Source organism: Desmodus rotundus, chromosome 12 (genome assembly GCF_022682495.2).
Source record: "Desmodus rotundus isolate HL8 chromosome 12, HLdesRot8A.1, whole genome shotgun sequence".
Taxonomy (NCBI): domain Eukaryota; kingdom Metazoa; phylum Chordata; class Mammalia; order Chiroptera; family Phyllostomidae; genus Desmodus; species Desmodus rotundus.
The window spans coordinates 42,580,149-42,852,560 of record NC_071398.1 but is presented as its reverse complement, the minus strand read 5'-3'; the positions used below and the strand labels follow the sequence as shown (position 1 = coordinate 42,852,560).

General features: G+C 56.0%; 16 protein-coding genes across 38 annotated transcripts; 4 read left to right on the top strand and 12 right to left on the bottom strand.

Moving 5' to 3' along the window:
- Nucleotides 1-913: 913 nt before the first annotated feature.
- MARK4 (microtubule affinity regulating kinase 4) lies at nt 914-31,125 on the bottom strand. Of its 2 annotated transcripts, XM_053915302.1 has the most exons (18): nt 30,769-31,125; nt 26,248-26,448; nt 24,224-24,277; nt 24,086-24,134; nt 23,322-23,387; nt 23,168-23,238; nt 21,993-22,049; nt 19,560-19,796; nt 16,280-16,399; nt 15,764-15,863; nt 14,437-14,546; nt 14,172-14,331; nt 11,006-11,223; nt 6,847-6,950; nt 4,762-5,049; nt 4,523-4,602; nt 3,522-3,566; nt 914-1,926 (listed from the first exon to the last, which is right to left on the bottom strand). In XM_053915302.1, exons 1-18 carry the CDS (start codon nt 30,817-30,819, stop codon nt 1,862-1,864), a joined length of 2,076 nt encoding a protein of 691 aa, XP_053771277.1. In that variant the 5' UTR covers nt 30,820-31,125; the 3' UTR covers nt 914-1,861. The 2 variants fall into 2 exon arrangements, with proteins under 2 accessions (XP_053771277.1, XP_045058852.2); XM_045202917.2 differs by lacking the exon at nt 4,523-4,602.
- Nucleotides 31,126-35,572: 4,447 nt separating this feature from the next.
- EXOC3L2 (exocyst complex component 3 like 2) lies at nt 35,573-56,643 on the top strand. Its single transcript, XM_053915329.1, has 12 exons — nt 35,573-35,655; nt 39,763-40,309; nt 43,353-43,986; nt 45,419-45,530; nt 46,518-46,619; nt 46,736-46,836; nt 47,024-47,134; nt 48,421-48,556; nt 52,280-52,402; nt 52,829-52,984; nt 53,773-53,894; nt 55,987-56,643. The coding sequence occupies exons 2-12, from the start codon at nt 39,781-39,783 to the stop codon at nt 56,273-56,275; spliced, it is 2,415 nt and encodes an 804-aa protein (XP_053771304.1). The 5' UTR covers nt 35,573-35,655; nt 39,763-39,780; the 3' UTR covers nt 56,276-56,643.
- Nucleotides 56,644-59,541: 2,898 nt separating this feature from the next.
- Nucleotides 59,542-81,902, bottom strand: LOC112312939 (very-long-chain 3-oxoacyl-CoA reductase-B). 5 transcript variants are annotated; one of them, XM_045202940.3, is made up of 12 exons: nt 81,640-81,897; nt 81,273-81,319; nt 79,494-79,569; nt 79,152-79,262; nt 78,932-78,999; nt 71,995-72,039; nt 71,731-71,765; nt 71,444-71,525; nt 71,019-71,084; nt 70,463-70,612; nt 70,172-70,264; nt 59,542-59,787 (listed from the first exon to the last, which is right to left on the bottom strand). In XM_045202940.3, exons 1-12 carry the CDS (start codon nt 81,797-81,799, stop codon nt 59,557-59,559), a joined length of 1,164 nt encoding a protein of 387 aa, XP_045058875.2. In that variant the 5' UTR covers nt 81,800-81,897; the 3' UTR covers nt 59,542-59,556. The 5 variants fall into 5 exon arrangements, with proteins under 5 accessions (XP_045058875.2, XP_045058874.2, XP_053771305.1 ...); XM_053915330.2 differs by lacking the exon at nt 59,542-59,787 and adding an exon at nt 59,934-60,298 and having other exon boundaries at nt 81,640-81,898; XM_045202941.3 differs by lacking the exon at nt 59,542-59,787 and adding an exon at nt 60,280-60,357 and having other exon boundaries at nt 81,640-81,888.
- A 4,728-nt stretch (nt 81,903-86,630) lies between these two features.
- Nucleotides 86,631-102,945, bottom strand: BLOC1S3 (biogenesis of lysosomal organelles complex 1 subunit 3). Of its 2 annotated transcripts, none has more exons than XM_045202923.2 (2): nt 102,735-102,945; nt 86,631-89,893 (listed from the first exon to the last, which is right to left on the bottom strand). In XM_045202923.2, the coding sequence occupies exon 2, from the start codon at nt 89,882-89,884 to the stop codon at nt 89,285-89,287; it is 600 nt and encodes a 199-aa protein (XP_045058858.1). In that variant the 5' UTR covers nt 89,885-89,893; nt 102,735-102,945; the 3' UTR covers nt 86,631-89,284. The 2 variants fall into 2 exon arrangements, with proteins under 2 accessions (XP_045058858.1, XP_053771413.1); XM_053915438.1 differs by lacking the exon at nt 102,735-102,945 and adding an exon at nt 90,263-90,359.
- On the top strand, nt 89,865-102,046 carry TRAPPC6A (trafficking protein particle complex subunit 6A). 2 transcript variants are annotated; one of them, XM_024569475.4, is made up of 6 exons: nt 90,299-90,876; nt 99,102-99,169; nt 99,314-99,431; nt 99,988-100,071; nt 100,225-100,318; nt 100,996-101,167. In XM_024569475.4, the coding sequence occupies exons 1-6, from the start codon at nt 90,787-90,789 to the stop codon at nt 101,025-101,027; spliced, it is 486 nt and encodes a 161-aa protein (XP_024425243.2). In that variant the 5' UTR covers nt 90,299-90,786; the 3' UTR covers nt 101,028-101,167. The 2 variants fall into 2 exon arrangements, with proteins under 2 accessions (XP_045058856.2, XP_024425243.2); XM_045202921.3 differs by lacking the exon at nt 100,225-100,318 and having other exon boundaries at nt 89,865-90,876; nt 100,996-102,046.
- A 112-nt stretch (nt 102,946-103,057) lies between the features above and the next one.
- Nucleotides 103,058-111,229, top strand: NKPD1 (NTPase KAP family P-loop domain containing 1). 3 transcript variants are annotated; one of them, XM_053915436.1, is made up of 5 exons: nt 103,058-103,113; nt 103,818-104,017; nt 104,854-105,261; nt 107,339-107,470; nt 108,904-111,229. In XM_053915436.1, the coding sequence occupies exons 2-5, from the start codon at nt 103,918-103,920 to the stop codon at nt 110,772-110,774; spliced, it is 2,511 nt and encodes an 836-aa protein (XP_053771411.1). In that variant the 5' UTR covers nt 103,058-103,113; nt 103,818-103,917; the 3' UTR covers nt 110,775-111,229. The 3 variants fall into 3 exon arrangements, with proteins under 3 accessions (XP_053771411.1, XP_071076212.1, XP_053771410.1); XM_071220111.1 differs by lacking the exon at nt 104,854-105,261; XM_053915435.1 differs by lacking the exon at nt 103,058-103,113 and having other exon boundaries at nt 103,208-104,017; nt 104,916-105,261.
- A 3,709-nt stretch (nt 111,230-114,938) lies between these two features.
- On the bottom strand, nt 114,939-154,001 carry PPP1R37 (protein phosphatase 1 regulatory subunit 37). Its single transcript, XM_053915108.2, has 13 exons — nt 153,415-154,001; nt 122,359-122,456; nt 120,880-120,925; nt 120,521-120,621; nt 119,719-119,838; nt 119,379-119,529; nt 119,122-119,277; nt 117,955-118,067; nt 117,193-117,334; nt 116,928-117,094; nt 116,085-116,808; nt 115,732-115,822; nt 114,939-115,647 (listed from the first exon to the last, which is right to left on the bottom strand). Exons 1-12 carry the CDS (start codon nt 153,614-153,616, stop codon nt 115,740-115,742), a joined length of 2,103 nt encoding a protein of 700 aa, XP_053771083.1. The 5' UTR covers nt 153,617-154,001; the 3' UTR covers nt 114,939-115,647; nt 115,732-115,739.
- A 1,589-nt stretch (nt 154,002-155,590) lies between these two features.
- GEMIN7 (gem nuclear organelle associated protein 7) lies at nt 155,591-168,998 on the bottom strand. 9 transcript variants are annotated; one of them, XM_045202864.3, is made up of 3 exons: nt 168,980-168,998; nt 158,277-158,344; nt 155,591-156,454 (listed from the first exon to the last, which is right to left on the bottom strand). In XM_045202864.3, exon 3 carries the CDS (start codon nt 156,444-156,446, stop codon nt 156,051-156,053), a length of 396 nt encoding a protein of 131 aa, XP_045058799.1. In that variant the 5' UTR covers nt 156,447-156,454; nt 158,277-158,344; nt 168,980-168,998; the 3' UTR covers nt 155,591-156,050. The 9 variants fall into 9 exon arrangements, with proteins under 9 accessions (XP_045058799.1, XP_024425279.1, XP_045058796.1 ...); XM_024569511.4 differs by lacking the exon at nt 168,980-168,998 and adding an exon at nt 163,399-163,674; XM_045202861.3 differs by lacking the exon at nt 168,980-168,998 and adding an exon at nt 163,297-163,421.
- On the top strand, nt 165,690-168,990 carry ZNF296 (zinc finger protein 296). Its single transcript, XM_024569561.3, has 3 exons — nt 165,690-166,059; nt 166,289-166,438; nt 167,981-168,990. Exons 1-3 carry the CDS (start codon nt 165,762-165,764, stop codon nt 168,964-168,966), a joined length of 1,434 nt encoding a protein of 477 aa, XP_024425329.1. The 5' UTR covers nt 165,690-165,761; the 3' UTR covers nt 168,967-168,990.
- Nucleotides 168,999-169,486: 488 nt separating the features above from the next.
- On the bottom strand, nt 169,487-192,715 carry CLASRP (CLK4 associating serine/arginine rich protein). Of its 3 annotated transcripts, XR_008425693.1 has the most exons (22): nt 192,629-192,715; nt 191,492-191,620; nt 184,521-184,618; nt 183,867-183,968; nt 183,558-183,637; nt 181,339-181,423; nt 179,941-180,089; nt 178,982-179,078; nt 177,891-177,969; nt 177,734-177,807; nt 176,375-176,416; nt 175,048-175,263; nt 174,656-174,937; nt 172,877-173,134; nt 172,519-172,558; nt 172,106-172,166; nt 171,860-171,918; nt 171,729-171,775; nt 170,190-170,272; nt 169,929-170,073; nt 169,824-169,848; nt 169,487-169,631 (listed from the first exon to the last, which is right to left on the bottom strand). XR_008425693.1 is itself a non-coding variant. In XM_045202859.2 (21 exons), the coding sequence occupies exons 2-21, from the start codon at nt 191,588-191,590 to the stop codon at nt 169,589-169,591; spliced, it is 2,019 nt and encodes a 672-aa protein (XP_045058794.1). In that variant the 5' UTR covers nt 191,591-191,620; nt 192,629-192,715; the 3' UTR covers nt 169,487-169,588. The 3 variants fall into 3 exon arrangements, 1 of the variants encoding a protein (XP_045058794.1); XR_008425694.2 differs by lacking the exon at nt 169,929-170,073 and having other exon boundaries at nt 172,515-172,558; XM_045202859.2 differs by lacking the exon at nt 169,929-170,073.
- Nucleotides 192,716-192,828: 113 nt separating this feature from the next.
- Nucleotides 192,829-218,599, bottom strand: RELB (RELB proto-oncogene, NF-kB subunit). The gene is made up of 11 exons (XM_053914857.2): nt 218,378-218,599; nt 217,368-217,415; nt 212,197-212,537; nt 203,958-204,115; nt 202,378-202,469; nt 202,122-202,253; nt 199,951-200,055; nt 196,952-197,167; nt 196,053-196,121; nt 195,837-195,914; nt 192,829-193,609 (listed from the first exon to the last, which is right to left on the bottom strand). The coding sequence occupies exons 1-11, from the start codon at nt 218,430-218,432 to the stop codon at nt 193,224-193,226; spliced, it is 1,680 nt and encodes a 559-aa protein (XP_053770832.1). The 5' UTR covers nt 218,433-218,599; the 3' UTR covers nt 192,829-193,223.
- A 4,026-nt stretch (nt 218,600-222,625) lies between these two features.
- CLPTM1 (CLPTM1 regulator of GABA type A receptor forward trafficking) lies at nt 222,626-250,612 on the bottom strand. The gene is made up of 14 exons (XM_053915304.1): nt 250,482-250,612; nt 244,911-245,023; nt 239,210-239,333; nt 237,956-238,114; nt 236,687-236,804; nt 229,574-229,659; nt 228,788-228,908; nt 227,992-228,236; nt 227,209-227,302; nt 225,163-225,353; nt 224,797-224,892; nt 224,356-224,491; nt 223,593-223,760; nt 222,626-223,370 (listed from the first exon to the last, which is right to left on the bottom strand). Exons 1-14 carry the CDS (start codon nt 250,551-250,553, stop codon nt 223,075-223,077), a joined length of 2,019 nt encoding a protein of 672 aa, XP_053771279.1. The 5' UTR covers nt 250,554-250,612; the 3' UTR covers nt 222,626-223,074.
- A 4,081-nt stretch (nt 250,613-254,693) lies between these two features.
- On the bottom strand, nt 254,694-255,488 carry APOC2 (apolipoprotein C2). The gene is made up of 3 exons (XM_024569559.2): nt 255,364-255,488; nt 255,029-255,188; nt 254,694-254,945 (listed from the first exon to the last, which is right to left on the bottom strand). The coding sequence occupies exons 1-3, from the start codon at nt 255,416-255,418 to the stop codon at nt 254,855-254,857; spliced, it is 306 nt and encodes a 101-aa protein (XP_024425327.1). The 5' UTR covers nt 255,419-255,488; the 3' UTR covers nt 254,694-254,854.
- APOC4 (apolipoprotein C4) lies at nt 254,694-261,202 on the bottom strand. 4 transcript variants are annotated; one of them, XM_045202979.2, is made up of 7 exons: nt 259,198-259,355; nt 257,679-257,820; nt 256,738-257,524; nt 256,107-256,161; nt 255,364-255,439; nt 255,029-255,188; nt 254,694-254,884 (listed from the first exon to the last, which is right to left on the bottom strand). In XM_045202979.2, exons 1-3 carry the CDS (start codon nt 259,277-259,279, stop codon nt 257,359-257,361), a joined length of 390 nt encoding a protein of 129 aa, XP_045058914.1. In that variant the 5' UTR covers nt 259,280-259,355; the 3' UTR covers nt 254,694-254,884; nt 255,029-255,188; nt 255,364-255,439; nt 256,107-256,161; nt 256,738-257,358. The 4 variants fall into 4 exon arrangements, with proteins under 4 accessions (XP_045058914.1, XP_024425334.1, XP_045058915.1 ...); XM_024569566.3 differs by lacking the exons at nt 256,107-256,161; nt 259,198-259,355 and adding an exon at nt 261,060-261,202; XM_045202980.2 differs by lacking the exons at nt 256,107-256,161; nt 259,198-259,355 and adding an exon at nt 260,175-260,199.
- A 2,537-nt stretch (nt 261,203-263,739) lies between these two features.
- On the bottom strand, nt 263,740-266,260 carry APOC1 (apolipoprotein C1). Its single transcript, XM_024569517.4, has 4 exons — nt 266,181-266,260; nt 265,979-266,055; nt 265,504-265,651; nt 263,740-263,940 (listed from the first exon to the last, which is right to left on the bottom strand). Exons 2-4 carry the CDS (start codon nt 266,034-266,036, stop codon nt 263,880-263,882), a joined length of 267 nt encoding a protein of 88 aa, XP_024425285.1. The 5' UTR covers nt 266,037-266,055; nt 266,181-266,260; the 3' UTR covers nt 263,740-263,879.
- Nucleotides 266,261-269,047: 2,787 nt separating this feature from the next.
- Nucleotides 269,048-272,048, bottom strand: APOE (apolipoprotein E). Its single transcript, XM_024569395.4, has 4 exons — nt 271,935-272,048; nt 270,904-270,963; nt 270,248-270,422; nt 269,048-269,881 (listed from the first exon to the last, which is right to left on the bottom strand). Exons 2-4 carry the CDS (start codon nt 270,944-270,946, stop codon nt 269,176-269,178), a joined length of 924 nt encoding a protein of 307 aa, XP_024425163.1. The 5' UTR covers nt 270,947-270,963; nt 271,935-272,048; the 3' UTR covers nt 269,048-269,175.
- Nucleotides 272,049-272,412: the final 364 nt, after the last annotated feature.

Here is a 272,412-nt window from a genome sequence, read left to right as displayed (position 1 = left end):
GACTTATCTGGGCCAATTAGAGTCTGCCTTGGAACTTTTGCTGGAAGGTGGCAATGAGGAATGTCCTGCTGCGGAAACCAAGCTCGAGGAATGAAGGTTGGAAGTGCTGGGTCACTTTGCCATCAGGGAGTGTCTACTGGATAAAAAAGCCAGTATGCAACATGCTGAAAAGCAGCAGACATGAGATGGCCTGCCTCCTGGACCCAGCCATACCTGAAGTCAGGCCCCCTGGACCATTAAATAATGTAACCAAATAGCTTTTGCCTTAAGTGTAGATGGATTAGTCCTAATACAGCATCTCTTGCTAATTCTCCACCTGCCCCCAACATAGCAGCCACACTGAAGTTACCCACAGTTCTGTGAAGATATACGACACACCCCCACCTCCCAGGCCTTTGCCCAGGACATACGCAATACCTGGTCATCTTACTCATCCTTTAAAACCCAGCTCCACCATCTCTTCTGCAGTGCCTTCCCTAACCTCCTTTCTCTTCTGGGCTCCCCGAGGCCATCATTTCTCTAGTGTCTATGCCATGACCCATGTCCCCTGCAGGCAGGGCTCCCTGTGGCTCCATGTCCAGCACTGGGCCTGGCACGGAGTAGGCACTGGTCAATGACTGTTTATTGAATAAATGTACTACTGGAGTAAGAAGTGGCTTAGAGTCCAATATACCGCGTAGGTGAGCATGTGAGTGGTGAACGGGGGTCCCATATAGGAACTGGGCGCCTTGTGGACAAGGCCGATTTCTGCCCTGCCCTCTCCCACAATCATCCTTGCCCCTCTTACCCCACCACCCCCATTCTGCAGATGAGAAAACCGAGGCTTGGAGAGAAGCCACAGCCTAAACTCACCCTCCTCCTCTCATCTGCCTTGCGGGTGAGGGCAGGGAAGGAAAACCCCAGGGTCGGCATGGGGGAGGGGGGCTCTCCTAAGTTTATTGGATAAACAGGCTGCAGGTGAGGGGCAGACAGGAGGGTGGGGGTGTAATAACTTAAAAACCGGAGGCAACAGCGCCAGCTCCAGCTCCTTGAGAGATCTCTGCAGAGGGGAGGGCGTGGGGGTATTTACAAGGATTTGTACAAAGTGTCCCGCACCAACCTGGGGCAGGGAGTGGGGTTCGAGCATGGGGGGTGGGGAAGGGGAAGGAATCTGCCTCTCCAACCCCCCCACTCCCAGCCCCCCCCAATTCTCCAGTCTTCAGGCTCAGCAATCCTTCCTGCCCCTGCCCAAGGCCTGATTCGTGAACTATCGGGAGGAATGGAAGTGTCCTCAGTTTCCTTTCCTGCCCCTGCCCTGCCCCCAAAGTCTCCTCAGGTGCCCCATGGCAGGGTGCGGAGGGACAGGACTGGCTGGAGGCTCCAGGAGGTGCCTGCTCCCCCTGCTGAGCCTGCTCATTCTTCTCTCACGCCACATGTCCCGGAGAATAGCAGAGGAGACAGCCTTTGCCCCCCCACCCCGCCCCCCCGAATCCAATTCAGGGCAATTGGGGGGATAACAATGGAAGAATCCGCTCCCTGACCCCTTTCCCTCCTGTAGAACTGAAGGGGACAAGGAAGAGGAAGAGGAGGTGACTCAGGGCCGTGGTGGCTCAGAGCTCGAGGTCGTTGGAGATGCGGGTGACGAGGGTGCGGAAGGCCAGGGCGGTGCCCGCCACGCGGCGGAAGAGAACTCCCCGCAGGCCCGGCCGGGGCAGCTGGCAAACCTCCACTTCGAAGTGGGACAGGGGCTCGGGCCCGCCCGCACCCCCGTGCAGGCAGGCCAGCAGGAACGGCTGTGGCTGGCGGCAGCGGCAGCGGGCGGCCGCGGTGGCCTGGCGCAGAGCTGCCATCAGGGCCTCGGGCGGGCGCGAGCTGGTCAGCTTCACACTCCAGGGGAATCGGAGCAGCCGGGGGGCGGTTTCCGTTTGATCCCAAGGTAGATGGCAACTGAGGTGGGCAGATATGAGAGGTCACAGATGGGAGAAGAGAGAAAGGGGCCCCTACTGTTCCTGCTTCAGGAGGGATTCCTAGAGGTCCCCTCTGAACCTGTCTCCTCCTTTTAACCCCAGGAACGAACTTTCAGCTGGACATACAGACGCCCAGACATTTCCCAGCCTCCCCTGAAGCCGGGCAAGGCCTCATCTTCAAACTGGAGGCAGGTGGAAGTGACAGGCACGCAACTCCACACACGCCACCTCCTCCAGAGGACACTGCGTGCCCCGGCCTCTCACGCCCCCTGTCCTGTGAGCTGGACTCAGCTGCAGCACGAGCCAGACTCGACTGCGACGACGGCAAAGGGGCTCCAAGGGCTGGTGGTGCCAGGAGCCGGGTGCCCGAACCTCACGGGGCCGAGTGGCCCTGCTGGCCCAGCCCGGCCCCCTGGTTTGTGGGGAAGAGAAACTGATCCCTGTCTGTGCTTTGGGGTCTCTCTTCTCTGGCAGCCGGGCTTGTTTCTTAACGAATACATCCTTCTGGTAAGAACAGTCACTTTTCCCTTGAGGACCAAGCCTCCCCACTCTAGACCGGGGGGTTCTCATCTAGAAGCAGTACGGTCGTCCCCCCAGGAGGTAGTCGGACATTTCTGGGGGCTTTTAGGTTGTCACAGTGTCTTGGGATGGGAGCATTGTGGACATTTATTATGTTGTGTATGAGAAAGATCAGGGACGATACGTGGTCTGCAATGGGCAAGCGGGCCCTGCACAACACACAGACATCCTCCTTCAAGGCCAAGAGCGCTCCTTTTGAGAAGCACTGCAAATCCGGTCTTTCTGATTCAGATGGGGCTGACTCCACCTCTCAGTGCCAAGGGTGAGTGCCACTCAGTTCTGGCCAATGAGAGCATGCCATCTACCTGGCCACTGTAATTGGCTTAAGGATGACCAGATCTGACCAATCAGAGCATTCCACCTGTCTGGCCACAGGCATTGGTTGGACATGTGACCAAACCTAGCCAATGAGAGTCAGTTCTGGGACTTTTGTTAGAAGTGCTGGGGCAGCTCTTTATTTCCACCAGGAGTCTCTACACTGGTATTGTGCCAAACTAAAGCAGGGCTTGGCAAAGTACGGCACTGCCTGCTTCTGTTAACAAAGTTTTATCGGAACATAACCACCCCCATTTGTGTTCACATTGAATATAACTGCTTTTGCCCTACAACAGCAGAGCCGAATAAGCGTGACAGAGACCGGCCCTCCAAGGCTAAACTCTGCTCAGCTGGGGCTACACGGACAGTGCTTGCCACCGGCTGGCCCACAGCTGCCCACCACCATTCTGCCTCATTGGATGAGAGGGGAAAGGAGGGGTGGTGTCAACGGGGTGGGGGGCGGGGTGTGGAGAAAGGAGCTGGTTATAGATGGAGGAGCCTGGAGTTAAAGAATGTCAAGAGAAGGTGCTCAGGGCTGGGGTGGAAATGGAAATGGGGGCACTCGGAGGAGGGAGAGGACCAGGCGTGGGGGGTGGGGGGGCAGTGCTGAGACAAGTGGGGTCTGAGGCAGGCGTAGGGGGAGGGCCAGGGTGGCAGTCAGGGGCAGGTCCACACACTCACCTTGTGACCTCAGGTCCCCCGATTCTCTCAGGTTCGTCTGAGACCCTAGGGGAGAGGAGGGGGCAGAGTGTTTAATCTGGACCTAGGGAGCCCCCTCCCCCCACCCACTGTCTCCAAGACTCTGGGTGGCCCCCGCCTTGGCCTCAGCTCCTAGTGCTGGCTGCGGCGGGGCAGGGAAGGGCCTACAGCCCAGAACTGAGCTCCCTTTCCCCGCCCAGAACGGGAGCCCATGGTTAGTGCAAGTCGTAGGAAAGGTACTGAAGAGTTCGGAAGACAAAAGAAAGAGAGGAGTAGGCAGACACACACCCACGTCGAGAAGGGGTGACACGCAAACGGGTCCCCCCCCCCCCCCCCCGGCTCTGGGCCAATGACACGCCCTTGGTGAGGCCTGCCCGTTGAAAGCGGCACCCTCCCTTCCCCACACCCGGCCCGCCTTCCCTGCCCTAGTTCTCTCCTTAGTACTTGTCTCTACCCGACAGGCTGCACACTTGACTTATTTACTGTTGACTGTCCGGCTTCCTGCTACAGCGTGGGCTCTGCCTGGGCAGGGCTGGGCAGAGTAGTTTGTTCTCTTTCCTCCAGGGCCCAGGATGGTGCCAGGCACACAGTAGGTGCTCAGTGAATAAAATGGCAAACATTTACAGAGCAGTTTCCAAGGCAACGTGCTAAGCTCAGCCCATGTATCACCTCATTTGGCCCACACGGCAGCCCTATGAGGGAGCTACTGTTATTAACATCTGCACAGAAGAGCGAGGCCCAGAGAGGCTGAGTGACTTGCTCAAGGTCACTCAGCAGAGCTGGGGTCTAAACCTCAGGAGTCTGGCTCCAGAGGCCAGAGTATTGTTTATTAAATGAGTAAATGATACCCGCCCCCCCCCCCCCCCCCCCGTACAGACCCTCATCCCCACTCACAGAGCCCCCACCCCCCATGGCTGCACACACCGCTCAGACATGCAGACAGGGAGGCAGAGCGGGGAGAGCTGAGGGTAGACAGGACTTACTGATCTTGGATCCCTGGGGCAAAGAGGCGCCCGAAACGCAGCGGTTAGAGTTCTGCCGTTTAGAGGGATCGAGGGTAACCCTGTAGTGCGAGGAGGGAGTGAAGGGTGACGGAGAAGGAGGAGGAGGAGGAGGAGGAGGAGATGATGTCGAGGTAAAGGAGGCAGAGTTGAGTAGAAGACAGGTTAGGCCCCACCGGCCCCCCACACTGACCCTGTCCCCCATGTCCAGTGGGACTCACCTTCGGGTCAGTTTGGAGGTCAGCTTGGTGAAGAGGTTGGTGGTGGGGCGTGGCCGCCCAGTGGGCAGGGGTGTGGCCTCGTGGGCCAGTGTGGGAGAGGCAGGGGGCCCATTCTGCACGCCCCCGCCGCCCCCGCCTCCCCCGCCCCCTGTGCGCCGGTCCCGGACCTGGCCACCGTGGAAGGTGCTACGGATGGTGGAACCCCGTGCCAGGCGGCTCCGCTCCCCTGATGGGGGAGCCAGGCTGTGGCTGGAGGGGGAGGCAGGGGGCACCCGTGGGGTACCCGAGCTGTGGGCGGAGAGGAACAAGTCAGGGCAGGACCCCAAGGCCGGCCAAGTTTGATTCTTCACTGTCTTGTCCTGAGGCCAGGAACTTCCCCCAGCCTAGAGCTCAGAGACAGGGCAGGCTGTGCAAGCTGTGGACTGAACAGCCCCTCCAAAGCCTTCCCTCTGCCACACTGCCCCTTCTTCAAACTCTGCCCCTCCAAACTGCCCCCCACCCAACTCTCCTTCTCCAAATTCAGCTATTGCATAGATTCGGATACATCTTTGGACGAGTCCTTTGCTATTCACCATACAAACCTCCGGGACCAAATCAGCTTTGTGAATACACTGCTATCTCAGCTTTCACCATCCAAACTTGGGAAGGGAGTAGCTACGTATGTCAGGGTGACATATTCATTATGGCAATTTTTCAACAGGTGAAAATAAAGAGGAAGGAACCCTCTTCCTAACTCTCTCAAGATGCTGTGGGGGCAGTGGTGGCCCAACTGTCCCAGGACGCTTCTCCAGCCCCATCACCCTCCCGGTCCTGACAGCAGGGGCCAGACCTCCAATCTCGATCCTTCTAGAGACCCCCGCACCAGCCTGGATCTCAAAGAGGGAACCCTGACTGTGGCAGATGCCACTCCCTCTCCCCTAGAATCCATCCTTCTTCTTTTCCTATAGTAACCAAATGTCTAAGAGTATGAGCACTGGACACAGGCCACACAGCCAGAGACTACATTTCCCAGCCTCCCTTGCAGCTAGGAGTGGTCATATGACTGCAGTTGGGCCAATGGCATATAAGCAAAAGTGCCTGGTTCTATTTCTGGGTCTAAAAAGAATGCTGCTTGCCCTCTACTTTCTTTCTGCCCTTCTGGCTGGTTAGGAAATGCTGCCAACTGCTGTAGCAGCCTGAGGTCTAGAGCTGGAGCCTCACGCTGAAAATGGCAGAAACAGTCTGGGTCCTTGGAGGACCCTGCCTACCTGCCCCTGGATGGTTACGCCACAGAGGAGTAAACCTCCCTCTCATTTAAGCCACAATACCCTGGGGTCTCTTCACTTCAGCAGCTGAGTCTGTAATCTGACTGCCCACGTCTCTTGACTAGAGCTGGAAGGCCGTGCATTATAATGGGTACAATACAGATTCTAGAGTCGGTCTAGAATCTGCTCTTGCCGTCACCAGCTGTGTGGCCCGGGACGGTTTACCGAACCTTCCTGTGTCTCATTTCCTCAGTTATAAAACAGAGACACCAGGCTCTCCCTCACAGAGTAGCGAGGGGCCTTCAACCAGCTGAGGTCCAGCGGCCTGGCACACGGTTACTGCTGCATGAATTATTATTTGTACACCCCTACAGTCCTGGCGGGGAGCAGTGTCAATGTCCCAAAGCCCCCCGCCCCTGACCTTGAACTCTGACAGGAACAACTTCATTCCCTTTTATGCTGCAGCCAGTCTGCACTGGTTTCCCTCACTTGCCAGCTGAAGGAGACTCAACAGACTGGAGCAAATAAGTTTGAAAACAAGCCAACCAGGGATGTGGAAGCTGTGCCATTCTGGGGCTTCTAAGTTCTAAAAATGGATCATTCAAGAAAAAGAAAAAATCAACTCCGATTTCTAAGGCTTGTAGGCAGAGAACAGGGCAGGCAGCTTCCCTGTCCTGACGACTGATTAATTCATGGGGGGGAGGGGAGGACTGTGGGGGGGTCTGGGAGGACGACATGGGGAGATTCTGCCAGGGGAAGGGCAGATAGACACATTCCCCAGTCCCCCTGGTCCCCTCTCCCCACGCCCCACACTCCCTTCCCCATTGCCGCCCCTCTGTACCTGTTTTCTTTGCCATTCGGCAGCAGGGACGGGCGCTCAGCCCCCGGGCGCTCCGTGCACACATAGGTGTTTCTGCGGGCCATCATGCTGGGGGGGAGACTGCTCTGTGGGAGACGAGGCCGCGAGGGGAGTGAGGGGGTGCAGGGGCACCCCCACCTCCTCGCTTTTACTCCCTCTGGCCTCCCTCACTCTGAGAAAGGCAGAGGTCTGTGTGTAAACTGGCGGGTTACTTTGGGCTGAAGGACCCAAAGACACGAGGTTTACAGGGCATCCCGGCAATCCAGGCTGAGTCCGGGGGGGGGGGGGGGGGGCCGGCTGCGCTGAGAGGAGGAAGGGGCAGGGAAGGGTCTAGGGGACAGCCTTGTCCACCCTTCTCCCCACTCCGCCACCCCTTGGGACAGTCCCTCAAACTCTGTAAAACACAGTCCTGCCACACTGTGTCTTCTCTTCGCCTTTGCACAGACTGTCTCATCTGCTTGGATATTCCTCCTACCTTCCCCCTGACTCACTCCATGCACATCTGAGGTGTCACTTCTGATCTACCCCACCCCCGCCACAGGCTGAGTCAGGTGCCTCCCTGTGCAGCCCGGCTCAGTCTGCATTGTCAACATCTGTTCGCTGGCACGAACTTATCTTGCACAGAACTTCAAGCTCCCCGAGAACAGGAAATAGCCTATTGGGAGGATGTCGCCTCTTCAGCCGTACTGGGAAGTGATCCCTCTGTTTCTAACCTCAGGTAGTTTGTCTAAGATTGGTATTTTTTTAATTTCATCGTTTGGAAGAATTCCACCAGTTTAGAGCCATCTGGGTCTGGAAATTTTTTTTATGGGAAAGTCTTATGTAAAAACATAGTTCTCTTTTGCATTCTGATATCGATAATTCGTTTTTGCTATCTTTTTTTTTCTTAGTCTTATGAGGGGGTCCACGGCTTTTATTCATCTTTTTCTTCTTTTTAAAAGATGTTTATTGGTTTTAGGAAGGGAGAAAGAGGGAGAGAAACATGGGTTGATTGCTTCCCGTATGCTCCCAACCTTGGATCAAACTTGCAGTCTAGGTATGTGCCCTGACTGGGAATCGAACCCACAACCTTACAGTGCACAGGACAACACTGCAACCAACTGAGCCACGCTGGGCAGGGTTATTAATCTCTTCAAGAGCCAGCTTTTGGCTCTGTTGATTTTCTCTAGTGTACTTCTGTCTTCCCCTTACGGGCTTCTCTTTATTATTTCGTTCCTTCTACTTTTTTGGGTGCTCATCTGCTGTTCCTTTTCTAGCGTCTTAAGGAGGAGGTTTACTTGAACAGTAACAGTAGTCCCCGTGGGTGCCTTCCGAGACAGACACTGGGTGAGGTACATGACGTACAGGCTCTCACCTCGCAGCAGCCCAAGTTTCTTTCCTTTTTTCATGTCAAGTGTTCTTTTTCAAGTCTATTTCATTATGTTATTACAGTTATCCCAATTTTTCTCCCTCTGCCCCCTTCTGCCCAGTACCCCCATTCCTTGCAGCACTCCCCCATCTTAGTTCAGGTACGTGGGCTGTGAATGTAAGTTCTGTGGCTTCTCCATTTCCTATATTGTTCTTAACCTCCCCTGTCTATTTTCTACCTACCATTTATGCCCCTTATTCCCTGTACCTTTTCTCCCATTCTTCCCCTTCCCAGCTGGTAACCCTCCATGTGATCTCCATTTCCATGACTCTGTTCCTGTTCCGGTTGTTTGCTTAGTTTGCCTTTTTTTTTAGATTCAGTTGTTGGTAGTTGTGAATTTATTGCCCTTTTAATGTTCAGAGTTTTGATCTTCTTTTTCTTAAATAAGTCTCTTTAACATTTCATGTAATAATGGCTTGATGATGAATTTCTTTAGCTTGACCTTGTCTGGGAAGCACGTTACCTGCCCTCCCATTCTAAATGAGAGCTTTGCGGGACAGAGTCATCTAGACTGTAGGTCCTTGCTTTCCTTCTCTTTGAATACTTCTCACCAGTCCTTTCTTGTCTGCAAAGTTTCTTTTGAGAAATCAGCTGATAGTCTTACGGGAACTCCTTTGTAGGTAACTGTCTCCTTTCCTCTTTCTGCTTTTAAGATTCTCTCTTTATCTTTAACCTTTGGCCTTTTAATTATGATGTAGCACATTAGGAAATGTCCTGGATTCTTCTTATACTATCCCGTTTATTTATTTATATTTTATTCTTGTTTTTTCTTTCTGTTCTAGTTGATTATTTCCTCCTTATGTTCCAAATTGTTGAGTTGAATCCCAGCTTCCCTTCACTGCTGGTTCCCTGTGGATTTTTCTTTATTTCACTTAGTGTAGCCTTCATTTCTTCCTTTATACTGTGGCTGGATGCAATTTCTGTGAGCATCCTGGTCACCAGGTCACCAGTGTTTTGAACTCTGCATCGGGTAGGTGGATTATCTGAGTTTCGTTTAGTTCTTTTTATGGGGTTTTGTTCTGTTCTTTCATTTGGGGCCATATTTCTTTATCTCCTCAATTTGGCAGTCTCCCTGTGCTTGTTTTTATGCATTAGGTAAAGCTGCTTTGATTCCCTCTAAAAGGCAACTGTAAATTGCGTGGGGCGGAGCCTTAGGTAATCTCCAGGAATAGGCAACCTGCTTCACCATTTTGTGGCTCTGTGTTGGGGAGAAGGCTTGGGGAGGGGGCTGTGCCGCTGCCTGGCTTCTGGAGGTTTGCCCGGCACTCACCCCATTTCCAGTCACTTCATCTACTTCCCATATGCAACTGGTACCCTTCCAGCTCTTGCCCTGGTGGTGAATCCCAGAGCGGGCAGGTTTGTGTACGTTTTAAGACTGAGCGGGCCCTTTAAGCGGAGGTTCCTGAAAATCTGGCAGTTTCTTCCACTGCCCCAACCCCCACTGGTTTTTACAGCCAGAAGTCACAGAGATTTATCTTCCTGGTGCTGGAACCCTGGGCTGTGCAGTCTGGCCTGGGATCGCTGGCTTCCACGGTGTCCCTCCTGATTTTTATCCACCACGCGTGAATGTGGGACTGACCGTGCAGTTTCACCACCACTGCCTCTCGGCACCACACCATGTCACCTCCCCTCTCCGTGTCTCTGCGCCCCAGACCTGTCTGCATGAATGTGGCTTCTTTAAATCCTTGGTCTGACTTCCACAGTTTGACTTTCTGACAGTTCTGGGTACTATTTGTTTTGAGATCTAGTTGTAATTCCTTTTTGTGGTTGTGTGAGGAGGCAAAGCGTGTCTACCTACACTTCTACCTTGACCAGAACTCATCCTGTTTCTTAACACGCTCATTTCACAGGGTGGCGTTTTGAAGCTCAGAGACATAGTCATTCCTTTGCTCAAGGACACACAGTTGGTCAAACTTGGTCTATGTGGCTTCCTGACCACTGTCCTCTAACCCGCCTCCACCCTTGTCTCCCAATGTTTTGGTTCCCTTGGCTGGCACCATGCATCCTAGGAGCTGCATGCAGAAGCGGGAGAAGTCAGAGCCTACCCTCCTTAGACACATCTGCAGCGCGGGTTCTGACCAGGTATGGGTTCTGCCAACCTGCACTCACGAACATCTGGAAGGTGGAACCAGGGGGCAGCCACTGTCCTCCCCTCTTTGACTTCTGCTCACATGGGCCAGGTCACAAGGGTCTTTGCTTCAGCAGGGCCCCCCAGTGCTCAATCTCCAGACCTCTGGGGGTCAAGAAGCCCTCCTGGTCAAGGATGAAGTTTTTGGGTCTTGCACTACAGCCATAACCATGTGATTTGAATTCAACAGGGCGAGAGGTAGCCCCAGAGGCGGCAGCTCCCTTGGTGGGTCACGTCTACTGCGACAAGGCGTCATACCCAGAGGACTAGTCTTTTGCCTGCTCCTCTGGCCCTCCCTACAATTTTGTAAGGACCACACCTAATTCCCAGAATCAAATCCTTCCTGCCCAAAGCTGGTTGGGAGCTTCTTTCCGACACTGAATGGTGATTTACACACCGGCATCCAGCACAAGATGAGACCAAGAGAGAACGCTCAATAAACGTCTGGTGAATGAATGAACAGAGTTAACAAGGAGTCCCGTGTGGTGGTCTGGGGAAGGGGATGGGAAATGCGGGGGTCTGAAAAATTGTGAACCCAGCGGCATCTGCAGGCTGGGACTCAGGCGGTCAAAACCCCAACCCTGCCCCCGGCCCCAGCGACTCACGGGGGTGCTCGTGCTGTCCTTCCGCCGCTCAGGGATCTCTGCCTTGTTGGGGTTGTGGGCGCTGCTGACCATCGGGCTGGACGGGGGCAGCCCTCGGCTCCCGCTGCCCGCGGCACTGCAGCTCGCCTTCCGGCTCGGCAGGCGCTCCTCCTTCAGCTCCGCCTCCCCTGTGCTGGTTGGGCTGCGCTTGGGGTGCAGGGGTGCAGGGGATGGGCCGCCTGGTAGAAGGTGGGGACAGTTAGGGCGGGCGCCGTCTGGAAAAGCCAGAATCTACTCTGGGTGATCCTGGAAACCTCTGAATTCCTTGCGTTGGCCGCTTTGACACCTGCCAAAACGACACGTGAGCTATTTCTGCCCCAGAAGCTCCGTGTTAATGACACCATGCACAGAGGCGGGGGATGGACTGTATCGTTCTTTTCTTAAGGCCCAAAGATTGGGAACTACCTGAATGGCCCTTAACAGGGGAACAGCTAAATAAGTCAAGGTATGTCCACACGGTGGAATATTATGCAGCCATAAAGAATGAGAAAACTCGTGTAGCAATAGAGAGATCTTCAGGACACAATGTAAAGCAGGCCTACAGGGTGCCATCATTTATATAAGAAAGGAGGGCCCGGGCTGGTGTGGCTCAGTGGATTGAGCGCTGACCTGTGAACCAAAGGGTCGCGGATTCAATTCCCAGTCAGGGCACATGCCTGGGTTGTGGGCCGGGGTCCCCCGTATGGGGTGTGCAAGAGGCAGCCACACATTGATGTTTCTCTCCCTTTCTTTCTCCCTCCCTTCCCCTGTCTAAAAATAATTTTAAAAAAAATTTAATAAAAAGAAAGGAGGAAAGTACATATCTACACATATCTACTAACTCCTTGTTTATATATGAATATATCCGAAAGGCAATCATCTGTATCACAGGGGAGAATATTATCTTTATAGGAAATTAATATGTTAACCTAGTATTTATATCTTTTTCTTAATCCTCACTCAATGATTTATTTACTGGTTTTTAGAGAGGAAGGGAGACAGAGAAAGTGATGTGAGAAACACCCATTGGTTGCCTCCTGTACACGCCCCGACCAGAGATCGAATCCACAACCTGGTCAGTGTCCTGACCGGGGATCGAACCTGCAGCCATTTGGTGTACGGGATGATGCTCCAACCAACTGAGCCACTTGGCCAGGGCATGTTAACATCATATTTATATCTTTATATGTGTCTTTTCTTTCTCCTTCTTTTCATATCTACTTTTTTATATGTTTATAAATGAAATGTCTTCAAGAGAATTTGTATAAAACCAGTAACAGGGGCTGTTTCCAAGGAGAACAGGTTTGGAGGGCTTGGAGAAACGTGTTGAATGGAAACTTACTGTACTATCCAATTTTGAAGCATGTTGGCTGTTTTAATTTCAAAAACAGAACAAAAAAGGACTCGTGGACAAGAACAACAGTGTGGTGATTGCTGGCGGGAGGGAGGTATAAGGGGACTAAATGGTAATGGGAAGAAAAAATACAGTAAAGATTAAAACAAAACAAAACAAATCTGGTCCTTTAGAACGTCTTAGGAATTTACGGTTTTCGAACCAGGGGGTTAAACATGTTCTAGAACTGCAGATAGTCAGACCTTCCGTTAAATCCTCAGGAACCTTAACGGTCCAAAGCCCAGAACCACAGTGAGCTCTACAATGACAGACGCGGGCACCAGCCACGACCCTTGGCCCCGAACGCCCTCGCAACTCAGGTCTCCACGTCGGGTTTTACAGGGTTCCGTGTTCTAACCACAGGATGTTGGAGTTACGAGTTTCTCAGGGACTTTCTGGGCCAATCTTGCTATTCTACGGGGTGGGGAGACCCCAGGGGCGAGAAGAATGGCTTGACCTCCCAGGACCGTGCCCTTCCCGTTCAGGCTGGGCTGAGCTTCCTGACACTCCTCGCCTGCGCTAACGCCCGTCCCAGAGCTTCACCCCTGGCGAGGGGCAGGGCGGTTCCTCCAGCTGTCAAACACAAGGTCAGCAGCATATTACCCAGCAATTCCATTCCCGGGTACATGCCCAAGAGAAATGAAAACGTACGTCCACAAAATAATTACACACATTCACAGCAGTCTTATTCACAAGAGTCAAAAGGTGCAAACAGCCCAAAGGCCCATCAGCTGGTAAATGGATGAACAGCACGTGGTCTCTCCAGGCAATGGGATATCGGGCCCATAAAAGGAATGGAGTACAAATCCATGCTACAGCGCGGATGAACCCTGAAATGTAACTCTAAGTGAAAGGAGCCAGACGCAAAGGCCACACATTGTATAACTCCATTTATACAACATTTCCAAGAGCAGAGAACAGGTTCATTGTCAGGGGCTGGTGGGATAGTATGGCGTGGGGATCTGGGGGGCTAATGAAAATGTTCTAAGGTTGACTGGTGATGGATACACAACTGTGAATATACTAACACCACTGAATTGTGCACTTGGAATGGGTGAATTGTATGGTATGTGATTTATATCTTAATGAAGTTGTTAAAAAGTAGCAGAGAGGATTAACATTTGATGAGGGTGTAGATAAGAGACCTCTTGGAAGTTTCCATGCCAATCTGTGGTGGTGTCTATTCTCTGCAGGGGATGAGATCTCTTTCAGTTGCAGAATGTGGGTACAATGAGGTGTCTGTACAGTCCCTTTCCACTGGTAAGAAAGGGCCTCCCATCCTTTCTATGTGGAGGAGCCACCTGAGGGCAAGTGCTCAGCAGCCACTTTGTACACTGCGTTCTCCTGTTGCCTCAGTCACAGTGGATGAATCCCAACGGGACCCCAATATTAGAGCTCTATCCCTGACAACTGAACTAATGAGATTTCCAGGTGCAACTTGAGCTGATTTCTTCTAAAACTGAGATATAAGGAACTGAGAGAAAGGAAAAACCAAATGAGCAGAGAAGAAGCAAGACACAGTGTCTGCTCTGAATCTGCCTGTTTTTTCCAGTTTCTGAAACTTCCCTGAGCCTGGCTGCGAATTCCTGCCTCCAAGTTCCATGCAATGTTCCTTCATCTTTATGAGAAAGCCCTCTCTTCGATGCAACTGGCTGGAGCAGATTTCTGTTGCTTGCCAGCCCGAGAACCCTGAAGTCCCACAGGACTGAGGCCTCGGGGTTGGGGCGGCATGTGCAGGCATGGGGTAACACTCACAGAAGTCGCTATGCCTGCGCTGGCGGTGGTAGGTGGAGGAGGAACTCCGCTGCCCTTTGCTGTGGCTGGTGCCTTTGCTGGAGCTGGTTCCGTTGGTGGTGTCGCTTGGCACCCGCACCCTTGCCAGGGCCAGTGCTGGAGTGCCCCGGTCTCCACCCTCCTGCAGGAAGACGACAGACAAGGAGCCTCAGCCCCATGTTCCCTCTGCCCCAGAGTTCCCTCCACCCCAGACATCGCCCACCCCGAACACCCCGGCACCTCTGACCTCAGTCTTCCTGCCCAGCAGGAGGTAGGTGGCAGTCACTTCGTTGTACTTCTGGCTGGTCAAGGCCTCTTTGATTTCTTCCCGAGTGTAGCCCATACCCACCATCACCTCTGAGAGAGGGGTGGAGAGCAGGTTCAGTCTCCCCAGGCCCTTCCCTTCCACATTAGCAACTCCTGTTCTTCGACCTGCCCAGCACCCCACCCCATTCCCCCTTCTGCCAGGACTACCCTGACTTTCCTTGGCAGAGCATTCCTTTCCCACTCAGTCATGTGACCCAGGTCTGGCCAATCAGCGTGTTCCATACCCAAAGTCCCACTGATTGGTTCAGAGTGGGCATATGACCCAGTTTTGGACAATCAGAACATTCCATTCCTGGGCCAAACGGATTGGTCCAGGGGCAGCCAGTGGGCACCAGCCTAGTGCTTTTCCTGGCACATTAGGAAGTGGCTCTCTCCTGATGAGATGTCCAGGCCACTAGGATTTGCTGTTGCCAGCGTGCTCCTCCGGGGGAGGGCTGCCTGGGAGAAAGCCGCCACTTAGGAGAGTCCCAACCACTGTCTCTGAGCACCTGGATCCAGCCGTGTCTGAGGGCCCTTTCCGTTATGTGAATAACTTACCACTGTCAGATTAAACCCTATGAAACCACTGGTACTGACAATTTGTAAGCTATGACAATGGCAATTTCATATGGTTCCACCTTTCATTCTCTGGCTTAAGCCGGAACGGTGTGGGTTTCCTGTTACTCGCAACCGTGAATGTCCTGATTACGGCGGCCCCCTCTGACAGGGGCCTCAGTTTCTTCAGCTGCAGAACGGGGGTCACTGGACAGTCCCTACAGGGCCAAGTGTTCGAAGGTTCTAGGCTGGAGGGACCGGGACCAAAAGAGTGGCAAGAGAGGCCCATGCCAAGGTGGGGGCTTCCCCAACATGCACATCACCAATGACTTGTCCCCAAACTCTCTGGAGGTGACGTGTGACATCTTTTTGTGTCTCCCTGGTCAAAGCTAGCACACGTCAGCACTTAGTACAAGGCTAATGGAAAGGGCTGTACGTAGATGAACTCACTTAATAGCCGTGACACTGTAAGGGCGGTTCCAGGAATATGCCGTCTTACAGACGAGGAGACAGACGCACGAGCAGGGAAGCCACTTGCCCAGGGTCACACAGCTAGAAAGCGGCAGCACAGGGCCTGGGGCCTAGACTTCCCTGCTCTCCCCAACTGCCCTGCAAACCCCTCTGATGCACTAACCGAAGGGGTGGGTGCTGGGGAGCTTCCCCCCGACCCTGACCTCTGAGAAGCAGGGCACCTGCGCCCCCAACCCCCTCACCGATTCGCTTGGTGTCCCCGAAGTCCTCCTCCGGCTCTGTGTATGGCTTCAACTCCTCGCCCTCATAGCCGATATTGATCCATTTGTCTTTCATGATTTGCTGCAGGGACCGGAGCAGGACAGGGAAGGGGGAGACAGATGTCAGGAGTAACCAGGAAAAACACAGGTTCCCACCTCCAAGGTCTAACTCCCCAGAATGAGGGCTGCCAGAGAGCTAGCACCTCCTAGCCCCCCCACCCCCCACCCCCGCTGGACCCTCCTGATGCCACGCTCCAGCCCTGCCCCGCCCCCAGCATCATCTGGGTCCCTAGCACCCTGTAATTATCCTAGAAGCTCATTAGCTAATTACTGGCATGGTGGGGAGTGGGCGAGGCTGTTGGGTGGGGGATGGCATCAGGACGGGCCTGGGGCCTTTTCCTGGGCTGCCCGGCTCCCTCTTCACCTGCCAGCAGTGGATCTCACGCAGGAGGGCAGGGGAGAGGCTGCAGCAGGAGGGGCGTGGGGCCAGAGGCTTACCTCGAGAGTGCAGCGTTTAGCTGGATTCAGCACCAAAAATCTCCGCAGGATGCTCTCACAGTCTGTTGACATGTAGAAAGGGACCCGGTACTTCCCTCTGAGGACTCGCTCCCGCAGCTCCTGGGGGGACGGGGGTTACTGGGGGAGGGGTCCACCCCGCTTCCCCACCCATCACACACACACATTCATCTTTGTCCCAATCCCCGGACAGAAGGGACAGGAGCCCTGAGTCCCAGCCCTGCACGCAGTGGGCGAAACCCCACCACCCTACCGACCTCAGCTCCCCCCACTTATAAAATGGGAGCACAGTACCAAGTGCAGCAATTTTCAGAAATATAGACACCAGTTTAAAGCTACACAACTTTTCGATCAGAGGAAACCTTCCAGAGAAAGTGAATTGAAGAAGCCAGGTAAGAGGAAAGAAAGTGAACTGTAACAGCCTCTGGGCCTCAGTCTCCTTATCTGTAAACACCCACTTCCGGGGCCACAGTGTGAGTGGGTTTAAAGAAATAAGTCCTAGCGCATGCCAGGCCCAGAACAAAAGCTATTTAAATATGAGATTTACAAAAGGGGAGGCGGGAGGGGGCTCCTGCCCACACCCTTCCATCCCTCACACCTCCACCAAGGTGTGCCTGCCTTTCTGAAAAGGTACAAGGCCCTGGCAGTCTCAAAGGATGAGCTCGCCTTTATATGCTGACATTGCAAGACAAAATAGCCCTGGATGGTGTAGCTCAATGGACTGAGTGCCTGCCTGTGAACCAAAGGGTTGCTGGTTCGATTCCCATTCAGGGCACATGCCTAGGTTGCGGGCCAGGTCCCCAGTAGGGGGTGCAAGAGAGGCAGCCACACATTGATGTTTCTCTCCCTCCCTTCTTTCTAAAAATAAATTTTAAAATCTTGAAAAGAAAAAGAGAAAGTAAAGTCCATGCTCCATGGCATGGTGGACCAGGGAGAGCCCCTTCCATCCTGAATAAGGAACGGAGGGGGAGAGAAAATGGAGGGGAGGGGGGGAGAGGGGAGGGGACAGGGAGGGGAGGGGCCTGGCGCTGGAAGAGGCCTGTGCCTGGGCAGCCTCCTGGGTCCGCAGATACTGGCAGCCCGAAGGGTGGTAAATATTTCATACTGACAAGTGTCGCTTTCAGAAAAGCGCTCTCGCAGAGGCAGCAGGCCTCTGAGTGCTTTGCGCACGTCAAGTGTGTTCATGACAGCCTTGTGAAGGAGGGCTACGATGCCCATTTTCCAGACAAGAAAACGGGCCGAGAGAAGCTAAGTCACTTGCCCTGGGGTCGCACAGTCAGGAAGTGGCAGCTCCGGAAAGGTCACGTAACCGCTGCACCACACCACCTGTCACAGCCCGGCGAGCAGCAGCCACAGGGCCACGGCCACTCCCACCAGAGCTGCCCCCGAGTGTGACACGCTAGCCAGATGCCAGATCCTAGGGAAGGGCTTGGTACACCCACTGTGGCTGCAGGTGGAGTCTCTTTATGCCCCCACCTGTACGTGGGGGACCTGAGGTCCAGAAAGAGACGTGTCCAAGGTCATTCAGCAAGGAAATGACAAGGCCGGGACTTGTCCCCAGCTGTGTGTCTCCTTTGCCCAGCAAGGTGACAAGAGCCTGGAGCCAGTCAGGTAACAACAGCCTGGGGGCGGCTGAGCCGCTGGCCTGGTCCTTTGCAAAGGTCTCTGGGCTTCATGCTTGGGGCTCAGCAGATTATTCTGTGAAAGTGAGCCCTTTCCTGCCTCGTCTCGGCAAGTCCGAGCATTGCTGCTACCAGGGTGGCACTTCACAGTCCTCAGTGAACAGAGGGGACACTGACGCTCAGAGCGGCCGGCCGCTGGGCCAAGACCACTGTGAGGAAGGGTCTCCCTCCTCCTCATGACTCCAGTCTCTTGCTCTGGTGGCCTGTCCTCAGCAAGGGCTTCCTTGACCTCCTGACCTCCCCTCACGGGCCCCATCGAGCAGCAATGGGCATTTCTGCTGCAGAATTCCCACCCGGATCCAATGGTGAGGACACACGGGGCGACCCACTGAGCGAGGTGCTGCAACACAACCAGCCCGTGTGTGGCCGCAGCGCCACCTCAGGAGGACACAGAGATGGCGGAAGTGATCCAGAAGAAAGGAGACTAAAGAGACAGGGCAAGCGGGCCCAGCGTAGGAGGCTGAGCGGATGCTGGAGCAGGAGAGAAGAGCCACTGAGGATACTCTCGGGATGACCGGTGAAATCTGAGTCCAGAGCGTGAGTTAAAGGCCATGGCTGCACCGTCACCAGATTTCCTGAGTGAGAGGGCAGATGAGAAAATGCCCCGGTCTGGGGGATACCTGCTGTATGCGGCCCTCTAGGGCCCAAGGACGCTGTGTCCACCAGTAACTCCCGAACGTTCCCTCCATAACGAGGTCACATGATATACCGTGAGCGCAGACAGACACAACCCACGTGGCCAGATGCTAACGACTGGCGCGTCGCCTGAAAGGCATCCTGCGGCTCCCTGTTCTAGTCCTACAACTTTTCTGTAGACGGGCAATGTTTCCGAATAGAAAGTTCAAAGGAGAAAGTAAACCCACAACCCTAAAGCCCACCCCGCCCTTCCCACCCCTCCCATGCACCCCCCAACACTGGCCGGCGTCCAAAATGGCATGTTGCACTTCTTTGTGTGGGCTTCGGCCTGGCTCTGCTGCTGAAACGTGGGCCCACGAGGGCAGGGCGTTTGTGTGAAGTACACAGCCCATGGTTTTTGTGTAACCCGAGCTGTGCCAATCACCACCACAGTCGGGTTTAGACTGTTCCATCACCCCCCGAGAAACCCTGTTCCCCAGCTTCCCCACCCTCCCTGGACCTAGGCGGACACTGATCTGCTCCCTGTTCCTACAGATTTGCGCTGCCCGGACTCTGCACTGAAGCACAATTATACAACACGTGGCCTTCCGTGACGGGCTTTTCCCACTTAGCGTTCTTTCGAGGAGGGCCCTCGGGGTGTCGTGTGCGAGGCAGGTGTGTCTGTCTCTCTTGTTCACACAGTACGGGCAAAAACCTAACACAGCCTGACCCACGGACAGTGGGTTGGGATTTGAACCCCAGCTCGCCAGCTGCAAAGCCCATGACCTGAACCCCAAGTGGACACAGCACGGTCCACTTGGGCTGGCCACCCAGTCCCTGTCTCCACCTCCACGTTCATATGGTTTGGGGCCAGCCCCGCCCATCTGCACTGGAGGTGTGTGGGGGCCAAGGCTTGGAGAGACCCCCCAAGCAGAGGGAGACCCCGCGCCAGCCCCACCCAGCACCTTGAGGTTGTGCCCGTCGAAGGGCAGGGAGCCGCTGACGAGGGTGTACAGGATGACGCCCAGGCTCCAGATGTCCACCTCTGGCCCGTCGTACTTCTTGCCCTGGAACAGCTCCGGGGCGGCGTACGGGGGGCTCCCGCAGAACGTGTCCAGCTTCGAGCCCAGCGTGAACTCATTGCTGAAGCCAAAGTCGGCAATCTTGATGTTGGCCTCGGCATCCAGCAAGAGGTTCTCGGCCTGGGCGGGAAGGAGAGGGTAGAGGGTGGACACGTGTGGTGGATGGGAGACCGGGCTGGAGCTGGCCCAGCTGGACTGACTGTGGCCCAGCCCCTTCCTCCCTGTGCCCCTGGGCAGTGACTTCACTCTCCGGGCCTCAGTTTCCTCACCCACAGAATGGGGACAATCACAGTCCCTACTTCACGGGGCTGTTGGAGAATTAAGTGAGTTAACCTGCACAGAAGGCCTATGGGACACTATCCAGTACCCAATAAGCATGATATATAAGGTTAGCCCACCATGTGGTCTGCAGAGCTGGGCCCTCCAGCCATCCCCTGTCCTCTGAGCCTCAGTTTACTCAGCAAAATAAAAAATGAGGACTTACTGTTCAAGACCCATAAAAGGGAAAACAATGATTTTATCCAAAACTCATTACACACCTACTCTGCGCTGGGCTTCATGGACTATTTATTTTAAGACTGGCCACATAACACAGGGTAAATAGTACAGCTTCTGGGAGAATCTCGGCATCAAACCCCAGCTCCACCACTCACTCTCTCTGTCACTTTGGGTGGGTCACCAGACTTCTTTGTGCCTCGGTTTCCCTATACGTCCGCTGAGGGTAGTCACGGCACCTGACTCATAGGCGGTCGTGGGGTGAGGCGTAAGCACCTACCACAGCGTGTGGGGCAACGTGGTCAGCACTCAGTAAGTTTTTTGCATCGTTAAGAGGCTCAGGCTGTCTTTGGTGGCGCGTGTTCTTGCAATCGCCACTTCACAGGTGAGGGGACTGAGGCTCAGGGAGGCCGCCTCATGTCCACAGCAAGAAAGCGGCAGAGCTGGAACCCAAAAGCCTGGCCTCCCCACAGCCCAAGTGGGGAAGGAGCCTGAGCGCCCTGCCTCTCCCAGCTTTGTGACTACGACTCAACACACACACCCGCCCTTCAAAATCCTGCCCATGGGGGCCCGTGCCAAAGTCAGCCCTTCCCTAGCCAGGCCACGGGAATCCAGGTTCCTCACGGTCCCCCTAGCTCCCGTTGTATTTTGGTACCACGCTCCCCCCCACCTATGACCCAACACGGGGAAAAATGCACAAAGACACACACTTCAGACAGATCATCCCCAAACCTCAATCTAGCTCACTGGTGACACTGGTGGCATCTGACCAGCCTGAGCCCCACGTCTGGGTTGGTCCCTGGTACACCAGCCAGATTCTGAAATCCCTTTTAGACACTTCCAGGACCCTCCACCAGGGGGCGTGCCTCCTCCAGGTTCATCTTCACAATTGACTTACCCTTACAGGCCACCTTAGGGGTGCTCCCTTGGGGGGCAGTGTGGGGTCAGGGCAGCGGGAGGGGGTGTTCAGAAATTTCCACAGCCATTTGACAGGGCAATTTTATGTTTTTTTTTGATTCTAAGTATACATTAAAAAGTTTGGTTTGCATTTTGTACATCTTTTTTCTTTTCACCGTTATTGCACTTTACAAAAGGAGGGGCCCACACTGGATCGGAAACTGAAAATACTAACACAAACCTGGTCCCTCCCTGAAGAACCCTGAGAAACACCTCCTTAACGCACAGGGCCTGGCGCACAGTCGGTGCTCAAGAAATCACAGTCAAGAGAACTTAATTCGGGCCAAACATTTTGTCTCTCTGGCCTAACACAAGAAGTCCCGAGGTACGAAGCTCTCTCCGGGTGGGAAGTGTGGACCAGGGACCAGGGCCCGGGAGCTACGCGAGGGGGGATGGCCAGGCAGTGGGGTCCAGGCCCGAGGAGTCCCTTCCCTGACGGGCGCTGGCCTTGAGGGTTCTCACACAAAGGTCCTTCTCAAGTTCTGAGATGCCCTGGAGTCTCAGACCCTGCCAGCACCAATTCTCAAAGATTCCTGAACATTCTCAAGCCTGGGAGACACCCGGGCTCTGGAGGCTGTAAGCGTGCCGAAGTCCATTGTGGTCCAGTGTCCTTGTCCAGTACACATGCAAATGAGTGGACACTTTGTTGCTTCCCCTTTGTTTGCTCTGCCGGTCCCCACCCCTGACTCGCTCATCTGATGGCCTTGCTTCTGCTACAAAAGGCCTGGGAAAGAGCAAGGGACCCTGGCCTCCCAGGGAGGAGCATGCGGAGAAAAGTGGGCAATGTGGGAGAGGGTACAGGGGAACCCCAAGGGACCAGAGGAGGGCTGAGCTGGGAGCTCACAGCAGGGTCGGGGGGCTCACCTTCAGGTCCCTGTGGACGATGTTTTTCTGGTGACAGTAGTGCACAGCCGATACAATCTGGGGTGGGGGGGAAGGTCCATTATTTGTGGCCTCCAAACCCCTCAGCCTTCCACGGAGACCCCATGAGCCCACTCACAACTGAGCCCCTGGGCCCCGGGCTGCCCTGAAGCACAGGCTGAGATGCTGGGGCCTCGCACCCCGACCCGGTCACAGCCAGAAGGGCTATGGGTCCTCCACAGACACCCAGTCACCTCCACTCAGACACCAGACGCCCTCAAAACTGATTTCAGGATGCCCTCCCGGCCTGGGCGTTGGCACCAAGACAGGAGGACCGGCCCCCTTCTGACTTGCACATCGGACACACGCATGAGAATGTCGCGTACCAGTAGGTGGCCCCGGGGGCCCCAACGCTCTAGGGAGGAAGTCCCCCACTCGCCCCGTACAGCTCCTTCAGGGCCACTGGACAGTTGCGGACTGACACCCTTCCTCAGGTCGCTCTACCCATCGAACCGTCCCACTGGTGATGGCTTGGCTACAGGGGTACTCTCACAGCTGCGTGTTTCCCCAGTACCTGAGCACCCCGCACACACCTCATCACCACACACCCAGACAGCGACACACCTTGTTCGCCTGGACATCCTTACAGCACACCACCTACACACCCGTACCTGGGCCCCGCCCACACTCTTAACACCTGTGCATCCTCACTGCTGCACATCTGGAACCGCACACCCTCTTACCCACCGACTGACACGCACACCCGGGCCCCTCACCTGGACACTCAAGCTGCCATACACACTTTTACCCACCCATCTACACTCCTGTGTACCTGGGCACCCACATCTTCGAATCCACACTCCAGGCCCTTTTAGCCACACTCTGACACACCGGGCACACCCTGGCACCCACAAATCTGACACCTGAACACCTGGGCACCCTCCTGCCTGCCTGCCTCTTTCACCCACTGAACTGGGCAGCTGCACACCTACATCTGGGTAGCTTCACACCTGGGCACCTGCACACCTACATCTGGGTAGCCTCACACCTGGGCACCTGCACACCCATGGACACCCAACTCTCGAGCTTCACTCCCACCCCGACTTAAACCACGCCCCCATCACCATGCCCAGCAATCAAGCACCCCTCCCAGCCCCACCCACGGCCGGAACCCCAACCTGTCGGAACTTGGCTCGAGCTTCCTTCTCCTTCATGCGGCCATGCGACACGAGGTAGTCAAATACTTCTCCTGCAGGGCAAAGGCCGAGGGGGTGAGGGTGGGGCACGGAGGGGGACTTACGGTGAGCAGGGTAGGTGGGGGAGGGGCCTCACCAGCACTTGCATACTCCATCACTAGGTACAGCGTCTTCTCGGTCTCGATCACCTCGAAGAGCTTCACTGCAATGGGCAGAGGGAAGGCGGTTATGGAGGAAGAGAACCCCCCCCACCCTCCACCCTCCACCCACACTCAGTAACTATGTGGATATGCTGGACCATGACATCCCTTATTCAAGAACACTCAATGGCTCCCTACTGATGGCAAGATTTTCCACTCCTCAGCCCCACTTCACAACCTTTTCTATTTCCTCTCTCAGAAGCATGTCAGCTCGGCTCCAAGAGGCCAAGGATTGTGCTGTTTTCCCCACTGCTGGGTCCCCAGCATGTGGCACATAGTGGCCCTTCAATAAATATTTACTCAGTGAACAAACAATCCAGGCCTGGCCAAATCCTGCTTCTGTCGGAGAGAGCCCTCTCTCTCCTCTGCCTGATGACAATGGTTGCTGCTGCTGCTGCTGATCAGCCCGGCCCCCACACATTCACTCTGAGGTGAGCGTGCTGCATACGCGATCGTATCCAATCCCCACAACGACCTTGACCCAGGCCCTCCTATCACCCCCACTCCAGAGGAGGAAACTGATGCTCAGAGAGGTTAAGTGACTTGGCCAAGGTCACAGAGCCAGTGAGCAGAGATACCGCTGGGAGAAAACCAGGTCTTTCTAACAATTATAACTGCCAGTTCTCCCACGCCCCTGACCGCCTCCATCCCCACGGGCCCTGGTGGGTAGCCTCGGAGCCAACTCCCTTCCCCTCCTCACCGATGTTGGGGTGGTTTAGACCCTTCATGATACGAACTTCTCGGAACAGCTGCAAGAAAGGAAGGAAGATGATGGTGGCTGGTGTTGCGGAACCTCCTCCCAACATCACCCCCACGCTCTCTTTCTCCCTGGCCTCACCTTTTGCAGGCTGCTGGGATTCAGCTGGGTTTTGTCAATGATTTTGATGGCAACCTGGAGGTCAAAGAAGGGGGAAAAGGTCAGGGTATCTCAACTTGGATCACCTGGGCCATTCCTAGTGGACAGGAATCCGGGCCTCAGGACCTTTGCACATGCTGTTCTCACCGTGTCCAGAGCTGCCCTTACTTTTATAAGGCACTACTCCCTATTCTGCAGTGGGGCCTGGATGGGGCTGCTCCAGGGGCTCGTGTGAATGTGTGAGAGTGACTGAGACCTCGAGGGGGCCCTTTGTGAGGGCGTCTCATACCATTCATCATCACACCTTTGTTTTAATGGGCAAACTGTAGAGCCATAAATAATGACTGTAGCTAACATTCATCTACCAGCCCCACGTGCCAGGCCCTGGTCTACCTGCATTACAAACGGCACCCTTCCAACCCTCACAACACCCCTACGAGAAGGGCGCGGGAACTACTGTGGCACAGAGCCACCCATTACTGGGCCAAGGTCATGTGGGTACTAAGTTTGCAGCCTGGGATCTGAACTTATGCAGCCTAATGGAATCCACCCCTTGAATACTTACAACTTAAAAAATATATATATATGGTTTTATTTTTTTAAAAGATCTTATTTATTTATTATTTCCAGAGAAAGGGAAAGGGAGGGAGAAAGACAGGGAGAGAAGCATCAATGTGTGGTTGCCTCTTGTGCGCCCCCAACTGGGGACCTGGCCCACAACCCAGGCATGTGCCCTGACTGGGAATCGAACCCACGACCCTTTGGTTCACAGGCTGGTACTCCATCCACTGAGCCACACCAGCCAGGGCTATATATAGTTTTAAAAGAGCTTTGAGGTAGTAATGGGGGGTGGGGGTGATCAGAATGTTACTGAAGTCTCCTTATAATTATCTTGTTAGAATTCTCCCCCTGGGAGGCCCCGTCCCCTTAGATGCCAGTCCTCTCAGAAACCTCTGGAGTCACGTTCCAGAGGCACAGAAGGGGAATGGCGTGTTCTCTGTGGGGGAGAGGGTCCCTTGGCTTTCCTCAGAGGCTCACGAACGGGTTTTTAATTCTGTCAAGCACTCTGTATGCCAGGACCGAAGCGATCATATGGTTTCTCTCCTTGAATCTGTGAATGTGGCGAAATACAGGAATAAATTGTGACTCTGAAAAGAACTGTGCCTCCCCGGGACAGACCCAGCTTTGTTACCACACGGCTCGCTCTGAGTTTTCTATCTCCATTCCCACGTGAGGCTAGCCCATGAACTTATTTCTCATCTGCTTCTGCGGTCACTGTCGAACTAGCACTTGACATCGTTTGGGCAGTGGGACCTCTTTCTCTGTTCCTGGAAGGACTGGCGTAAAATGGGAGTGTTTGGCAGGGTTGCCCATAAAGCCACTGGGGCCCGGTGTCTGTGTGTGTACGGCGTAGACAGCGTGAAGGCAGGAGAGCGTTCATCCCAGGCAGGAGGGATCACGCCCGTCACTTGCTCTGAAGTTGAAGGGGGTGCAGAGGAGTCGGAAACCCACCCACCACCTCTCTCCCCATGACCTAGAGGCGTCACACCCAGGTTCCAGCATCCGCGCCTGCAACAGTGTTGCCATACTCAGGACACGTGCCGCTCTGCAGCGGGGGCAGGGGGAGCGTGTCACTGAGACGGCCAAGGAACCCTGCGTTCTCCTCGAGATCACTGGAAGATCTGGTGGAATCAAAGTCCACCGCTATCACAGGGAGGGGGCCCAGGTTCAGACACAAAAGTTACAGGAATTCTTGAAAACACAGCACACAGCTCTGCCTGTGATTTGAGCTTTCCTGACAATTTCAAGGATGCCTGAGATTAGTTCTCTTCTCCTCCTTGGGCTCTTCTGGAGAAATCTCAGATGTTCTGATCTGTCCCAGAGACAGGCAGGGACTTACCTGATGCCAAGCCCTCCACGGCACCCCACCACCCACACAGCAGGGGCACTGAAGGACCTGCCCCCCCACCCTTCCACCCCCGAGGTGCACCCATCCCCCCGCTCACCTCCCGGCCCGTGAGGATGTGCCGGGCCAGCTTGACTTTGGCAAAGTTGCCCTTCCCGATGGTCCTCAGCAGGCGGTAGTTGCCCACGTGGGGCTGTTCCTCGGGGCAGGAGGCGATGGAGTTCCGGCAGCGGGCGCCCAGGGAGCGGCTGGACCAGGACGGTCCCTTGTCCGAGGAGCGGCCACTGCCCAAGGTGCCATGCTGGGTGGGGGGATGGAGCGTGAGGGGCAGGCAGCGCCCCACCGACCGTGCCTTCAGTAGAACCCAGTGCTGGAGCAGTTAACTCCAGCCGTGGCCGCTTTGCAAGCCAAGCCAGGGAGAAGCGAGGTGCCTCTGGGTCTCCCATCTCTCTCCACGGAAAGGCGCCTCCAAGAACAAAAACTCTGGGCCGCAGCCAACTCTGCAACATCCAGGTACCCAGACGTCGGGTCTCTCCATTAGCCCTCCCTGTCGTTGGGGTGCCTGCATCTTCCTTGTCTAATTACCGGGACCTCCGTCAGCCCCGCGATACTCCATTCCAAATGCTGCAGCGTCAACCCCCATCAGCGCTGACCTCGACCTGGTCTCGACACTCCCCCACAGCCCTCACTGCCTCCTACACCCTATTTTCTCCATCACTGTCCCCACTGCAGCCCCCAAGTTCTCTTCCAAACCCAAACGCCAACACTGTATTTTATTTCCAGTTTAGTGCCCCTAACAATTTCTTCAGATCCCCGATTCAACTCCAAACAGCCACCAAGAGCCTTCCGTCTGCCCTGACATAGTTTTACCCCTAGCTATCCTCCCTGAAAACATTCCTGCTCTCTCGCTGCCCGCCCCTCAAAACACTGTGTCTCCACTCCAGCCCTGACCCGCTGTCTCCGCCACCATCGCTCCTCTCTGACCCCAGCATTCTGTTCCTGCCGTCCGGTCTCTCTCCCCTGCTCCAGGCTGCCCTGTCCTGATTGTGAGCCTCAGGGACTGTGCCTCCTCTTCAGGGCTGGGGCCCAAGGTGCAGGTGACAGAGGCAGCCGTAGGGCCCAGCCAAGTGGCTCTACTCAGACCCTGTGCCCTGCTCAAAAAGCTGAGTAAGAAAGGAGGACGGGTAGGCGAGGAGATGAGGGTCTGGGGGCTGCTCCTCTTGGGGAACCTGCCAGGCCACTGAACAGGGAGGATGACCCTGTTCATATTTAATGAGCGCCGGCCAAGAATGCCTCATCTTTCCCACTGTATACATAGGGAAACTGAGGCCCAGAGCCAGGACCCGAGCCCAGAGCCCCCCTCAGAGACGATGTTCTTCGCCACCACCGTACCACTCTGCCGCACACTGCCACGTTTTTATCTCTCGGCCTTTACTAGGGGCCAAGTCCCGGGCCAATACACACGTCATTTACATTGGCTTCCCAGAGCCCGTGAGGGCGGCACTGCATCCTCATATTCCAGAGGAGAAACTGAGGCTTGGGGACAGACGCTGCCTTGTCAAGGTCACTCGAGAAGCAGAAATATAACGTTCTGAACATGGGGCAGAAAGAACGTCCCCTGCTGAAGCCCTGGCCTCTGGTGTGGGTCCAAGTTACAATCCCAATTGTCCAGACAGGGATCCCAAGGCCGAGGTGGGATTAGTATCTTGCCCAAGGTCACAGGGCAGGGGGAGCAGAGCACCTGGGATTCAAACCTGGCCCCGCAGACTCCTGGGTGCTGAGCTCCATCCCACATTCCACTGGGCTGCTCACAACCCCAGGCCTCCTGGGGCAGGGAGAAGGGAAGTGGAGATTCTGGCAGATAAGGCCCCTGATCCCCAAGGAGATAACAGCGTGGAGCAGAATCCCCATCAGGTGGCACCAGGGGAGCCAACTGGGTGTGGGCTGGCACCCACTGAAGGCAGTGTGGCTGAGGAACCCCTGCAAGGGGCAGCTGGGGCAGTGGGTGACAAAGCCCCCAGGGGCCGGGGGCGGGAGCTAAAATTGGCTGGCACCACCAGCTGGCCCAGCTCCCTCCCGCCGGCTGGCGCCCCAACACCAGGCCTGTTGCTAGGGAACCTCCTGAGAGGTTGGGGGTGGGGGGCCTGGAACTTGGGGTGGGGTAGCATGACCCCACATGGCTATCAACATGGTAACCAGGTGACAGTAGGGGGGGTGCAACCTCAGGCTCCAGAGGTTGCGAGGTGACCCTAGCCAGGACCAACAACACGCAGGTCTTGCACAGTAGAGTTGGGAGGGGAGGAGAGAAGGGGATTAGACCTCCCCAAATCCCCACTCTGTGCAAATCCGGACGACAAAAGGGGGAGGAAAGGCTCGCGTGAGTCCAACGTTACAGATGAGTAAATGGAGGTTCAGAGAAGTGAGGTCACTTCCCTGAGGTCACACAGCTAGGGAGGGATAGAAACTCGACTTAATCCATGCTTATCTGAATAATCAAAGTAATAACAGTCATAATAGCCAGGACAATATGGCTGACCCTGTACCTCTCACTCACGTAATCTCCTGGGCTCCTTAAAACACCCCTAACAAGGAGGTGCTCTCACCGGCCTGGCATACAGGTAAAGGCAGGCTATGAGCAGGGGGTGGATCTGTAAGTTCACGCGACAACTGGGACAGCCCTGGGTTGAGAATCCACGGCCATCTGACTCACACCCACAGTCACAACAGCGGGAACATGTGCATCCTGCGTGCCCGGCTTCGCCCGTATCATCCCGAGTCGGCCTCTGGCGGACTCCAGGGACCACCCCCATTTTCCAGGGCAGGCAACTGAGTCTCAGGAAGGGAGAACCGTAGTCTGAGGACACAGCGCAGACCGGCTGGCAGAGCCGGCATTTGAACTCCGGGCTGTGGGCTCTCTGGCACTTTCTGGAGTGACTAGAGGGGTGGGTGGGGAAGGGGTCTCTGCTCAGAGACTCCCAATCGGAGTCTGGCCTGTCGCATGGGCGGCAGCAGCAGGGATCTCTGTGGGGATCCTTAGGGTCCTACAAGGACAAATCTCTCTGGTGGGGATCTGGGATTACAGGGGCTGGTGGGGAGCAGGGATGCGGCACAAGGCCTGGGGGAAAGGGACAAAGACCCCAGCTGGGGAGGAGTCCGGTCAGTTGGTGAGTCTTCAGAAGCAGAGAGCAATCACACACCAGGGAAATGAGGAGGGAGGGTCTCTCCAGGGTTGTTCTGGGCTGTGGTACAGGGACCGGGGGGCCTGGGGATAATAGGAAGGGTCCAAGCCTTGCAGCAGTGGAAGTCAGGGACTGACGATCCCTGGGCCTGGGGCCTAGGGCTTGGGGGAATTCCTAGAAGTCAAAGAAGGGGTTTTGCAGGAGCAGCCCTTGGAACCAGAAAAAGCTCTGGGGCCCGCCAGTCTGGGGCGAGGGGCTTCCCAGGCAAGGGGCAGCCCAGAGGAATAAAGGCTGAGCCCATGGGGGTCAAGGGGCCTAGAAACTTGGGGAGGAAGGAGGCTTCCAGAAGACAAGAGCAGAGGGCTGAGAGCCAGGGCAAAGCCAGAGGCTTGGAGTCCAGAAGTCTTCTGGAAGGAGCATGTGGGGCCAGGCCGTGTGACCTGGGAAAGACCTCTGAAGCTGGGGAGGGGGCTTCCCTGGGAGGCCAGACCTTCGCCAGGGAGAGGGAGGCCCTAAGGCAGGAGGAAGGATAGGGACCTGGAGATCCAGGGGCAGAGACAGTGTCCTGTAGGAAGGGCCTGGACAAGGCGGGCATCAAGGGGTGGAGGGCTTGGCGAGGGGTTGTCTGAAGCTGAGTTGACACAAGGGAGGACGAGGCCTGGAGTCAGGCTGGTCCAGGGCCTAGAAACCAGGACTGGGCTGGGGGCCTGGAAGTTGGAGGCCAAGGCTTCCTGGGAGAGGAGGAGACCAGAGAGGGTCCAGTAGCGTCTGGGGGACCTGGGGTGCTGGGAATCCGGGGACAGGGCTGCTTGGAAGATGGGGCCCAGGCCTGGGAGTAGAGAGACCTTGAACAAGCTGGAAAGGGCCCTGGGCCAGGGAAAGGTGGAAACCGGCTTCCTGTGAGGGGGTGCCCACAGGAGCAGAAGGGGCAGAGGGCTGGGAATCAGAGGAGGGGGCTCCTGGGGAGCTCGGCACCCAGATCCGGCCGGAAAGGCCGGAGCCAGAGGCAGGGCTGGGCCAGGCCTTCCTGCGAGATGGCCAGGGCTGGGCCTTGGGGTCAGGAGCCCTGCAAATCCGGGAGGGGGCCAATGGTCGCGGCAGGGCGGCCTGAAGGGGAAGGGGCTTAAGAACACACCCGGGAAGGGAGGGGTCCTAGAAGGCAGGGGAGGGGGCTTCCTGGAGGGAAGAGCCCGAGCGGAAGCGGTCTGCACAGGGACAAGAGAGGGGTCCCGAGAGAGGGGCGCCCCCGGGGGTCGGGCTGGCATGGCTGAGGAGTGGGGGAGGGTCGGAAGTCCTGGAAGTCCGCGCGGGGGTCGGGAGGTGGCGGGCCGGGCCGGGCCCGGGAAACGAGGGCAGGGCCCGCGCGGTGAGGGGCACGGCAGGTCCGGGGACTCGGCGGCCAGACCCGGCCCGGGCTGCCCCAGGGACCGGGCCCTACTCACCGTGTCCGAGTTCCGATCGTTTCCCGGGGCCAGCGCCGTCCGCGAAGACATTTTCTCCGGGTCCCGGGGGACTGGGCGGCCGGGTGGGGGGGGACAGGGGTGCCGGGGTCCCCTCTTCCCCTCCCCCCCCGCCGGCCTGGGGACGCGAGCTCAAAAGCTGGGTGCCGTGAACACCCGGGTCCACGCCGCGGGAGAGGGGGCAGGGAGGGGGAGGGAAGGGGACACCGAGGGTCCTAGTGGCACCGCGCAGTGGGGGCCCAGGGCGCCATACGGGCGGCCGGCGGCGGGCAGGCGGGCGGGCGGGTGGGGGCCGGGGAGGGGGCGCGGAGCCGGGCCGGGCGGCGGCGGAGGGAGGCGGTGGAGGGGCCGGGAAGGAAGGGACGTCAGGGGGAGGGGCGGGCAGGGCGGGGCCGCCGAGACCCCGCCCCCTGCCGCCGGCCCTTAAAGGCGCAGCCGGGAGCGGGCCGGGGGCTCCGGGGGCGGAGGCAGGTTCGAGCGCGTTGCGGATGAGCATGTTCTCACAGGAGCGCGGAGACTCACCGGAAGGGAAGGCGAGGGAAACGCCAAGGCAGAGCGCCAGAGACGCAGAGAGACAACAAAAAAAAAAAAAAAAAAAGGAGAAACGTAGGAAGAGAGACACATACAAAGAGACAGAGATGTGAAGAGAGACCAGAGACGCGGAGAGAGTCAAAGACTGAGAGACTCGCACGGAGAAAGAGGGGGAGACAGAAAGACAAAGAGATACACACAGAGACGCAAAGACCTGTGAAGAGAACGGAGATAAAGAGAAGGGGCAGAAAAGCCCGCAGAGGCGAGAGCCAGGCAGAGGGCACAGTCCACCTTCTCCCGCCCCGTCACGGGGCCCAGGAAGCTCTTGGGGGACACAGGGCTGAGGGTGCGGGGGTGGGGGGTGGGACGGGATGGTGTTCCGGGCGGAGCCACTGCAGAGGAGTGACCTTCCACCTGCCAGAAAGCTCTAGACCACAAGGTTGTGGGCTGCGGTCTCCTCGCCTCCGCTCCCCAGCCAGGGTCTGAGCACTCTCTCTGCCCAGTGGTATCACTCAGGGCAGGCATTTGCCTGCCCATCTGGTCTCAGTTTCCAGTCTATAAAGTGAGGGGAGGATCCGCACGTTGCCTTCTCGGCAGGGCTGAAGCAAGTGCAAAGGATGAACTGAGACCAGAGAGGGCGAGGGCGTCGCTGAGGTCACATAGTCCTGTGAGGACCACCCACGACCTCTAGACCAGAATGAGAGGGAAGAAGGAGGGGCATGGCATAGCCCTGGCCCCAGAATCACACAGCCCTTGGTTGGGGCCCATGCCCTGCCCGTGTCTGACCATCTTGAGCCTCAGTTTCCCTTTCTGAAAGTGGGTGTGATGATAACAGCGATATGATGGATATGGCTCAAGCGAGCTGATTGTTAGTCTCGGGAATTTTGGAACTGGTTGTTAAACAGCCATTAGGAAAAATTAAATGATGCAGCCCTGACCGGTGTGGCTTGGTTGGGCATCGTCTGGCAAAGGGAAAGGTTGCGGGTTCGATTCCCGCTCAGGGCACGTGCCTGGGTTGCAGGTTTGGCCCTCAGTGGGGGTGTGTATGAGAAGCAACTGATCCATGTTCTTCTCTCACATCCGTGTTTCTCTCCCTCCCTCCAAAAATAAATAAATAAAATCTTTTAAAAGTTAAATTATGAAAACATACAATTAAATAAATTATATTTAAAACAAGGGTAATAAATACTCATCACATCCGAATTATTTTACTAGTACCTGTGATTCTGGGGTCATTTACACCTATTGCATCTGCGTAGTGAAACTGCTGTATAATGGGCTACTGAGCATCTCTTCCCCTCCCGCCAAATAAACACTTTCAGTGACATCACCTTGACATTAGCCATGGTGGGAACATTTACACCATGGAACCTGGCAAACGCTACAAATTGAGGCTCCCTATCACCACCCCCTAGAGAGCTGGTTGTTCAACCTTTACCAGGGCATCCCTGGTGGATACAGTCAGCTACATAGACTCACAGAGGCTTCCTCTTTGCCAGGCTCTGAGGGCTTTATCCCTTCTGCATCCCATCATTACGAGGTTGAACCATCATTATGAACCCCATTTACAAATGAGGAAACAGAGGCCCAAATGAGAAAAATCGCGTGCTCATCACACAGCTGGCCAGCTGCAGGGCTAGGATTTGAACCCAAGTGCCTCCAAACTCCAGAACTCAGGCTCTTAACGACTAGGGTTACCTGTGCCCGAATAATAACAATAGTAGCAACCTCAGTCTGCAATAAATTAATGAGACTATATAAGTGCTTCACACGGGAACCCATTAGAACCTTACAGGTGGGTGGCATTACTATGATTATTCACAAAATGAGGTTCTAGGAGCCTCAGGGATAGCGGTCGGCAGAGAGGGAAGAGTTCAGGATGGTTTAGAAACTTTGAGATCCCAAGGGCTCTGCTGGGTGAGGGGTGGGGTCTTGGCGATGGGTTGGGGGAGCTGAGTCACTCCTCATTCCTTCACAGATCTGGCACAGAGAGCTGCAGTTCTCGCACGCACCACACGGGGGCAGAAGATCACCTCCTTACACCTGGAAGGTCCCACTTTGGCTCCTGGTCCCAGTACAGTCCCCACTCCATTTCCCAGAGGAGGAAGGGGACTGAGGCTTAAAAAAGAAGATGCTGCCCAGGCTGGTGTGGCCCAGTGGATTGAGCGCTAGACTGCGAAGCAAAGGGTCGCTGGTTTGGTTCCCAGTCAGAGCACGTGCCTGAGTTGCAGGCCAGGTCCCCAGTTGGGGGTGCACAAAAGGCAACCACACGTTGATGTTCCCCTTCCTCCTTTTCTCCCTCCCTTCCGCTCTCTCCAAAAATAAATAAATAAATAAATAAATAAATAATTTTTTTAAAGCTTAAAAAAAGAGAGAGGAGGCTACAATATGGATGAAAACAATACGCTTAACGAAAGAAGACCAACGCAAAAGACAAGTTATTCTATGATGCAATTTATATGGCGTGGCCAGAATGGGTCAGTCCATGGGGCTGGGAGGACAAGGGAATGGAGAATGACTGCTAATGGGTTTGAGGATTTCCTTTATTTTTATTTTTTTTATTTTATTGATTTTAGAGGGGGAAAGAAAGGACTGGAGAGAGAGAAAAACATCAATTTGTCGTTCCAATGATTTATGCATTCACTGGTTGATTCTCTCATGTGCCCTGACAGAGGATTGAACCCGCAACCTGCGTAAGAGGACGGCGTTCTAACCAACCCAGCTGCCCAGCCGAGGCACAAGGGTGTCTTTTGGGGTTGATGGAAGTGTTCTGAAATTAGATCGTGCTGATGGCTGCTGCAATTTTGTGAATATATTCAATACTGCTGAATTGTACACTTTAAAAAGTTGAATTCTATGTCAATTATATCTTAATAAAAATTAAATTTGAAAAACTGAGAGGGAGATGTGACTCTGGGGTCATTTGCCTCTGTCGTACCTGCAGCAAACCCCTCCCTCTGAAAGTGACAGTGATCATAGCCCCCAACAGGCCACTCGGTCCCAACCTGGGCCGCCTCCTGATGGCCACGGGTCCACACTGACCGGGGTGGGGGACAAAGCCCGTCCCTCCTCCTCCCCTCTTGGCCACCCAATGAGCCCCTATTCCAATGCCCAGTGTCTGGCAAACCCAGTCCTTGGACAGAGGCCATCAGCTGGGGGGAAGGCAGTGACCCCTGAGCCCAACCCCTGCCCATGACACTGACCCAAACCCCAACTGTGCCTAGGCAAGTGATCACTCATCCCAGCCCAGCACCCGGGATGCTGCACCTGAGCTGCTGAAAGGCCACCTATACCTAAAGCCCAGCCTTCAAAGTAACCCTAATTGTTCATCTAACCTCACTCAACACCCAACTCACTCCCAACCCCAACTGCACCGGCCACCGCCGACCCCGCTTCCGCTCTGACCTACCCCCACTTGTGCATTCGGTCAGCGAATCTTTACCGAGCACCGACTCCGTGCCAGGCACGCGTCTGGGGGCATGAAGATGAACACCTGAGCCATCTGCTTTGGGTCTACCGAAAATCCACTGGGCAGACAGGGGAGCCTGATTGGTGCAGACTGGGGGACATGCTATGAAGGAGCCCCCCACCCAGAGCCATCTCTCTGATCTGGGGGGCAGGGGGAGCAGGAGCACTTTGGCTGGATGGGGGGTGTCTCCTGTGAGGAAGGGACACTGGGGCTGAGACAAGATGATAAAAAAGGAGGGGGCCGTGCAGAGACCTGCGCACAGGGGCTTTTAGGGAAACGGCCCCATTTCTTTTCTTTTAAATCACCATCCGAGGATATATTTTTTATTATTGATTTTAGAAATGGGGGGGTGGGGGGGAGACATAGAGAGAAAGAGACAGAAACCGAACGAGCGGTGGATTGGTTGCCTTCCACACCAGCCCGGGGACGACGCTCCGACCCGCGGAGCCACCAGCCAGGGCCAACACTCCGGCCTTCGGTCCTGGCACCTGGGCCGGCAGACCCTGCCTCCTCGTCTTCCCCCCCCCCCCCATAGCCGGGAACCAAGAGAGAGCCCACACCCAGCAGGGGGTGTCTCCCCAGGCGCCCAGGATGGTGTTGTCACCTTGGGAGGCGTGAAGAGCAGGCAGGGGGGGGACTTATTCTGGCAGGCTGGGTGAGGGTGGGGGCCGAACCGCAGCCTGGTCTGAAAGGGCAGACAGATAACAAGTCCTTCCCAACCCTGGCCCCAGAGAGGGAGGGGTTTCCTGACAGGAAATTGACCTCCTCTAACCCCCCCTCCTCAGATCCAAGCTCTCAGCAGTCCTGGCCGAAGTAGCCTCAGGACAGGACAGCAGCAGGGACAGAGGGACCAGGCCCTGAGAACAGAGGTGAGAGGGCTGGGGAAAGGGAGCAAGATCCACGGCTTCCCAGGAAAGTGGCACAGCCCAGGGCTGGGTTGGACCAGCGTTCAAGGAAACACTTGTCCTGAAGCCAGGAGAAACTGGGGGCAAAGAGAGAAACTGGGGGCAAAGAGAGAAACTGGGGGCAAAGAGAGAATCTGGAGCCTGACCCGGGCAGGCTGCCAGCGAGGGGGCCAGGGGTAGGGTGGGCAGGTGGGAGCAGGCGGAGGTTGCAGGGGAGACTAGGGATCCAGAGAGGCTGCGAGGGAGTCGAGGGAGGGCTCGGAGCCACCCGGGGAGAAGAGGTGAGATGTGGCTGGGTGTGACGCCCTCCGCGTGCAGGTGGGCAGACTGAGGCCCGGGACGGGTGTGTGTTCTGCTCTGTCCTCAAGAGATGGGGTCTTGGAGATGGGAGCAGGGACAAGGGTTGGGAGGGCAATGGAGCAGGAGGTGGGGGTGGGTTGGGAGCAAGGACAGGAGGAACCTGAAGCCGGCTGGCCTGGTGGCAGGTTGTCTGGGGGGCGAGGCTGGATTGAAGCTGTATTAGTTAGGGTCGGGCTTGGACGCGCAACTGCCAAGGGCATTTCTCTGGTGTAGGCCCTGCGGACCAGAGGCGAGGACTTCTGCAAACAGGTCAGGCAGTCTGTGGAGGGTTTGGGTATTTGGGGAAAGGCTGGCAGCGAGGAAGAGGAGGAGGAGCCCAAAGAGGGAAGTTCTGGTGGCCAAGACATCCTGCAGGAGCCGGGGCCTGGGGGCTTGGGGAGGCCTCGGAAGTGAGTCAGGGGCCTGGCACCGGGAGGCAGACAAGGGGGCTGGAGGGGGCAGGATGTCAGAGTCAGTTTGCAGAGGGGGTGTTGGAGCCAGGAAGGGGAAAGACGTCGGGGCGAGTTTTGGGAAAATGTTGCAGCCAGGTCCGGGATGTCGGTTTGGGGGTATTGGATCTGGCGTGGGAGTGGGTATGGAAGCCGGTGGGGGGATGTCCAATCCAGCCTGGACCGAGTTGGCTTCCATGGGAGGCAACTCCGAGCCTCCCTTTGTGAGCGGGTGGTGGAGTTGTGGAGGGATGTTGGATCCAGTCCTTGGGGACGACAGAACCATTTTGGGGGTGAGGCGCGTAGAAGAAGCCTGTTTGGAAGATGGGAGACAGTGAACTCAGCATGTGAAGAGTGTGTGCCTCTGAGGAGTGGTATCGATTGCCCTCAGCTTCAGGCGGGGGTGGGGGTAGGGGCTCCAGGCCCGGGGTTGTCATGGTGACTGCCTCCCTGGGGGAAAAGGGACGGTGAAGACCATGGAGAGGCTGGGAGGTTGTGTTTCTACAAAGAGGAGACTGAAGACACGACAGCTGAGGTCTAGAGGCTGAAGTCGGGAGGGAAGAAGGGAGCCCCCCACTGGGAAAGGGCCATGGGCTGGCCAACTCAGAGCTCCTTCCGCATCAGCGTGCCCCCAGACCCCCTGCGCCCCCCCCACAGCTACCCAGTCCTGACCCCATCCTTTGCCTGCTCAGATCCCGTCCAAAACCACCTCCATGTCCAGCAGTGGGGCACCCGGCCTTTGATGCGATTCCAGCACCGTCACACAGCAGAATAGTATGTGGCACCTAAAATAAGGGATCTCCCCCCCAAGAATCAAACGGCAAGAGCCACATGGGATGAGAGCATTTAAGGAGAGTTTGAAACCATGTACAAGGGTGTATTGTTATTTCTGGGCACAAGCCCATGTGGGCACAGGGTGAAAGTCCGTCGCATGGGTATTCCAGAAGCCGCTTGTCTCAGGAAAGGGCCGAGTGAACAGGGTCAGGCAGCGGTGTTGGGGCTCAGCGCATCGGTAACGCTTGATTCTTAGAAGAGTCGGAACAAGCCGAGCGGATGTCTGCGTTAGTTGCAGCTAGCATTGTAAGCACTGAGTTGCTCATTAAGTTTGTTCTCTATGCTTTTCTGAATGTTTGGACTATTTCATCATTTCGAAAAGCACCCTTACATGGCTCCCCAGGGCCCTTGGGAGACAGCCCGCGTCCCTTGCCACGGCATTCGAGGTCCTTTGTGGCCTACTCCTCATTGACCCCTCCAGCCTGACTCAGCATTCCTCTTCCCCACAAGGAATGAAGTCTCTTGCTCCTTCCTTCACTTCCTGTTTATCACCCATTCATTCCCCAAATGCCTGCCCTGGGAGCTGGGGACACAGTGGTGACAAAGACAGCCCTGACCCTGCCCTCTTGAGGCTCACAGTCCAGTGGGGAACACAGAACCATCCCCAGTCAATGACAACCCAGAATGGGCTGGGGTGAGGTAGGGGAAGGCCTGAGGGGGGCACCTGACCCAGCCCAGGCATCAGGGAGGGCTTCCTGGAGGAGGGGGCACAAGGGCTGGATCCTAAAACATGAGAGGAGCATGGAGAACAGGTCTTCCGTGTAAACAGATCAATAGATGCCTCCCTGGCTGGTGTAGTTCAGTGGATTAAGTGCCAGCCTGCGAACCAAAGAGTCTCCAGTTCAATTCCCAGTCAGGGAACAGGCCTGGGTTGCAGGCCAGGTCCCCAGCTGGAGGTGTGTAAGAGGCAACTGATGGATGTATCTCTCGAACATCAATATTTCCCTCCCTCTCTTACCCTCTCTCTAAAAATAAATAAAGAAAGAAATAACACAGATAAAAGGGCTTAAAAAAAAGGATCAACAGACGCCAGAGTAAGGAGGCGGATGTGGGAGAGCACTGCTGAGGAGGGCAGCTGGCAAGTGAGGGGCCTGAGTTTTGCCCTGAGGGCACCGGGGAGCCATGGGAGGTTAAGAGAAGGGGAGGGCAGGTTGTGCTTTAACGAGATCCTCAAAGGTACACTGGAGGGGCCAAGACTAGACTCCAGAGACCAGGGAGGAGGCGGGGAAGCAGGAGGGGGCTTGGACCAGAGTAGGGACCATGAAAAGGGAGGGAGACGGGGGACCAAGCAGATGAAAGGGTCGGAAGCTTCGAGACCTGTGAGGGCAAAGACTGGGTCTTCCTTGGCCACCGCTGTGTCCCCAGTGGCTGCACAGGGCTGGGGCCACGACAAATACCTAGGAAAGTTTCTTTTATTCTTTTTTAAAGATTGTATTTATTTATTTTTAAACAGAGGGGAAGGGAGGGAGAGAGGGAGAGAAACATCAATGTGTGGTAGTGTCTCACGTGCTCCCTACCGGGAACCTGGCCCACAACCCAGGCCTGTGCCCTGACTGGGAATTGAACTGGAGACTCTTTGGTTCGCAGGCCGGTGCTCAATCCACTGAGCTACACCAGCTGGAGGGTTTTTTTCTTATTGTGGTAAATCACCATTTTATTTATTTTTTAAATTTAGTGATTTGAGAGAGAGAGAAACATTGATTTGCTGTTCCATTTATTGATACATTCATTGATTGCTTCTTGCATGTGCCCTGAGGTGGGGTGGGTGGATGGGCATGTGGCCTGGGTTACAGTGGGGCCCCAAGCAGCCTTGGCTGCTGTGTCACCTTGAGAGACAGCCTTCCCTTCTCTGAGCCTCTTTCTTCCTTTGAAGATTTATTTATTTTCAAAGAGTGGGGAATGGAGGGGAAAGAGAGGGAGAAAGAGAGGGAGAGAATGTGTGGGGGAAACATTCATTGGTTGCCTCTCACACGCCCCCTACTGGGGGCCTGGCCTGATGAGCCAGGTATGGGCCCTCACTGGGAATCGAACTGGTGACCTTTCAGTTTGCAGGCTGGCACTCAATCCACTGAGCCACACCAGCCAGGGCTCTGAGCCTGTTTCTTCATGGACTAAGGGGGTCAACTAAGAGGACAAACAGGCCAGGGCAGGAGTCGGAGGGCAAGGGCCCGAGTACCAGTGCTCTTGTGAGAGCCCAGGCTCTGGAAGGAGACAGGTTTCGGTGCGCATCCTGCCTTCCTCCCTCAGTCGCTATGGGACGTTAGGCAAGTGCCTTTGCCCTTCTGAGCCTGCGTCCTCGTCTGCAAAACGGGCATAATAATAGCAACCACCTCGTGGGAGGGTGAGGATTCAAGTGCTCAGCCTAGTGCCTGGCACCCGTGCCCCGAAGTGCAGGGGACACACAGGTGTCACCATCCACACCATTCATGGCCCATTATTTCTCCCCCAGGTCCCCCCGCCTGACAAGATGCCCATCCTGAAGAGTCTTGGGGTGGCAGATTCTAAGGTGCCCCGGGCCGGGACTCTGCCTGGGAGGTCGTCTCGGAACCCCTTTGAGGATGTGCCAGGGCTGGAGGAAGAGGAGACTGGGCGGCTGGGGAGCCTGCCCAACGGAACGTCGTGTGGCCGCCGCGCCACCCTGGAGAAGCTGGCGGGCCTGTCCCCCTTCCGGCTGGGCTGGGCCCCGGGCCGGCGGGCAGGAAGCCCCAGCCACGGCAACGGGCAGTCCCGCTCCTTCCTGGGCCGCGTGCTGCCCCCAGGCATGCGCAGGAGCTCGGCGGATTTTGGCCTCCTGGCCAGGCTGCAGGGGAGCCGAGCCCAGGCTGACGACGAGGCCTCCCGCGAGGCCGCTGGGAGACTGGCCTTCCTGAGACTGGGGCGCGGGCCCAAGCCCCGGCGCGCCTCCCTGGCCGAGAGGGCAGTGCCTGCGGGCGAGGCGGCTCCTGAGCCGCCGCCCAAGGCCCGGGAGCCCCCAAAGATGAAGGAGCCCTTGTCAGGTAAGTCGCGATCCAGGCCCGGGGGGGCGGGATCACAGCGCACATTTCCACCCCCACCCCTGCCCGCCTCCAGGGCCAAGGCCAGCGGGCGCCCTGCAGTCCAGATGCCCGCCACCAAGCCCCATCTCCACGCCCGTCCTCAGTCCACCCCTCCTCCACCTGCCATCTTCAACTTCACCCCCCTGTCCAGTGACAGGTGAATCACCGTTTGTCCCGCCTCCTCCAATCCCCTGCCTTCCCCCAGTTTCAGCCGTCTTTCCCTCCCCACTCTAATTCACCCTCAATCCCATCCCCTTTCAGAGTACCCGCATTCGACCTTGACTTTGCGCCCCTCCTTAACCTGCACACTGCACCCTGTCCCTATGCCAAGCCCCCACCTCACCCTGCTCCGTCACCCTCCACCCCTTCTCCCCTTCCACCCCCTCTGAGCCGCATCCCTAGCTAACTCCAAGCCATCCCGAACGCCCCCAGCTTCGACATTCAGCTTCAGCCCCACCTCGAGCCGTGTTCAAGCGTCACCTTCAGACCCAGCCCCACGCCACATCTGCCTTCACCTCCTGACAAATCGCCCCAAATCTATCACCACCTGTGGTAGTTTCTCCAATACGAGGCCGTAATAAAGTCCCCCAAACTAGGGGGCTTAAAACTATAGAAATGTATTCTCACAGCCTGGAGGTTAGAAGTCAAAAACCCAGGTGTCGGCAGGGGCCGTGCCCCCTCGGGGGCCTGGAGAGGAATGCTCCCCGGCCTCTTCCAGCGTCTGGCGCTTTGCTGACAACCTTTGGTGTCCCCTGGCTGGTGGCTGCATCACTCCGGTCCTCGATCTTCACGTGGCCCTGTCTCTGAGACTCACCATGTCCCCTTTCTTCTGAGCACGTCTACCTTGGCGTCCAGAGTTCCCCTTGAGACAAGGACACCAGTCACATCGGATTAGGGCCCAATTTATGGCCTCGCCTTAACTTGATCACCTCTGTGAAGCCCTTATTTCCAGATAATGTCCCATTCTCAGGTCCTGGGGGGTGGGACTTCACCTGCGTTTTGGGGGGGGAGGGGGACAGCTCAGCTGGGAACACCACAATCTGTATCCTCAACCCCAAACCTGTCCCAAGCCTGTGTCTTCCCCACATTTCTGGGGGAAATGTGTCTTCTCTCCCACATTTATTCCAACCCCTTGGCCATCTCCACCTGGAGACATATCCCATCCTTATCCCCAACCCACCCCTTTCTCCAGACGCCACCTTTGACCTCATCACTCACCCAACACCATGGCAACCGCCAACTTGCCCCGCCCCACCCCATGGCCCCTTCCTCTACTCTAACCCTGTGGGCATGTACAACTTCGACCTTCTCCCCTCTTCAGTCTCACTCCTGACCCCCTCCCCCAGGTCCATCTTTCCCTCTACCTTCAACTGCACTCCCCTCCCCAACTGCCTCCTGCAGTCTTAGCCCCTCCCCAACCCCCCAGTTTCAACCCCACCCCAAACTCAGCCTCCTCTTTTGGCTGTAACCCCATCTCCACCCCATGCAGAGTCCCAGTGGTAACCCCCATTCCCAACCTCCACCTCCAGCTCCACCCATTCACGACCCCAACTCAGTTCACAGGTCATCTTCCAGCCCCACCACCCTACCTTCTTCCCGTCTTCAGCTCTCACCTAAACTCTTCTCACCCACGGCTCCAACGCCTTCCCCAAGCCCCAGATGCCACTCGCTGTCCTTTCCATCCCCTCTGCAGGTTTCAACCCAACCCCACCCTAATCCCAAACTCCCTCATCCCAACTCCCACCTTCACACCCATCCTCATCTCCCTCGGTACCACCAACCTCTCCTTCAACCCCACCCCCAAGCTTGTCTCGATTTCCTCCACCCACATCCCAGCCCCTAGCCCCCCACCCCCATGGGCAGCCCCCGCTGCCCCAGCGCTGGGGGCCTCCGGAGAGCCCTCTCTGCGTCCTCTGATGCCCTCCACATCCTGGCCTGAGGCTATTTCAGCCCCAGCTCCCTGGGGAGTGGGAGGGCACTACTGGGAGGTGAGAAGGGGGTGACAGGAGCCCCCGCCTTCTGGAAACGGATGGGCAGAAATAGCGCTGGCCAGGAAATAGTTTCTCTGCCAGGGAGGAAGTGGAGGGGGGTGGAGGTGTCGGGGTAACCCTGGGCCAGTGGGACCCCCCCTCTGCCTTCAACCCGGAGGCCTCCCAGCCCCATGCCTCCCCTCCCTCGGGGCAGTCTGAACTCATCAGAGTGCCAGGTCACCCCAGAGCTGTGTGCACCCCCAAAAGACCCATCTCTTGATACCCTCTCCCCATGTCCAAGCCTCCCCCCTGCCCGCTGGTCCACGGGCTCTCTCCATCCCTCTGCCCGCCCTCAGCCCACTGGCGTCCTCTGGCCCCCATGCACTTTTTCTGTCTAACCCCTTGACTCCCCATCTCCCCAATCCCTAACCGACTCCCTGATACCCCTCCCAGGCCTGACCCCTCACCTCATGCCCTCACCGTCTCCCTCAACCCCTGACCCCGCACTTCCTCTGCCTCCCCTCCTCCAACGCTCTTACTAAGGTCCTTTAACCTACTATCTAGTCCTTTAACCTACTTGCCATATCCAAACGCCTTCCTCCATCGTCCAAGCCTCTCTTCCCTTCCCTAACCTCTCCTGTCTCCTCCCCCTAGTCCTGGCCCTCTCTCTGCCTCCTCCCCCCTCCTCTCCCCTCTCCTCCCCAAACGCGACCCCTTTCCTTCTTTCACCGCTCCCCTCCCCCTCCTTGGTCTTCCTCCACTCTCTAGTCTCCTCATCCTCCTCTCTCGACCTCCCTCCACGTCTGTCCGGCCTCCTCCATCCTCTACCACCAGCCCTCAACTTCCTCATCCCTCCCCTGCCCCCCAAGTTCGTCTTCTGACACACCCTTCCTTCTTCCCCCTTCTCCTGAACCACCCCTGACTCCACTCTTTGCACTACACCTGTCCCCCTCCCCTAGCTCTATTTCCCTCACCTCCCCACCGCTTCCCCCCTGCCCATTTTCCTCCCCCTGACTCCCACTTTGTCCCCACAGTGCTGGAAATCCTGAGTCTGATCCAGCAGCGTGAGCTCGCGCGGGCCGACGAGCACATCTTGGAGCTGGAGGCCGAGGAGCTGGCGTCGTCGGGGGGCGGCGCGCCCGGGCCGCCCAAGGTCGAGGGCGCAGGCGGGGGCCGCCGGGCGCGGGACCTGACGCTGCTGTACGAGGCTCTGCAGCGCGAGCTGTGGGCGCTGGTGCGCGAGACGCTGGCTGGCCCCGGGCCGGGCGTGGGCGCCGGGGCGGGCGCCGTGGCGCAGCTGGGCCAGGTGCTGGTGCAGGAGGAGGCGGCCGACGGACGCCGGGGACCAGGGGCGGCCCGCAAGCTGCGCGCCCGCTGGGCCGATGCAGTGGCGCGCGCGGCTCGCGAGCGCCTGGAGGCGGCGGCCCCCGGGGCGCCCGGGGGCCTGGCCGCGCAGCTGGAGGCGCTGCGGGCGCGGCTGCTGGAGGACATGGGCGTGGTGCGGGGCCGCCTGGCGCCCGCCTATCCGGCGGGCCTGGGCGCCTTCGGGGTCTACCTGCGCGGCTACCACGGCGCACTGGCCGACTGGCTGGGCGCCGCCGCGCGCCGGAGACTGCCGCTGGCCGACCGCTACGCGCTGCTGCACTGGCACCACCGGGTGTACCCCAGGTGAGCTGGGGCCGCCTAGGGACCAGACACTCCACCGCCGTGTAGAACCGCTCCCCGCCCAGCCCCACCCTGGCCTGTTCGGTTCCCGAGCCCCTTGGAACAGCTGGCCCTTCAGTTCCAACCTGAACACCGTTGACGCTTCCAATCTTCTTCACCAAGACATTTACAATTCTAGAATTTTAGCGCTCCCTGCTCTTCCGGTGCTAGCCCGTTAGAACACGGAACCTCCCGATTCTAGAACCTCAGCCCTGCGGGCGGACCCTTCCAGCCCCAGAACTTAGCACCACCGACCCTTCCGGTCCTCAACTTTTGGCACTGGTGACCCTTCGAATGCTGGGACCCTCTCACTGCTCTCTCTGGCTCCGAGGGCACTAGCGCTGTTGCCTTTTCCAGTCTTAGAACTTTAGAATTAGTGACGCTTCGGAGTTAGAACCGCAGTACCCGTGAGCCTTGGGGCCCTAACCCTTAGCCTGTCCCGTCTTTGGGTCCTAGAAGCGCGGCACTGTTCATCCCTCTGTCTGGACGGTAGCACCGCTGGCTCCGTGCGCTCTGCAATTTTAGCATCTAGAACCCGGCACCGCCGAGTCTCCCAGTCCTAGAATCTTATAACTATCAAGGCTTGGAACCTCAAACGTGCCCATGCTCGTGGCTGGGGGACGGCATGTGGTGATTAGCGGTGACTGGGGTACCTCCCCACTCCCGGAGTGGGGGGAAAGGAGGGGCCACGCGCAAACCGCAGGTTAGACAGTGAAGGAGACTGTGCTTCCTCAAACAAAATCAGAAGGAAGAAGAAGAAGAAGAAGAAGGCAGCTCCTAGCACCGACCCCCTGGACCCCATTTGGGGACATGTGTTTATGACATTCTCACACCATCCACCAGAGATGGAGGCAGGAGAGGGGGCTGGAAAGCTGCCAGGGATGGTGGGGCCTGAGTTAAGTCCCATCTGCAGGCAGCTGGTGCTTTCTGGCTGAGAAGACGCCCTGAGCAGAAGCCTGCTGTGCTGGTGGGTGGGTGGCGGGACTGCGTGGGCCAAGGCATGCAGGGGTACCGAGGCAGGGAGCCAGGGCTGGGCTGGGGAGGTCTCCAAGGCCAGCGGAGGTGGTAGGGACTAGGGGCGGGGGTGGAAGGGAGCTTCTGTCTCGTGAAGCCGGTCGTGGGTGAGACCTTGTGTGCCAGATGGTCAAGCCTGAACTTGACTCCTGTAAGTCTTGCCTGGATACCTTCCACCGGGGAGCTGACTCAGACAGCTGGGGCCAGGGGAGCCACAATGCCCAGAGATTTCCTTTGAGGGATGAGCAAAGCTGGTCCCAAGAGAGGAAGGGAGTGGCCCAGGGTCACACACTGGGTGTAAAGAGATGGGGATGGGGGGTCAGTGGCTCTGCCCCATCTCTCACAGACTTCCCTGTCTCTTACCCCCCTACCCCACCCCCAGAGAAGTCTTAGGGCTGGTGGACATGGTCGCCCTGGAGAACGGGGAGCTAGGGCCCCTTCTGTCTCCTGGTATCGTTCGGGGCTTGGAGGATGAATGTGTCACAGATGTGAAGGTACCCGAGACTGGGCATTGGTGATTCGGGAGGGAGGAGGAGGCACTTTGCGGGAGGGAGGGGTCACACTGGGCTTGGGGGCCTCTCCTGCCCCGCCTTCCAGGTTCTCATCCCGCCTTTCCCTTTGTGAACTTCTGGGTTCCGACCGAAAGGCAAAGAAATGCAAATCCACACTGAACACTGGGTCTTACACTCGGTGCTGTATCCTCAGCACCCAGCCGGGCATAGAGACGCTCGGTAAAGGTTCAGTATATTCAGACATTCAAATTGTAGAGCGAGAGCCAGTCAGTCACGGCACCTCCCCTCGCAGACCCAGAGACTCGCAGAAGGAAGGCACCAAGCAGCTCTGCACAGAGGCAGGGCTGACAGTAAACCTGGTTAAAACCTGGTGGGTGGACACCCCTGAGCGGAATGGTCCCGCCAAAAACACCTGGGCTGGCCACCCGTTTCCTGACTGAATGCCAGTCCGGCCTCAGGTACAAAAATCAGAGCCTTTGCAACTTGAAAGCTAGAGTCTCAGACTTGAACACACCCAGATTCTAGAGTCAGTGAGTTGAAGACAACATTGGACCAGAGAGTCAGAGATGAGTTAGCTTAGCATCCCAGACCCTGGGAATTTTTGGATCCCAGGATCTGATGATCTTGAGTGTATTATTGTTGTTGTTGTTATTATTACTGTTACTATTATTTTATTTTGCCAAACCTAAGAGCAGAGTCTTAGGGCCATGAAATAATGAGAATTGACCCTTAAACCCTCTGGGCAGTAGATGGAGGAAGCTTCGAACCAGACTCTTAATACCAAGCAATGGGAAGGGCTGGGGCGTTTTGTGGTCCAGCACAACTTGGAGGCGCTCACTGGTAGAATCCAGACCTGCTTGGGGCTGAGGTGTGGGGATTGTGGTGGGAGAAAGTCAGGGTGGGGGGCGAGGGGGAGGCTTCCCGGCGCCTCCCCCCACTCCTGCCTCTCCTCCCCCCTCCCCACCGCAGGCTCAGACGCGCGCGGCCCTGCTCCGAGCGCTGCAGGAGGACGAGGAGCACTGGGGGAGCGCGGAGGACACGTCCAGCAGCCTGGCCCAGGACGTGTGTGAGGTAGGGGTCGGGTCGGGTCGGGATTGGGGGAGAGGAAGGAGACTCAGCAGACCTTGCGGGGTGGGGAAGTGGGGCGTCGCCCCTCCTCACCCGTTCTCACACCCTGGACCACGCAGTTGCTGGAGGAGCACACGGAGTGGGCGCCCCGCATCAGCCAGGAGTTCGGGGAGCGGATGGCCCACTGCTGCCTGGGGGGGCTGGCAGAGTTCCTGCAGAGGTATGCAGGGTGCAGGCTGGGGTGGGAGGGGCATTGGGGTCCAGGATGCAGCAGAGGGGGGAGATATGGAAGAGAAGATCAGGGCCTGATGGGCAGGGGTGCCGTGGTGGGGTCACAGGCTCTGCCAGGCTGAGTGCCCAGCAAGGGACCTTATCCAACCGAGTTCCATCTGTCACGCGCCCACCAGCTTCCAGCAGCGCGTGGAGCGATTCCACGAGAACCCAGGAGTCCGGGAGCTGTTACCCGACACCTATATCAGCAGAACCATCACCCTGGTCAATTGTGGGCCCCCCTTGAGGTGAGAACACCCACACAGTGTGCGGGGAAGAGGGCCATTCCTGGGGACAAGCTGAACTGCAGGGCCTGGATCCTGGGTGGGGATCGCAGAGAGGCATGTACCTGGGACCTTAGCATAAGACCTGGGACTCCTAGAAAGAACCAGAGTATCACAGAGCAGAGACTTGCCATCATCAGAACAGTGGAGCGTTAGCCGTGGCCAGTTATCTCAGTGGGTTAGAACGTCTTCCACCAAGGCTGTGGGTTCGATCCCCGGGCAGGGCACATACAAGAATCAACCAATGAATGCATAAATGAGTGGATCACCAAATTAATCTCTTTCCCTCTCAAAATAAAATAAAATTGAATGTAAATTTAAACAATGGAGTTAGGATTCCAGAAACTTAGAAGCTGGACTCTTAAGAACTACATTTTTATTTACCTTTTTATCTTACTTTGCTTTTTTATTCACTTAAAACAGAGAAAATCCTTGTGCCCACCACACCCATCCCCCGCCTCCACTTAGAGGCAACCAGTAATTGCTAGCATCCCCATATTTTCCAGGAATATGTGGCGTATTATATGCATGTGGATATGTTCGTATCTCCCGCAGGAACATGCAAATATCTTTAAATAGACGCCTACATACTATTCCTTTTAAAAAATAAAAATGGTGGGATATCAAACACACTCTGCCCCTCTCCCTTTAACCACTTGGAGCTTTTTCTGGTAGTACCCGCAGGGTCCCCACGGCCCTTTTCCGTGTCTGAGCTGAACTCGCTTCTCGGACACACCAGCCTTTACCTGACCGGGCCCCACCGGCTGGGTAGCTGGCTCCACTCTCTTGCAGAGAAACGTCTGGCACCTCTGCCTACGCCGGGACCCAAGAATGCATTCCCACAAGGGGAGCTGCTGGGATTTGGGCAGAAAGTGCCAAACTGCCCTCAGTCTTCCTTCAGCTTTGGAGGGTCACTGACTCTTAAAATGACAGAAAATGAGAAGGGTAGAATTTTAGAAATACAGATGTTTGGAATCCCGAACTCTGAGAATGGAGACTTCCCCACTCGCACTGAGAGGAACAGACCTGGAGAGAGTCCCTTCCTCCCACAGCACCCCCTGGGCCCCCACTCATTCCGCAGAGCCCCCCAGCCCCCCAGTCTCCCCAGAGCCCCTGACTTTCCCAGTGCCCCATCTGACCTGTCATCCCAGTGTCCCACAAAATAGGGTCCATCTAAGGAGGGAGGCAGGTCCAGGCGGTTGAGCTGAATGTTGGGGTTCCTTGATTTTTAACCTCACTGATCCCCACAGGGCTCTGGCAGAGCGCCTGGCCCGGGTGGGGCCCCCCGAAAGCGAGCCAGCACGGGAAGCAGCGGCCAGCGCCCTGGACCGAGTGACCCGGCTCTGCCACCGCGTGTTGGCCGACCTCCTGTTCCAGGAGCTGCAGGTGAATGGGGCAGAAGGCGGGGTGGGGCCCTGCCGGGACAGGGGAGCAACCCCCCCAACCCTCTGTTCCTTCCAGCTCATGACTCAGAGTTTGGGAAGCAGGCAGGGGTGAGGGTGCCGGCCATGTCTGGGCTATTTAGGGGCCTAGGGAGACACAGGAAGGAAGAGGTGGGAGGATATGGTCCAGGGGAAGACAGAGAGCCACCAGCAGGAGGGGCCTTGGGGTTTGGGTGGAGCCCCTCCCCACTGAGGTCCCCCAAGTCCCTACCCAGCCTCTCCTAGACCCCAGAGCCCTGTCCACCTTCACTGGGCTCCTGTGCTTGCCCAGTGGACAGAGGGCTGGGTTCAGAGGTGGGTGAGGGTATGTGGGAAGGGTGGTGGCAAGATGGGGGGCTGAGACTGAGAGGTGTATGGTTGGGGCGCAAGGTTGCGATACATGTCCAGCCCCTGTTGTACTTTAGACCATCCCTCCTCCTCGGTTCAGAAGCCTCCATGGCTCCCAGCTCACTCAGGCCAAAGGCCAAGGGCCCTGCCATGGCCCCCAGGGCCCTGCACAGGGTGCCCTTCCCTCTCTGACCTCAGTGCCACCCACTTTCCCCCTCACCCACTCTAGCCACAGGGCCCCCTGTTGCTCCCGAGCAGACAGACACGGTTCAGACTCAGTCCCTTTGCACTTGCTGTTCCCTCTGCCTAGACCGCTCTTCCCTCCAACAGCCACATAGCTCCATCTCTCACCACTTAGAAACCTTGACTCAGCTGACACCTTCTCAGCGAGACCTCCCCTGACTGCCCTATTAAAAATAGACTGGCACTCTGGCTGGGTAGCTCAGTTGGTTAGAGCATCATTCCTGATATGCCAAGGTTGTGGGTTTGATCCCCAGTTAAGACACATACAAGAATCAACCAAAGAGCCCTGGCTGGTGTGGCTCAGTGGATTGGGCACCAGCCTGAGAACCAAAGAGTCACTGGTTTGATTCCCAGTCAGGGCACGTGCCTGGGTTGTGGGCCAGGTCCCCAGTAGGGGGTCCTAGGGGGTGCACAAGAGGCAATCACATATTGATGTTTCTCTCCCTCTCTCTCTCTTTTTTCAAAGATTTACTTATTTTAGACAGAGGGGAAGGGAGGGAGAAAGAGAGGGAGAGAAACATCAATGTGTGGTTGCCTCTCACGTGGCCCCCACTAGGGACCCGGCCCGCAACCCAGGCACGTGCCCTGACTGGGAATCCAACCAGCGACCCTTAGGTTCGCAGCCCGTGCTCCATCCACTGAGCTACACCAGCCAGGCTCTCCCCGTCTCTTTCTCCCTCCCTTTCCCTCTCTCTAAAAATAGATAAAATCTTTTTTTTAGAAAAAGAATCAACCAATAAATGCATAACAACAAATGGATGTTTCTCTCTCTCAAATCCACACATAAAGCTTAAAAATAAAATGAAACAGCCTCCCTCACTCCCTGCTCTATTTGCCACCGAAGCGCCTACGTCAGCAGCCATGCTGTATCTTCTGCTTTTTTTTAAATCCGCCTTTCCCCACTGGAATGTTAGTTTCTCAGGAGCAAGGATTTGTTGGAATGTTTCTAAAATAACTTCTTATCATGGAAAATTTCAAACATACACAAAACCGGCAGAATGACAGAATGACCTTCCATGGACCCATCACCCAGCTCCCGCGAGTCCCAGCCCCTGGCCGGGCTTGTCCCCCCCCACGCCCCCCCACCCCTCCGGCCCACTGCATTCCTTTCAGGCAGACCCTTGACATCCTGTCATCATCCATCAGCACTTCAGCCTGTATCTTCAGAAGATAAGGAATCCTTTGTAAACAAACACAACCACAATGCCATTTTTATACCTGACACAAAGAACAATAATTCTTTCTTTTTTTAAATCCTCGCCTGAGGATATGTTTATTGATTTTAGAGAGAGAGAGGAAGGGAGTGAGAGAAACATCGATAGGTTGCCTCCCACATGCGCCAGGACCAGACTGGGACGGACCGCAACCTCCATTTGTGCCCTGACCGGGGATCGAACCCACAACCTTCTGGTGTACGGGACGGCGCTCTAACCAACTGAGCCACCCGGCCATGGCACGAACAACAATTCTTAATATCATCAAATATCACAGTGGCATTTAGATCTCTCTGAGCTGCTTATGATGATTAAGCGTTTGTCTGTCTCATTCTGCACTGTGTCCCCAAGCGTTCTGTGATGTGTCCCCTGTGACCCACCCAGGGTTGGGCCCCCAGGAAGGCTCAGAGTGTTTGTTGAGTGACTAAATGGACAAGGATGTCAATGGAAGTGAGTGAGTTGGCGGGAGAGGTTGGGGGTGCTGGGAAGGGGGTACAGTCTTTGTCTCGAGCCCGGCTACACGGCTTCCAGGTCGGGGGACCTCGGGTAAATCGCTCGTCCTCTCAGGGCCTCTGCTTACATGGAGGGCACAGGAGTTCCAGCCTTCTCAGAGGCTCTGAGGAAGCAGTGATGCTGTGGCTGCGAGTGCTCAGCTGGGGCCCTGGCCTGTGGGTACCGGCCGCTGTCATCTCCATCCGTGTCCACACTTCACTGCAACAGTGACATGTCCTGAGCCAGCAGCTGCGCGCAGAACGTCAGCTCACTTAATTCAGACCAGATTTTCACCAAAGCCCACAGACCCTATTGTTGGAGGTTTAGAAAGTGGGTCTACTGCCCTGGCTGGTGTGGCTCAATGGGTTGAGTGCCTGCCTGTGAACCAAAGGGTTGCCGGTTCTATTCCCAGTCAGGGCACATGCCTGGGTTGCTGGCCAGGTCCCCAGTAGGGGGCGCGTGAGAGGCAACCACACATTGATGTTTCTCTCCATCTCTTTCTCCCTCCCTTCCCCTCTGTCTAAAATAGAAAGAAAGAAAATTGTCAGGATGAGAACAGGATGAGAGAGCAGAAAAGGGGTGCTGGGCTGAGTGGAGTAGGGACCTGCTTCAGACCCCACAGACCACCCCCGAGGTCTCCGGGGACCTCACACACCTGGCGGCCACCCAGACTCCTGTGTCTCCCCTCACTCTTCCCAGCCTGCCTCTCAGGGACAGACCCGCTGCCCATCCACTGCCTGAATCCCATCCAGAGGCCTCCGTCCCCTCCCCCCACAGGCAGTCACTGCTGCATCCTCTGATCACATACCACCTGAGTCCCTCTTCCCTTCTGATCCCCATCACCCCCCTTTCCCTCCTTCCAGCCTCCCTACCCCACACTGGGCCCAGAGAATTACCCACTGGTCTTGGCGGCTGGTCTTCTGACCAGCGCAAGCCTGTCTGAACTCTGGACCTTCTTCACACTTGCCTTGAGCTGCTCCCTCTTCCATCTGGCCCACAATGGCCATCATCAAGGCCTCAGCACTGGTGTCTCCTCCTCCAAGAAGCCCTCCTTGACTCCAAGAAGCCCTCCTTGACTCTGCTCTGACCCACCCAGACATCCTTCTGAGCTTCCTAAACCCCCTGCCTGGGCTCCCCTGCTCCAGCCCTGCACACTCTGGGTTACCACTGTCTGAGGACAGTGTCTGTCTCCCTCTCTGGACTCTGTCCCCATGAAGGCAGGGCTGGGGCTGCCTCAGTCACGGCTGTGCCCCCAGCACCGCGCAGTCCTGGCAGTCCTGGTTCAGCTCAGAGCCGGGTTTGGGGACTGACACGGAGTGACTCGGTGAAGAAAGAGAGCGGCAGCGGCAGGAAGGGGAGCCGTGACCCTTCCTCCTCTCTGTGCCTCCCAGCCCCACTTCGACAAGCTGATGCGCCGGAAGTGGCTGAGCAGCCCGGAGGCCCTGGACGGCATCGTGGGCACGCTGGGCGCTCAGGCCCTGGCCCTGCGCAGGATGCAGGATGAGCCTTACCAGGTGCGCCTTCTGGGGGGTGGGGGAGCGGGGAGCAAGAGAGCTCTGCAGGGGGGGAGACCCCCTGCAGGGCGGGGAGCAGCCCTCGCGGGGTGCGCTAGGTGGCGCTGTGCCCGGGACCCGCGGGGAGGCACGCCCCTGGGTATTAGGGTGCAGGGCGAGTGCAGACAGGGTGGGGGCCTCTGGGTGGCGGAACTCGGGAGAATGGGCAGAAGGCTGGGGTGGGGGGCCCTTTGGGGGCCGGGAGCAGATGTTGAGCTGCTCAGGGGCAGGGGAGGGTATTTCATCAGGGCAGGGGTCACTTTTGGGGGCCAGGGGCTGGGAGGGGGCCTGGCATCCTGTGGGCAGGGACAGGGGTGCCCGGTGTAGGGAGCGGGGCGCGGGGGTCACCGGCGGCTCACACCCCCTGGCGTCTGCCCGGGTCCCCAGGCGCTGGTGGCGGAGCTGCACCGGCGGGCGCTGGTGGAGTACGTGAAGCCCCTGCTCCGCGGACGCCTTCGCTGCCGCTCGGCGCGGACCCGCAGCCGCGTGGCCGGGAGGCTTCGGGAGGACGCGGCGCAGCTCCAGAGGCTCTTCAGGCGGCTGGTCAGTGCGGCCGGGGCCGAGGGGCCCCCATAGCCCGGGCGGGGGCTTAGCAGAAAGAGCTCACCCAACGTTCAGCCCACAGCAACCGGTAACGCTCCGGTCCTTGCCCGTCGCGGGTAAAACCCGGCTTTCTTACGGTGACAGCTGCCTGTGGGCGCTTCTGAGAATCCCTGTTGGGGGGGGGGGGGTCAGTTATGTCCCGTGAAGGGCTCAGGCCCCTACCTGGCGCGGAGGGGACGACACCCCGCAAACACTGGCTGCTTGCTGTTCGGAGCACTAAGGTAGGGGCCAAAGGCAACAGAGCCTCGGAACCTCAGCGTTCCCAACGCCCAGAATTCTAGCTCACCAACGCCTCTTACTTGTGTACCCAGTGGGAATCGGCCGGAGACCAGAAGGGCCTCCCTGTCCACAGTTCCAGGACTTTCTAGTCTGGACTCCATGGGGAAATAATTCTTTTCCTCTTCTTCTTCTTCTTTTTTTTTTTGGAAATTGTATTGGGAACGCAGAGCGATCCCTTGTACCCTCCTACCCGAACACCCCGCCCCAGGTTTGCAAGCTCGGGCTGCCTTCTGAGAGGTGATCCCGTGCCACGAATTCTCTGCAAAAGCTAGAAATGACTTCTATTACGGATTTTTCTCCAAATTTCCAAAGGTTCCAGATAACCTCTGGCCACAGCTTGTCCTCTGCCCGGTGTGACGGATGAGGAAACTGAGGCCCGCAGGGGCGAGGGCGTGCTTTGGGGAGGGGAGCGCTGGGGGAGAGTGCGAGCCGCGGACCTTGTCCTGCAGGAGTCCCCGGCCTCGTGGCTGGACGCCGTGGTGCCTCATCTGGCCGAAGTCCTGCAGCTGGAGGACACGCCCAGCATCCAGGTGGAGGTGGGGGTGTTGGTTCGTGACTACCCAGACATCAGGTGAGCGCTCCCATCCGCACGCCGCAGCCGGGCCGCGGTCTCCGGGCGGCCTTGGCATCCGTCCCTGCGTTTCCTGCCTCTGGGGCGAGGGCGGGAGGCGGCGAGCGCGTCTGACGGCCGTTTCCTGCGGGAACCAGGGCATTATTAATACGGTTTCCCTCCTTCGGCTGCCGCCGCCGCCGCCAGGGCTCGAAAACAAACAGGAAGCGCAGGGCAGGGGGCGCGGGGCCGCCGGCGGCAGGAAGGGCCGGCCCAGCAGGGGAGCCGCGGGGGACACCGGGACTTGCGCGGGCACACGCGGGCGCACCCGCACCACCGCAGCGGCGGGCGCCGTTCCGACCCTGGTGGACCGTTTCCTTTCTCTGTGGTCCTCTGTGACCCTTGGTTTCCTCATCTGTTCCATGGGGATAATAGCCCTCTTTCCATAGTATTATTAACTTATCATCATCTTCATCATCTTCACCATCAATGGCGACAACGGTAGCAACATGGGCCCTTGCTTACTGAGTCCTAACGTCCAGCCCACGAAAGCATGTTACCTAACCGCCCTGTACTAAAGGGCAGCCCGCTCTAGGTGCTGGGCACCCTCGGAGGTGGGCAGAAACTCCTTGCGTTTTTCCCCGATGTCACAACTAGCAAGTGGCAAAGCTGAGACTTGAATCCGAGCAGCAGGCTGCCTCTCAACCTGGCGCCCCTGGCCACCACAGACACCGCCCCGTGAATTCCGATGGGGGCGGGAGGGGTACCACGAGCAGACAGATGCCCTTTCCCCAGAGAGACAAAAGCCCACAGCAACAGGGAGCAGGGCTTCCCCGGGTCCAGGTGCAGGGCTGAGGGTGGGGACTCTGAAAGTCGTTCAGGATGCGCTGTTCTGGTTCTGGAGTGTGGAGCTCCTGTCCGTGGGAAGGCACCGAGCCCTGGAGTTCCATGGGAGCTGGGGACCCGGCATTCTTGCTGGATTGGGGTTTCTGAACTTGAAGCAGAACTTGAATCTGAAGCTCGGTGGGAGAGGTCTCAAGCTCGCGCTGGGAGGAGCGGTTCCGAAGCCGAGTTTGGCGGCTGCGTTTTGCAGTTCACTCGAGCCGTGTGTTGGACGCGCGTTTTGGAGCTGTGGGGATTTGAAACCGGGGCTGTGGGTGCGGCGGAGGCGCTGAGCAGGACTGAAGGGAGCAGAAGTCTCTGGAGCTGTTTGAAGTGGAAGTTCTGGAAATGGATGTGGGGTTCAGCATCTTGAGTTGAAATAGGCTGGTGGTTCCGGGCCTGCATTTCAGGCCTGTGGTCTGGAGCTGAGGTGGGGTGAAGGGAACCGTCTCAATGCATCAGGTTTAGCCACGAGGGTCTTAGAACAGAGTCAGTTTGGAGTACGATGTTTTCCGTTGACATAAGGGTCCCCGAAGTGAATTTTAGTCCTGGAGTGGAATTTTGGTTGAACTGGAATTGCGGAATGGGTTGGAGGTGATGCGAGTGAGGCTCCAAGGCCTAATTTGGGGACGAAGCTCCCAGAACGGGGTCTAGGTTGAGCGATCTGGAGTTGAATTTGGGAGGAGTGCCCTGGAGCTTCCGAGGTGAGAAACCTGCAGACCTGGCCTCGTGGGGGGGCCCTTCTGGGCTGCAGTGGAGTGACAGTGTGGGGCCGAGAAGTCGGTGAAGATGACCTTCAGTGCTGCTGTAGATGCCAGAGCTTAAACAGCCTTGAGGGCGGCATCCAAATGGGCGCGTGGGAGCTGCCTGAGCTAAGTTCGTTCGGGCTGAGGATTGCAATCAGGAGCCGAGCCTCGGTGGAAAGGCGGATTCCTGTGCAGATACCAAGGCTCTGGAATCCACTGGGGTGGGGGGTGGTTTGGAAGTGGTTGGAACTGATGTTCTGGAGGAGAGCTCGCATGGGGGGAGAGGCTGGGGGTGGGTACACGAGGGGATCTGCAGGGGGGCTGATGTGAAGGGAGGGACTTGGGGGCCTTGTGAGAGGAGAGGGCTCAGGTATGCGGGAGGAATCTGTTCTGGGATGGACACACATCAGGAGGGGTCCACAGGCGGGCTGGGTGGGCGTCGGGAGCCCAGAACCCCCAAGTGCCTGTCCCTTCCTCACACCCAGGCGGAAGCACGTGGCTGCCCTCCTCGACATCCGTGGCCTGCGCAACACAGCCACCCGCCACGAGATCCTGGCCGTGGCCCGGGACCTGGAACTGTCTGAGGGGGGGGCCCTGTCACCGCCTCGGGACCGTGCCTTCTTTGCAGACATCCCCGTGCCCCGCCCGCCCTTCTGCCTTGGTCTCCCTCTCTTCCTGGGCTTCCTTCCCCCGTCCAGGCTGGCCAGGCCCAGTCTGGCCAGCCTGTCTTGTCTTCGGCCTCCTTCTCCGTCACGACCCCGGGCCCAACGCTGAGACTGCCCTAGCCCTCTGCCTCGGTGCCCCCATCTTTGCTGCTGACACACCGTCCCCCTGCCACCCTGCCTGGGACCGCAGACCCCTGGGATGCAGAGGTCCTCAGAGGTCGTCTGGTCCCCAAGCCCCTTGTACAGAAGAGAAACAGGGGTCAGGGGGAGCAAGGACTCTCCCAAGGCCAGCAGACCCGATCCAGCACATGCTTCCCAGCCCAGCGGGTGGTGGGTGGCGTTGGAAGACTACAGAAATATCCCCAAACCCCCCTCCCTTTTCCCTCACCTCAAGGTCTGGCCCCAATCCAATGTATTAAGGAATGTACGATACTTAGAATAAAGACATTTCTATTTAACACAAGGAAGGGCTGAGTCCCCAGTGTGTGGGGGGGAGGAAGGACCTGAGGGCAGGGCCCAGGGCCAAGGGCTTCTCACACGCCCAAGGCCGGGCGAGGGTCCAACTCTTGGGTAGCACAGCGAGACTGGGGCCCAGCGGACCGGGAACAGCCAGGCCACTCCGTTTGCACTGAGTCCCCAGGCTGCGTGACTCCACAGCCGGCCCTCGGCCACTCTGAGCCAAGGTCCCTCATTTTGTCAATCTCAAGTGCTTCTCCTTTCCTGGGCCTGGCGGTTCACCTTGGCCTGTCCTCCCCATCCATCCTTAGCCAGGAAGCTGTGTCAAGAGAGGAAGGAGGTTGGGGGCAGGGCCAGCGGCGTCCAGGGCGCCCTCCTGGGTTGACGCAGGAAAATCTCAGGGTGGGAAAAATTCCAGCCTCTCACCCCCAGCCCTGCAGGATCCTGGTCCAAACGGAGACCTTGAGGTCGCCTCCCTGCTGACCCCTGCCCCTTTGGCCCCAGTGAGATAGCCAGTGATGGATGTTTCCTGGCATGGGTTTTTTTTTTTTTTTTTCTTCCCCTGAGAAGTCAGAAGGAGGAGGCAGCCAGGGGTCAGCACTGGGGCTGGGGTGGAACCTCAGGTGGGGACTCGGGATTCTTTGAGCCCCAGTGCTGTGTGACCCAGGGCAGGAAGCTGACCCTCTCTGGGCTGTTTCCTGTCCTTCTCTACAGAACTGTTTACGCTGTCTTTGTCCAGAACAAGGTGAGACGTCCAGAGATTCAGCGTCACTGATACACAAGAGAGGAACCGAGGGAAGAAAAGCGTGCGGTTTGTGGGCATTTCATGCAAGATGTACTCGCTTGAGTTTTGCAGTATTCTTTTCAGGGTTTGCAAACATCTTCTTGGTCTGGCCTGAGAAGCTCTGACCTTCCCCAGCGCCTCAGTTTCCACTTGAGTGAAATGTGGGAAAGGGTCCTAACAGCTGCAATCATTGAGCACTTACTGCATACCAAGTCCCATGTTCCCAAGGGTTCAGTCAGTGCCCCTTCTCAACTTGCAGACTTGGAAACACAGGCCCAGACAGGGGAAGGAATGCAGCCAATGTCACCCACCCAGCAGGGGCCAGGAGCCCGCCTGGGCACCCCAGGCTCTTACAGCAGCCATCTGGGGAGCAGGCCGCATGGGTCCTGACTCACGGAAGGCGCTTGGTAAACATTAGCTGTTCGGCCTCAGATGGAGGTGCGCTCTGTCCCGTCCCCACCCTTTCCTGGCTGTGGGACTGGGGCAGGGTTGCAGCTATTCATCGGGTACCTGTGTGCCCTAAATGCACTCCTCATGGCACTGGCCTCTGGCCCGGGGAGGGGGGGCAGTTTATCCTAGGCAGGAAGCAGGCGCAGATTAGGCATTGCCTGGGGTGGGGTGGGGCGGCTCAGTTTCTTCGAGAGAGCGGCTGAGATTCTGACCTGGATCAGAGAGACTCCAAGAGCTCCCAGCCTCTGTCCACCGAGTACCCGCACCACGTGCCCGGCTCTGCCCTGCACCTTGCTGCCTGGGCCTAGGCCAGCCTCCCCACCGCCCTAGGAGGGCAGTGGGGTCATTGCTCATCATGCAGCGATGTGGTCCCCAAGGCCCTGACTGTCCCTCCATCACATCCCACAGCCAGGATGTGGATGAGCGACCCCATTACTGGGGAGAAAAGATAAAGCCAGGTGGAGAGGGAGACTTTGTGTGAGCCACGGCCATGGTCCAGCGTGAGAGGGAGGGAGGAAGGGAGGCTGCCAGTGGCCATGCCCTCCGCTCAAACTGCAGTTGATTCGACGGGCACCAGGATAATCTCACTTCCTCAAGCCCTGGAGCTTCAACACAGTCCAAAACGGCACCTGGGCCCTGGCTGGTGGGGCTCCGCAGACTGAGCTCCAGCCTACGAACCGAATGGTCGCTGGTTCGATTCCAGGTCAGGACACATGCCTGGGTTGTGGGCCAGGTCCCCAGTTGGGGGTGTGCAAGAGGCAACTGATGGATGATTCTCATGCATACTGATGTTTTCCTCCCTCTCTGTCTCCCACCCTTCCCCTCTCTCTAAAAATAAGTAAATAAAATCTTAAAAAAAAAAAAAAAACAACCCGGCACCTGGGCAGGAAACTGAGAAGAGGCAACAGGGATAAGGATCTACCCCACCCTGGGACCTCTGGTCCCCCTTTCTGCCCCCCCCCCCCCCAGTGTGGGCCGGGCTCCTTTGCAGCCCAGTTTCTTTGCCACTGACTGTTGGCCCAGGCGGGTCATTTTCCAATGAGCTCCCGGCCTAAGGCAACTCCATCAAATCACCAGGACAGTGAGGAAGAGGTCCCCAGAGGTATGGAGGGAGCAACCAAGGGTGTCCAATGTCTGTCCAGCAAAGTCCTTGGGCCCCGTCACCAGCAGGCCAGATCTCAGCAGCTGATCAGGTTTGAGGAGCCAAGCCCGGGCCTCGCTGTCCCAGAAAGGAGAGTCGAAGAGAACTTCCCTAGCTCCCACCCAGCCCCGGAGCCCCGGCCCCAGGTCTTCTGCCACCTCCACCAGCTGTCAGAGTGCTCACACCCCTCCCTAGGCCTCAACCCTCTGTCCGAACCCCAGTTCCCCCTCCGAGTCCCCAGGCCTCTCCCTGAGATGCCACCCCACTCTGAGTATCTCTCTTCTTGCGACCCTGCCTCCTTTTGGGAGCCCCCTCCCATTTCTCATTTCCATTCCCCTCTGGGAGCCCCCCACTCCCCTCTACTTTGGAGGCTCTGCTCTCTCACCCCAGTCCCCTGGGGGCTCTGAGCCCTGTCCCCCACTTGGGTCCCCTCTGAGCCCCCACTTCCTCTATTCCTATAAATTCCTTCCTTCCTTTCTTCTTTCCTTCTATTTACTCACCCAAGTTCATCCTCTATGCCGGCCTTGTTCAAGGCAGTTCTGGGGACACTGTGGCGACCTCAGTAGCCTTGGCACTGCTCTTGTGGGACTGACAGGCCAGTGGGGCAGACATGTCTATCATCCAGAGTTGTCAAGTGTGGAAGGTCGGGGGGCTGGGGGAGTCCAAGGGGTGCCTGACATGTTTGGGAGTTGTGGGGGAGGGCTTCCTGGAGGAGGAGGCATGTGCGCTGAGATCCAGCCCCCATCTGGACCACAGATGTCATCTTGCAGTTCACACTATCCCAGAGGCCCTGAGGAGGAAAATGGAACCAATGCATCCCCCAGATTTTCTTCTTAAAAAAAAAACAAAACACTTTATTGATTTTAGAGAGAGAAAGGAAAGGAGTGGGGGGGAGAGAGAGAGAGAGAGATTTGTTGTTCCACTTTGTTACCCACTCATTGGTTGATTCTTGTATGTGCCCTGACCAGGGATCGAACCCACAACCTTTCCATATCTTGGGATAACACTAAGCAGCTGAGCACCCAGCCAGAGCTTCCCCATGCTTTCTTACAGCGTCACCTAATGCACTTCATGAAACATGAACTGGTTTCCAGAGGGAAATGTAAAATGCTCACATCCTTGAACTCCAAAACCGCAGTTCTAAGAATGCATTCCGCCTTTGCAATAAACACAGGTGCGAAACAGACGCCTCCGGGAAGATCGCCACGGCTACTCGGTTCATGGCAGCGACGAGGGAAAACCGTCAGGGGGGCGGGGTTCCACTGCGAGCGGCACCGCCCCCGATGCAATACAGTAGCTAGCTGATCAAAGACCGGAGGGAGCTCGTCAGGTTCTGGGGTGAAACACCCTCCAAGGCACACTGTTAGGCGAAAAATGCAAAGTGCAGGCCAGTGGATACAGCTGAGTAAGTGGATTTGTAACTCCAGGTAGAGACACTACCTAATCTGTACCCACGGTTACCTCTGGGGAATAAGACTGGAGGGAGAAGAGATTCCCACCTTTCAATTTATAAATCTATTCTTTTGGATTTTTTTTTAACTCTTTCTAGGACTGTCACAAATACACAGAAAGACACACAGATCATTCGTGCAAAGCTCAGTGAATTTCTACGGAGCGAACACACCCATGTAATCAACACGGGTCTCGGCATAGACCTGTCCCGACTCTCGGCCCTCTTGCATCCCCTTCCCAACCACCATCCCCGCCCAAAGTAACACTATTCTGGTTCCAACACCTCCGATTATTTTGGCCAGTTTTTGAACTTCATATAATTGGAATCACACATTATAACCAACACAAAAAATCTATTGTATTGCTAAACACTAGTGATGAACAATCTCAAGAGGAAATTTAGAAAACAATTCCATTTACTATTGTATCAAAAAGAATAAAATAATTAAGAATAAATGTAGCCAAGGAGGTGAAAGACTTATATATTAAAAACTAAAAAACCCCAAAACAAACAAAAACCAGAAAACATTGCTAAAAGAAATGAAAACCCAAATAAATGGAAAGACACCCTCACGTTCATAGTTTCGAAGACAATATTGTTTTCAGAACCATGACAATAACTCCCCAAAGTGCTGACAGATTCAATGAATTCCCGATCACAATCCCAATGGTGATTTTTGCAGAAATAAAAAAAGTTCCAGCCCTGGCTGGTGTGGCTCAATGGATTGCGTGTCAGCCTGCGAACCAAAGGGTCACTGGTTCGATTCCCAGTCAGGGCACATGCCTGGATTGTGGGCTAGGTCCCCAGTAGGGGGTGCACAAGAGGCAACTACATATTGATGTTTCTCTCCCTCTTTTTAAAAAGATTTTATTGATTGATTGATTGATTGATTGATTTTAGAGAGAGGGGAAGGGAGGGACAAAGAGAGGGAGAGAAACATCAGTGTGTGGTTGCCTCTCACACATCCCCAACTAGGGACCTGGCCTGCAGCCCAGGCATGTGCCCTAACTGGGAGTCAAATCAGCCACCCTTTGGTTTGTAGGCCAGCACTCAATCCACGAGCCACACCAGCCAGGGCGATTTCATTTTAATGTGAAGACTGAAGAGAGCTGATTCCTATGGAAATCTCTTTAATTAAAACATTCCAAGATAAGACATCACTGAAATTGTATTGTGGGTGCATCTTCTCTCCCCATACCCTTCTGACCCCTGCCTCCCACCGGAATCTACCAGCTGGGAAAATGTAACTAAGAGAATGTGGCTTTTTTTTATAATGTCCATTTGGGGGGAGAAGGGTGAATTAGGTTTATGATGGTATTTTGGTAAATTTTTATTTGTACACAAATTTAAATAAAATCCTGCTTCGTAAGCTCTAAAAAAAAAAAAAAAAGGTTATGTAGAGATTCAAGGACTTTGAATATCAAAGACACAGACAGGGCTTTAGTACCTGATGTTAACACTCTCCATAAAGCCACAGTGTGGCATTGGTGTATCTATCACACAGGCAGAATAGAGGGCCCTTGAAGTAGACCCTGAGGGCCCTGGCCCAGTAGCTCGGTTGGCTAGAGCGCCGTCCCCACACGCCGAGGTTGCGGGTTCTGTCTCCGGTCATAGTACAGATGATTAAGTAGATCAACAAATTCCCCCCCTCAAATAAATAAATAAAAGACTCTCAGTTGCTTTCCTATAAAAGATAGTCTTCTCAATAAATGGTGCCAGGACACCAGGTATTTGCACAAACCAAACTGAAGAGAACACCCAACCCACAAAACGGAGCTCAAAATAAGTGATGGATTTAAATGGAAAGGATCAAATTGTAAAACTCCTCGAAAAATAGACATTGGAGAAAATCTTCACAAACATGCTGGTAGGCCAAGATTTTTTTAGACAAGACACAAAAAGCTCTAATCATAAAAGGGAGGGGAGTAGATAAATCAGACCTCATCACAACTGAAAACTTGTTCTTCCAAAAAATGTGATTAAGAAAATGAACATGTAAGCCAAAACATGGGGTGAAATCGTTGCCATATGTATTTCTGCCAAAGAGGTTGAATTCAGGATATCTAAATTAGCTTTACAACTCAGTAACGTATCTTCAAAAGCATCCAGCAAAAGTTGCCAGAACTGAAAGGGGAAGTAGACGAATCCACAGTCGTAGCCGTTAATATGCTTCATGAATAACTGATAGAAAAGCAAAATAAAATAAAATAAAATAAAAAAATTAAAAGGCCATAGATCTGAACAATACAGCTACCGAACTTGAACTGATACGTAAAACACCGCATTCAACAACAGCAGAGTAAACGTTCTTTTCACCTGTGTGTGGCCCTTTAAGGTAGCTTCTGGTTTCCAGTTTCACCTGTGAGGAGCTTGGAAGTTGCCACTCAGTCTTCTCAGGTAAAAAGCTGCACAGATGGGAAACTTCAAGTCTAGAACGCTTAAGAGAAGCGAGGACGCAGGACAAAATCATGACTCCAAGACTGGAGAGACTCACAGGGGAACAGGTCCAGAGAATAAACTTACCAGAATGGAAACTCAGAAGCAGAAATCACTGAGGCCCTGGCTGAGTAGCTCAGTGGATTAGAGCATTGTCCCCATACACCAAGGGTGCAGGTTCGATCCCCCGTCAGGGCACATACAAGAATCAACCAATGAATGCATAGGTAAGTGGACCAACAAATCAATGGGGTTTTTTTTTTCTCTCTCTCTCTCTCAACTCAATAAATAAAAATGAAATAAGAGCCCAAAGAAAAAGAACCAGAAACTGCTGCTGCAGACCGAGTGTCAGGGCAGGCAAACCAGAACTGTCAGTGGTAAATCGCTGGAAGCTCTGTGTGGACGACTCAGAGTGAAAAATGCCAGGAGGACACAGTCATAGGAGGGCCCCCTCCCCGACGATCTGGTGAGATTTACCTCCAGGGGATCAGGTAGGTCCTCACAGTAAGTATTAGAGAACCCCCCCTGTGCTTCCGCTAGAGAGCAGGAAAAGGACCAGTTTGAAATTCTGAAGAGCCTCGCCTGCTGGAGTACTATTCGCTACTGTTACCGCACAGTGCCTGGGCCGGAGCGGGTCTGCCTCGGGCCGGCCGGTGGGATGGGGGTTCTTGACTTTGCGCAGGAAAGATTTCACAACACAAGTCCCAGTGATTGTGAGAGTATATTTATTAAAGCTGCGGGCAGTGAAACAGGAAGGGCCTGAGATAGAAGAAGCAGCAGGAGAGAGAAAGTCAGAGAAAAAGGGGGTCTTGGAGACACGGTCAGGGGGTTGGGCTGGGATGAGCTACCGCTGCCCGCTGCTCCCTGGGCTGCGAGTCTCGTGGGGACCCTTGGAGCTTAGGAGAAAGGAAGTAGGGATACAAGGTGTGAGCGAGCTCTATCCAGCACACCGCGGATCCTTTGTCTTCAGGCGTTTTATCTTCGCAGAGCGGACCCTAGGGGAGGTCTTAAGGGAGGGTCTTAATAGAATATTCATTAGCTTTCTAAGTGTGTCCTTCAATATGTTGATTCATCAAAATATGGGTATGGAGGGGTCGGTATTATTTTCTGGTTAGTTTTATTTTCTTTTTTTTTTTTTTAAGATTTTATTTATTTATTTTTAGAGAGAGAGAGGAAGGGAAGGAGAAAGAGGGGGAGAGAAACATCAGTGTGTGGTTGCCTCTCACACGCCCCCTACTGGGGACCTGGCCCACAACCCAGGCACGTTCCCTGACTGGAAATCAAACCAGCGACCCTTTGGTTTGCAGTCCCGCGCTCAATCCACTGAGCCGCACCAGCCAGGGCTGGTTAGTTTTATTTTCAAAGAACATTGTTGAAGAGGGACGGGACAGAAGCCAGTGTGCCCCAGGATGGCCTGGAATGTGCAAACCGTTTGCTCCTAAGCAGCCTTGGTTAGGGAAGATAAAGCCCTGTGATTCGTTAGCTGGCTCTAAATTGCTCACGTTATTTCGCCTTGTTTAATTATTTTATCTCAGCTTCCCTTATACCACTCGTCAAGGAATTTTCCTAGCTTCTTAGTACCCTGCCACACTGTCAGCCTAACTGACCCGAGGAAGGGAAATAATACTCAACAAGAACTCCAGCCCACTCTAGCCAACTAATGTCACACACCAAACCCAGAGCCAGGAAGCTCAGAGAGCACCAAGCAAAATAAACATTAAAAAAAAAAAAAAGACACCGAGTCATTGTCAAATTACAGAAAATCAAAGATAAAGGGAAACTCCTGAAAAAAGCCAGAGCGGGGTGGGAGGGACCCATCTTATTCATAGAGAAACAAAGATGAAAAGTGTATCTGATTTCTCTTTGGAAACCAAACGAGCAAGAAGACAGCAGAATCAAACATTAAATTGCTGAGAAAGAGGGGAGGGGGAGGCTGCCAAATTATGCTTCAAGAATGAAAGGGAGCCCTGGCTGGTGTGGCTCAGTGGATTGAGCACTGGCCTGTGAACCAAATAGTCACTGGTTTGATTCCCAGTCAGGGCACAGGCCTGGGTTGTGGGCCAGGTCCCCAGTAGGGGGCGCACAAGAAGCAACCACACATTGATGTTTCTCTCCCTCTCTTTCTCCTTCCCTTCCCTTCTGTCTAAAAATAAATAAATAAAATATTTTTTAAAAAAAATAATTAGAGGGAAATAAGGACTTTCTCAGACAACAATTGAGGGGATTTGTTGCCAGTAGATCTGACTATATTAATTTTCAAATAGAGCAGACTTCAAAGCAAGGAAGGCTATCAGAGAAAAAGAAGGACATTCCATATGGTCCATTTACTAAAATGACCATATTCTGGGCCATAAATCAAGCCTTTAAAAAATTTCAAGGGACAAAAAGTATCCTCTAATAACTTTTGAATTACATGAGAAGACTCTAGGAGTTAGATAAGTAGAATATCTTATGTGGAAAGTAAGCAACATACTTCTAAATAATCCACGAGTCAAAGAAGGAATAAAAATGGAAATAATAAGCCATGGCTGGTGTGGCTCAGTGGACTGAGTGCCAGCCTTTGAACCAAAGGGTTGCAAATTCAATTCCCAGTCAGGGCACATGCCTGGGTTGCAGGCCAGGTTCCCAGTAGGGGAGCACGCAAGAGGCAGCCACACATTGGTGTTCCTTTCCCTCTTTTTCCTTCCCTTTCCCTCTCCCTAAAAATAAATAAAATCTTAAAAAAATAAAATTTTGGGCATTTGGTGTTTTTCTTATATATTAAGGAGGTAAACATTATGTGTGTGATGAAGTTGTAAATATTTCCTCTGAGACTGTCACACTTTTCTTTGCTTGTGGAACAATCTTTTCTTGAATAATTTCTAAATCTGCTTAAGGAGATTTATTTATAATTTTTATTTTACGGCTCCATGACTTTTCCCAACTTTTTTATCATACAAAATTTCAAACATACAGAAAATTTAAAAGAAGCGTACAGTGGACAGCCATGTGCCTACCACTTAGCTTTTATTACCAACATTGTAACATGCTTGTCTTATCATGTTTCTACCCACTCTATCCATCACTCTATCCACTAATTCATCTAATGTATTTTCGGTGCATTTCAGGGTAAGTTGCAGACATCAGTACATCTTCCTTAAATAATTCCTGCATATCACTAACTAGAATTCAATATGATTCTTCCTGTTGTCGCTTTTTAACTTTCTGTATAAATTAGAAAGATTCTGTTCTGCCAAAGATAGAGGTGTAGGTAGACGCACTGTGCCTCCTAGCACAACCAAAAGGACAACAACAAATTTAAAAACAAAAAACAACCAGAACTGACAGAAAACCGAACTGTATGGAAGTCTGACAACTAAGGAGATAAAGAAGAAACATTCATCCAGACCGGTAGGAGGGGCGGAGATGGGCAGCCAGGCGGAGAGGACTCTCAGCAAGGAAGTGGCTGGTGGACCGGGATAAACCGGGAGGAACAACTGGGGAGTGAGACACACCGTGCAACCCAGGGCTCCAGCATGGGGAAATAAAGCCTCAAAACCTCTGACTGAAAAAATCTGTGGGGGTTGTGGGGTGGCAGAAACTCCCGGCCTCATAGGAGAATTCACTAGAGAGACCCACAGGGCCTTAGAACGTGCACATAAGCTACCCACCTGGGAATCAGCACCAGAAAGGCCCGATTTACTTGTGGGTAGCGGGGGAAGTGACTGAAAGCCGGCAGAGAGCTGAGCAACCAGCATTGTTCCCTCTCAGACCCCTCCCTCACATACAGCATCACAAGGCAGCCACGTGGGTTGCCCCACCCTGGTGAATACCTAAGACTCTGCACCTTACTACATAACAGGTGCACCCAGACAAAAAAAATATGGCTCATATGCTAAGAGAAACAAAGGAAAATGTACAGGGAACCAATAGTGATGAGAAGGAAACTGGGACTCAAATCAACGGTGTGGACCAGAAGGAAGAAACACACATCCAACCAGAAAAGAATGAAGAAACAAGAACTTGGAAAAATGAGGAGAGGCGTAGGAACCTCCAGGATGCCTTGAAACGTTCCAACATCCGAATTATAGGAGTGCCAGAAGGAGAAGAGGAAGAACAAAATATTGAAAACTTATTTGAACAAATAATGAAGGAGAACTTCCCCGATCTGGCAAAGGAAATAGACTTCCAGGAAGTCCAGGAAGCTCAGAGAGTCCCAAAGAAGCTGGACCCAAGGAGGAACACACCAAGGCACATCATAATGACATTACCCAAGATTAAAGAGAAGGAGAGAATCTTAGAAGCAGCAAGAGATAAGGACACAGTTACCTACAAAGGAGTTCCCATAAGACTGTCAGCTGATTTCTCCAAAGAGACCTTACAGGCAAGAAGGGGCTGGAAAGAAGTATTCCAAGTCATGAAAGGCAAGGACCTACATCCAAGATTACTGTATCCAGCAAAGCTATCACTTAGAATGGAAGGGAAGATAAAGTGCTTCTCAGATAAGGTCAAGTTAAAGAAGTTCATCATCACCAAGCCCTTATTATATGAAATGTTAAAGGGAGTTACCTAAGAAAAAGAAGATCAAAAAAATAGGAACAGTAAAAATGACAGCAAACTCACAGTTATTAACGGCCACACATAAAACAAAAACGAGAGCAAACTAGGCAAACAACTAGAACATGAGGGTTGTCATTAAGGGAGTGCGATGGGGAGAGGGGGGGAAAGGTACAGAGAATAAGTAGCATAGATGATAGGTGGAAAATAGACAGGGGGAGGGTAAAAATAGTGTAGGAAATGTAGAAGCCAAAGAACTTATAAGTATGACCTATGGACATGAACTATAGGGGGGGAATGTGGGAGGGAGGGGGGTGGGCAGGATGGAGTGGAGTGGGGGGGGGAATGGGACAACTGTAATAGCATAATCAATAAATATATTTAAAAAATATGGCTCAAATGAAAGAACCGATCAAAGCTCCAGAAAAAATACAACTAAACAATGAAGGAATAGCCAACCTATCAGATGAACAGTTCAAAACACTGGTAATCAGGATGTTCACAGAATGGTTGAGTATGATTGCAAAATGGGGGGAAAAGTGAAGGTTATTAAAAGTGAAAAAAAGGAAAATGTACAGGGAACCAACAGTGACAGAAAGGAAACCGGGACTCAAATCAATGGTTTGAACTAGAAGAAAGAAATAAACATTCAACCAGAACAGAATGAAGAAACAAGAATTCAAAAAAATGAAGAGAGGCTTAGGAACCCCCAGGACAATTTTAAGTGTTCCAACATCTGAATCATAGGGGTGCCAGAAGGAGAAGAGGAAGAACAAGATATTGAAAACTTATTTGAACAAATAATGAAAGAGAACTTCCCTAATCTGGCAAAGGAAATAGACTTCCAGGAAGTCCAGGAAGCTCAGAGAGTTTCAAAGAAGCTGGACCTAAGGAGGAACACACCAAGGCACATCATAATTACATTACCCAAGATTAAAGATAAGGAGAGAATCTTAAAAGCAGCAAGAGGGAAGGAGACAGTTACCTACAAAGGAGTTCCCATAAGACTGTCAGCTGATCCTCAAAAGAGACCTTACAGGCAAGAAGGGGCTGGCAAGAAGTATTCCAAGTCATGAAAGGCAAGGACCTAAATCCAAGATTTCTCTATCCAGCAAAGCTATCATTTAGAATGGAAGGCCAGATAAAGTGCTTCTCAGATAAGGTCAAGTTAAAAGAGTTCATAATCACCAAGCCCTTATTACAGGAAATCTTAAAAGGACATGTATATGAAAAAGAAGAAGATAAAAAATATGAACAGTAAAATGACAGCAAACTCACAACTACCAACAACTGAACCTAAAAAGAAAACAACAAAAACTAACTAAGCAAACAACTAGAACAGGAAAAGAATCACAGAAATGGAGATCACATGGAGGGTTATCAGCAGGGAAGAGGAGGGGAGGAAGGAGGGAAAAGGTACAGGGAATAAGTAGCATAAATGGTAGGTAGAAAATAGACGGGGAGGGTAAGAATAGTATGGGAAATGGAGAAGCCAAGGACCTTATATGTATGACCCATGGACATGAAATAAGGAGAGGGGGGAATGCGGGTGGGAGGGGGTGTGCAGGGTGGAGGGGAATAAAGGGGGGAAATGGGACAACTGTAATAGCATAATCAATAAAATATATTTTTAAAAAAGATTCTCTCACTCCTAAAATGGGAAGGAATTCATTCATGTATTCTTCTGCTTACGTGTCCATTATTACATGGGATTTCTGGTTCATTTATGTAGGTGCATGGTGTGAGGGATGGATTTGATTTATACACACACACACACTCACTCACTTGGGGGAGTCTCTATTTTTAAAATTATTTTTATAGAGATATAATTCACATACCAGAAAATTCATCCTTTAAGTGTGTACAGTTTTAGTGCATTCACAAAGTTTTGCAATCATCAGCACTACATTTATTTGTATATGTACTTATATGTATGTATCAGCGACTTCCAACCAGTGTGCCACAATAGTTTTTAAGATTTGCAATACCAAGCCCTGGCTGGTGTGGCTCAGTGGATTGAGTGCTGGCCTGTGAACAAAGAGGTTGCTGGTTGATTCCTGGTCAGGGCCCATGCCTGGGTTGTGAGCCAGGTCCCCGGGGGGGTGGGGGTGGGGGGTGGGGGGGTGGCCACGAGAAGCAACCGAGCAACGTATCTCTTGCGCATTGATGTTTCTCTCCCTGTCTTCATCCCTCTCTCCCCTTCTCTAAAACTAAATAAATAAAATCTTTTTAAAAAGTACCTGACTATTTAGTCAGGGGCACTGACCTCCTTTCCTTCAGATTGTCAAATTTAAAAAATGACAACAGCCAAAATACATCAATAGCTGTCTGGTGTGAATGAATCAAAATTGTACCTATTTTTTTGTCAGATCGGCAAAAAGTATATTTTTTGGTGTGCCACAGAATTTTAGTATAAATTAGCTTATGTGTGCTATAACATGAAAAAGGTTGAAAATCGCGGGTATACATACATTTACATATATATTTCTATCTCGCCCCCCAAATAGCTATCTAGTTGTCTCAGTACCACATATTAAAAAGGCCATCTTTCTGTCAGAGGTTTAAGTTGCCACAGTTGTCACCAAATATCCAGGTGTTCAAGTGTCCAATTCTCTTCCATGGGCCTGCTTGTCATCTCTTCACACGTGTGGGATAGCTGTGCTACCATCAACAGACCCGGCCCAGGATTGTGGGAGGCGGGGCAGGATGTGGCCACACCTCTTCAAGGTCTTTTATTAGAGGGCTTTACCTTTGCAACAGAACTGGTCAACAGATATGAAAACTTGACTCCCCAGCGACTGAGAGAAAACCAATTGGGCAGGAGGAGAGCCAGCAGGAAACTCTGGGAAGAAGAAGGACCAGGAATCAGGATACACTCCACCTGGGGGTTCCCCCCCCCATCTCTTCTCCTGTCTCTCCAGCCCAAGGTGGAGGCCCTCCCCTCCTCTGCACATCTCCTCACTTCAGAGGGAGGACTAGTGGACCTGGGCCAGGGAGTGTCCCGCCCAGCTCTTTGCCCATAGTTGCCCCATGGAGGCACCTGCACAGCATGTGTGAGGCACCCAGAAGTTTGGGAAGTGAGGCCAAGGGTGTCCAACGCCTGGCGAGCGTAGTCTTCAGAATTCATTATAGTCTTCCGATATTTCATGTTAGCGGTCATACTTGATTCGACCAGGAAGGGGTTCACTGTCTGCAGGCAGGAAGTGGGTACAGGGAAAAACTCCCATCTCACCCCAACCTAATTTCCCAGGCTCTTATTGAGAACCCCAGAGTTCCACCCACTTGAGGCGCCCGGACCCAAGTGTCAGAGAGCCCGCCCCCTATAGGCCCCGCCCAGACCCGCGCGAACCCGCGCCTGTCACGCCCTATAGAGGCCCCGCCCAGAAGAGACCCCGCCCCCGCCCCCTGCAACTACCAGTAGCTAGGGAGGTTGCTCCTCCCGATTGTTTCGAACCCCCTCTCTTCTCCGCCCTTCCCTGCCCCAACCCCGGAGCCTCTGCGGTCTCTAAGCCTCTGCCCCGCCTCCACAGCCCCTCGCCTTCAGAGCTGCCACTCAGGTCGCGTCCCTTGTGAGCCCCGCCCCCGCGCTCAGGCACCTGAACGAGGACTCCCTGAGCGAAGTACTCCGCGCCCACTGCCTGGGAGAAGCTCCGCACAAAGGCCTGCGGAGGAGGGAGAGCGCGGTCTCAGGCTCGCGAGCCTCCGCGGGCAGGGTGCCCGAGCTAGTCCCGGCCGGCGCCGTCCCAGCTCCCAGCTCCGCCCCGCGTGCTCACCTAAATCCCTGAGGGCTTCCTCGCTCTAAGCCCTCCCTCCATTCCCATCCCCCACTCCAGGTCTCCGTGCTCCTTCCCCTTTGTTCTCTCGTCCCCTCGCCTCCGTTTCTCTTAATAATAATAATTAAAAAAAAACAAAACTGGACTGTGAGCCAGATATCACACAGGCGCGCGCGCGTTCAGGGCTACGGCAGGAATCTCTCAGGTCGGCAGGATGGCCCTCGCCCGGGTCTGCGGGGTATGGGTACCTTAGAAGCTGAGTACGCTGAGAAAAGTGGATAGGGTTTCTTGCCAAGTAATGAAGAGATGTTGATGATGATGCCTTTGCTCCTGGAGGAGGAAGCAGAGCTGAAAGGTGGGGAAGAGGGGATCCAGGTGATTCCCGCTCCTCCACCCCCGAGCCACGCCCTAATCTGAGAAATGTCCGAAGGAAAGGGAAGTGTCGGAAGCGTGGGTGGGGCCGCTGGGGACAGGAAAATCCTGGAGGTTGGATCGGGGAGGATCCAGAGTGGAAGAGGAAAAACCGGCCTCTTACCTGGAGACCATCTGCGGCAGGACAATTGCGGTCATCTGCAGGGCGGAGACGGAAGGGCCTTATGTTTCCCTTTCCAATACCTTCATCTGCATCCCCCCCTCCCCAAGTCCACTCCCACCCCCTATCTTTAGTGGGGGAATATTCCCTTGGCACCTTCTCCACGGGTGGGGGGGGCGCTAGTTCGGAGAGGGGGACTCTGGGGATCACCCAGAGCGGTCAGAGCTCTGCTGACCTTGCACTTAGCTCCTCCCAGCCGGGTCTCACCTGGGCCACAGACATGATGTTGCAGTTTATAACATCCGAGAGTCTCTGAGGGAGAAAAAAACCCAGAACCATCAGTCCTTCTCTTCACCAACCCTGCCTCAACGCCCACCTTTTCTTATTTCCTAGCTTAGTTTTCTTTTAAGATGGGACACACATTTTTTTTTAAAATAGCATCTACTAGACTTTAAGACGCACATGGCCTTTGACCCATGAACTCCACTTCTGGACATTGATTTCTTTCCAAGACACTCACACACGTGGGAAATGAATTGTGTCCAAAGATATTGGTGGCCACATTGTTGTAATCACAGATAATAGGGAACATCCTCAAGGCTCATCCCCAGTGGGATGATTAAATAAATATGGTGAAGCCCGTGGACATGTCACTGTGTAATAGGTGACCACAATGGGTCAGCTGTTGCTTCTGATTCGAATAATCCCCAAATTCATAGCTGCTTGTAAAACGTACAGAGCAGAACAGTAGGCTGCCTGACATCCGGATAAAAATGACACATACAGGCTTCCATAGGCATAGAGAGAAAAAAATACCTACCACACTTTTAATTGGGGAGTCACTTTGGGGAAAATGGTTTGGAGGGAGAAGGGAGATTTTCACCTTCGTTTCATAAGCTTCTCCCTCTGGATTTTTTGACCCATAAACTTTTTTTTGAAGATTTTATTTATTTATTTTTAGAGAGAGGGGAAGGGAGGGGAAAAGAGGAGAGAAACATAGATGTGAGAGAGAAACATCAATCGGTTACCTCTCATAAGCTCCCCAACCAGGGACCCAGGCGTGTGCCCTGCCCAGGGATTGAACCGGCGACCCGGAGGACCTCCAACCGACTGAACCACACCAGTCAGGGCTGGACCCGTAAACTTTTTACAAAAGTACACCATACACACACCAAAGTGCACAGAATAAACACAAATCTTTCATCTCTAACCTTATGAAGAAATGCAGTATTGAGTTTCCCAGATGCACCCCTCCCCCCACAGCCGTGACCCTGGCCTCCTCCCCAGTTACCCACCACCTTGACCTCTAAAACACTCTAGAATACTTTCGTCCAGTTCTGAACTTCACGTGAGTGGAATCATACCCTGTATACCATTACACACTGTATGGCTTTCTCTGCTAAACATCCTGTTTATAAGATTCATCCATGTTGTGTGAAAGTAGCTTATTTACATCCCTTGCTATAACTTTACATTGTGTAAATACGGCATGTGTTATTTATCAAATCAACTGTTGATTGACAGTTAGGTTGTGTCAAGTTTGGGGCTGTCAAAATTTATCTAGAAACACTCCTGAAAGTGTCTTTGGAGTACGTGCGCACGCGTGTACAGCCAGGAGTGAAATGGGGGGATGATAGACCACGCATATTTCCCGTCTTAAGAGGTACCGCCAGTTTCCCCCAAATTGTCCAAACTTGCATGCCCCCTAGCAAAGCTTAAGAATTCTAGTTGTTTCACATCCCGACAACACTTGGTATTGCCGACTTTTAATGTTAACCATTTTAGTGACTGTGTAGTTGGGTCTCACTGTGGTTTGAGTTTGCAGTTGCCTAATAAGAATGATGTTGAATAAGTTTTCATAGGTTCATTTGGATTTCCTCTTTGGCAGAATGCCTATCAAATGTGGCTCTCATTCTTCACTGGGTTGTTTGCCTTTTTTTTTTAATTTTTAAAAAGATTTTATTTATTTGCTTTTAGAGAGGGGAAGGGAGGGAGAAAGAGGGGGGAAAGCATCAATGTGTGGTCGTCTCTTGGGCGCCGCCTACTGGGGGCCTGGCCCGCAACCCAGGCATGGGTGTATGTGTTCACGCACACACACGCACACACACACTGGTATGTTTGATGACGTCCCACAGGCCCCTCAGGCTCTGCTCATTTTTCTTTTTTGCTTTTCTGTCTAGATACTTTCAATTGTCTTCAGGAATGCTGGTCTTCTTTTCCCACCTGCTTGAATGTGCTGTGGGAACCACAGCGCCCCCTCTGGCCCAGTGAATTTTTCATTTAAATTATTGAGCTTTCCAGCTACACAATTTTTTTTGTTGTTCCTTTTAATACGTGCTCTCTCTTTATTGATATTCGCATTTTGTTCGTATATCATTTTCCTGATTTCCACTAGTTTTTTTTTGCCTATGGTTTCCTTTAGCTCACGGGGCATATTTAAGACAGCTGACTTAATATCTTTGACTAGCGATGTCTGGGTTTCCTCAGGAATGGTTTCTGTGAAACTATTTCTTTGCTATATATGGGCCACTCCTTCCTGTTTCTTTGTATGGCTTTATTAACTTATTTTGGTTGATAACTGGACATTCTGGGTATTATACTGTGTTAACTCTTGAGATCTGACTTTCCCATCATCAGGGGCTGCTGATTTTTGCTTGCTGCAGCTGCGTCCATCTGTGTGCGACTTTTCCAAGCTCTTTTTGCAACTGTATACTTCTCTGTGTGGCCCCTGAAGCTCCTGTCCCATTGGCTCTGTGATCACCCAGTGACCCATAACTAGTAAGGAGATTAAATCAATAATCGAAAACTTACCCGGGAAGAAAATCCCTGAGCAGATGGCTTCACTGGTTAATTTTACCAAACATTTAAAGAGCTCATGCCAATCCTTCTCAAACTCTTTCAAAAAATTTAAGAGGACTGAACACTTCCTAACGTTCTCTGAAGCCAACATTGCCCTGATGCCAAAGCCAGACAAAGACATTACAAGAAAGGAAATCTGCAGACAAATCTCCCTTTTGAACATTGATGCGAAAATCCTCAGTGAAGTACTAGCAAACTGAATTCAGCAGCATATTAAGAGCATTATACACCATGATCAAGTAGGATATATTCCTGGAATGGAGGGATGGTTTGACATATGGAAATTGATTAATGAAGCCCTGGCTGGGTGGCTCAGTTGGTTGGAGTGGCATCCCATACACCAAAAGGTTGTGGGTTGAATTTCCAGTTAGGGCACATACCTAGGTTGTGGGTTTGATCCCCAGTTGGGACGCTTACACGAGGCAACTAGTGGATGTTTCTCTCTCTCTCCTCTCTCTCTCTTTCCCCCTTCCTCTCTCAAATCAATAAACATACCCTTGGGTGAGAATTTTTTAAAAATAAATTAATTAACATAATATAACAGATTAACAAAATAAAGGCAAAAGCCATATGATCATCTCAATTTGCACGGGAAAAGCGTCTGACAAATTTCAACATCCTCTCATGATTAAAACACTCCATAAACTAGGAATAGTAGGAAGCTACTTCAACGTAATAAATATATGAATAATAAACATGAAAGGCCCACAACATGCTTCATAGTGAAACACTGAATGCTCTTCCCGCTTTTACCATTTCTATTCAACATGGTATTAGAAGTTCTAGCCAGCGCAATTAAGCAAGAAAAAGAAATCAAAGGCATCCAAACTGTAAAGGAAGAAGTATGATTATCTCTAGTCACAGATGATACAATCTTATCTATAGAAAATCTTCAAGATTCGCCCTGGCTGGTGTGGCTCAGGGGATTGAGTGCCTGCCTGCAAACCAAACTGTCGCCAATTCGATTCCCAGTCAGGGCACATGCCTGGGTTGTCTGCTAGGTCCTCAGTAGGGGGCGCATGAGAGGCAACCGCACATTGATGTTTCCCTCTCTTTCTCCCTCCCTTCCCCTCTCTCCAAAATAAATAAAATCTTTTTTTAAAGAAAATCTTAAAGATTCCACTAAAACAGTGAGAACTAATAAATGAATTTGCAAAGTAGCAGGATAAAAAGTCAAAACACAAACACACAAATCTGTTGCATTTCTATACACTAACAACGAATAATCTGAAAGTAGTGTTACAAAAATGATTCCACCTACAGTAGCATCAAAAAGAATAAATATCCTTAAGGATTAATATAAGTACGCAGGAAAAGCTTATGTACTGAAAAATACACAACATTAGTGAAAGGTATTAGAGAATAGATAAATAGTTGGAAAGATCCCGTGTACATGGATTGGGAGAGAGTATTGCTAGGATATCAATACTATACGAAGTGATCTATAAATTAAATGCAATCTCTATGAAAACCTTAACAGCATTTTTTTTTTTTTGCAGAAATAGAAAAACCCACACTGAAATTTATATGCACTTTCAAGGGGCCCTGACTGGCTAAACTAATGTTGCATACATCATTTGCACTTCCGGGTATATATGTCCCAAAGAATTAAAAGGCGGGACACAAACCGATACTCGCACACCAATGTTCACAGCAACATTACTCACAACAGCCAAAAGGTGGAAACAAGCCAAGTGCCCGTCAAATGAATGAATGGAGAAAGGAAACATGTATATATACAACGGAATGTTATTGTCTGAAAAAGAAAGGGAATTGTGGTACATGCTACAACATGAACGAACCTGGATCATATTATGCTAAGTGAAATACACCAGGCACAAAAGAACAGATACTGTATGATCCCACCTATATGAGTTACCTAGAGTATTCAAATTCACAAAGACAGAAAGCAAAATGGAGGCTGGGGGCAGGGAGAGACGGCGAGTCATTGTTTCACGGGTACAGATTTCAGTATGGGGTGCTGAAAGAGTTCTGGAGATGGATAACGGTGATGGCTTTACAACCAGGAGAATGCATTAACGTCACTGAGCTATCCACTCAAACGGAGTTCAAATGGTAAAATTCATGTCGTGTGTGTTGTCATAATTAAAGAAAAAATAAAAGAAATGAAGTTCTGAAACTTGCTGTAACATGGATGACACTGAAAAGATTACGCTCAGTGGAATAAGCCAGACTCAAAAGAAAAAAGATTCTATAATTCCATTTGTATGAAGTGCCTAGAATCAGCAAAAGCGAAGAGACAGAAAGGCCCTGGCTGGTGTGGCTCTGTGGACTGAGTGCCAGCCTGTGAACCAAAGGGCCACAGGTTCGATTCCCAGTTGGGGCACATGCCTGGGTTTCAGGCCAGGACCCCAGTGGGGGACACAAGACAGGCAATGATACAGTGATGTATCTCTGCCTCTCTTTCTCCCTCCCTTTCCTTCTGTCTACAAATAAATAAATAAAATCTTTTAAAAAATAATAGCTAACATGGAGCACACAACTTAAATTTATGTGCATTGCTTCATTCTATTGTCATAACAGCGCTGTGAGGCCAGCAAAAATATTTATTCCTATTTTACAGATAAGAAACTGAGGCTCAGAGAAATAAAGCCATTTACCTGAAGTCACATAACTGATAGAAAACAAAGCCAGAAATTTTACCATCCATGTGTTCTTTATCAGACAGCTACTGGAGGATGCGCTCCAACAAAATGAAGGAGTAAGCCAGAAAGTGCTATGGCATGTGATAGAAAATACAGAGGCTTCCTAGGAAAAAGATTCAGGGAGGCCCCAGGATTTGTGGCAAAGAGGGTAACCAGTTCAAAATGTTTTTGGATTACAGTATGGAGTTGAAGAAACGATACGTACATAGAAACTCAAGTATGTGCAAAATCAAGACAAAGTTGTTAAAGAAAAGAAAAATCATCAGAGCCCACTCCTTGGCTCAGCTGTGGGCAGTGTTTTCATATGCACAGTAATGTGATTCTGCAGCCTCATCGATGAACTATCTTGCTGGGGGATCGGAGCCTGGGAGGGTGTGTGTTTGTGGCGCAGGCACACGTGTCTCTGCACTGGAACTACGTACTCCTCACCTCGCCTTGTGGGCAGCCACTAAATAATGGCTAAAACTCAGAAATCAAGATGTACACAATGAACATATTCTTTAAAAGGATGAGTTATCTAGCCATCCTTTCGCTGGTTTGTGCTACTGTCCAATGAGCGTGTAGTGAGGGCCGTGAGCTATCTATCGCCTAAACAACACACGCGCATCCGCCAGAGCTCTGCTTTTCCTTGGTGTAATGTTTGGGGAGGGGGGAAGATATCAGTTATCTTTAACGACGCTTGCAGAACTATGTGACTTGGTTAGGGCATCATCCCAATACACCAAGGCTGTGGGTACAGTCCCTGGTCAGAGCACATAGAAGAATCAACAAATGAATGCATCAATTAGTGGAACCACAAATCTCTCTCTCTCTCTCCCCCACACACACAAAAGTAAAGTACAATTCAGTTTTTTAAATACAAATTTAAAAAATCAATAGATAATTATATATTTTTTAGGTTTAAAATATATATATTTTAGTATCAGGGCACATGCCTGGGTTGCAGGTAGGGGGCGCGCGAGAGGCAACCATACATTGATGTTTCTCTTTCTCCCACCCTTCCCCCCTCTAAAAATCAATCAATAAATAATCTTTTTAAAAAAGATTTTATGTACTGATCTTTAGAGAGAGGGGAAGGGAGAGAGAAAAAGAGGGAGAGAAACACCAATATGTGGCTACCTGTCGCGCACCCCTCACAGGGGACCCTGCCGCAGCCCAGGCATGTGCCCTGACTGGGAATCGAACCGGCGACCCCCTGGTTTGCAGGTTGGTGCTCAATCCACTGAGCAACACCATCCAGGGCCACAAATAATTACATTTAATTTAACAAAGGAGGTAGGCGTCTGAAACTGAGCTACAAGGGATCATGTGACTCCCATCAGAAGAAGTATGGGGGTATAACTACAGGTGATTAAGAAAAAAGAAGCTATGGATTCAAGAATGACCCCAAACAAAAACTTAGAAAACCACGGACTCTGAAATGACAGGCACCCGTTTTCCCACGCGGGTCATTCCCCGCTAAAGTAAGCACCAGGGACTATAAAAGGGCAGAACCAGAGAACTTGAAGAGTTATACTGGTTGGGCAATGCAGAAGGGCTCCCTGTCTCAGAGGACCACCTTCACGTCCTAGATATCAGAGATGTGCAGCTTTGAAAACAATTTTCCGCGCGGGTTTCCCGACAGAGGGCAGTAGTGGAAGCAAGAGGTGCTGGGCGGGCGCGTACTCGGTTTCACTCACTTTGGCGACGTTCTCACAGTCGAGCAGTTTACTCGGGCTACTTGCGTAGAGAATGCCCACATTGTTCACTGAGTGAGAGAGAAGTTGTTTATGTCACTCCAACAGTCCCCCGGGGAGACCGGTTGGGAGCAGAGGGAGGGCGACCACAGAGGGTTCCCGGTCAGGGTGAGCCTGTGGGCATTTGAGGGCAGGGCTCCGCCAAGCAGGCTTGGGGACATACCCAGGACTCCAATCTCCAGGCCCTTCAGTCCTGCCTTAACGGCCTCGTAGATCTCCAAGCCACCGGTGAAGTCTGCCTGGATGACTCTAGTGACCGTGCCATGAAGCCGCTCTGGGAACAGGGGCAGTGGGAGCCAGGCCCTGAGCTGGAACGAGTCCCACTGTGCCCCCACCAGACCCCAGTCCCCGCGTTCAGCCCCAGCCTCTGCCCCATCCTTCCCTCCCAGGGCCCAGATGCAGCTGAAGCCCCTCCCCTGCCTCCGCCCGACCACGCCCCTGGACACGCCTCCATCTAGCCGAGCACGGTTCCCAACGTTCCCAGCAGGCCCCCTCTGGCTGTCACCTATCTCCTTTGCCTCATGCTTCAGCTTGCTCAGGTTTCGACTGATGAGGACGATGTTCAGACCTCTCCGGGCGAGCTGTGGGGGGATTCAATCGTTTATTCAGCAACTCCACGAATATGTACTGTGCGCTGACTGCGTGTTGCAGAGTGTTGTAAGTGCTGTGGCTGCCGAGGTGAGCAACAGAGAAGAACAAAAGCCTGCCCTCCAGCAGCAGGCTTTCTGGGAAAAGAGCATTCCAGGCAGATGGAACAGCAGGTGCAAAGGCCCTTGCACAAAGGCTGGCAGCTTAGAGGACAGCCTAGAGTCCAGCGAGCGCTGAGCGAAGTGACCTATCATATAGCAGCTCAGTGAGGTGGGCAAGGGAGCAGATCATAGAGCCTCAAATGCCCCAGTAAAGGCTTTGGCATTTATTCTCAGTGATATAAGAATCCAATCATTCAAGTGTTCACTCCTTTCTTCGTTCATACATTTATTCAAAACGTACGTGCTGGCACCTGCTCTTTGCTGGGTGGTGCGGGGATGACAAGGTGCCCATAACAGACTCAGTCTCATCCCCTCCTCTCCACCCCGAACTCAGCAGCCAGAGGGCTCTTTCAATACAACAAACCTGCCCCTCCCTCTCCTGCTCACTCAGAACCTGCCTTGACTCCCTAGGGAAAAGATGGGTATAGGGTATGACTCCAAACTTTTGACCTTTTAGCTAAAGTCACTTCTTGGTTCTTATAGAGTTTTTTGGGGTGTTTTGTTTTTTTGGTATTTTTTTCTTTTAGATTTCTTGGGATTTTCTATGAAGATAATCATACCATCTGTAAAGGGAGACCATTTTATTTCTGTCTTTCCAAAACGTCTGTTGACTTCATTATTTTTTAAAGATTTTATTTATTTATTTTGAGAGAAAGGGGAAGGGAGAGAGAAAAAGAGGGAAATATCAATGTGTGGTTGCCTCTTGCATGCCCCCTACTGGGGAATCTGGCCTGAAACCCAGACTCGTGCCCTGACTGGGAATCCAACATGCGACCCTTTGGTTCACAGATCAGTACTCAATCCACTGAACCACACCAGCCAGGGCACATGTCTGGCGACTTTAAATGGCACTGAGAGCCCTGGCTGGTGCACTCAGTGGATTGGGCGCTCACCTGTGAACCAAAGGGTCGCCAGTTTGATTCTTGGTCAGGCCACATGCCTGGGTTGCCGGCCAGGTCCCCAGTAGGGGGCGCGCGAGAGGCAACCACACATTGATGTTCTTCTCCCTCCCTCCCTTCCCCTCTCTCTCAAAATAAATTTTAAAAATATTTTTAAAAAATAAATGGCACTGAGATGTTGATGATGCTTATATGTGTGTCTCCACCTGGACATTCCCTCCAGAGCAGCACACCCAACTGCATACTTCTCAACTCAGACACCTAACTGGAATCTCAAACGTGAAAGGCCCAAACTAAACTCCTGTTTCCCACCAACTTGTTCCTCACTCAGTTCAACCCAAACTACAAACCAATAATATCCCTCATAAGCTTGAACACAAAGATCCGCAACAAAATAGGTAAATCCATAAGTATGCTTTCAATGAACGAATCCGGGCGATGGTGGGGGGATGCCAAAAGACAGTAGAAGCCCAGTGTAAACACGTGCCCCAGGCTGAGGAGCAGAGGGAAAGCTCTCTGAAGGAGAGGACGTCCGAGGGAACCAAAGTAAAGGATTCTCAGTCCGACAGGGGTATCTGACCACATGCAAACAGACAGAAGCCCCCACCACCCACACGGCTCCGCACCCGGGCTCACCTCGTGTGCATAGGCCCTGCCGATACCACCGGTGGCTCCTGTCACCACTAGAGAGGAGAGAAGGAGGACGAGCAGGAGGGCTACCCCGGACACTTTGACCCAGCCCCACCTCAGTCCCCCTCACTGACACCCCACGCCACACCGTTCTTGTCTTTTTCCCTCATGTGCGCGGGCTCTGACACTCCCTCCCCTGCCCTGCACAGTTGCGGGGACCCCATGCCTCCCTGGCCCTGGCCGGCCCAGCCTTCACTTTTGCTTCCAGAAGTGCCCTCTGCCTCTGCTTAGATTAGGGACCCTCACTTGTCATCTGTCCTCGCTCCTGCGGTCCCCATCCCTACCCACCTGACACAGAGCCCTTGCCTCTCACCTGCCCAGGCTCCGTGCGACCTGAGCCAAGGGGCACCCCGGCGTACCTGGGGCAGCAGGTACACATAGGCTGTGCAGCCCACCCCCCAGGCCGCCCACAGCAGCAGGCACACGGCAGTCACCGCCCCCAGCATTCTCAGCGGGTCCCACTCCGACTCCATCGCAGCCCCCTGGAAGTCACCAGACACAGGTCCAAAACTAGGATGCTGCTCTTGGGTGCAGCTATTTGCACCCTCACGTGCCTACTGCGCGTTAACCCCTCCCACAGGACAAGCCCTCGGCCCCGCCCCTCACTGTAGCGGAGCCTCTCCCAGTCCAGACTAGAGCCCTGCCCAACAGCCCAGCACCGGCTGTGTTAGGATCTAATTAGGTCACGCTTGGGCTGAATGCCACCCTCCCCCTGCCCTGCAGGCCTGTTGAAAGCCTCATCGCTCCTCCCACAGGGCTGGGTAAAGCATGCCCACAAGTGACCTTGGCCTGGGTCACTGAACTCACGTTGGGAGCAGGTGCGAGCCTTATGTGAGTTTCATCAGTGTGCAGGGCATCCCAGAAAACCATGACCTACGGATCTGCTGCCCAGGCAGAGCGAAAGCCAAAGCCCTGACAGTGACTTTACACGACCTTGCTCCTCATTGCCCCTTTCCCAAGTTCTTTTTTCTACTTGTTCCTGATGTTTATTTATTATTATTATTATTATGGCACAATATACACCACATACAATTTACCATTTTCTTAAGCATACAATGCAGTATATTTGCACTGCTGTGCAACCATCCCCGCCATCCACTTCCAGGACTATTTCATGATCCCAGATAGAACTCTGTACCCATTAAACAAGCACTCCCCATCCTTCCTTTCCCCAGGTCCTGGTCATCTTTATTCCATCAATACTTTCTGTATTGATAATTTGCATATTCTAGATGCCTCGCATAAGAGAGGTCGCGGATATCTGTCCTTTAGTGTATGGCTTATTTCACTTAGCATACTGTGTTCGGTGTTCGTCTGTGGTGCAGCATGGATCAGAAGCTCATCCCCCCTGGCTGGTGTAGCTCAGTGGATTGAGCGACGGCCTGCGAACCAAAGGGTCGCCAGCTCGATTCCCAGTCAGGGACATGCCTGGGTTGTGGGCAGGGTCCCCAGTAGGGAGCTGTGGGAGAGGTAACCACACAGTGATGTTTCTCTCCTTCTCTTTCTCCCTCCATTCCCCTCTAAAAATAAACTAATTAAAAAAGACAAAATGAAAGAAAGGAAAAGTGATCAAAAAGTTGTCTCTACTCAGTTACACTTTAATTCCATGAGGGGCGGGGGAGACTCTGGTTCAGCTGCACCTGGAGGTCAAAGTTCTTTCTGTGCATACTTCAGCCACATGACTTTGCTCTGTTGACTTTGAAAGGCAACAAACTCAGTATCTTCTTAAAAACAGGATAGGACTTTGGCCTGATTCTGTGGTTACAGCCTTTTGGCTCATGGGGGCTCCATCTTCTGCACCCACTTTGGGGATGCCTCTTGCATCCATGGCAAAAACGTATTCTAAACCAGGAAAAGTACCCCTGGGGCTTTCCGTGAAATGGCTTATTGCATTGAGTCACTATAGGAAGGCACACACCTGTGAATGGCCAGATGAGGGATCCTTTCATTTGGGAAAACTTTTACATTTGAAATAAAGTTTAGAGAGCGCTCATCCTAAACAAATGTCTGACTGGTACCTAAGATCAAATTGAAAGAGGGACCCAAAAGAGCTTCCTGCCCAGCAGCCTTCAGGCCTCCCTCAAAAAGATCAAAAACCAGAAATCAGGCCCAGACTCGTGTGGCTCAGTTAGTTGGAGGGGTCAGGTGCTTATGGGAGGCAACTGATCGATGTTTCTCTCTCTGAAATCAATAAGCATGTCCTTGGGTGAGGGTTAAAAAATACCAAACAGAAATCAGAACAAAAATTAAAATCCACAACCACCATAAAGCCCCCTTTGCCGCCTTTCTACATGCTCCACACTCGAGGCTCTTCAGCCTGGTCCAATAATCACACAGACACGAGACAGACTAGCAAGCGGAAGTAACCAAATTTAATGCTTACATATGCGAAGGAAGACCGCACACCTGTGAGGGTCAGAGAGCCCACATGCCGGAGCGGTGCAGACACAGGAAGGGAACATGGGTATATGAGACGGCCCGAGCTAGGGAGGAGGTCAAGTCCTTGGGGCTTCAAAGGGTCATTGCAGGGTGGTAAGAGCTGAATGAATGAATGAATGAATGAATGGATCAACTTTCAGAGAGAGGGGGACGGAGGGAGAAAGAGAGGGAGAGAAACATGATGTGCCAGAGATACATCGATTGGTTGCCTCTTGCACGCCTCCTACTGGGGACCTGGCCCACAACCCAGGCCTGTGCCCTGACTAGGAATTAAAACAGTGACGCTTTGGTTCTCAGGCCAGCGCTCAACCCACTGAGCCACACCAGTCAGGGCTCTGTTGTCTTTTTTGCATCTAAGATAACATATCCTTGAAATATCAGAGTGATCTCCTTTTCTGGTCCCCTCAGGAGACACCCATGGCACCAGAGCAGAGACCATAGAACCCCTGATGGTCATCTTTGTGTTCCTCAAATATCATCTCTATGTTCTGTACATGTAATTATTAACTACCCTGCATCCACCTGTGAAAGAAAGATGTGTCTCTTTTACTTTTTGTCCAATTCCAGAGATGTCCCCACTTTGCTTTCCCTGGCCTGCCTAATCTACCACCAACGAATTTCATGTAATGCTCCTTAGGCCTCCTCCTCAGATCGTAATATACAAAACAAGCTGCAAAACTGCTATTCTCTGCAGCGTTTTCTCAATCTGTTAAGATTTCCCAACAGCTGTCCTCAGTGTAGCTTAAATAATCTCATAGAACTTCTCTACGTTCCTTCCATTGGGTGTTTCTTCCATTGACAGCTAGAAATCTTCTCCCGCACGGAGACAAATCCAAAATAGTGCGGCTGCAGCGCTTGCGCAGCAGGTTCCTGCCTTGCTCACGGCTTCTGCAGCTCCCAGCTCCTGCGAGGCCACCTGCACAGCAGCACCCATCTTCCCCAGGCACCCACCTCAGATGATTTTGCAAAGCCTCTTGACCCTTTCTGACTTCATTCGACAATTTGTAATGGGAATATTCACTGTCAATATAAAGACAAGAGACTGCAGCAATAAGTATGAGAGCAGATAAAATTTAGTACATTAAAAACATCATCAAATCATCAAGCTTCAAACAAAATTAAATTGCAACATGTCTGACAGACATGAAATTATATGCCTCATATATAATGATGTCTTATAAATTAGTGAGAGAAAAGATGACACAGGTTTAAAAAATAAAAATGGGTGAAAGCCCTGGCTGGTGTGGCTCAGGGGATTGAGCAACAGCCTGCGAACCAAACGGTCGCCAGTTCAATTCCCTGTCAGGGCACGTGCCTGGGTTGTGGGCCAGGTTCCCAGTAGGTAGGGGGTGCAAGAGAGGCAACCACACATTGATGTTTCTCTCCCTCTCTTTCTCCTTCTCTTCTTCTCTTTCTTTTTTAAAATTTTTTCTTAAAGATTTTATTTACTTATTTTTAGACAGAGGGGAAGGAAGGGAGAAAGAGAGGGAGAGAAACATCAATGTGTGGCCGCCCCTCACGTACCCCTCCCCGGGGAACCCAGCTGGCAACCCAGGCATGTGCCCTGACTGGGATCGAACCAGCAACCCTTTGGTTCTCAGGCCTGCACTCAATCCACTAAGCCACACCAGCCAGGGCACTTCTTCCCCTCTTTCTTAAAATAAATAAATAAAATTTAAACAAAAATTCCTTACTGATTGACTGACTTCAGGGAGAGACATTGATTCGCTGATCCACTTATTGATGCATTTATTGGCTGATTCTTGTACGTGCCCTGACCAGGGAATTGAACCCACAACCTTGGTGTATCAGGATGATGCTCTAACCACCTGAGCTACTGGCTGGGGCCACAAAGGGTCCTTTTTCCCCTTCTGTGGGGGAATTCCTGATTGAGGACTTAGTCATTGGCAGTCACACCCCAGCTCCCCCCCACTTAACTTGGAGGACCAGGCAGTGGATTTCTTCACCGGCCCTGGTGCAGCTTTTTCTAGCACTGCCTTGGAAGACTGGTCTCTACCCGTCATCTCTCCTTCCATTCATGCTGTCGGGAATCTCTGGGAAACCCGTTTTATTGCCTCTTTACACCCACATGCCTTCCTACTTTCGGATTCCTCACCAGCAAACCTTTTAGGTAGGGATTTGATGTGAAAATTTAATGCCACAATAATGTAATTTAAAAAATGTTTTTTATGTCCCTTCCCTGAGACCAAACCTCAAACTTCCTACTTCCCCTAATGAAGAGCCATCTCGATTGAAATTCATCTGAAGAGGACCCAAATTTAAAACATGTTCCGATTAGTCTTGGGGCTCATTTGCAAACGGGGTTGCATTACTACTAAGTGCAGAACTCATAGGCAGTGTCTAGAAAAGGAATAAACCCTTTTTCATCCATAGCCCAATTCTCTTTCCTTCTTATTCTCATTCGCCCTCTCTCTCTATAACAAGGAATCAAACCTGTAACAGACTCTCTTAAACAGCAGGGTGTTCTTACCTTTCCCTCCTCACCATGCAATACGCCAGTCTTACTTGTAATCGAAGGGAAGTTTGACTCAGAAGAAAATCAAATCTACCAGTGAACTCTTCGGTGACTCCTCGCCGCCCCGCTGTCTCTGACCCGCGCTCACAGCAAGTCCTGCTGACGTTGTCTGGTTTACAGGGGTTGCCTCCGCTCCACCTTCTTTTCCATCCCTTTGCATCCTGACTTGCAATTTCTCTTGGCAGTTATGTTATGTTTAGGGGAGACGATTACCACAGACTCCCACACCTCAGGGATGTTGCTAGTCTCCCTATTTCCCAAGTTCTTTTTAAGTTCTTATCTATTGATTTTAGAGATAGAGGAAGGGGAAGAAAGGAGAAAGACATTGATTTGTTGTTCCATGTATTTATGCATTCATTGGTTTAGTCTTTTTTTTTTTTTAAAGATTTTATTTTTTAGAGAGGGAAAGGGAGAGAGACATCAATGTGTGGTTGCTTCCCACTCGCCCCCCACTAGGGACCTGGCCCGCAGCCCAGGCATGTGCCCTGACTGGGAATCGAACCGGCGACAACTCTTTGATTTGCAGGCTGTCACTCAACCACTGAGCCATACTAGCCAGGGCTCATTGGTTTAGTCTTGTATGTGCCCTGACCAGGGATGGAATCTGCAACCTTGGTGTATCGGGACCACACTCTAACCAACTGAGCTAGCTACCCGGCCAGGACTCCCCCTGCCAAGTTCTTAAAGCTTATGCTGCACCCTTGTTCAATATATTGATGATCTCTTACTCTGTAACCAGATCAGGCAGGGTGGCATTACTCGTGTCCGTCATTCTCCCTAAGGCACTAGCTGAAGGGGCCATAAAGCCTCCAGATCTAAACTTCAACAGGTGCAAACGGTCACCTACTTGGGACGTGAGTTACCTCAGGGCACAAAAAAAATTTACCCCCCCAAAACACCTTAGTCAATTGTCTTTCCCTCTCCCCCAAAAAGCAGTTATTAAAATCTCCAGGGGCAGAGGGCTATTGCCGCCAATGGGTTTCTATTTCCGCTGCCCTTGCTAAACCTTTATATGCCCTCCTCCCAGATGCTACTTAGAGCCAATTTCCTGGTCCTTGGTCACCTTCTTCTGTTACTTAGATTACACTCCCTTCTGACTAAGGGCCTTTGCCTATGCTGTTCCTCCTGCCTGCAACTCTCTCCACTCCAGTTTCATCTATTTATACCTTTAGGGTTCAACTCAAACTCACTCATCGCTTCCCCAGCGAAGCCATCTGACCTCCCCCATCTGCCTCCCCAGACGAGGTGGCCAGAGGGCAGTTACACCCTCATGAAACTCATGGACCTCTTTATGACACTAACCACAGCGATGGAAAAATTAAAACTATAAGTCATAATTATTAAAACTACCCATTTACTTATGAGAGTATTTTATTAATGTCTGTCTCTCTCAGTGGACTGTGAGCTCGGTGAGGGCCAGGACTGGCCGTGGCACCCAGCGTGCCCGGCACGGGACAGACACAGAACAGGCGCTCTGCAAGCCTACGCCAACAGAATACAAATAAATGCAGAACCAGGCAAAAAACAGACCTCTCGGGGCCCTCACTGCCAGCTACAGCATCACCTTCCACAGGCCGGGCAGGAAGGATCCCTCTCTTAGGACCCTCATTTCTCAGAGAAATCACTAACCAACCCACCCCAGCACAGGTGGAGAGACAAGAGGAACTGACCATGCGGTAAATGTGCGTTTTAATGAGTCTGCCATAGAGTTCTCTCCCCCACTCCTCCATGTCCGGGATTCAGATCTCAGCTTTAGGTTGGGACGAGAGTGGGGAGGGGAATAAATGTGAACGAGACTGAGGGATTAGGGCTGTGGCCAGAAGAAGGTACAGAAATCCAAGTCCTCTCGGCATCCAGGGGTCAACACAGTGAACCAAGTCCATGCGTGGGGTCGCCATCTGCAAAGCGGTGTCACTGCCTCCCAAGCAGCGGGGCCTCCGTCCTTGCGCCCTAAGTGAAGGGCGCCATTATCCGCCCTGGAGGAGGGCGGATCAGCAGGAGATCCATTTTGTATCTGGAGGTCAGGCACAGAGAGCTACTTTGGCCTGGAGAGGGCGCAGCGCCCACCTACTTGGGTCTGGCTGAGATGCCATCTTGAGCCCCGAGGGTGGGGTAGAGGACCCCTTGGGTCAGGAGGTAGCCCCATCTCGGGCCTGATGACAGAAGCCGCAGCGGGTTTCCGAGGCCCAGAAACAGGCAGGTAGTATAGGCTGGATGGGAAGAGCAAAAAAGAAGCAAAACCAATCCTAAGGGTAAAAGGGGACCCAGCAGATGAGATTAGGAAGGGGCTAAACCCAAGGAGGAGGAGCCAGGAGCTGGCAGAGCAGGAACTAAAACTAGGAGATGGAAACAGGGACAACCCTGGGGGCGCAGAAAAAAGGTCCCCCCAGGCAGACAAAATTCCAGAAGTGTAGCTAGAAGTGGAGGCGAAGCCACGGGGGTGAAGGAAGGTTCCAGAGAACCTGGCCAGGAAGCTCGGAGCCTGTGGATGCAGTACCCAGCAGAAGTGCGGTGTCTGTAGGGAGCGGGGAGGATGGCAACCCCAACAAACAGATGCTGGTACTCCTGTGGGAAGTAGCATCAGCTCTTGGGAGCAGAAACCAAACTCAGAAAAGCAGAGCGCAGGGAAAGGTGGGCACAGTGAGCACCAAGGGCGGAGACAGATCAAGGAGGGGCCCGTTACCCAGGGTCTGGAGCCAAGCCTCAGACACAGGACGCCAGGAACCAGGGAGAAGGGCCAGCAACGTGGAGGAACCAGACGCAAGGGGCAAGTCAGAGCACCATTGCTCCACCCACCATCAAAACACACACACACACACACACACACACACACACACACACACACACACACACACAGAAACACATGTGCGCAACGGGGGTGAGGTTAGCCCTGAGGGTGGCAATAGTATGGGATGGGGGCTATACAGTGTACAGAGACAGGTCACAAGTATTCCCGGGGGACGCAGAGTCAGGGGGGTCACGGCTAGGCCCTCGGTCCCGGGTCTTGCTTGGGCTCGGTCCCCGGCACGCCGCGGATATCGGGTAGCAGGCAGCAGCTGGCCACGATGTCCAGGCGCTCAGCCAGCGCGCAGAGGTCCCCCCGCGCCAGGCGCACGCTGTGGGCGGCCGCCAACCCCGCCGTCTGGGCGGCCGCTAGCCTACCCGCCAGGGCAGCCACATCGCGGCCCGCCCGGCGGTACACGCCGCTCACGGCGGCCGCCACGTCGTGGTCCAAGCGCGCCTGGCTCTCCGCCAGCCGGAGCTGCAACAGCGAGAGCGCAGGGGCGGCCGCTGGGGCCTCCTCGGTACCCCAGGCTTCCCCGGCCGTTTCCCGCTGCACCACGAGCGGGGGCAGGTCCCTCGGTGCGGCCGTCGGTTCTGGCTCCGCATCCGAGTCGGTCTCCGCGGCCTCCCCGGCCACCCGCAGCCCGGTGGGGCGGCCGCGCGTCGGGCCGGAGGGTCCCAGGTACAATTCTTCTTCCGACGAGGACGCAGAAAGCTCTGAATCTGTCTCGGCCGCCTCCCCCCGCACCACCGTCTCGGGCCTCTGCGGCGGCCTCCGCCGACGACCCTGAGACGCCATGGCGCCGAGCTAGAGAGAAGAGCGAAAGCAGGGCGTAAGAGGCGGACGCCCGGCGGTAGTTAATAGGCGCGGTTTCTGGAACCCCTGGCCCTCCTCTATCTTAGCAGATTCGTCATCCCCGCCGGCGACGATCCGGGCTATGGGACCCCAGCCTCCTCAGTGTACTTCTAAGGAGCAGGACCAGTTTGATCAAGACTCTGAGGCCGCAGCTCCCAGAATCCCAAACTGTCTTTCCGATTTTGCCTCCTAGCAGAGGCTACATCCGGAAGCACAGAGCCTCCTCGAACCGCTTAGGGGGCAGTGCCAGGGTCACAGGAGGGACAGTCCAGCGGGACTCGGAAGGGTGCCTGGAGGGTAGGCCAACACCGAAGACCTTACCGGGTCTAGGAAGCTCAGAGCCAGCGGAAGGCACTACCCAGCGGAACTACGGTGTCTGTTCGGTAGAAGCCTCAACCAATAGGGCAGCAGTTTGGGCGGGTGTTGGCCAATCAGATGGGCCGCTCGGCTACCAACCGGGAAGCAAGCCCTCAAATCCAACTTTGTGGGCGGGTGTGAAGAGTCTTGTGAATAGAGGTGCGACCAATAGAAAAGTGTTTTAGCTGGCGCTTCCGGGTTGTGCCGCGAGGCGAGAGGACAAACAGGCATTTTAAAACAACAATTTACGTCACTGGTAACCAGTGATTCGGCCAGTGGCTTTGCTAGAGGACTCGAAAACTTGGAAGGCAATCTCCCAAGTTCACGCGCACACCACGTGAGCCCGGAGGAGGAAGGCGGAGCTACTCTGAAAGACCAAAGAAAGCATGAGTAGGCGGGTTCACATGCATGCAGGAGGAGGAGCTAGTTCACCCGGGCCAATGAGAGCACAAAGCGCTAAGCTGTAGTTAAGCGCGCGTGGCAGACAAATGGTGGACGCGGTTCTGTTCGAGTTTCTACATACGGAGATGGTGGCGGAATTGTGGGCGCACGAACCCGACCCCGATCCCAGTCCCGGGGTGAGCACCAGGCTCTGGGTGGGGGAGCAGGAGGCGCGGGTGGTGGCAGGAAGGAGGGATCTAGGTCACAGGGAGCACCGAGAGCGCGGTAGCGGCCGGGATCGAACTCCGGCCCCGCCCCTGCCTCGCTGGAAGACCTGGGGCGCTGGCTTCCTCTTCTGTAAAGTGGGGGGGGGGGGGGGCAGCTGGGCTGGCATCGCTGGTTACTTCTAGAATTGAGCGAAATGACTCGAGGGAAGGTCTGATCTCAAAGCCTAGCACAGAATAAGCGGGCAGTAATTATAGTGATTACTGTGTACTGAGGACTTCTGGCTTGAATCCCGCCGTCGTCACTCCCTAGGTGTAAGAGCCAGTCTGTGCCTCAGTTTCTTCCTTTATAAAATGAACATCATAACAGCACCTAAGTGTCAGAATGGGACATTTATTAATTCAACGCTTCTTGAACGCCTATTATATCGCAGGCACTGTTTCAGTGTTCTTGCGAAGCTTACATTTCAGTGGGGTTGTCAAATAAACAATAAATAAAACGTGCCACCAGCTAGTGGAAAGTTCTACAAAGAAAACTTAAGTAAAATCAGGGAAGGAAAAGGTACGGAGTGGTAGATGATGGAGGAGAGCATTTCAAAGGAAGAGAAGGGAGGAAGCAAGCCCCAGGGATAAGCATGCCAGGAAAAGGTACAAAACCCGGAAGTAGGAGCATGCTTAGCATTTTGGAAGTTGGTCCTCATAAAGTACAAACAAGCTCAAGCTTTAAAGCTCTTAGCGCAAACATGGGAGCTCTTGGTGCAAACTCTGTTACCCAAGAAGAAAGCGGGGCAGGGGAGAGTGGATGCTTAATAAATGGGGCTGTGCTCACTTTTTCCGTTATTATTCTTACTGTGATCATCATCGTGTATATGCCAGACATTGTCATCGGCTTAGGTTTTCATCCCAGTTTAGGGGTCCTAAGGAGGCTGTTGCATGGTAGGATCTCAACACAGTTTCTTCAGAGTTCATTCAACACTCGTTAACTAAAACCTGCAAGGTGCCAGGCCCGGCTGTTGACATTGGGATTAATGCAGTGAACCATGCACAAGCCCTTGCCCTCCTGCAGCTTGTGTTGTAGTGGGGCGGGGGTGGGGGGGGGGACGGAACAGGCAAATAAGTGAAAGGCGTAAAATGTATAGTACACTGGGGAAATGCTATGCGGAAGAAAACGCATGGGACAGGGAGTGTGCATTGGCCTGCATTGGGGATGGGGGTTGCAACGTCTCAGCAGCCCATCTGCCCTGGCTTTCAAGCCAGAAACTCAGTGGTCCCTGACACCTGCTGTATTTCCATCACCTCCATCCCTCAGCCAGGCCCTGCCCATTCTGTTGTCTAAATCTGTCCCCTCTCCTGCCTTGTCCGGGCTCCCTCCTCTTCGCCCCTGTACCAGGCTCCTCCCTCACCTTCCATGACTTCACTGTGTTCCCACTCACTAATCCTTCCCATCTTGGCTGAAGTGGCCCTTCCTCAGAGAAGCCTTCCCTGAGCCCCCGGAAGTCAAGTATCTGTGATACAGTCTCACAGCCCGCTCCCCAGTTTTCCCTTGGTAGCCCTCACCACACTCGAGAGGTAGATATCTGAGTTATGTATTTGTATGATCCTTTGATTCACATCTGTCTCCTCTGTCGGACTGTGTGCTGTGTGGGCTGGGATCAGGTCTGTGTTGATCACCATATAGTAGGTCTTTTGCACATAGTAGGCCCTCTGCATGGATTTGTTGAGGAATTGGATGCAGCCCCTGTGCTGAGGAGCATGGAGTGGGGGACTGGGATTCATTTAGTCGCGTGACCTAAAAATAACACCTACCACGTGTGAGTGTTTCCTATGGGCTTCACACTCCTAATTTCGTGGGATCTTCCTAACCATGCACAGACATCGGCATGACCCTCCCCCTCTGCAGATGAAGAAATGGAGGCTTTGATGGACAAAGTGCTTGCTCTCAAGCCGCAGAGTCAGGAATGTAACTGGGCCTCCCACTTCCAAAGCCCGTGCTATAAACCCTGGCCTGCATTTCCCACAGTGCGCCCTCCTCGACCCGCTCCTGGAGGATCTTAATGAGTTTCTGTGGTCAGGCAAGTGTGGGAAGCACTGGGTTACCCAGGTTTGCTCCCCAAAGGCTCTCAGAGCACCTGAGTCCCAGTGGCCCTGTGCCCGCTGCCCCTGGCATGCCAGTGCTGGGGCCCCGCACCGGAGGCTGCTGCAGAGCAGGACTGGGCCAGGGCCTGGGCGGCAGGCTTCGGAGAACTCCTGGGTGGTTCCAGGCTCAGCCGAGGGTGAGAACTCTGGCAGTGCCCCCACATCCCTTCGACCCGGGAACCCCATTTTCCAGGGGCATGTCGTGGGAAACGGCTCTGTTTTCTCTGGGTCCTGTTTCTTTCGCTCCCGGCCCCTCCTTTCTCTGTTCCTCCTGTTCTGATCCACCCGCAGGCCTCCTGTTTCTTGGGTGCTGGTGGTGTCCCCAGCATAGTATGTGATCGGATTTAGTCCTCAGAACAGCCCTCTGGCGGGGGGACTGAGGTGCTGACCAGGACGGGCCTTTCCCGAGCCACACAGCCGCGATCAGAGGCAAAAGCAGGACTCAGGCTTCCAGCCCCAAACTTGTCTGTGGCATCCAGTCTGCCTGCCAGCTGCAGAACTCCGTGAGGACAGGGATGGTGGCTCATTCACCTCTGTCCCCACAGCACAGTCCTTCTGTGATCTCCGTGTCCTGCCTGGTGGTTTGTGGCTGCTGAATGGAATCTCCTGACTGGTTACAGGTGGAATGGAAGAGCTGGGAGGTCAAAGGGCCTTTGTTCCCAAAGCAGGAACAACTCAGGGAGGAGGAGGCTGTGGTTTCTCTACCTCAGAAGCTTTAAAGATAAAGAGAGCCTGTGGGCAAAGGCCCGAATTCCTGTGAAAGCAGGTTGTGAGCTGTCCTCTACTCCTGTGAGAGTGCTGGCCAGTGGCCCAGGAGCAGCCATGCTTCCAGGGCCTTCATTCCCCCAGGCCCAGTGAGTGCCCAAGCTGGCCGCTTCTCTGGGCAGGGCCTGCGGTCTGTGGAACAGCTATTAGTTCCAGGCTACCGCCTTCGAAACCTGCTGGGTCCTGGGTTCCTGGCAGTGCCTTGCAGGGAGCACCCCGCGTCTGAGATGGGGGGGTGGCTGCGGGGTCTCTGAGTGCCCGCTGGGGAACTGGGGCTCTGACCTGGGGGCCTGGGAGCCTTAGCGGGCTTACACTGAGGTGTGCTGGGCTCAGATTATTTTCGGAAGACCTCTGTGGCTGCGTGAGTTTTGCGTGAGTGAGACTGGAAGGAGCCTGGGCGGGAAGGGCTGCTGCTGCTGCAAGAGCCCAGAGCAGAGGTGTGGGCGTGCCAGCAGTGGGGCGGGGGCGGAGGAGGTGCTGGGCGAGCTCGGGGCGGGAATGGGGGAAGAGCCCAGGGTGCAGGGGTGGGAGGTATGCTGGCTCTTCCCCGCTCACTCGTTCTCACTCACCTGTCTACTCCATACCTTTTTGGGGTATTCAGGGGCCAGTCTCTTCCCCCTCTCCCAGTGGTTTTCTTTCTTTCTTTTTTTTTCTTTTACTTTTAGAGAGGGGAAGGGAGGGAGAAAGAGAGGGAGAGAAACATCAATGTGTGGTTGCCTCTCACACGCCCAGTTGCGGGAACCCAGCCCGCAACCCAGACATGTGCCCTGACTGGGAATCAAATCGGTGACCCTTTGGTTCATAGGCTGGCGCTCAGTTCACTGAGCCCTGGCTGGGAGGTGCAGTTGGTTGGAGTGTCTTGTACACCAAAGGTTTCAGGTTTGATTCTTGTTCGGGGCGCACGCACGAGGCAACCAATCTGTTTCTCTTTTGCATTGATGTCTCTCTCCCACCTTCCTTTCTCTCTAAAATCAGTAAACATATGTCCTCAGATGAGGATTTTAAAAAAAACACAGGAACCTGAGCTGCTCTTCCCTGGCCCTCCGCCTGGGTCTGCACAGACTGGCTCCACAGGCGGGGGGTGGGGGCAGCCAGAGTCCTGGCAGGTGAAGAGACAGGAAGCAGCCAGGCACATAGCCCCAGCCCGACTGCCGCCTGCTTCATTCTGGAGTGTTCTGGCTGTCCTCCCAGTCAAGTGGTCAGGCTGGGACGGGACAGGGGGCTTGCTTGGTTTGCTGTCTTCTTTCATGCTGCTCAGCCCTGTGCAGAGTGAGCTCCTCCAGCCCAGCGTGCTTTCCCCGCTCCCTTGGATCACTTCTCTTCCCGTCTCGGTCCGCACGGGTCTTTTCGGAGCTCAGAGGAAACTGAGTCTCTCCCACGTGTCGTACAGCTTTTCTCTGTTTTTGCTGCCTCAGGTGTTTTCTGGACAATCCGGAGGCCTTATGTACCTTTGTCTCTTTTTCAGCTCCCTTGTTAACAGATGTTTATTTTGGCCACCAGCTTTCTCATTTCCAAGAACTCCCCTTTGTCTGACTGTCCCGTCCTCCCAGCGCCCGTGCTGTGTGGTGACTGCGTAGGTGCGACGCCGATGAGGCCGCTCCGAGGGTTCCCCTCTGGTCCTGCTTGCCCGGTTGCCTCTCGGGTGCTGTTGTGTAAACTTGCCTGAGTGGGCGTGGGAGCCCAGACGCCCGTGGCTCTGGGTGGGTTCCAGAGGGTTGGCCTAATGGGAGAGTCTGCCTTGCCCTCCCTGGGAATAGCGATCACCCCCTAGGGCGGAACCTCACACTGAGTCCTCTGTCCGGGACAGGCTGTGACAAAGGCTGGTGAATCGGCTTCTGCTTCCTTCCTCCTCCTCCGCCCTCTCTTCCTCAGTCACCTGCTCATCATCGGCCCTTCCCTCCCCACTGTCTTCCCAGTCCTTTCTCATTCTCCTCCAGATGCCCCCACGCCCAGTCTTTTCAGTTCTGCAGACACTTCATTGGTCCCTGTCGGTAACGACAGCTGGGGAGAGAGCTGTCACAACACCACTGTGACGGAAGGGAAGGGCGGCAGTCAGCCCCATTTCACTGGGGAAACAGGCCCTGGGCCATGGGTGACTTCGCCCAAGGCTGCCCGTCCAGTAAGTGGCAGAGCCAGAATTCAATCCCAGGCCCTCTGAAGCTCACTGAAGGAAAACAAACGGTGGAACCCTTTCTGAACCTCCCCCTGCCCCCGATCCTGGCTGAGGACCCTGCTGACTCTCGGGCCGCCCCCTCTCCGGGCTGCTGTCCTGGGTGGGTCTGAGGTGCCTTTCCACTCGCTCCCTCTTGTGCTCCACTCTCCCCACCACTCAGGCAGCCTTTGTCACACAGGGAAAGACGGACCCGCCTCATCCTCATCTGCAGGGGCCACTTCCCCTCCCCTCCCCTCCCGTCACTGTCCCTGCTGTGAACAGTGGCCTAAGCTCCATTCTCCCTGCTTTTTCCTGCCTCTGGCCTTTGAACGCACCCTCAAAACCCAGGAGTCCTGGGTACCCCCCCATCACGCTGGAAGCCCTCGGGCTGTGTGGCACTGCACCCCTGCCTCCTCCAGCAGCTCACTTCCAGAAGGGAGGTGACACAGTTGGGCCACGTTCTGGCTGCTGAGGTGCATCGCCGCAGAACAGAGCGCCTCCTTCGTGGGGCTTTCCTCCCGCCAGGGCCCCGCCCACCGGGCTGACCGGTGCAGGGCCTGTGACTGGCGGTGGTGCTAATGCCCCCCCAAGCCCAACGGGGAGCTCTCAGTGCACCAGCTCCTTTAATCCGGGAGGACCCTGGGGAGGGGCACTGCCAACCCTGTTCTCTTTCACACATGAGGAAACTGAGGCACGGGGCAGCTAGCCACCGCCCAGTCCCACAGCTGGTCTGGATAGGGGCCGATCCTCACTGGGCACCTGTGTCCCTCACCGTCGCTCACAGGCCCAGCTCATCTCCCACGTGTCTTTAGTCATCAGACCCCACCACCACACACACAGGGCCCTCCCCATGTGGCTGCCCTGCGGGGCCTGGGGAGAGCCCCACAGGTGGTACCCGCGAGCACACCCCTGTTCCCGCAGATGGAGCACAGAGTGGTGGGCAAGGGCCAGTGTGCCCAGTGGCCTGGCTGAAGAGGGCGCACCTGGCTTGGAAATTCAGGTGACCTCTGCTCAGGCCTCCCCACCAGGCAGGCCTTGGCCCTAGCCACCAGCCTAGGGCCAGGACAGCTGGGGTGTCCCAGCCACCCACCCATCGGGCCATCTAGGCTTAGGAGACAGACCTGCCCAGGTTTGAAAGACCTGAGGCCGAGGGTGCCGATGGCAAGGCTCATCTCGCCACCTGAGCCCGTGGTCGGGTGTGAAATACGGCCCACCTCACGGGGTTGTTACAACTAAGCAGGAGGGTCCGGCAGAAGTAACGCCTGTGGGAGTGTGGGTGGCAGGGTAATGATACGGGTGTGACCATTCACAGTTTTAATTTGAACATTTCAGCTAACATGTCACATGGTGTGCTCGAGCGTGACATTGTTAGGTTACAGAGTCACACGCTTATGATTTTGTAATAAAACAGGGCATCGCTGGTGCTGGGCCCTCTATAAAGAACCCGCAGGTAGTGCGTGCACGCATCCTGCCCTTCACCCGGTCAGCGTCTGTTCCTTAAGGGCCTCCCTCCCAGGTGCCAAGGCCTGTGTTGGCTGCTGAGGGCCGGCCTGGGTCCCCACTCAGGGACAGTGCAGTGTGGCGGCACTGGCATTGCGGAATGCCCTGGGATGGGTGATGAGGAAGGCTTGCGGGAGTCGGGCGGCGGGATGGCTGGGTCCCAGCAGGCCGCGTGGAGCCTGCCGAGGAGGCCCGACATCATCTCTGCAGAAAAAGCCCTTTCAGCATGCAGCGGGCTCCATGGTCGTGGGGGTCCGAGAGAAAGCTGTAACGGTCATTCTCGAGGGAAGGTGCTGGCCGGAGGGGAGGCGGGGAAGGGTTGCAGGGGCTCAGGCCTGGGGACTGCAGCCTCCTGAGAGGGGCCAGGGCCCCTCTCCCCCGGGGTTCTGGGTTCTGGGCTCCACCCCTGAGCTTGGGGCCTTAGGCCGCCCTGGTATTTCTGGTGCCCCAACTTGGACCTCCCTCTGTGGGTGGAAAGGGGCCACATATTCCCCCGAGAAGCTCAGGGGAGGCCTGCGTGTCAGCCTTAGAGACTCAAGAGACCTGAAGTCTGAACATAAATGTTCCCAACAGAAAGCCCGTCACGGGGAGTAGTCACGCCCTCTAGGCCTGCAGAGGCCTTGACAAGAGTCGTCTTTACCTTTAGAGTAACCCGATGTCTCCACAGTACTGGGTCCCCCAGGGCAGGCCCACTGCACCAGAGCAGGACCCAGAACCCCTCCCTGTCCCCTTGTCGCCCAAACAGCACCTCTGCGTGCTGTGTTAACCCCCCTGTGCCCACCAGTGTAAGAAGTGTGTGTCTCCGTTTTACCTTTTGTCCAGTCTCGGAGATTTCACTCCTCCTCCCGCCCTCCGCTGTGCCTTCTCCCACCCCCTAAGTCTACCACCCACGGATTTCACATTCGCTCCTTGTGCCTCCTCCTTTGAGTCTGACGTGTGAGAGAAGCTGCAGAAACTCTCCAGAGCATTCTCCCAACGCGCTGAGATTTTACTTCCCAGCAATTGTCACTTTGGCTCAAATAAACTAAAAACATCTCGGGACACCTCCCCCAACCTCTCCGGCTCACCTGCATGCAAATTGGGAGACTTTGCCCCTCCAGCTTCTCCCCTTCCCTCCCAGCACTGCTCGGCCTCTCCCTCTGTGGGACCCTGGCCTGCCCTCCAGAGTGCCGCCGCCTTTCCCAGCTCCCTCCCCAGAGTCCCTGCCTGTCCTTCAGGCTTGGTGGCTGGCGCTTTAGGACCTAAGGGTGACCCTTACAGCCCCCTGCTGGCCAGGCCAGGCCCAGGCCGCGCTGCCACAGGAGCCCTTGCACAAGCAAGTCACCCTGACTCCTGGGGTTTCGGGAGCGCTGCCTCCCGGGGAGTTGCGCTGACATTTGAGTGATGGGAGCTCTCAGGAAAGAGCTGGCGCACAGGTGAGGCTGAGTGTGGGGAATCGCCCCAATTTTTCCTGAAGCAGGGGAGAGCTGACCCTGAGGGCCGACGGGTCCACGGAGAGGCAACACCAGCCTGCCACCCCGCAGGCCTGAGCCAGTCCTGGCCAGGCAATGCGATGCCGAAGCGGGGAGGTCCCCTTGCGGCCGCTATACTGGATGGCTCCCACTGGAGGTGGCCGAGCACCCGAGCCTCCTCCCTGGCCTTCTAGGAACAGAAGATGAACCTGTTGGCGCTGGAGAGCATGGGCTTCCGCGTGGGCCAAGCCCTGGGCGAGAGGTGAGAGCCGGTCCCTCCTGGGCTTTCCCACCCCAGCTGGACATGAGGTGGGGGTGGCATGGCTCCCTGCAGGAACTAGGCTGGCTTCCCCTCCCCACCCTGGCCTGACCTGGCCTGACCCAAGCATCTGCCACTGCCCCCAAGGCTGCCCCGGGAGACGCTGGCCCTCAGGGAGGAGCTGGATATCCTCAAGTTCCTGTGCAAAGACCTGTGGGTGGCCGTGTTCCAAAAGCAGATGGACAGCCTCCGCACCAACCACCAGGTGTGTGCCCTGCCCAGCGGCCGGTTTCCGGCTGCAGATGGAGCTCCTGAAGGGGCCCCGGCCGGGTGTACCCCTTAGCAGCCACCACCGTCCTTGGGGAGGCCGCAATAGGGCGTGGCAGCTATTTCCAGATTTGCCTTGAGCCTCCCAGGACGAGGCCCCTGAGACGGCAGAAGGCCTCGTGGCTGGCAGTCTCTTGCCTCGGTGACACCGCCTGTACCAACCTGGTCCCATTGGGTGTCCACACTGTGTCGGCCCTTTCGGCCAGCCGCTTCTCAGGCCAAGTCTGCCGCTTCTCACCACAACCTGGGGAGGGAGGAATTGGTCTGCCTTTTACCCCAGAAGTCAGCCAGCCAGAGAGAGGGGCAGGAGCAGCACACCCTTGGGTGATTCCAGGCCCAGCAAGCCTGTGGGCCCTTGTGTAGCTCTGAAGGACGGGGCCCTGACTGCAGTGGTTTTGAGGGATGGATCCTTCCAGACGTCCCGGCTTCCCCCACCTCCAACCACAAATGCACAGGCCTTGCCCCAAGACCCACAGCCTCTCCTCTGCCCCCAGGGGACCTACGTCCTACAGGACAACAGCTTCCCCCTGCTCATCCGGATGGCCTCGGGCCTGCAGTATGTGGAGGAAGCACCCAAGGTAGGGGGGTGCTGGGACACACCCACACCTCACTTCTCCTGCTTCCCCGGACCAAGGGGTTGACCCCTCTGTGCGGCGCGAAGCCCACCATGGCCCTGGTCCTGGGGTCGGCCTCCTCCCTCTCCCTCAGTGACCTGTGCCGCCCGCCCCCAGTTCCTGGCCTTCACCTGCGGCCTCCTCCGCGGCACCCTCAGCACACTGGGCATCAAGAGCCTGGTCACCGCCTCCGTGACATCCCTGCCAGCCTGTGAGTCATGGGTGTGGGGGGGGCCCTGCCTTCCCCGAGTGTGGCGGGGGCTCCAAGCTCCCCTGTCCATACTCTGTGGGCTGGGCCACTGAGCCCCAGTTTTCAGGTAGGGAATTTGAGCCCCTGAGAGCTTAAGTCACGTGCCAGGCCACAAAGTGGGCACAGCCCACCCATGCCCCTGGCCCCGGAAGTCCCCCAGCCTGCTTCCCCAGCATGTGCCAGACCGGAGGAGAGAACCCTCCGTGAAGCCCTGGTCGAGTGGTCTCGAACGTTCTTCCCAGCACGAGAACCCAGGGAGACATGGAAGTCACCCGAGTGGCTCCAAAGGCAGCCAGACCCCATGGGACCCGCAGCCTGTGTGAGGGGCTGTGCTGACCCCCAGGGCCCTCCATCAGACCGGCCTGCACCCTCCCTCCCGCAGGTGGTTTTCCCTCTGCCCACGTGGTTAGGGCCTGAGCAACACATGCCACCAAAGCCTGTGGCAGGCCCTCCCCTGCATGCGTGGCCTCCATGCCCCAGTCACACAGGGCCCTGGGACACAGGCCAGGTGGGCAGGAGCATCGCCCCATCTGCACAGCGGGCTGCCCTGTCTGTTGGTGCAGGGCCTGGGCAATCCAGGGGCTTCCTGCCACCCCTCAGATCCCAGCCTCAGGCTACAGCCAGCCTCTCTCTTCCAGGCAGGTTCCAGGTGGTGGTCCAGAGACCCTGAGGAGCCCCAGCCCATGCTGAGTCCTGCCCCGGGCTGCCCGGGAATCCCGGGCCCTGGGAATGGCGAGCAAGGCGGGCCGTCCAGCCACCTGGGGTGTCACACGTACTCAACCAATGGGTGCCAGAGGGGGAGGTGGGGGCATCTGGGGTGGGGTGGTCCCAGCCACCATTGGGCCTAGTGTGGAGAGACCCACATCAGGCACATCACTCACTGCGCAGTGCGGAAGCTCAATAAAGGTTCTGTCTGGAGACGGGTTCGAAGTGGCAGATGGCATCTGCAAAGTGACTGTCACGTGGCCTGCAGGGCCAGGGGGCAGAGCAGCCCTCATTGCCCCCCTTTCTGGGCCCCCCTTCACCCCAAGTCCTGAGTGTCAGAGCCTGCCCATCAGTTTGGGGGGAGGCGGCCCCCGTCCTGGCAACCCCACCCTGGTCAGCAAGCATGGGGCCACCCTTGGCCCCTTGGGGCCCACAGAACGGACCTCCCCCTGGGGAGCAAGGCCGGGGGTGGCCAAGAGTGGGAGTAGACAGAAGCGGGGACAGGCCAGACACCCTCGTTCCCCCCACACACACACACATACATACTACACACTTCACGTGCCTGGCAAACCAAAGTCGTACAAAAGATGGGCCCTGCCCTCCCGCACCACCTCCTCCCTCCTTGACATTCGGAGCATCTGCAGCATCGCACACCTGGACTGCCCGGGCCCTGCTGCCCCCTGCCCCGTGTGGGCGGGATCTGCATGGGACGAAGGTTCCCCTTGTTTACAATATCCCTGGAGCGCAGGCCCCTCCGCCCGTGCAGAGTCAGCGCAGGCACGCTGCTGGGCCCCGCCTTGGCCCACACGCGGAGCGCTGCATTCCCTGGCCTGCCTCCTCCGCGCCTCTGCACGTGCCCCACACTGGCCCAGGCCTGGAGCCTCTAAGCTTAGGGGTTCACCCTGGAGCTCCCTCCATGCACAGGCTCAACCCCTATTGGAACAGACTGCAGAATTGGAGGGTGGGGAGGAGCAACTCGAAGGCCTGGGGATGGAGGGACAGCCAGGCTCGGGAGGAGGGGAGGGTCAGTGTTTGGGCTCCCCGGGGGGGTGGGGGGGTGGGGGGGGGCCGCCCTGCAGGGCAGGTTTCCTTCTCTGCCCTGAACCCTGTTGTCCTGGCTGCTGTTCCATGGTTGCCTCCCCCATCCCCATCAGGTCCCCTGAGTCCCTGGCAGCCACTGTTTGGTAGCACAGGGAGCAGGGCCCCGGAGAGCAGAAGTCACTGTGGTACCACGCCCCTCTTGTCCAGCCCTGCCCTCACCTCTGGAGGAATATCTTCAGGGACCAACCCCTCCCCCCCCACCTACTGACACAAGCCACTGAGCCTACTTTCAAAGTCCTGCCATGTGACCCCGCAAGACCCTTCACCGCAAAGTGAGCATTCCACCCTCTGCCCGGCGTGACGAGCAGGAACGGGGTGAGTGTAGGGAAGCATGCATGCCGCGTGGGGCCCCCCCGGAACCCTCCACAGCGTGTGCTGTCATTATGTGCGAGGCATGTCGAGCAGCCTGGAAAGTGGGTCAGTCGGTCCCCAGCATGTTAGCTGCTGCCATTGCTATGCGCCACGCTCTGCTGTGGGGACTCCTCCTGACAGCCACCAGAGAGAGGTAGGTGCTGACACCGGCCCACTCAGCAATGAGGAAGCCGAGGCTCAGAGAGGTGAAATCACTCACCCAACGTCACACAGCTGGACCCTAGAAGAACTGGCATCTGAATCCAGGATTGCGTCTTGGCTTGGCCTGGACTCAATCCCTGCCCTGGCCTCCTCCCTCCCCGAGGCGGAAATGCCCAGGGGTGGCCCCGCAGACCCTCCAGCAGGTCCCACACAGGCCGGCACCGTGGCCAGCCATCTCCATCCCTGACCTCAGGTACTGTCCCCACAGTCCTCGAGAGCAGAGAGCACGGGGACAGGGCTGGCAAGCTGGGGGAAGGAGTGGGGGAGACTGGGCGGGCAAACCGGTTGGGCCACTCAGTTCCCACCTCCTGGCCTCTCACCAGTTGGGCGGCGGGGCTGGCACAGCGCTCGGTGGCTCGGCAGGGAGCTGCCATCAGGTACGGGGGACCCCAGGTCGGGGGGGGGGGGGGCAGTGGGCAGGGGCCACACACCTGGCCCCAACCCTCATGGAGCCCCAATTTTCACCTCAATTTCCCCCACCCACCCCCAAACAGCATCCCTCCCTCACTTCTGCTCTCGGTGCCTCACGTTCTAAAGCTGGGGCACCCCATCTCTCCCTGAGTTTGCTGAGCCTCTGCCCAGATGGAGCCTCCCGCTTACATTTGCTCCCCGGTATTCCCCTCCAGCCTCTCATTCAGTCTCAAGTGGACCCAGCCCTGAGATTCAGCCATTGCATGCTCCCACCCCGCCCCCCGCCCCCCTCTCGCACTGGGTTCGCACTGGGTTCTTGTCCCTCAACCGGCGCCAGCCCCCACCTCCCACAGCACATACACCCCCATGCCCAGTTCTCCCCTAATTTTACCCAGCTCCCCACCAGCTCCCAGCCTACATCTGCTCAGCACCCTCCATAGTCCTGGCCTCTTGGACACTCCCAGGGCCTCCCAAACACCCCATCACCGAACCCTTGGGAATCTCACCCACCCCAAACCAGCCCCCAACCCCTCTCCAACCTCCTCCGTCTGGCAGCCGAGACCCCAGCCCCGACCTGTCACTTTCACCCTGAAGAGCACCCCTGCCCCCCCACCAGGTGACCTGGGTTACCTGGGACCCAATGTCTGGGATGGTCTCTCCCCTGTCCTAGGTCACAGGTGTCTGCCCCGGAAGTGTGCTCTTGCTGCCAGTGCCCAAAGGGGCGGGGCACTCACGCATCCTCTCTGCCCCGGAGCAGGCCCCCCGCCACCATGCACCAGCACTACACTGTCCACTTTGCCAAGGGCATGCTGCCCCCCCGGGGCTCCCCCGAGAGCTACTTCTTGGACCCAGAGTTGGGGCACAAAAAAGGTAGGGGTTCAGCTTGGAGGGGGGTCCTGGCAGGGAGAAAGGGGGCTGCTGAGTGGATGGGGGAGTGGGAAGAGTCCAGGCCCCAGAAGAGAAGTCACCTGAGCTCTCCTGTAGAGGCATCTGCAGGTAGGGGGACAGCGGGGGTTGGGGGGTGTACCACAGACCTGGGGGCTCCGAGCTGGGAGCCTGGGCTGGGGATGTCAGCAAAGGAGGCCCACCTGGCCTTCCCCTTCCCCCAGCATGGGAAGAATTCTTACTCCCCAAATCACCAGGCCCGTGGGGACCACCCAGAGGGGCCGTGTGGTGGGAGGGGGAGAGAGAAAAGCGAGCACCCCCCAACTGAATGTGAATGAGGTGGGGGCCAGCTTCATGGGGTGACCTACCCCTTCCCAGGGCAGCCCCCTTCCCACCAGCCTGGCTGGAGCCTGGATGCCAGGTTCCTCCCCCCACACACCCATCTTCCCCATCCCTGCCCTGTCCCCTCTCCACGGCTATCTCCTATCACTCTGGCCTCCTCTGGACCAACCCCAGGCCAGCTGCCCATGGCTTCCTGTCACCCATGGGGGACCCTCAAGGACCAAGGAGTGTGGGGTGGCAGGGACTCTGGAGGTCACCCCCCTCCAGCCCCTCATCCAGCTAAAGCCCGGGCCCTGCACTCCCTTTGCCCCCACCCATGGGGACGCATAGGCCACACCCCCTCCTCATCGTCTCTCTGATGTCTCCTGGGCCTGGGCTGAAAACCAGCGCCCCTCCACCCAAAGACCCCGCCTGGTTCCTGCCGGTGGCCTCCGGGGTCAGGGACCCAGGCCCAGTCACCCCCACTTCCTTCCTTCCAGGATGCTGTCACCAGTGGTGCCCGGACCCAGCGGCCTACAGGCCCTGTCCTCCGCCCTCCCAGGTGCGGTCACAGCTGGCCTACCACAGCCAGCAGGGGGTTGTCCGGGGCTGCCACCGGGGCTCCCAGCCCCCTCTCCTGCAGCAGCAGCAGCAGCAGCAGCAGCAGCAGCGGCAGTGGCAGCGGCAGCGGCAGCCCCACCCCCCAGCCCCCAGCCCCCTGCGGCAGCGTCTCTGCCCTGTTCCCAGCGCCCAGAAGGGAGTGCCTCCAACTACCTCCGCCCCCGTGGGACCGGCCTGCGCCCCCCAGCCGCCCACTGCACCCACCTCAGCACCCATCACGACCAGCAGGGGCCCAGCCCTGCCTGCCCCAGGGGCAGTCTGCGGCCCCTTCACCTCCTACAGCTCCGGTGCTCACCCTGCCTGCCTGGGGGCTCTGACCCTGCCGCCTCGCTTCCCGCCTGGGCCTGGGTCTGCGAGGGCGCTCACCCCTGACCCTGGGCCTCGGGGCAGCCACTCTGCTTCATCTGTTGGGATCTGAGGCTTTCAGGCTAGGCCTGTCCATGGTGCCTCCATCTTGGGCTGGCCAGGGGCCCGGGCCCATTCCCTTGCTGACTCCCTTGCTCTGCTTTGTATCTCCCTGGCTCTCCCCTCCTGGCCCAACAGGCCGGAGAGGGCATAGGGCAGGGGCGAGGAGCTTGCCGGCCAGCTCTGGTGTGGGGGAGACAGTACAGTGAGCAGCTGTGGTAAGAGGTAGGGAGTGGCGGCGGGGGGAGATGGAGAGAGCATCGTAGCAATGGGAGGGGTCCAGCCATTCACTATTGATTCATCCACTCATCCGCTGGACTAGGTGTTAAGCCCCTGTAACAGGTGCCAGGCTCTGCTCTGGGGGGGACGGAGGGGGGCGGCACAAAGGGAGCGGGGCATATGGACGGCTGCCCTCTCAGCTCATGCAGCATAGACGGTGGGGGAGGCGTACGCAGGAGACGGTTGGGGTCAACACAGCAGGGAGAGGAGAGGGGGAGCCTGGGGTTTTCAAATTAAATAGCGTCATCAGGCGAGGAGGTCTCGTTAGGTGACATTGGAGCAAGACAGGGCAGTCCCCGTGAGTAAGTGGCCTCGGGATCAGCAAGAGCAGACTGTGGGGGGCAGCGAGGAGGTCAGCGTGGCCAGAGCACGGGAGCGAGGGGAGAGGGTGGTGGCTCAGAGGGTGGCGGGGGGGAGCTGACTGAGGATCTATCAGCAGAGGGGACCGACCGTGGGCGGCGAGGGCGGACATGGGAGTCCAGGCCAGAGGTGCTGGTGGCCTGGCCTCAGAGGGAGGTGGTGACATGTAGCTGGTTGCCAACTCTGATTAGAAGATAGAGCAGCAGCTGAGTGGGAACTGGGGCTGCAGTCGGCAGCAGCCGTGTTACTGGAGCCTCTGGGCTGCAACGCTCACAGAGAAGCGGGGGTTGAGTGAGGTGAGGCCACCCAGCCATCAGGAAGAGTGGGAGCAGATCCGTCCTGGCTGACCCCTCGGCTGACCTTGTCCCGCGTCCTCCTCTGACCCTCCCTGCTGAGCCTCCAGGCCCAGCCTTGGCCCTTGGCAAGGGAAGGGCCCTGCAGCCCACAGGCATCTCTGAAAGATGGGACCTACGACCCCCCCCGCACCCCACGACGGAGCCCTGCCTTTCTGGTGCCCCAACTCCAGGTGTTTGCGTGTGGTGCCAGGGCCTAACCCCAAGTCGGTGGCCGAAATGGCCGTTCCAGACCAGACCACAGCGTGACAGCGGGCCCGTCCCTGGCTGGGTCCTTTGGTTCCCATGCCCCCAGTGTCTGTGCCGCCCCGCGCCTAGTGGCCAAGCTCTGCCTGGGTCCTGCAGAGGAGGGTGACAGGGCAGGAACCAGAAGGCAGGTTTGCCTGGGCGCAAAGCAGGCTCAGTGACTGCGGGCGTGGGGTCAAGGGGAAGGACAGAGGTCAGGGTCAGGGAGGACAAGAATCTGAGAGGAGCCTGGTCAGGGCAGCCCCGCCCCCGCGGAAGCCAGGCTAACAGAGTGGGCAGGAGTGGACACTCGGCACGTGGAAAGCAGAGCCTTAAGCATCCAAGGGCCTCGAGTCTCAAGAAGGGGTCACAGGATTTTCTCAGGGGGACACTGGGCTGGTGGCTGAGCCTCGTGACTGGAGACCGGGGCAGCCAAGTTGTCACAGGTCTGTGGGCTTGGGGGCAGGGGAATACAGTTTCCCAGCCTTCGCCTGGTGACTTTGGGGTCAGCTTATCCTGGGCGGCCCGGTGGGACACACCTGGCCCTGGCTGTGGCCACAGAAACCTCCGTCCACCAAGGTTTGATCTGACTCACCGCCGGGAGGGGGATGCTGCTGCTGCAGAGAGGGGCCGAGAGCGGGTGCTCTGGAGGGTGTGGGAGAGGTGGGAGGAGGGTGGTGCCCCGCCAGCCTCATTGACTCAGTGTCCCCACCTCTACCCCCTCCCCAACCCTGGCCCCCAGATATCCTGACAGAGGATGATGTCTACTGCAGCTGCCTGGCCAAGACCCTCTGCCACGTGCCCGTGCCTGTGACCGTGGGTTTCTATGCCCCCTTTGGCTGCCGCCTGCACCTGATGCTGGACAAGATCACCGGTGAGGATCCGTGTGTGTTGGCGGGGAGGGTACAGGAAACGGAGCCTCTGGTGCCTGCCCAGCCCCAGGCTTCCCCAAGACCCACTCGCCCCTAAGGTCAGCCCACCGCAGTCCAGATGCCCCTCACTCAGCCTTAAGCAGGTGCCTCCTCATGCCCACAGCCTGTGCCCCCGGGTCCCTGCCCCAGTTTCCTCTCTGGCCTCCTGGCTTCTGGTCTCTCCCCGCTCCCCTGCCAAACCCTCTCCAAGGAATCTTTCTAAAATACATGTCTATTCCTGTCATTCTCCTGCTCAAAAGCTTCCTGTGGCTCCCCAGCACCCTAGGGAGGAAGGCCATATTCTTCAGAGAGGCTGCAGGCTCCTGCTCCCCTTCCCCACCCCAGCCCCATCCCTTCTCCTCAGCTCTGGCTCAGGGCCTGGTGCCCTAACACATAGGTGTTACCTCAAGACTTGGGCTGAAACCTGGTCAGGGTCCACGATGGCTCGGACCTGGTTTCAGACCCCGCTGGAGCTCAGCCCCCAGCCCCAACTGTGGCCAGGAGGGCTGGAGGTGACTCATCTCCATGTGCCCAGGCCTGGTGTGAGCACCTACTAAACAAGTCCGTGCCTGCCCCATATTGTCCCAGAGCCACACACGGGGGCCTGGGAGGAGGAAAGATTTGGCTCTAAGGAAAAAGAGAATGGCATTTGAAGTGCCTGCTCTGTGCTAGGTGACTGACACATTCCCAGTCCTTTATTCATTCATTCATTCATTCATTCATTCACTAACCTCATTGCAGACAGATCCTGCCCCCAGCCTCTCATGATCTAGCCTTCAAACACTCCCCCAGCACTTCCTTGGTGACCGAGACAACCAAGGCCCTGTCCTTCAAGGGCTCCCAGTTCAGAGAGGGAGACACAGCTGTCCCCAGTGACAATTCAGAGTGGGTGAGAAGACGCGGAGGGAGAGGATGGGGAGAGCCATAGGGTGCCCAATTCAGCTGGAGAATCAGAGAGGGCTCCCTGGAGGAGGAGACAGTTAAGCTGAGAGCTGGAGGAGGAGGAGGAGTAAGCCAGGAAAATCAGATCAAGGCTCTATCCTTGCTGCCCAGCATTTGTCTTCCTCAGAACCTCGCATCTATTCATTCACCCCTTCGAGCCTTCCCTGCCCTCTCTCTTCCTCTTCTTCGGGGCGGGGGGGGGCTCTCCTTATGTACACTCCTGACCCTCAACTTCACCCTCAGACCTTTCCCAGTCCAAGCCTGGCTCCAAGCCTTTCCCTCCGCACTTTTACACACCTGCCCCAGCTGTTTCCCTCCCGCCTGAACTACCAGGACCTGTCCCTGCCCCAGCCCCGCCCCCAGACCAGCCCAGCCCGTGTAGGAGCTCCGCCCTGGGCCCCAGCCCTACCAGGCGTCTCTCTCGGACCGACCTCGGCGCCCTCCGTCCCCGCAGCGCTGATGGAGCAGGAGGCGGCGCAGCGCGAGGCGGAGGAGCTGCAGCGTGTGCAGTGGCGGCCGCGGTCCGTGAGCCGCTGGGGCCTCCCGCAGCTGCTGTGGTACCTGGTGTTCATGCAGCCGATCATCACCGAGGTGCACCTGCGGCGCAAGAATGTGAAATTCCTCTTCATCCGCTTCAGCGCCTGGGAGTACGAGGGCACCGACAAGCTGTGGGCCGGCCTGGTGACCACGCTGTGCGAGGGCATCCGCCTCCACTATGGCGCACTGCCCTTCAGCGTGTACTCGGTGCTGGGCAACAAGGCGGTCACGACGAAGGGCTTCCGCCAGCGCGAGTGGCACTGCCGGCGCCGCGTGTGCCTGGCGCTGGTGGCCCTGCTGGTGGCGCTGGGCTTTGGCGTGGCCCTGCTCTACCTGTCGCTGGGCACCCACGCGCTGAGCCACAGCAGCACCGACAACAACGTGCTGCGGGTGTTCGGCGGCGCGGCCACCACGCTGTCGGGCTCGGGCCTGCTCATGGCCGTGTACTCGGTGGGCAAGCACCTGTTCGTGAGCCAGCGCAAAAAGATTGAGCAGCTCGTGTCGCAAGAGAAATTCGGCAGCCAGCTGGGTTTCATGGGCGAGGTGAAGAAGGAGGTGGAGCTGGTCACCGACTTCCTGTGCTTCATGGAGATCTACCAGCGGCGCCGGCTGCGCGTCGTGCTCGAGATCACCGGACTGGACACCTGCCGCTCGGAGAACGTGGTGGGCGTGCTCAACGCCATCAACACCCTGTTGTCCGACAGCCACGCGCCCTTCATCTTCATCCTGGTGGTGGACCCCAGCATCATGGCCGCGTGCCTCGAGTGCGCCGGCTCCATGAAGGGCACGGCCGACAACGGCTACCTCTTCCTCAACCGCACCGTCACGCTGCCCTTCTCCGTGCCCATCATGGGCCGCCGCACCAAGCTGCAGTTCCTGCACGACGCCGTGCAGAGCCGCGACGACCTGCTGTACCGCGAGATGACGCACCAGCTGCGGCCGCTGAGCCCGGGCGCAGACGAGGGCTCGCAGCTGCTGGCGGTGGAGATGCAGGAGGGGGCCAGGCTCACGCAGAGCCACATAGACGCCGAGGCTGCGCGCCGCATCCAAGAGGCACTCTTCTGCCTGCACGACGACCGCGACTGCCTCTACGAGTACGTGGCCGACAACTTGGTGTCTATGCGGCGCATCGTCAACACCGTGCCCATCACCGTGCGCCTGCTGCAGCAGCAGCAGCGGGACTTCGGCGGCCCCACGCCACGCCAGGCCGTGGCCTGGGTCGTGCTCGCCAACCAGTGGCCCTGCCGCCTCAGTTGGGCGCTGCAGTGTCTAGAGGACCGGCAGCAGGCCGGGGGCGCTCCGGAGGCCCGCGCGCGCCTCTGGGACGTGTTCCGGGACAGCAGCCAGGAGCTGCACACCATGACCAAGCCGTTGCACAACGTACTCGACCTGGACGGTGACCCCGAGCTCTTTCAGCGCTTCCTGAGTGAGGACTTCCCCTTCTCTGTGGCTGAGGCGCAGACCCTGCTGCGCTGTACGGTCAACCTGGACCACTCCATCCGCCGTCGTATGGGCCTCATCCGGGCCCTCAGCACGCTAAAGACGCCCAGCCCGCCCAAATCCCCAGCGGGCGATGCCCCCCGCGCTGCCCACGGAGCCACCCATGCCTCCCAGGCTGACCGTGACACTAATGGAGCTAACCAGAGTCCTGGGGCGGCCCGGTCAGGCCACTCGGCGGGGCACAGCCCTGCGCAGGCTAGTGAAGGCCGCCACTCCCGCAGCGAAGTCCCCCACTCCCGAGTCAACCACGCCTCCCACGCTGTCCTCGGGGCCCACAGAGTCAACTAGGCCTCTGGGGCGGCCAGGTCAGACCACTCTGCGGGTCACAACCCTGCGCAAGGCAGCGAAGCCCCCTACGCCCACAGTGAAGTTCACCCTCACAGGGAAGTCCCCCACCCCCGCAGCGAAACCTCCCATTCCCAAGACTTGACCCACCAGAGGAAGCCCAGACCAGTGGCTTGCTTGCCCTGCGCTTTAGGGAATCCAACCTAGGGGTGCCTTGGATGAAGGACTCTGGGGCCAGCAGGGGGCAACAGTGCCCCTTCTACCCAGGTGTGGATGCTTGTAGGGGACCAGGCCTGGGGTCCAGTGTTGGGCATGAGGCTGGTGCTGGCCACATTACCCTGGTGAATCGGTGAATCTGTGAGCTGACGAGAGCTGTTGGCAGCAGCTAACAATGAGACCAGTATCAGAAAGAGGTGCCAAAGGACCGCTGAGAAACTCAAGTTCAAGTGCAATAAAGGAAGGTGTGAAAGCCTTTGACTGGTCTTTAGGCCCTGGTCTTCCTGGCTCAGCAAGAGCCGGGAGGACCAGGCCTGCCCTGTTCTGCCAAGCCCATTTCCTGCCCAGCGAGTCAGCAGGTTGGCTGGCGTCCCCAGGGAAGGGGTGGGGGAGAGAGGGGGCGGAGGTGGGGTGTGGGAGAGGCCGAGCAGGCAGGAGGAGGAGGGATGTGTTGGGATGTGTTGCATTGCATCGTGATGCAGAGTGCCCAGGCCTCAGGGGATCCAGGTCCTTGTCCCCAATCCCTAACCCGCACTCCGGTGGGCAGGGCAAGAGCTGGCATTTTCAAGGGCAGTGTCTGAGGTGACCTCAGCAGGCTACTCCACTTGCAGTGTGGCTCTGCCCCCAGCGTAATTCGTTGATTAGGCCTCCCTGGCATCTCAACCAGCTGGATGGGAAGCACCGCCTCCCTGGATAAGTAACTGTCCAGGGAAGGCTGAGTTAGGGCCACCTGAGGAGCCCCTTGGTGAAGTCAGGGATGTTGAGCAGAGCTGGGGACACACCTAGGCCACAGAGCCAGAGCCAGGGCGAGGGGAGGGCTATCCTAGGGCTAGACTCGGCCTGGCGGCCACCACCTTCCCTCCCTCCGGTTGAGGTGGGAGGATGAGGTGTCACTCCTTGGGGCAGCTTCCCATCCATTCCTCATTGGTCACATAGCTACATGCTCAGGCCCGTGGGACGCCTGGCCCAGTCCAGGGTGCGAGGGCAGACCAACAGGGCATGGCTTCTGAGCCAGGGCCCTGAGGGCCAGAGGGAGCCTGGAACTCTTTGAAGAGGCCCACCCTCACGCCCTGCAGCCTGGTGGGGGTGTTGACCTCATTCCTTAACTTTAGGGCTGGGCGCGACCCCCCAGGGCCCCTGGCCAGTGACTGTGCCACAGTGGGTGCAGGGCAGAGCTAGCCTGGGACTATGACAGGAGATGCAAGGACTGAGGTGCTGCTTTTCACTCCTGGCTCAGCTAAGCTGGCGGAGTAACCTTGGCCTGCTGGGAAAGGTTCCCATTAGCAGGGGGAGCCCACCCACCAAGGAAGCCCCCTTGGAGAGGGACACAGGGGTCCTCGTGATCCTGTTAGATCAGCGTCTCTGTGGACATGCTATTGGGGCCACTGTCTGTCCCTTCCCTTGTCCCCTCCTTCAGCCCATATGACTGGGGCTTGTTTCTTACCACCTTGAGTGCAGGTGGAAAACACGGGCTTCAGGAGTAGGGTGCTGCAGGGGGCAAGACTAGGTGTCCCCCCAGAGCAGGACCCCTGGCCCCAGGAAGGAAGAAGCTGCAGACCCGTTACGGGGTACAGAGCAGTGGCCAAACTTGCCCATTTAGCTTGGGCTCCGCGTGCCTGCCAAAGCCAGAGTTTGGGAGACGGTGAAAAAACTAAACTGAACGGTTGGAGTGGCTGCGTGTGCCCCAGCTGGCTCCCTGTGCACCAGGATTTTCCGTCCCCTCTGGAGCTTTTGCTGGAACTCGCACCCACGGAGCTAGTCCTCACCGAGAAAAAGGGAGTGGAAGTGATGCGTGCCCCTTGCCCACCGGGGCAACAAGTTGGGCAGCGGGTTTGCCTTTCCCACTCTGCTCCCCCATCTGCCTGCTGGATGCAGGGACCCTGAGGCCCTGGCGGGTAGCAGAGCTGCAAGAGGGAGGGGCCTGGGTCTGCCGGTTGCCATTCCAAACACCCACGTGGTGAATATAAATGCCCGGGTCAGGGCACCGATATTTTTGAGATTGGATACACCGGGCCAAGCGCAGACTCCTTGCATCTTCACGAGCTACAGTGATGCTGGGCTGGCTGAGGGCGAAAGGAGCCCACCCCGTGAGGCAGGAGTCCCCAGTCAGAACATCAGAAGCCCTGAAGACCTGGTCTGCCTGCCTCCTGGGGCTTCGTCACAAAGCCCCACAACTGGCTGAGAACAGAGACGTAATCTGTCATACTTGAGGCCAGAAGTGTGAAACCGAGGTGTCAGCAGAGCCCCTGTGCCTTTGGACACCTGCAGGGGCGTCCTCCCTAGCCTCTGCCAGCTCCAAGCGCTTTGCTGGCAATCTGGTGTCCCTTGGCTTGTAGCTGCTATCACTCATCACCCATCCTCACACGGCCTTCTCTGTGTCTTCACGTTACCTTCCTGCTGTGTGCCCCTGTCTCTGTCCCCATTCCCCCTCTTTTAAATATGTTATTTATTTCCTGGGAGGGGAAGGGAGGGAGAAAGGCAGAGAAACATCAATGTGTGGTTGCCTCTCAAGCGCCCCCTACTGGGAACCTGGCCTGCAACGCAAGAATAGACCCAGTGACCCTTTGGTTCACAGGCCGGTGCTCATCCAGGAGCCACCAGCCAGGGCCCCATTTCCCCGTTTTATAAGGACACCAGTCACCGGATTAGAGCCTGCCCTATCATCTCATTTTAACATAATTACCTCTGTAAAGACCCCTTTCCAAAGGTCCCATTCTGAGGTCCTAGGGGTTGGGACTTCACATCATTTTGTGGGGGCGGGGGGGGGGGGAGGTGGGGGCATAGTTCAACCCCGAATGGTTGGAAAGATCAAATTTCTCACTCTAAGCTAAACTTAGTGCAAGCAAGAGCAGGGACAAGGCCAGGAACAGGCCCCCAGCCCGAGAGGCATCATAGGAGGGACAGATAAGCTGAGGTTCCCTGTCCCCCAGCCCAGCCTATTAGTCACCAGCCTGGAGGTGGAGGCAGGGGTCACAAAGGGGATGGGCGAGTGCCCGCCATGCTGCTAAGGGCTGAAAGCCCCCACGGGAATTGATTCCCGAGCGACAGCTAGACCTGACCACAGGTGGATTGAGATAATGTGGGGTGGGGGACGGTGCTGTACAGACCTAACCTGGCAAAGGGCTGTGGCTCCCCAGCCTGGAGGGCCTGTCCCACCCCCACTGCACACGCGGCACAGGGAGCACCGGCTGGAGGACGACGCTGCCCAGGGTTCAGAACCTGTGGCCCCAGCTCTGTTGGGTGAATGGGGCAGGTGCCAGGGGCCCATGGCTGTGTCCACGGCTTCCCTGAGCCCCTCCCCCAAATCAGGGCACACACACAGCTGCCAATGACTGAAGACACAGCAACAGTGGCCTAAAGACACTCGGGCAGCTAGGGACAGATTCCTGAGTGTGAGCAGGAGCTGAGTGGTACCAGGGCTCCTGGTGGGTGACACTGATTCTGTGGTTTTTCCACCATCTCTAGCCGCCCCATGTCAGCCTCCCATGTGGGAAAGAAGGGACGGGTGCAAAGGCCTCTCCCCAAGGGCGGTTCTCATTTTCTGAAGGGTGAAGCCCAGAGTGCCCACAGTCCCCGGCTGCACCCCCGGCACATCCTGGCACCCAGGGGCTCCAGCAGCACGGGCTCGGGCCCCAGGGCACACTCCTGCCAGAACGGCCAGGGCCAGCGAACCGGCTGGTGCCCAGTTCTCCGTGAGCCACAGGTGACTGGGAAGGGAGTGACCAGAGAACCCAAGCGCCGCGTTGTCACCCTGAGAACCCAGACCGAAGCTAGAGAACCCTCGGGGTGCTTCCCTCTGAGGGAGGCGAGCGTGAAGCCGACAGCTGCGTGTGAGGGAGCTAGGTTAGATGCGCGAGTGGCCTCAGGCACGAAGCCCAGCAGTCCTCCCGCCCTGGGCCCAGGACCCGTCCCCCGCCCCAGGATGGGCGCGGACACAGAACAGGCAGAGAGTGGACCCAGCTCCGGTTTATTAGAAAAGGTGTGAACACAGCTGCACCGACAGGAGTGGCCCCGCCCCGCCCTCTGCCCGCCCTCGCCCCCGCCTCCCTGGGCTGTAGTGCCTCTCAGTGGGCAGCTTCCAGTGGCCTGGACAGCAGGGTCTCCAGAACCCTGGCTGCTCCCCACACAGCTCCCTGATAGATTTATTGCACTTAAGAAAAAGAAAGCTCTGATTCTCTGCTCCCATCCCCCACCCGCACCCGGCCCTCACCCTGTCTGGGGCTGCTCTACCAAGTTCAACCACCACCGTGCACTGCCCCTCCCACACCATGCCTCCTGCTGCGTCTGTGCCCAGGGCCACGGGGGCGGGGGGCAGGGGGGGCACCACACCGCCACCAAGGGCTCCACAGGGTAAGCCGGGCCCAGTGAGCCCCTGCAGGAAAGTCGGGGGCTTTGGGGCTGGCGGCCGTGGAGACTCCTCCCCGTCCCATCCACTTCTGGCCGAGTCTGGGGGCCAGACACATAAACAAGCACTCAAGTCAGGTTGGGGAAGGCCGCTCCCCGTAGCTCCTGCACCCATGTAGTGTAGCTGTGGGGGGCGGGGGTCCCCAGAAAGGCCCCCACCCCTGACGTCCCGGGCCTCAGATAGGCTGGGGATGAGGGTGAGCAGATTCTCATGGCTCTGGCCTCCATGCGTCGAAGACCGACGGAAAAAAAGGAACTTGGGAAGAAGAAAAGGGGGCTGTCAGAAGAAAAGGGGGGCTGCACCGCCGGCCCCCGCCCCCGCCCCCAGCCCCGGCCTCACCTAAAGTGTCACAGTATCTCCTGCCCAGGTTCCTGACTGGCTTCCAGGAGCAGCTCCTCAAGCTCCTTCTCGTTCTTGGAGCAGCTCAGTTCTGGGGGGGGGGCGCGCGGGGGGCCCCCAGTCAGGCAGGTGCAGGGGCGCCCGTCCCCACCAGCCCTGCCTGAGCTGGGCCCCCACTCCTGGGGAGAGCTCCCAGGACCCAGGGGAGGCACAGTGGGGACTGAGGACCAAGTCCCACTCGTCCCTGTCCCTACAGGGCTGTTTTAAAGAGGGAAAAGCCGAAGCCTACTCATGGGCAGGGGTTCCACCCAGCACCCAGGGCCCACGTCACCCTGTCCCAGAGCCCCTCTCACCGTGCTCCAGGCCACAGCTGCCCGCCTTGGCCTCGGGCCCCGGGGGCGGCTCTGGGGGCAGTGCGAGGGCGAACTCCGGCTTCAGGCCGTTGGGCAGCGGTGGCCCTGCCTGAGGAGGCTCTGGTTGTGGATGAGGCTCAGGTGACCCTGCGTCCCGAGTGCTGATAGCCTCAGCTGGCAATAGGGCAGGTGAAGTGGGAGTGGGGGATAAGGCAGGGGGGGTGGAAGGACAGGCAGGAGAGGCCGGCGCAGGGGGCTCTGTGCTCTCAGGCGGGCTCTCCACCCGCGTCACCACAAACACTTTGTGCCCTCGGCCGGGGCTGGACACGGAAACGCGCTGCTCAGCGGGGGAGGAAGGGCTGCCTGGGGGGCTCGGGTCCCCAGGGCCCAGGGAGTCCATGGGGGGCCCCGGGGTGGGGCGGGGGGCAGCAGCCCTGTCCCCATCCTCCTCCTCCTCCCCATCATCCCCCTCAGAGTCGGAGTCGGAGTCGGAGTCCAGGCTGGGCCCCGGGGCCGGAGCCCCGTTCTCCTGCGCCTCGGCGGCGGGCTGGTCCCCAGACTCCTCATCAGGCTGGGGCTCGGTGACCGTGATCTCCGGCATTGAGGCCGACAGCTGCAGCCGCTGCTCCTTCTCCTCCTGCTCCCGGGCCAGCACAAAGTTGCGCTTGCAGCCATTCTGGATCTCAGCAAGCAGCGCCTTCTGCGTCTCGATGAAGCTCTTCACCTGCGGGCAGAGCAGGCCTGGCTAGGGCTCCGGGGGGCCGGTCCCTGCAGCGGCTCCTGCGGCCAGGCCCCCAGGCCGGGCCTGCCCCCACCTGCGGGGACCCAGCCCGGGCCGCTCACCGCCTCCTTCTTGGGCTCGCGGTCCAGGTCCAGGCGCAGCAGGGAGTGGTTCACCTTGAGGGCCAAGGACAGCGCCATGAGCCCGCCCGTCTTGATCTCGTTCTCCCGAAGGTCCAGTCTTAGGAGGCGGGGGCTCTCGGCAATGAACTCCGCCACCGCCACCGCGCCTGGGAGGGGGACCGCAGGGGCTGGCCACGAGCCCACACCCAGCTGGCCACCCACCGCCCCGGCCTGCCCAGCCCCCTTCGCCCACCCCGCGCCCTACCCTCGCAGGTGAGCTTGGTGGAGGCCAGGCCAAGGCGCAGCACGCTGCGGTTGCCGATGAGACCGTTCTTGAGGTTGCGCACGCCCTCGTTCCCGACGGGGTTGTGGCCCAGGTTCAGTGTCTCCAGGCTCTGTGTGTGCGGCTGCAGGAGCAGCGCATGAGTGAGCAGAGGCCCCTGGCCAGTCCAGAGAGAGGCAGACCCGTGCGCGCCCCTGTCGTCAGTGTGGTGGGTCTGGGGGCCAGTGCGCTCCTGCTCAGAGCTGAATCCCACGTGGACCCACAAGTCTCCCCAGGTGCCAGCTGACCTGTCCACTCCCCAAGCCCAGGCCTGCCCTCTGCTCTGGCCAGCGACCTGCGGACTTTGGGCACAGGCCTGGCCCTGGGGAGCTCTTCAACTGGGTTTGAGCCTTTGTACCCTGTGGGCTTTAGATTCTGTGTAATAAACAGATGGAAGACTTACTAAAGGCTTCCAGAAATGTTATCTTCCTGTGTAAGCGTCTCCTCCTTGTGTGAAGCGCTGTGCTAGGCTATGGTGCGGGACTCAAAGACAGCGACAGAGGGCGCCTACCCTCAGGGAAAGGAGGGTGCAGGCGTTGAGGGAAAGGCCACGTGGGCTGAAAGGAGGGACAAGGTGTTCTGGAACCTGCAGACCAGCAAGGCCGAGGGTGTGCTGGTGGGCAGGCGACTGTGCTGAGGACTGGGGGTGGGGTGCTGGTGGCAGGAACCCCCCTTGCCCCCCGCCGCCGCCCCCGTCCCACTCACCAGGGTCATGCCCAAGAAGGCCATGCCCGTGTGTGTGAGCTGGTTGTTCCACAGCACCAAGGTCACCAGCCCCTTCCTCTGCTCCTTGAGGCCTTCGCAGATGTAGGCCAGACCTGGGGGGGTGGGGGGGGGCCCAAGGGCAAGTCTCATCTGTGGTCCACGTGCCTCGCCAGGAGACACGGCTGAGGGAAGGACCGCCACCCTCCGACCTCACCTCGGCCTAGGCAGGCCGTGGCCCGGCCAGCTCCTGCTGTGCAGCCCCTGCTTTGGGGGCACACTCGGCTCCCTGACACCTGGGAGGGGACAATCCTCCCTGTCTGCCTAGATCTCTGCTCAACTGTCGTCCTCCCTCGAAACAGTCCCCTGCAGGCTGGCTCAGCCACCTCCGACCTTCACTGTGCTCCAGAGCACACCTCACCATCAGACGGATACTTTCCAGAGGTCAGAGGTCTCACAGCCAGGAGGCCACAGGCCTGGCAGTGGGCAGGTGGTCACGCCCCTCCCCTTCTCCACACTGAGGCCAGGGGAGTCTGGTCAGTAGTGCACCCGGCACAGCGCCCCCCAACCCCCGCCAGAGGAAACTGAATTCCTTCCACTGATAACTCCCCTTCTCTTCCCACTCCCTCCAGGCTCACTGCGGCTCCCCCCAAATACCCTAGGACCACGTCTGCTTTCCTCCCTACCTCAGGCCTGCGCACTCGCTGCCACCTGGACCCTTTCCCAGGCCTTTGAGCCTGTGGGTCCCCTTCTCAGCCTCCTTATCACCACCTGCACAGCCCCTCCCTACCCCTCAACAGCCTGCAGTGGGCCTTTTATCCCAACAGCCCTGTCTCCTTCAGGGCACTTGTCCCAGACTGTAATTATTTTAATCTTCTGTTTGACACTTCACCTCATCCTACGTCTCCACTGAGGGGGACCCTCCTCCAGGACACCCTCCCTGACCACGCTCCCTCCGTGGGCACCCGCCCTGGGGCCCTGCAGCCTGGCCCTGCCCAGTCCGAGTCCTCACCACCTGGGGCTGGTCTGCATTCCCCATGGGACTGCGAGCCCCAGGAGAACAGAGTTGGGGTCGTCTTGGCCACTACTGTCCCCAGCAGCATGGAGCACCCAGCTGGGCACAGTGGGTGTGGGGCGACTGGAGGAGGGGCAGGTGGACTTCACACACACCTGAGTCCAGCACGTGGTTGTTACGGAGGTCTAGGATCTGCAGGGAGCAGTTGAACTTGAGCAGGTTGCCCAGCTGGGCTGAGTCCTGCAGGCCGTTGAGCTTGTTGTCAGCCAGGTACAGCTCCCGAAGGTTCATGTTCATCTTCAGGGCCGTGGCTGGGGGGAGGGCTTGTGAGTGGCCCGGTCCAAGGACCCAGCCAGCAGCCCCTGCCCCACAGCGAGCCACCATTGCCACCCAGCGCCTGGCCCGGGCTTACCAAGCAGCATGAGGGGCCGCCCTGACAGGCTGGCATTCTCCAGGTGCAGCACCGCCAGGCTGCTTCGGATGCGCAGGGCACGGGCCACGAAGGGCGCCGAGTGGTCCAGCAGGGGTGTGTTGCGGGCGTCCAGGTACTGCAGGCAGCTGGTCTGGTGCGGCAGGAGCGGGGCTGGGTCAGGGGACCTCACAGCCCGGGTCCCAGCAGGTGGCAGGGCCATGTGGTTCTACAGCTGGGGAAACTGGCTGCGGGGAAGGCCCGGTCTGGGGGCCTGTGGGTGAGCCTGGCACCCCCCACCCCGGAGGTTACGGGAGGGGATGGGGCGGGGGGAGGCGCCCACCTTGCGCATCATGTGGGCGGCGGCTTGCCAGCCCCGGGTGCCGATGTGCTTATTGAAGGAGATGTTGAGGTGGGTGGCCGACTCATAATACTCGATCATGTCGAAGAGGGCCGAGGCGCCCTGGGGGTGGGGACAAAGTAACAAAAGGGATCAGCCACAGGGGAGGGCAGGAGGCAGGGCGGACTCCCCACACGCACCTCTGGGTCATGGGAAGCAGCCCTTCCCATTTCCAGAAAGAGCCAGTCCACTGTCTCGCACACAGCCCCGGACTGACGTGCTGGGTGACCAGGTCAGGCCGCCGGTGTCCCTGACCTGAGCCTGACTTCTCCAGGACCCCTCCCCCAGCTCTCCTGTGGTCCGCACTCCTGGGCTCCCGTCTGGGCTCCCGGTGGCCTCCAAGTCTGCGGAGGCAGCACATTGAGGTCTACGTGGGGAGGCAGCGTTCAGAAGCGCCACCTCTCCCCTGCAGGTGCTGTGATGGGGGCCAGAGAGGGCACAGGACACCCCTGGAAAGGCTCGAGGTGGCCACAAATTTCCCTTCAGGCCTAATTCCCCAAGTCTCTCCCTTGTTTACGAAGCCCCTCCCTTTGGGGTAGGTTTGTGACACCCCCTCCTCTGGGTCTCAAGATTCTTCCCAGTCACTCTGGTCACAGGGGATGTCTCACTGCTTTGTCCCTCGAGAAGCCCTGCCCAGCCTTTGTCCAAGGGAGCTCCCTCCTCCTGCAGTGCCCCGTGCCCCCCAAACCTCTAAGGAGCCAGGGAGCTCAGGAAGCAGGTAAGGGCAGTGGCAGAGGCTGCTCACATCTTCGTCCAGGTTCGTCTGCTCCAGATCCACGACCTTGAACTGCAGCCGCTTGAAGACCTCTTCCAGGGCCTCGCAGGCCCTGTAGTCCAGCTTTTCACCTGGAAGGAGGTGGAGCGCCGGGCATGTGTGTGAGCTTGCGTGTGGTGGGGGGCTGGGTACAAATGGGGGGAGGCAATGGAGGGAAGGGCCCTCTTCCCTCTCCCCACACACCTCTCTGCGGCCCAGCCCTGCCCAGGTTCTTCAGATAGGACCCAGGGACCCCAAACCAGCCCAGCCCCACATTCTGTCCTCAGATCCACCTCCAGGAAAGCTTGGCCCTGCCTACCTGAGGCCCTGGCCCCTGCCCAGACACACACCTTTCAGGTCCAGGCAGTCAATACGGTGCCCAAGGTCTGTGAACTCCTGACAAAGCAGAATGGGTGGTGGTTAAGGCAGGAAGCCCCTGCCGCCCAGGCTGGACCCTGACAGTGGGCGGGGGGGCTCTGTCTGGCTCTGCTGTTTTTGAGGCGAGGCGGTGCCCCGGGGTGGGGGCGGGCGGGCGCGGCCCCTCACCCACAGGACCTGGGCCGGCAGGACTGACGCAGCCCCTCTGTCCCAGCTGAAAGGAGAGAGGGACGGGCCCTGGGGGGCTCCGGGGGGAGTGTTCCAGGCAGAGGGAACAGCCAGTGCAAAGGCTGAGCAGCAGGCTCCGGGGCCGGGAAAGCGGACAGGCCAGCGCCTGGAGCCCGGCAAGTGCTCCGTAAAGAGGGTTACAGGCGGTGCACAGACAGACGTCTCCCCAGCACTCCCCCCCCCGCCCCGGTTCTCAGTGCCAGCCCCACCCCACAGGTGCCAGGTTCTCTGGCCAGCACGCACACTAATGCAGAGGGCAGGGCTGTCACGAACCCGAGTACAGACAAAGGGGCCCAGCCCTGCCAAGGGCCACGTGCTGTAAGCAGCAGGCCTGGTCTGAACCAGGCACTGAGTGGCCATCTTTCCCTGGACCTGACAATAAGACCTTCTAGAATCCGCCACAGAACCTGTCACCCAGGTGTGCAGGGGTGGGCGGCGACGGGACCGCTCGCAGCAGCGCTGAGGAAGCAGCGGCTCTGGAAACGGAACCTCGGGGGCAGGCTGGAGGGCGCTGTGCAGGGCTTTACCAGCTCAGGTGGCCGGGCCACAGGGCAGGAGCCGGCAGGAGACAGGAGACACTGGGGCGGCGGGGGGGGGGGGGGGGGGGGGGGGGGGCCGGGGACGTGCGTTGCAGGCACGGCAGCACCCTCTCGTCTGACAGGTGCCCAGGAGAGACCCGAGGACGAAACCCCAAGCTGTCAACAGCAGGGACTCCTGGGGAATAGGACTTGGCCAAGAAGAAGTGGATTTTGCTTTTTATGTCTAGTATTGTGATTTTTAAAAAATTAGAGACTATATATATATATATATATATATATATATATATATATACACACACACACACACACACATAGCTTTTGTAATTCAGGCTTTTAAGAATAAATATCCTATACATGGCTTTCCCCCTGGGGAACAGAATTTCTTTGGGGAGTGACAGATACTCGAAAGCTTTACTTCACGCAACTCTCTACTGTTTAAGGGTTCACGAGGAGCCTGATGGCTTTTACAGCGGAAGGGAGGGTTTTCCAAGATGAAAACGCAGGCCCTCAGCTAGGTGAGCAGGCTGGGTGGCGGGAGAGCTTTCCTGTGTGCCCTCTCTTCCTCGGGCAGACAACGGAGGCCCGGAGACTGCCGGGAGGTGGGGGGGTGGGGGGGGTGGGGGGGACAGCTTCACTCCAGGAGCAGCCCCTCTTCATCCCTTGCCCCTCCCCTGCCTGGCATACCTGAAGCTGCCTGAGGAGCTTGGGGATCTGTCTGCAGTTCAGCTTCTGGCAGGCCTGCTTGTAGGCGCTGATGACCTCGTCCACGGTCACGTTCTGGGCTGCGGGCACAGAGGACCCCGGCCTGTGACTCTCCACATTCTGGGGTCCCCTCCCCCACTGGGCCTCTGCCAGCACCCCCCCCTTGGCCTCCACTGTGAAATGCCCCTTCCAACAACCCACTGGGCTCCACCCTCTGGTCAGGGCCCTGGCTGCCACTGCTGCCCTGGGCGCCCCCAAACTAAGTCAACCCCTCTCCCCTCCCCACAGCTCTGTGAGCAATTTCACACGAACAATACTCAGCTGACGTCACACAGTTTTCTACTTCTCCGCGGTCTCCCCCACCAGACTGGGAGCCCATGAGGGAGGGCTGGGGCCGTCCTGGTCACCACTGGCCCAGCGCTGTCCAGCCCAGGGCCAGCCCCATAGCCCGTGCTCCGTGTATTTCTTTAAACGAGGGGATGAATCTGCACTCCCGCTCTGTGGAGATGAGCTCACAGAGGTAAGGCCCCCGCCCACGGCCACACAGCTGGTAAGTGACAGAGCCCGGCTCCAAACTCAGCTTCGGCTGCAATGCCACGTGGCCTCTGAGAGACCCCACTCCTGAAACACCCTCAACAGCAAAACCCTCCCCACTGGCTCCCAGGGCTGCGTGAAGGCACTTGGCCCAGACCCCGCAGCTGGACCCCCCCCACGGGACGGGGGAAGGGAGACCGGCCTTTCTGTCTGCACGGATGTGCGCTCCCCGGACATTTAGTAAGAGCGGAGATGAGCAGTACATGGCCTCTGAGGCTTCCTCAGCAGGGTGTAAGCAGTGTGAGTCCGGACCCGTTCCAGTGCGCGGAGTACTGTCGGAAGCACCATCACGGGCCGTGAAACACTGCACTGTGCCAGGCTCTGGCTTTTGGATCTTGCCCCGGGGTGACCAGGAGGACAGGCAGGAAAGGCTGAGCAGGGGAGGGACAGGGTCAGGCTCGGTGTGGAAAGCTTTGGGGACTCAGGGGGCCAGCAGGAGCCCCTGCAGAGTCCAGGTGAGTGTCCCCAAGCAGACTCTCCCTCCAGCAATGCTCTTGCTGGGGGGCTGCACCCTGATCTCACCAGTCACTACTCTGTTTCCTGGGGCAAGGGTCCAAGGTCCAGGGAAGGAAAGTTGCCTCCCTAGGGCTGGGCAGCTGGTGCAGGCAGAGTGGGACATTTGTTCCAGAACTCTCTCTCTACTGTGCTGGGTGGGGTGGGGAGGCTGGAACCACAGTGCCAGAGGTGAGCTGTCAGCAGAGACCCCAGCCTCCCCGGGCAGAGTTCAGGCCTGGTTTCCCGCCCCCGGCCTGCTCCTCCTGTGGAGCTGTGGGCAACAAGCAGCCTCCGGGCAGGGGGCCAGCTGTCCTCTTGTGCCCGGCACAGAGCTCTTGGCCAGGGGCTTGAGCCCCCAGCTCTGCAGGAACAGGAGGTGGCCCTGCCTGGAAGGCAGCAGCTGCCTCCGGGAGCCTGGCCAGGCAGAGCCCGTGATCCTCAGGGGTCAAGAAACTTGAGTGGGGAAAACTGCCCCTTTATTTTCACAAACTGAACTGAATTTCAGCATTTCCTTCTCATTAACATAGGCAAGAAGAAAGAGAAAAAGAAATAGCGTGTAGCAGACCCTACACCTTGTCATCAACACACGTGGCAGATGCTTTCGCGTGATGTTACTGCAGCTTTGGAACGCCTGCCACCACGTTGGAAAGTGTGGGCATCGGGGCGGCCGCCGCCTCCCGTTCTTTCGTGTGTCGATGAGGAAGAGCACACAGGCCAGCTTACAGTCTCGGAAAACTTAACAAACTGTATTTTCACTGGTTCCCTTTGCAGTCCTATTTTACTGTTTGCTTTTAAAAGTCACTCCAGCCCCAGCTGGGTAGCTCAGTTGGTCAGAGCATCGTCCCCGTACGCTGAGGTTGTGGGTTCGATACCCAGTCAGGGCGCACGCAAGAACCACCCAGCGAGGGCACAGGTAAGTGGAACAACGAATCCGTGTTTCTGTTTGTGTTTCTCCCCGCCCCCTGTGTAAAATCAATCAAAAAATTTTAAAAAATCATCACTCCAAGAAGGGTCCACAAGCCTCTGCCCTGGATGCACTCCCTTCCAGAAGGCCCCAGGCTGGGCTGGCCTGGTCCAGTCGGGTCGGGTCTGCGGGGATGGAGCAGGGACTGGGCATGCGTGGGATCATCGCTAGTAGTTCTCAGCATCCCAGTCAGTCTACAGGGCGCGAGTGACACCTAAGCAACCCCTCAAACGGCAATTGGCCCTTGAAGTGTTCAGCTCTCACAACTCTTCCTCCAGGAAGTCCTCCCTGACCAGCCAGACTGAGCCAAGCTTCTCCTCTGCCTCCCAAAGTCCTCAAGGAACCTCCTGGGTGAGCTACAGGCCCAGGGTCTCTAATCTGACTACCTCCACTCCACCCACGGCTGCCATCTGACCACCTGTCAGCCAGGCATCTACCGGGTTTGGACAAAGGCACAGCCTCACATGAGGTTACAGCCAGAACTCTCAGAAGATTAAACCTGCCTACCCATTTACAGAAGGGAAAACTGAGGGGAGGGTGTAAGAGGGGTGGACACACTTGGAGAAGGGGCCTGGTGCCCCCTGATGACAAAAATGAGAACTGCAACTTGTCACTTCCCTCCATGGCCTGAGACACAATTTGGGGATGGGGGCAGCACTGGACAAGGGCAGTAAGGGACAAAAGCTGGGCTCAGGCCACTGAAGCAGCTTGGCAGCCTGGGTGCAGCCCCCCGCCCTGCCTCGATGGCCCTGACGGTGGCACAAGCTCGTCCGGAGCCTGCCACGTCACCAGCAGGGACACACGAGCGTGTCGGGCAGCTCGGGAATGACCTCGCAGTAACCACGACGTATGCCTGTTTCATGTACGTACCAAGAAAAAAGTATCACCGCAAAACCAGCACTCTGCATGCGTCACCCTTTGGGAACCAAACAAGATGCATTCAAATTTTTAAAAATGAACCAATTTAAGAAAAAACAGCAAGAAAACTGCACTGCAGGTGGTTCAGAGATCGAACGTGCAGTGTTTACCCAGCACCCGGCCGTGCCAGGCGCCGTCCCAGCGCTGTGTCAGCTAGCCCAGCAGGAGCAGCTTGGTGGGCACGGACAGACCCTCATACACCGGCTCCGAGGTGTGGTGAGGAAGGGCGGAGGGGAAACTCGGGGAAGCTCTGGTGTCTGTTGGGGAGTGCAACACAAGGGGCCCCCAGCAGCGCACAGGCCCTGAGGCGATGGGCCAGGCTGAGGGGCCAGACCGGAGGTCCAGAGCCAGGCTGCAAGGGGCGGACAGGGGCCGCAGACTGAAGTGACTGGGGCCTGGACCCTTGCTGCCTCCCCCAGCCCTGCCACCTCGGACATGGCCTTACCAGTGCCACAGCGGGACATGGGATCTCGAAAGGTGAGTGAGAATGCAGCTGCGGGGCCAGAGCGCCTGGGGCCGAGTTCTGGCTCTCAAATTAAATACTCAGACTCAGGGCCTTGATCGCCTTCCCCCTAGAACGGGGGGAGAGCAGAGCTCAGGCGAACGGCATCTGTCCCTTAGGACAGGGCTCAGCACACACCCTGGAGTGCTCACAGAACGCCAGCAACCACGGGCACGGGCGCGGCCCCCCCCCCCCCCCCCCGGGGAAGGCAGGGACCCCGGACAGGCCCACAGGGACACCTGTCCAGGAACAGAATGCTTGGTCAGGCCAGGCGGACACACGGGGTACGAGGTGGACACTCGTTTGCGTGTCTCAGGTCAGGGTTCGAATGTGTTTGTTCTACCACCAAGTTCAAGGCTCTGAAGGTCTGACTTAAGTAAGGGCTAGAGTTCCGTGCTCCAGGGGGACTACAGTGTGTGAGGGACAGAGGCCGTCACACGGGCTGGGGATGGGATGTGCAGAGGTAGGGGCCCTGCATTCCAATCCTTGTCCAGGGAGGTTGCAGTGACAGCTCAGACTGGTCTCCTCCCCCAAGCCCCGAAAGGGCGTCCTGCAGGGCGTCTCAGGAGACAAGGACACCGAGGACACTGTGAAGGAGCTGCACCAACAGTGCAGTGCTGGGTCTCACCCAGCAGGGGGCACACTGGAGGAAAAGGTGAGGATGAGGGCCGCTGCTTCTAGGTGTGGGAACGAACTCCTTCGAGGGCACAATGCCGGGACTTTCATGCGGTTTCACTTCGCCAGGCCCTCAGTCCTAGGGGACTGGGGCGGCATGCGGCAGCATGCAGAGGGGACAAGCCGTCTGCCCAAGGTTGCCTGGACCACACCCCCAGGCCTGCCTGGCTCTGAAACCAGAGATGGCTTTGTTCTCACGCTATCTTGAGTAGCCTGAGGAGGAGAAAGGGAGCGGGGGCAGGGGCAGACTGAGGGGACCCCTGGACTCTGGGTGGGGTCACAGGAAAGGTCTGACTTCTGGGGAGGGGTGAGCAGTAGGGCAACTGGTGGGCAGCCCCCCCACCCCGCCCTGCAGGGCTGCACCTCTGCTGCCCCAGCCGCTGGCACCAGTTTCGCAGGAAAAGGCTGTGGAGCAAACGGCCTGCCTCCCCTCCCACCTGCTACGGCCCTCAACAAGGGACAGAGAAATCCGATGCTGGGCATCCGGTGACACAGAGAGAGAAGTCTCTCTCTTTGCACACAGGGGCAAAGGCACCCATGAGATACAAGGGCAGGCTGGACACCAGGGGGCGGTGATGACGCAGGCCATCCCTGCCAGCCTGGTGGGGGTGTGGACAGAGGACAGACACAGTCATCCATCCAAGTGACAGCCAAAACCCAGGAAGCAACAGTGGGGTGTGTGGGGAGGGGGACAAAGAAGGACGGGGGCCAGCTCTCCCCAGTGGGGCTACAACAGCTCGTGGGGGACCCAGGTGGGATGGACACAAATACAGCAGGGGCCGCTGGGAGGGGCAGCTGTGATGGGGTGGGATGAGGGTGGGATGAGGGTGGGGTAGGGACACAGCGGGGCTCTCTGTGTGAGACGGGAGCCACGGGCTGGGAGCAGAGAAGCGAAAGGAGCTAGTCACGGCCTGGGGGGATTATATCCCATAGGGGTGGGGCTCTCCTGGAGACCTGGGGGGCCCACTGCACTCCCTAACAGGCAGGCTGTCGGGATTACACAGTGGAAGGAATTAGCGGTGTCCCCTGTAAGTCCTTGCATCTTGGTGACAACCTGAGGCAGGACGGCAGGACAGGGGACAGCCCGGCTAACAGGCTGGGAGCCTGAGCTGTGCTGGGCCAGTGCTGGCCGCAGCCGCGAAAGCCCTTGGCCACCCGACGACCATCCTTTACTGCCCTGCACTCAGAGTCCAGGCTCACAGAGGCAAGTGGGAGGGGACTGAAGTACCCAGATCCGACTCGAAACACAGACTATGCGTCCCACCGGGGGCCACATTTTTCTCAGGGGCCACAGTCAGTGGTTGAGCTTGCAGGGCACACACATAGCCTCTGTCACAGCCACCCAGCTCTGCCGCCGGAGCAGAGCAGCCACCACGGTCAGCGTGGGACACAGGAGCACGGGCGTGTTCACGTAACACTTTGTTTGTAAAACCAGGCCCAGGCCGCAGTTTGCGGGGCTGGCCCACACGGCTCTGGAGGGACATACAAGAAACCGGGTGGTGGCTTTTTAGGAAGGTCAGCTGGGAGAGTTGAGGGTGGAGGGGGAGATAAACTCCCTTTTCTTTATTCACCTTTTCGTATCTTTTGAACACTGAGGTACAGGCAGGTATTATCTACTGAAAAAATTCCTACATTTACCCAAGAAAAATCAACTTCCCCAGCCCCCACCCCACCAGGGTCTGCCTGACCTTGAAGCCCAAACTCCTGGGGACTGTGCTCCCGCTGAGGGTTCAGGCAGAGGACATGGCACCCATTTGGGTGGGGGTGGGGCAGGGCAAGAGAGGTGGGCGGGAGTCTGGCTTCAAGCCTGGGAAGCGCCAGTACAGACGGACTTGGACTCGGACAGAAGGCGGAGGCCAGATGGACCAAGAGCACGGGTGCAAGTGTTACTTATGCCATCTCAACAAAGAAGGAAAACAGCAGGCCTGGACTGGCGGGTGTGGCTCAGTGGAACGACCACGGGCCTGCGAACCACAGCGTCGCCAGCTGAATTCCCAGGCAGGGCACAGGCCTGGGTTTCCCAGGTCCCCAGTAGGGGGCGTGCGAGAGGCAACCAATCCACACACTGATGTTTCTCTCGCTCTTCCTCCCTCCCTTCCCTTGTCCAAAATCTTTTAACACACACACAGACTCACTCAAGGAAGTGGCATTTCCCAGCTGGGTGAGGGAGGGCAAGGGTGCAACAAAGCCAGGGTTGCACTCTGTGCTCTTGTCCACACAGGACCGGCAACGGGAGAGCCCCAAAACCGCGGCACTGGGTTTAAGAGTGTGAGTGGCCCAAGTTAGGGGACCTGGGTTCCAATCCCCTCCCCACCACCTCACAGCACGAAGCCTTGCCCTCCCCAGGCCTGGCTGCCCACCCACTGTCTGCTACAGTCGCCAGCGCTCTGCCTGCCCCCCCATGAGGGTGCCCGATCACCGTCACCCCGCTCGACAGGAGACCGAGTCAGCCTAAGCGAGGCGGCATTTCTCCAGGCAGGAAGGGAAACAGGCGCACAGGGCTCTTCCCTGAGGGACTTGAGGTCTGTGGAGCACCAGCGTCCCCTCATCAAGCCACATGAGCTCACACCCTCAGGGCAGGAGGCTGGTCCAGAAAGGACAGGCCAGTATTCACAGCACAGGGAAGCCGGAAGCCGCAGCCTGAACTGCTGCAGTGGCCCACGCACAGGCTGCTCCATGGCAGATGCACAGCCTGCCCCAGGGGGAGGGGGGGGAGCGCCGCCTGGGCCGTTGCCTGTGGAAGCCTGACTGGCCGGCTGCCCCTCTCACCCCACTGCTCACTGCGGGTAGCCCCAGTGCTGGTCCCCTCACCTCGCTCAGGGTGCCAACCCAGTACCCTGTGTGGGACCAGTCACGTTGCCTCCACTCCCTGCTGTCTCCCCGACGGTCCCAGGAATGGACAGGCCTCCTGTCCAGAGCCCCCATCCCAGTGACTGGAGGACAGGTCGCCGACCCTTGCAAAACCAGCCACAGGCATCCCAGACCTCAGGGACAGCTGTCAGGCAAGATGAGCCCTCTTCCCTCGGGGGTGCTAGGCTGGCCTCCCATTCTGGGAGCTGCTGGGGGCCATCCGCCAAGGCCCGGATGTTAGGGGAGGCAGTCTCACAGACACTGTCTGAGCCCCCGGATCCAGCCAGGCCTATCGCCAAACTATTCCGGACGCTGCAGGCGCACAGCCAACAAACAACTCAGCCCTTCCGAGTTTGCGTCGATGCCAGCAGAGCAATGAGGTGCCCTCGCTGCTCGCTCAGTGAACAGCTACGGAGGCCTGCTGTTCTCTGGGCTCTGTGTCCAAGGCAGGGGGCAGGGATGGACTTGACCTGGTCTCTGCCCTCCAGGGTTCTTGTCTGGGAGGAGGGGTGTGCAGATGACAGTGGAGGTCTCCAGAGGGTGCTGTGCACACTTTGGACGAGGTGGTGAGGGGGAGCCAGGTCTCAAACCTTGTCATCAACCACACCCCCCTCCCAGGAGGCTGTGCTCCAGCCACACCCTAGCTCTCTCCTTTCCCAGAACAGCCCGGGCTTGCCTGTGCCTCCACTCTCCTCCGCTCACGATTACACTCTCTTAGTTCAACTCTCAGGTCAGGTGTCCTCCTCCAGGCAGCCCTCCCTGATCCCCAGCTGGATCAGAGCCTGGCCTCTTGGTTGCCCCGCCTCCATCTCAGCCCCACCCATTCTGAGTTGTCACTGTTTGGAGACCAGTCTGTCTCCCTGCTGGACTGGGAGCCCTGGGAAGACAGCTATGGTCCACACTGTGTCCCCAACACTGCCGAGCATGGGGCCAGGCAGGAAGGAACCAAGACAGGTGAGAGAGTGACAGACAGATTGCGGAGCTCACATCTGGCCGCTGTACTAGACCATGAAGTTGGACAGGGCATTGTGACCAGGGGTCCCACCTGCTTAATGCAGAGGCTTGGCTGGAGAACCCACGGGCCTGGGCGAAGGTGAGAGGGATCCAGGGACCAGACCCAGCCGCAAAGGGCTCATTCTGTGAAGCAGGCGCTGCAACGCCAGGCGCCTCCTGCACACGGGCTGCTCTGTGTTTCGCTCAGTTTTCCCAAGGTGGGGGTGGCACTTTCAGGCTCCACCCTTCTTCCTGTATGTGGCAACTTCTAACCTTCGATGCCCAGCCACCCGGCTCCTGCCCATCCCAGGCCCAGCTCGCCCCCTGGTGATACCTCTGCCCGTTCCTCTGCTGCAAACCCTGCAGGGCCGTGTGTCAGGGCCTGTGACCAGGCATGTGCCCCACCCGTGGGAGACTTGGAGGCCTGAGGAGGGAAGGCGCTCGGCCCAGAGTGAGGGTTTGACCTCAGTTCTGTGCTTCTGACCCATCTGCCCGCCACTGCCCTATATTTCCAAACACTGCTCCCTCCCACGGCTCCCTCCACATCCACGATCCACGCTCAGCAGAGCAGGGGGGAGGGGCCTCTTGGCTGCTCTGTGTGACGCCATCATTTTGCACCTACCCCCAGACCACAGTGATTCACAAACCTGACCTCACTTCCAACTCCTCACAGCCCTCAGCAGAAACATCGGCCAGCTTTCCAGAGGAGGCTCGGAAATGGGGAGTGACCTGCCCGAGGACACTTTTCCAGCTGAAAGCAGCGGCAGACTGGCTCCTTATCCCCAGGCCATTCCCCACATCCTGGATTCTCCACCACCGGTTCCTCCGGCAGGGAGGGGCCGTCTAATCCCCCACTCAGGCCTGCTCAGAGGGCCTCTTTAAGTCCAGTCCCCAAAGCAAAAACCTGCCAGTCAGGCCGTCACCCACAGGCTGGACGCACACGCTTCTGGTGAGACTGCGGGGCTGGCACGGCCTCGGGCAGCTGGGGTACATGCCAATCAGGACAACCCCTTTGGAAGGCAAGTTGGCAATACCAGTCAAAATTCTGGAACACAAACACAAACACATCCCCTCTGCTCCATCCACTCCACTTCTGGAGATGCACCCTACATAACCCTGCAAAGGTGCCAAATTATGTCCCTAGAAGCTCATGTACTGCGGCACTGTTTGCAAATGCAGAATGGAAGGACAGGGCACCCGCCCAATGCGGGCGGTCAGTAAGCCCCTCCCCGGCCCTGAAGCTCTCCTCACCTGAGAGGAGGACTTTCCCTGAGCCAACAGAGAGCGGGAGCCAAGATGCCTTGCACGGGAAAAGCAAGGTGCAGACCATGTGCTTGGGAACGCCACCTGACATAAACTAAAGGGGGAAAGCAAAACCCGGCCTCACTGTTAAACAGCAAGTGAACTGGCGCGGAGCTGGGGAGCTAGGGACAGAAGGCCCGGGCGCTTCACCGGGCTTCCTGGCAGCCCAAAACCACCTCCAAGGGTGGTGGCCTCCTTCCAGGGGGTGGCAGGGAGAGGCTGAGCTCCTCCCAAAGCACAACACACAGCCAACCACCACGCGCAGGGACACAGAGAGCACAGCCCCAGCCTGGCTACCTTCCCCGTGGTCTCATCTGGGCTGGGGGCGGGGGCAGTGACAGCAGAGGACAGAAGGTGGCTGGCTTGGGGCTGTGTGTCCCCACCGTTTCCGAAGCAACTCAGAAAACCGTGTAGGTGCAACGACGCATACCTTGGGCTTGCTGCCAGAGATGGGGTGGGGCAGCGTGGAGGGTGAGGGCTGGCTGCCTGTGGGTCGTGGCTGGGGCTGGGAGTGGGTTCCTTATGCTCCGGTGTTAGTACACGTCTGAAGTGTCCGCAGTACAGGGTTCAACGGGAGCTGTGAACGCTGTGGCGCGGTTGGTTGGTGGTCGTCCCACAATGTGAGAGGCCACCGGTTTGATCCCGGTTGGGGCACATGCCTGGGTTGTGGGTTTGGTCCCCAGTCAGGGTGACTGCGAGAGGCAACCAATCGAGTTTCTCTTCACATCAATGTTTCCCTCCCTCTCTTTCTCTCTCCCTTCTCCTCTCTCTAAAAATAAGTAAAATCTTAAAAAAAAATTGGTTAAATGGGAAAAGCAGCAGCTGCTCAGAGCTGGTGGCCCCCAGGGGGCATGGAGGCCACATTTGGGCTGGGAGGGAAATCTGGCTCCCGCCTGGGCTAGGCCCCCGGCTGGCCCTTCCTGACGACCTAATTCACAGCCAGGCCCGGCCTGGGCACCTCCCTAGGGTCTGGCCCAGCAGGTGCTCAGCAAAACTGAGCGGAAAGGAGAGGAGGAAGGAAGGGAGGGAGGGAGGGATGGAGGGAGGAACGGGAATGCGGCCCGTGCCCACACCCCAGGGGAAGGGCAGCTAGGAGGGCTGTCAGAGGAGCACCCTGAGGCACACAGGAGGCCGGAGCTCTCGGCAGGAGCCTGGCCGTGGCGATGTCCCCGCACTCTGCAGGGGCTTCCCGGCCCGCCACCTCTGGGGGCCCTTCCCCTGCCAAGCCGGGAGCTCCCCAGGGACCTGGTACGGAGCAGCACCCCTGTTCCTGCGGGGTGCTCTGGGGAACAGTGGCTGGGTACCGGGAGGCCTGGCCACGGAACGAGGGCAGTGACACAGCCCAGATGGAGGGCCGGGGGCCACTGCCTCAGCCAGGAGGTGGAGGCCCCGGCGAGGATTTCTAGTTGCTCAGCGTGTCCTGAAAAACCCTGCCTGTGACTCTTCAGGAAAAATGAAGGGCCACTGGTCCTGAGTTACTCTTCCCAGTGCGCCCTTCAGACTTCCTGCGCACGGCCCCCAGCCTTTCCGTAACTCAGGGGAAGGGGGGGGGGGCGCGGTGCACAGCTCACAGGGGGCTTGGCATCACCTTTCCCAGCACAGTGGCCCATCCAGCTGCCACCGTGTCGCTAAAGGCGATGCCAAGCACGGTCTGCCTGAGCCACACCAGTGCCAGCACTGCCCAGTACACAGCTCCCCTCGGGGGGACAGGGCCCGCCACCCCTCACTCCAACCAGCCTTTCGAGTCTGCAACACTCCTCGGGGCCTTAGCCTGGGCAGCACCCCTGTCAGTCCCTGCCCAGGGCTGACAGAGGACCCCAGGTGGCCCCTTAGGATTTTCCACCTCTGGCAGCACTCATCTGGGGCTGGCTACACACAGGAAACCCGGCGACTTGCAGGGGGACTCCGAGCAGATCCCCCAGGAGAGGAAAACGCACTCCTTTGCAGCCGCCGCCCTCAGACACGGGCAGGCCCACTGTCAGGTTACGGTGACCAGGCGGAGGGACAGGCTGTGCTCCCTCCCTGCCCTGACCCTGGGCCTCCTCACCCCAGGACCAGGCCTTCCTAACCACGATGGGGGATGGGGTGCCCCTCACCACTGCTGTGCAGCCTCCCAGCTGCGCAGACCCCCCCCCCCAGGTCTGCAACTAATATTTGCACCCCGCCCCTCACCTAGCTCTTCTTCCCACCTGTGGCTCAGGTCAGGGGAGGTTTCCTCTGAGAACCCCCCAACCCCTCTGTAAAGCGGCACCCCCCTATTACTCCCCACCGAGCCCCATCCCCTCGCAGCATCGGCCCCAGTCGGTATCCGCTCGTTTGTTCACCATCTGTCCTCGCCCAAGGGCCCCTGGGTCTAGGGGCGTCACCGCAGCATCTCAAGTGAACGGGAGAGATGACTTGCTCGGCCATGTAAACAGTTTCCCTTTCTCCCGGGGGGATGGGGGGAGAACAGCACTGTGCTCCCCAGGGCAGACCCCTCAGGAGAGGCTGGGATGGCCTGCTCTCCCCTCGCAGGCTCCTGGCCCCTCCCCAGGCCCACTGAGGAGCCACGATGCCAGCAGCTTCCTGGGTGAGAAGGGTTTCTCCCTGTCCGCCCCCCACCCCGAGGGGGAATTATCAAGACTCAGGGAGGACAGCCAGCTGCAGGGGGTGGGCTGGGCTCACACAAGCAGCCAGGAATCCTGCCTCCAGACCCTGGGCCTGATGCAGGGATGAGGGTGCACCTGCTCCGCCCCACCCCAACTTCCCAAGCTTGGCCCAGCTGAAGATCCTGTAACAGAAACACGTGTGGTCAGAAGATGCCTACCGCTTTCCAAGTCTCCTGAGGCACGAGGAACGAAGCCAACCTCATATGACTTATCAGGCCCCCACCACAGAAAGAGCCTGATACGGCCAATGGTGCTTGTGAGGCAAAAGTCAAGGCCTTAATCCCCGAGTGCCAGTCACCCCGGATGCACGAAGCACCTGAGTCCCGGCATGTAACAGGAGACTTTTAATTCTGAATCACCACCACCGACAGCAACCAACACTCACATAGCACTGTACGTCCATTACCTCATTCACCGCTTTCAACAACCCTATGGTCTAGGATTATCTTTACCCCCACTCTTCAAATGGGAAACTGAGGCAAGGGGAATGAATTAAGCCTGCCGACGGTCACAGAGCCAGTAAAGGGCAGAGCTGGGGTTCGAGCCCAAACAGTGCTTGCTCTTAATCACACTTGACCACCTTTCTGTGTATGACCATTCTTTGGGGAGCACATACCCATCCCCCACCCTTTCCAGAAGGGGAAACTGAGGCTCGGGGCGGTGGGGCCCTTGCAAGGACACACAGTTGGACACAGAGGACCTCGAGGGCAGGCCTGACCTTCGAAGGCCAGTCCTTCCAGTGTGGGGTGGGGCACGCCCTGCCCTGTGGAGCGGTTTGCAGCATTTGATCTCCTTCCCTAAGCCAAGGACCAGCCCGGCAGCCAGGCCGCTATAGTGTGTACCCAAGCCCCTGGCTCACTGCCTCCCACCCGGCGCTGGGCTGACTGTCTTCCTCACCTCCCCTGGGAGACAGTGAGCTCGTGAGGTGGACCAGGCTGGCCTTGGCCCCGCTGAGTCCCTGCACAGGACTGCCACAGAGCTCAGCACTGGCTCATTGACCGCCGGGACACACGCCAGTCCCGCGGTGAGTGGGGCTAATGACACCCACAGAACACAAGTGCCCAAGACTGTCTCACTGACCGAGGGCTTTCTGTGGGGCATGTCTGTGGTGGGGGAGGGGAGTCCTGTGTGGTCTCCAGGAGCCCCCAGCTGGAAGGGGCTCTCCAAAGGGATGGGTACCTCCGAGGACGCTGGTGACTTTCCGCCTTGTGACGTGAAACCACCTTCTCACCACACAAATGGTGCGGCCTGGTGGTCGAGGGCACGGCCTCTGAGAGCCCAGGTCCCCTTTTCTGAGCACTGCCCCCACCCCCACGGGGCGAGCCCGACCTTGTTTGACAGGCGGGATGTGGGACTTGGCCCGAGGAGCCCTATCCGGGCCTCCAGGACGGCCAGGTCTGCTTGGCTGGGGACCACACGGAAAGAGGAACAGAACAGGAGCACACGTGGGTCAGGAGGCCGGGCGCCAGTCCCAGTCCCTGCTGGCTCTCAGGGCCTCCCCGCCCCCCAGAACCGGCAGAGGCCCTCACTCCTTTACCTCATATGGCCCCATATGGCTTCTGGCTCTGACCCCTTGAACAGACCCCAACTGTCACAGGAGAGGGACCTCATCTCTACGGCTGAGTCTTCTCAGCTGGAAAAGGGAGCCCCCCCCCCCCACATTCTGAGATCGCTTCTGTAAAGCATGAGGCATGGGCTCGGGGCCTGGTAGACAGTAGCTGCTGTGGCCACCGGTCCAGGGCCTGAGCAACACCCCGGAGTGGACGCTGGACAAGCACGGGTCGCAAAGTGATCAGCTCCAGCTGGAGGCTTACCTGCCCCCTGCCGCCTCCACCTGCCCCTGCCACCCGGCTTCGAAATACTGGTCACACACACTCCTGTTTGCCCACAGGACAAATATTTACACAGGGCTGGGTGCCTGAGGGTGCAGAAGTGAAGGCTTGGGGACAAACGAGCACCACAGAGCAGCAGTAGAGAAGAACCCTCTAGGGAGGCGCTGGTGGTTGAGAGTGGGGGCTCAGGACGCAGGAGGAGCCCAGCCGGGCCTGACTGCACCTTCACACACAGATGGGGCGCAGGGGCCACGCACACCCTGAACCTCGTCCACCCGTCTGCAAAGGGGAGACACCGCTCTGGCGCACCACTCTGCCGTGCAGAGTCGAACAGGCAGGAGGAAAGCTCCGGGGCCAGCCTGCTATTCACACAGCGCAGGGCGGAAGGAGCCAGGCTCCTGCGGTGACCACCAACTCGCCAGGTGAGCTGCACTTCAGCCTGTGTCCCAGGGTCCTCCCTCAGTGACACAGCTACCTCATGGAACACAGTGCAGAAGGAACAGGCTGCAGCACGGGAGCGCTCAGCACTGGCCTGGCACCCAGTGGCGGCTCCGCAAACACCAGCCTTTGTGGTTCCTGCTGCCCTGACCCACAGGCCCCAGCAGCTCCTCTGGGGCCCCATGCTGCTCACGCCCTCCATTTTGTAAGGGTTCACACAGCCTCCGGGTCTCACCCTCCTCAAAAGAACACCCATGCTGGCTCTCTAGCTCCCAGAGGGCTGATGGGCCTCGCACTTCCCCTTGAAGCGCCGCTGGCCACCCAGCCATGCACACAGTCGGGGGCGTGAGCAGCTGGGCAGCAGCCAGGTCTCCTCCATCTGCCACAGGGCTGAGCACAGGGCCAGGCATCTGAGGGGCACAGCCACTCAGGAAGTGCTGGACTTTGGGCCAGATGGGCCTGGGTTGAACTCCAACAAGTCCTGAATACTGGATCCCATCTCTTTCTCCTAATCCCATCTGCCTCAAGGGTGCCCGTTTCAGCAGTAACTCAACAAATTCTTCACTGAATCCATCACCTCTGTGGGTGATGCTGGGGTGGGTGACCTGATACAGCTCTGGTCTCTGACCACACAGGGCTCCCAGTCCGGCGAGGGAGACAGACCCATCCCCAGGCAGTGATGCCCCAGGGTGGGCAGGGCTGGGACAGGGGAGCCCAGAAGAGCACCTAACTCAGTCTGGGGGTCAAGGGGGGCTTCCTGGAGGAGGAGTACCTAATACCACTTGGTCATGTGAGCACTAGGGCTGTGAGTCTCATTTACCATTGCCCCTGAAACATAACTGCACTGGCACGAGGCAGGTGCTCAACAGGCATCTGTTGAAGGGAAAGCAAGGTGGGTAGGAGTCGGCCGAGTAAAGGAGGGCGAACCTCGTGAGCGTTTGGCATTGCCGTGTAAAGCTGCACAGACTCACCAACTGGAAGCAGCGATCCCACCCTAGGTCCGTGCCCTGGAGAAAATCTTGTTCACGCTACAGGCGACGCGCACCAGAAGGTTCACAGCTGCATTGATTTGTAACCTTGAAAGCTGGAAATGGCCGAAAAACCCACCAAAGGCATAACGGACCATCTAAGGCTTGGTCATACAATGGAATATTCTAGAGCACTTACATGGATGAAAGTAGGAATGCAGCCCTGGATGGTGTGGCTAACTGGATTGAGCACTGGCCTGAGAACTCAAAGGTCGCTGGTTCGATTCCCAGTCAGGGCACATGCCTGGGTTGCAGGCCAGGTCCCCAGTGGGGGGGCGCACAAGAGCCAACCACATATTGATGTTTCTCTCCCTGTCTCCTTCCCTTCCCCTCTCTCTAAAAGCAAATAAACAGAATCTTAAAACAAAAAAACTAGGAGTGCAATGTCGTTTTTATAAGTCAAAAACAAGCAGACTGAAACGCTACACTTTTCAGCATACACGCACAGGTTATAAAACTTAAAACAACAGCAGCAAAAACCCAGGCATGACCATTCCGACACTCAGGATAGGCGCCAGGGAGCCCTGCGCTCCGCCCGCCCGCCCACAGGTGGAGGTGAGTTAGTGGCCACGCTCTTATCCCTAAATTGGGAGCTGGGCTCACAGGGCTTCATTATTTTACCCTTTAGCTTACGCGTATGTCACTTACGTAGTTCATGTGCCAAGAAAAGACTTTAATAACAGTAACTGTGAAAACAGGGAGGAGATGAGTGCTGCAGCAGGGGTACTCATGCAAAGGCTTAGAGAAAGCGCTGACGGAGCCTTTGGGAAACGGAAAGTTGCGATCAGGGCCAAGTGCAGCAAACAGGCCAGGGACCCAGCACAGGACTGGGGGCACTGAGGTGCCTGAGAAAGGCCTACGAGTCACTCAGTGGCTCACTGTTCCCCATCGCTGCCATCCACCGAAGTCCTAGAAGGCAACAGGCGAAGCTCGGGGAGGGGCCTCTGAGAAAGGCAGTGCCCGTCAGGGGATGAACAGCCTCGCCAGAGGCCGGCTTCCGGTCGGGGCACCAGTGGGCCAGCTGCATTCGGAGGCACTGGGGGAGGTCTCATTTGGAATTTTAAAATCAAGTAACTGAGCTGTTTACTGGTCCAGCCAAGGCTCAGGGATGGAAACTGGGTGCCTGGAGCCTCTCATTGCTCAGCCTCCCTTTCCTTCACCTGCGACAGGTGAGTAACACCATGTACCACCAGAAGGTCTGTTTGGGAACTAAAGGACGTACTTATTCAGTCTTCCCCAAACAACACAGACTGGGGAGTAACTGCTAGAAGGCAGAGAAGTTAAGTACACAAACAAAAGTACCAAAGTATAAGAAAAACACTCTTAAGGGAAAAGTGGGCATGCAGATTTAGACTGGAGGCAGCAAAGAGGAAAGACCTGCAAGAGGAGCACTGAGGCTGAGTCCTAAAAAGTTAGAGTCAGACACCCCTTTGTTCCTCTAGTGCCAGGCAGGAGCCATGATGCCAGGGCCTCGGCTGAACGTCTGCTCCCAGCTGCTCACGCTGGCGGGGCCGGGCCGGGGTGGGGGGCGTGGCCCACAAGAGAGTAAGAGGATGAAAACACTCAGTAGCCACAGAGAAACTGGGGAAACCCTCCCAAGCAGAGAAAAGAGGCCTGGCCTGCAGTTGCTGGAGCAGAACCAAGGGACTGAGGGGACACCTGAGGTGAGACCCCAGGCTGCAGGGCCAGATAACATGGACCAGGGAGCTACTGGGGTGGGTTGCTGGGGGGTGGGGGGGGGTGGCAATGATAAAAGGAACCCTCCCACCTGAGGTGCGGATGACCTGGTGGCCCTGTGGTGGGAGGAGCTGGAGTCTGGCCCCTGGGACTCCAGGAGCGGCTGCAGCTACGGCAGAGTGATGCCCAGGGGTCTGGACAGAACCGCTCTGGTTTCGGCCACCTTCTGCAAAGGAGCACAATTTCAGCAAGCGGTTGACAGTTACTCAGCCAGGTTCTCGGCAAACAGTGGCTGCGGTTGTGTTTGCAGGGGACCCTCCCTGTAACCCGCTGTCACTTTGCCTGGGCCTGACCAGCACACCGCACTGCCACCAGGGCCAAGGCTGATCGCCTCTGAGCAGCCACCAGCACCCCGCGCCGCCCCCCCCGCCCCCCACTTGGAGCTTGCGGGCTGGGCCAGGCGCCCAGCTATAGAAACCCGGGGGAAGAGCAAAGGAGAAAGTGATTCTTTTCAAGAAGGCAAGAGGTGTCTTGCCCCCCGCCCCCGCCTTGTCCAGCACAGCAAATGATAAATGAGGGGAATTACATCTGCACAATGAAAATCCAAGAATCAATGTTTGCACAGAAGCCCTCACAAAAGGTCCCAAACGGAAATAGGCACAGGGCATAAAAACACAATTATGAAGTGTGTGACGACAAACAGGTTACCTGCTAGTCAAAGGGACGCTCATCAAAACAAGGCACCATCCTGGCATCAAGATGCCCAAGAGCAAATACTCTTCGCTCGCTCACTCACTCACTCATTTATTCGAATCCCTACCCAAGGACACTCTTTCCACTGCTCCAGAGACAGAGAGAGAGAAGCATCGATTGGTTGCCTTCTCGTGCATGCCCCGCCCAGGATCCAACCTGCAACCCGTGACTGGGAACTGAACCCTCGACCTTGGGGTCTCCCGGACGACGCTCCAACCAGCTGAGCCATCCGGCCAGGGCCCACTCATTTCTTTTTAAAAACCAACAGACACACCCACAATGCAGCTGAACATAACTCTGGGTGAAATTTTCATAGAGTGCCTAAGAGAAGAAAGCTGTGGATAGAAACTAAAATTATCATTTCAAAATAGTTTTCTGGAGTGCTTCATCTTTCATGTCTGAGAGTCTGGTCAGAATCTGGGAGCTCACCTTTCCCCATCCATCTTCACGTGCTTACTGTTTCAGCAGCTGGCTGTGCGCGGGGAATTCTCCTTGGCAAATGGCGCTCTAGCCCCCAAGCCTGCCGTGACCCGAGGCACACCGCACTGGTCCCTGGACTCCCTGTCTGTGACTCTTCCCTCCACTCCAACCCGACACACACTTTTTTAGTAACTGCCACCATACACGTCCACTCCTACTGCCTGTGTGTGTGTGTCCCCTTTAAATGGTCGCTCCGGTGCTTGCGGTCATCCGTCCCGGGGGCGTGCAGCAGTAGTAAATTTTTTTACACAGCGACAGGACGCAAGCTCGCGGCTTGCAGTCCTAAGCGGGAACAGATGGTATCTGAGGCTTCAGAGGTTCCCTCCTCCCCTCTGGCCTGGTAGAGCCACCTTCTAGGAATTGTCTCAGAGAAAGCTCCCCGTGACGAAGGCAGAGATTTATGGACAAGGATGAGCGTCACTGCATTATTCACGCAACTGGAAACTGGAGGGGACTTCAATGCTCAGCGACGCGGAAACGGCTAGAACACATCACAATGGCCCATGATGCATTGCAGTCGTACTTTTCCAAAACACCAAAATCAAGTGCAGACACGGGATCCTCAATACAGCGCCCGCCCCATTTTATTTTTTATCTCTGTGACTGTACCTCGCCCTAGAAAAGACATGGCAAGGAAATGCTCTGGCATTTAACGTCGAAACATTCCAGGTGGCGCAAACCATTTCTCTGATGAGCCCGCATCTAGAATATACACAGAACTCTCACATCTCAATGACAGACACAAACAATCCAAGTTTTAAATGGGCAAAGGGTCTGAATGGATGTTTCTCCAGAGGTGAGGTACAGGTACCCAGGAAGCCCGCAGAAAGATGCTCAGCCACCAGCCACCAGGGAAACGCGAGTCACAGCTACAGTGAGATCTGGCTTCACACCCGCCAGGATGCCTGGCCGCGAAAGGACAGAGCAAGCAGGAAGTGGAGGGGAATGTCAAGAGGGGCAGTGGCCTGGGACACCCGTCTGGCAATCGCTCAAGTGGTTGAACAGTCACAATGTGACCTAGCACTTCCATTGCTAGAGAAATGAAACACACGTCTGCACGAAAACTTGTGCGTTACCACCCACAGCATCCTTGTTCGTAACAGGGTGGGCCAGAGTGGAAGCGGCCCAAAAGTGCGTCAGTGGATGAAGAGGTACACAAAATGTGGGGCACCCACATAATGGAGTATGTTCTCAGCAGTGACAAGGAGTGACCGCCACATTGTGTGAACTCCGAGAGCATCATCGTGTCAAATGAGAGACGCCAGACGCGAAAGGCCCCTTATCACGCGATACCATTGATATGAAATGTCCAGAAGCTAAAGAGACAGAAAGAAAGCAGCCAGGGGCTGCGGAAGTCGGAGGTGGAGGGGCGGGGTGCGGGGTGCGGGGCGACGGCTAAGGCGCACAAGGTTTCCTTTGGGGCGATGAGAATGTTCTGCAGTTGCGATGGCAGACGCACAACTCTGTGTGAAACCTAACCCATCAGCTGCGCACTTTGAAAGGGTGAGGTGCCCGTGAATTGCGTCTCAATAGAGCTGTTTTGTAAAAAATTCCAGATGGTGAGGTTAACAAGCAATTTTTATTTTCTTTAGACTTCCCAACTTTTCCTTTAAAGAAAAATGAACAGACCTTACTTTGAAAGTCAGGGAAGAATCAGACAGTGACCTTTTCCTTAGTCACACCCAGTGGGGGCTCCCAGGGCCACCGCACACCCTCCTCCCCCTCAGCCCGTCCAGCCCCAGCACCAGCTCCACCAGGGGGTGAGGAGACAGAGACTCCCGCAGCACAAGCTCCCTCAGCTGTGTGGTGGGCCGGAAATGGGACCTCCCTTTCCCCAGGGCCCAAGCCCCTTTTACTACTAACACCACACAGGGAGAGGGCAGGTCTCTGCCCCTCAAAGCTTCCAGGTGGCTGAGGAGAGCCGCAGGAGCCCTGCCCTGAGAGCCAGGCCATTCGCCCCCAGCCTCATGTGTAAAACAAGGAGGTGTTCCCTGCCACCCCCAACTCCAGACTCTGGAGACGGGGCAGGGCTTGTTCCAGCAGAGCCGGGACCTCTTGGCTCGGTGGTCAGGGAGCACAGCATTCGGACCCAGCAGCTGGTGGCTGCTCAGTCAGTCAGCCTGGGCCCTTCCGAAGCCTGCTCCACCCACTGGGGCAACTGGCCTGGGATGTCTCCCCCAGCACCAGAAAGAGTCAGGTACTGTCAGGCACAGGAGCTCAAGGCAGGGTCCCGTGGAGGGCATGACCTCTGGGCTCTGCCCACCCCACCCCCCCACCCCATCCCCCACCCCACCCTTACGAACGCCACTCACGGGATACCTGCCCTGTGCCTGAAGCTGTGCTGGGGACACAGCAGTGCCCGAGCCACCCCCTGTGCTGTCCTCCCACGGCTCAGTCTCCACACAGGGATGACCCGGAGTGGGCAGGGCTGGGATGGGGAGCCCAGAAAAGCTCAGCACTGCAGATCCTGAGGGCTGAGCCCAGGCCCAGCATGGAAGAACACTCCCCACAGTGTAGAGAGACAGGGTAAGAAGCAAGGATCCCGAGCCCGGGAAAGGAAGGGGTTCCAGGCCAAGGAATGCGAAGGAGGGAGAGGAGAGAGGATGCAGGCCTGAGCTTGGTGGCTGGACACCACTGACATCCTCTGCCTCCTCCTGTGACACACCTTGTGGCTGGGGGGACAGGAAGTCAGGCCACCTGTCACAAAAGGTGGAGAGGCAGATCAGCAACCAGAACCCGGGCCCTCCCAGCCCCACCCCATGATGGAGAGGAGGTACTGGGACCCACTGCGTTCCCTGAACAGCGAGCCAGCAGCGAAGACAGCTCTGTGTCCCGTCCTGCACCCCTACAGTCCACCAGGCTGGTTAGCTCGGGGTCTGCCAGACCCGGGAGGGGGACAGCAGAGGTAGACATGGGGTCCCCCTCCCCCTTCACAGATCTTTTCTGGACCCAGGCTGCTGGTGGGCGGAGCCTGTCCAGTACCTGAAGCCCGGCACCTCACAGGGACTTGTGTTGACTTGCTGTGGCCCCGGCTGCAGTCAGCATGGGCGTGCAGGGCGGTGGGGAGCGGGCCACAAAGCATGACGGGAAGCAGAGAAGGAAGTCTGCTTTTTCCAGAATGCAGAGGCAGCATCAGAAAACAGGAGAGCCATCAGGACCCGGCCTGGCTCAGGCCGAGGGAAGTAGAGGCACAGAAGTGTGTGTCGGAAAAGAGCGAATGGAAAAACGGATGCGCGAACAGATAATCCAGCGAACGACTTCTTCCTCCTGCTCTCTCCACGGCCCCCACCCCTCCTGAGGACCCAGCTTGGGTGCTCGTTAGCAGACCCACTTTGCCAGAAGTCACGACGGTGCCTGGGTGTGCTCAGTGCTGTGCCTCCTCCAGGACGGACAAGATGCAGTCCCCCAGGGAGTGCTGGGTCCAGTGAGGAGATGGACCCAAACAAGTAACAACAGTGTGAGCAGTGCCGTGGGAACCCGGGAGAGCGCGGTGGCACTCTGGGATGAAGGGGGGCCTCGCCGAGGAGGTGATGTGTGAGCCAGTGTGGAAGGATGAGCAGGAGATGGTCAGGAGAGGCAGGGGAGTGGCAAAGGCCACACTGAGCAGAGGGGAGCCCCCTGCGGGGCTGGATGGGGAGGGCAGGACAGCTGCGTGGGAGGGCCTCCCACCTGGCCCAGGGGTGTGGACTCTCTCCCGGGGTCAGGAAGGAGCAGTGAAGAGGACGGAAACCATTCCGTCTGGTTTGCTCACGCCTCCCCCGTCACCATCCGTGTGGTCCGCACCGGGAACCCTGGCTTGTTTCCCCAGCTGCTGTGCAGATTAAACGAGTAGAGGCAGCGAGGAGCTCGGGCCTGGTAGGAGCCCCCTTACAGTGGCCGCGGGGGTCCCGGCACCACCAGCAGCATCAGGGTCACAGACTGGAAGCAGGACCCGCCATGGGGTCACGGCCCTGCTGCTTGCAGCCCCTCCCGCACTGCTGCTCCGGGGGGTCCAGTGAGTTCGGCTGTGAGGGTTCCGCTTTGCACAAAGGGGAGGAATGCCCACACCACGAGCGGCTCTCCCACTGTGTGGCGATGGCAGCTGGCGTGACAGGGAGGCTGCGGGGAGATGGAAGGGTGGGCTGAAGGTGGCACATGGGTCCGATCCCAGTGGGTTCCAACTGGGACCCAGCAAGGCCTCCAGAGCCTCAGACCCCAGGCCCCCGCCCAGGGTCCCACTGAAAAGGCAGAGGGCGGCAGGCCCGAGGGGCTGTCAGTAGCACTTGCAAACTAACACCACACCTTGAGGCACTGGCTGAGCACCAGCTGCAGAGAGTGAGAAAAGGGGGTGAGGCTAACTTTGAAGTGCCCACTGTGTGCCTCCGTCCACCACCAACCCACCCAGAGTGAGGGCCTGTGGGGTGCTGGGCACTACCCAGGGTTCTCGGAACAGCGGGGTGCAGGGGACGGGGGAAGGTGCGCAAACCGAGACTTTGGCCCTGACTTTGTAGGACTGCCTTCCGAATTCAGGGACACACAACCAAAGCACAATGGATGTCCACCACTCCTGAGGGAGCCCAGCCTCTGACCCCCCTTTCTGGAACTGAGAGCAGTGATATCCAGGACCTGGGGCCTTCTCACCAGGCCCGCCTGACGCTGGAGTCTAGGTGTGCTCCCAGCTGCGAAGGCCTGGCTCTGCCCAAGGAGCCGCAAAGCTTTGAAACAGGCTCCCCTTGTATCCCAGTGGCCTCACACACGGGACCGTGTGGCACGGGGAGGTTTCGGGACACACCTGAGTTCCTGTGGCTGAATCCACACCCGGGCAGCAGGCTTGCCTGTCCCATCCAGCCCCGGGAGGTGAGGCCATCACTGCTGCTAGAGGCGGGAGCCAGGGCAGGCCCTCATCCTTGTTCACCTTTACCAAGTCCTTCCTGAGTGCCTGTGATGGCCGGTGCTGCTTTCCAAGTGGGGAGTAACCCCACTCCCCACACAAATGAGGACCCTAGGGCAGTGGGACTGAGTGAGCAGCACCTGGAGGTTCCAAAGCAGGAGCCCCGAGCTGCTGTTCGTGTTAGTGCTATTTCGCCCGAGGCCCCTTACTGGAAACTCGTGGGCCGGGTACGTTCTGAAATTCAGACTCCCTGGGTTGTACAGGAGTGATGGGATACCTAAATGATGCTAAGACCCCACCAGGGTCTGTTTTTATTGCTTTCTGAATCTGGGAAGTGTGGGACGTAAAGAGACCATCCACACAGGTGAAGCCACCTGCTGAGGTCACATGGGAGGAGGCGGTGTATTACACGCTACCCATCACCCCACAAGGGGGGGAGGGGAAGGGAGGAGAGGATGAATGGGGGAAAACTGTCACCTAGAAGCAATACAGAAAACACCGGTGATGGCAAACCTTCTGGGGGAGGGGCGGGGAGAAGAGGGTCAGCTAAACCCCGTTAATGAATAAATTAACGGGGTCAAGTGTCAGCTATGAGCCAATGCGCTCCTGGCCCCTGGCCACCTCCCTGGTCACCCAGCTTCCGTCTCACCGCCTGCATGCTGTTTCCCCCAAACACCAGGCACACCCTTTCTTAAAACCCTCTGCTGGCTCCCCGCTGCCCGCAGGCTACTGTGGCCCAGGGGGCCCAGGAGGCCCCACCAGGTAGGTGGTCTCTCCACCTTCCCCAGCCTCACCTCTGTCCCTCCTGCCTCCACCCCCAGACTCCCCATTCCAGTAGGACTGGCTTTTTTCTGTTCCTCGGAAGCACCTTGCCTGCTCTTTCTGCCTCCAACGCTTTTCACTTCCTTCCAGCTGCTCCTCGCCTGGCTGACTCCTATGATCTGTTTAGACCAGCAGTCTCCAGCCTTTCTGACACCAGGGACTGGTTTCATGGAAGACAGTTTTTCCACAGATGGAGGTGGGAGGGGGTGGAAGTGGGGAGACAGGAGGCGGAGCTCAGGCTGGTGGGCAGGGGTGGGAGACAGGAGGAGGGAGGTTGGGGTCCCCTGTTTTAGACTCCAATGGTCCTTCCTCCAGGAAGCCATCTCTGCCCTGCCCGCCTGCATCTACCCCGGGAGCTCTTCCTCATCAGAGTCCTGGGCACTGTGGGTTATCAAATTGGTGACTGTGTGTCTCCCTCACCCGACTGTGACCCCCACAGAGGCGGGGACCTGGCCTGTCTTCCTCCCCAACCCCAGGCCTGGCTTGGCTTCGCCTTGCTAAATGGGTGGTTGGTCACAGATTCAGAACCGCACATTCGACCAGGAGGCACCGAGCACCCGCCACGTACCACACACCGAGTAGCACAGTAAGAACTCTGGCCAAGGGTCAAATCAGGAACTGAGGACCAAGGACCTCCAGGACTCCCAAGAACCACAGTGAACCCCCCCACCGAGTGCCCACTGTTTCTCAGCCCTGCCAAAGTCCTGCAGGGCCAGAACTGTCGGCTCCGCTTTATAAAGGGATACGGGTTACAGGTGAAGAAAGCGCACCGCACACAGACCAAGTGCAGCAAAAGCGCATGACGCCGAGAGTGCAGGCTCCAGAGCCAGATGGCCTGGGTTCGAATCCCAGCTCAACCACTTGCTGGCTCTGTGGCTGCAGGTACATCACTCCACCTCTCTGCACCTCCACTTCCTCATGTATACATCGGAAGGAACTGCGCTTAGGCCAGTGGCAAGAACGGGGAAGGCAAGGGGTGGCGACGGATAAGGCCACGCAGAGAGCAGGGACTTGAACCCAGGCCCCTCCCCACTCCGCAGCACCAGGTTGCCTTCCCAATTCGAATTTCCGCAGTTACCTCAAGTCAGACATTTCAATTTGCTCAAAACCAAGTGTGTGAGGTCAGCCCCGGCCACCCCAGAGCTGAGGTCTGCAAGCAGACTCGGGACTGAGTGCCGGCTGGCGGAGCTGGGTAAGGGGCTGAGCCCAAGGGCAGTCAAACCCGGCCGTGGAACCAGCGGGGGATTTCTGCAGAAACAGATTCCTGGCCCCCAGTCCCAGAGGCTGCCTCTCACAGACGGTTCAGCCCGGGACACCTGGCTCAATGCACTTAATACTCTTGGGGCCGAAAGCCCCTTTCAGACATGGCCGCCTCGCCCTGGGAACGAACACACACACACACACACACACACACACACACACACACACACACACACACACACACACACACACACACACACACACACTCTTCCCCGGCCTCACTCCGTGGCTGTCTGCCACTGGGTGCCAGCTGGTGGGCGCGCTCTTTCTGACTCCGGGTGGTGCCAAAGCCAGCCTGCAGACCTCTGAGGAAGGGCCCCTGCCCGGCACCAACTGGATCAACCATGCCAAAGAGCTTTCTCCCCAGCACCACCACGGCCATGCGGAAAACCTCATTCCTCTCCACACGCCCAGCGCCCAGGCCCTCCCGTGTGCCAGATGGAGGTCACAGAGGTGACTTGCACTCGGTCTTTGCCCTTGAAGAGGGAAATACGATGCGAACACAAATACAGAGCTAGAGGCAGAAAGAAGGAGGGCGGGCAGCCTGTCTGAGTGTGAGTGTGCGAGGGGCCTGGCCTGCGCAGCGGGCCCCGGACCCCGCAGCATATCACCCAGGGAAGGGTGCTGTTCACAGGGCCCCCCCGCGCTGGAGTGGGGGTGGGGGCACTCCACAGAGGGGACCGAGCTCAGGGAGGACGGAAACTTTTCCAAAGTCATCCGCTGGCGTCTGGACAGGCTGGGGCTAACAGTTTCAGTTTACATTACTGTCTTTTATTGTAGTTTTTCCATTACCATTTATTCCCCCAAACCCTCTCCCCTGCCCCCATGCATCTATCCTCTGTGTGCGTGAGTCCTTTCTCTTTTTTCCCCTTTTTTGTTTGGTGCCTCCACCCTCCCAACCCCGCCACGCTTTCAGTTTAGAATCTTGGGGCCCTTGAGGCCTCTCAGGCTGGGGGGCTAAGACCTGTTGATTTAGTTTCAGCTCAGGGAGGCTGGGCAACTTGCCCACAGTCACCAGCCTGCAGCAGATGGGGTCAGGCCGGGATGACTTTCGGACGCCCGGGCAGGGAAGGCTAAGGCACTCAGGTACTCATCTCGAAGGAGCAGGCCTGAGGGATGGCAGGGTTCTGGCTCAGAAGACACTGGGGGGCGGGGGGCGGGGATGCAAAGGCACAACAGAGGCAGGAGGCAGAGGACTGGCGCTGATAGGAAAAGCAAGGGAGACACCTGCTGAGCATTCACTGTGGACTGTTATCTTTTTTTTTAATTGAGTTTATTGGGGTGACATTAGTTAATAAAATTATATAGGTCCCAGGTGTACAATTCTATATACAACACATCATGTGTACGCTGCACTGTGTATTTGCCGCTCCAAGCCAAGTCTCCGTCCATCGCCACTTGTGCCCCCTTCCCCCTCCCCTCACCCCCTTCTCCCTCTGCAAATCACCATACTGTTGTCTGTGTCTGTGAGGGTTTTTTTCCTTAATCCTTTCACCTGCCCTCCTCCTGCCCTGCCAACTGTAACGTTACTTCCTCTTCACCATCGCCCTGCGTTATTTTACAGACAGAAAAATCACGCCCAGAGCCACACTGCGGAGTGCACGTGCCCCCGGCCGTAGGTGAGGCCAGGTGGAGACCCGGGCGAAAGCATCACAGCCGTCCCCCCAGCCCCAGCCCCTGCTCCCGACACCACCACCGCTCACGTTCAAGAGAGCAAAGGGTTAACCGGGGCCTCTCTCTACCACGGACAGGCGCGTTCCTACCTGTCCGACCAGTTCCAAGGGCTACACTTGCAGCCCAGGTTTTAATGACAACAGTAAGGCGCTTCACCCTCTTCGATCCCATCTAAGAACATTGTGGCCGCTGCCTCCACTGCTCCCTCCACCCCCACCCCACCCCATCCCCGCCCCCCTCAGGTGGGTGCACATCTAGGCCCCTTCATCTGCAGACACCTGCACGCCAACCAGGCGTTTCCTGACAGGCACCCGTCCCCCACTCCAGGACTGGCTCTCTGGCTGGCGGTCAGGGAGTGGGGAATGCGTGAGTCACTGGCAGGGCTAGAGGGAAGGGGAGACCACAGTGGCCTGAGTCACGTGCTCTCCAACACCTGCCTCACAAGCCCCGCCTCTCCCTCCGCGGTGAGCAGCTGGGACTAGGAAGAAGTTGAGCCCTGGGTCATTCTTGCAGTTTGGTCTGTAAGGGTTCCTGGTACAGGCCTGGCCCTGGCACTCGGGAGAGCCAGAAGCACAGGCCTGCCACCACAGGGTGGGGTGGGGTGGGGTGCAGCCAGCTGGCCCCTCCTCTTCTGGCGCCCACTCCCACACCACACCCCCAGAGCAAAGTGCACACAGGCCCAGCCTGCCGCCTCTGCCACTCACAGTGCCCCTCCTCCTGTCCCAGCTTCATGTCCCATCCACACACAACCGCCACCTGCCACCTCGGGGTTTATCTCATCCGCTCAGACACCCCGGGTGGTCAGCAGGGCAGGGGTCACTATTTCACGGATGAGGAAACAAACAAGCTCAGCGGCCCTGGGGGCACACTCTGACTAGATGGTCCCTGGCCTGGCCAGGCCTCCCCCTCCAGAACAGCCACACACATGCCCACCAGAGCTCATCCGCCCACCACCACACACGTTCTTCTTCGAGCAGCCAAGGATGGGCAATGTCTGCTTGCTCATCCTGGTGCGGGGGAGAAAGCACCGACCAGAAACAAACCCAGCACCCAACATCAGATGGCCAGTCGAACAATGGGGGAAATCAGCAGGCCCCACCATCGGGTGGGCAGGGACACTGTGCTCGGGCCCCTCCCTCAACACCAGAGCATCTCACCTCCAGGAAGCCCCCAAGCTGGTAGGGCCTGGTGGGACTCTCCCCCTCAGGCAAGCACCACAAGCACTCCCACTCAGCCGGGCCCCCACTCTAACCCAGCCCCAGCCCTCCTCCACCCCAGCCAGAGGCTCTGTTAGGGCCCGGGAGCTCTCCTGCCAGGCACCCTGTGCTGGGTGCCGCTTCCTCCGGGGCTGCCTTCTCCCAGCCCAGGGATGCTCCTGCGCCCCCCGGCCCAGGCAACTTCTCCATCCCTGAGATAGAAGAACAGCTTCTGGGCAACCTCGCTCCCACTGCAGACCGACCAACTCCTTCCTCGGCCTGGGCGTGGGCACCGTGTCACATCAGCAGGCCCCACAGTGACTCCTCCGTCACCCTTCCCACTGGATCCGCCGCTCACATGATGCCCCTGTGCCCCCCACGGCTTACAGACCCACTCCAAGAAACCTCCCAACCCCTCCTCCAAGACCAACCAACTCCGCCTGTAGCCCCCAGCCAAGACCTTCTGGCCTCTCAACTAGGTGGCCCTAGGCCCAACTCTCCTTTCCTGTACCGTGGCACGCCTCCACCTCCCTCGGTCCCAGGCCAGCAAACAATGCCACTGTCCTCCCCGGGCACAGAAGCTGGCGCCCTGCTCCTCAGCTTTGACAGGCCCTCCAATTCCTGTCCTGCAAATCCCACTGGTCAAACTCACCCACTTCATCAGTGACCCCGCCCCTGCCGTGGCCCCAGATCACCCAACTCCTCCCCTGCCAGTCCGACCCCTCAACCGCACTCCCCAGCAGAGGGAGCCCAACTCCTCAGCACACAAACTGCCCCGCGTCTCCCTGCCCTCCCTCCCCACCTGCGACCCACCGCTTGTCCGGAGTGTGAGTCCTGCCCAGTCCACTCCAGCCCTCTCTGAACTCCCCCAGCCTGTAAGTGATCATCACCCCCAGCCCTTACCCAGAACCGACCAATCAGCAACTACCCTCCAAAGCCTCCCAGCTGGACGCCCACCCACCCTCTGTCCTGACATTCTTCCCTCCCCTCAAAGTCCTTCAAGGCTTCTCCAAGACTGCCCCCGAAAAACAAACAAAAAACACAAACACACACAGAAAGGGCCCCTCCCGGACAACAGCGGCTGCTATTTGTGCGGCAGCAATTTGCAAGCACTCTCCCATTTCGTCCTCACGACTACCTCATGGCAGAGACTGGCACCATTTGCAGAGAGAGAGAGAGACGGAAGGCTCGGAGAAGAAAAACGGCTCCCTCAAAGCCAGACAGCTGGGTGAGGGCAGCCGCCCCTGTGCTGAGAACCTGCACAGCAGAAACACCACCCCACCCCACGCCAAGCTCTCCAACCGCCCCCCACGACCCTCCTGCCCACAAACCGACCGCCTGCCTCCCCTTCCCCCTGCCCCAGGCCCTTGACTGACCCCCCACCTCTGTTCCCCTCCTGGAAGCTTGTGAAGCAGACACATCCAGGGCCCAAACCCGTGAACCAACTCCTCTAGACTGACCCCTGAAATGACCAACATCACTAACATCACCCCTAAAATGACCAATAACAACTGCAACTTCAAGAAGGCTCACCCTGGCCAATCACTTTTCACACACAACCTTAGACCCCTCTGAAACCCCCTGGCACGGGTATTATCACCCCCTCTACAGGTGGGGAAACTGAGGCTCAGAGGAGTCAGTTTACCAGCCTGAGGTCCTGAAGTGGGTAAACAGGAGGCAGGATTTGAACCGGAGCCTCTGCTCTTCCCCACCCTGCGCTGCCTGTCAAGGCCCCTTCCTGGGCTGAACTCCCAGGACTGAATTCCATGCTACAGCCCTGGCCCATTCTGACTCCTCCCTTCCTCAGCCCCCCCCCCAAATCCTCCAACCCAAAAGTGACCACCTGTCCCTGGGGCCTGGAGCCCAAGAACTTGGCCGGCTCCCAATGCCGAAGATCTTAAATTAACCCCTGTCTCTTTAACAGCAATCAGCCAAATTGGCATTTGTGGCGGGCTCCCTGTGTGTTCAGCATCCAGTTACCATTTTCCTCACTCTCACATCAAAGCCACCAATTCCCCCACTGCACACAGACTAGCAACAGTTCCTCCTCTTCCCCCAGGGCCACCAGACCAACTTCTATAGAGCCAGGGCCCCTCTGCACCTCTCTTTGTGGGCTCTCCACCCCAGAAATGGACTCAACACTGCCGTGCATCACTGGAGCAACTTTCTGCCTTCCTCGCCCCCTGGGTAACATGCTCCTCCAGCCAGCTGCTCTTCCAGTTCCAACACTGACCTGACCTTCTTTCTCCAGTAATCCATAGATTCGCTTCCTTTCCCAACACCTCAAGGCACCAAATTTCTGAATGTTCTCACCTTCTATTGGCCAGCAACTCCAATCCCCCAACTCTTTCTCAGGGGGAGAAAAAAGACCCTTCCATAACCAGGCCCCCCAAAGTTCCCCTGCTCCTGAACGACTAGCAATATTCTCCTTCCCATTTAGGGGAGTCAGAAGCATGTAGTGACTTTTCATCTTAACGCCAAGATCTGTCAGCTCCTCTGGCTATCTTCCCCATCCCCACATTGACCAGCGTCTCTGCTCCTTTTCTGGGACTTTACCTTGACTCCCTTTCCCAACCCCAGGACTTACGACCCCTCTACAGCCACAGTCCAGATTGATTCTTCCTTCTCCCTTCAGCCACCCCTGGTCCGGAGGCTTGTAGGCCGGGACTTAACGTCCTTCCATCCCCATGGGCTCGTCAGACTCGTCCAGCTGCTCTTTCAGCGCCAGCGTTGACCCATTCTTCCTTCCCCGACAGCTGTCTCTATCCTTCCTTGCGGGGGAACTATGAAGTCAAAGACTAATGTCCTCCCAAGTCGCCAAACTTTTTATTTAAATTGCTCGTCTTTTTAATTCCTACACCGAACATATTCAGCGTCCCCTGAGGCGGGGGAAGGGACATAAACCAGCTACTTTTCACCAGCCCAACCCAACAGCCGCCCCCTTCCCTGGTGACTGTCTCCTTAAATCATCATTAGGTGCAACTTATTGAGCACCACCTCCGTGCTGGGCGTTGCACTGACTCCCCAGACCCCCACGAACCCGCCTCCGTTCCCAGGCTGTAGCTACCGTGTCTCCAAGGGTCTTTGGGCTCCACCGCTCCGGACACGATATCCTCGTCCGAGGGGAACGTAACGCGCTTGGCCGCAGCCTTAAGGCGCCCGTCGGCCGGGGGCGATGCGGCACTGGGAGACTGGGCCTCGGCGGGGGCCTCCTCGGCGTCGCCGTCCGCGCCGTGCCCGGGCGGCGCCTCCTGCGGCGGGATCTCCATCGCCGCCGCCGCCGCCAGCTCCTCACGGGGGCCCCGGGGACATGCCCCGGGCCCCGGACTTGTCTCTCCGGGCCCGCCCGCCGTCCCGGGGCATGGGATCCGCCGCTTTTTCAGGAGATGTCTCCGTCCACTTGCCTGGTCGTCGTAATCGTCGCCTCGGTGAGCCGGAGCGCGCCTCCCCCGAGCCCCGCGCCCGCCCGCTCGTTCGCAGCCGCACTTTCGCTAAAGGCCTATGGGCCCACCGCGTACTAAGAAAAGCAGAAAATCAATTTAAGCTGTCTGCTGGTAGAGCTGCCTCGCGGGTCGCTGAAGGCGGGTAACAAAAGGCAGCAGGAGCCACGGGGAAAAAGAAACGTGAGCACTGAATCCGCAGAGCCGGAACTGCAGAGCATGAGGGGCGGGGCGAGATGGACGCCGTCTCCCAGAGCAGCGCGCAAGCGCGAACCTGAGCCACCGCCCCGCCCCCCCCCCCCCCCCGCCTTCCCGCCTCCGTGCCGATAGCTGTGGTTCAGGCTCGCACACATTCGTCACGATCTCAGGCGCTGCAAACGGGAGTGGAGTTGATAGAAATGAAAAACATCTGCTTGACTGGGCTAGGGCAACTGATAAGGAGAGACGTAAAGGGGTGGAGAATTTGAGAGGTAATAGGACCTGTGTCGAATGAGTACAAGTGATGAATGGTGGCGGAGGGATCCTCACCAACCTTACGTCCCCGTGCTAGTCTCTAGCCTTCCTTTTGCAGACTGCAGTTTTATCAATAATTCTGTATTTGGATGGCATTGTACAAGATAAAACTTAAATTTATAAACTAAAGTATGAGCCCATGAGGAGTAACATAGCCTTGATTTAAAAAGAGGGGTGGGCGAATGAATTTCAAAAGCAGGGGTTGAATTTGCCAACCAAAATACCAGGTGACGAGGCAGGTGGACAGATCGCTAAGCCCGGAGCAAACCAGCACAAACTCAAGCCACGCCCCCCGGCTCAATTATATCACTTAATATTCGCCTCCGCACTTTCGCCATACTTCCCCAGCCCATCTAGCAAGTCCGGAGTGGGAGGGAAGGCGGGGCTAAAACCAAAAAAGTCTACTTGGGGAGGAGCGAGCTGCGTCGTTGCCAAGGCAACTTGAGCTAGGCCAAGGACTCCCCTGAGGTGGCGTTGTGAACCAACGTTTAGAAGTTGAGACTCCACTAGTCTTTGACAGCATCGGCTGCCCGCTGCCGTACTTTCGTGACTGAAGACGAACGAAGCGACTCTCATGCATATTTAATGGAATCTTCACTTAAGTTCTGAATTTGGTGGAATTGTAAAGAGGGAAGAAATTGCTTTTTAAAGCGAATCTGACGAAAGACTACTAGTGACAGGGCTAAGTGAATCAAGTGACATAGACGGCCATGGCACACAGCTGGAGCGAAATGAAGAGGTGAAGCATCACCCTAGCCCCTAATCATCAGCTTTTTCTCAATGGTGCCGGCACAGGGCACGGGAGTAAGCAAATCTGCGGTTCTGTGTGCTCCACCCCACCCAGGCAGGAGTGCACCGCCATGTAACCCAGCGCGACGCACATCCTTTGCTTGGTATATTCCTGCCCACCCAATAAAAAACCTAGTCCAAATCATCCAAGCCTGGCATCCAGGTCACTCCAGACGTTCTCCGAGACTAGGGGCAATCCAAACCCCGCACATTTATCCAAGTTCCTCCCAGCCAACTGATGTATCCTCCTTCTCCGCCCAGCTCCACGGGATTCAGTCCTTGAACAGTTACCCTCCCACCCCCTAAATCTGGCTTCATCCCTGTAGGGTACACTTCAAAAGCCAAAAACAAACAAACAAAAAAACAGGAGGTGGATTTTCTTGGAATAATCATTGGTTCTTTGGAAGGAGGGGAATATTGGAGTTTCTTCTGGGTGGCTCAACTTTTGCAACACTTAAAAAAATTTTTTTTACTTATTGATTTTTTAGAGACAGAAACACCCATTAGTTGTTCCATTTATTTATGCTTTCATTGGTGGTTTCTTTCAGCAGCCACCCCGACCCAGAATCAGACTCACAACCTTTGTGTAACCGGATGATATGCTAACCAACTGAGCTCCCTGGCCAGGGCTACAGCTTCTATAATAAACAATTTCCCACTCTGCAATTTACCTTCCTTTATTCCCACTGCCCCTCCCCCAGTCTTTAGGAACTGGCCTGAGGCCCACATTTCTGTAGAGTTCAGAGTTCTGTGAGGTCGAGCATTCCTTTCCACAGGACCTAGAACTCCTGGGGTTGCAGGATTTTACTGATTACGCCCTGGAGATCTGAAAAAGCCAAAGTTGCTTGGAGATTGGCTTCCAAGGGAGTTCCAAACTCCATGGGACCCAGAGATGCAGAATAGTCGTAGGCCTGGGAGTCTGTGGCTAGGCCTAAGGCAGAAGGTGACCACAGTGATGTCTTTATAGCTTGAAGGTGTATGCAATAATGTCACTACACCGGAGCAGTGCCTCAGCCTGCACACCTATCGGCGTCTGCAGCTGCGACACGTAGAAGTTGGCCACGTCCAGGTCAGTGGCTCCGAACTGGGCAGTCACGTGCACACCCTCATGTAAGGTGAAGCTGACCTGGCGGCCCACCATGGCCAGCAAGCTGCGGAGGTAGCGCTCTCGGAGCATGGCTCGGGCCCGCTGTTCCTGGGATTCCCGAGATTCATGAACTATGGGGGACTCCAGGGTTTCAGAAACCTCTGGCTTCAGGAGGGCCCTACGTCCATCAGGGGCAAAGCCTCGGCTCAAGCCATCAGGGCCCCGGGGGAGCCGGAGTACAGGCACAGGACTGGCCAGTGGAGTCTGCATTGTCCAGGCTGTTGGGTGAAGAAGAAGAGCAAGGAGCCATTACATGGGGAGGTGGGATGACAGGAAGAGGGGGGACTGGGTGCAGGGGCTTGTCTATGGCATCTCAAGTCGTCCTACCCAAAGCCAACCTCCTGATTCCCCCTTCTGAAATCTGCGCCATCCCTCTACCAGGCCCCGCTTCCCCCGAACCGGCCCCAACATTCGTGAAGCCCAGGAGAGCAGGGACTTTTGTCTGCTCTCCTCCTCACAGCTTTATTCCTAACTATAGATTTGTGCTGAAAGAACCAACCCCTGCCTCCTCTCCTCTCTCACACGTGGTCCATCCAATCCATCAGGAAACGCTGTCTTCCAAATAAATTCCCTATCACAGGAGCCGGCCTGGAAGGGCTCCCACTGGCCAAATCTGGAATGATCTTAACGTTTAAATATGACAACTACAGATTATAACCCACTGAATAAAACAGAAATCCATGAGTCCATGCTAATTATAAATAAACAAAGGAAAAGGGAAGTTCTTTCTTACCCTAGAATGGCAGCTAAAATCATCAACGGATGCTAGAACTCGTGGAGAAACTGCTGATGAAGTCCAGGAGACCTGCAGAGTCTTAAGGACCTCCTCCCCAGATACCCGTTGTAAAGAGTAACTTTGTGGTGGAGAACCTGGCGGACACCGTCACTTAGGCATCAAAGCTAATGCATGCTAACGCGTGCAGTCGTGGGACAAGCAGATCCCAGGTGCCTCCTGCTGCCATATCGAGAAGGCCTGGGCACAGGGGTGTGGGTTACACACAGGTGCTTGAAGCTAATCATATGGGACAACTGTGGCTAATTAATGTAATCAAATTGAGAAACATTCTACCAAAAAAATAAATAAATAATAAGAAGCAGCAGCAGCAGCAGCCTGGGAGGCAGATTTGAGCTCCTTGCCAGTTGACCTCACAATAAAACTTTCTCTTAAAAAAATTAGCCTGGATTCTCTAAAAATATCAAGGTCATAGAAGATAAAAGCTGAGGGGCTCCCTCACCGCAGCTGTGGTGATACATACATACCCATCACCTGACCCAGCCAGCATCACTCCCTGCCTGGCCTGCTGAAGTCTACTCCTCACTGGCTTACCCCCTTCCGCCACCACACCCCTACCCCTGTCCTCACACATAGCCAGAGGGACCTGAGTCAGATCCAGTCCCTTCTCTGCTCAGAGCCTTCCGCCTTCCGGTGGCTTAAAGTCAAAACCAAAGTTCTCATCACCGCCCTCGCCCTCAAGGCCCCCATGCTCTGGACCCGCTCTGGGTACATCACTCCAGCTTCCTCTCCCCACCCCAGCCACGCGGGCCTCTTCGCTGGTCCTTGAGCCCACCTGCCATCCCTTCTCTGGCTCTGGCACTGGCGGTTCCCTCTGCTCTATCTCTTTTCCCCCTTCCCTGGCCACCCTGCCTTAAAGCTCAATCTGCCCCTCATCCCTCTGCATCCCCTCAGTCAGCTTCATCATTCTTGCAGCACAGACCCCTCCAAGACATGACAGTGTATATTTATTGTTCTGCTTACGTCCTTCTCCCCTGCCAGATGGCTCCCTCCCCACCTACACCCCTCTCCATGTACCCTCCACTCCTAGAACACTGAGGGTCATGGGGAGCAGCCCCGATCCAATGAATGGAGATTAAGCCCCTAGGCCCAGTTAGCTGGGTGACCTCAAGCAAGAAACAGTTTCCTCTTCCATTGTATGGAGAAATAGCACCAATTGCCACCTCTGTTTGTCAAGAGGGTTCAACTGGCTCCTGCAGGAAGGGCCCTGATACACATCAGGTTCTCCATAAAAGCTAGGTACTTACAATTGTTATTAGCATCGTTGTGTGACCTGGGGCAAAGCTGCTTAACTGTTCAGTGCCTTGGTTTCCGCCTGTGAATGAGAGGGAACAGAGGACCGACCTCCCACAGTTGTCCTGGGGACCAAATGTGTAATCTTTAGCCCTCTCCTTTAACGCACTCTGCCGTGATGCTGATTGCGTATAGGGAAATGCTGGCTTTGGGGACAGGAGGAGGAAAAGAACCCTCGGTCGGGCAGCTGCTCTGTTCTCTGTGGCACAGCCCCCTCCTCTATAAAGGAACCCCCCACAGACCGACCTGCTGTGACTCCAGCATCACTGCTATAAAGAAAGTAGTTCGGCCCTGGCTGGTGTGGCTCAGTGGATGAGTGCCAGCCTGTGAACCAAAGGGTCACTGGTTCGATTCCTAGTCAGGGCACATGCCTGGGTTGTGGGCCAGGTCCCCAGTAGGGGGTGTGTGAGAGGCAACCACACATTGATGTTTTTCTCCCCGTCTTTCTCCCTCCCATCCTCTCTCTAAAAATGAATAAAATCTTTTTAAAAAGGGGATGGCTTGCAATGAGAGACAGGGAAAGAGGGAGGGAGAGGGAAGGAGGGAGAGAAAACCCTGGCTGCATAGCTCAGTTAGTGCAGCGACAAATCTCTGTTTCTCTCTCTCCCTCAAAATCAATAAAAATATTTTTAAAAATATAAATAAAACGATTGACTAAAGTGACTGACAAATAACAGGTATCACTCACGGTCCGGAAGTGAGAGAGACTATCCTTTTCCTGGTAGCCACCCCCCCCCCCCCCTTTCTGCAGCTCAACTGTGAGCTCCTTGCCAGACAGGACCCTGCCAAGACCCAGACCAAGGCTGCAGACCAGGGTTTCCCGGCCTCGGCGCTGTGAAGCTGGGCTGCAGCACTCTGTTGTGCTGTGGGGAACTGCCCAGCGCGCATCCCTGGCCCCTACCCACCAGGTGCCAGTGAATTGTGACAACCAAAACTGTCTCCGTTGGTGAATAGCATGGTATGAGAATTACATGTCGATAAAGCCATTAAAAAAAAAAAGGTCTCCATATATTGCCACATGTCCCCCCGGGGGGACAAAAAAAAGCAAATGTCTCTAGTTGAGAACCACTGACAAACAAGTGGGAAGGGGGAAGATGATCGCTGCTGAAGGACGTAGTTATCCAGCCTCACTGAGGGCCTGAGAGACACGATCGAAAGCTACGTGGCCGTAGGATTCTACGGTCCCAGAGCAGGGCAGATTGGAAGGGCAGATAAAGCTCTGTATTGGTGCAGCTGCAAAGGAACTTCCTCATGTCCCTTGTGGCCGGCTGTCAGTTAAGAGGGCCTCCAAGAGGGCAGCTGGACTGAGTCCAGGAAGCTTCGAACGCGCCCAACGCGCCCGTCATTCCATCCTTCAGCCCAGGCAGAGCCCGGGCCGGGAGACTTCGCGTTGTCTGCCTTTTCGGGCCCTTTGAATCCCTTCCCATGTAGTTGTATAACCTATTCAAATCAATTTTAAAATTCTAATTTTAAAAAGGAAGGGATGTATTGTAATACTTCCAAGTCCCTTGAGAAACATGAGCTTCCTCCTCAGGAGTCTGAGCTCCCTCCGCCATCCTCACGGTCACCCGCTCCCCGAACCCTTGTCCCTGAGCTGGACCTTTGCAGAACTAGCTGCCGAGTCCCCTGGAGGTCCAATCCATTCCTTCCTAGCAGAAGTCGGTCATTTTCTCTGTAGAGGGCGAACAGTAAACTTTTAGCCTTCGTGGGCCGTAGGGTCTCTGTCACAGCTACTCGGGGCTGCCACAGAAGCAGGAAAGCCAGAAATAAAGCCGAAACAATGAACATGGTGATGCTCCGACAAAACCTTACTCACTGGGACACTGAAATTTGAATTTTATATAATTTCACACACCACAACAAATTTTTCTTTAAGTATTCCAACCACTTAAAAATGTAAAATAAAACCCACTCTTAGCGCCTGGGCCACGCAAGGACAGGGTCAGGGTCGGGGTCACAGCTTTCCACCTGGGAGGGAGGATAAGGGTGTGGATTCGGGGAGACCAGTGGGTCTTAGCCCCCCGTTTCACTCCCAGGGGTGTGGGCAGGTCATCGCAACTCCACCAGTGGCCTCCCGGGTCTGGCTCCTCATCTGAGAAATGGAAGTATAAAAAAAGACCTCCTGGAGTGCTGGGAGAAGGGAGAATGTCTGGGAGGAGGCTGGTGATCATACAAAGCACATCCCTTCTCCGGCTGGACTGGGTGCTTTCTCTGCTACCCACATCCAATCCATCAGGAGAGCTGGTCAGCCGCACTTTCAAAAATGCATCCGGAATCCGGCAATTTCTTGTTCCCCCTCTCTGCCCCTTCCTCCTTCCAGCCACCAGCACGTCTCACCTGGACGACTTTGGTCGCCTCTCCGCTGGGCTCCCTGCCTCCACCTTCACCCCACACAGCTGTCAGAGAGAGCCTTTTAGAACTAAGTCCAATCATCCCTCCTCCGCTCAGAGCCTCCCCTGCTCTGGCCTCCCCCAAAGCAAAAGCTAAAGTCCTTACAAAGGCTACGATGACCCATCACCTCTCTGACCACATCTCTCCCCCCTCTGCCCTTTGCTCTCTGTTGGTCCTTGAACATTCCATGCACATTCCTGCCTCAGGGCCTTTGCACATGCTGTTCTTACTGCCTCTAACCCTCCCCCAGATAGGAGACATATAAGTATTTCCAGAGACATGGTTCACCTTCCTCCCTCACTTCACTCAGGACACTGTTCAAACACCACCTTCATGTGGAGAAAAATAGTAGCCCTTTCACTCCGCATTAACTTTTTTTCACAGTACCATCACCTTCTGACAAAATGTGTTTACTTGCTTTCCTACGCACTGTCTGTTCTGCCACAGAACGCAGCCTTTGAGAGAACAGACATGTCCAATTACTCCGAAGCTCCAAGCTCCATCCGCAGCCCCACTTAGGGCCCAGCACAGGGCCCAGGAGAGGTCTGTAAATGTTCACTGAAGGAGGGTAAAGCTTCACCCACCCACGTTATCTCAGTGCCTGCTCTGCGCCCAGCCCTCGCTGGGTGGTTCAGGGGCCACAGCTGGGACTGGAACAGCCCGGCCCCACCTACAAGAGCTCCGGGGCCAGAGGGTGACACAGACCTGTCTCTAGACAGTGACGGCCCAGAGTAGGCAGGGTTGGAATGAAGGAGCCCCAGGGCCTCAGGAGCGTGGGGGAGGGGGGAAGTCACTGGTAAGCACACACCTAAATGCAGTAAGGAATGGAGCCATGCGGAGTTCTGGGGGAGAGCCTTCCAATCAGCAAGAACAAGAGGTGAGGGCAGAGGACAGGGCCCTGAGGACCCTGGTGAGACCTTGGGCCTCTACTCTGGGTGAGCTATGGGAGGTCTGAGCAGGGGGACAGGACCTGATCCCTCTGCCTGCTACAGAGAGAATGGACAGGGAGGGACACAGCGGAAACAGGGTGCCCAGTGAGGCGGGTGCATGATGATGGTGCCTGGGATGGGGTGGTAACAGTGGGGGCTGTAGAAGGGGTCAGATACGGGTTTGTTTTGAAAGTTGAGAGCGCTCCCTACTCACTGAAGGATCAAAGGAAAAAGTAGAGCCACTGGAAGGCTCCCAGGTTTTTGCCTGATTGGGAAGACCACTGAAAATAGGATTAACTGGCTGTATACTGGTTTCTAACTTATCTGACAACTGCCACAGTAGATGGGATCAATGAGGTGTGTACATTTTCTCTGGTATCTGACCACTGCAGTCCACGCTTAGTCAATGTCATCAGCCCCCAGGGCTTTCCCCAGACCTAGGAAACACCCTAGTCTCCAGGATTAGCCCTTAAAAGATTTACGGGAAATCAAGCAAGTGGCCTAAGGATTTAGCCACTTAAATAAAATCCCTGGATAAAAAATTCAGGGTGGGTCAGTGCAGGCCCTGCTCTCTCCAGGGGCGGGGGTGGGGGTGGGGTGGGGAACCAACACATTTGGTCATGCTAGTTGGAACCCCCATTTTCCCAAAAAGGAAACTGGAGCTGGGAGAGGTCAAATCATTTGCTGGGGACAAGCTGGCGAGTGTCAGGAAAAGGGAGCCAACCCAGGTGGGTCTGACAACAGAACAGGGCTACAGCCCTGCCCCCTGCAGAAGTGCTGGGGGGGGGGGGGGGTTCAGCCAGCACACGGGAGCCCTTGGAGGTTTGGAGCCCAAGTGTGACCTGAGAATAAAGTGGTTTGAGAAAGGCCACACACGGTGTTCCCAAGGCAAAAGCAGGCATTATCCACTCTCCCTGGTGACAGAACCTAGAGTCCTTTACCCTTTTGGTCTCCAAGCCAAGGGTTTCCTGCGGGAAGGTTTCAGGAACACTGTCCAAACCCACCCCCCACTACTTGAAAAAAGTTTGACTGAAGACAATGGCAGGAACAGGAGACTCGGATCTCCCTCCTTGGGCTTCACTTTCAAGAAAATGGGAATAGATCAGATATGCGGACAAATGTTCGGCCAACTCTTCACTTGCGACTGTGGGAAGCCGACTGAGTTCCCGCGTTAACGACGAGGGCCCCAGGACCTAGTTAACCAAGGTGGTCACGTGTGCACCCACACCCCAAGGGCTGCCCCATCCGTATGCATATTAGTTCAATGGGGCCTCCTGAGAGTCCTTCCCCTCCCTTCACCCCTGGGCCGGTCAGTTTCCTTTCAGTTCCTCCCCTCACACCCCTCGCTCTCCTTGTCTTAAACTAAGTACGTCCTCCCGGTCCCCGGGCGTCCACTCCCTACTCCGTCCAGGGCTGGCCATTCCTCCCAACCTCCCAGCTCAGATGGACCAAGGGTTCCCACCCAAGGAAAGGCGGGGGTCTGCCGATTGCTGCCCGTTATGACTGTTACCGTCATCGTTATTACTTTCCACGCCCCCCTGCTCCCGCCTCACCCCGGCGCGGGAAAGTCCCGGCTCCGGCGTTCCAACCAGAGTCCGCGGTGCGGGCGTTCGGGGCCCGCAACGTCACCGCGACCAGCGCCGCGGCCGCGTACCTGCCTCTTCCCGCCACTGCGGCTTTGCCCGCGGGTGGGCGTCCCGGGCCGGGGCCGCGAAGAGGGAAGGTTCGACACCCACCTGCAACACCCCGAACTCACCGAGGCCCGCGCGCTGGCACCCCCACTTCCGCCGGCGTCTCGGCTGCACAGGCCCGGGCGGGGCCGCGAGCCGCCCAGCCTGGGTTCCGACGCGGCCGGCGCCGCCCCACGTGGTCGTTTGCGGGCTGGCGGACTTGCGAGCCTACCCAGCCCCGCGCTGCGGCGCGGTCGGGCGCTTAGATCTCCTCCATCTTCCAGGTGGGGGGGTCCAGGATGCCCATTTTAGGAAGAAGAAATCGAGGCCCAAAGAGGGATTAAAGGCAGAGCTTAGCCTTTGCCCCTCCCCCCACTCCCCTACATGTGCACACCCCTACCTTTCTCCTGTAGTCCCAACCCCACCTCCCCTGCTTAGAACCTAGAGATCGTGCTCGCGGGAGCCGGGCGCCAGGAAAAAGTCTTGGAGAGCAGCAGCTGGGGTGATCCGCGGGCAGCCGTTTTGTATTGCAGTCCCATTTCACAAAGGAGGAAACTGAAGTCCGGAAGGACAGAGCGGCTGTCGCCAGGTGCTGAGGAACCTCGCTGCTCTAGGCTCAGACAGAACACACTTCTTCCACACAGTTTCACTAAGGGCAGGGACTTTGTAGGCCGCTGCTTCCCTCCAGATCCCCAAGGCCTAATGACTGGCACAGTTAGGCCCTCTGCCCATTACCTATTTGCAAGAAAGCCCACTGTGGGAGCTCAAGACATATTTGTTGACTGAACACGATGAAGGAATAGGGATTCTGTTTGTGAACAAGACAGACCGGGCTTCTGCCCTCTCCGAGGCTACATTCTAAGGGAGCTGGGAGGGGTAGCATAGGGTATGCGTGAGCAAATACACCAACCAGACTTGAGGGGTGAAGTAAAAGGAATAAAGGGAGTGAGATCAGAGGTGACCGGGTTGGTGAGCTGCTTTAAGTGGGTGGTCAGAAGGTGGCAGTGAAGAAACCAGCTCAGGTAACACCTGGGGAAGCTGAGGCCCCTGAGGGAATTGGGGACAGATGGAGGTCGTGGACTGTAAAGCTTCGGCAGGGTGGGGCTGCTTTAGATACCGTGGTCAAGCCAGTCCTCCGCTCTCCCGGGGACAATGCGGCCGAGACCTGAATAACAATATGAGGAACCCTGAGGCCAGGGGCAGCACTCCAGGAGATTAGCATGTGAAATTCACTCTGTGCGGGGCTGGGGACTCCGGGGGTGGACAGATTAGGACCCTGACCTCAGGGGGTCTGGTATGGAGTGGGGGGAAGGGAGAGGACAGTCAAGAAACAGTTCTGCATTGTGCTGTGGCGTTGCCAGGAAGAAGAGAAAACTTGTAAGGGTTGGAGGGTGGGGCAGGGTGTTGATGCCACTTCAAACAGTGATCTGAGAGAGCTGCTTTGAGGGAAGTTCACGGAGGCCCCAGTGCAGGGAGGTGAGACAGTGGTCTATTCGGCTTTCCTGGCTGTTCCAGGTGCCGGAGCAGAGCGGACGGATATGATCACAGTCTTCTGCTCAAATCCCCTCCAAGGCTCGCCTCTCCCAAAACCAAGACTTTAAAGTGGTCAAAAGACCCTTTTGCTGCTGACCCCATTTTCTCACAGAACTCAAGTCACTCCCCTTCCCTCTCTCCTTGTCCCCACTGCTTGTTACTCTTGAACACACACGGCTGGCTGGCTGACTCCCTGACCTCCCTCAACTCTCGGCTCCACCTTACCCTTCCCTGGTGGGGCGAAAATTGAGCCGCCCCCTCACCCCGCCCCTTTACAACCCTTCCCAGCTTTATTTGGCTCCACGTGGCACTTGTCACCCTGGAAGGCACTTGCATTTTACATAGTTATCTTGTAAACCATCTCCCCAAAACAGTAAACTGGGGGAGGCCAGGGATTTTTGTCTGTTTGGTTCACTGGAGCACACCCCCAGTGCTTAGAACGGGGCCTGGCGCACAGTAGGTGCTCAATAAATGTTTGCCCAGGGAATTTTTATTGTTATGCGTTTACTGAAAGAATCCAGATTACTGTTAGGCGCCTAGTTAGAAACGTGGCCCCTACCATTTTCTCACTTGGGGGTGTTTGTAGGGATCCTGTGCCTCAGTTTCACCAGCCCTGAAAAGGGTCTGAAATAGCTGTTTCTATGCGTGGCTGTATAAACTCAGTGTCATTAAAGTGCGGTCAATAAATCAAACGCAGCGGACACAACCCTGATAGAGTTTGGCTTCCAGCAGGGCCCCTGACGGCAGCCCCGTCCTCTCCCATCAGGCCCCGCCCTAGTGGGCGGAGCCACGGCCCGGCCAGCACGTGTAAAAAAGTTCGCGGCCAGTCGCCTCAGCCACTCACCTGAGCGCACACGGCTCGTGCGTCCTCAGCCTGCCTCCCCTCCAGCTTGCCAGGTACCTGGGCCGTGACCCCATGTCCCGCCGTAAGGCCGGCCGCACGCCTCGCCGAGTAGACCCCGCGCCCGTCGCCAACTCAGACAGCGAGACGGAGATGCGGGACCTGGTCATGGACGTGAACCCGGAGTCAAATCCGTGGCCCCTACAGGCCCCGGGGCTGCGGCCCTCTTCCTCAAAGGAAGTGCCCGCGCCGCGGCGGTTCGAGGGCGAACCCCGCTACTCCCCGGACCGGGTGCCCGCCGGCGGTCCCCTCCACGCCCTCGGCTCGCGGAACCAGTGTGTGTCCTGGACTCCTGTGAAGCCGAATCCTCACGGTAAGAGACCCCGGTACCGAGCCCCATTACTCTCCCCCCCTTTCATTCTGGGAGGGGGGGGTGGCCTTCTCCACCGGGCTCCGCTCCACGCCTCCTGCCTCCTGCCCCCTGCCATGTTTTCCGGGACGGGTCCTGGCCCCTTTTGACCTCCGGGTTTCCGCGCTCCCTTGGAACCCCCAGCCCTGATCTGGCCCCACCCCACGTTCACCAACCCGCTTCCTCCCTGCAGACCGCCAGCCCTGGACCGACAAACATCCAGATATGTTGACCTGCGGCCGCTGTCTGCAGACCTTCCCGCTGAAGGCCATCACTACTTTCATGGACCACAAGAAGCTGGGCTGCCAGCTCTATAGAGGCCCTAGCCCTCGCCCGGACTCAGGTGAGTAAAGCTGGGATGCCGCCCCCTCCCAGGTTCAAGGGCCTGGCTTCCTGTGGTAGAAAGGGGCTGAGCTGGACAGGCAGGGCAGTCAGTGAGCACTACTTCCCCTTTCTTGCTCCCCTTAGGGTGCAGCCTGGGCGTGGCCAGGGCCTGCCCTGTCCTAGGGCTGGGACTAGTCCTGGTGAGGGGGGCAGGGGTGGGGCTTTGCAGAGAAGGAGGGCGGCCCGCAGGGTGTGCCCAGCCCCAGAAGACCAGTCTGGGGATTTGCCACATGAGCCCCCCCCAAATCTGGTTTCACTTCTCCTTCCCGTTGGCCAGAAATAACTGGCCAGGTGGCTGGACCAGTGTGGCAGTAGGGGGGACCCTGGGGAGGGCAGTGGCCTGGGGGAGTGGGGGCCTGAGGCCAGCTGGAAGGTGGAGTGTTTCCCCCCTCCTCCTGGAATCTCCCAGCCCTGCTTGCTGGGAAGCCCCTGGTTTGAGCCAGGTCCTCCTCCTGTCTGGGCACCTGGGTTCCTTCTCTTAGGACAGAATTAAACCCTGAACATGGCACTAGAACCGTGGTGAGCTTTTGGTCAGTGCCAGCTGTGGGGCTTATCCGAACCAATGATCTGTGCTCCTGGGATTTCTGAGGAAGGGCTGGGCCCCAGGGAGGGTCTTGTAGTGAGAGGAGGGGCTGTGATTGAATTAGCTGCGGAGTGGGAGTAGGGAAGGGCAGTGATGGAATTACTGAAACAAAACGCTGAGATTCTTGGAGGATTGTGGGCTCAGCTCAGCTCATGTTTACTGAGAGCTTACGTGGACCCAAACTCTCAGCTGTTCCCCATTCAAGGTCGCAACAACCCTAAAAGGTAGAGGTCCCCGAGGATCCCCATATTCGAGCAAATGTGGAAGCTGAGGCTCAGAGAGGGGTATTTTTTGCCTACGGTCACACAGCGAGGCAGGAGAGCCAGGCTAAAGTCAGGCCAGGTGGATCCTCTGCAGCCCTGGCTACGCTCTTGACCCTGGTATTGCATTACGAAAGCCAAGACTGCCTAGCATTTGAAAAATAAAGGCAAGCGGATCTGGGAAGTATCTTACTGATAGTGCCTGGAGAAGGTCTACAGAAAGTAGCAATTTTTTGGTTAAAAAAAACTGATTGATTGATTTTAGACAGGGAGAGAGAAAAAACACCTATTTCTTGTTCCACTTATGTATCCATTCATTAGTTGGTGTTTGTATGTGCCCTGACTGCGAATCGAACCCGCAACCTTGGTGTATCAGGATGACTGACTAAATGAGCTACCTGCCAGGGTTTGAAGATTTTTGAACACATAGAAAGAACCCTCACATACTCACCCCACTCCAGGTGTTTTTCCTTGCTTGTCCACCCACCCACCTCCCTGAACATCGTCTTCCTGAGGACAGGGAGTTTCCCTGGGTTCTTACTGTTCCTGGGTGCTGGAACAAGAGCCTTGCCCACAGAATGTGTCCAGCTGGCAGCTGTGACCTGCAACTGCTATGCCCTTTACCCATCACACTAAAACCCAGCCCGTCTCTCTACAGACCTTGAGAACCTGAAGGCCTTGATCTGCCTCCGCTGCGGCCGGCAGTTCACCAGGGCCTGGAAACTGCTGCGCCACGCCCAGTGGGACCATGGACTGTCCATTTACCAGACAGAACCTGAGGCCCCAGACACCCCGCTGCTGGGCCTAGCAGAGGTGGCGGCGGCCATGTCAGCAGTGCTGGGGCCGGAAGTGGAGGCCAAGAGCTCCCGGGCCAGTAGCCTCCCCAAGCGGAGCCCCACCTGCCCCGTGTGCTCGAAGACCCTCAGTTCCTTCAGCAACCTCAAGGTGCACATGCGCTCACACACGGGTGAGCGGCCCTACGCCTGTGACCAGTGTCCCTATGCCTGCGCCCAGAGCAGCAAGCTCAACCGCCACAAGAAGACCCACCAGCAGCTGCGGCCTCAGAGCCCCTACATGGCCAACCCCAGTCAAGAACAGGCCTCAGCCGCCCCTCCGGAGCCAGCTGCCCATGCCGCTGCCCCAGCCAGCACCCTCCTGTGCAGCCGTGGAGAAGGGGCTGGGGCTGGGGCTGGAGCTGCCGACACGGCAGGTGTGCAGGAACCTGGGGCTCCAGGTGGTGGAGCTCAGGCTGGCCCTGGTGGGGATGACTGGGAAGTTGCCATCAAGGAAGAGAAAACCGACTCTGCCCAGAGCCCAGAGATGTCGCCCAAGAAGACGCCAAAGCAAGTGAGCAAGAGTCATGGGCCCGGGGGCAGCTGTGAGTTCTGTGGGAAGCATTTCACCAACAGCAGCAACCTGACAGTGCACCGGCGCTCGCACACCGGGGAGCGGCCCTACGCCTGCGAGCTCTGCCCCTACGCCTGTGCCCAGAGCAGCAAGCTCAACCGCCACCGCCGCATGCATGGCCTGGGGCCCAACGGTGCCCGCTTTGAGTGCCCCCACTGCCGTGTGCCCTTCGGCCTGCGGGCCACCCTGGACAAGCACCTGCGGCAGAAGCACCCCAAGGCTGGTGGGAAGGCCTGAGTGGCAGACATACCCCTCCGCTGTCACTGGTACCACGTTTCACGTGTCTGTTGATCTCATCCTTCCCCTGCTGTGAATAAATCCTCCCTCCCTCTAGTTACACGCGTGTGGACTTTGCTTTCTCAGGGCATCTGAGGTGGGGCGGGAGGCTTTCTCTCCTTGGGGTGGACGGCTGGACAGACCGGTTTGGAATGATGGGGCGAGGGGAAGGCCAGCCCCCAGTGCCTGTGGCACAGCAGGACTGGCACAGAAAGCCGCGCTCCCAGTTCCCGGTGTGGGCGAGGGCAGGGAGAGGCCTGGACCTGTCACCAGAGGCCTTGGGCAAAGTCCTGGCCCATCCTCCACTGGCGGGTGCTGAGCCCTCTTCCTACTGGATGGAGACCCTGTCCTCACTGAGCCACAGGCACCCAGATGCAGCTGGGCTTCCCACACAGGCCAGCCCCCTGCCATTCCCTCCTGGCTGGCGGACAGCCGGGTTTAGGGGCCCTGCACCCAGCGCACGCATGACACTGAGGCCTAGTGAAGGGAATTAAATAACGTTTATTTCATCAGAGAACAAAACCAGCAGCATCACAGCGTGAGCCCTCACCCAACCCCGGCCCCTCGCCCCCCATGCTTCTGCCTAATGTCGGTAATGGGGGCTTCGAGATCTGGACCTTGAGCGCCTGGAAAGAAAAGGGAGGGGCCCCGTGAGGGCTGGGCAGGGCACTGGGAGCCCTGTGCATGCACACGCACGGGACCATAGGGGCTGCGGTGGTCAGGGCAGTTTCCAAGGGAGGAGGTGCAGGGTGGGAATGGGTGAGTCCAGCCCCCCACAGGACAACTGATTTCCCAGGGAGTTGGTCCGGCTCACTCACCTCCGGGAAGAGCTGTAGTCTCGACCTGGAAAGGGGGAAGGAGGTGAGGGCCACGCAAATGCCCGGGGTCAGGGGCGGGCTGCAAGGCCGCACTTCTAGTGTCACCTGTGGCTGAGGCTACACCGCGCGTCCACTGCTGGAACTACCGCCTGTGCTGCTGGCCCGCACCAACGGGCTGCGGTCTCCCTTGTGACTGGACCAGCACGTGGGTGTGTGTGTGCGAGCGCGTTTGCGTGTGTGCGTGTTCATCCTGAGAGGTTTAATATACGCAAGGCTAACATGAGAATTCACTGTGGTTTTGTCCCCAGTTCTGACATCGCTCCTCTAACGCCCGGAGCCCCCAGCCCAGGGACGCGGCACACTCACTGTAACGGGGCGAGGGTGAGCGGCTCTGCCGGCTGTACTGGCGTTCCCACTCTTCTCTCTCCTTCTCCCTGCGTTCCCGCTCCCTGCAGGGGAAGAGGCGGCAACCCAGGGAGGGGTGAGTTCAGGACACTGAACTCCAGGGCCGCAGGGCCACCTGCCCAGGGCAGTGCTTCAGACATCCTGGTCCCCGTGGAAGAGCGAACCACCCCCACTTGGAAATGAGGACAGAGTGGGCAGAGGGGAGGCTGGCCAGGCAGAGCTGGGGCTCAGTGCCTGTTGGCCCGGCTATGACAGGCTCACTGAACACACCGAAAGGAGGGTTACGCAGGTCAATCACTTCCTGCTGCACTCAGCTAAGTATTTAATTGGTTTCCAACAGAATGACCGGGATTTGCAATCCTCAGGGCGACATTTACTGGGGGCCTTCTTCTGGCTGAGGTTGGACAGTTAGTAGCAGAGCAAAATGAGATCTTGGAGAAAGGCCCACAGGTGCTGAGTGGCCGAGGCAGGATCAGAGCCCGGGTCTGGTCCCTGGGCACCCTGCCCCACCCCGACCCTGATGGTGAAGGTAACAATGACTAACAGCAGTGAGTTGGGCATCAGGCTTTCCTACGTGCCAGATGCCACACTGGGAGCCTCAAAACAGGGTCCGGATGAGGCAGGGGCATTATCACATCTCACAGAGAAAGGAGTCCCAGCTCAGAGGCGTTAAGCTGCTTGTCCAAGGACCCACAGCACGCATGGGGTAGAATCAGAAATGGGTAAGAGGCGATGTATCCTGCACCTGACTGACTCCCCTCCTTGCCAATGAGTGCCACGGCCTCCCACGTGGCCCTGGAGGGGCTGAGGCCTTATGGGCACTGGTTGCCCAGCGAGCCTGTGAAGTCGGCTCCAAGGGCTAGAGCCCACCCCAGGGCCACACGGACACACAGAGCCGCACACAACTCCACAGTGGAGGACCCAGAAACAGGAAGAGAAGCAGAGGGGAGAGGAGAACCCTGGCTGGCAGCATTAGGCCAGCCCAGCCACGGGGATGGTTAGGAGTTCAGCCCTTCCACAAATAGCAGCACCTCAGCGTTCTGGGGGCTGAGCACACAGCAGCAGGCCGGCAGCCAGACCTGGGGTCCCAGTGGGGACACCAATAATAAGCAAACAAAGCAGACTGCGCCAGGTGGGGGTTAGTGCTAAGATGCAAACAGAGTGGGGTCAGAGGGAGGAGCGTTCTGGGTGTTAGTCTAGACAGGGTGGTCAGCAAGGAGACCCTGCCCCCCGGGGAGGGAGGAGGGAACCAGTGGGGGATCTGGGGAAGAGTCTGCTGGGCCAAGAGAACAGTAAAGGGATGTGAGCTGGGGGCCAGCGGAGCAGAGTCAGGGCCGCAGTGGCCTCATTGGCTGGGGATGCAGAGAGGAAACAAGGCCAGGTGGGAGCTCCAGTAGGGACGTAGCTCAGAGCAGGGTGGTGGGGGAGCAAAGGAGACGAAGGGCTTCCCAGAGGCCGTCTGTGGCCCTGGTCCTGGCACAGGGAGCAGGGTGGTCTTACTTCATACGGATCTTGCGGGCCATGGCGCGAAGCTCGTCTTCCCGCTCCTGAGGCAGAGATGGCAGTGAGGGGGGCAGTGAAGGCTGGCCCAGCCGGCACTCGCTCACACGCCACCCCTCACCCTGCCTTACCTGCCGTTCGTGCTCCTGCTGTATCATCTTCTCCTGAGCGGCCTTCTTATCCGCCTTGACTGTGGAAGGAAGGGACACTGTGGCTGCAGGGTGCCCTCCGGAGCCCTCCCAGGGCAGAGGGCCAACCGGCCCTTGGCAGGCGGCAGTGGAGCAGCACACACACCCACTCCTCCCAGAGGGCCTCCCGGAAGCCAAGCTGGGAGGAGGGGGAGCAAGGGAGACTTGGGGAGAAGGGAGGGCGCATACACTGCCTGTTCAGTGCCTTCTGCATCCTCAGCTTCAGCTTCTCCTGCGGCGTCAGCTTGGGCTGGGGAAGGGGGAGAAGAGGCAGAAGAGGGGGGTGGGTGTCCTGGAGTTCCCACAACCCACCTCATCCAAGATCCTGGGACTTGTGGGGGCATGTGTGTGGGGAGGGCAGGCTGTGAACACCTGCCGAGAAGGTCTGGAGGCCCAGGGACAGACGGAGCCCCAGCAAATGAATAGTGAGAAGGCGAAGGGGACACGAATCTCACGGGGACAGAGCCCTTCCAGCCCCCCTCACGGTCCCCGGGGTGGGATCTCTCGGCCTCCCCGGGCCCCCCATGCAGGCCCACCGGGCCCAGCACTCGGGCACTGCTGCTGGCGGGAGTTAGACGAGCGAGTTCCAAATTCTTACTGACTTTGGCAGCTCCTGTCTCTTTACCAGCGGCAGGTTCGGTCCTGGGAGGAGGAAAGAACACTTGCCACCTCTGACTCCACACACCCCAACGCTGCCCTCAGCCCGAGAGTCCAGGCCGTGGGTCTCAGACGACCCCAGGGAGATGCTCTGCCCACCTCGTATGCATCGGTGCGGGGCCATGACCTGCTCTGACCCGTTACCCAAGGCGAGGCCCTGGCTCCTCAGACCCGCCCTCCCGGGACAGGCCATGCTCCCCTCGGACCCCCTCAGGAGGCGCAAGTTCCCATCAGAAGAAACCAGTCAAGGTGACCCCCAACTCAGGCTGACAGCCCTCGTCCCCTAGCCCTGCACCTGCTCACTTTTTCAGCTTCTCGCCCACAGCGGGGGACGACGCTGGCCTGGTCAGCTTCTCTCTCGGGGGTGATGGCGAGTGACTCTGGCTGCGGCTGCGGCTGCGGCTGCGGCTGCGGCTCTGGCTGGGGCTGGGGCTGCGGCTCCGAGTCAGGCTGCGGCTGCGGGACGGGCTGAGGGACCAGCTGCTGCGGCTGCGGCTGCTGCTGTGGTGCCTGGGGCCCCGGCCACCCCGCCTGTACCAGTCCCCTGAGCGGGAACGACTCCTGGGGGCACGGCAGGAGGGGGGCTGTGAGGCTCCAGGGACCCCGTCCGTGCATACCCCCACCCAGCTCTGAATCTACAGTCCCCCTGCAAGGCCTGTGGCTGGTCTAGGGATGACCCCACATCCTCTCCAGCCCCTTTCCCTCAGAAACCCCGCTGCCCCCTGGCCTTGCTCAGTCTACACAGAGCCCACCCTCTAGGCACAGACACCCTAGAACTCAGTAGACACCGGTCACCCACCTTCCTGGTAGGTGACATCTGGGAGGGCGGGATCTGGCTGGTCGGCTCCCCTTTTACACACTGTGCCCGGGTCTGAGCACTCAGGAGCTACACACTCACCTCGCCCAGACCCAGGGTCTCACACCAGGGAGAACCCCTCACCCCACTCCCCACCAGGCTGCAGCACACAGCCACCAGACTCGGTCTGGGGACAAGCAGCCTTGCCCTCTCTCTGCCTGGGGCCCTGGCACTCAGACGGGGCTCACTGGCGGGCTGGCATTCGACAGGAGACCAGCCCCCACCCCCACCCAGCCTTTCCCATTGTCACCCTGGGTCACCCTACAGGGAACGACCCGGAGGCCAAATCTAGGCCCCAAGTGGATTCTGCTGGGGCTGTCCTGGGTTTTTACAGAATTCTAATTTGCTGGCAATACTGGAAAAACAAAAGCTGCCATTAACAAAACCCCAGACTCTCGGCTTGTCCTGAGAAAACAGAAGAGTGGGCAGCACCAGGCCTGACACTGAGCAGTCAATGACCCCAGCGGATAGGACACGTGCTCTTCAGTTCACTAGGGCCCACCTGGCCCCTCTATTTTGCCAGCCAGATCCCGTAGGCAGCTGATGTTGAGATGCAAGCGGTATATTATGCAGGTAACAATAACAGCCCTTCCTAAGTGCTAGGCTACTGTATAAGCACTAAGCAGTCGCGTGGATTTGTCACACCTCCGTGAAGATCACAGGAGATACTGTCTCTAATTCAGAGACCAGGCCCTGGAAGTTCGGCAGCAGGGCTGGAATTCACACCCAGGCAATGGCCCGGAGGCCTGTGTTCTCACCCACTGACCGGAACTGACTTTTAACAACCAGCCTCGACCCCACCGAGTAAGAGAACGGGAAGGATGTTCCAACCCGTCAATGCTTTATTTCCTGCACCATCTCAGTGCTCACCTCAAATCCTGCCGCCCCCGCAAAGGGCTGCCTAGATTTTTCTGTGCCCCCCACCCCCACCCTTCCCCACAGAGTGCCCCAGCTGTAAAGGCCAGGTCCTGCTGCAACCCACACAAGGGTCCGTGCACCGCGCCACCTCTTGGCCTAGGAGCTCCCCATGAGAAGAGCAGGTCAGCCCCTGTCCCCAGCGCATCCCTGAGCATGGTGGCAGTGCTCCACCCATGTCACCATGCTTGGAGCTCCCTCACAGAGTGGGCCTACCTTCCATGCAAACCCAGCACTTCCTGTCTCACTGACCTCAGGGCCCAGGCCACCCGCAGGTCCCTCGCCCCCCATGTTCACCAGGCTGCACACACCTGCTTCTGCGCCGGGGCCCGTACCCACCACGCCGGGCTGGCGAGCGGGAGTAGCGGTGTCCGTCTCTGGAGCCCCCACCTGAGTGCCGCCGACCACGGCTACGGGACCGTGAATAGCGACGGGAACGGGACCGAGAGCGAGACCAGGACCGGGAGCGGGAGCGTGCGTGGCGACCTGAGCGATAGTAGCCCCCACCGCGGTGGGAGCGGGAGCTGGAGCGAGAGCTGGAGCGGGAGCTGGAGGTCCTTGAGGCAGAAGAAGAGGAGGAGGAGGAGCGGCGGCTGCAGGTGGGGCAGAGTGCAGGTCAGTACCGGCTTGGGCCCCAGCGCCCCCTGCCCTTGGTCCCCCCACGGTGGCCGGGCGTAGGGTGAGCAGCGTGAGAGTTACCGACCGGGCGTTGACATTACGTCCCGGTGCGGGGCTGCCAGTCTGGGGGGGTGCGGGAGGCTTCCCTGTGGCGACCCCTGTTGCAGCTGCTGCCGCTGCTGCTGCAGCTGCCTCCTCGTCGCTGCCCCCAAAACTGGTGATGAAAGTGATCTTCTCCTCTCGGCCCGGAGTCGGGGAGCGAGAGCGGGAGCGAGACTCGGAACTGGATTCTGTGGGTGACCTATGGAGCAGGGAAGGTGCTCAGGCCCCAGGCTCCTCGGGCCTGCCCGCCAGTTAAGGACACACACTGCAGAGCAACAGAAACGAGAACAGCGTGGCACCCGCCACCCGCAAGAGTCTGATTCACGACCAGCTAGCCTTCAGGACAGAGTCGGGAAAGGGAGTGACAGAGACTCGATGTGGCTGTGAGAAAAGGAGGGGCAGATCTATGTATTTAACACGGAAGCACATCCCAGTAGGTATGTCGAGGGCTGGGGCCTGGCAGGGAGCAAGTTCTAACACATTAAGTGTACAATGCCTTTTCTGTAAAAGAACGAGAACTAGAGCCCCCACAGCCAGCGTGTATAGAGCCAGACCTCTCACCAAAAGGTGTGCACGCCTCGCCTAAGGCACCCTCCCCAAAGCCCTGGGAACAGGTCCCTCCCACCCCACTCTCAAGAGGGAAATGGGTCAGACTGAGGTCTGTCCACTCTCAACCCCCACCCCAACCACTGCCACATCCAGGGGACACACTTGTGCACAGCCAGGTTATCAGTGTCTCTTTCTGGGAGTTCAGATTAAAGACACTCAATTTCTAAGTTACACCTTTCTGCCACCTTTGGTCATTTTTAACACAAGACTCCACTGTGGTTAAATCAGAAAATTAAAGAAGGTTCAGCCCCTGGCTGGTGTAGCTCAGTGGATTCAGCACCGGCCTGCGAACCAAAGGGTGGCCGGTTCGATCCCCGGTCAGGGCACATGCCTGGGTTGCGGGCCAGGCCCTCAGCAGGGGACGTGTGAGAGGCAACCATACATTGATGTTTTTCTCCCTCTCTTTCTCCCTCCCTTCCCCTCTATAAATAAATAAAATCTTTAAAATAAATAACTAAAGAAGGTTCATATATAAAGAAAAAAAAAAATTGGGAAAGCAGACTAACATCCTGGAAAACAAACAAAAAGGTCCAGACCCACATCTGACATCAGGTGCTAAGACCCCCAGAACACATCACCCAGTCAGTCACCCGTCAGTGAGCTCAGGGTACCCGACAGGGTGGGCCCCCCGCCCCTCACTACCCCAGCCCCCCCATTAGCGGTTTTGCTGGTTGCTGCTCCCTGGGACCCCAGGAACTCACCGTTTATAGGGGTCGTAGGTGGGGCTGTCTCGGCGAGCATAGCTGTGGAGAGAATAATGGGCTGAGACGAGAGGAGACTTGGGATTTGGGCCATCATGGAACTGGGCCCAGCCCCTAAACCTTGGTTTCCAAGGCTGGACAAAGTGAGGAGGGAGCTGTTGGCCAAGTTATGGGCCCTGCCCTGATCCCTTTGCCTATTCCACCCCTGTCCCAAGTCTGAACCCTGACCCCACCCCACCCCATGCCAAACAATGTTGCAGACCCATCCTGGCCCCAAGCAGCAAGGACTCCAATCTCAGTCCCGCTTGGCCTCCAGACCCCAGACTGGAACTATCCCTCCTCCCACTCCATGCCCTGGGCTCTGCTAAGTGGGTCCTGGCTCACTACCAATGACGATGATGCAATTAGAAGAGCTAACATGTCTTAGACGCCACTTGCCCAGGGTCACACATGTCGTAAGTGACAGAGCTGGGTCTCCAATGCAGTCTACCTCCGTGGCGGTAACAATGACGGTAAGCATCAGTGTGACTCTTTAATGAGCACGTTCCAGACCAAACACCAAACCCTGAACCCACAACGGGCTGTTTACGCCTCACAGCAACCCTCAGCCACACTCCTTGAATACAGAAGATTAGCAAAAGATGGACAACGGCCCTGGCTGGTGTGACTCAGTGGACTGAATGCCAGTCTGTGAACCAAAGGGTTGCCAGTTCGATTCCCAGTCAGGGCACACGCCTGGGTTATAGACCAGGTCCCCAGCCGGGGGAGCTCGAGACAACCACATGTTGATGTTTCTCTCCCTCTCTTTCTCTCTCCCTTCCCCTTTCTCTCTAAATAAACAAACAAACAAACAAATAAAACCTTAAAAAATAGAAAAAGAGGGACAAGCTTGCCCAGGGCCACCACCAGGCCTAAGAGGCTAAGGCAGGAGGGCTCTCCACACACAGCCTGCCTCATCCAAACCTGCTCAAGACGTCTATGTGGGCACTGGCACACCCCCTCTCCTAGGAGATGACATTGTCCCTTTTCCAAAGGAAGAAACCGAAGCTGGAGAAAAGAAGTCACTTACCTAAACTCTGACATGGAGCAAGCAACTAAGCAGCCCCTGCCCCTCGCCTCTTCCAGCCACCCTCATTGCCTCCCACTGGCTCCTGGCGACCCTGGCCGGGTCCCTGAGTCCCACAGAGTGAAGTGGAGGGCTGGCAGGGCAGAGGGTCACATCTCCCTCAAGGCCATTCCCACCTCTACATCTTCCCCATTCACTGCCCCACTAGGAGGCCTGTCCCCAAAGAGCCACTCTGAGCCCCAACCCCCCCCCCACACACACAGAGCCTGGGCATAGGGGAGAACCCCACCTACCTGGGTGGGCTGATCTTTCGGCCCCTCAGGCGCTTCTCCCGGAACTCTCTCCTCTGGCGCCTGGATCGACGGCCCTGGAATAAGGCAGGTAGGAGGCTGGTGAGGGGCGTGCCCTCCCTTTGACACACTCCTGCCCCCACCCGGACCCAGTCCTCACCGAGTACATGGCCTTTTCCTCCTCCAGGGCCTTGGCATGTTTGATGGCCTCCGCCTCCTCCTTGTCCTTCCGGAGCATCCTGCAGACAGGAATGAGGGTCATGAGGAAGGAGGGGCAGGCCACAGGCAGGGTCACTGCCGGAGGAGGGACCCCGTGCCACCCTGGGGCCTCTCACTCATTCAGCACTATCACTGAGCACTTACTGCATGCCAGCTATTATTTTAGATATTGGGAATTCAGTTTTGAAGAAAGAAGAAAAGAAAAATCCTCGTCCCCGTGGGCTTACATTCTGCGGAAAAGACAGCCAATGACCACACTAATGAATCACGGGATAGGCTGTGTGGCGAAAATCTTGATGAGAAAACCCATCATGAAAGGGCGAAAGGAAGTGCCGGGAACAGGCAGAACTACAGCAGCTTTTAACAGGAGGTCAGGGAAGCCACGGAGAAAGTGACAGCTAAAGGGAAACGGGGGGAGTGGGCGGGCTGCACAGGTGCTGGCTGAGCGAACAGCGCAGAGTGGCCCAGAGGGCAGATGGGGCCTCGGGCACCTGAGGAATAAGGAGGCCATGGAGGCCAGGCCGGGGTGGAGCATGCAGGTAGAGGGGGCAGAGGACCAGCCAGGTGAGACCTGCTGACCACAGTGAGGACACTGTGGTTCCTGAGTGAGCTGGGAGCCATGGGGGGTTCTGGGCAGAAGGTGCTGTGTTCAAACTTGAGGTGAATCAGATTCTGACTCCCTGCCCTGGTTAGCTGGGACAATTCTACGAGATCTGCATGGAGTGTGGCATGGGGCAGAGGCTCCACCAGCCAAGCAGGAAGGGATGGCCCAGAGAACAAAGCTGCTCCACTAGAGGGTGCTGTCCACCAGGGCCAGGAACCTGGGTCCAATCACCACAGGTCACATGGAGCTGGGTTCAGCCTTAACTTCCGCCAGGGAAAGCCCACAGGCTCAGAAACCTGTGTGTGCAAAGTCGCCGGTGCAGGGCCAGGCACACACAGTGCTCAGAAGAGGGGTGGCTGCTAGTACCAGGGGTAATGACAGAAATGCCACATCCAGAGTCAACAAGGGCATCCACCAGCAGGTCTCACCTGACGAAGTCACCATCAGCCATGCCATAGGTCGTGGCCTGTTTGTTGAGATCTGCCACCTGCTCCTGATTCAGTTCATCCACATCAACCTCCACGTCTGCACCAACAGAAAGGCTGTCAGGGACCAAAGCCACGCCAGGGAACAGGGGAGAGGAGGCAATGCCCCAGGAGGTGGGGGAGGGGATGCCCACCGGACTGGAGGCCACTGCAGGGAGGGAGGGAGTCAGCTCATCTCAGTGTCCCCAGGCCAGCACAGGGCTTGGCCAGAGGAAGGCACAATAAACGGGGGGAAGGGAGTGGGGATGGGCAGGCAATGTGATGGGTGAGGGCCCAAACGAATGAGAAGTGGCATGGACGAGCCAGATGAGCAGGATGTACTGAGGGTGTGAGGGAAGAGGGAGGAGTGATGGGACCGAAAGAGGGTGGATGGAGACGGGGGCGTGGGTCACAGGTGCTTAGGAGTTGGATGCGTGATATGGAAGTGGGATGGACACTTTTCATGTGTACCAGTGAGTCACCAGGTGGCTGAGTGGGAGCTGGGATGAGAGGCGGAGGGACATGGCAGGTGGTTTGGATGGACGGGTGTGGAGGCAGGGGAACGGCAGGGTGGGGAACGAGGGGTGCCTCTGTAACTGGATGATACTTGTTTCCCAGGAGAGAGGAAGAAGGGGAGGGAGAGACAGAGGCTGACCCACGCGGAAGAGAACGGAGCCAGAACCGCGGTTGGGACAGTGTCATAAAGCAGGGTCCTAGAAATGAGAAAGGAGATACAGAGAGGGAAGCTGGGAACAGGAGCACATGAGTGAGACAGTGAGGGCGGCGGGGGCTGGAGTGCCTGCAGCAGGGGTGGGAGCGGCGGGGCTCATGAGCACAGGGCGCCCCACGGAGGGTGAGGGACGAGACACGAAAAACGATGCCCAGGGACTACAGGGAGGGGGAGGGCAGAGAGGGGACCCCACCGATGTCGGGGATGACCTCATCTTCATCCGAATTGCTCTCCTCCTCGGCTGGTGACTCCTCCTCCTCTGGCTTCTCTGCCACCTTGTCTACCTCGGCCACGGTGCTGTCCTCATAGGTGTAGCCAATGGAAGCCTTCTTCTCTGCCAGCCTGGGACAGGGGGGCCTGTGAGCCAGGGCAGCACCCAGGGAGGGGATGCAGCACACCGAGCTCCCTGCACACGGGCCTCTTGAGTTCCACAGCAGCACAGTGCCCTCTCCTCCAGGCCCCCGCGGTGCTCTCCCTCAGTCTGGAACCCTCCGCGCCTGCCTCCCATCGGCTTCTCCCTCTTCCTCCAGGCCCAGCTCCAAAGCCCCACCTTCTAGGAAGTCCTCCCTGAGGTGGGGTCAAGCCCCTGCTGGCCCACACCTGGGTCATCACTGTCAGTGACAGGTCAGTCTCCCCCTGCCAGACTATGAGTCCTGCAAGAGCAGGGCCCAGAGTTATCACAGGTGACGGTGTGGCCCATCTTTGTCTGGAACACAGCAGGGGCCCAGGGCATGTCTGCTGCTGAATTTAGCCAACAGCCCCTGATGCCGCCCCAAGGCCAGCCCCATCGTGAAAGTGGGTTCACGGACAGTCACAGTGACATCCATGGAAACGCTTCAGGCGGAAGGAAGCATTACGCTCACAAAGGGGGAAGCCGCGGCAGCAGGAGGGAAGGAGCCAGAGCTCCGGGACCACCGTGGAGCAAGTGGGACCGCACTGCGTGGAGCAGGGGAAGGCTACCCCTGGAGGAGGGATCCGGGTGTGCGAAGGCAGAGAGAGACCAGGCGCAGCCAGATGGTGGGGAGAGAAGTGAGGCTGCCTGATGGCTGCTCTTCCAGAAGAACAGCTGGGGACCCTCCTGCTCCGGGGTGAGAGTCCACACTCCCAGCCATTCCTCAAGGGACACAGCCTTGAGAAGCCCCTCTCCAGAGTGACAATCAGCTGCCGACAGCAAGCTTACTCCATGGCAAGCACAGGGCAAGTGCTTCCCAAGCTTCATCTCTGCAGTCCTCGCCACTCCCGGTGGAGGGGACTGTCAGCCCGACCTTACAGGGGTGCACCCCCAGGCCTGGAGAGGGACACCCTCAAGGGCAGGATTGGAACCCAGGCCTGTCTCTCCACAGGGCCTGCTCTCCTAACTGCGCCTCTCACCACTCTACAAGCTGAAAACACGCTGTACAGGTTTGGCAGAAAACCTTTCCCCTCCAGCTGCTGCTCCCTCCTCTCAACATTCACCGTATGCCTACTGTGTGCCTAACACTGGCCTGGATCTGGGGAGACCAAGGCGGACAGGATGACGAGGCCCTGCCCTGGTGGGGCTCACAGTCCCCCCACCTTCCCCAACCCCTCAGCGCCCCGGACCCCGGCTCACTTTTTCTTCTCGTCCTCACTGGGTCTCTGGAGGCCTCCGTACAACTCGTCCATGTAGATCTGGTACAGGCACTGGTCCTCTGAGACTGCGGCAATGCAAGAGCCACGCGGGTCATGGTGCGGGGCTGGGGACACTGGGACTTCGGGGGGGGGGGGGGTGACACAGGAATGCAGGGAGGGAAGGCGGGCAGGTACAACCCAAGCCTGGCTGGAGGCAGAATCACTAGTTTCCAGGTAATCACAAACTGTGTGTGGTGGGGACACAGCAATGCAGGAAGGCCCTGGCTATACCACTGACTGACTCACCACGTGACCCTATCGAGGGAACTCGCTGCTCTGTGCCTCAGTTTCCTTTTCTGTAAAGCAGGGTCACTGGCAGAGCAGAGTGAGCACTTGGTACTCGGGCACTGCTACTTGATCACTGGTAAAGATGCCTATGGCTGGACCCTTTGGAACTATAAACCTGTTTTAAGTGCTGGACGTCGCCTGGACCCCACGGGCCGCTCCCGCATCCCTCTCTGTGGTGCAGTTTAAATTAAGTGCTGTTTGGAGCCGTCTGGGCTCTCGTTCACCCACAACACCCACCTCAGGGGGCTGGCGATGTACCAACGATGTACCAAAGGTACATTGACCTTATTACCCTGGCTCACTGCAGGACCCCAGGTAAGTCCCCTCCCCTCCACTGGCCTCAGCTTTTCTGTCTGTAAAGCGAGGGGCGAGGGTCAGGCGAGCACAGAGGTGACAGGGCCCAGCCCTCCCTGGCTCCAGCAGCCACCCGGTTCCTGCCTGCAGTGGATAAGCCCTGGGGGAGGCCCTGCTGACCTGTCGCTCTCCCTGCTCCTGCCACTCAGGACGTTCTCGGTTCACCCTGAGTGCGTCCTCCTCCCCCGCTCAGGGCTGTTCTCCCGCCCAGAGCTCTGCGGCCCCCCTCTTCTCACCAGGGAACTCCCACCACCTCTCACTGTCCCCCACTCAGCCCATTCTGCCCTATCACCCACTTTAGTTTGTAACCAGCACCCACTTTCGTGATTACACATGTGCTGCCCCCTCCCCCACTAGACCCCACAAGCACTCAGATGCCGAGGGAACGAATGAACACAGAGTAGGATGTGACGAAGGGAAACCCTGGCTCTAGCACCAAGAATCCACATAGCCCTGGGTGGCGGCAAAACCGCAACAGTATCCATAGTGATGAATTTCCTCAATTCTAAGGCCTCGCTGACTGCTAGGCTTTGGAAGCTCTCTGACTTTAGAGATGCCAAAGCGTCTATCTTGCAAACAAAGACACACGGGAATAGGGCACCCACAGGGAAAGCCACCCACGCCAGGCTCGGGCTGGGGCTTTAGGCGCCCTCAGCGAACTGTCACAACACTGCGAGGGCCAGAGCCCACCATTCCCACCAACTCCCCGGGAGAAGACTGAGACCCGCCAGGCTGAGGGATCCATGTGGCCCAACTTCCCCTTCACTCCGCAGGGAACCCTGGGAGGGGGAGGCTCAACGTCCTTCTCAGGGGGCGAGCCAGAGTTTGGGGCTGGCCCTCGGGGCAGCGGTGGTCACGGGCAGGGTAAGAACTGCAGCTCCGTGGATGTGGCGTCCCCCCAACCCGAGCCACACGGTCCTCATCTGTAAAATGGGGCATCAGCCCTACCCTGCCGGGGGGGTGTGCAGATGTAATGAGATAAAAAAGACAAAAAAGCCCAGGTCTGCCAGGGTGCAGACCTCCCCGGGCAAGCCCAGGGCAGGGAGGTCGCCCTGAGCCTCGGTTTTCTCATTGGAAGGCAGCGGCGACAACTGCTTGGAAAACAACACTGGACATGTACGAACGCTTGGCAAACTATAAAACTTGGTGTAAATAACTGTTTAAATTGTTTAAAACAAGGAGCAACTTCCTCTTCAGAGCTGACATTCTGACCCATGCAGGCAGGGGAAATAAATACACAGAGGAAATGTGTTATTACAATTTCCCCCAACTTTTTAGGACCAAAGGACATCGAGTCAGAGGGCCTGGGATGTGGAAGTGACCTTGGCAGGACTGTCCAGTTCAGCAGACGTCTCCCATACCCATTCAGGAGCAGGAGGCCCTGAGAGGGACAGAGTGGGACCAAACCCAGGGCCCTTTAGTAGAAAACACTGGAAGGAAACTTTTCTTCCCAAACTTGTCTAGGTCTCCCAGTCTCTAGGGACTCCAAACCACCTCCCTGCACCCCAGCTCACTCACTGCCAGCAAAGTCGTTCTGCACCAGGCCTCGGTAGCGCTCGTAGTTACATTTCCGCTCGTCCGACTCCTGTTCTGGGGAGCTTTGGTGGAGGTCAAGGTCTTGAGATCAGAGGGAGAGGACGGATCCCACCCCAAGCCAGCAGGAAGGGGAGGAGGGGCCCAGCTCAGGCTGGGGGACTGGGCAGGGGGCGCTCCCAGATGCACACCTCCTTCCTTCCAGGAAGGTGGCAGGCAGGCAAGGGCTTGGGAAAGAAGAGGCGCTGCTGGGTCAGACTCCCTGCCTGGCAACCCCTTGGGGGGACAGCTTACATGGTGGTGAGCAGTGGGGGGGTATAGTCAGGGATGTGGTCCAGGTGGGCACGGACATCAAAGCGGTCAATCATGTTGTTTGTGTCCCCCTGCCAAGGCATCCTGAAGTGGAAAGCAGGGGACGGGAGCTTAGGGTCTCCACTGCTCAGGACACGAAGTGCCTTTTCCCTGCCACCTCAAGCTTGGGAGTTTGACCCTCAGCCCCCTAGGACCCTCATGCCGTAGCCCTCACCCTCACCCCTCTCCTCTCCGTCCCTCACGCTACAAACCTGCTTGAATAGGGGACGTGAGTGCAGCCCCACAGAAACTGGGACCCTTTTTCTCAGAACCAAGCAAGAGCTAGAAACTTGAACCAGGTCCTAGGGGCCACTTGCCAAGCCTCAGTCACTCAAAACATCTCTGGCCACCTACGTCCGGCTTCATTTTGGTCTCTGATCCTGGCCCAGGTCCCACCCATTGCCCTCCAAGTCCTCCAACCACCACTGCACCCTAGGGCCTCCATCCCGACCCGTCAACTCTCCTTGGCCAGGGACTGTCACCTTCCCATGCAGGTCAAGCCTCACCTGCCTGAATCCTCAACAGCTTGTCCATACCCCAGGTCCCTTGTGACTCTCGGTCACAGACACTGCCCGGCCCCCCCAAACTCAGTCTTACATGTTAACAGGGCTCTCTGCGGCCAGGGCGACTGCAGAATCCAGGTGGATCTTGCAAGACCTGCCATGCACCTGCAAGAACTGGGCTGGGTCCTTCTTCTGCAGGGATAGACAGGACGGAGGTTACCTCCCAAGTGAGCTCCAAGCCTCACCACCCCCCACGCAACCACGTAGAGCGGTGAGCTCAGCTCTGATGTCAAGCGGGCCATACCTGCACAGGGGTGGCAGGGTGGCAGCACGATAGGGGGCCACCCAACCTCTGGGGAACAAGGGAAGGGTTTCCTCTCGAGGTGGCGGCAAGGGGCTCTGAGCTCTGGCCCCATCTTCCCTTCCGCACAGCCAGCACCAAGACCCCCCTCCCTAACATATTACCTCCCAGCCCTTCGCCATCCCCGCCCAGGGCATTCAGAGCCAGGTGCGTGCACTTTGGCCCAGACCAGCCTCCAGGACACCAGGACTGACAAGCACACGAAAAATGACCAGTGTCACTAGGCACTGGAAACACATCAGAACCATGAGATACCACTCCACACTCACCAAGACAGCTAACACGGAGGACAGACAGTCACATGTATTAACAAGAACGTGGGGAAATTAGGTTCTTCCAACAGTAAACAAAGAAGGATCATGTGACCCAACAATTCCATTCAAGAGCAGATAGTTCAATGCTTCTATACAAATGTCCATAGCAGTGCCATTCACAACAGCCAGAAGGTGGAAACAATCCAAACAGCCACCAGGGGACGACAGCAAAAGCGTGGTCCATCCACACAATGCAACACTGTTCAACACTGGCAATAAGGAACAAAGCACCGATCCACGCTACCACATGCGTGAACCTTGAAAACATTACGTTGGGTGATCCTGTTCACGTGAAGTGCCCAGAACAGGCAAAATCACAGACACAGAAAGCGATCACTGCTTACCCAGGGCTGGGAAGTTTGGGGAGAGGAAGGGGGATGACTGACTGCTAATGACTGCAGGGTTTCTTTTCGAGGTCATGAAATTTTCTAAAATTAGACTGTGGTGATGGTTGCACAACCCCGTGAATACGCTGAAAACCACTGAACTGTACACTTGAAATCAGTGAATTGTGTGATATGTTAGCTGTATCTTCAAAACACTGTTTTTAAAAAGTCATGAAAATGGGGGAGAGTGTCCCCCTGAAGAAGAATCTTCAGGCCTGAGCCCTCCCTCGTGTGAAGGTGCCAGTTCCAAGGCACCACCACCATCGGGAAAGAAGGAAGTCGAGCAGCGGCTGCTGCGCCACCGAGCACCTGAGTGCTGGGCCTGGCTTCGCTCGGCTGCGTGCCGCATCATAGGACCCCACGAGAGCCACGCAGAAGCTGCTGTGCCAGCGCTAAATCCCTGCCAAGCTTTGCCAACGCTTCCCCAACACCCACGCCCACGGCCCCACCACAACCCAATCCCTGTTCCAGCCAGCATCTCCTCTTGCTGGGACCACGTGGCGGCCTCTTCTAGGACTCCCTGCAGCCACCCTCAGCCTCTGCAGTCCGTTCTCCACACCGCGGCCAGGGGGTCTGTGAAAACCCGTTACTCCCTCTGCTCGGAGCCCTAGCGTGCTCTCCCCTGGCTCTGCTCCAGGCAGCCTGGCCCGCACGTTCCCGGAACACCCCAGGTTTGCTCCATGCTCCATTCGGGACCTCATTATTTGCTCTGCCCTCGAACCTGCAATGGACTTGTGCAGGAACACCCCTTCACATCTTTCATATCTCGTTCCAGAAGCCTTTCCTGCCAACTCTATCAAAATAGCTCACCCCACAACCCCTCATTTCCTCTATCTCTTGACCCCACTGTTTGCTTCAGAGCACCCACCACCACACGATTTTACACCCCATGCCCACTGATCACGTGTCTCCCACACTAAAACATCGCCTCCCCCAGGCAGGGATCTCTGTGTTGCTCAGTCACGTACCCAGTGGCTAAACAGGCCCGGTCCACAGCAAGCGCTCAGAACACCCTGCACTGACAGACAAGGACACTGAGCCCCTCCAGGAAAACCCGTGAGCACCAAGTTGCCGAGATCCTGCACTGCCGCACTGCCTCTGTCTCCTACTCCAAACCCCGAAGGCAGACGAGCTGGTGCACCTGCCCCTTCGAGGAACTGAGGAGGCCACTGCTGGTGTCAGGCCACCACCCATCCTGCACACTCTGAGTGCCAAGTGCTGGGCCGATACTGTCCTTTCACACCTGAAGAAGCCGAGGGGGGATGCACCCAGGACCACAGGGGCCAGCAGAGGTGGCACTGCTAGAATTCACCTCCTCACCTGCCCCTTACCTGCCTCCTTCCATTCCTCCTCTCAGGCCACATGGCTCCTCAGCCCTGTGACAGCCCCTGGCCAAGTCTAAGGCCAAGACCCCCTCACACTTGTCAGGCTGCTCCACACCAAAGGCCCAGTTGCCATGGCCGCAACTCACGGGATGCTGTTTGCAGGACAGACCGTGGCAGGCACACAGGAGGCCCGGCCGTGCGGCACCACGGAAAGCGAAAAGCACTGGGCTGGGAGTCCGGAGCCGTGCTCTGTTGGGAAATTCTGGACAAGTCTACGAGCCACACTGAAAGCGAGGCACTGAATTAAGTGTTTTATGCACATTTTCTCACTCAGACTTCTCAACCATGGGAGAAAAGTGCTACCCTTGTCCCAACTGAGCAAACCGAGTCTTGGAAGGATAAGGCCCACGCGCCCGACATCCCATCAGTAATAAGCAGAACTAGTACCTGAACCCAAACGGGCCTGACATAAACCACCATCTTCAGCACTTTCAGGTGCGTGGTACCACAGCGTTAACGACACGCACCTCGTTGTGAGCCTGTCCACCTCACAGAACTGACGCTCCATGCCCCGTGAACAACAGCTCCCCGTCCCCTCCCCCCAGCCCCTGGCAGCCACCGCTCTATTTTCTCTTTCTAAGTGTCTGACCATCTTCGGTGCCTCCTCTATGCGGGATCTTGCAGTGTGCGTCTTTTTGTGACTGGCTGACTTCACTAGGCATAATGTCCTCATGGTTCCCCCCAGTTGTAGCTTGTGACAGGACTTCCTTCCTTTCTAAGGCTGCATAATACTCCATTGCACTCATAGACGTTTTCTTTATCCACACACCAGCAGAGGGACACTAAGGTTGTTTCCACATCTTGGCCACGGTGAGTAACACTGCAATGAACACGGTGTACCAACATCTCTTCAGGATCTAAAACCCACTCTCAACCCCTGGACTATTGTGCCTCCAGGACCGGATGTGGTCAGAGGACTTCATTCATGAAGTGATTCATTCATTCATTCCTTCATTCAACTGTTAAGCAGGCGCCTACTATGTGTAGGCCATGTGCTGCCCTCATGGCTCACAAGTCCAGTGCGGGGGGACAGGCCCATCCCACAGGGATGAGCTAGAGGGAGCAGCGCTGGGATGGGGGAGCCAGGAGGATGCCAGCCTGACTCAGCCAGGGGAGGTGGCGGGCTCGGCCTTGGGGATTTCTGGAGGAGGAGACAAGTGGGCTGAGATGTGTTTATTTCCCACTTTCTTAAATTCAGGGAGTTGTTTCTTTATGCGAACCACTGTCTAAAGAACAGTTGATAAGGACAGGAGCAATGACAGAACCTATGTCCACCAGGGAGAGGAGCAGGCATGGAGGACAAATCAGAAGCAGAGAAGCCACCTCTGCCGGACACGCCCACTCGGCCTGCCACAATCTACCTCAGCCTCTTCAGATCTCGCCCCACAGCCTCCTCTCTCGGCCCAAGAATAAGATGAGACCTGTCTTGGCGGCCCCTCCCCCTCTTCAGAGCAGCCATCAGCAACTGCCCAGCCACTGCTACTGTCCACAGCTTGGTGGCTCGAGTCTGAATGCTGATCACGTTCACGTACAAGGACAATGACTGCTTGTACAGGCCTGCACCATGAAGCGCCCCACAGCTACTGTACTTGTTCTTGAGGCCCTTCCCTGCCATCCCCAGTGAGAGGGGCTGGTCATCACCACTGACCCAAGGGGAAAATAAAGCTGAGGGAGCTGCCTGTTAACAAGGAGTGCCTGGAGTCCCAGGCCTTCAGAGTGACCCAACCCCAGCCCCCTGTCCCCTCACCATTCATTGACCTGGATGCAAATTCCAGCTCGACCCGGTAACAGCAAGTTCCGTAACAACAGAGCCAGCATTTCCTGAGCAAGCTGCCCTGAGCAGGCCCGTGCTCTGTGGGCCCAACCGCCCTGAATACTCCAGCGGCCTGTGAGGGACTGCTCTTGTCCCCATTTGTGGCAGACTATGAGCTGGCAACCAACATCCACCCTCTTCTCCAGCAGTAACAGGACCCCCTAATGTTATCTGACACAGGGCCACCCAGCATCAAGTCTCTACCTCTCCGCCTTCCCTGCAGCTGTGTGTGTCCCACAGGACTACTTTCCTGCCAGTGGGATAGAAGTCGAAGTGCATGTGCAAACATCTAGAAACATCCTCCCTTCTTCCTGCCTACTGGATGGAATGAAGATGTGATGACTAGAGCTTGAGCAGCCCTCCTGGACCTTGAGACAACACGGGGAAGAGAAGCCATGCACAGCTGAAGAACAAAACGGTCCCTGAGCAGAACTGGGTACCACGGGGCTTCTGTGTGACAAGGCAATAAACCTATTTTGTTTAAGTCACTGATGCTTTAGGTCTCTATTATTTACAGCCAAACTTGATTCTACATGTTGCATCACCTCACATGTAAAAGGGACAACCGGGCTCAGGAGACGCCACTCGTCCAAGGTCACATTGTACCTAAGAGAAATAGCTGAAATTTGAACCCAGAGCCCTATGACTCCAAACGCTAAGGACTGAACCATTTGGTATGTTGCCTCAGGGCTGTGTCGCCCTAACAAGTCACTACACCTTTTGAACCTTTATTTCTGCAGCAGAAAGCCCTGGTGAAAAGCTAAGAGCCTGGGTCAGAAAGCCAGCTCTGCCCTCTTGCTATGTGGCTGCAGGCCATGGCCCTCGAGGCCTCAGTCTGTTCTCCTGGCATAAGAAGCTATAAGAGCTACCTCCTTGGCTGGGGTGAGGATCAGATGGAGCAGAGAGGCATGTGAAGGTCTTGGCACAGTGGTTAACGCAGAAATGCTCAAGAGCATGAGCTGTTATTATCAGCATCACCTTGGTCTGGCACGCCATGGCCTGTAATGAGCGGCAGCCATTCATTCCTGAGCATTGGTTGTGTTCCTGGTCACTGCTGGGGCCTCGACTATGACCAACACAGGCCAGGCTCTGCCCTCATGGTCATGGGCTCTCCCTTCAGCCCCAGTGGTTTGCCTGTGGGTGACAGAAGTGAGGAGCTCTCAGAGATTCCTCTCCTAGGGTAACAGTAGCCGCTGTCTCAGGGGTGACTTTGGGGATTCAAAGAAATCATGCATCTAAAGCGCTTCTCACTGCCCAGTGCCTGAGGAGGACCCAGTACAACGGTAACTGCTACTGCTTTGTTGGTTTAGTTCTTTCAAACCACATGTGTGGGGCCTGAGCTTGGGACGCACGTGTGACCCAAATGCACCTTGCCCCCAGCCTTACAGAGCTGGGTGGGTGTGTGCTTCATCTCACACAAGGAAGGACAAGGGAGCACGGCAGCACTTACAGGGACACACGACTGACTGAGGTGGATGAGGGGAGACTGCCCTAGGGACTGAGGTCTGACAGGTGAGCAGCAGTTAACCAGGCATAGAAAAGGCTCATGCAAAGGCCCTGTGGCTGGAAAGGGCTACATAATTCTGGGAGGCAAACATATGTTCTTCATAAACTTTGTGTTAGTGACAGTCACCTAAGTAGTGAGGAGGCCAGATGGCTTGAGCAAAGGAATGAGGCAGAGCCGGTGGCATGAGTCTGGAGGGGACCGAAAGCCAGACCAGCAGGGCCTCAAAGGCTGTGTTGAGGGGCCTGGGTTTTCTCTTAAGGGCACTAGGGAGCCACAGAGGAGTTCTGAGCAAGGGAGGGATAGGGTCAGCTTTGGGCTTTAGAAACACCTTTCTGGCCCTGGCTGGTGTGGCTCAGTTGGCTGGAGCATCGTCCCATAACTGAGAGGTTGCAGGTTCAATCCCCACTCTGGGCATGTACAGTAGGCAACCAGTTGATGCGTTTCTCTTGCATCTATATTTTTCTCTCTCCCTTCCTCTATGTATAAAAGCAATGAAAAAATGTCCTTGGGTGAAGAAGAAGAAGAAAATAAGAAGAAAGACCTGCTTGAACCCTCTGAGGAGGGTGGGTTGGCTGGAACAAAACTAAAGGCCAGGAGACCAGGGAGGAGGCTGCAGGAGGGATAGATTAGCAAATGGGAATGCCTATATAAATATCATGTAACAGGAAAACGGACCCTAGCACACAAGTGCCATTTAAAGCGGGGGTCTCAACAACAAGTAAGAGTTAAATTGGTGAGGGGAGGCGGTGCAGGTGCACGCGCGCATGCGCACACACCCCTTTGGAGCTGCCCGAGGATGAAGCTGAGAGGCCAGCAGAGGACTTTCAGGTCATGGGATGGAGTTTGGTTTCCTCTCCAAAAGCAATGGAGCATCAAAGCATCAAACAGGAGAGGGAAGTGGTTAGAGCTCACTTAATGAATACTGATAGCCCTCCTGCAGGACGCCAAGCCAAACTGCAAGAACGGCTGAGCTCTGGGCACTGGGAATACAGCAGTGAGCCAGGCAGACAACATTCCGGAGGTGGCCAGTCTCCCAGCTGGACTGCTCTGAGTATCACAAAGACCGTCGTCCTCCTTTCTGCTAACACCAGCTCTGCACTCCAAGGACACACCGAACAACACAGCACGTGCTGACAGAATGCCACAGGGTTTTATAACGATTACGCTGAAGAAATGACTGAATATTCTGAGGAAACTGCGTCCGTGGACTGGCATATTTCCAAGCCCAAATTTTACCAGGATGACCAGGGCCCCACTCTCTCAGGGAGCTCCACCCCAGATTAAAGGTCAGTTACTCACGATCTTTTCGTAGTACTCCCGCCGCCGCTCTGCCCTCTTCTTGTAGTCGACCATCATGCCGCGAAGCTTCCGCTCGTGCTTCCGAGCCTCGTGCCACATTGTGGAGAGGCCAAGCCTGAGGCCTCCAACCTGGAGCACGAGAAGAGGGGAGTGTCCGATGGGCTGCAAAACCCATATGGGCAGAATCAAAGTCACCTACAAGTTGGTGACAGAGCTAACCCTAAATGCCAGCTTCAGGGAGAGCAATGGAAGCTGCACAACCTTGCACCAGATGCTCAGGCATATACATCCCTGACAACTCTGGCCCTGTAGCTAGGGCACTCTGAAACCCTCCAGGTGATTCTGGAGTGAGTATCCACCTCTGGGAAAAGAGCGTCCCGGTTCAGCAAGCCGGAGTCAGGAATGAAAGAGTTTAGAATGGAAGGAGCTACTGTCTGAAGTAAGATCTGGAGGCAGACCCTAAGCAGCTGGAACTGGAGCTCAAGGGAGGGGGGAGGGCTCAAATGGCCCCCACCAGGAGCCATCCGAGGAGATGGGTATGGGTTGTAAGGGCATTAAGATGAAGACAGGTGAAGGAAGAGGAGAAAGACTGGGAAAAGAGTACTGGTATGGAGGCGAGGTATGGAGGGCAGGTGAAGGGCGTGGATGGAGGACGACTAGCAGGAGGAGGAACTTGGGGGAGTGCTGTCTTTCCTCACAGAGGGGCTGAGGTCTTAAGGAGGAATCTGAATGGGGAGTGGGTTTTAAAAAAGGGAGAGGAGGCAGAGGGAGCTGGAGCTGGCAGATGGGTGGGAGTGGGTTGAATTTAGGGTCAAGGCTGGTGGACGGGAGCGGAGTCCGAGGGTTTGACCAGGGCTCGAGGACAAGGTCTTGGCCTGAAGGTTCCGGCTAAGTTTTGTTGACAAGGAAGCGGGACCTGTGGCCAGCGGCGGGGTCGGCCGCGGCAAGTTCCGGCCGCCGGTGGAGGCAGGGGCGCGGCCTGATGCGCCGCAGGCCGGAGGAGGTGAGAGGTGTGAGGCCCTCAGGGCCGGGGCCAGGCAGCGGCTTGCAGAAGCACGGGGAGGGGCGGAGGCAAGGGCGAAGCTGGGCTGACGCCACCCAAAAGCCAGGACGTCGGGGCCCGCTGCCTGCACTCACCGGCTCGTCGCCGTCTGCCACCGCTGCGCTCGCGCGCGGCCCGCACCGGAAGCGGAAGTGGGAGGCCCCGCGAAGGGGGAGGGGCGGAGCGTGGCAGGGCGCGCTTCCGCTACGGTGAGGGGTGGGGCCTAAGGGGAGGGCCGGGAGAGGTGGAGCGGAGGGGAGCCTGCGGACTCTGTGCTAGAAAGAGACGAGACTCCTAAGGCTCAAAAGTCATTTTTATTGGGAAGGATGAAACATCCTACCCACTATGTTCATGGGGAAGGATGGCTGGGATCTGCACCCCCTCCCATATATACACTCTTCAGAATCATCCGGGAGAAGGCATCCCCAATTATGGGGACTGAGTGCTCGGGAGCGAAGTCCCTTTTCCTCTCTGGACTCAGTTTTCTCGTTTGCAAAATGGCCTCAGGGGAAATCGGTGCTGCAGAGCTTCTTGCCAGCGCTGAAGATGTCCGACCAGAAGGATGAGGAGGTCAGGAGACCTGAGCAAGGGTGGCCCAAAGAGATGGGGGTACTGACCACCCTGGTTGGGTTCTCAGAGCCCCTTCCACCCCCCTCCCCACCCAGTGCCTCTCCTGCCGCACCCAGGGGGCTACGTGGCCTCAGGCCCAGGGGACAGGAGGCCACCCCCAAAGCCCGCCTCACGGTACTGGTTGGGGAACATGTTGCTGCCCACAAGGCTGGCAGTGCCCCCGTCCACGGGGACTGGAGCCTGGTATGAGTCCAGTGTCAGCGGCTCGGGGCCAGGTGGCTCCCCGACCGTGGCCCCTGCCACCCCGTTGCCTGTGACAGCGCTGGCAAGTGGTGGTGCCGGGGGCAGCATGTCCAGCATGGTGAAGAGCGTGGGGGTTGTGGTTTCATAGGAAAAGCCTTCATCCAGGAGGTCTGGCCCGCCAGGGGGCTCCAGGCCAGGGAGGGACACGGTGCTGGGGAAGAAGTCTGCGTCCGGCAGCAGGGCCGATGGTGGGAGGAACGGACCTGCCGGGATGGAAAGAAGGAGAAGGAAGCATGGTGGGCTTTAGTTCAACTTCTGGCCAGGTTCTAACTCAAACAGCCAGTCCTATGCTGAATGCATCATCAGTGTGGCCTCCTTTAATCCCAAGGAGAACCAGGGTTGAAGCAATACTCCTGCAGTGCTGGGGACATTTTCCCCAAGCATGAGGAAGGAGAAGAGGCTCAACAGCACCCCACCAAATATAAAAACAACCCAAAAAGTTAAATATCCATACCATGGAAGACCCAAGTGAGAAGTCATCAGTCCCCAAATTGAAAAGGTAAAATGACAAGTGTCATTATAAGAGAGCCTCTGTTTTTGAGACAAGACAAATGTTACCAGCAAAGGCTCATTATGCTTATCTCAGAAAGAGACACAGGGCTGCTGGGACTCTATTTCCCAGCCTCCCTTGCAGCTGATTGGGTATGTGACTAAGTTCTGGCTAGCATGTGGGCCTGATGGCTGGAGCTGCAGCAGGCATTTGGAACGTGAGAAGGAAACTGCAAGATGAAAAAGGCTTGGGACTCTGGTGATCACGCAGCCACCAAACCACCCCTGCACCCCCTACTTCTGGACTACCCCTGGGCTGTGTTTATGTAAGAGAACGAATACAGTTATGTCTTTTTGAAACCCCTGTTATTTTGGGTTGTGCTGTGAATACAGTTAAACAAGATCATAACAAATGCAGGTGGCGTCCCTGATTTCTGACAAGCTCCTAACATACGGGCACAGCCCCTGTGCTAAAGAACTGGGTGATGTGACCTGAAGACATTCTGGAAAGGACCTGGAGAGGTAGGGTTTCTATCTGACAGATGAGTAAACTGAGGCCCAAACAGATTACACAGTGGCTAAATTGTAGCCTCAGAATTCAAACTCAGTCTGATTCCAGGGGCCATACATCCAATCATTAGGCTATAGTGCCATGGTGGCTATGCTCCTAGAATGAGAAAGGGGAGCTTTGGGAAACGGGGTGATGGAGGAAGTAGATGCTTGGCATGTGGCTGATGAGCAGGGCCTTTGGGGGTTGGGGATTGAAGATTGATGAAATGCGCTAGGATTGGTGGTTGCTGGGGCCAAGATGCAGCGGGTGGGTGGGGACAACAGGCAGTGCTTGCGCTCTCCAGGGTGGGACTGGCTGGAGCAGCCGGGCTGGCCGTGTGGTTGGCAGCTGGCTGGGAGCCGGGTGCCCGGGTGCAGCGGGGTGTTGGGGATGGTGTTCTCAGAACTAGTAGCCAGCAGGTGGGAGGTCTCTGATGGTAACCAGACAGGGCGGGAGTTCTTGGGAACTGGAAGCTGGCATGTGAGTTGAGATGAAGGCAGGGGGAGAAGAGGCCAGAGGGTGGTTGGGGTGGAGGCGGGCTCTGAATCTGAGGTTGGCTGGCTCTGACAACCACCCCCACGTACCCATGCACTCCCTGCTACCTGTTTGGCACCTGCCGTCACTAATCTATGCAGATGCCCAGATGCGACTCCCTGCTCCACCACAGACCCGCTGTGTGACCTCAGACAAGAGACTTTGCCTCTCTGAGCTTCACGTTTCCCCCCAGTAAAACAGGAGCTGGCCGGGGGTGGAGGAAATAACAGCACCCACTTTACAGGGTGACTGCAGATCAAATGAGAAAAGACACACAAAGCACCTAGGTGCCTGTTATACAGTGTCTGTAAAATAAGTACGTTAAATTTTAAAAGGCCAATGAGCCCTGGCTGGTGTGGCTCAGTTGGCTGGACATCATCCCACAAACTGGAAGTTCACGGGTTCCATTTCCAGTCAGGGCACATGCCTGTATTGCAGGGTTGGTCCCCAGCTGGGGCACATGCAAGAGGCAACCAATCGATGTTTCTCTCTTGCATCAATGTTTCCCTCCCTCTCTTTCTCCCTCCCTTCCTCTCTCCTCTCTGTAATCAACACAAATAAAAAATAAAAAATAAAATGAGGTAGGTATGTGGTGAACTTTTCAGGTGCGCCTCTGAGGCTCTGAGAGGTGGAGCGACTTGGTGAAAATCACACAGAAAGTAGATGATCCAACGGAGATCAGAGCCTCCGGCCTGTGTCCAAAATGGCTATTCTTCCCACTTTATGTTGTGGGCTAAGAGGCGTGGCACTGGCCTTGTGGGAGCTGTTGGGGGCCCAGAAGAGGCCAGAAAAGCAGGGCTGCAGCTCACCCTGAGCCCACCCCAGGGGGCAGGGGCTGGCACAGAGCCAGGACCCACCTGAGCCGTGGCTGGGCAGGAAGTGGTCCAGGAAGGCCGGTTTTTTCCTCCGCCGCTTGCTTTCGATGCCATGGGGGTCTGAGGAAAGGCACAGATGAGGATCCCTGCATCCCAACAGCCCCTCCTCCCCAGCCTGGGGCAGGGCGGGACAGTGCAGTCAGTCATCCCCTCCCAGGGACCTGGTGATGGGTGCAGGAAGGGGCAAAGGGGACATACCAGAGCTATTTAGCTCCCCAAGGACATCAGGCATCCCCCGTTTCCGTTTCTTGTCCACGCCGTAGCTGTCTATTCAGGAGATACCAGGGATTTATAGAATAATCCATCAATGAAGACAATGAAGAATTAATTTTAGAGACCACTTAGGAAGCGGTTGAGCTCTTCTAGTTCTTGGCCAACCAATGCAAATAGATGTCCACATCTTATTCAGAATAAAACCCAAGTACTCTTCTAGGCACGCTGGTCTTTGTTGTTCCCGGAACACCCCAGGCACCATCATCCTGCCTCGGGGCCTTTGCACTTGCTGTTTGCTGTTCTGGCCACTTAAAACACTCTCCCTCAACTCCCACCCCTTCCCTGGAGAACAACTTAGTCATCCTCCCATCCTCAGCTCAGCTGTCCCCACGTCCAGGAAGCCTTCCTTGACCCCTAAGTCTGAGTCAGGTGTGCCTTTTGTGCAAGTTGAGCCCCCCCAAGCAATTCCATCCCGGTCCTGTCCACTCTCGTTGTCACTGTACAGGAATGGGTCTGCCCTCCCTTGGACTGAGCCTCATGAGGGTAGCACTGGGGCTATTTGGTCACCCGTGTGTCCTCAACACTACCCAGCCCAGGGCCAGACCTGAGCAGCCGTGGTGAGGAGAGGAATGATTTAATCCTCCCAACAGTACCCATGAGGTGGGTACTATTCATATTTCCATTTTGCACAGGGGCAGAGTGAGACTCTGAGAGGCCAAGGTCACACAGCCCGTAAGTGGCAGAGCCAGGATTCGAACCCCATGTAGGCAGCTCTGAGCCTACATTCTACTACTGCCTCTTCCCCTTGCCCCTCTGAGTAGCCTGAAGCAAGACCAAAGACCTGGTCTCCGGGGTCGAGGGTCACCCTGGGTTGCTGTGGTTACCTTGGTCTCGAGGCAGGTATGTGAAGGGCAGTGGCTCGCTGCAGACCCCATCAGTGAGCCGCTGCAGGAAGACATTGACTGTCACGGGCTCCACGATCTCCAGGTCCTCGTAGGGCGGTGTCTTAAACACAATGGCGATCTGGCGGTGCACGTCAGCCTGGGAGAAGTCAGCCCGGCCTTCCCAGGAGGCGCTGCTGAACACCACTGCTATGTCCTCTGTGGGAAACCAGGGACGTCAGCTGAGCAAGGACACTGGCCCACTGGGCCCCCAACTCACTCAGTCTCCCCCAAGATCAGTATTAATATCCCTAAGAATAAAACTCGCTATTGTGGTAGCTAACCTTCTGTCCAACAGCTACTGTGTGTCAGTCACTATGAATTTTCTCATATACATATCATCTCATTTAATGCTTTTAACAACCCGAAGGGCAGGTAGGATTAATATTCCCCATGTCGGATTCCGTGATTCATGAGGGGGACTCGCAGGATTCAGCGTATTAGCCTGTACGCACTGCTAGGACTTATTATGGCAAAAAGATACCAAGCAGCCTCACGCACAGAAGGTGGCTGCAGCAGAGTCCAGGGGAAACCAGGCGCAAGCTTCCCAGAGGCCTCTCCCAGTGGAGTCACACAGGACACGCCAGTTGCCCCCAGTAACAAAATGTGACCACACACAAGAAATGCGGTCTATCAGGGAGCTCCTTAGAGACTCAGAGTCCAGGATTTTTTGTTTGTTTTTAAGATTTTATTTATTTATTTTTAGAGAGGGAGGAAGGGAAGAACAAGAGGGAGAGAAACGTCAATGTGCAGTTGCCTCCCATGCGCCCCTACTGGGGACCTGGCCCGCAACCCAGGCATGTGCCCTGACTGGGAATCGAACCAGCGACCTCTTGGTTTGCAGGCCGGTGCTCAATCCACTGAGCCACACCAGCCAGGGCCAGGGTCCAGGGTTTTTACTGGAGGCTGGTCACCTAAGCACCGTCTGTCTGACATGGACCAAAGCGCCAGACTCCCAGAAGGAAAGAAGGTGGTCCACCCAAACCACGTTGCTCATACAAACGGCGTAGGCACAGTGAGCCACTCTTATCACTCAAGGAATTGGGGGGATCCTCTCAGAATATAACTTCCCAGAATCCCCCGCAGGACCAACCTTGGAGGCAGGCCTTCCAAAGGACAATACTCTCAAATATGCTATGGTAACTCTTTTCTACACGCTCACTTTAAAAGTGGGGAAACTGAGGCTTGGAGGGGTTAAGAGACTTATCTGAGGTCACACATCCAGTAGGGAACAGTCAGGATTTGGGTGCTACTCTGACTGCTATTCTTTTTCTTGTCTTATTGCATTGCCTCTCATCACACGGACACCACTTCCTGAGGCCCTATTTGTGTTGGGCACACACAGATTGCCTCTAAGTCACAAAAACCCTATGAAGAAGGTACCTTTAGGAGCTCCATTACATAGAGGACGAAGCAAAGGCACAGAGAGGTAAAATCACTTATCCAAGGTCACACAGCAAGCAAGTGGGGGAGCCCAGCTGGAAATCCAGGCAAGCCAGAGTGCTTCACCACCAGCTCTGCTAGGGCTTGGGGAGGTTATCTCCTATCTCTAGGCCTAGCTTCTACCTTAACAAAGGGAAAATCACAGAATGTCCTTCTCACGGTTCTAAGGGGATTAAACAAATCACTCCAGGTAAGAGGCTTAGACAAGAGCTTAGTATATAATAGGTGCTCCATCTATGTTAAGTTTGAGTGTTCCTGTTAGTATTACGCAAAGTACTAACTGCAGGCTGGCTCTCAGACAACCCTCAGTAAAGGCTAATTCTCTGTAGTGCACTTCTTGGGTAGCTGGGATCCCATGTCATCCTACCAGTGACTCATGTTATGAGGAAATGAGGCTCAGGTGGGGAAGGCACCTGTCTGAGATTGGCCAGTGAGTAAATGAAGCAGCAGGACTGGTGTACCTGCCTCTGGTTACTCACCCATACCTGGAATGGTTACTCAAGCCCTGGTCCCAACTTCCAGGCCGCTAACAATCTCCATGGCTTTCCTTAGATTTCAGCTCAAATGTCACCTCCTCTGGGAAGCCTTCCCAGATGCCTAGACCATGTCTGGTCTTCCTGTCATTCAATCTCAGCACTTCATCTTCTTCTTTCTCAGCATTAGCCATGTCAGTAATTTGTGTGTCTTTCCCTACCTCCCACTGAGCTGAGTGCCCTGTGAGGGCCCAGTGGGGACCTTTCTCTGCCACCGCCGTGTCCCAGCACTGCCCAGCACAGGGGCCAGCACACAGGAGCCACCTAATAACCATCTGCTCATTCATTCAAAATTTCCTAAGAACTGCCCTGGCTGGTGTGGCTCAGTGGATTGAACGCTGGGAACCAAAGGCTCACCGGTTCCATTCCCAATCAGGGCATATGCCTGGATTGCAGGCCAGGCCCCCAGTAGGGGGAGCGTGAGAGGCAACCACACATTGATGTTTCTCTCGCCCTCTTTCTCCCTCCCTTCCCCTCTCTAAAAATAAATAAATAAAATCTTTAAAAATTTTTTTTTCTAACAACCAATCACCCAATGAATGCATAAATAAGTGGAATAGCAAATAGATGTTTGTCTCTCTCACTTCCTCTCTCTAAACTCAATAAATAAAAAAATTTTAAAAATAATTTCATAAGAACCTTCCATTCCTGGGTATATATCCAAAGAATTGACTCCACGATTTTTGTACCAGAGTCTCCTAGACAGTGAGCTCGTGGTGGGGAGGCCTGCCTGGCACTTAGCAGGGGCCAGCACGGACGGCCCTCCGTCTCTGTGTGTGAGTGAGTGACTCAGCGAGTGAATGAACCAATCCGCTGCGTCTGACTCCAAAACCAGAGTCCTGGATCCTTCCGCCCCGCTGCGTGGCTAGCCATCTCCTCCTCGCCCTGTCACTCTCCTGGGCTGCCTGGCCACCCCAGCAAGCTGCCAGAACCCCCTCCGCCTGCTGGCTGCCCCAGGCCCCTCACCTTTCTGCACCTTGTCGCACAACAAGTAGAGCTCCTCTCCACCCGTGCACGGCCCGCTCTCCTTGTTGATTCGGCAGATCCGCAGCTCAGACGTGTTTGTGGACTCTGGGAAGGAGCATGAAGAAGAGGTATATAAGAAAAAACATGGATTCAGTCATCAAACCCTTAGCGGGTACCCTGTAGGTGCCCACCCTGGGCTGTGGAGAGATGGGAAATAGAGAAGCCAGGGCACCTGACCCTCCCAGAACCCACGGTCCAGATGGTAAAAGAAGCTGCTCAGACAAGAGGAGATTAATCAACAATTAAGTCGTCCATGCTGAGGTCCGGTGAGCGTCTGGCCAAGAGGGAGACCCTCAGACCTCAGGGAGAGTTGGCAGGGGTCAGGCGTCAGAGACAATTCTTAGGTGAGGGTTAATGGCCTGCAATCTGCAGCGGACACCTGTTGTTTTGCCTCTCTCCTAGTCCTGGCCCTTCTGTTAACAGCCCCCCAGTTTCCCCTGGAGGGACCGCCCCTGCATCTCAGTCAGGGGGATTGGGTAAGGCTGAGCCCACCTCTGGCTCAGCAGTGAGCATGTGCACCAGACCCGGCCAATCGAAAATCGCCTCCTTCTGGCCACAGCTGATCGGTCAGAGAGGAGCATATGACCCACACCAGGCCAGTAAGAGACAGCCCTGAGATTCTGAGCAAGATTACTGGGTAAGAGTAGCTATCTCAGGGAGTGGGGGAGAGGTGTGAAGCAGGTATGACGTAAACCTAGAGCTGCACACAGTCCTCTCACCCCCATGGGAGGGCACTGCCAAGCACGACTCTGACGTGGAGGAGACACAGCAGAGAGAGGAAAGACAGACCTGTAACGACACCTCTGAGGACCTGGATGCAACCAGACCTGAAGCACTGCGCTACTTCCAGGTTTTAGTTAGTAAAACATTTTCTTTTTTGTTATTGTTGATGGTCTTTGCTGTGCAACAACTTTTTAGTTTGATATAGTCCCATTTGTTTATTTTTTTCTTTTTCCTTTTTTATTATATGTTCTCCATTACCATTTGTCCCCATTATACCCTCTTCCACCTCCACTCACCCCCACCCTCATCACCACACTGTTGTTCATGTCCATGAGTCCTTTTTCCTTTTTGCTCAATTACTCCACCACCCCGCTCCCCACCAGAGCTGTCAGCCTGCTACAAAATCTTTTTTTTCTCCCTCCTTTGACCAGTCTGAGTTGGGTGGGGTTCTATCATTTGCATCCATAAACACCTGATTGAATTAATATCCTTCCCCATTCTGATTCCTGTGGCAGTCTCTGTAGGTTGACTAAAACCTACCAGCCATTCCCAATCTCCTCTTCCATGACTCCACCCCTCTGTAGAAGATGAAAACCTAAATACTTCCTTTCCCAGACTCCATTGCAACCATGGGACCAAGTCTGGCCAATGGGACATAAGCAAAGTCTACCAGGGGGATTCTGGGGAATATATTATTTTCTCTATCAAAGAGGCAAATATTATTCCTCATGCTGCCTCTTCCCTAGGATAGTGTAGTACAGTTGTACAGGTTGTACATTCTACAATACTAAGAGGTCTTGTTTCCAAAGGCTACACAGTAAATGCTGACTCCAGAATTGGGCAGTGTACAGCTTGCTTACCATGCAGGGTGACACTGCCTCATGCCTGGAATACAAATGTGGTATCTGGAGCTGTGGCAGCCAGTTCATGACCATGAGGGAAAAGCAAAGAGACTCACAGAGCTACTGAACCAGTGCTCCTATACTGTCAAGCAGCTGAATCCACAGGAACAGACTTCATTAACTGAGACATATAAAAATAAAAAACCGCCCTAGCCAGCATGGCTCAGTTAGTAGGGTGTCATACCACAAAGCAAAAGGTTGTTGGTTTGATCCCCATCAGGGCACATGCCTGGGGCAGGTCTGGTCCCTGGTTGGGGCATGGGGCACATGTGAGAGACAACTGGCCATTGTTTCTCTCTCTCACTGATGTTTCCCTCCCTTTCTTCCTACCTTCCCCTCTCTCTAAATAAATAAATAACATCTTTTAAAATATATTTTTTTTAATTTAAAAATAAAGAACTCCCTGTTGGTTCGTGTCTTTGCACGTGGGGCTTTTTGGCACCTGTGGCCCAGGACAGTGCTATGGACACAGCACGCTGGACTCACTCTTGTCATAGACGGGCTCAGAGAGCACAGGGTCCATCTGGCGCATCTGTCCCTGCTGGTCCCTGTAGGAGGCCTGGAAGCAGATCCTCACCACGTTCATGTCCACCTCCTGATGGTTCTTCAGGGACCCGGCTGTGGGAGAGAGGTGGAAGGCTGAGGGTGGGACCGGGGGACAAAGAAGGACTGGAGGAGGTGGTGGGGCCCAGGGAAGGCGAGGGGATGGGAGCAGACGGGGGGGTTTGGGGTTTGGTCTCACCATTGTAGGGGTCAATGCCCAGCTGGATTTTCCGCTCGATGGCAGCCTCAATCTCCTTCTTCCTCACACACTGGATGCCCAGGTTGTTGAAGCTGCGTGGGGGGAAGGGAAGTTGTCCGAGGAGGCAGGTGTAGCCCTAACTCCCAGGAGGGATCCAAAAATTGCTCCCTGCCTTGGGGCTCACAGTCTCAGCGGCTGAGGTGCCCGGGTCCAGGGGTCCCAGCCTTGGGGTGGCGATCTGGGATTCAAACCCTCCAGGGGTGTCAAGGTTCTCTTGAGAGAACCTGGGAGCGCCCCTTATCTTTACCACACAACACTGGCCAACCTCATTTATAAGGACACTGATAATTAAACACCAATGCGATGCCAATTCTTAAAAACTCATCCAAACAGCAAAGATCAAAACCTTTGCTAATACCCTCCGCAGGTGAGGTTGTAGAGAATCAGGCACTGTCGCCCACGGCTGCTGGGGCTGTAAAGTGCTCCGGCAGTTAATTACACATTAGAGGCCAGTCTGGAAGTATTCATTCATCGCACATGTTTCCTGAGCACCTGCTGTGTGCCAGGCATGTGCTGGGTGCCGGCGGACATAGCAGGGAACAAAAGAGACAAAAATCCCTGCTCTCACTAAAAGTAGAGTTCACTGAAAGTACACATGTACACACTTAGAATTTGTCCTCAAGCCCTGGCTGGTGTGGCTCAGTGGATTGAGTGCTGGCCTATGAACCAAAGGATCACAGGTTCGATTCCCAGTCAGGGCACACGCCTGGGTTGCAGGCCAGGTCCCCAGTAGGCGGAGCACAAGAGGCAACCACACATTGATGTTTCTCTCCCTCTCTTTCTCCCTCCCTTCTCCTCTCTCTAAAAAATAAACAAATAAAATCTTAAAAAAAAAAAACTTGTCCTCGAGAAGAACCACAAGGGATTGAGACCAGCGTAGGTGCACATTAATAGAGGACCCGTTCAAGTCACTGTGCACACCCACACGCTGGAATACTATGCAGCCAATAAAAGGGATAGAGCAGCTCTAAATGTCCTGATAGAAATGATCTCCAGATGTCCCGAGACACACAAATGAGGTGCCAGTGTCTGCTACTATTTATAAGGAGAGGAAAAACATTTCCACACATAGCATACTTTTTAATTGCCTACAGGATAGGGCACTGGTATCTGGAAGAACAAGAAGGAAGGAAAGTTATTTTTCACTGCACACCCTTTCTAAACCTTTTAATTATTTAGAGTGGAAACATATAAATTACAAAGAGAGAAAGAACGGGCCTTGCAGTTAGGTCAGGTCTGGGGTCAGATCCCAGCTCGGCCATTGGCTCTCCTTGCCCCTGCGCCGCTCAGAGCCTCAGTTTCCTCCTCTACAATACGGGGTAAATGTAACGTCTGCAAATGTGAGGGGCAGGGCTCCAGGCCTAGGGAAGACCCTCTGCCGCCACCAGGCCTCAGTTTCCCCATCTCGGAAATGCAATAGCGAGAGTCTGGCTAAGCTGCCCCTTGCCCTAAGGTGTCCCTGCGAGACCCTCAGAATCTCCACGACCAAAAGTCAGGGGTCAGGGGTCAGGGGTGGGTACCTGTGCCGGGGGCTGACGTGAGGCCGGAGCCGCACCCTGCAGACGCCGTCGGTGCAGTCTTTCCCCACGAGGCTGTGGGGGTGCACTCGGTGAGGCCAGTCCTTCCACACCAGGCACGCGGTCACCTCCACCTCCCGCAGCCCTCCACAGTCCCGGAGCTGCAGGAAGACAGGTGCTCTTTGGGGTGGGGGTCCCACGTAGATACCTGCACCCATCCAAACTCCCTGGGGCCTTCCTGGGTAGCTCCCTGCCCCTCTCCCCCCAGGATGATGGAAAGCTGTTTGCTTAAGCTGCTCTGCGATTCTAAACCTGAGACTTCCAGCTGGTGGCCCGGGGGCTTCCTAACATAGTAGCTGCCCACAGATGTGCTCCCTTTGGCCACTCAGACTTTTAACAATTGGAAGCACACAAGGGCTCCAAGTCACAGATAACATCCTGTCACAGAGGAGAAAGGCTCCCTTACAGTGGAGGGACCTGGTGGACCCCACCTTAGCCAGGTGATCTGGGTCAGCATCACTGGTACTGGCCCCAAATGACTCCAGCTCCCCCTGGTGGCCAGAAAGGACATCACATCACCGCTGTGACAGCCCCTCCAGAATCCAATGAATTGGATCCCTGAATCCAATGGTGAGGAAACACCCCGCAAACCCAAACTGTGCATCACCAGCTTAAAACATGTCAGTGTCGTGAAAGCAGATACGAAGATGGGTGTCATTTGGGGGATTGAAGGAAAGCAAATGTATTTTGATCTGGCTGGTAGCTCCACAGGGTACATGTTTGTAAGAATTTATCAACCTCTATACTTCAGAGTCGAACTTAACATAGATATTAAGATAAAATATAACTTCATTTGTAAAGTTAATATAAATTTAACATATTCGAGGTTACTCTATTAAATTAGTTTTAATTTAATAATCAAAATTAAGTTTAAAAATTGTATTAAACTATTTTTCAAGATAAAATATAACTTATAACTCAATTTTTTCAAAAGGAGAGACACTAAAAAGACATGACCACCGAATATGACCCTTGATTGGGTCCTGGATTGAGGGGAAAAAACAACCATGAAACACATTTTGGAGACAACTGAGAAACTTCAGTCTGGACCCAATATGAGGTTCTATTAGGAACTGTTAGTTTTCTAGAGGAAGTAACAGTATTGTAGCCGGGTAGGAGCCCATTCTTAGAAGATGCACTTCGAAGGCTGGAGTACCTGGAAGTGACGTATCGTGGTATCTACAACTCACGGACACCTGATTCTTTCAATGTGCGTTTGTCTGTGTGGAGAGAGAGCTGTGGGTGCAGCCAATGCAGCAAAATGTCAGCTGGTAGATGTAGGTGAAGGGTCACAGGGGTTCACCGTACTATTCTCTTAATTTTTCTGCAGATTACAACTTTTCATCAAAACTCATTCAAACATCTCTGTTAAATCCGTGCAACCTTTTGTATATCAATTATACCTCAACAAAACTTTTAAAAACTCGAAAGATTTTCAAAAAATTTTAAGTAAAAAGTTGGAAAAAATTTGGAGTTTACATTGAAAAAGTGTGAGATATCACATTATTCTAGATTCCCAGATTCTCTTTTTTAAAAAGGAAGTTATGGCAAACGGGCCAAATTTCTGCTCAGCAGCCACAAGTGACCATAGATAAAAACCAACCCCTTTAGGCTGGTGTGGCTCAGTGGATTGAGAGCTGGCCTGCGAACCAAAGGGTTGCTGGTTCGATTCCCAGGCAGGCACATGCCTGGGTTGCGGGCCAGTCCCCCGTGGAGGGACGCGCAAGAGGCAACAACACATTGATGTTTCTCTCCCTCCTTTCCTCCTTTCCTTCCCTTCTCCCTAAAAGTAAATAAATAAAATCTTTTAAAAAACACCAAAACCCAGCCCCTTTAAACCAGGGGCCCAGATCCACAAAGCTTTCTTAGGTTGCCTGCTGGGGCCCTGCTGGCATCAAAGACCCTGGGCCCTGGGGGGGGGGGGGAGGGGAGTTACTTGGTTGGAGCATTGTCCTCTACACCAAAAGTTACTGGGTCCATTGCTGGTCAGGGCACATGCAACTGACTGATCTCACATTGATGTTTCTTCTCTCCCTCTCCCCCCCAACCCCTGTCCTCCCCTTCTAAAAACGGTAAACCTATCCTCCAGTAAGGATTTTTTTTTTTTTTTTAAAGACCCTCTAAGCTAAGCCTGCTCCTCACATCTAAAGCTGGAGCCTGTAAAATACAATAAAGCAGTGAGGTTCAGTGGGGTAATACTGCCCTCTAGCGAACACTTGGGGTATGGGGTGATTTTGGTTGACACTGATGGGCACCATCAGCGGCAGTAGACAGGGTCAGAGATGCTACACAGCCTAGAAACCAGGGACAGTCCCATGCTAGTCCTGCAAGACTTCTGAACCTGCCAGCAGGTTTTCCATGTCAGTGGAAAACCTGTTGAAAATGATCAGAGCCTAGCACTGCTTTACATATATAATATTTTCCCCATAATATTAAAACACCCTGAATTTTACATCACTAAGTCCACCAGGCTGCGTTCGTAGCCACTACATTCATGAGGTCAAAAGCAACTGCCACCTTCATTATGTTTCCCTGGCGCTGTGCCCGAGCATTTACACACTGAGGTAAAATGTGCTTCTCTATGCACATTATACCTACCACTGGCCGTCTGCAGGAGAAGCCTCTCTGGCCTCAGCTGTAAGATGGGTACCACTAAGCACCTGGCATGCAGGCGCACTTAGTAAATGTCAGTAATCACTAGAGTGAACTTGCTGGGTGCCGCTGAGCAAGGAACTTACCCTCTCTGAGCCTCAGTTTCCTCTTCTGAGGTCTAGGGGATAAAAAACCCCTGGAACAGGTCATGCCCCATTGTTGGGCATTTACTGTTCTAACTCTCTTAAGTCAAAACCACCACTGAAGCAAAACAGTCACCTGGAAAGATTTAGAATTAAAAAGCTGGGGGGTTGGTTGGGGTAATGTCCGGTACACCAAAAGGCTGAGGGTTCGACTCCCAGCCAGGGCACATAACTAGGTTGTGGGTTTGATCCTCATTTGGGGCATGTGCGAGAGGTAACTGATCAATGTTTCTCTCTCGCCACCCCCACTTCCTCTCTCACTCAGAAAAAAAGCTGGGGAAAACACAGCGTATAAGTGTCACCCCACAGATAAATGTATCATTACAAAGGGAAAGCTGTACCTTTACAAAGGAGGGACCTGGCAGTCACCACCTGAAAAGAGCTGAATTCTGTCCCTGCAAATTCATATGTAAGTCCCTAGCCCCCAGGCCCTCAGAATGTGACCATATTGGGAGGGAGAGCCTTTCAAGAAGTGAGTCAGTTAAAGAGGCCGTTAGGGTAGGCCCTGATCCAATCTGCCTGGTCTTCTTATAAGAAGAGGCCATCTGGCCCAGCTGGTGTGGCTCAGTGGACTGAACGCGGGCCTGTGAACCAAAGGGTCGCAGGTTCGATTCCCAGTCAGGGCACATGTCTGAGTTGCAGGCCAGGTCCCCGGTAGGGGGCATGTGAGAGGCAACCACACATGGATGTCTCTCTCTCTCTCCCCTCCCCTCTCTCTAAATATAAATAAATAAAATCTTTTACAAAATAGAATAAACCTAGAAAAAAAAAAAGAGGCCAACCGGACAGAGACACCAGACAAGTGTGACAAGGAAAGGCCATGTGAGGACACAGTGAGAAGGCAGCTGTCTGCAAGCAAAGCCATCCAAAGAAACCAACCCTGCTGACAACTCAATCTTGAACTTGCAGCTTCCAGAATGGTGAGAAATACATCTCTGTTGTTCAGGCCCCTGGGTCTGTGGTACTTTGTTATGGCGGCCCAACCCAAACAGACTGACACCTCACCTTACCACAGGCTCTGACTCAGCATCACCGATAACAGTGGGACAAACTGCCATCCCGTGCCCTTTGACAGGGCACATGGAGAAAGCCACAGCCTCGCCGCTGGGGGTTCCCGCCAAAACGAATAACCTGATGTAATCGGGAAACAGACCACAGTCCCGGAATGCGGGGCATTGAACAAAACACCTGTCCTGTCCTCCACAAACAGATCATGTCCCAAAACACGCAGACAGACTGAGCTGAAAGACACACATGGCCTGGCTGGTGTAGCTCAGTGGATTGAGCGCAGGCTGCGAACCAAAAGGTTGTTAGTTCGATTCCCAGTCAGGGCACATGCCTGGGTTGCAGGCCGGGTCTCCAGTAGGGGGTGTGCGAGAAGCAACCACACATTGATATTTCTCTCTCCCTCTCTTTCTCCTTCCCTTTCCCTCTCTCTAAAAATAAAACTAAATAAAATCTTAAAAAAAAAAAAGACACACATGGATTTGGGGGGCGGGCGACACACAGACATAGTAAGACCTGGTACATGCTGCGCGTGGCCCTGGACTGGTTACGAAAGAAGCAAAGGACAGAGCAAGAGCTACAAGGAATGTCTAGGGACAGTTAGAACGTGGACTTATTATTAGACGACATCTTTGTATGAAAGTAAGTTTCTCGAGTGTGCTAACGCTGTTGTGACCCTATAGGTCCTGCTTGTAAGAAAACATCCTTGCTTCTGAGAGACACACGCCAGAAGGCATGGGGTGAAGTACTGTCTGTCATATCTCCAACTCACTTTCAAATCTCCCTCCTCCATGAACGTCGACATTAAGGGAGAGAGACGTAAAACACGCGTGGCAAAAGGCAGACGGGTGGGGTTCATCGTGCTATTCTTGCCTATTTTAAGTAGGTTTAAAAATTTTTAAGAGAACAAGTTGGGCCTGGGCTGGTGTGGCTCAGTTGGCTGTGCGTTGCCGCACAAAGCACAAAGTCTCCAGTTCGATTCCCAGTCAGGGCACATGGCTGTGTTGTGGGTTTGCCCCGGGTTGGGGTGTGTATGAGAGGCAAGCAATTGATGTTTCTCTTGCACATCCATGTTCCTCTCCCTCTTTCTCCCTCTCTTCCCCGTCTCTAAAAATAAATAAATAAAATCTCTTGAAAATTAAAAAAAAAAAAATGCAAGTTGAGACATACAGTTGAAAAAATCCCCTATCAAATTAGAAAAACAGATAAAATGCTTAAAGATCAATAAGGGGCTATGAGGGACCCTCAGTGCTCCACACATACCCTCTTCCTGAAAACCCAGTGACTGGGAATATACATGTCAAAGGAAGTCATTCTTCTAACTACAAAGACTGGCTGACTGCAGGCCACTTTTGGCCACAATGCTCGAAGCAAAATCAAGGAACAACAAAAATCAAGGAAAAGCTGTGGAAAGGGGGCAGTACGCCAGTGCTGGGCCATCTCCCGGTGCCCTCGGAGCGTCCAGTGCGCAGGAGCTTCGTCCCCGTTTTACTGATGAGGAAACCGAGGCTGAGAGAAGTGCTGGGTTTGTCCCAATCACGCAGCTGGTAGTGGCAGAGCCAGGACTCAAACCCACATCTTTCTGACCCTAAAATCCCAACTTGTGGAGAAGGACAGGGTTGCTCTGCTAATCACCCAAATAAACCCATGACCCTGGCTGGTGTGGCTCAGTGGACTGAGTGCTGGCCTGTGAACCAAAGGGTCTCAGGTTCGACTCCCAGTCGGGGCACATGCCTGGCTTGCAGGCCAGGTCCCCAGTTGGGAATTCACAAGAGGCAACCACATATTGATGTTTCTCTCCCTCTCTTTCTCCCTCCTTTTCTCTAAAAATAAGTAAATAAAATCTTTAAAGAAAAGCAAAAAACCCATTGAGGGAGAGAGAGAGGACAGAGAGGCAGGAGACCTCACCTGAGGGAGCTTGGGCCTGTTGGGGGGTAGGGGGCTGTCAGGAAAGGAGTCCCTGGAGTAGGCATGGGTGAGTAGGAGGTGACTGGGCTGCAGGAGGAAAGTACTCCAGATAGAAGGAACAGCATGTGCAAAGGCCTGGTGGCTGGAAGGTAGCAAGTGAGGAGGGGATGGATGGGAATGGGCAGCAGGAGCCAGCAAATGAAAGGTCTTGGAGGCCCAGGAAGGGGCTTGGGCACTGAGGAGCCCAGGGAGGATTCTGAGCAGGGGAGAGGAGCAGATGTGCAATTTGACAGGTGTCCTCTGGCTGCCTTGCCAGGGGAGGGGGTGGCAGGATTTGGAGAAGACTGAGAGCTGGTGACTGGGAAGGACACGGGAGGTCAGGGAAGAGCTGGGGCTGGGACCTGGGGTGCGTGGAACGCTTAGCACACAATTGAGGATTGATAAACACTAGGACAAAGATCCACAAGCACATGAAGACTCCATGCTGGGGAAGAGCAAGGAACCAGGCCTCAGACACCACTGGGAAAAACAGTCATGGACACGACCCCTGCTAGAGTGATTTGGCGATATCCATCAAATACCTTTGACCACAATTCCACTTCCAGAAGTTATTTGAGTGACACATATGAAGGAAAGAGCAGATGGACCGTGTCCCGCTCCACAGCCCTGCTTATAATACATAGCGGGAGACTGGAAACGACCTGAGTAACCACCAATAGGAGGCTGCACAAGAAACCCCCACACACCCACACAACGGGACACCATGGGAAAGAGGACAGCGCAGCTTCACACGTGCTGATGTGAGCCGAGCTCCAAGATCTATTCTTCAGTTAAAAAAAAAAAAAAAAGCAAGGTCCAGAACAGCATACGTATATGGCTGCTCCTCCACTTACACTGGGGTCACGTCCCGCTAAACATCCTGTTTTAAGTTGAAAACATCGTTATTAAGGTCGCTAACGCACTTAATGCACCTCACCTACCATGCATCATAGCTTCGCCTGGCCCATCTCCCACGTGCTCAGAACACATACATTAGCCCGCAGCCGGGCAAAATCATCTAACACAAAGCCTATTTAATAATACAGTGTGGAATAGCTTGCGCAACTTATTACGTGGATCCCTTCCGCACCATTGCAAAATCAAAGTCTCCTACACTGAACCAGCTGGTAAGTCCAGAACCAGCTGTGCGGATGGTATGCTCCCTGCTAGGTAGGAAGTGGGAGACGGCATACATGCATGTACATATGTACCCGTGTAATCCCAAATACTCCTGGAAGGACACGGGAAACACTGCTGACAGTGGTTACCTCAAGGGAAGAACCAGCCCGCAGGTTCAGGGCAACTGCTGTTCATTCGAACTTAATTTAAGGTAAATTCTGTTAGGTTAAAATATTTATATTTATATTTATATTTATATTTACCTTTATATTTTTGATCATTTTGAACTACATCATATGATTCAAATATTTAAAACAGAATAAATACGTACACAGTTAAAAAAACATTACCGGCACCTCATCCATTCAGCATCCACCCCGAAAGTAATTACCTCTACTAATTTGTGTTTTTCCTTCCAGTTTCTGTAGGCACGTATTTGCAAATACAAATATAAAAATCTCATTTTTCCCTCTTTGAACACAAAAGACAGTATAATACCCTATGCGGGGTTCTGTGCCTCAGACTGGGGGGGGATTATTAATATATCTGGGAGATACCTTCCATATCAGCATCAGCACCTAAGGGAGTCTTCATTTAAAATTTTCTATGGATTAATTGCAGGTAGCTGTATTTATCTGCGCACGCGCAGATACACCTTACGTCCACATAGAATGCAGACGCGTAGACGCGTAGATGTTAGTTTGCCAGTCCCTTACTGATGAACGCGGACGTTTCCAATTCTTCTCATACAAACAAGGCGGCAGCGGATCACCGTGTGCATCCCTCTGCGCGCCCAGTGCGGCCAGAGCTACACCATAAATCCCTGGAAGTGGAAAGGCCGGCCTAAGGGCAATGGCGATGCCGGTAACACTGGCAGCTCAACCCTGCTGAGCACGCACTTACCAGCTGGAGGTCCTTCACTCCTCCCAACAACCCCAGCTGGTTGGTTATTACTATTCCCATTTTGTAGAGGAGGAAACTGAGACACAGAGGTACTGAGTAACCTGCCCAAGGCCGCACAGCTAGCAAATGACCGACCGGGGATTTGAACCAAGGCACTCTGATTCTTGAGGCCTCGTTTGTGAGCCAGGAGGCTACCCTGCCTTTAAGGCAATGACAATTTGGCTCAAACTGCCAAACTGCCGGGAAGAAGGCTTTTCTTTCTCTGAATGCCCTTTCAACTTTGGGGCCGGGGGATAGGATTTCCGACCCCAACCACAGCAACAGCAATAATAACCACCATTGAACGCATGCATCAATGCATGCGTGTGAATCTTGGGGCGGGGAAGAGCGAGCCCCACCGCCCCGGGCCCCACCTCGATGGCGGGCAGCGTCTTGCTGGCCTCGGTGCTGCTCTCCCCTAGGATGCTGCCGGCAGAGCGGCCCTCGCACTCGTAGCGGAAGCGCATGCCGCGCTGCTTGGGCTGCTCGGTGATGACCAGGTGCGGCCGCGGCCCGGGGCCCGGGGCTGGGGGCCCAAGCCGGCCCAGGGGGCAGCCCCAGGGCGGCGGCGGGGCCGGGGGCGCGGTGGGGCCCAAGGTGACAGTGCTCAGGGAGGCCGCCCCCCGAGACACCAGGCGCGTCAGCCCTTCGCCCGGACCCGGCGGCGCCCCCTCCAGGCCGAAGCCGTTCTCCTTGATGTACTCATCGATGATCTCTGCGGGAGAAGCAAAAACCGGGGTGATGCCAGTTATAAAAGAAAAGGTTTGACGACCTCCCAGACTCGTTTCTCTCCCTCCTTTTCCAATCCATTCATTTCTTCTAGATATTTCTTGCGGGCCGAATACAGGGGCCTCAGCGCCAAACACACAAAAGAACCTGCTGTCCTTGCCAACAGTCCCCCCCAGCACTCCCTAATTCTTGAAGCCAGAAACCCGAAGGGGGGCGGGGCAGCCTGGCTTCTCCTTCCCCCGTGTCCTCACGTCCACCACCTCCCACCAAGTGCTCAAGCTGTGAGGGGTGCGTGTCTGCATGAGCTGCTCATGATCCCACATCAGCAAGTCCCACCCATGAACTTCTGCTTCTACCGCAATTCTCTCCACCCCACTGCCTCCACCCCGGTCCACCCTCCGTGTCTCCATTCTGAACCGCCCCTCCTGTTCCCCCAGTCTGTCCCCCCCACACAGCCAGAGAGATCTTGTGTCAGACCTGTTCCCCGTCTGTCAGAAGCCTCCTGTGGTTTCCATCTCCCTCAGAATCAAAGTCAACACCCTCTCCATATAAAGCCCTCTCCAAACTCCATGCATCTCAGAAGAAAACAAAAACAAAATCTCACGCCCCTGGTGCTGGCACAGAGCCTTGCGTGGACTGGCCCTTGCTGCCCTGCCCCCCCTCCCCCACACCACCCCCTCTCACCCTGATCCAGTCTTTTTCCTGTTGCTTGCACCCGTCAAGCCCGACCCTCTTCAGGGTGGTGTACATGCTCCCCTCGTCTGCCTCTTTCATGCTCCCCCCACCCCACCCTGTTCAACCCCCGCTAGGTCCTCCTGATCCTCAGCTCAAATGTCACCTCTTCATAAAGGCCCTCCTGACGTCCTCCTCCACCACCTCTCCCTCTACCTGTTTAACCCCTTCACAGCCCTTAGCCCAGTCTAACTTTATCTTGTTCATTTATTCCTTTTCCTACTGTCTCCCCCACTGGAGTGTCAGCTCCCGAAGGGCACTTAGGTCCGTGACTGAATGAATACCCAGTGCCTACAACAGCCTGGCACGTGGCAGGGGCTCAGTACAATTCACTGAAGGGATGAATAATAGTAGTGACACTAGCCCTGGCTTCGGTGGCTCAGTGGATGGAGCACCGGCCTATGAGCCAAAGGGTCGCCAGTTCGATTCCCAGGCAGGGCACATGCCTGGGTTGTGGGCCAGGTCCCCATGCTGTGACCCTCCCCTCAACACCCCAACAAGGAAGACCAAGCTCCCTGTCTGTGCTCACTTGGACCCCTCAGCTTCCCCCAAACTTGCCCTGTGATACTCACCCAATTCATCTGTGGAAGGAAGAGAAAAAGAAAGAGAAGGGTGAGGTCCAGTTAAGTGGTCAAAACTTTCATTTTTAAGACATTCTCCAACCTCATCCCCTCCTGGTACCCTCCCCTCCTCGCATGCTGGGAACCTGGGCTCTAACTCCCAGGGCTGCTAAACCCCAACCCCCGTCTACCCCTCCTGGGCTACCTCCCCTTGAGCCCCCAATGTTGGGGCCCCAGGGTCAGGGTCCCCCTCAAATGCCTCCTAAAAATAAAACATTTAGGCCAGGGGTTATAAAGTGTTGTTGGGAATTCGAGGAAAAACCAAGGATCTTATCACCAGGCGAAAAATGGACACCCAATATTCTAAACAAAATGTTGGGCTGTTCCTGCCCTATAGCCCATCTAGGCCCCCAGAGGTCACGGGCTCATGTCTGAAGATTCCCAGGAGGCAGTTTCTCCTCCTCCAGGCTACGAAGTGAAGCCTGCTCTGCATCATCGTAGGCCAGTCCCCTGGCAATGCCCACCTGTGGTCCTGGATTCACCCCCACTTCCTGAGGGGGAGTGACAGTCATGCTGGGGGATCCTTATCACCTCCTCAGGAAAGCTCAGCCCTGGAAGTGGTAGTGGGGAAACCGAAACCAGCCTCCCTTCAATCCACAGACAGGACCGGGGGAACCCCAGAGGGAGCAAGCGAGCCTGGAGGCACACAGCGGAGAGGCAGGCCAGATGCCCCATCCAGGATTGCCTGCCCAGACCACGGGTCTCAGACACCGACCAGCCCCGATGCCAGACCTGTCCTCCCCATCCACTCTCTCAGGGCGTGGCTCCTGGCAGGCAGACCTTTGGTCCTTGGAAAATAGTATTCCTGCACCCCTTATCTTATTCAGTCTGTGAAGTCAGCAGGCTGGGGAAGACACCCTGGCTCGGTAGATGGGGACGAGCAGACGGACAGTGAGGCAGGGAGAGAGGAAGGGACATGCTGGCAGATCACTGGCAGGATAACCTCAAGTCACTTCAACTTGGGAAAACCTTAGGCATCTGTGCTGGATGCCCTGGGGACCCAAAGATGTCTTAGACTTTGTCTGAGCCCCGCAGGAGCTCCTAAGCTACGGAGGGAAACTGAGGCCCCAGGCAATAACGGCCAGAGCTGTGGACTGCCTCAGTTCAAATTCTGGCTCTGCTACTTGCTAGCTGTGTGGCCTTGAGCCCCTTACTCAATGTTTGTGCCTTGGTTCCCTCATCTATAAAATGGACACAATCATAATGCCTGCCTCACTGGGCTGTTGTAAAAATTAAATGAGCCAGTACTACATGGGAAGCACTCAGAACTGCCACATTAGTAGGCGCTATACAATGCTGGCTGCTATTAAACGAGGTGTTGGAAGCCACTGTTTTACAGACTGGGTAAACCCCTTGCCATCTCTAGGCCTCGGTTGGTATGTCTATAAAACGGGGATATTGAAAATCAGTGAGGAGTCACAGAGAGGTTGGCTTGCATCCCAGCTGTCACTCACAGACTGTGTGGGCTGGGGCAAGTCACTTAACCTCTCTGAGCCTCCTTCTCTATAAAATGAGGTCTGAGCTCCTAGCTCAGGCATTAGCGTGAGGATTTAGGATCACGCAGGGAAATTGCTTAGCAAAGTCTGACTATTTTAGGCTCTCCACAAAGCTTAGACAATATTGTTATTTAAAATCCTTTTTCAGCCAGGAAATATTGGGAACTCCCTCCCCTTATTCAGGGCTCAGCTAAAATAACACCCCATACCCCCAACCTCCCGTACAGACCTGCTGCCACCCAGGGGCAGCCAGGATCGGCCACACTTGAGCAAACCGAAGGTCAGGAAGCCAGCTGTGTCTTCCCTGCTTCAGGGCCTTTGCACAGGCTGCTCCGGGCCAGAATGTTCTTCCTCCAGTTCTTTGCATGGCCTCCTCCTCTTCTTTCAAGTCCCTACCCAAATGTCATCCTCTAGACAGGTCCTCCCTGACCACTGTATCTAAGATAGCCCCCAGGACCAGGGAGCACCCAGCTGGAGTCACTTACAGTTTGGTGCCTTTGTGTTATCACTTACATGGAACTCGTTAGGATCTGACATGACCTTATGGGACAGGGATTCATATCTGTAGACTCTGAGGAGCACAGAGTAGGGACATGTCTGCCCCACTGTACACCCAGGCCACGGTATGTGTCCGTCCCATCAAAATGAGGGAAATGCTCCCCCCCCCCAACTCTATCTCAGTGGTTCTCCCATCCTCAGCCTGCTACGACATAGCATGGACCCCAAGACTTCTTCATAATCTTTATCACGCTTTATAATCCCACATTTATTATTTACGTGTCTGTCTCCACATCTAGGCAGGGATCCCATGAGGGCAGAGCCAAGGCTGTTTCAGTCCCTGCTGAGTCCCCAGCAATGCCCAGCACAGGGCCAGATACAGAACAGAAACTCAATAAATATTTATTGAATGGATGACATCAGAAATCATTCTCACTTGAAACCAAAGATCTAGGTCTCAGGCAGAAAAGTCCCAGCCTTGTTCCTGCCCAGAACCAGTGCTTGGGCAGTACCTGTCCCCAATGCCATCTTCCACCAATCACCACCACCCCGAACCACAGATCTGTTAGAGAACCCGCAGAGCGTCCCCCACAGCCAGGCCAGCATTTCTGGGGTCCATCCCAAGATTCTACCTCCAGAGAGAGGCTCAGACCCAGCCCACTGGGGGCCACAGTTTCCACGGTGTCAGGACCCTTCCCGGCCTCCAAATCTCACCCTTTTAGTAAGAGAGCGGATGTTTCATTTGGCCATGATTCTGCATTTCCTTGGGCAGCACTGCATTTTTGATGGCACAAACTGAGGGACCTTATAGGCTAGTGGTTCTCAGCATCTCTTGGGAACTTGCTGAAAATATAGAGCCATCCCACACCTACTGAATCAGAAACTCTGGAGGTGAGGCCCAAAAATCTATTTAAACAAGGTCTCGGGGTGACACTGATGCATAGAAAGGTTTAAGAACCACTGTTATAGACTATCTAATAATAATAATAATCATGTTAGTATTATTACACCACTAACAGTTAATGCTTACTGAGCGTCAGTCATGGCTTTGAAAGTTTACCTGTATCAGCCCACTGAATCCTGTCCACCCTCCTAAAAGGAGGAGGCGCTGATATTATGCCCATATTACAGATGAGGAACACTGAGGCCCAGAGAGGGGAAGTGACTTGCAGGCATTCCCACAGTTAAGGGTGGGTGTTACAAAGCCCAAGATGGCGATTATTACCCTCTGCACTACCCTGTGAATCTCTATGGAGGACTCCTCTTAGGTACTTAAGTTTTACCTGTCCAACTCCTAATCACCTGGGAGGTAGGGGCATATGGAGCCCCCATCTAGATGAGCACGGAAGGACACCGTCAAGGAAAGCTGTGGTGGACCTCCCTGAAACCCCCCGACAGAGGCATGCCCAATGGATTCCCCCCTCCCCTGTCCTAAGTGCCTGTGGGCAGGAACTGTGGAGGGCTGCTCACCCGTGGTCCTGGAAACGGCCAGAGAGAGCGAGGAGAGATCCGGGGACCCTGCAGGGAGGAAGGCAAGTCTCAGGAGGTGATGGAGATCCCACATAATTTCTCAAGCCCCACCCTCTTCCTCTCCTGGCCCGCCCCTTCCTCACCCCTCACCCACAGTCTGGCCTTGCCTCCTCCCCAAAATCGTGAATAGGCGCCTTAGTTTCTGTCATTCAACCCACGCTTTCATCATACTGTGGCCCCACTCTCTCCCTTACGGTCGGGCCTAGAGGAATCCTTCTCAGTCTCTGTTAGCCAAACCACGGCTCTTCTCCTTCTCTCGGGGTCAGATACTACCCCTCCATTTTTTTAGTGTCAAGCCTGTCCCCTTCTCCCTCTCAGACCCTGAGGCAAGCCCCACCCACTCTTTCTTCTCAGAGTCAGGGCCCTCCCTCCCGCTTTCCAAACAGGACACCCTCTTCTCTCCACTGGTCAGACCCCTTTCTTCACCCTATGGGAGTCTGCCCTCGTCTCCGGCTTTCCCCCAGGCCCCGCCCCTTACTGAGTAGGACCCTGCTTCCTTCTTTAGTTAGGCCCCGCCCCCTTCTCGCTCTCATGGTCAGGCACCACCCCTTCTGTGAGCCTGGCCCCTCCTTTCTACCCTCTCAAGACCCCGGCCCCGCCCCCTTCGCGCCCGGTCTCCGAGTATGGCCCCGCCCCCAGTCCTCAGGACCGGGGTCTCGCTCTTCCTTCTCCGAGCTAGGCCCCGCCTCTCCCCTTTGGGAGTCGAGTCCCGCCCCCTTCTTTGCCTCAGGGTCAGGCCCCGCCCCCTCCTCACTCAGTAGTGGGACGCCTCTCTCTTACCTTGGGCTAGACCCCGTCACCATCCTCTGCCTCCTTCCTTCCCTCTAATACAGTGTCCCTCGAACCCTCACACTTCCCCACAAAATCCCTAGACTCTTTTAGGAGCCCCCAGAACCCTCGCATCACCAATTCCGTCCCAGACTCCTCTCCTGAACCCCGGCCCTGCTTACCCAAGGCCGCCAGCTCCGGCGTAGCGGACTGTCTGGCGACGCGACGACTCGGCATGGCCCGACCAGTGGGGACTGACGACCCGGAGGCCGGCCCAGACCAAAACACACACGCGGTTAGGCCGGGCGGCCAGGCGGCACGGTCTGACAGACGATCGCGGGTCTGGCGAGCGGCGCAGGGGCTGGGGCCGCAGGCCGGGCAGGACGCGCGGCGCCCGGGGCTGCGGGGGGCGGCGGGCCGGGCCGGGCGAGCAGCGGGCGGGGGCGGGGCGGCGGAATTCCCCGGCGCTGCCGGCCTGCACGTCCATTGGCTCTCACCCCGTGGTGACGTCACGCAAGGGGAACGGGAAAACCCCCACGCGTCACGTGCTCTCGGGGGCGGGGCCGGCCGGGAAGAGGAGGTTGGGCACTTGGGAGGGGCGGGCGCTGCTGGCCACTGCTCTGGAGAGCCGATTAAGGCCTTAGAGCCATTCACGCCCTACACATGGACCAAGTCGGGAAACTGAGGACTGACTCCCAGGTCTGCCAGCGGGACTTGAACCTGTTGCTTTTCTGGCTGGAATGGACGCTTTGGGATCAGGTTGCCAGGTCTCTACAGCTGTCGTTGATAATGATCTTTAGGAAACCTCCATGGTTTCTCTTTGCCTCCTTTCCATCAACTGTAAATTAGGAGTGAAGATACTTAAACGTATAGACTGTCAGCTCTAGGATTTGCTTGTTTTGTTCTTTGCTGTATCCCTAGTGCCAGGAACAGAGCTTGGAACACAGAAGGCACCCAGTAGAAGTTTATTGAATGAATGGATGGCTACTTTATTCCCCCCCCACACACACACAGCCCCTTCAAGTTTCCTGATAACCCAGAGCACTTACAGCTCCAAGGCTCAGTAAGTCAGTCTGGGAATGATGGCAGTGTCACCCCAGTGTACAAGAGAGCCGTGTGCCTAAGTCTTGAGCAAAGTGCCTACCTGGGAGCCTCACAAAAGCTTCATACCTCACACTCTCAAGGGCCTGTGATTCTTGCAGAGAGGAGGCCGAAGTTCAAGGAGGGGACAGCCGTTTGGTTAGATCATAGTACTAAAGCCTCCCGACCTTCAGAATGAATGGGTGCCACTAGGTTCCAACTTGGACACCAGGCACCCTGACCAGAAAGTGCTGTGTCTGCATGCGTAAAATCTGAGTGTTCCTCTTACCTCCGTGGCCCACACTCTGATCCATGATTGGACATACACTTATTGAGCACCTGCTGTGTGCCAGAGCCTGCACTGGGCACTAGGACATAGCACTTAACAAGCCAGGCCTGGTACGGGCTCCTGAGAGGCAGCAGCAGTTCTCAAAGTGCAGCCCCCAGCCCTTCAGGTGATAAGCTCAAGGTGGCGTGCTACTGCTAGACAGCAAAATATCAAGCAATCTTTTATAAAACTGCAAAGGGCCAGGTAGCAAATATGCTACAGTTTGGGCTTTGAGGGCCAGACAATCTTGAAGTCCACCATACAACCAAAGCTGCCAGACAGCATAGAAATAGAGTATGGCTGTGTTCCAACAAAACATTATGGGTATTAAAGTTTGAATTTTGTATAATTTTCACGATATGCAATATTCTTCTCGAGCTTTTTTAAACATTTAAAAATTACACAAAAGCTGGAACAGGCTGGATACAAGGGCATTGCAAGATGTTATGATTGAGGGTCCAGAATCAGAGTGCCTGGGTTCAAATCCTAGGTCTCCCACCTACCAGCTGTGTGACCTTAGGCAACTGACATCACCCCTCTGAGCCTGATGTGTAAAACGGGTGTAGTAATAGGATGGGTGGAGGACTATGTAAGATACTAGTAACGGCTGGCCCTTGTATACAGCTCTTAAATGTGCTGGGCACTGTCCTAAGACCTTTGGGTTCTAAATGCTTGTGTCACGTTACTTTGTGAGACCTTGGACAAACGTCTCAATTCCTCTGGGTTTTCTCATCGGCTCTTGTGGACATATGACTTACATAGTTACTGTTACACGCAGTGTAATGGTACCAGGCACTGTTCCAAAAGCTGGGGGCACAGCAAGGGACACAAAAGACCATTTCAGTGGCCTCCCATCACAGCTCTGAAATCCAAGGGAGAGAGACAAATGGAAAATGGATAAGCAAATATATCTGGTGGTGATGGGGGTATTACAGAATAAAGCAGGATATATGGATTGAATTTGGAGGGTACTACTTGGGTTAGGAAGGTGAGGGAGGGTCTGGGATGACACCTGAGCAAAGAGCTGAAACAGCGAAGGATCCATGGGAAGAGTACTCAAGACACAGGGAACAGCAAGTGCAAAGGCCCTGAGGTGAGACCATGCATGGCATTTTCAAGGAACAGCCAGGAGGCTGGAGTGGAGACTACTGGGGAAGTGGTGGAGATGAGGGTATAGCGATGGTCTGTTGGGTGACGGGGACATCAATATTAAACTTAGTTAATTTGTGAAATTAACCGCACACAGCACTTAGACTAGAGGTTGGCTCTCAAGGAGCAGGAGCCCACCTGATTAGCCTCTGCCCCTTGCAAATGTCAGGCCTCACAACTGTTTTTTGGGCAAGTGAAAGGACGTCAGAAATCTGCAGCGCTCAGGACTTCTGCCTGCCGGACTGAGCCCCCTGAAGGTAGACCTGGGGCTGTCTTGGTCCCTGCTATGTACATAGAACCTCCCAGCTCAGGGCAACATCCAGAAGAGGGGCTCAGGGAGCATATGCTGACAGATTATGTCTCTTTACCAGTGTCCATGTGGGCCCCATTAGGGCCCACATTTCTGGATGTTTGTGTGTCTGTGCAAGTCAGGACTGTGCATGCACTCAGCAAACGTTTCTGCAGCACCTTGTCTGTGCCGAGAATGTGGAAGTGACCAAGACAGTCCTAGCTGTCCTCAAAGCGTTCAGTCCAGCAGAGAACGACCTGTCTCCAGTAATGACCCACAGTGAGCACAGGGATGTGGGAGCCCAGGGAGTTGGGGGTGGTGGTGCTGAGGGAGCAGTCAGGGAGGGCTTCCTGGAGGAGACATTGGCTCTGCAACGTGGAGGATGCACAGGGTAAGGTAAAGAGCTTTGTGCCTGGGAAATGTCCCAGGCAGGGAAAGAGCAGTCTGCAGCCAGATGAGATCACGGCAAATTAAAGCAAGGGAGATGAAACTATAGGGGTTAAGAAGTCCCCTCTCCTGAAGGTCTGGATCACCAGTTAGGCCTGGGCTCTTCTCCCAAGGGTGCTGGGGAGCCATGGTAGGTTCTGAGTAGGGGATGGGCAAGGTCATGTTTGTGCTTTAGAAGGTTCTCTGGCTACTGGATAGAGAGTGAGTGGGAGGGGCAGGACATCAGGGAGAAAGCCATGTGGGGACCCTAAGAGGCAAGAAGGATCCTGGACCAGGTGGTCTCAGTGGAGTAAGAGGTGAGACCCCTGAGCAGTTGTGGGGTAAAGCCGATGGGCTTTGCCAAAGGCTGGAGTGTGCAGCCATGGGAGGAGGAGCCAGGGAAAATGAGGCCAGTAAGTCAGGTGGCCCGAGAGCCCACAGCCCTGGGCTCCGTGGAGCCCTGCTGGGGAGCCTGGGTTTTCCCCTAGGACACTGGCAGCTGTGGAATGGTGCAGAGCCTGGAAGGGAGCGAAGCGGCTGCCTGAGGGGTGGAAGACCCTGCAGCACTCCGTGTGTGTGGGCGCGGGCACATGTGTACACGTGGGGCTGTGAGCATAAGCCATGCACTAAGCTTTACTGGGCGCCTGGGGACACAGCCCTGGGGACGCAGGTGACACCCAACAGCTCTAAGCACTACAGCTGGGCACCCCTCGGAGTGAGTGTGCACTCACTCCTGCTGTGCCCCTGGGGGCGTGTGTCGGGGTCCTAGGGATGCTGAATGAGGGGCCTGGTGAAGATGGATCAGGCGGTGGGTGTCTGCTCGCGAGGCGGGCCTGGGGTCCTGCCCTGCCCGTCAGCATGAGGCTCGGGGACAATAAGTGGACAGAGGCAAGGCGCCAACCCTCAGCTGGCCAGACACAGCCTCAGGGGTAAGAGCACGGTACAGCGACTCACAGCGAGCAGCTCCCCCATCTGTGAAATGGGGACAGTTATGGAAGGCCCAACAGAGGGCTGCTGGGAGGCGGAGATGGGTGGGAAGGGGCCTGGCCCAGCACCGTGTCCTGCACACTGCAGGTCTCCTTCCCAGACCTGGGAGAGCCACCCATACCTGCTCTCCGAGGTGACAGAGGAAGGAAGGCACAAAGGGGGGAGGGGTTGTTGAGTTTAAGTTAAACACCCACATGAATTTATTAAATCCAGACTGTGTTAAAGGGCGGCGTCTGGGAGGAGGGGCTGCTCAGGGATGCGGGACAAGACGATGGATGGCCGCGGGCATCCCACAGAGGGCCCTGGCCTCTCCCCAGCCCGGCCCACCCCTCGGCAGTGCCGCGTCGGCTTCACCATGATTCCCAATGGTGCTGGGCTGGCAGGACAAGATGGCTAGAGCACAGGAACAGACAGACAGACAGATGGCCCCTCCACAAACCACATGCCCTGACCTGCCCCAGCCCCCACACCACACGCTGGGCCCTGGCCCAAGGGGGTGCCTCCCGCCACCCCAGCCCGATCTGTCCAGGGAAAGGGCAACAGGGAGGGAGGTGAGGAGCCCGGGTCGGCAGGGGAGGTGGTCACCAGGAGCCAGAGCGGACGGTGAGGACCAGGAACAGTTAATCCCTTTTCTTGTCCTCTGCTGGCTTTGGAGAGACTTCCTGGGGCTCGGTGGTAGAGCTGGCCCCCTGGGTGGACTTGGCAGGTAGGGGCGTAGAGGCCTCCTCCCCAGCAGTGGTAGTGGTCGTGGCAGGGGCAGGAGTGGGTGGGGGTGGGAGGGCCCCTGCTGCTGTCGGGGCCTCTGCCACGGGGGCAGCTGCTGTAGGGGCCTCTCCACTCATGCCAAACTCGTTCACCCGCGTGGGGTCGACGCGGTAGATCCACCGTTGGTAGAGGTAGATGAAGAAGACCACATCTAGAGGTGGGGTGAGGGGGGCAGTGTGAGGGGAAGGGGCCCAACTGGCTCACCATCAGGTGGGGGTGGGGTGGGGAGGTCCTGCAAAGGCCGGCCAAGCCCCCTCAGGCTGAGCCCCCAGCCTGGAAACAGGGCACCTCCCTCAGCCCAGGGCCCTGAGTCCTGCCTGTGCCTGCCCAGCTCCAGCGGAAGCCTCCCGCCAGCCCACCCACCAGGCCTCACCGTCCCGCAGGCAGCCGATCCGGTACATGACGGGCATCTTGATCACAAAGGCGAAGAGGTCATCGATGAAGGTGTTGAGGGCCTTGTAGGTGAGCATGCGCCAGGGCAGGTGAGCCACAGACTTAAGCTTGTAGTTGATGAACAGCTGGGGCGTCATGGTGATGAAACCTGTGGTGGTGGTGAGGGGACAGCCGTGAGCAGAGAGAGACGTGTACCGATCCTCAACCTCTGACCTCACTCCTGCCTCCCCCAACTCTACTCCAGCCACAATGGCCTCCTAGCTGCTCCCAACCCCCAGGCACATCCCACTTGAGGGCCTTTGGGCAGCTCCCTCCTTTGGCATCTTTCGAGCCTGTTTACACATCACCTCCTGGGACAGGTCTCCTGACCACCGAGTAACGTGCACCCGTCACCTCGACCCAGTCCCAGCACCTGTCACATGCTGTGAGGCGCCCGACTGCTTGTTTACTGCGTGGGTTCCTGAGGACGAGGACTTAAAAGGGCCGTTCACAGTGTCTAGGAAGCCCTCCCTGACCCCCAGACTGGACCAACCGTCTCTTCGAGGCTACCCCCTGCCCACCCTGGGTTGTCCCTATCTGGGGACAAGTCTGCCTCCCACACTGGACCCTGAGTGCTGCACGGGCCGGTCAGGACGGCCCGACTTGGTCACTGCTGAGTCCCCAGCACAACCTGCGTGGGGCAGAGGATTGTTTGCTGAGTGCCTGCCCGAACTGGGTGCCGAGGGTGGCTCGGGCCCGCTCACCGAAGGTCAGCAGGAAGCCATAGAGCATGCTGAGCACCCAGGAGTACCAGCCCTTGTGCTCCAGGTACAGAAGGCTGTAGACAGCGTAGCAGCCCAGGAGTGGGAAGAGGATCCACGACAGGTATCTAAACGCCATCTGTGGGGCATGGGGTGGGGTTAGGACCCAGCCTCTCTGGCCCTACCCAGCACCCCTGATCCCCGTCCTTACCCACCCACACCTGGTCTGGCAGGCCAGCCCAGGGGAATTTCCAGGTGGCCCTGGGAACTTTGGATTCAGACAGGAAGTACACATGGCAGATGGGTGTCACTGGAGGGTGTGACAGGCCATAAAGCGCAGACCTGTTAGCCAGCGGGCAGATGCCCTGTCACCCCACCCCTGGTACCCCGGGGGTGTGCAGTGCTTGGAAACCCTTCCCGTGGCCCACTGTGGGGGATACTCACATCGTCATACACTTTGGTCGAGGACTCGACATATGTGGACTTGTCTTTGAAAGTTGGGCGGGGAAAGAACCCTGCCACCCTGTGCTCCCGGTCCAGCTGCAGACAGGGAGGGGGCCACGGTCAGCTGCCGTGCTGGCTCCCGCCCCCCCCCCCATGCCTGTTCCAGCCCCTGCCCCTCCCCACTGTTCCCAGTTCCCCTGCCCCACATGTGACCCGAAAAATCCCCTGGTGCGAAAATCCCCTTGGTCCTGGGAGTGCAGCAGGCGCTGGGAAACACCCAGGGACCAGCTCCAGAGTCTGGCGGACCAGACAGTCCCCCTCCTAACCCCTGGCAGCCCCCAGAACAGCACGGCAGCCCGGCCTTACCCGGACATCCATGACCTTGGTGATCTTCCAGAGGTCAATGAGGACCCCGATGAAAACGCTGACCTGGACCACAAAGTTGGTCTCGTTGTCCAGGATGTAGAGGAGGACCACGAAAGACTGGAAGACGCCAAAGAAGACGGAGCGCACAGACAGGCCCTCCAGGGACTGCCGGCTGTTCCAGAACTGGATATCTGTGCACGGGAGGTGGGGGGAGCCGGCAAGCTGAGCTGAGCCTTTCCTGCGGCTCCCTCAGACCCCAGGCTAGGTGCTAGGTCACCCAGGGGGAGGGGTGCACATGACCCCCCGCCCAACCTATAAAGAGCCTCTGCTTCTCGAGAGCCACCCGGAGCACTGGACAAGCAGAACCTCTGCCGTCCTCACGTCTGACATCCCTCCTCTGAATGGAGTCCCTCGACTGGTGACAGTGACTGCTGCCACATCCCACGTGCTCACCACGCACCAGGTGCTCAGGGCTGGTCAGAGAAGCCACTTCCCCGAGGCCTTGCAGCCTGGCCTGGCAGACTGTGGCTGCAAGCCAGGTTTTGGTGACACCAGACCTGGGCTGTCCACCCTGGTGCCAGGCTGCCTCCCTTGATTGGGAAGAACTGGGACACATACTTTAAAACCAACCCCTCTGGCCCACTGCCCTGAGGACATGACGGAAGTGGCCCATAGACGCCTGGGGTACACACAAGGCCCCTGGATTCTGGCTTCTAACCGGAGCACCTGTTCCTGACCCAGCCTGCAGGGACCAGGTCAGCCCCGAGTCCTGGGCTCCCCGTCAGCACCATCTGACGCTGCTGGGGTCGAGTGTTTAATACCTGCAGCCACAGGAGGCCGCCTACCACGCAGCCGGGCCTGCAGGCACACTCAGCCAGCTTTGCACTCAGTGAGTGAGGGCTGTCAGCCCTGGCCGTCGTCCCCACCCCCAGCTCTAGTTCTGATTCTGGAGCTCGAGTACACCTGGCAGGCTCCCCTGACCCCATCAGACCCTGAGATTTAAAGGGGACATTCACAGAAACCTCCCCAGTCCTGACCAGAGAGAACGGGTCTGCAGATGGGATCCTGGTGGGGACGAGGAGATCCAAGGTCTGCCCGATACCAAGGAGGCAGCAAGCATGGGGTGTAAAACCAGGCTCCCCCAGGGCCCACGCCCCTGCTGTGTGACCTTGGGTGAGTGACTGCCCCCTCCATGCCTTCCTGTATCATCAGGAAAAGAGGGACCCCAGCTGACGCAGCTCACAGTCAGCAGAAGCGTTTGTGAGCCGGCACCTGCACACGCCATGGCCAATGGACTCCCTGCCAGTGGTGGGCACTTACTGTGCAGTTTTGATGTTACAACCTTCTAGAATGTAACTTTTAATCATGGCGATATTGTCTTAAGGCAGGACCAACAGGATGAAAGTGGGTGCCAGAGCCAACTGCCTGAGCCCCAATCCTGCTCTGCCAATAGGAGCTGGGTGACAACGGGCAAGTTACCTAACCACCCTGAGCCCCCGCTTCCTCAGTAAGGGCACAGGTAACGAGAGGCTTCCTCATGGGGCTAAGGCTGCGAGGACTCAAAGAGCTAACCAGTGAGGGCACTCAGAACAGCGCCTGCCACTCAGCCGGACCCCTCACAGCCTGGCCATCACTACAGTTGACCTTCAGGACGTAGGGGCCTTCTGGGGACCTGGCTATCACCTTCCCACTCGGGTGGAGCCCGTCCGCTCAGCCCTGAGGGGGCCTTTCCCAGCAGGCAGCCTGTTGGGCAGAGTGATGGGAGCAGCTCTGGGGCTTCCCTGCTCCAGGCCTCGGAGTTCCCCGGCCCGGCCCGGCCCCTCCCCCAGCACCACGCCTGGTGGATGGGAGTTTCTGGGCTGGGAGTTTTGGGGTCATCGTCCTCTCCAGTTCACCAGGCCCTGGAGAGTGGGGCTGAGAGACCCCCAGTAGGGAGAGGACCTATGGGGAATGAGGGAAGAGTGGGGAAGGCCCTGTCCCCCCACCAGGCACCCTCCCACCCTCAGCCCTCCGTGGCCTCTCCCAGGCCCCAAGGTCCCACCCTACCATTCTTGAAGGCCAGGAACTCAAAGACGCTGTGGACGATGGACACGATGATGGTGAGTGCCAGCAGGTAGGGGTTGGTCTCTAGGAGGGCAACCTAGAGGGGGGCGGGGGGGAACACCTGTGAGCACTGCCATGGCCTCGCTGTGGGGCTGACCGACGCAGCTCCTCAATTAGCCAACCCCTCTCTCCTCCTGGACCCCCAGAAGAACCTGCTCACAGACCCGGCCCCTGGGGCTGCCTAGAGAGTGCACGCTGGCCAGAGATGGACAGGTGGGCATGGAAGCTGGCTGAGTGATGCAGAGGGAGATGGTGAGAGACAGGGACACCGCAATGGGGTGACAGGCAGGGTGACAGAGAGGTGAAGAGACAACAGAAACCCAGCATGAAAGATAACCCCAGGCAGGCACCATGGAGTCTCAACGTCACAGATGCAGGCCGAGAAAGGTGGGGACACCGAGAGGTACTCAAGGACACGGTGCCAGTGAGCAGGGACATCCGGTCAGAGCCCACAGTCGGGGAGAAGCAGGCTATGGAGCAGGGCAGGGCAGGGGGCCAGACCCGGGGAGCCTGGCCAAGGACACAGAAAGGCTGTGACAGGACGATGACAGACGCCCCAGAGTCGGGGCCCCGTGTCAGCCGGGGCTGCAGGCGGGGAGGGGTCCTGGGAGGTTGTGAAACTGGCCAGGGCAGCACTGGCCGGAGGTCCCCAGGCCTGGCCCACTTCCCCTTCCCCTCCTGCAGCCCAGGAGGGTACTGGGAAGCCCCACCCCACCCCCACCTCACCTTCACCGAGTCCTGCTCCTCGTCTGACTGCTCGTACAGCTCATCACCCAGGAAGTTCCAGGGTGACTTGGTGCTCTGGGCAGCGTAGAGCTGCCAGCGCCAGAGCGAGAGCGGGCAGAAGGAGACGCGGAGCGGCAGGGTGGCCAGGCTCTCGTTGATGGGGTAGTAGTCCTTCTGCAGGTTCCAGTAGTCATTGAAGTAGATGATGGGGTAGTAGTCACCGCTCACGGCGTCGAACTTCACGTCTGCAGGCACATGGGGCAGGGGCACTGCTCAGCCTGGCCGGGGCCATGGGCACCCGTGCGGGTGGGGAGACCCCCTCAGGCCCTCCAGGACGAGGGGAAAACTCAGATGGGCCCCCTCACAGAGACTGGAGGACGGGACATTTAGCGGCTGCGCCACGAGGCTGAAGGGCCACCTGATCTCAGCAAAGCGAACAGGGTAGGAAGGGCTGGGCAGGCCCCAGGGAAGGGGACAGCTTTGGCTCCGCTCCAGCCCATGGCAGCCCCGAGGGTGACCATGTATCAGGGTTTTATCAAAGAAGTCAGGAACCTGGGTTTTTAAGCGATGCTGTCCCAATTTCAAGTCAGCAACTGATGCACATTTTTTTTGAAACAGCTCGTGGGCTGGAGGAGCCTCGTCTGCAGACTGGCTTAGAAACACTGGGTGGTCAGTGCTGGGGCCACCGGGGGGTGTGCAGGGATGAAAGGGGGCATCTAGGGAGGGCTGGGTAGATAGAGGCCCAGGGGACAAGGGAATGGCCTGGTCAGGAGCCCCAGGGGGCTGGGGGCCTCACACTGGTCCAGGGGCGGAGGCACACTGCCCTTCACCCATGGCGTGTGGTCGTCCACGATGTTGATGGTGATGTTGGGGTGCCAGTGGGAGATCACCTCTACAGGTCCGTAGTCCTCGGCCCTCTAAGGGGAGATGGGGGTGATGGGGCTCAGAGGCACCTGCTCACTTTCCTCCTGAGGGCTCCCGAGACCATCGTGACGGCAGAGGAGCAACCACCACAGCGACCATTGGCTGGGGGCTCACCCCAGCCAGCCCCACGCCAGCCTCTCTAGACCCACAGCTCTGCACCCCCAGCCACCTGACAGAGCAGAAAACCCAGGCCCGAAGGGGGGCCCACATGCAGCCTCCATGCTCCCGGACTGCCTGCCAGGGACCACCTCGCAGGAAAGAAAGGTTCTTGGCACCCAGCACAGGTAATGTCCTGGCGCCCCCCGCCTGCCCACAATTCCTACTGGAGACTTAGTATCGGTCCCAGCTCTGCCTGCGGGGCTCAGGCTCTGGTCTGACTGCTTGGGTGTGAATCCTGCCCTGGCTATGACACTCCAGGCAAGTCTCTCCATCGGAAAACGGGAATAGTGAAGGGACCCACCCTCATCCGGAATCCTCCCACTCCCTGAGAGGTAGCCCTGCTTCCTAACCCCATGTTCAGAGAGGGAGACTGAGATCAGAGGGGTGAGAAGACTTGACCGAGCCCCCGCAGTGGCTCAGGGGTGGTGACGGGTGAGAGCCACATGGGCTGGCTGCTGGGCCGTGAACAGCCCGCCGCCCCCAGGGTCCACTCGTTTACCTTGATCATTTCTGGGTCAGCTTCTGTCTCTCCTGTCAACAGGTTCTTGGTTTTCTGAAACCGCCGGCGCTTGTATTTGTTGATCACTGTGGAAGGGAGGCAGAGAGAGCGCGTGGACATGAGATCTGCTAGGATCCAGGCCCCAGACACCTGCCCACCCAGAGCTGCTCACCGGCTCCCCAGCTCCCACTGTCCCATTCTCCAACTGATGGGAACAGCGACCGGCAAGCCTGAGCTGCCCTCTCAAATCCCATCCAGTCCCACTTTCCCCATCTTTACAGCAACACCAGCATCCATGAGATGACTCGAGGCAGAAACATGGAGTCTTCCTGCTCCATAATCTGCTGTGTCTGTTCCATCCTGCCTGTCCCGGGGACACCCCCTCTGACACACGCCTCCGATCCAACTACCACTCCCACCTCCAGGGCCCTATATCGAGCCAGCCACAGTGTCCCCCTCCTGGATGACTGCGGTCACCTCCTTGCTGGTCTCCTGGCAGCCACCCTTGCCTCCTATGACCTTCTCTCTGCAGGGCAGTCAGCAGTTCTTTTAAACCGAGTGTCTGATCTTGTTCTCTCACTACTTCCAAACCCCAGATGGCTCCTGCTGCCTGAGCAGGGCACCTTCAATGCTCACAAGCCCCACCGACGTCTCAGCCTCGCCCGCCCCTCTTCTTTCTCCTCAAATGCATCAACCCGGGGCCTTCAGTCACGCTGCTCCTTCCCTGACTTGTATCCACCATGGCTGGGATCTTCCTGGTTGGCTCCTTACCCTTCCAGTCCCTGGTTAAATGCCCCTCTTCCACAGGGCTTTCCTGGGCACCCACGCGAGGAGGCCAGCCAGTCACACTCCTCACCACTTCTACTTTCCTTCACAATTGCAACAGTGCCCCCAATTCGCAAACCCACTGGTTTATTTGCTGTCTGCCCCCTCAGCCTGTCTGTGAACCCCAGGAGGGGACGGCCCCTGGCAAGTGTCCCGTGACAGCTAGGGATTCATGAGCACGCACAGGCAAGCTGGAGACAGTTCCGGAGAAGGCCCAGAACCACTGGTGTGAGAAATACCTCGGGGCTGTGAATCCCCAGCTGGGAGAAGAAGACCTCACTTCCTCTTGCAGGGCCCAGGCTGACCACGGGCCCTCTGCCACCCTGCCCGGAGCCATGCCGAGACCTGTCAGGAGGAAGGAGCTGGTGCTTGCTTATGTCTAACCTCACCTCCACCCTGCCTGGGTACTTTTCAGCTCTCCCTCATTTGGGGAAAAAAATGCAGCCTGCCCCTCTTGTGGACTTCTCCATCCTGCCCCCGGGAGCCGGGGAGAGATGGGGAGATGGGAAAGGGTGCTGGCCAAGCACAGGAGCCCTGGAGTCACATCCTGGCTGTCTCACATGAGCTGAGCGACGCTGGTGAGCTACATCACTTCCCCAGGCCTCGGTCCCTCCTCTGGAGAGTGGGGACAAACGCCCCACCTCTTCTTGGCAGGACCACTGTGAAGTGGCTCTCTGCTCTACAGAGCCCATCCAGGCAGTGTCCCTGCATGTCACACATGCACAAACCATAGGACCCAGATCCTTACCCACTCAGAACTGGAGCTTCAGGCATCTGGATACTACACACAAGTTCACGTTCAAATACATTTCTGGGAATGGACTCTAGGTTTCAACCCGGGGCCTGTAGCTCTTACTGTTAACACAGATATCATACCATCGCCTCTATCATTCCTAACGCGTTTCAGACCTCGTCCCCAGGTCCAGGGGGAGCAGTGAACCCCCGGGGGTGGGCATCCCGAAGAAAAAATTCCAGAGGGACAGGCTCCACCGCTGTTCCATACCCAGGCGAGGCTGTCCAGGGGAGGGAGGAGCCATGCCAGCAGGGCCCCGGGGGGCCTAGAGGAGGAGGCACAGGAGAGAGGCTTTGGCTCAGGTGGAGAACATTCTACGGTTTGGTAGCACCCAGATGGGATTACAATGCAAAATGGACCTGGCTTCTGTGGGGAGGAAAGAGCCCCCTTTTCTCGAAGTTCAAGCTTCTAGAAGTGCAGCAGCCACACGAGGCCCCTGAGCACTGCCGACAGGCCGACCAGACGGAGATGCGCTGCGAGTGCACCTCACGGCCGACTCTGAGCCTCAGCGCAGAGGAAGAACAAGACTGTGAGAGAATGTCCCGGCGATTTTTTATACTGATTACATGTCGAAATGACAGTATGTCACTCAATAAAATTATTACTGACATTAATTTTATAGTTTCTTTGTTTTCTAATGTGGCCACTAGAAAACTTAAAATGACGCAGTGGCTGGCGGCACTGTATCTCTAGGAGACAGTGCTAGCCCTTTGGGGAGGGGCCGTTCTGCTCCCACACTCTCATCCTTCACCCCGGAAGTGGGTGCCCAGCTCCCAGTCCCTCTCCAAGGGGACCCAGGTGTGAGGCAAGGCTGGGTGATGCTGGTGGGCTTTCCAGGTCCGCAGCTGCAGATGACTTCACGGCGCACACTGACAACCGTCCCAGTCAGTGACTGTGAACACCCCTCACCACACGGCGACAAGGACCTCATTCTCCAAAGGCAGAACCACAAAAAACACTGGCCTCAGTGAGGACAGACAGGACTCAAGTGAGCAGCCAACTCCCTGCGCCACATTCAAGGCAACCTCTGAGGTGTCAGGCACGTGTCCCCGCAGCCCTGAGGAGTCCCACTTGTGGGATGTATCCTCGGGGACGGCTCCTGCAGGCCACACCCCCCAGCTCGCCTCTGCCCGCATCTCCGAAAGGAAGGCAGAGGGCAGAACATCCAAAGAGCCCATTCCGGACACACTCACCTGAAACAGTGCTCAGCCTGCAGGGGCACTGAGCCGACAACTTTTTGTTCAATGCAGTGTAGATAATAACAAGAAAGATCATCCTCCGGGATATTCTTTTTTAACTTTTTAAATCACGTGTTTATTTTTTAAATATAGAAATTATAAAAATATATCACATCCAGACTGTCCAATCATGACTTGGCGTACCCCCCCCCGCCCCCCCGTTTGGCCGACATCCCCGCAATGGTTCCGTGGTAACAATGACATCTCGGGGTGAGGAGGCAGGGGTGGGGCAGGGGCTGAGACGGGTCAGTGAGAAGGGGCCTCAGGTCAGGGAGTCCGGTTACCATTAGAATCTAGTCACAGAGTAATCTGTGTACCACTGACATCTTCCCTCGCGTTCCAATTAGCCTTCCATCCTTCTCCCCCTTAAAGCCTTCCTTCTGTCTCTGGTTCCACTGTTAAGACCTCATCCTAAAATATCTGAACTTCTGGAGAAGAAAAACCAAACTGTGGTCAAAGAGAAGCGTACCAAATTTTGATTTTAACACTAGAAGCACAAGTAATTTCATCACGTGCTGCCCTAAAGCTTTGTTTCTTCTCCAAGATGATTCTTCATGCACTTCCTTTTCCCCTATGGGCGCCTTGGCTTTTAAGGTCTCCATGGCCTAGCTCCCAGCTCCCAGGGATGTGGCCTGTGGGCCGAGGACGCACCACGACGAGGCTTGCTTCTGACGTGGGCACTAAGTCAAGCCTCCGGAACACTGCTATGTGCTTGCCTGGCCCTTTCTGCCTAGTGTCACTACAGGTTCTTCTGATGGCAGCAGGCATGCTTCGTGTTCTGAAGCTACTGACTTTCTTCCCTTCGAAGTTATTTCCTGCGGTCCCTACAAATAGGGGGACTGCTCCACAGAGTGGAGAAGTCAGCAACTGTGAGACTTCGCCCACCACAAGTTTCTTGGTGGTGCACTTTATTAAATCTTTTAAAAAAGATTTTATTTATTTATTTTTAGAGAGAAGGGAAAGGAGGGACAGAAACATCTGACGTGTGATACATCGACTGGTTGCCTCTCACACGCCCCCAACCAGGGACCCCCAGCCTGCAACCCAGGTGTGTGCCCTGACTGGGAATCGAACCAGCGGCATTTTGGTTCACAGGCCAGTACTCAATCCACTGAGCCATACAGCCAGGGCAACTTTTATTAAATCTTTACATTTCTCTTCAACTTCACTCATAGCTTTCTCAAGAGGCTCCACAGCACTACCCTCCACCAATGGGGGGATGCTGGCAGTCTCGTCTGCTGACTGAAGCAGGAGGAGCTGCTCTCCAGCTTGACGTCCATTAGTACTTGACCAAGAGCCAGTATCCCGATTTCTGACATCAGCCAACCCCGGACGTCGCATTTCTATCTCACTCCGCAGCTGCAGTGCTTTTCATTTCTTGTGGCACAAAAATAGTCTCTGAACGAATTCTTGTTACTTCAGCACGTTTTGCAAAATGCAGCACTTCGACCTGGCCCCTCCACACCATCCGCCCAAGATCACTGGTCTGGGGCCCCAGCCACAAAGACTGGGATATTTTTATTTTTTAAAAAAAATTTTATTTATTTAATTTTAGAGAAGGGGGAGGGAAGGGGAAAAAGAGGGAGAGAAACATTGATGTGTGAGAGAAATATCAACTGGTTGCCTTTTGCATGAGCCCCAACCGGGGATGGCCCACAAGCCAGGCATGTGCCCTGACCGGGAATTGAACTGGCGACCTTTCACTTTGCGGGATGATGCCCAACCCACTGAATCACACCAATCAGAGCTGCAACATTTTTTATCAAAATAAGTAAAAAAGACATAACCACATGAATAGAAATCTGTTATTGTGCCGCCCCAAACAGCCGGAGGGATCATCAACAATTCCACAGGTGCAGGAAAATGAAAGCGAGATGGAGCTCTCAAAATCCACGGGAGAGCCCTGGCTGGTGCGGCTCATGGATTGAGCACAGGAGCGCAAAGCAAAGGGTTTCCAGTTTGATTCCCAGTTAAGAACACAGGCCTGGGTTGTGGGCCAGGTCTCCAGTAGGGGGCATTCAAGAGGCAACCATCGGCCCTGGCTGGTGTGGCTCATGGATTGAGCGCCAGCCTGTGAACCAAAGGGTCGCCAGTTCTATTCCCAGTCAGGGCACATGCCTGGGTTGCGGGCCAGGTCCCCAGTTGGGGGTGCATGAGAGGCAGCCACACATTGATGTTTCTCTCTCCCTCCCTCCCTCCCTTCCCCTCTCTCTAAAAATAAATAAAATATTAAAAAAAAAAGAGGCAACCATCAATATTTCTCTCACACATCAAAGTTTCTCTCGCTCTCTTTCTCCCTCCCTCCCCCTCTCTAAAAATAAATAAATAAATCTTTAAAATAAAGGAAAAAAAAGAGCCTTCTCCAGAGCTGCTGAAACTCAAGCACAGAGAGAGATTCCTGTGACAGACAACCAGGAGACAGTGGACGCCAGGACAATGACACAAAGAGCGAGCAAAAATATGCCAACACTCACTGACCTCAGGGAAGAGGAGAAGTTGGACAGAAAAGAAAAAACAAACTATGTTCACAGAGTGGTTCAGATGTAAATGAGAGTCACACCCTCAGTCATTTGAATACTGAATGTTAATCTAATCAAAATTATGTTAATGTCTTGGGATTTCCTCTTCCCGAGAGGAAGTCAGGAAATAACGCCTCAAACTGAAAAAGCAAGAAACTGAGGTATCAGCTTGGCATTGGGGGCCAGGGGATTAAAAAGCAGAAGAAACAGCTAAATGAACTCAAAAGTCATTGCCTGTGGGGGGTGGGAACTGGGGGAGGAGGGAAAGCGGGGAACAGGGGGCCGAGGAGTTTCACTGTGTTGTTGATTATTTGAATTTTAAACCACACGCAGCTGGGCCCTGAACAACATACGTGTGAACTGCACAGGTCCACTCCACGAGGATTTAAAAAATAAATTCCCATACTGTTTTTGATCTGTGGTTGGGACTCGATGGATGCAGAGCCAACGGCAAGCACTGATCTACGCCACTTTATATAAGGAACTTGAGCACCCTCGAGTTTTGGTTCCCGCTGGAGGTGCTGGGACCAATCCCCCGCAGATACCAGGGACAACTAAGTTTTGGGGGAGTAAAACAATTATACATACAAAAGAAAAAGAAAAACAAAAAACTATACATACAGCCCTGTCTGGTGTGGCTCAGTGGGTGGAGCGCGGGCTGCAAACCAGTGGGTCGCTAGTTCGATTCCCAGTCAGGGCATATGCCTAGGTTGCAGGCCAGGTGCCCAGTAGAGGGCTCGCAAGAAGCAATCACACATTGATGTTTCTCTCCCTCTCTTTCTCCCTCCCTTCCCTTCTCTCTAAAAATAAATAAATGAAGTCTTTTTTAAAAAATTACACATACTTTTCAACTGTGCAGAGGCCCATACCCGTAACCCCTGTGCTGTTCAGGGGTTAACTGTACTTGTAACAAGAGGTAAAAAAAAGCTTAAGAAGATGCCCTGGGCAGAGAAAATCTGTTTCAGTGTAAGGCCATGTCAGAAGTCATGAATGGCTATCCCTGACCCAGGGCTTCTCAGGGGCCACTCGCAGTCCCAGGGGTTGGCTCAGCCCCAGCTGGCAGCCAGCAAGGCTGAGAATGGGGGCCTTATCCAGTTCCAGGGCCCTCGGCACCTTGCCTGGAAAGTAAAGCGCGCTGCTGGGGCGGGGGGGGGCGGTGTCCGAAAGCCAAGGGCCACACAGTCCCCATGTGAACAGGTCAGATGGAATGAGGCACTGTCCCACAAGCTCCCCAAGGGCCACATGCTTGGGCAGCGCCCACTTACGCAAGCTGGGTCGACACAGATGCGGTTAGAGGTCACGGTGGATGAAACAAATCTCAAAGGTCCTCCTGATTCCCTCTCTTCATTAAATCAACCCGCTGTCCACTCACAGTACTCTGGAGTGTCCATCAACCCGCTGTCCAGTCACAGTACTCTGGAGTGTCAGTCAGCCCATCCTGCGCTCACAGACTGTTTTTGGGCGTCTACTTCCACCAAGCCAGGTACTGCACAGGAGCTAGCCCATCATCTCCCCGTCAAAAGCCCCTTTGTCCACCTGCTCCTTCCAAGCCTGCTGCTTTCTCATATGCCCAAGGGGTGTCCACAGAGCACAGAGGGTGCGCGCCAACCCCAGAATCCCGGGGCGCAGGGTTTCTGCTGGTCCTGGCGGACCTGGGAATTGATGCCCTGCACTGGCTTGAGGCGCCCAGGCTGCTGGCTGCCTGGACGGCAGGTTGGGTCTGTGGGGACTGACTTACTCCGAGACATGTGGACTGTGGCGAGCCGGCGGTACAGGGCCTTCTGCCGGGGGTCCGGGTGGAAGCCACTCTTGGTGAAGTAGACGTGGATGTAGATGGAGCCATTCTGCTGGACGCTCTGCAAGGCGGGCCAACAGGGAGAAGGAAGCAGTGAATCCCCACCCCCAATTCTCAGCCATTCAGTCATCAGTCACCTCCGTAAATTAACATCAGGTGCCGCTGAGACACCCTCCCACCTCAAAGCCGGAAGGAGAGTGAAGCCCAAGTCCTTGGGGGTGGCTTTTGCTGCCCCTCAGGCTGGCTGGGACCTCAGGGAGGGAGGGGCCTGGGCGTGAATCCTAGTGGGAGCTGCCCCTTAACACAGGGTAGCTGATCTGCCTCAGAAAGACCGTGTCCACACCCTGCGTCCAGTCACCCCTACAGACCAAGACAGAGACAGGCACAGCAGACATGCCCCTTCCCCTCACGCCGGGGAGACCTGCCAGGGAGAAATGAATGACAGCACAGCCCCAAGGAGACATCAACTTCGCTGACTCAGCAAATCCACTGATCAGGCTAGGGGCACAGAGTTAGGGCACACTGGTCACCAAGACAGCTCCAGCCTGACCCTCAGTAGGCTCACAGTCCCATCGTGGGGAGAGACCCATGTCCAGGTAGTAGTGACCCCCAGCATGAGCAGGGCAGGGTATGACAGACCAGAGAGGGTGGCTGCCCGAGAGTTAGGAAGGGCATCTTGGGGAGGCAGACTTTACGTCTGCGGCTGCCAGAGTCCAGAGCCAGGCAGCCTGAGTTTGGATCTCTCACTAGCTGTGTGACCTTGCGTAAGTCACTTAACCTCTCTGTGCCTCCGTGTCCTCATCACTGGAGAGAGCAGTCCCCACTCTGTAGGGCTGCAGGGCAGTTTACACCAGCTGGCCTGGCTTGGTGCCCCTAAGTGCTTAATCGATGCTCACTGTTATCTCCACATGGGCTGCCTGCCCGACTAGTAACGACTGCACCCACCCGAGGACGGTTACTGATCTTACACTGGTGTAAACCGCAGAAACACACAGCCCTAGCGGTAGTCGGCACGGTCCTAGGCCAATTCCGACTCCGTCCACATGGAGCTGTGGGGAGGCCGTGGCGCAGAGGCCCCAGAGAGCCGTGTGTGGTCACTGAGGGCACAGCCAGGCTTGGAGCCTGAACCGCAGAAGGCAGGACTAGGAGTTGGTCTGAGGAAAGCACCGCAGCGCAGCAGCCCTGGGGCCAGACACCCGGAGCGGTTCCCACCTGTGGAATGTCGAGCTCGGCAAAGTGCTGGTAGCAGCCATCCGAGTTCTCGCCGCTGGTCCAGTCGCCGTACACGAGGTCATGCTGCTCCCAGAAGAGGGCTGACGTGGCGTTGAAGTCTGTAAAGTGCTCGTGCTCTGAGATGTACACGTGCAGGTTCTGTGGGGCGGGGGGGGGGGGGGGGGGGGGGGGGAGGAGATGACACTTGTGAGAGCTTCAAAAGGTGACAAAGAGCAGACTAGGAACCGTGGCAGTGGTCAGGACCCCAATACGAGTAACTTTGTCAAGAGGAGAAGAGCGGGGTCAGTGGAGAGAAGAGTAGCAGCTGGCAGAATAAATCTCTTTTCTCACACCCGGACCACGTCTGTCCTGGTCTGGTGTATGATGTCTATGAGCAAAAGCCAATTAAAGAATGGCCAGCCTGGCAATTAGAATTTGGGGTTAGAAGGGATCAGGGCCTCCCTGAACTCTCTTCTCCCTCCTCGGCCTCCCACGCCGTCCTGGTCAGAGCTCCGCAGGTGCCATGGACACAGCACGGTCAGCACGGTCAAGATCTGCAGGAGCACTGGCTGTTGAGCCGGCTGCTGAGAGCGCAGGGAAGCCGTGCCTCTGAGCACTCCCTCCCTTCTCAAGTGCCCGTGGCTGCCTTTGTCCAGAGCCCTGAAGGGCCACTGCCTGAGAATGGCTGAGCAGTGGCCACCCTGCCAACCAGAACTTGGGAAGACCGGGAATCCCAGACTGCGGAGAACCACGAAGGAGGGTGGAGCCTGGATTACTGGGGTCTGAACACTAGCTTCGAATGCTCCTGAGCCTCGGCTGCTCTGGGTCCTTCCTCTCCCTGCCTCTGCCCTGCCCTGCCCCCGCCCGCCCCCCCCCCCACCCGGCCCTTCTCAGCCTCTCCTCCCCACCCCCCTACCCCGCACTCCTCCCTTTGCAACTTCTAAAGCCTGAACGTACTTTTAAAGTAAAATACATTAAGGACCCTGTTAAAATAGTGTCTAAACAATTGAGTGACCCTTCGGATGTCCCTCTTCCCCAGAGACAGGACCTCCACAAAACCAAAAGAATTTGTTTTTCCTTATGGGTGCTGCCTGAGTGACACATTTCATGGGTTGTAAGACAGGCCCAGAGTTCCTCAGCTCTGGACCCGCTCACAGACCCATCAGTAACCAGGGACCGGCCCACTGCCCGTGTCACTCCCCACCCTCCCCAGCACTCTCCTCTCCCATGTCAGGCCTCCCAGCCGGCGGTTACCATTAAAGTGTCTTTGGGGAACAGGTTGCGGCTGGCAACACGTGGGGCTCCTCCGGGGCCCACCTGGTCCTGAGGGGCCTGCCCTCGGCGGAACCAGCTGCTGATGGCCCAGATGATGAAGATCCTGAGGAAGGAAGCAGGGCAGGTGGTGAGTTCCCCGAGTCTGTTCTTTCCGACATAGATCCACACGCACCCGCTAGGGCCTGACCTGGGGCTGGTGGCCGATTATGGAAAGTCCCTAAGAAGGCCGTCACGGGACTGGTGAGTAGACAAGATGCCCCCGAAGGCCATGTCTGAGGAGACACCCCAGATTCCACGGTTTGCTAGTGTGGGGGGCCTGGCACTGCCCTGGTCTCCATGCAGACCCCCGGCACCAAGTCCTCCAGGAGCTCCTGGTGACCGCAGGGCACAGGGGCTTGGACCCTCGGAACCTCTAACCAAGGAAATGTGACATCCCAGTCCCCTGGAACCCCTCAAGTGAGACAACCCAAAGAATCTGGGATCCTAGTTTTACAAGCTTGGAACCTTAGCAACATTTTAGAAACCTCAACTAAAAACTAGCAAGGCAGACAGTAAATAATGGGTCAGTCCTGATTATTTATTTATTTATGTATTTATTTATTTATTTATAGAAAGAGGAGAAGGGAGGGAGAAAAACATCAATGTGTGGTTGGCTCTCGCACACACCCCCTACTGGGGACCTGGCCCACAACCCAGGCGTGTGCCTCGACTGAGAATGCAACTGGTGACCCTTTGGGTCGCAGGTTGGCCCTGAATCCACTGAGCCACACCAGCCGGGGCAGTCAGGATTTTTAGTAGCAATGGGCTAGGCTGTTCAGACCAACTCTACTGTTGGAAAAAACTTGGAAAAGTCTGATAAAAATGAACACACTAAGCCCTGACCGACATAGCTCAGTTGGTTGGGTGTTGTCCTGCAAAGCGAAACGTTGCCAGTTTGATTCCCGGTAGGACACATGCCTGAGTTGTGGGCCTGGTCCCCAGCTGGGGCACATGTGAGAAGCAACTGATCGATGTTTCTCTCCCTCCCTTTCTCCCTCCCTTCCCCTCTCTCAATAATAAAGAAATCTTTTTTTAAAAATGAACACACTAAGAATATCAATATTAGTTTTATATATATATATGTATATAATTATATACCTTGATATGGCAGGAATACGTATATACTGTTCACGTGAGAGAAAAAAAAAAACATCTACTGTGTTAATTCAGGTCTCTCAGATACAGCAGCTGTGTAATTATTAAGTGAGACAAGTACTACTAGTTAATTACAGGTATAAAAACCTAGGTAGCAGAGGGGCTGCAAGCCCAGGATCTAGGCTGCAACACCTGGCTCTGAAGCCCCGCTCTGCCGCTTACTGTGTGACCTCTGACACAACTCGTAGCCTCGCTCCACTTCCGTTTCCTGCACAGTTAAAGTGGGGCTAACACCACCTCCCATTGTAGGAGCATTCAATGCACGGATTTAGATACATGCACAGTGACATCTACGTATCATCCAAATGAGGCCTGGTACACATTCAGAAGGTATAAATGTTACTTATTGTTGTCATTTTCATCACAGGAAAAAGGCACACGAAAACTATGAAATGGAAAACCACCACAAGGGAATTCTGGTGTGGGCGGGGTGCCCCCCCTGCCGAGCCCCAAACTATGCAGAAGGGCAGAACCAGGCAGGGGGACTTGTCTCTGTGTAGGAGCCACGGAGCCCTGGGGTCTGGGGTCTCAGGAGCCATGGCCCAGCTGAGCCACCTGCTGCCTCCCCAAGAAGTCCCTGATGCACACGGCTGGGGAAGGTCTAGCACCGCCAATCTCTGGGGACCCCTCCGCCTCCGAGAGAGGCTGTCCCCTGAGCGGCTAAGCCAAGGAGCGTGAGGGAGCAGGGACGCCCACTGGCAGCTTTGCCCTGGCTTAGGGCGTGGCCTGTGGGGGGTCCCACCTAGTCTGGTCTTCTGGGCCCCTGTAAAACGAGGCAGATCGGACTAGACTTTTTTAGGATTCCAGCTCCCCAGAGCCCTGAAGGCATGAGAACATCTGTGTGTCCTCACATTCCCACAGTTTTGGGGACCCACTCATAGGCCTCACGGACAGTGCCCTCCACCCATGCGTCCCAGGCCAGGAAGCCCTGCCGGAGGACGCCAGGCCTGCATGGGAACAGCCCACACCTAATGCTTTTCAACTTCCCTGAGTAAGGAAATAAAAGACTTTGAAACCTCACTCCTACCCCACATAGCTATTACTTTCATGGGTTCAGAAAATGGTTAAATTTATGAAAAGACGTACAGTGAAACTCTCCCTCCATTTACCTACCCAGTTCCCATCCCGCCTCCCCTCCAGGTAACCAGGGGTATAATCTGAGGATGGAGCCTACCCCCCAAAAAGGCCATTTTAATGCAATCTGCTGGAAGCTCTGGGGAGTTCACAGACCCCTCAAAACAAAGCCTTAGTTCCATGTTAAGGACTCCAGGAGAGACTCTGAGCTGCCGTTTGGTGCTGTCTGGCTCTAAGGAAGATTAGCCTACGCTGTAGCTGTAGGAAAAACGCCTCTCTGAAGGGAGTTCCTTCATGTGCTGACGTGGAAGGATTTCTAAGACATACTGTTAATGAAAAAAATCAAGGTGCAGAACTGCGTGAAACAGGCTGCCTCATGTAAAAATAAAGGGAAAGATAAAAATACTTGTTACTTGTACCTGCTGAAAGCATAAAAGAAAGTGCTACATAAGAAAATGGTGCCCTGGCTGGTGTGGCTTAATGGGTTGAGCACCGGCCTGAGAACCAAAAGGTTGCTGGTTCGATTCCAGGTGAGGGTACAGGCCTGGGTTGGGGGTCAGGTCTCCTGATTGGGAGTGTGCGAGAGTTATTTCTCCCCCTCTCCTCTCTCTAAAAATAAATAAAAATCTTTAAAAAAAGGAAGAAAAAGAAAACGCTAAACACTTATTGGACATGGGGGGAGGAGAGGGACGGGCCCCACAGCTGGAGAAGCTCAGGGGACAGGTCAGGAATGGCGCGCAGAGCCCTGGCTGACGAGTGCAGAGTTCTCTCCCACAGAGCCCCTCAGTGTCCCGTGTGACCCTCTCAGAGGACACCAGGCAGGTGCTCCATCCCCTGCTAGAATGTGATCGGTGACTGCGTCGAGGACTGGGGGCGGCTAACTTTTAGCTGTTTCTCTTTATAATACACGTTCCAGGGTTTTATAAACAGTGAACAAAGGCAATCGTGGCCAACTCTGACAGAGCGTGTGCCAGCCCCTGCGCCGCCCCAGCCCACAGGCACTCTCATGGAACGGAACTCCTTCCATTACCTGTGACCTGCTGGGATTCTTCTTGAGCTGGAAACTCAGGCATCAGAGGGGCGGTCACCTGACCAGGTCACACAGCTCAGGGAGGGGCAGGAGGTGGGGCGGCTAAGAGGTCAGAGCAGGCCTTGCTCTTAGACACAGTCTGACACTACCTGCCCCTCTCAATTTCGGCAGCTGATCCCCTATTTTGGGCAAGCAGGCTGCTCCCAAGTGTCCTCCACTGTGAACAACTCTGTCTGCAAGCGTTCTTACGTAATCTCACTTAAGGCCAATCACAGGTCCGTGCTTATACAGGACGACCACCAATGTATTATACTTCTTTTTTACTTTCGTCTTTATGCTTTTCTGTATTGTCTAGATCGTTTTATTTTGGTACAATAAGCACGTATTAGTTAGAAGTTTGGGGGAAAAGCAAGTAAGCCGGCACAGAAGAGAAGAGTCGGTGCTCCCCCTGAACCACTATCCTGCTCTTCCTCAGAAACAGAAGCTCTGCTTTTCAGCGGGGGTGCTCGGCTTCCCAAAATAAAGACCACACTTCCCAGGCTCCCTTGCAACTGGCCATGGCCACGTGGGAATGTTCTAGCCAAGGGTATGACTGTTTTAAAGATTTTATTTATTTTCAGAGAGAGGGCAAGGGAGGGAGAAAGAGAGGGAGAAATATACTGATATGCGATTGGTTGTCTTTTTCAGGCCCCCAACTGGGGACCTGGCCCATAACCTACGCACGTGCACTGACCGGGACTCGATCCAGTGACCTTTTGGTTCATAGGCCGGCGCTCAGTCCACTGAGCCACACCAGCCAGGGGCAGGGATGACTGTTTTAAACAACGATGTCCTGAATCCTTTATAGCTGATGAGGGGTGGAAGTGGCTGCCTGACTACACGGTCTGGTCTCTTGACCATTTCGCTGCCTCCCCAGGAAGAAAAAGAAACGTCCACTTTGTAGAAAGGTAAACAAAGGTCCTGCCACCAGGTCTAGACAGGCAGAGACAGAACCCAGCCCCAGGTATATTCCGCTGCCCCACCCAGTATCTCCCCAGGGCCTCGGTCAGAAGCCAGGCTTCAAGGAGGCATGCCCTGTGCTCCCACTGCCCAGGAATGGCCATATAAATCCACATGTAGAAGGATCACTCCCAGCTAATCGCAAAAGGGTGGACTGGCCCTGGCTGGTATGGCTCAGTGGATTGAGCGCCAGCCAACAAACCAAAAGGTTGCCAGTTTGATTCCCAGTAAGAGCACAAGCCTGGGTTGTGGGCCAGGCCCCCAGTAGGGGGCGCACAAGAGGCAACCAATTGATGTTTCTCTCCCTCTATTTTTCCCTCCCTTCTCCTCTGTCTAAAAATAAATAAATATAATGGAAATTGAAAAAATACAATAAAGATTAAATTTTTAAAAAATAAAAATAAATAAAATCTTAAAAAAAAAAGGATGGACTTTTTGAGTCCACTTAAATGAGGTACGGAGAGCAGTCAAATTCAGAGACAGAAAGGCTGGCAGGATGGGAAGAGGAGGAGCTCGTGTTTAACGGGGACAGAGTTTCCGTCTGGGAAGAGGAAAAAACTGTGGAGGTGAACGGTGGTCAGTGACGGTCGCACAGCAATGTCAATATACTTAATGCCACTGAAGGCTACACTTACAAATAGTTAAAACGGGCCCTGGCCTTGTAGCCCCATTGGTTAGAGCATCGTCTCAATACGCCAAGGCTGCAGGTTCAATCCCTGGTCAGGGCACATACAAAAATCAACCAATGAATGCATAACTAAGTGGAATAATAAATCGATGTTTCTCTTTCTCCCTTCCTCTCTCTCTAAAACCACTTTTTTAAAAGTTAAAATAGTAAATTTTATGTGTACGTTGTGCCTGAATTGTATCCCCCCACTCATATGTGAAGCCCTAATCCTCAGTACCTTGGTGACTGTATTTGGAGATGAGCCTGTAAAGAGGGAACTAAGGCTAAGGGAGGTCATTAGGGGGCCTAATCAACTAGGACTGGTGTCCTTTTCAAAAGAGGACACTCAGACACAGGCACACACGGAGAAAAGACCATGTGAAGACGCAGGCAGGCATCCACCTACAAGCCAAGGAGACAGGCCTCGGGAGAAAGCAGACATGCCAACACCTCGATCTCGGACTGCCGGCCTCCAGCACCATGAGAAGTTAATTTGTGCTGTTTAGGCCTCCCAGTTTGTGCTGTCTGTTCCAGCATCCCTAGAATCTTAATAACGTGGTATATTTTACCACATTAAAAGAATTCTATCAGACAGAAAAAAAACTCCCCACTAACAGAAAAATGGTGGTCATCCTCAAGGACTTTTTCCTTTCTTCTTTATGCTTTTCTTATTTCAGCTTTCTGCAGTGAATGAAACCAGAGCAGCATCTGCTCACCTGAAGAGCACACCTTTGATGACCTGCCAGGCGTTGGGCGCTGGCTGGGGCGGCGGGTTCTGGGGCTGGGTCTCTGCGGGCAGGTCCCTCCCGATGCTGCCATTGCTGGTCACCTGCGGGAGACGGAGACCAGGGTGAGGAGGGAGAATGCAACGAGGTGTGTCTGAGGCACCCCTGTGTGCCAACGCCTGGCACGGGGCTGAGCACAGACAGGGTACCTGCTCCAGCCTGGGGGTCAGGAAGGGCTTCTTGGAAGAAGGGACATCAGAGCTGACCTAAAATACAAGTAGCCGGTGCAGAGGAGGCAATGAGGGAAGCAGCAGCTGCAGAAACAAGGGTGGCGAGAGACACAGTCTGACTCTGAGGACTGTCCATTGCTCTGTGGGGCTGGGGCTGGAGCCCAGGGAGCAAGGAGGTGGCTTTGGGGGACAATGCAGAAGGGGTCATGTGGCAGGTATAAGGTGCGGGTTTATCTAAATGGTCCTTCCCCGGGCAAACAGTTCCCAAGGCCCCCTCTGTGGCCCGCCCTGTGCAGGCCCATCGCTTCAGGAGCTCTGAAACACCAGGTGAGACAGAGAAAAATGCACCCACAGTGTGAGCCACACTGCCGTGAGCCACAACAAAGGCGGGTGCAACAAACACAGTATGCACCACCCGCGGCTGTGACTCGGAGCATCTCCACGCGGGCGAGTGGAGGCCCAGGGAGGCTAAGCCACCTGTGAGCATCATCAGGAAGGTCAACTGCAGCAGGGCGATGGGAGGGTGGGAAGACCAGTGAGTCGGGCAGGGCTTCCCAAAGGAAGACCCCCCCACTCAGAAACAGAAGCTCAGCAGCAGAGAAGTTCATGCCGGGTCTGGAAGGGCCCAAGATGGAGAAATTCTTCCCACCCCTCTCCTTGCACCTGCCCACTCCCCAGTCCTGCCCTCTTCCTTCCTCCCAGCTCTGCCCCCTCACCCCTCAGCCTTCGAGAGGTAGGATGGGGACTGTCACGGTCACATCAGGACCAGCAGGGCAAGGGGTCAATAAATACCTTTGGAATCAACAAACGCTCCCTGAAGGGCTTGCCCCCGGCACCCAGGCTGCCCAAATCCACCCTATCCGGGGTCTCTACTGCCCAGCCCTGCCCCCGCCACAGTCCCAAGCCCACTCCTCTGCAATGTCTTCTGTCAGCCTCAAAAGCCCTGGGGGGCTGGGACAGAGGCCCTCCTGGCCAGATGCGGCTGCCAGGAAGCTGGGCCAGTGTTTGTTGAACCAGCACGTGCTTTTCCCTGCCACCTCCCACGGTGTGGGACAGCGCCACGGTAAAGGGGAGCTCTGCGGCCGAGGCTGCGGGACTTGGCTGTGACATCTTGGGCGTGTCACTTCCCCTCTCTGACCCAAGGGCTAGGGCTAAACTGTGAAAATACAGGTATGTTTTGTTCTTTCGTGTGTTGACAAAGGTTTTCCTGAGCACCCACTGTGTGCCAGGCCCTGTGCTAGGCGGGGGGACCAGTGGTGGAAATACAGCTCTGGGTCCTGCCCTCCCAAGCTCAGGGTCTAGACGGAAACACACCCACAGAACAGGAAACAGGATCACTAAACATAGTGAACAGGCCCTGGCTGGTATGGCTCAGTTCGCTGGGCGACATCCCACAAAGCGGAAGGCCACTAGTTCGATTCCCAGTCAGGGTACATGCCTGGGTTTGGTTCCCGGCGGGGGTGCATAGGAAAGACAACAGATCAATGTTGCTCATATTGATGTTCTCTCTCTTTCTCCCTCCCTTCCCCTCTCTAAAAATAAATAAAATGCTTTTTTAAAAATGGTAAATAGGAAAAGTGCTCTGGAGGAAACAAGCAGGGGGAGATGACAATGACTCTTGGATTGAGGGGACCAGGGAGGCCTCCCCAAGGAGCTGTCTTTGATACGTGGGCACAGGACGTGCTAGAGGGAAAAGGTTCAGGGAAGGAGTGGCCAGGGGGCAGGAGAGATCGGACAGGCACGACGGCCCCCTCATTCAGGGCTGGCCTCGCTCCTCGGAGCACTGGTGGGGGTGGGGGGAGAGCAAGTAAGGGTTTCCAGCAGGTCTGAGCTGATTCTGGATCAAGAAACAGAAGCTTAAGGCCAGGCCAGGATTTGAACCCACATTGCACTGGCTCCCAGGTCTGTTGTCTTATCTGCAACCATAGACAAACTGGCTGGAAGCCTTCCCACGGAAATGCAAATGAAAACCGCAATGACACGTCACTTCACTGGGATGGCCGGGATCAGAAAGGTGGGCAGCCACGAGCGCAGGCGAGGGTGTGGAGAAATCGGAGGGGTTGTACACTGCTGGTGGGAAAACTGACCGCTGCTTGGAAAGACGTGGCCGATGCCTGAAAAGGGAAACGTGCATCTGCCGTACAAACCAGTAGTCCCACTCCTGGGTCTCTACCCGAGAGAAATGAGAACGTGTGTCCACGTGAAAGCTAACTGGCCAATGTTCACAACAGCATTACCTGTAACAGCCAGAAGTAACCAGATGTCCACCAGGGAATGAATGGACAAACCACGATGCGTGTGTGCAACAGAACACTACTCCACAATAAAAGGGAACACTGCTAGGGGCAGAGCGTGACCGCAAAAGCGGGTGCGCGTGTTCTCAGGCCGGACTGCGCTGACACTCGTACCGCACGACTGCGTAAACGTACCAAAAGCCACTGAAGTCTATACTGACAACAGGTGAACGTTACTGTATCTAAATCACACCTCAATAAAAAGGTAACTTCCGGTGGCTCCCACTTCCCTCGGAGTGAAGGGAAAGTCCTCACCATGGCCCTCAAGGGCCTGACCTCCCCTATCCCCCCCCACCCCTCTGCTCTCACCTCCCTCCCCTCACTCACCAGCTCAGCGACACCAGGCACCTCCTACCTCCAGGCCTCTGCACTGGCTGTTCCCTTTACCTGAAAGGCTTTTCCCCCAGGTATCTGCATGCCTCCCTTCCTCATCCCCTTCAAGTCTTTGTTCAAATGTTACCTCCTCAGAGAGGCCTTCCCTGACTACCCTGTTTAAATTGCAACTCCCCTTCCCACCCCTCACTGCCCGCCCCCCTCCCAGCTTTATTTCTGTCCATGGCACTTACTACCATCTGACCCACTACATAGTTTCTTATGTAATGTATCGTTAGTCCCTGTCTGTTCTCCTACCCCGACCCTAAAGCCCCCAAATACAACATGAGCTCCAAGAGGGCAGGGCCTCTGTCTCATTCGCAGCTGCATCCCCAGCGTTGGCAGGGGCCTAGCCTGTAGTGGGGACAAAACACATGTTAGCTGTAGGAATGGATGGCGGATCTGGGGGCCGTGTCTCAGTCCCCGGCTGACGGAGGAGCAAGCTGGTTGGAGCACGAGACTGCTGAGGCCCGTCTAGACCCCACAGGCCAGGGGAGAGTGGTGGCGGCTATGGACATGGCAGAGACTAAGACAGAGTTCCTGCTCCTGGACCCGCATGTCCAATCTCACACAGAATACTCACTAAGGGGCCAGGGAAGCAGCTGAGACCACAAGGCTGGGCCGGGGCTGGGAGCATGCGGACTGGATGTCCTCACCGAGTGCCTGGATCCACCGTGGAATTCCACTGCAGCCGAGCCTCTGCCTCAAAATGCATTCGCCCCACAAACACTGAGCGCCTGCTGTGCCAGGTCCTCAGCCGGGCAGTGCTGGGGACACAGTGATGACCAGGACAGTCCCAGTTCCGCCTTCCAGGGGCTCCCAGGCCAGTGGAGGAGACAGAGGCACAGCGACAAGCCAGTGTGGGCAGGACTCAGGACAGGGGAGCCGAGGAGGCAGTGGGAGCCTGACCCAGTCTGAGAGGGTCAGAGAAGGCTTTGTAGGGGAGAGGAGATCTGAGAGGTACAGGACTCGTAAGGACCCACCAGATAAAGAGGGAGAAACATCAGCACAGACTGTGAGAATAGATAGTGAGGCACACTCCTGAAAACAGAAGGGCTTCGGAGTGGCCGACGCTCCTCTCGTCCCAGTGACTCTCCAGCAGGGGCAATTTTGCCCGCTGCCCCACCCCGCCAGGGACAGTTAGCAACGTCCAAAGACATTTTTGGTTGTCACGACTGGGGAGGGGTGTGTATGCTACTGACATCTAATGTGTAAAGGATGCTGCTAAACATCCTAAAGTGCACAGGACAGCCTCCCATAGTGAAGAATTGTCCAACCCAAAATGTCAAGCAGCTCTGAGGTTGAGAAATCCTAGTGTAGTCTGAAGGAAGTCAGATCGTGCAAGGCCTTGATTTGCTAAAGAATTTGTACTTTATCCCAAAGGCAAAGGAATAAGTCTTGACAGAAACGCGGAGGGAGGGGACCTTTCAGCAAGACCGGGAAGCCTCTTAGACAGGGATCGAACCTTCAGTCCAGTGCTAACTAGGCAAACATTTCCTGAGGCCACCCCCAAGCCAGGCCCTAGTTGAAGATGCTAAACCAGGTACATGGAGCGGGCTCTATCACATAAATCTCATCCTGATATCCTCTCAGGTGACAGTATTTGCCCCTCCTTTTGGCTCCCTTAGTGCCTGGCACAGAGGTCTGTCACCACCCCAGTCGTTCAGGATTAAAATTGTTTACCCACTCCACTGATGGCAGGGACACGGCTGTAGCCATCTTTGTGGCCCATCACATTCGCTGGCCCTCCCGATTAACCCCTCCACTTACCACTGGGGAAATAAGCGCCCAAAGAAAGGTATAAACCAGCACAAGGTCACAGAGAAAGTCAGCTTCCTTCTCCCCTCCCAACCTGAGCGCCTCTCCCCTGCGCTGCCTCCCACATGTCAGTGACATCCCAGTGGGTGGGTCGACAGCACCTTGCTGTCACTCCACAGATCCCCTGAACACCTGAAGGGTGGCTGCCTGAACTTGCAGCCTCAGTTTAGGTGAGGCGGTGATGGGTCAGAAGTCATCAGCACCTGGACTAAACCTCTCATAGGTTAGTTTATGATAACAGCACACCAATCCCAGTCCTGCCCACCCCGGGTCCGCAAGGTCTGGGAACTGCTGCATGGAATGAATCCCAAACCCACCCTGGGTGACCTTCTGCAAGCGACTTAGTCTCGCTGTTCCTTGGATTCCCATCTGTAGTATGGGTCTGTCACCCCCCACAGCCTGTACCCTTACCCACGATGACTACCTGGCTCACCCCAGAAATACAAAACTCCCAATTAATCCATCACTGACCACACGTCAGGCAGGCACTGCCAGAGAGACCCTGAACGCCAGACCACTGTAGGAACAGCCATGGATCCTGGAATCGGGAGTCAAGAACTAAGGAGCCAGGGTACAAGTCTGCGTCCCTCCGCGCCAGTCTCGGGCTCGGGCAATGAGCCCGGTGGCCGCCCGGCGCGAGCATGCAGGGGACCTGGCGCGCAACCGGGCCCCGCTCCCCGCACTGTCCGGCCTCCCGGGCCGCCCGGCCCCGCCTGGGCCCGGTATTCAAGGTCCCTCTGGGTAAGTGGCCCCTGATGCACAGGGTTCTGCGATAAGGGGCAGGACACGCCCCGTGGGAGGCCCCCCGGGTGGGGAAAAAACCCTCAGTCCCCTCTCGGCCTCCGTACCTGACCGGAGCCACCTCCTCCGGCCGCCACCACAGCGCTGCCTGCCCCGTCGGTCTCTTGCGCCGCCGCCATCTTCCCGCTCCGGGTCCCCGCCCCCGCCGCCAGCCCCGCCCCGTCCCCGACGGCGCCAGCGCGATCGCGCGAGATTTCTCCTTTGCCCGACCCGCCGGCCACCGTACCCGGCAAGAGCACCTCAGCCACGCCTCTCGGAAGAGCGGCTTCCGGCTATGAAGGGATTAAGCCGGCCACCGTACTTCCCCCTCTTGTTTTCCCCTAGTAGACACACTGCTTCCTCTGAACTCCCTGAACTTTCTCCACTAACTTATGCGCTTCCCACAGTCTCCATCACTTCTGCTCCCTCAAATAAACCTGGCTGTCCCAGGAATATGAGCCTTCTAAGCCGTCCTGTTCCCTTCACTTCCCTGGTTATCCGACTACTTTCCGTTCCAACTTTCTCGAGCTTCCCCGGCCACCGTAACGCTTTCAAAACGTCTGTCTCGGGCCACGCCCCCCTCCTGCATTAAAGGACCTTCCTGGCCACCGTACCCAGATTCGCAGCGTAGGGTGTTTGGCCGGTTATCTACCCTTCTGACCCTTTTTCCTAATTCAGCTTTTTCACCCCTACAAGTCCCTTTTAGGTTGTAGTGTTCCTGTGCACGCAGAGTACTATTTCAGGGTTCCCACGGCCACCACACCTCCAAATTGGATCCTGGCAGCCTCTCCACTAGCCCTCTGGCTGCTACTTTAGGGCACATGCGCGTCCTTTGGTGTCTGCTTGTTTAGAGCAAACTTTGCAGCTCTGGACTGGGCTTCAGGCACTGTATGAACTCCATGTTTTCTTAGCTATGCATCTGTCTACAGCTCTAAGCCTGGACACTTTTTCAGAGACTCTTGGCTTGGGGAGGGTGTTTACGAAGGCCTACCCAGAGAGGACAGAAAACTCTCAGCTGCTGTTAAACCTTCGCCAGTGAGTTGGGTGGAGATCTGACCTGGGTTCACACCCTGGTTGTACCAGTAATTGGTTAACTGATCCTGGATAAGTAACATCTCTTTAAGCCCCAGTTTCTTTCTCTTATGAACCAGGCATTATATAAGCACCTGGCCCCTGCTTCCACTTAGTAAGCGGTCAACATCTTGCGCTCTCACTGCGAACCTTACACATTGCCTGGAAGGGAAATTCCAAATATTTTACTATCTACTTCCTCCACTTTCCCCTAGGTCTCAGCTCAGTAATATCTCATCCTCCAGGAAGTCCACCCTCCCTCCTCCCACCCTGCTCACTTCCGGTCATCAATGTCAAGGATGGGTGTGCTGTGTCTTGCCTCCAAGCCCAGGCTGTCCTGGTGATTGCTGTGTCCTCCAGCACTACCCCAGGGGGTGGTTGCTGAGTGAAAGGAAGAAGTTCTGAGTGCAGAAGGTGAATGACTTACCTTTGAGGGCAACACAAGGGCAAGAAGAAACCTTAGAAAACTTCATGCCCAGTCCCTTTCTCTCACAGATAATAGTAATAACGATTCTGTGACATTGTAGGCCCAGTCTTTATGTCCAGGGGTGAATGAACATACTGAATAAGTCCCTAAAACAGAGACAGGGGGTGGAGGGAAGCAGACTGAGATTTTGTGGCCTTCTCTCTTTTAAAAGTACAGAATTACAAGTACAAATTTGAATAGAGGACCACAGAAAGCCCAGGCAAGTGAGAGGCTTTGAAGCTAAATCTTCAGCTTCACTATAACCCCATCTCTGCTCTCAGTTCCAAATACAAAATGGCCCAGTTTGTCTTCCCTCTCTCCTATACGGCTGAGATCTGACCTGTTGAAGCACTAGAGGCTCTTGGCTAGATTGTGACCTTCGATGGGACCCCTGCAAAGCCCTCCTGCCATTTGGTCTTTTGAGTGACCAAATAAATTCCTTCTAACTAGTAAATAAGTCACAGGCCAGACCCACTCTGCCCTCCACTAGGGGACGCCCAACACCAACCAGCGGCAGTGATCTCAGGTTCTAAGGGAGAAGGGGGCTGGGGACCTGAACTGGGTCTTCAGAAGAGGTTGGGGTCTGGACTCCCCAGTCTGAGGGAGAAATAGGGGGTCCCAAGCTCCTGAGTTTTCAAGGAGGAGGAGTCTGGGCACCTGGACTCTGGGGTCGTGAGGGGAGTAGAGCTGCGGCAGAGGCCTGAGAACGGAAGGAGGAGTCTGGGAAGGGCACCAGGATTGGTTGGAAGCAGAACTGGCCTGGGCAGAGGTTTGGTTTGGCGTGAGTCTGTGGGAAACAAGTGGACAGAGCAGGGATTGTTCCTCCGGAGCACCCCCTCGCCACCACCCGCTAGGTTTGGCAGCCTCAGCTCTCTGCAGGCCCTGGGACTTAGGGACGTTTCCCACAGCCCCTCCCCAAGGCCCCTGTTTTCCACTAGATTCACAGCTGCCCAGCCTCAGGACCTGGGAAACTGCCCCAGCAGTGCAGAAAGGCTGGCCAGAGGTTAATACCAAGCAGCTTAGGAGAAATACACGCCCTGGGTCCTCAGAGGCCAACAGTCCCAGCCCTAGGACCTGGGGGCCCAGGACCACCCTCTACTCCCTCAGGATCCAGGGGGCTAGGTACCCAGCCCCCCTACCCACAGGACCCAGCACTGCCCTCTCCCAGATGGCAGGGCCTCTGTTCTTGTTTGCACACCCTGTGCTTTTTGCCTGCCATTCCCCACTCCCGAGAGACCCTCTTCCAACCACTAACCACCGCACCCAGGCCTGGGGGTCAAGGGAGTGCCCCCACCCTTCCCCCACTCTCCAGTAAACACAGCCCCAAGCACACTGCAGTTGTGCTGCACAGCCCTGTGAGCAGCCCCGCCAGGGCCTCTTGGGGGCCCTCCCGGCACCGAACCTGCCACCTATCCAAGGCGGCCACACCCAGGCCTTGATATCCTCACTTCCCCTCCTTTTCTTCTTCACCTATATTGCTGAAGTTGTCTTCTGCATTGGTCAGCTCGCTCATCCTCTGTCCGCCTCCCGCCCAAATAGCTTCTCTATTTGTGTCCTCGGGATGGAATAGAGCTTCTGGCCCCGAGTAGGAGCTGAGGAAATGTTACGACTGTTGTTAATTAGAAGAGAACAACTAACAAAACATACCACAAATTTTAATCACTAAAACCGTATGGAATTGGGCCAGGACCCAAACAACAGCTTTTTGAGGGAGACAGGACTGTCTGTCTTTTCCCTGCCGTATCCCCAGGGCCTGGTAGGGTCTCAATAAATGCACAGGAATCGTCACGGAGGACAGCTTTGGCAGGTCTGTCCTCATGGCTCGAAGCCAACCTGGGCACTGACTTCCTGTGCTCAGCAGTGACTTGTGGGTCCCAGTCTCCCCTCTGTCACAGGAGCGCTGGACAACTCCGGGTGAGGGATGGCACGTTTAAGGTGTCAGCCTGATGCGTGAAAGAGATATTAAGAATCCTGCCTGTTTCTGCCTGAGCCGTGACCTTTTATTGTAAGAATGAAATATAGGTGCACTGTCTCCCAGGGAGAACTAGCCCTTCCGCACGGAAGACTAAGCACCACCAATTTTTAACTCGGTACCTGTAAACCCTGATCGTTCCCTTGGGGAAGAACTGGCTATTCTCCTGGAGGGAACGGTCAGTCAGTCGAATCACGAATGGCCCTTAGCGCGTAGCCACTTTTGTCTAAAACATATTTAAGTAGAGCCCCCAAAGTGAGACTTTGGAATCCCACCCGGGGGAAGGATGCTTCGCTCAGAATTTTTCCCAGGCAGACCCCAAAAGCTGCCTCCAGGATTCCCCAGCATCTATGTTCAGGTGTTGGTGATTTCCCATCTGGTGGTGCATGCTCTTGATTCTTGCTTTCTCTTTGCTCTCGTTTAATAAAGTGCTTAACTATTCCCTTTGACTTGGGGTTTTTATTGTCTGAGAATCCGAACCTCCAGATGAAGTGGCCACGATCTCACACATGCCCCTTACCGGCACACAGCCCAGGCCTTGGACACTGCGAGAGGCCACTGCAGGTTAGCTGTGTCCATGGTTTGTCATTTTACAGATGAGAAAGAAGGGCCTCAGTGAAGGGCAGTGTCTAATGTTGTTTTTATGATCACATTGTCACTCTTCACCTCTTTGTTCCCACTCACCAGGTTAGGGCCACGTGCATATAACGGGCGCTCAATAAATGTCTGGAATGAATGAGTCCCTGAAGTCTCAGAAAAGCAACCACATCGAAGAGAAGAAACTTGTCTTTTTTTTTATTGATAAGAACTCAGGCTAAAGTTGGGAGCAAGATGCTGAGAGCTGCTAGGAAGTGGGGGGTTGAGGGGTGGTCAGAAGCCAAGGAGTTGCTGGGGTCTGGACTATCCCCTCTGCTGTGCTTGGGGTCCAGCTGTTACTCATCTCCCGCCAGAAGAGAAAGGACCTGGTCAGTAAAAATCTCTGCGTAAGTGCTCACAGCCGCTGTGCTTTTGCTGTACATGTCCCTGGGGAGAAAGGACAGAGGGTCTGAGGGAGGAGGGGCTGGGGGCCCGGACACCTGGTGTGTTGGGTGGGGGTGGGGTGATACCTTATTTTCTCATCCATGGCAGACAGGTAGGTCTTCTGGTACAGGTCCTGGGCCGTTGTTTTGGCCGTATCCCAGTAACTAAGAAGTGATTCCTGCATCTGGGAGAGCAGCGAGGGGCTGCTGGCCTCATCTTCCTGGGACAGAGGGTTCCCCTGGACTTCTACAGGGGGAGAGTGGGTTAGGAGAGCTGACAGGCCTGCAGCAGGGGGAGAATGGGCAGGGCAGGAAAGGAGGGAGGGGAGCAGGGCCAGACGGGAACTGCCAAGGAAGACGCTTATGAGCTTATGACTCGTCCCCCTCCTCACAGACCTGCCTCCCCCGCTGATCACACTCACCAAATCCCAATACCAGCAGGATGAGAAACAGAACGAGGAAGTAGCGGGTGCACATGGCGTCAGGAGACCTGGAACACTGAAGAGGGTGTGGGGCAGGGCTGCGGGAGGCGTCTGTTCCTGAGGCCCTGGCATTCAAGGGGAGGGGATTGGGCTCTCTCTCTCCCATACCCCCTCCTAAGTCAAGTTCCTCATGGGTTGGCTTGGGCCTCCCTGTCTAACATTCTGTGATTGTACTTCTGATTTTTTGTTTGTTTTTTAAACTTTAAAAAAAAAGCTTTAAAAATTTATTTGAGAGAGAGAGAGAGAGAAACGTCAGTTTGTTGTTTCAGTCATTCATGCAGCCACTGGTTGGCTCCTGTATGTGCCCTGACCGGGGATCGAACCCACAACCATGGCACATTGGGATGACGCTCCAGCCAACTGACCCACCTGGCCAGGGCCTCTACTCCTGACTTTCACATAAAAATTCTAACATCCATTCATTCACTCAAGAAGAAGCATTTCTTGCTGATGTGGCTCAGTGGATTGAGTGCAGACCTGCAAACCAAAGGGTCACCGGTTGGATTCCTGGTCAGAGCACATGCCTGGGTTCCAGGCCAGGTCCCCAGTAGGGGGCGTGCGGGAGGCAACCACACATTTGATGTTTCCCTCCTTCCATCTCCCTCTCTCTAAAAATAAATAAATAAAATCTTAAAAAATAAATAAAATAAAAAAGAAGCATTTCTTGAGCACCTACTACATACCAAGCACAGCTCTGGGCCTGGCTGTGAACCCAGCAACGGTCCTGCTCTTATGAAGCTGCCACAAGAGAGAAACACCATTAACAAATATTAAATGAGCCCTGGCAGGTTAGCTTAGTGGGTTAGAGCATCATCCCAATACGCCAATATCCCCAATCAGGGGAACCAACCAATAAATGCATAAATGAGTGGAACAACAAATCAATGTTTCTCTCTCAAAAAGTAAATCAATAAATAAAAAATTATTTTAAAAAATATTAAATGAGGAAAATGTAATGTGTCACCAGGATATAAGTGCTCCGGAGGGGGAGGTGTGTCGTGCAGCCTGGGAAGCCTCCGCAGAGGGGGGACGTTTATGCTGAGACCCCCCCACTGCAGGGACTGTGTCCCGGCTCACTTAGGGACGGCTGTTTAAGTGAGTGTGTTTCCGCTGCCCTCCTGCCCCCATTCGCTCACTCTGTCTGTGTAACTGTGAAGAGGTTGGGATCTCACTCCGGAGGGGGCCCAGCAGGCACAAACATTCTAGGATTCTGAATTCTGTGTCTCTAACCCAGGAATCTAACATCAGGACTCTTGAACAATCTTTGCCCCATCCCTGTTGACCACCCCCCCGCCATTGTAGTTCATCTCTTACCAGACTCTGGCGGGCGGTCCTCACCAGCTCCCAGGGGCAGAGAAAGGCTTTATAGCTCCTGGGATCCACCTCTCCTCCACAACCACTACCGCCGCCTGGTTGCCTAGACCAAAGTCCAGGCCAACAGAGCCACCGAGGGGTGGAGTAGGAGCACAGAGGACAGTGACATCCCCTGAGGTCAAGTCACAGAGAGCCCCTACTCTGAAAACTCACCCCTGAGAGAGACGGGCTGGGTGGGGGTTGTGGAGGGGCTGGAGCTTTGGGCGCCCACCAGGAATGGGATCTGGGGTCTTCGTTGCGTGGGCAGTAAAGGCAGGGCCATGCAGGAGGGGTCCCCGTGGGGTCCTGCAAATCCCACCTCCTTGCCAGCTTTCAGCCTCCATCCCAAACAAGATCCCGAAGTCTCCCAACTCCCACAAGCCCAAAGTCGGTCTCAGGACTGAGGGGGGTTATCCCCCTCCTTCCCCTAAGGCCCCCAATGGCCCCTCCCTTGTCAACTGTCACTTCTCTGCTCATTAGCTGCTGGGGGTGCACGGGGTGTGGTCATCTCTGGCTTCACTGAGGACAGATTGAGACAGGGATGCAGACAAGAATTCCTTTATTGTGGAGGCTGTGAACACTTTAATCCTGGTCCCCGTCCCCACAGAGAAACTGGGGACACAGGCTGTGGGCCTTGTTCAGGAGGCTGTCCTTGGAGCTGTGGAGCCAGGCCTGGGTGCGGGGACCCAGGTCCTTCAGGTGGTCCTCGTAGTAGGTCTGCGCAAAGCCCTGGACAGCTGTGGGCACCCTGCGGGAGAGGGGATATCACAGTTGGGAACCTAGATTCCCCCAAGACTTTAGCTTATTCACCCCCTCCCCCCTCGGAACCTGGAGTCCAGACTTCAGCCCCTCCCCCCACAGAACCCAGAGTCTGGACTTCAGCCCCTCCTGTGGACACTCACCGGAACCACTGCCACGTCTCTCTGGTCTTTGTCACCAGTGGCCCCACCAAGCCCTTCACTTTGCCCAGCACTATGCTCCAGGATCTACTTGCCAGCCCTGGAGGGGCGCTGGGGGAACTTGTAGGCACTGCTTCCTGGCATTCTAGGTGTGACAGAGGGCAACCTGGGTGAGCTGGGATCCCAGAACCCTTCCTCCGCCTCTTCCCTCCCTGTGCACTGTCACTGTTGCTCCTGGTGGCCCCAGGGCAGCCCCTTGCCAGCCCTGTCACCCCTGGCCTCCACCTCCTTATAGGTCCCTCTCACCTTTGGTCTTCTCCTTTCATCTTCTGTGCCCGTGGCCCCTCCCGTCAGCCCCCTGCCTGCCTGTGGCTTTCTCCTCAGTCTGTCACCCACCTCTCTGACCCCTGTGCCCCTCCCCTTGCCTCCTTCACTACTGATCTTGCCGCCCCTCCGTTCTCCTGGGACCCCCATTCTGAACTCCCCCCACAGGAAGTGGAGGGGCCCCTCAGGGGTGGAGGTTGGCACCACGCAGGTACACATGTACACACATGTACAGAGGTGCCCACGTGACCTTCGCTATGCCCTCAGCCAATGACTTCACCTCTTCAAGACTCAGTTTCCCTCTCAGCAGACTTGGATAATGATGGGACCTTCCTCCTCTGGTATTGTGGGAATTCAGAGGGAACGCGTGGAAGGCACTTGCAATGGTGCCCTGCACCGTGCAGGCACCAGTCATTTGTTAACACTGCAAATGCACGCGCACGGCCCAGGTGTCCTCACTCCAGTGCACATAGACACCCTCACCTGTGCCCATGCACTCAAAGCTTTTGCATAAAGACTCCAGTAAAGGCCCCGGGAGAGGTGTGGCTCAGTGGATTGAACGCTGGCCTGCAAACCAAAGAGTCAGCGGTTCGATTCCCAGACGGGGCACATGCCTGGGTTGGCCAGGTCCCCAGTGGGGGGAGGGGGTGTGAAAGGCAACCACACATTGATGTTTCTCTCCCTCTCTCTCCCTTCCTGTCTCTAAAAATAAATAAATTCTTTAAAAAAAAAAAAGGCCCTGGTAGCTCAGTTGGTTAGAGTTGTCCTGATACACCAAGGCTGTGGGTTCAATCCCCGGTCAGGCCACATACAAGGAGCAACCAATGAATGCAGTAAGTGGAACAACAAATCAATGTTTTCTCTCTCACTCTCCCCCTTCTCTCTCTCTCTCTAATCATTTTAAAAAGAGCCCATAAAGACACACATGGGCACATGTGCATAGACACACATGTTCACAGACACACCAGGACTACATGCCCACACTTACACACACACAGGCACACGCATAGCCACGGTCCTTTGCTCCGACCCCACATGCACACTGCACACACAGCTGCCACCAACACACACTCCCAGACACGCACACCAAGAGCACACGAGCGCTGCGCCCACACGTCTACAAACTGCGCTGCAGGTCAGTCGCATCCACTCCACGCCGCTTCGGGGCCCCCACGCCCGTCCACCCGCTCCTGCTCACCCACAGCACAGGCCAGGAGCACAGCGCAGAGGCAGAAGCAAAGGGAAGGCAGGGCCCGGGGCCTGCACCCAGGGAGCGACATTTCTGGGGGTTCTGTCTCTCTGTGCTCGGCTCTCCGGGCTGGGGGAGGGGAAGGAGGAGGCTGAACTGAGCAGAGCCCTCCTCCGCCCACCTCCCCACGCCCCTTGGCAGGGACTTCAGAGAGAGAGGGACCTGGATGGCAGTGACAGTGGGAAGCTCTACCCTCCACTGCTGGCCTCCCTCCTTCCTACCTTCCCAGCAGCACCTGGCCTGACAGGGGAATAGAGAACGTTCTTCGGCCTCCTGTGCTGAACTCGGTTCAAATCCTGGTTCTATCTCATGTGGCAGTCCCCCCCCACTTCTGCTTCAAGTTTCCTCTCTGTAACATGGGCTGACAATCCATGTTTCAGGCAGGATATCAATGCAATGAAATGCTACAAGGAAAGGTGTTCACACAGAGCCTGGCCACACAGGTGGTTACAGATCATAGCTGTTTATGATCCCTTCTTTCGTCCCTAACATCTCTTGGCTATAGGGCCAGACACACCTTCACTGTGTGGCCTGAGCAAATACACCCCCTTCTCTGGGCCTCAGTGTTTTCGCATGTAAAGTGGGGAAGGTAATACCACCTGCCTCGCAGAGTCCGCGCCAAGGCTGGTCGAGGCCCGGGAGGGAAAGCCCCAGGTGCACGTAGTAGGAGGTTGTCCAACGCTAGACAGAGAGAAAATGCGCCTTTTCCTCCTGGAGAGCCCAGCTAGGAGCCAGGGCGCATGGCTCGGCCAGGGGACCACGGACTGAAATTTTTAGTCTAGGGTTGCCCGATAAAATGCAGGAATCCCAGTGACATTGGAATTTCAGATAAATAATGTATTTTATTTCTACTATGAGTATGTCCCATCAGCATTTGGGAATTGCACTAAAAACTACCTGTGGTTTCTCTGAAGTTCAAGTCTCACCAGGCATCCTGTACGTTTAGGTGGGAAGTCTGACAACCCCACGTTAACCGTGGCTTGAATGACTGCACGGGGCCGCCCCAACCCAGAGGCCTTCAGCAGAATGCCGTCCATTCCAGCGGCCCCAGCCCGGGCTCTGCACACCGTAGGTGTTCAACAAATGCTCCTTGGAGTTCCTCACTAACAATTACCAGCAAAATAAAACTTCCTGCAGTTTTTTGCTTAATCCTCACCGAGGATATTTCTTCACTGCTGAGAGAGAGAGAAACATCAGTGTGAGAGAGAAACACCGACCAGCTGCCCCCTAGTACATACCTGGACCAGGAATCAGACGCCCCCAAACCAGAGATTAAACCCCCAACCCTGGCATGTGCCCCAGCTGGGAATTGAATCCGCAATCTTTCAGATATGGGACGACGCTCCAACCAGCTGAGTCACACTGGCGAGGCCAACTTTTATTTACTGCTTAAAACCTCCTAGAGTTGCTGTTTGGGATGATGAAAAAGTTCCAGACGTGGACGGTGGGGATGGTTGCACAATGTCGTGAATGTATTTAATGCCAATGAACTATGCATCTAAAAATGGTTAAAATGGTACGTTTTATGTTATATATTTTACCATAATAATGATTTTAAAAAAGAGAGAGAACCCTGGCTGGTGTGGCTCAGTGGATTGAGCACCAGACTGTGAACCGAAAGGTCACGGGTTTGATTCCCAGTCAGGGCACATGTCTGGGTTGCTGGACAGGTTCCCCATTAAGGGCGTGCAAGAGGCAACCAATCGATGCATCTCTCACACATCGATGTTTCTCTCCCTCTCTTTTTCCCTCCCTTCCCCTCTCTCTAAAAATAAATAAAACCTTAAAAAGAGAGAGAGAGAGAAACTCACCATGCATTGCATTACGAGAAGCAGCGCGGTTTGGGGTTCAGAGCCAGGCTCTGAACAGTTCTGCCTGTGTGACCTGGTGCAAGCTGCTTAACGCCTATGGGCCTGTTTCTTCCCTAATGAAGGGGAGTCATGGACTTCCTGCCCAGGAAAGCAAAGGAGATTGTTTACCTAAAGCGCTGTGAGCACTGCCAGGTACGCCCCAAAGGTGCTCGGTCAGTGTCCGCTGCTGTTTACCAAGCCTGTGCTTCCTGAGCGCCAGGTGCGGGGGCGGGGCTTTAGCACGTGGTCAACGTGAGGAATGGACCCACAGCAGCCCGACGAGGGGGGCCTCTGTATCATTCCCATTTTGCCGATGAGGAACCTGAGGCTGCCAGCGGGGTGGGTAAGGCCACTTACTCATGGTTCCCCGACAAGCAAGTGGTGAATTTGAACCTGGCCATCTCACATTACCTAGCCAAGCCAGCACATCCTCTGCCCCACTCCCCTCCCCCCACCCCCAGTCCTAGAGGGCAAGAGGGAGGTTGGAGCAGGGCAGGGGTGGCCCTGCGGGGAGGTCTCTGACCCCTGCCCCAGCTCCAAGGTCGGTGTGGGCTGTTTGCTGTTTGCTTCTTGCAATGTTTGCCCACCTCAGGGACAGGAACAGGCTGAAGGTCGTTCAGGGTGGACCTCGGAGGCAGCTCCAAACAACTGTGCAGGAGTGGGGGGATGTTTTGGGGGCAGAGAGGTCACGGGGACGGTGTGGGGGTTGTCCTTTGTGAATGATAGGCCCTGAGACCCCAGCGTGTGTGTCTGCCCCCGAGTGTGAGGCTCCCCTCAAAAGCAGAGTGTGAAAAAAAAGAAGAAAAAAAAGCAAAAAAAAAAAAAAGCAGAGTGTGCACTCACTCCACGCACTGTTCCTCCAACTTCTTCCTCTGTCCTGTGAGTCTCCTGGGCCTCCAGCCTGTGTTTTCTTTGTTTTTTATTATTTTAATCCTCACTGGACGATTTTTGTTTTGAGAGAGAGATAAACAATTGTATTGTTTATTGATTTGAGAGAGAGAAACATTAGTTGGTTGCCTCCAGTACACGCCCCTCCTGGGGATCAAATCTGAAGCCTAGGAATGTGCCCTGACAGGGAATCGAACCCAAAACCTTTTGGTGTGCGGGACGATGCTTCAACCAACTGAGTCACCTGGCCAGAGCCAGCCTGAGTGTTTTTCAGGGGCTTATGAAAAAGCTTGAAAAACAAATTGGCTCCAAATTGGCTAGAGGTAAAAATTAGTAATTGTTCAAGTAAAATGGTCCAGAATATACCCTAATGCCTGCCAGCCAAGCACAGTGCAAAACTCATCTCTAGTGAGGATCGTGGGTGCATTTTCATCCACTGAATATGATGGGGATGAGGCCAGCGACAGGTGTGTGGGCCGTTCCGCAGGGTGACTCAGGGAAGAGGAGAGTGGACTGAGTAAAAGAATGTGTCTCTGGGCCCCAGCTTGTGTGGCTCAGTGGATTGAATGCCAGCCTGCAAACCAAGGGGTCACTGGTTTGATTCCCAGTCCGGGCACATGTCTAGATTATGGCCCGGGGTCCCCAGTGCAGGGCACATAGGAGGCAACCACACGTCAATGTTTCTTACCCTCTCTACCCTGCTCCCTTCCCCTCTCTCTAAAAATAAATAAAATCTATAAAACATTTTTTTAAATAAAGATTTTATTTATTTATTTTTAGAGAGAGGGGAAAGGAAGGAGAAAGAGAAAGGATCACCCAGGCAACCAGTGACCCTTTGGTTTGCAGGCCAGCACTCAATCCACGGAGCCACACCAGCCAGGGCAAATAAATAAAATCTTTAAAAAAAAAGAAAAAGAATGTGGCCCTGGGACACTCACCTGGGTTCAATCCACGCTGGTCTGTGATGTCGCACAAGGGACTGTGGCCTTCTGAATCTATCTCTCCCTCAGAAACACAGGGTCAGTGACAGCAGCTACCTCAGTGGGGTTTTGTGAAAACTGAATTTTTAATTTCTTTCTACTGACCATACTCGTTTCACCAAATATTTTCGAGCCCCTGCACTGTGCCCTGTCCTGGGGACACGATGGTGACGACAGCCTTGGCCTTGTCCTCTTGGGGCTCAAAGTCCAGTGAGGGAGACACCATCACCAGACAGTGACAAGCCAGACTGGGCAGAGTGGGGACACAGGTGTGTGACTCAGCCCAGGGGTGAAGGAGGGCTTCCTGGAGGAGGGGACCTCATGCTGAGACTTGGAGGGTGGGGCACTGTGTGGCTGTCTTGCAGGGCTCTAGCCCATGTCCTACCCTGACTCTCTTCCAGATCCTCCTGCGTTACCCCCTGAAAGCGCAATGAGCACCTGCTGTGTGTGCCGTGGTGAATCACCCCCGTCCCTGGTCTCGGGCAGCCCACTGGGGAAGAGCTATATGCCCCAGGCTGGGGGTCCAGGTCTCCGCTTCCTGGCTGTGTGACCTGGCACAAGTAACTTCACTTCTCCAGACCTCAGTGCCCTCATGAGATTCCTAGGGCCCAGCACACAAGGTTCTCGTGAGGATGCTCTGGAGATCCCGGAGTGCAGAGTCCTCAGCACAGAGAATGAGCAATAATGCACTTGAGTTCTGCTTCTCTCTCTTCTTAACCCTCACCCCCACCCTGTCCCATCGCCCCTGTCCCACAGGAAAAAAGCACTCAGAATTCTTTATAGGATTTTTATTGGTGGTAGGACATGAGACATTATGGAGAAAGTCCTCGGTACAGGGGTCGGGGGGTGTGGGAAATTTTAGAGCCCCCTCCTCAGACACAGCCACAGAGGAGAGGGGCAACGCCCCTGGTGTTCAGGAGAAGGTACTTTCGATCTTCTCTTTTGCTTTGCTGAATGTCTCGGAAAGCCAGGACCTGTGGGGAGAGACGGGGGTGGGGTGTGTCACTGTGTCATCTCTCCCAGGATGCCCAGATCCCACCCAGGGCTTCCCCCGTCTGTGGGTGGCCCAACTTCTGTGCCTTGGTTTCCCAGATGCACCAAAGCTCCTTAAAGTCAAAACCCTTTGCCTTGGCCTGGGCTTCAAGGCCTGCCATCTCTTGCTACCAACCCTTTCTCTAAGCCTGCTCATGCCCTAGTTGTCCTCTGTTCACTCAAGGGCACTTTCCAGAACCCCTGCCTTTGTCCAGGCGGATTCCCTAGCAGGAAACGCCACCCTCCCCCTGGTTATCTGCAGATCTTCCTGCCTCAGGACCCTGGCACCCACCCTCCACAGGAAACACTTTTTCTAAATTTCTAAATCTCAGCCTGGCTGGATTTTCCTAATCATTGCATCTCAATTTATATTTTAACCTTTTTATTGATTGATTGATTTTAAGAAAGAGAGAGAAAGGGAGGGAGAGGGAGAGGGAGAAACATCAGTTTGTAGTCCCACTTAGTGATGTATTCATCGGTTGATTCTTGTATGTGCCCTGACCAGGGAGGGACCAAGCCCACAACCTCTGTGTATTGGGACAACGCTCTAACCCACTGAGCTACCCGGCCAGGGATGGATCTCCCCTGGCCAAGTGGCTAAGTTGGTTGGAACGTCATTCTGTACACCGAAAGGTTGGGGGTTCAATTCCCCGACTGATGTTTCTCTCCCACATTGATGTCTCTCTCTCTCTCCCCCCCCTTCCTCTCTCCCTAAAAGTCAATAAACATATCCTTGGGTGAGGATTAAATACATTAATTAATTAATTAATTAACTTTAAAAAGTGAGACCATTATAGATGTCTGCTATAAAAATTAAAATAAAAAATAAAAAAACGTGTTTTCTCTTCAGAAAAGAACCAGTCACCGAGCCTACAAAAGCCCCTCTCCAGTGCTTGGTGGTTTATTCCCACCACGTTTGTTTTCTCAGTGCTTAGCTCTAGCTGGACTCACCTCCTGGGAATTCACCAATTCAGCGTCTGTTCTCCCTACTCTCGCCTGCCCCCCAGAATGTCAGATCTTGTTGGCGGGGACTTTATGTATGTTGTTCGTCAATATTATTCCCCACTTTGGAACAGCTCCTGGCACTTAGCAGATGCTCAACAAATATTTGCTCATGAATAAATGATTCTCTAATTCACCAAGGGGAGCCACTGGCGGTTAAAGGCTGTGCCGAGCGTTCCCAGGAGCTGTGCAAGTGCTCCAGTTTACCTCCCTCCAGATCCGTCCATTTTACAGCTGAGGAAACTGAGGCTCACGGTCATGTAGGGAGAAGAGTCTCTGGCAGCCTATGGGCCTGTCAGGCACCACCCCCCCCCCCACCCCCGCCAAGCTTGGGTCCTTCACTACCGCTCAGGGCCATCTCTCTACAGTGGCTGGATGGTGGGGGGAGTCAGGGAGCCTGTGCCCCAAGTCTGAGCACCCTGAGATCCAGCTGTGTGGCCACAAGGATTTTGTAGGTTTTCCCATTGATACCCCCGCCCTCCCCGGGAAGGGTCCTTCCTAACCAGGTCTTCTTAGGAATTTCGCTCTGTTTGACATGGTCGATGGCTGCCCGGAATTTCTCCTCCACGGTGCTTCCGAAGTCCTTCAGCTTATCCGGGATGCTCTCCAGGGTGCTGGAGAAGTCTGGGGCGGCCTGGGCTGGAGCTGGGCCTGCCGGAAAGAGGAGCAGGAGCGCAACTGTTTCAGTATTGGGAGCCCTTTGGATGAGCTTCCAGGGATGTGATTCTCGGGGATCTCAGTGTTAGAATGGGGAGGGCACTGGAGCGACCAGGTGGTGTTCCAGCTGAGTATTGCCATCGGCTGGACTGCCTTGGGGAGAGCCACCTGGCCAGGTGGTCGTGGGGGTCGGTCAGTGGGCAATAGGGGAGCCAAGGCACCAGAGGGGCCCCAGAGCTCGTGAGGGTCCCCTAGGCCCACGGCCAGCTTCATGCTCCCAAATCTCAAACTCCCAGATTCTCCTCTCCCACCCACTCTCACCTTCCAAAACCATCGACAGAACCACCACCAGGACCGGGAGCGACAGCAGGAGCCTCATGGCTGGGCCACAGGGGTATCTGCAGGCAGAGGTGGGGATGGGGGTGAGCAGTGGTGCCCCTCCTTCCTCCCCCGAGCTTCCTTCACCTCCTTTCTTGTGCCCTTGGTGAGTGCGGAGGGTCCCGCTGGGTTACGGAGCACCAACCTGAATCAGTCGCTGGAAGGGAGAGCAAGTGCAGCAGGTCCCAGTCTGGCCTGGCCTGGCCGGCCCTTTATCGGCGGGGGAGGGGGCGGGGCAGGTTAATCTCCCTCCCCCTGAGCCTCCCTTGATGCCTGCCTCCCTGTGCCCACCCACCCTTTCCTCTGACGTCCCTGGCTGTGGAGCTGGGGGTCAGGTGGGGCACAGGCAAGTCCCTTAGCTTGACAGTGGGGGGGCCTCGGCCTGGGCTTTTGGCCCTTCCCCTCCTGCTAACACGTTCTCCTGGCGTCAGGGGGTCTGTCAGTCAATCTGTTACTGAGTAACTCAGTTCACAGTGTGTCCCCAGGCCACCTCTTCCATCCCCTCCCCCTTCTTAGCAACCTCAAACAACTCTGCCTCCACGTCCCTGGGCCCCCCACACTCCTCCACTCTCACGTTCAGACTAGCCCTTCGAGCCCCTATCTGCTTGCATCTGGGGGCATGTCAGGCCTCTCTGAACCCTTTCTGGGGTCCTAACTTCACAGTTCCCAATCCCTCTTTTAGGGAGGGGTCTTTTCAGTCGGCCTAAAGCACACAGCCTCATGTGCAAGGCTCCCCATGTGCGCCCCTTCATGCATTCCACCAGGACCCCACAAGTTTCCATTGCCCCCACCACTCTCCAAGTTTCAGGGGCCCCTGCACATACTCCATCTGCACTTCTTCACCCCCTCCTCTCCGCGGCCTCCCGGCACCAACCCCACCCCCCTCAACCCTCTCCTCTCCCAGCACTACATCCATCCCCCAGGGCTGCAGTCCAGTGCTTCCTCCCTTCTTCTCGCTGCCTTTGACCGCCAGTGACCTCTGGCAGCCCAGGGGAGGGTGGCCCCAGGCCCCAGACTCTAGGTTGGTTGGCCTTGTGCCCCCACAACCACGCGTCAGCCTGGGAGTGGGGGCGGGTGGTTGTGAAAGAGACACAGGGGCCCGACCCTGGCGGGATTGCAACACCCCTCTGGCCAACTCAGCAGCTTCCAGTCCCTGTGAGCCCCCGGCTGTCTTCCCAGACATCTGCTTTCCTCGTGAGCTTGGTTGTCCCCAGACATGCACCCAAATGTCTGCTCCCCTCCCCACCCCCCCCTACCCCAAGAATAGAACAACTTCGCTTTTTCAATCTCATCCTCACTTCAGCTATAGAGGGGTTTGGTTACAGATGGGGAAACTGAGGCTCCGTCAAGAATATTCAAAGGCTAAGTGTGGGTGTGCTCTCTGTCCCTCCTCTTCCCAGACTCCAGGCTGTCTCCCCAGATTCCTACTGGGGTCAGTCTCTGTGTCACAGCAGCCGCTGCCAGCCTCTGTCTCCCTGAAACTCCTTCCCAGCCCTTGCCCCACCTCTTAGAACTGACTGGGGCTGCAGTGAGGCCGGGGCAGGTCTCTGTTCAGACGTCTTCACGCGTGAGAATTCAAAATGCATCTCTTCAAGTGGAGGGCACGGCTGATGGTGCCTCCCTCATTGCCATCTGGGGAAACCGAGGCTGTAAGAGGGTTCAGCCCCAGCCCCAGGGCACACAGTACAATAGATACACCAGCGGCAAGCTTGGCTGGGACTAGGTCCCCTGCCTGAGCCCAGGGACCCTTCCCCTCCTCGCTCAGCTCTTGGTGAGTCAAGAAACGCAGGCTCCCTTGCAGAGAGACACAAGCTCAAGCCCTGTTGCTGTCCCCTGTGGCGTGAGCCCTGGCCCTCCTCGGAGAACCCAGGGGGTGGGGGAGGAGAGTGCCTGCAGCTCCATCCGGGACTTTAACCCTCAGCCGTCTGTCAACTCCCAACTCAGTCTCCCAGCCCTGCACTCCAGGGGGCTGTGCAGATCCTCCCGTGAGGTTCCCCTCCCTTCTCTGTCCAGCCAGGACCCAGTGACCAGGAGAGAAGGAATGAGAATGAGGGTAGGGGACAAGGAAGCACAGCTCAGGATGAAGGGACTTGTGAACCCAGAGGGAAGGAGAAAGGCAGAGGGCTCGAGTGCAACAGGTTGGCAGAGAGCACGAACCCTTGTGGAGGAGGAAGGGGAAAAAAAACAAAAGCTGGGCTGGGGCACGAGCAACCTGGGGGAGGAGAAATGAGATAGAGGTGGAAGAAAACAGGAGGGCAGAAAAATGAAGCCTCTCAGTAAGAGCAGGACAGAGGCCGAGACGGGGTGGGGGGGGGGGGTGGGGGGGGAGGCAGAAGCAGATAAGACCTCATGGAACCCTGACTGGTGTGGCTGAGTGGGTTGGGAGTTGTCTTGCAAAGTGCAAGGTCACAGGTTCGATTCCCGGTCAGGACACAGGCCTGGGTTGCAGGTTCAGTCCCTGGTCAGGGTTGGAATTCATATGAGGCAACCGATTGATGTTTCCCTCCCTTTTTTCCCCTCCCTTCCCCTCTCTCGAAAAATAAATAAGATCTTAAAAAAAAAGACTGGATGGAAAAAGGGGGGGAAATGAGTGGGAAAAATAAAAATGGCTTAATAATGGCAGCGGACTCAGGACTTCTGAGCCCTTGCAACCCTGTGAAGCAGGTAGGACCAAGCTGCGCCAACGCAGGCTCAGAGATGTTGCTTTCACCCATGGTAGTCAGGGGCAACTGCGGGGTTGCACTCAGGGGCAGATTTGTTCCAGAACCTCGTCTCCCCGCAGGGACAGCATGGAAAGAGGCAGAGGAGAAAGAGGGAGCGGCAGAGAGAAGCAGAGACAGAGAACGGTAAAGACCTCAGAAAGGGGCAGAAGGAAGCAGAGACAGAGTAGAGCAAAGAAATAGGTGCGTACACAGGCAGGAGGCGGGGCCTGAGAACCGCGAGCTGAACCGAGAGCCGAGAAGGAGACCCGAGGCTGGGGCTGTGAGAAATCACACTCAGACGCCCAGCCACTGCTGTGAAGCTTGCTTAAACTTTATTAAGCCAGGGCCCACCAGGTGGGCAGTGGGGACGAGATGCAGGGGGAGGAGTGGCAGGAGTGGGGTCTTCCAGGCCGTGTGGCCAGCATGGCCAGCGGGCACTCATTGATTTTCCTGGGGCACGGGGGGCGAGTTGGTGCCCAAGGTTGACTGCACCTTTCCCACCAGCTCCTCCCACTGGCGCTGCATGTCTTGCACCAGGGGCTCGAACCAGGTCTTGACGCGGGAATGGAAGGTCTCCGCCTGCAGGCGCATCTGGTTGGCCTGCTCTTCCACCTTGGCCTGGAACTGCTCCATCCGATCGCGCATGTCGTCCAGTTGGTCACGGGCCTGGTTGCCCACCGACTCCAGCTTTCCGCGCAGCCGCTGGCCCAACGCCTCCGCCTGTTCCCGCAGTGGCTTGCTGGCAGTGATGGCCAGCTCTTGGCCTTGCTCCATCAACGGCACAAAGCGCTCGCGGATGGCGCTGACCCCGCGCTCTGCACCCTCGCGGGCCCTGGCTTGGTAGAGGGCCAGGCGCTTCTGCAGGTCTTCAGCGTCGCGGAGCAGCCGCTTGCGCAGCTTGCGCAGTTGGGAGGCCAGGCGGGCCCGAGCATCTTCGATGTTCTGGCCCATCAGGGTCTGTACCTCGTTGCGGTACTGGGTCAGGCGGGTGCGCAAGTCCTCCATGTCCGTCTGCAGCTGGGCCTGCGCCGCCTGCAGCTCCTTGGACAGGCGGGCATGCGTCTCCTGGGTCATGGGGCCCAGCTGCTTCTCCAGCTCCTCCTTGTAGGCCTTCAACTCCCTCACGGTGTCATCCATCAACACTCTGCAGGTGGACAGGGCGGAAGGGAGGTGTGTGTGGAGACAGAAACAGGCTGGAAGATGCGGTGGAGGAGGGCAAGACGTCAGGGACAGAGGCAGGCAGACCCAAAGAGGACAGGCCAAGAGGAGGAGACAGAGACAGACAGGAACGGAGGTGAGCAGAGTGGCTGCAATGATGCCGGGAAACAAGAAGGAACATGCCAGAGACAGGAAGGGCTGAGAAAGAATCAGAGAGAGTTAAAGCCAGGAGTTCAAAATAGAAAGAGGAAGCCAAAGATGAAAAGATCCCCCTAAGAGTTCCAGTGGAAGCCTGGAGTCCAGAAGGAACTGCCCACCAAGAGGGCGAGGGGCCAGGGCGGGGGGCACTCACGTCAATTCCTCGGTGACCTGGGTGCCAAGCAGCTCCTCCTGCGCCTTGTTAGACAGCGTCTGCACCCAGCGCAGGTAATCCCAGATGCGGCCCAGTGCCTGCTCCCAGGGCTGGTTGCCCTGCCATGGCTCGGGCTCCTGCCCCAGCTTCACCTCCTCCACATCGGCCTGGCATCCTGCGTGGAACCCGTTCACAGCTGTGAAGGCCCTCTGCCCTCTCCAGGCACACGGCAGGTGCTCCACAAATGCTGGTGTGCTTCTTTAGAGCACTGGTGGGCAGGGAGGGGGTGGAAGGACGGCCAGCCTGTGTCCTCTCCCGACACATATTTGCTGGGTGCCTGTGTGTGCTCCATGCTGAGGCGATGGAGAACAAAGACAACCCGCAGCGGACTCTGCTGGCATGCTCACTGCCTGCTTGACCACGATGCATTAGAAATTGCTACAACTCCCATTTTAAGGATGGGAAAACTGAGGTCCAGAGAGAGTAACACGGCTGCTCAGAGCCAGCAACTGCCAGGAGAGGCCTCAGACCCCGGCCTCTTCTCAAGGAGGAGAGAAAGCAGCAGAAGAAGGGACACAGGGATGGAACGGGTCAGAGGGTACAGGTGAGGATGGGAGGGGGAGGGGCAGGGAACCTGAGCAAACTCCACCTCATACCTGCCAGGAGTGTGACCACCAACACAGCCCACAGAACCTTCATCTTCAGAGCAGGTTAGTCTGGCCAAGGGAGAAACTGTCAATCAATAGCCTGTGGCGACTCCTCCCACCCAAAGCCCCACCCACTGGGTCCAGGCCTTCAAAGCCTCAGCCCCAGATCTGCATCATCTTAATCCCGCCACAAACACTTAGCAGCCCCTCCAATGTCTAACACCCTCATTGTCTTCTCTTATCTCCTCATCCCCAGGTCGGCCTCCCGGCCAAAATTCCTTCCCCCTCTCCCAGGGTTCAAATTCCACTCACCCCTCTTCCCGGAGTTCTAAGTGAGCCCCAGCTGGGCATTCTAAATTCCAGTCTCACATTCTGCACTCTACCTCCACATTCTAGGCTCCAATTTCACTTCTAAGAGCCATCTTCCACATATTAGCTAATTTAATCCTCATGTATTTTTCTTAAAAGATTTTATTTATTTATTTTTTGGAGAAAGGGGAAGGGAGGGAGAGAAACAATGACGTGCAAGAGAAACATTGATCGGTTGCCTCTCGCACGCCCCAAACAGGGGGACCTGGCCCGCAACCCAGGCTTGTGCCCTGACCGGGATGGAACCGACGACCTTTCAGTTTGCAGAACGACGTCCAACCCTCATTTAAAAGCCCTCCCTCAGTCAATGTTCTGGCTACCCCACCACTTCCCTCCGAGCCTCCAGTTAATGGAGATCTGAGGACGCAGGGGGCACCCAGTAGGTGCTCAATAAGTGGGTGACCATTCATGGGCTGTTGCTGTGGCTCATCTGGTTCTTTCACAGGTCCATACGCTTTCCGGAGTCTCTTCTCTAGCCCTTCCAGCCCAGTCAGGACAGGAAGTCTCTGTGCCCCACCCACCCAAGGTCGCAGCCTCCAGCCTCATTCCCAGCTCCTGCTTTTTTTTTCTGACTCTCGGGGCATAGTTCAGTCACCTCATCCTCCCCCGCTGGTCCCCTACTACTACAGCAGCCCTGAGTTGGTCTCTGTGCCCCCAATTTTGCTTCTCACCAGCTCCCGGACAACCAGTCTTTCGCCTCCGCTCTGGCCGAGTAGGACTCAGGGATCCCAGACTCCTCCAATTATAGGGCTCCCCCTGCCCCGCCCACTCCTCCAGGGCAAGGACAAGCTGGGCCAGCCTCCAGTCACGAGGTGGGCTGTTCTACCCCCTTCACACAGCAGGGAGGGGAAAGGAGGTGGGACTCAGAGGCCCTGTGACGCCCCCAGCCCCCATGAGGGGAGGTGACATCTCACCCAGTAACTCAGGCGCCCTCCAGAAGGGGGCTGGGCATGGGAGGGGAAGGGACAGGCAAGCCACTGGACGAACACAATTTGGAGAGGGGGCTGAGGGCCGGACACTTGAGTCAAAGGAGGGGGCTGGAGGCTTGGATTCCCGGGTCAGAGGGAGAAGGGAACCCACGGCAGAAATGAAATGGGAGGGGTTGGGGACAGTGTAATGCATCTGCCTAGGCTTTGAGAGTGAAACCTG

Bases quoted from the DNA above. Each gene is read 5' to 3' on its own strand.
- ZNF296 (XM_024569561.3), top strand. From the start codon at position 165,762: ATGTCCCGCCGTAAGGCCGGCCGCACGCCTCGCCGAGTAGACCCCGCG. The intron at 166,060-166,288 runs GTAAGAGACCCC...TCCTCCCTGCAG, and splicing joins TGTGAAGCCGAATCCTCACG to ACCGCCAGCCCTGGACCGAC. The intron at 166,439-167,980 runs GTGAGTAAAGCT...GTCTCTCTACAG, and splicing joins TAGCCCTCGCCCGGACTCAG to ACCTTGAGAACCTGAAGGCC.
- LOC112312939 (XM_053915330.2), bottom strand. From the start codon at position 81,799: ATGGAGTCGGAGTGGGACCCGCTGAGAATGCTGGGGGCGGTGACTGCC. The intron at 72,040-78,931 runs GTGAGTGAAACC...TTTCTCCCTCAG, and splicing joins ACTGTGAGAACGTCGCCAAA to AGACTCTCGGATGTTATAAA. The intron at 70,265-70,462 runs GTGCCTCCATGG...TCTTCTTCCCAG, and splicing joins GCCTCACACATGCTGTGCAG to AGTTTCCTGCTGGCTCTCCT.
- GEMIN7 (XM_045202864.3), bottom strand. From the start codon at position 156,446: ATGCAGACTCCACTGGCCAGTCCTGTGCCTGTACTCCGGCTCCCCCGG.
- APOE (XM_024569395.4), bottom strand. From the start codon at position 270,946: ATGAAGGTTCTGTGGGCTGTGTTGGTGGTCACACTCCTGGCAG. The intron at 270,423-270,903 runs GTATGAGGTGGA...GGTTCCACGCAG, and splicing joins GGTGGTCACACTCCTGGCAG to GATGCCAGGCCGATGTGGAG. The intron at 269,882-270,247 runs GTGAGTGCCCCC...GTCCACCTGCAG, and splicing joins CAGGTCACCGAGGAATTGAC to AGTGTTGATGGATGACACCG.
- CLPTM1 (XM_053915304.1), bottom strand. From the start codon at position 250,553: ATGGCGGCGGCGCAAGAGACCGACGGGGCAGGCAGCGCTGTGGTGGCG. The intron at 239,334-244,910 runs GTGAGCAGATGC...TTCCTTCCTCAG, and splicing joins ATCAAAGGTGTGCTCTTCAG to GATCTTCATCATCTGGGCCA. The intron at 229,660-236,686 runs GTAAGTCAGTCC...TCCCTTCCACAG, and splicing joins CACAGTCCACATGTCTCGGA to TGATCAACAAATACAAGCGC.
- APOC4 (XM_045202979.2), bottom strand. From the start codon at position 259,279: ATGTCGCTCCCTGGGTGCAGGCCCCGGGCCCTGCCTTCCCTTTGCTTC. The intron at 257,821-259,197 runs GTGAGCAGGAGC...TGTCACACCTAG, and splicing joins GCTCCTGGCCTGTGCTGTGG to AATGCCAGGAAGCAGTGCCT. The intron at 257,525-257,678 runs GTGAGTGTCCAC...CCTCTCCCGCAG, and splicing joins GAGACGTGGCAGTGGTTCCG to GGTGCCCACAGCTGTCCAGG.
- PPP1R37 (XM_053915108.2), bottom strand. From the start codon at position 153,616: ATGGAGATCCCGCCGCAGGAGGCGCCGCCCGGGCACGGCGCGGACGGC. The intron at 122,457-153,414 runs GTAGCTACAGCC...CTGTGCCCGCAG, and splicing joins CAAAGACCCTTGGAGACACG to CCCAGAACGTGACCGTGGAC. The intron at 117,335-117,954 runs GTGAGTGGGACG...CTGCTCCTGCAG, and splicing joins CCTTCTTGGGCATGACCCTG to CCGCACACACAGAGCCTGGA.
- TRAPPC6A (XM_045202921.3), top strand. From the start codon at position 90,787: ATGGTGGACGCGGTTCTGTTCGAGTTTCTACATACGGAGATGGTGGCG. The intron at 90,877-99,101 runs GTGAGCACCAGG...CTGGCCTTCTAG, and splicing joins ACCCCGATCCCAGTCCCGGG to GAACAGAAGATGAACCTGTT. The intron at 99,432-99,987 runs GTGTGTGCCCTG...CTCTGCCCCCAG, and splicing joins GCCTCCGCACCAACCACCAG to GGGACCTACGTCCTACAGGA.
- RELB (XM_053914857.2), bottom strand. From the start codon at position 218,432: ATGCCGAGTCGTCGCGTCGCCAGACAGTCCGCTACGCCGGAGCTGGCG. The intron at 204,116-212,196 runs GTGGGGCCCGGG...GTCTTCCTGCAG, and splicing joins AGACGCTGCCCGCCATCGAG to CTCCGGGACTGTGGAGGGCT. The intron at 196,122-196,951 runs GTAACCACAGCA...TCTCCTGAATAG, and splicing joins ATACCTGCCTCGAGACCAAG to ACAGCTACGGCGTGGACAAG.
- CLASRP (XM_045202859.2), bottom strand. From the start codon at position 191,590: ATGTGGCACGAGGCTCGGAAGCACGAGCGGAAGCTTCGCGGCATGATG. The intron at 177,970-178,981 runs GTGAGACCTGCT...TCCTGTCTGCAG, and splicing joins GCTGATGGTGACTTCGTCAG to GATGCTCCGGAAGGACAAGG. The intron at 176,417-177,733 runs GTAGGTGGGGTT...TTCTCTCCACAG, and splicing joins CGAAAGATCAGCCCACCCAG to CTATGCTCGCCGAGACAGCC.
- MARK4 (XM_045202917.2), bottom strand. From the start codon at position 30,819: ATGTCTTCGCGGACGGCGCTGGCCCCGGGAAACGATCGGAACTCGGAC. The intron at 24,135-24,223 runs GTGAGGCCAGGG...CCTTTCTTGCAG, and splicing joins ATCCCAGCAGCCTGCAAAAG to CTGTTCCGAGAAGTTCGTAT. The intron at 16,400-19,559 runs GTGCTGGGTGGG...CCGTCCCCCCAG, and splicing joins TCGACGGGCACAACCTCAAG to GAGCTGCGGGAGCGAGTCCT.
- NKPD1 (XM_053915435.1), top strand. From the start codon at position 103,514: ATGCCCAGTTCTCCCCTAATTTTACCCAGCTCCCCACCAGCTCCCAGC. The intron at 104,018-104,915 runs GTAGGGGTTCAG...CCGCCCTCCCAG, and splicing joins AGAGTTGGGGCACAAAAAAG to GTGCGGTCACAGCTGGCCTA. The intron at 107,471-108,903 runs GTGAGGATCCGT...CCGTCCCCGCAG, and splicing joins GATGCTGGACAAGATCACCG to CGCTGATGGAGCAGGAGGCG.
- APOC1 (XM_024569517.4), bottom strand. From the start codon at position 266,036: ATGAGGCTCCTGCTGTCGCTCCCGGTCCTGGTGGTGGTTCTGTCGATG. The intron at 265,652-265,978 runs GTGAGAGTGGGT...TCTTTCCGGCAG, and splicing joins TCTGTCGATGGTTTTGGAAG to GCCCAGCTCCAGCCCAGGCC. The intron at 263,941-265,503 runs GTTAGGAAGGAC...CTCTCCCCACAG, and splicing joins GAAATTCCTAAGAAGACCTG to GTCCTGGCTTTCCGAGACAT.
- BLOC1S3 (XM_045202923.2), bottom strand. From the start codon at position 89,884: ATGGCGTCTCAGGGTCGTCGGCGGAGGCCGCCGCAGAGGCCCGAGACG.
- EXOC3L2 (XM_053915329.1), top strand. From the start codon at position 39,781: ATGCCCATCCTGAAGAGTCTTGGGGTGGCAGATTCTAAGGTGCCCCGG. The intron at 45,531-46,517 runs GTACCCGAGACT...TCCCCACCGCAG, and splicing joins AATGTGTCACAGATGTGAAG to GCTCAGACGCGCGCGGCCCT. The intron at 47,135-48,420 runs GTGAGAACACCC...TGATCCCCACAG, and splicing joins AATTGTGGGCCCCCCTTGAG to GGCTCTGGCAGAGCGCCTGG.
- APOC2 (XM_024569559.2), bottom strand. From the start codon at position 255,418: ATGTGCACCCGCTACTTCCTCGTTCTGTTTCTCATCCTGCTGGTATTG. The intron at 255,189-255,363 runs GTGAGTGTGATC...CTCCCCCTGTAG, and splicing joins CCTGCTGGTATTGGGATTTG to AAGTCCAGGGGAACCCTCTG. The intron at 254,946-255,028 runs GTATCACCCCAC...CTTTCTCCCCAG, and splicing joins GCCATGGATGAGAAAATAAG to GGACATGTACAGCAAAAGCA.